Source organism: Cydia amplana, chromosome 26 (assembly GCF_948474715.1).
Source record: "Cydia amplana chromosome 26, ilCydAmpl1.1, whole genome shotgun sequence".
Classification (NCBI taxonomy): Eukaryota; Metazoa; Arthropoda; class Insecta; order Lepidoptera; family Tortricidae; genus Cydia; species Cydia amplana.
Window position 1 is genome coordinate 8611655 of NC_086094.1, and position 288358 is coordinate 8900012.

The 288358-nt window shown below is 38.3% G+C and overlaps 7 protein-coding genes, 2 long non-coding RNA genes and 1 pseudogene across 10 annotated transcripts; 2 read left to right on the forward strand and 8 right to left on the reverse strand.

Annotated features, from left to right (window-relative positions):
* Nucleotides 1-15699: 15699 nt before the first annotated feature.
* On the forward strand, nucleotides 15700-225006 carry LOC134660300 (uncharacterized). Its single transcript, XR_010097868.1, has 2 exons — nucleotides 15700-15788; nucleotides 224779-225006. It is a non-coding gene; the product is annotated as an uncharacterized LOC134660300 (long non-coding RNA).
* Nucleotides 55688-123687, forward strand: LOC134660282 (nucleolysin TIAR). Of its 2 annotated transcripts, none has more exons than XM_063516032.1 (9): nucleotides 55688-55928; nucleotides 104127-104214; nucleotides 109239-109314; nucleotides 110131-110233; nucleotides 116363-116543; nucleotides 117414-117543; nucleotides 119786-119964; nucleotides 122599-122758; nucleotides 123577-123687. In XM_063516032.1, exons 1-9 carry the CDS (start codon nucleotides 55763-55765, stop codon nucleotides 123616-123618), a joined length of 1125 nt encoding a protein of 374 aa, XP_063372102.1. In that variant the 5' UTR covers nucleotides 55688-55762; the 3' UTR covers nucleotides 123619-123687. The 2 variants fall into 2 exon arrangements, with proteins under 2 accessions (XP_063372102.1, XP_063372103.1); XM_063516033.1 differs by having other exon boundaries at nucleotides 123582-123664.
* On the reverse strand, nucleotides 157571-176285 carry LOC134659954 (probable serine/threonine-protein kinase clkA). The gene is made up of 14 exons (XM_063515651.1): nucleotides 176262-176285; nucleotides 176124-176174; nucleotides 175582-175597; nucleotides 167601-167772; nucleotides 166698-166765; nucleotides 165321-165392; nucleotides 164651-164695; nucleotides 162250-162330; nucleotides 161893-162081; nucleotides 161088-161141; nucleotides 160443-160493; nucleotides 159846-159866; nucleotides 159597-159644; nucleotides 157571-158811 (listed from the first exon to the last, which is right to left on the reverse strand). The coding sequence occupies exons 1-14, from the start codon at nucleotides 176283-176285 to the stop codon at nucleotides 157571-157573; spliced, it is 2133 nt and encodes a 710-aa protein (XP_063371721.1).
* On the reverse strand, nucleotides 185110-185686 carry LOC134659922 (uncharacterized). The gene is made up of 2 exons (XR_010097838.1): nucleotides 185341-185686; nucleotides 185110-185297 (listed from the first exon to the last, which is right to left on the reverse strand). It is a non-coding gene; the product is annotated as an uncharacterized LOC134659922 (long non-coding RNA).
* On the reverse strand, nucleotides 217016-220927 carry LOC134659955 (uncharacterized). Its single transcript, XM_063515652.1, has 3 exons — nucleotides 220861-220927; nucleotides 217762-218384; nucleotides 217016-217069 (listed from the first exon to the last, which is right to left on the reverse strand). The coding sequence occupies exons 1-3, from the start codon at nucleotides 220898-220900 to the stop codon at nucleotides 217016-217018; spliced, it is 717 nt and encodes a 238-aa protein (XP_063371722.1). The 5' UTR covers nucleotides 220901-220927.
* A 10154-nt stretch (nucleotides 225007-235160) lies between the features above and the next one.
* LOC134659957 (uncharacterized) lies at nucleotides 235161-236556 on the reverse strand. The gene is made up of 3 exons (XM_063515653.1): nucleotides 236483-236556; nucleotides 235313-235887; nucleotides 235161-235223 (listed from the first exon to the last, which is right to left on the reverse strand). The coding sequence occupies exons 1-3, from the start codon at nucleotides 236520-236522 to the stop codon at nucleotides 235161-235163; spliced, it is 678 nt and encodes a 225-aa protein (XP_063371723.1). The 5' UTR covers nucleotides 236523-236556.
* A 3919-nt stretch (nucleotides 236557-240475) lies between these two features.
* LOC134660296 (ras-related protein Rab-24-like) lies at nucleotides 240476-257897 on the reverse strand. The gene is made up of 5 exons (XM_063516047.1): nucleotides 257563-257897; nucleotides 255807-255895; nucleotides 255116-255242; nucleotides 248350-248497; nucleotides 240476-240675 (listed from the first exon to the last, which is right to left on the reverse strand). The coding sequence occupies exons 1-5, from the start codon at nucleotides 257674-257676 to the stop codon at nucleotides 240539-240541; spliced, it is 615 nt and encodes a 204-aa protein (XP_063372117.1). The 5' UTR covers nucleotides 257677-257897; the 3' UTR covers nucleotides 240476-240538.
* A 793-nt stretch (nucleotides 257898-258690) lies between these two features.
* Nucleotides 258691-265108, reverse strand: LOC134660285 (acyl-CoA Delta(11) desaturase-like). The gene is made up of 6 exons (XM_063516035.1): nucleotides 264899-265108; nucleotides 261967-262089; nucleotides 261445-261658; nucleotides 260856-261011; nucleotides 260050-260166; nucleotides 258691-259000 (listed from the first exon to the last, which is right to left on the reverse strand). The coding sequence occupies exons 1-6, from the start codon at nucleotides 265080-265082 to the stop codon at nucleotides 258691-258693; spliced, it is 1104 nt and encodes a 367-aa protein (XP_063372105.1). The 5' UTR covers nucleotides 265083-265108.
* Nucleotides 265109-267014: 1906 nt separating this feature from the next.
* LOC134660217 (myoneurin-like) lies at nucleotides 267015-273999 on the reverse strand. Its single transcript, XM_063515943.1, has 5 exons — nucleotides 273913-273999; nucleotides 273289-273407; nucleotides 272573-272654; nucleotides 270186-270326; nucleotides 267015-267287 (listed from the first exon to the last, which is right to left on the reverse strand). Exons 1-5 carry the CDS (start codon nucleotides 273994-273996, stop codon nucleotides 267015-267017), a joined length of 699 nt encoding a protein of 232 aa, XP_063372013.1. The 5' UTR covers nucleotides 273997-273999.
* Nucleotides 274000-287951: 13952 nt separating this feature from the next.
* LOC134660219 (uncharacterized) overlaps nucleotides 287952-288358 on the reverse strand; it is a 1416-nt pseudogene continuing 1009 nt past the window's right edge.

Sequence of the window (288358 nt, forward strand, 5' to 3'; positions counted from 1 at the left end):
AACGCTTAGTTTTTGTTAGCGTTAGCGCATCGCGACATGAGAACTAGTATGAGCCTGGCCCTCGATTACGTATAATTGCAAGGAAACTTGGGATCAAGTTATCTTAGTCAATTTAGAGCAGTTGGAATTCAACTCATTGTGAAATTTTTGAACGTTTTCAAATAGTTTGTTGGATTAAGTAGTAAAAGTGTTACAGTGTGTTATATATTTGTGATCTACTCACAAGTAGTGATGGGTAGGACATCAATTTAAAATGAGTTTGTATGAGTACCTCATTTTCTAAAATGAGGTGTTACAATGTCTTACTTCAAATGAGGTGAGGTACTAGCATATTTTCAGCGTCAACTATTCCATTAATTCCAACAGCGACAATTTTTTTAAAGATGTATGAAAGCTTGCAGCGCTTACGCTTGTTGTCTTTCGTGTTTAAAGCCCTTGCTACACGGTCGCCGACAAGCCTTCTAACCGTCTGTCCTTGGTCTGACCTTGGTCAGTTTTGGTCAAATTTTGTTGGAAACAACTGTCTACACGGTCCATCCAGACCAAGGCCACGCGGTCTGAGGGGCTTGTCGGCGACCGTGTAGCAAGGGCTTAATTGTTAACGTATTTTCGGTGGTGACGCGAAGCGATCTTGAAGTACGTCGCGTGTCGGTCTCACTCCCTCTTTGGGTATTTCTAATTCATTGTTTCATTTTGAAAGGATTATTGAGGGGTTCATGTCACAGAGAGGCGGTGAGTGGTACAAACTCAACGTATTTCTCGGTGGACCTTTTGTCGTTGCAATAAGGTTTGTAGTTCGGCAGTTGACAGTGTGGATCATTACTCGTTTCTTCAGTTGAGACATTTGAGTTTTGAGTGTCGGCGAGCAGGCGAGCACCTAGCGCCTCGCGCGATCCAGGGACTCTTTTGCGAGTTGTGAGGAGTGTATGACTTTTGAGGGTCGCGAGACTCGCGAGTGAATTTGAACGGATAAGAGTTTTTTGAAATTTGAAGTGTGTGAATGATTTGTGTGGCAAGAGGTGTTTGTGATGCGCGCGATTAAATGAGTAAAGTGAATAGAGGAGTGAAGTAAGACATTTTTGCGGTACGAAGTACTGCGACAAATTAACAAAATGAGTGGTACAAATGAGGTGCCTCACGAGTGAGCGACTCAACACTACTCACAAGGCCCTTTCATTTGGTACCCCACATGGTATGTTTAAAAGAAAAATGGTAAAAACTTTGCGTCATAGCAACTACCCTCACCACTTTCGCGCTTGTCATCTCATATATTTGTGTTCAGGATATTATACTGAATGCACTGATACCAAATATACTCATATCCGAGACGACATGAGCGTAAATTTTTCTAGAAGACTTTTCGAGAAAAGGCCAGGCTACAATATCTTTACAGGTTGATTGATACTGAGTGTATTAACACCATGTTCACCCATATCCAAGACGATATGAACGAAAAGTAACCTAAAGCCACCCTACCAACATTTTCGTAACAATGAGAGATTATTTCTTGGAAATAATGTTGTAATATAAACTCCTTGTAGAGCACCTACATGCGAAGAGATCGTGCTGTCAAAGTTGTTAATGATTTAATATAATATTGTTAATTAACTAAAGTTTTATTAATGCATCATTTCATTTTATACTCCGCGGGATTTAATAACCCGAAAGATTTAAACCACGTATTTTTGACGACAGTACGAGTAAATAATGTTATATCAACATGGGTCCAATTATATATTTTAATTAAACTACTATTTCAGTACAAATTAAATCATATTAATTTACCGCTTCTTTGTGAACAAACCTTTATTCAGAGAGTGAGCGAGTTTAATTAATCTCAAGTAGAGAAACAGAGAGCGAGCATGACATTTCATGAATCACTCCGATATCATACGATGCACGGCGAATGCAGTGACATGTGTTCCATGACAAGAATTGTCAAGTTATGTCTAGGATCATGTTTACGTTGAAATTATTTCAATTGATTGGCACCTCAAAATACCACAAATTGTATCAAAACTTTATTAATTACTACAACAGTAGGTACAGTGCAGTTATTATTGTTGAAACTTTGCGATAAAATCTTTTCCTTTGAGTGAGGTAACCAAAGCCATTAACCATGATTATATCCGAAAGAAATCATGCCTCTTATTGTTTTAACTCATACTACAGCTGGAAAGGGATGATTACTTGAATGACCTTTTATTAAAATATCGATCATGCTTATCAGTACGTATTTTAAATTCTCGATGTGTTGATTTATACCGAGTAAAGTAAAATAAACAACTATGTTAAACAATTACGCTTTTTTATTAATTTAATGAATTAGGTTTTCGAACTGTGTACCACCGTTTTCAGCACAAAGATTTAATTTTAAATGGATTTCATTATTTAGGTTTACAAAAGTGTTCTTTATTTCTTCGGAAGCCGTTCGAATTTTTATTAATAATTCTTCTCCAGAGTTCACTGGTATTGAGTATTCCTTCCTTATCTTTCAGAGTTCCCCATAGAAAAAACCAATGGCGTTAAGTCGGGTGACCGGGCGGGCCAGGTTAGAACGTTGCTTCCACGGCCAATCCACCTCTCAGGGTATTGTTCGTCTAGCCAATTTACGAACTTCTAGGCTGAAGTGGGTCCGTCGTGCCGGAAGCACATAGTTCTTCGGGTTTCCAAATCCGTACACAAAGTGAATATCCGCTAAATGAATTTTATTTATTACAGTCAATCAAATTTAAAGATGTTATCTTGCGCATATCTTGTGTGACATATGAAATATGTCATTTTATTGACATCAATTTCGTCATTTTCGTCAAACTATCAGCCAGTTATCGTAAAGGTAAATAGTTTGTACTCTCGTGATTGAGAACAGAACAAAATTTCGGTAGTGAAACCTTTTTGTAGGATATCAAACTTAATTAAGTGAAACTGGCTAATAACCATGTAGTTAGTGCGTCTGCGTGTAAAATTAGTTGGTGGCTACGTCACGCATAAGGGTGTGTTAGAATTGAGATTTTTTTACTTGTGATTTGTTTTAAATAATTAATATCTCTTAAATTAAGGGTTTTTGGACTATGTGTTATATAACTTTATATACTCTAATTAGGCTCTAAAATCGTTGGTTTAAATCTTTCGGGTTATTAAATCCCGCGGTGTATATAACCCTATTACCCTTTGAATGACCTTTTTCACGTTTTCTACAGCAATGCAGTCGACTGCAGCAATTTTGAAGCGCGACATTGCTACCGACTGCATTACTGTGGTAAATGTCAAAATCGAAGTTCCTGTCTGGATTTTGGCGTCCATTAAAAATAAATAATCAAAGGAGGTCAACGATCAAATGGGCCGGAGGACAAGCCATCGTTAACTGGTAGAGAATGCCTTATGGCATTAAGTCCGCCTCTTGTACTATAAGGTTTTTATTTTGTGCAATAAAGATTAACCACTTTATTCATAAACTTTACGGGCCTGATTTAGTTCAATTATGTTTATCCCTTACTTACAAATACATAAGTTAAAGTGACAGATAAGGACAAACGATTATTACTATTATTAGCTAATTGAGGTTTGTAGCGCGTTTATGAATAACGGGGGTTAAAGAAATAAAATAAATACAGATGTTGACAGTAATTATATACGCATTTTATTACGGAAAAAGATTTAATATTGGGTGTAAATGAAACGGGAATTGGAAATATAAAATAAAATGATATTATATTATTCATTTCCGTAAGTCAAACCATCATCTTTATTAGCATTGACATAACGCTCAACTTCGCACAAACCGTATGGTTTTTCACTAAGGAGTGATATATTTTCTTTACGCTAAACTTTATGGTGGGTAGACAAGTCTGTATACTTGTTTGGAACTAACTGCCACAGTCTGTCATAGCCATGTCATAGCCTCATAGCTGACATATGTGACGTATAGGAGATACCGCAATGCATGCATGCATTGCGCGTTTTATAGGAGCTTGGCCTGAGGTGTGTTAAGTAAGCGCGCAACGCATACCGATGAAACTGGGTAAGATAGTCATGGGAAAATTAACGGTCGACCGGATCGCGAACTCTCGGCTGTTGAAGCGGAACAATCGTCTGCCGCGAACATTGAAGTGAGACGGAGATATGGAAGTCGATAAAACGTTCTCTACAGTGAATCAGTATCCGCCATTTAGGGTAATTTAAATAGCTTGGATGATTTAATAATGGTTTTATTCCATACAATATTACATATACGTGGGAGATTTTTTGTTGTTACACTAACATGAGAAAGAGATTTGAGAAAGTGAAAAACAAACCCACTGTCCATTTTCTCGAAGCAACGAAAACATTTTCAAAACAAAAATGGTTAATAGTAATTAAATGGATTAATTTACGTGAGAGATTTTTTTGTAGGATATAGTAAATATACAGAGCTTAATTAACATGTAATTGTTATGTACACATAGTTGTTATTTTTATATAAAAAAATATTTTTAATAAAGAAAATTATTGGGAGCTGGTTTTGGTGTCAAGCTGGGAGAAAATATAAATACATAATGAGTATATGTTTGATAAGATAAGATAGATAAGATAAGATAGTTTATTCCATAACAATTTTACAATCATGTCGGAAATTTAACTTACAAGCTACTGAATTAAATTAAATTAATCACTACACAATTTGAGAACTGCATATTAAAAAATCTCGAGTGTCGGATTCATGTTTTGATATATTTTTTCTATTTTAATAATAGTTTGGATTTATTAAAACCATGTGACATATTTTGTGGAGATTTTTTTAAAAATATAGTATTTGCAACATTCATGTAGAGCTCTCATACATTATGAACTGTGCTGACCCGCCTATATAGCGGTATATCTCGCAGCCAGCCAGCTAATTGGACGCCTAGGCCGTCTTGCCATATTGTCATGTTTTGACATGTTAGATTAGGCATCACAGGGAGCGTACATTTCATGCCGATGACAGGCGTATGACGTCAACCTACATACAGGATGGACAAAGTTGTGGCCTATAATTAAAAATAAAATAAAAGTCACTACTTTTCCGGTTACTAAGTTGTGTCACTACGTTTTTTGAAACATCCTGTGTGTTTATATGAATACGTCATTATGACGAAACCGGCATGAAATGTACGCTCCCTGGGCATCATACATAGTTGCTATAAAATTTTTATTTCGGTTAAAAAGTAAGGAATCGAATGGTATCCTTAATGTTTCTCTTTTTGGAAGTAAAAAAGAAATTAAATTTAGAAACTTTCAGGTCCTGTATTTGTGATATTATTTTAATATTCACATTATTGTGATAAATTGCTCATTTGCTATTTATTTTACTAGATTTTGTTATAAAATTCAACATGTGTCATCATCATCATTTTGTCAGGTTGTGTTCATCATTGTGTTCCTAAGATGGACTACAAAATAACCTAACACAGCTGTAAAAAAGTACTTAATGAAATAAATGCATTTGTATTTGTATTTTGTATCATACCTATTACTTACAATGCACTGGCCAATAACTGGTTTCTTCAAACAAAAACTTTTGACACTACTTTTATATCCGCATCGCAGGCTTCGTCAGGTAAACACAAATTTACAATCAGCTACAGGCATCGTCTTTTGCCACTTGTTTGACACTGACATATTTTGGTGCTGTCTAATAGATATCTAGTTCAAAATCCGAAACCCAATAACTCTAGCAGTCGCCCTACAACGATACACGCTTGAACGACTCTCGATTCTATTTTCTCTGCACTTTAACAACACGTTAAAACAACAGACTCTGTAACAAAACACAGCGCAGTTGTTTTTCCAGTCAACCGTGAGCATATTTTCTTACAAGAAACTTCGGTTTCTTCTTCTAATAACAAAGGAATAATGCTTGTTTTTTTGAGTGAGGGTTTTCTAGAAAGTTTCCCCTTGAATAACCTTTTGACCGACTAGATTTCGAAGGACGAGATTCTTAATTTTTATGTTTCGCAGCCTTATGAGCCATGTTGGTTGAAATACATATTTACATTCACAGACAAGACATCCTCTAGACTGAGTCTAGTAGCGCTACCCCCTCTGCCACAAATATACGGTGGTTTTACTCCATTTTCAAATCAAAGTGTCTTTGTGTGACGTCAGTGTCTTTGAACGGACCAATCACGGCACGGGACTCGCTCACCTCGTCCCCCGCACCGCCGTATTTTTAACAGCATCGGTTTCATGAAATAATTGCTCTAAACTCCGTCTAGAGGATTCCTAGTCTGTTTACATTACATTACATTACATTAAAAATTACGTTATAACTTAAATGTAACACTTTTAACACGAACAATGAGCCAGAACATTGATATCTTTCCTCAAGTAGGTACAAAAAGCCTGTCACTAAGTTGTTAAGCATTTTGGGCCGGGGCCGGATTGAACCCCCGCCCCAGCGTGACGCGGCGCTTGTCGGGTCGTTAGACATCGCCAGTGTCGATTGAAAGGCTGTAGCGTACTAGTCCATTTTACTCGGCCACGACATTGCACGACCGGCGATAGCGGCGGCCACCGTAGGTCGGAGTGAGGCACAGCGATCGGACCTTTCTGTCGTGGCTTCCAACCTCCGTGGCTATCTGACATAGACCGTAGACCGAGGCGATATATATTTGGAACTCGGACAATCACACGACAAAATACTATCAGTTCACGATGGACAGACAGACAGACTACTCACTTTCGTTCCCACCTATGGCTGCCGCCGTCGCCGGTCGCGCAATGTCGTGGCCGGGCGTTAGACAGACGTTTTAAGTCACCGAATGTAACTGATGTAAACAAGTAGAAAAATTTCGAAATTAACACTGATTTAAACTTTCACGATTTTTACACATTTTAAAATTATACAACGGGACTTAGTAATCGCGTATCTAAGTTTTAAGATTTACCTATTTAATAATGAATTTCGAAATTGTAAACGATTTTACCACAAAAATGCAAAAAACGATTAACAAAGATGCGGGACAACTTATTTTAAAATATGGGTAAAATATATTTAACTAGCGACCCGCCCCGGCTTCGCACGGGTTTACAATGTATACATAAAAAACTCTTGAATCACAATATCTATTAAAAAAACCGCATCAAAATCCGTTGCGTATAGTTTTATAGATTTAAGCATACATACAGACAGGCAGACAGCGGGAAGCGACTTTGTTTTATACTATGTAGTGATTACAACCGAACCGAACTGAACTCACAGCATTTTCCCGTCCCTTGTGCCACCCGCTTACATATTGCAATTTAGTCAAAAGGTCCCAAGTTAATAAGGTATTCCAGGCGGTTAATACCTTCTCGAAATGAACCAGTATTCCCTTTGATCTGAGACTAATCCCTGAAATTTCAATTTAGCGAATATTTTTGCTGTAAACTGTTTAGGTATTCTGTTTAAAGTGTTCATTATTATACGTGTAATGGTTGAAATGAGAGAAATCTTTGAAAGGAGAGAACTGACTTTAAAAAAATCGGAAAAGTGCGCGTCGTACTTTTTCGTATTTGTTGTTATAGCGGCAACAGAAATACATCATCTGTGAAAATTTCAACTGTCTAGCTATCACTCACGGTTCATGAGATACAGCCTGGTGACAGTCAGACAGATAGACGGACAGACGAACAGAGGGGTCTTAGTAATAGGATCCCGTTTTTACCCTTTTGCCACAGAATAAATAATCCCACCAAAAACATTTTCATGTAAAATGTTGCCAAGACGAAACCATAAGGCTTGCACTGACAAAAAGTTATCAGATCTCTTGTAAAGCCAAACTTCTAACTCTACAGGCCCTACCTTCACAGACTCTACACCTTAGTCCAAATATGTGGCTTGACCGTTTCGTCACATGGGCGTTAGGTGAAAAATGTATTCACTATTCATTATTTTTTATTATAAAATAGTTCTTGTAATAATGAAACGGCCAAGCCACATATTTCGACTAAGGTGTAGAGTCTGTGAAGGTAGGGCCTGTAGAGTTAGAAGCTTGGCTCTACAAGAGATCTGATAACTTTTTGTCAGTGCGAGCCTTATGGTTTCGTCTTGGCAACATTTTACATGAAAATGTTTTTGGTGGGATTTCACTTCTTTTTGTAAGTTGCTTATGACAATCTTCTGATTTAAAGGGTTGCGGGTGATTTACTATTAAACATCCTGAAATACGTACCTGGGGGCATATTTTATATACAATCTGCTTTTTACTGATTCCCCATACAAACTTCAACCCCCTTTTTCCCCTAACGCCTTTTTCCACCCCTTTTCACCCTTACGGGGTGATTTTGGGGTTGAAACTATTGTATATCCTTCTCCATAACAATAACTATCTACTTATAATACATACCAAATTTCAACTAAATCGGTTCCGCGGTTATTGATTTCCCATACAAAATTCCACCCCCCTTTTCACCCCCTTAAAGGCTAATAATTTAAAGTTTTTAAATTTTTTTGTTGTTTGTGGACTAATATTATCTCACATACCAAATTTCAGCTTCCTAGGACTTCAGGAAGTACCCTAGAGGTTTTGATGATCAACAGTGAGTGAGTGAGTCAGTGACGAAATCGGGGTTTTTAGACATTAATAAAATCTTAAGTAAAAGAGCTATGCAATTGAATTTTTTTATGCTTAATAAGTCCACTATTGACATCATATCCCGAGAGTTTTGTTTATCTGGTATAATCCAAACCCAAGTTAAGAGGGTTCAAAAAAACGACGAAGCGCTTCGAGAAAAGGTAGGTAGAGCCCTTGCGCTTCGCTTTGCTCGTCTTGGCGGGGGCACTACCGTGCCCCCAGATAGTACTAAGTACAGAAGACTCACTCTCTAACAAAACGCGTCTGTTACGATCAGCGCAGATATGGCCGCGGCTTATGGCTTTCCTCAAAATTGGGGCCGAACGGATGAACTTTTAGCTACCTGTAGCAAAGCGACGAAATCGCGGAGTGAGACACGCCTGCTTTTGGTACGGAACCCTAAAAGCAATTTAATATTATTTATCATCTACTTATTGCCCGTAAAAGGTGTACGTCCGTACACTCCGTCTGTCCTAAATTTTGACCTAGGGATGTAATGTCTTTTTTCGTCTTACTACCTACTTGGTACGCGATGCGGTCCGTAAATCCTAAATTTCAACCTATAGATGTAACGATACATGATTTTGCCGATACGATACCCGCGATACCGGTTTTTGAATTAAGTAAATAATCGGCGATACCGATACTTACCGATATCAATGGCATAGTAGTTAGTTAAAAAATCAAATAAATAAGGAATTAATACTTAATCCATTAAACATACTTATGTTTAATAGACAGTCGATTTTGTGAATTGTGAAAAACTGTAAAAAAAAATATAAATAAATAAATAAAAAGATATTTATTTACCGACACAAAAAAAACACAACGAATTGCAAGTACATTGAAAAAAACAGGTAGAATTTACAAATATTTGTGCAGTAAAATGGATGAGACTCAGCGAGACCGCTGATTTTCAGTCCCCAACCAGAAAAAAACCTAAAGCTAATTCTTAACTAAGTTCTTAAATCTAACCTAACTAACTTACTAACTAACCAGACGAATAGTTCGCTGCCAAGGCGATGTTATTGGACAGTTTATCATTTCAAAGGCTTTATTAATAATACATAGTTTGATAGTAAATAATACATAGGTATTAGGCACTAATAAACGTGTTTAGTTTTAATGAGGATGTTGATTAAAGTCACTATAAGTTGACAACTATTTATCAGAAAGATTCATCGTGCAACTGGTGCCTTTACTGGCGACCAATTACACGATGCCTTCTGCTGTGATAGAAGCCAGCTTTTACACAATTTTTTAAACATGTACTGAGATTTAGTTTTCTTTATCGGAGGAGGTAATTGCAGCATTTAGATGCTGCAAAACGAAAACTGCCTTTAAATGAAACCAGTCTGTGTATGCGTGGAACGCCTACTGAACCGCCAAATTGAAAATGCCAAATACAATCAAAGAAAACATTGATTTAGGTAACCATCAAGCGAATCATAAGATTCAGTAATTTTTAGTGTTCCGTACAAAACCGTTCACGGAACAGTTATGGGATCACTTCGATCTTGCAAATCAGTTAATTATTCAAATTATAAAGCTTATTCAAATTATTAACAGCCTCGTTCGTTTCGCGCGCTTTTCAAACTGTGATATCGACGATTTAAATTCAGCCGAGGATGCGGTATATCGGTCGATATCTGTTTCTTAAAAGAAGATCCCAACCTATAGTGTAACTAAGACTTGAACAAAAACCAATAAATATTTTTCGTTACATCGCTATTAAAATTACCAAACCGATTAACTTGAAGTGTTTTCGGAAGGATTCAAACTTTCCTAAGCCCTTGAGAGTTCGAAGAATACATCTCAATTCTATATTCGGATCCAAACTCGTATTTAACAAGACCTGTTGCTCCGAAGATAGCTGTCACTCTGACTAATGTTCCTTCAGAACCAGCGTTACTTGAACCGTGTGTCTTGTAAATGCTATGTGATGAGAGACCAAGTTACAGTGGCAATGACAAAGGGTATTTTTAAAGACCTATGTAGAATGAATGTCATACAAGTATTTGAAGGAAAATTCGCACATGATATTGATGTGTGTTAATATCTGCTAATTATACAATTGAATTTTTTTTTGTTCCGTACCCAAAGGGCAAAAACGGGACCCCATTACTAAGACTTCACTGTCTGTCTGTCTGTCCGTCTATCCGTCTGTATGTCACCAGGTTGTATCTCATGAACCGTGATAACTTGGCAGTTGAAATTTTCACAGATGATGTATTTCTGTTGCCGCTATAGCAAGAAATACTAAAACAGAATAAAATAAATATTTAAGTGGCTCCCATACAACAAACGTGATTTTTATGCCGTATTTTGCGTAATGGTACGGAACCCTACGTGCGCGAGTCCCACTCGCACTTTCGAATGAAAAACCGCATCCAAATCGGGTTTCCCGTATAAGAGTTACGGTGCCACAGACAGACACACACATAGCGGTCAAACGTATAACACCCATTTTTGTGTCGGGGCCGTCGAGGGTTAGGGTTTTGTGTGATTAATTTTTATTTTATCTTTATTTTTGAAGTGAAAACTTCTTTAGCGGCGCTGGGCACTTTTTTAGGTGGGAAAAAATGATAAACTCGAGACAGCGTAAGGCGATCACGTGACCGTAAGGGGCGTAAGGCGATCACGTGACCGTAAGCCCCGTAAGGTGGCCACTCATCATTTTAATGGCATTTAAATCAATAAAGAAAAACTCAATGTTATTTGACATTATGTTGCGGACTCCTTTTCAAGACTCTTTACTTATGTTCAAATAATTTGACGTTGTCATGGCAGTATGTACCTAAATAAACATGTAAATGAAAAAGTGTGATCTTATTTGAGAATAATGAGAATAGTGAGGTGAGTTTTCACTTCTATCGGCACTCCCGGAGTGCAACCGTTGTTGCTTGTTTTTTATTAATTTTTATTTAGGTACTGTATATAAAGTCCGTCAACCAAATCTTGTCAGTAGTAAAAGGCGGCAAATTTGAAAAATCGCGGGTTAGCAACACTGTGTTCAAATAATTCCAAAACGCGTGTCATCAGTGTTTTATCTGTGGAATGTGGATCGTGAATGACAGCCGTCACCTTATTTGTTTTCATTTGGTTTTCATTCTGAATCGTTTCTGTTTCAAGAGATATTTCTGCTGTCACCATTAAATACCAATACATTAAATAAGAATAAGCAAAGCTAAGGGGCCTACAATGTACAATCATGCTCGTTGATGGTAAACATTACTAAAAATGGAGGTTATGACAAGTACTGGAAGAACTCTTTCGAACTTTTAAGATTATGTTCAGTTTTTTTTGTTTTAGGGTTAAAAGGCATAAATAAAATGAAAACGTATGCCTAAATCTATCCAACAAGACCATAAATTGTGTCCTGGAAACCGTCCATAGGCCCACATGTCTAATATTTTCAGCAATCAGTTGTGACTATTTACAAAGGTAAACCTTTTAAACAGTATTAAGAGCCTTGATTATATCGCCGTTCTTTCGCAATATCTACCTAATCCATACATGTTTGTTGCAGGATTAAATCTTGCCCAATATAAGGCGTTCGTAGTAGAAAGTATCTCTTCAGACAATACTTACCTATGGCGGTTTATATACGTGTACAACGCAACCAAGTCGAAAAGTGCCCCTTATCTTATTTACCTTTAAATTAAATAAACACCCAAATATCAGTTGTTTTATTTTTAATATGTATATTGTACAATATATACCAATCAAAAAAATTACACAGGTATGTCATATTCATTCAGAACAGTACACTAATTTACATTAACAAGTGGCATATTATATTGTAAATAACAAATATATGCACTATCTAATTATCTGCATTTTGATATGATTTTATTTTAGTAAACTTAGAAGACATAGGGAACAAAGAGAATATAAGCACTACGATAGGGAGTTGTTTTTGATATCTTCAAATTTGTTCATCATTTTGATTAACATTGTTTTAACATCGCTTTTAAATTGTCCCTCCATGTTTCAATTTTTTTCAATAAACCGCGAGTGACAATTTGAATTGACGTACGCAGGGCGCGCTCACCGGAAAAAAAATCTTATGGTTCGATGTACATTGCTGCTTTTCTTAGCGCAATACTGCTCTTTGAGTGTTGCCCTACTTTAGTTTGCTTTACATTGCTACTGACAAGATTTGGTTGACGGACTATATATATTTTTATTAAACTCTTTACTAACCAACGCTGTCGACTTATGTGCGTGTGTACTAACAAGAATATGGATTTTTATGAATCTGAAATAATTATTATTCATTCATTCATTCATTCAAAAAGGTGTATCGCGACCCAACGCCAACTTGTGTAGGTACCTACTTAATATTCTAAGACCGCAAAGGAGTATATTACTCACCCGTCCTTTCTTTTTAATTTTACTGTCAAAATTGACAGTAAGCGATTTTGTATGTGCTTGGAATAAACCGTTTTTTAAGGGTTCAGTCACCTGACAATATGTTACTCTTCGGAGGCCGCAAAAATATGTGACACGCTCTTATGGCTCTGCAAATAAGATCGAGTCAGATATTTTGCGGCCTTCGTTGTGTAATATATTATTGCAGGTGACTGTACTTGTGAGAAACGGCAGGGAAATAAAAAAATGCCATTCACCCACTAATAGTAAACGTAATTAAATCCCCCATATAGTAAATTTCATCGAAATCGTTAGAGCCGTTTCCGAGATCCCCGAAATGTATATATAAATAAATAAACAAGAATTGGTCGTTTAAAGGTATTAGATAGAGTAGATAGATAGAATATATACCTAAGGTATTATGTCATTAATTCACTAAGTGTAAGGCCTGAGTGGACGCTCGAAGCGGAGCGTTCGGCGGGGCGTGCAGCGTGGCGTCGAGCTCCCAAGGGATTTGAGCAGCGTGCACTAAGGCCGCTACTATACGTTTGCTTTGTTTATAAACGTAAAATAAATGACAAAAAATAAACAAAAAATTAAAAAAATCTTGTCTAATTTTAGTAAGAGTAGGGGCATTAAATTGCTCGTTGTTTATGGAGTTAGAAAAACATATAACTGATCAACTTCAACTTCAACTTCAACATTTATTCAGCAAATAGGCCACAAGGGCACTTTTACACGTCAACATTGAATTTACATACAAGCAAAATAGTAATAATTATACATCAACAATTATTAAATACAACTACAACTACCAAATCAAACTAACGTAATACAATTACTTAGAGATGTATAAGGTCTCTTAATGTCGAATTACATAAAAAAACTATAATAATAATATTAAAATAAAAACAAAACAGATACATGGAAAAAAAAATCTAAACTTATTTAGAGGTGTAAATGTCTCTAAGTGTCAGAACTAAAAAATAACATAGTTTATCAAATTATCCTTAGAGATGTATAGGGTCTCCAAGAGTCACAATCCTGTATGATTAACACATTACGAGAAAAAAAAAACATACGAGAACCGAATGAGGCGTCTCACTGCAATTAAATTAAAAAATAAAGTTACTAAATATATTCGTGTTAGCTTAAACAGACCCGTCTCCACAAACAGCACCCGTTCACGAGTACGACGCGTATCTCAGCCATCGCCTCCCTCAACCTTCATTCGGGAAAGTGGCGACCCGATCAACGACGCCACCGTAAGCAAAGACTTTTAAGCGAGCATGACATGTTCAAGCTACCGGCCTATATTAATATTAAAATAGTGATAACACTTAGCTGTGAGACACAGCATTTTGTGCTCGTATGTTACATAAAAGACGGTATAGCTTCACATAATTACTAGCCTAAATTGACTTAGAGATGTAAAGGTCTCTAAGTGTCCGAATCATTAAAAATATAAGTATGTACAATAAAATAAAAATAATAAAATGAATAAATACTTAGGGATGTAAAGGTCCCCAAGTGTCAGAATCATTAAAAATAAAATAAATAATTACTTAGAGATGTATATGGTCTCCAAGTGTCCAAAACTAAAATTAAATTAAACAATATAATCAAGCGAGAACATGATTGTCTCATGTGTCAATTCGACTGGACACTAGCATATTTAATTTACAATGAAAAAACAATATTTATTGAACTCTTATCATACTATCGAAATCAAGCTACAGGCTTAAAGGCATCTCTATCGTGTATAAAATCATTTACAGTGTAGTACGCCTTACTTAACAAGGAGCGCTTAATGGCGACTCAAATCACGACTCAAATGGCACCCTGTATAAAACATATGTAAATCTAATTCTAAAGTAGAATCCTGAGCGTAGTGGAGGATCAAGTGTGTGTTACGTCCTAGATGGAAATAACTTTGCCTACCATCTGACAGATACTGCTTTCCACATACCTATGACATAATTATGATGTTTAAAATATTATCTAAGCTAAGAAAATAATGTGCAAAAAAATGTAAAAAAGCGGCCAAGTGCGAGTCGGACTCGCCCATGAAGGGTTCCGTATTTAGGGGATTTATGACGTATTCAAAAAAAACTACTTACTAAAAACGCACTTACATATTTGTTAGAACGTGACAGCCATGCTGACAAATGATAAAAGAGCCGGCCATCTTGGCCCTACAGAACTAATTCATATCCTAAATTAATTTTGTATTAAGCAGAAACGTCTGCGAACGATGCTATTAAGCTTCAAAATAAATTAAAAGTGGAAAAATTCACTGTCCTGGGTGGGACTTGAACCCACGACCACCGGATCACTAGTACAGTGCTCTTCCATCTGAGCTACCAAGACCGTACCCAATTCAGCGAATATTTCCACCATATATGAGCCCTAGGGAGGCTCATAGCGACATCTACCGCAAGAGTACTACACTTCTTAAACGGCTACCAGAGTTCCAAATCACTTCCACTTCACTTTTAATTTATTACGAAGCATATCCTGTTGTTATAAAATTAGAATACTAACGCCTGTTAGTTGAAACGCTGTAAAAACAGCTAGCAAGCTGGGTTAGCTCAAACTTTTTGCGTAACGAAACTAAACTACTGTTTTAGATATACGGTTGTTATAACATATATGGCCGGTTTGTTAGCTTACTGTAGTTTTTCTGTAAACAGTTGTTGTTTAGAGGAAGTTTAGAGAAGGCTGCTATTTGCAGCGTCTACCGAGCATTCGCCGCGTCTGTTTGTGTATTTGTATGTTCGCGATAAACTCAAAAACGACTGAATGGATTTTCATGCGGTTTCCTTCTATCGATAGAGTGTTTTTTAACCCGTGTGATGCGGGGGCGGATCGCTAGTAGGTAACACATGAAGACAGAGGTAACTACACGCGGTCTTATCGCTAAGGACAATCCATACAAACGTAATCCTTATTTTGCTCTCTGGATATAGAAATAATGGAAAATGTGTTAACATATTTTAATGTATATTAACCATATCTATGCCATGTTTAGATTTTTTAGTTTGTGTAAAAATGAGGAGAGAAAAACAGATTTCATACTTTTTAAATGCTCCTAACTCTTATAGTAATTAAAAATTCGAATAAAATCAAACTTAGGGTTGTAGCTGTGTGATATACGAACAATTGTGTCGAAATATTTGAGCGTTTTCCAAAAAAGTGTACATTTCATTCATGTCTTCAAAATATCGACTTCTTGGGCTCATTTTACTCAGAATCATTTGTACATTCACGCCTCATACATAAAAAAATGTGTCCAAAAATTTCCTTTCCTGATCGTCACATTCTTGTATGACATTTTTTTTTATTTGTGTGAACGTGACGCACTGGAAAAAAATTTTTTCATACAAAATTTTGGGACACATTTTTTCATGTATGAGGCGTGAACACTGTACAAATGATTCTGAGTAAAATGAGCCCAAGAAGTCAATATTTTGAAGACATGAATGACATGTACACTTTTTTTGGAAAACGCTCATTTTCAATAATTTATTAACATTATGGAATATTAATTCCGGAGAGGAAAATGAGGACTACGTTTGTATGAAAACTGAAAAGGCGATTTCACTCGGGTCCACTTTCGTCTTAACCTTTTCGACGCCGTGTCAAACACAAAAGCTGTCACGCTGACGCCACGTCACCGAAGTGTCAAAACTGAAATTGAACTTTATGCATATGCACGTAGGTCTATGTTGCTCTGTGATATGTGACCGATTTTAATCGGTCTTTGGCGTTGAACCTACGGTGCGGATATATCGGTCATTGGCGTCCGAAACTTTATTTATTTTATTTTTATTTATTTTAAAAGGTTAAAAGACGCGACATAATACCAGAGAAAAGAGGAAACCAATTATGAGATACGACGCTTTGAACAAAGATATTGGGTTTCGTTATTTTAATGCGTTTCCCTTTTTAACTTAGCTTGGTGTTTATAATACAAATGATCTCTATTCTGTTTTAATATTATAGATAGACAGATAGCTAGATAGATAGATAGAATAATCTTTATTGGCACAACTCAATATTTAAAAGATACAGCTTAAAGAAAAACAATCGATTAGGGGCAGAAAACAAGCGATCTTATCGCTAAAGAGCGATATCTTGCAGACAACCACGGGGTAGCGGAAACAATAAAGCATAATACGCATAGCATGATAATACGTTTTTGGTAAATATTTCATGTTCGGTGCAAGCTTCTGTCGCTGACTGAACTTTTCTTTCAAATATTGAATACTCATCGAGAAAATTCTAAAAACCCCAAACACAATTAAATTTGGTTGCGTTGTTTCATCACAGAGATCATAATAATATGGCCACTGGATCATAATATGGCCTGTCTCTATCGTCAGATCAGCTCGATGGTAGGTACCATAATAAAATATTCAGCTCAATCGGATATCGGGAAGTGGGTCTTTAGCTTCAAAAATTTGACCCACATTAACTAATATTACACTAAGTGTAAACGCTAGAAAGTCCCATTTTAGTTCAAATACAAATTTAAAGATTCAAAATATTTGCTAGTTCAAATCGTGTTCTAAGTAGATGCCTTACGTAACGTAATTCTTACATACATACATCGCATAGCCTAGTATTAGGTCTAAATTCCTAAATGTCTGCCTAACCCTCGTACGTTTGGACACAAACTTTTTAATTAGCTGACTGTCAAGGGAATAGCAGGGTACACACCTACCGAACGGTATGATGTCATTATTTTATTATTAATCTAAGATTTATTAATCTTACTAATATGTTATAATCTATGGTACTTACAGTATTTTTCAAATAGGCAAAGCGGCCTGCAGATAAATAAATAAACCAGCCAAGTGCGAGTCGGATTCGCGTTCCAAGGGTTCCGTACATTAAGTCCAACTCACGCTTGACTGCACATTCCTAATAGGTTTTCCTGTCATCTCATCTGTAGCTAAAGAATTATTTTGTGTATTTTTTTTTTCAAAATTGTAGACTCAGTAATTTCAAAGATAAAGAGGGGGGACTGGTCGGACAGATAGACAGACAGACAGATGCACGAGTGAATAAGGGTTCCATTTTTTCCTTTACGGAACCCTAAAAATTATCTAGAACTGTGTTTAATGAACATCTGGTAAACAAATCAAGTTTAAATAGCTTGCAGTTTCCAAGTAACATAAACAATACTAAACGCTGTTTTACATGTCAAAGCGCTTCTAGCGCGTCAGTACCAACAGCATTCTGAAAATGATCTCGGAACGTGTAAACTGTATTTATCTCAACCACGGCTGTGCTATACACCTAAACCAAAATGCCAGATACGTACACTGATACCTGAGAACTTGTGAGGCGAACTACCTAAGATAGTGCAGAAATGTTAATTAATCGAAGTGATATTATATCAATATTTTGACATTTTTTTATTTATTTAACATTATTAACTAATTTGTAATTTAACGCTCGAATATTTATTATCATTTATGCAAGCCGTTATTATCTATTATATTTTGATTTAATTTCATTTCTTTTTAATTTCAATTAATTTATTTATATTTTGCTACAAAATGACATTGTATAGTTTATAGAGCATAATACTAACAATATTTTATAAGGCATAGTCGTAAGTACTAACAAAAATGATCCCTGATGGTCCATAAATAAATGAATTTATTATTTATTTATTTTATTATGGAGCTCTGGCACTGTGAGCCGTCTCGCTCAAGCTTACGTTCAGTGAGAGAGAGAGAGAAGCACCTGAACCCACGGGGCCTTAAATTAAAATCGACCTCCGGCTACCGCTCTAGTTGGCGCGAACCCGGTCGTAACGTATGATATATGTGTGCGTGCACACGTGAGGGTGTGTGCGACCTAATTTTTTAATGAAACGTGCTCTAAAATAGACCTTCATCAGGCTATATTAGCGCTCTAGCGCTTATATCCAAAACGTCATAAGTCCTTTGTAAAAATAAGGGATTTACAACATTTTACAATGTGCCTACCTACAAACGGCATATGAGTTGTTCGTTGCAAAAAGGGTGCTTCAAAACGTAGAAATATGGAAAAAAGGATCTTAGGACTATTCAAAATGGTCCCTTTTTGCTAGAAAAGGTAGAACACGTTTAGTTCTAGCATTCCGGGCATTGTGGCGTTTCAAATAGGGGTGGTTTTAGATTGAGGGAGATTTAATTTGAATTACGACTTATCCCAGTGGGGTATAGGAATGTACGAATTAAAACATATTGTAATACATATATGTCAAATCTGATTAAGTAAGCGTGCCGTGCACGTTACTGCCACTTTTTAGGGTTCCGTACCAAAAGGGTAAAAACGGGACCCTATTACTATTAAAAGACTCCGTACCGTACCGTACCGTACCGTACTCATGTACCGTGATAGTTATGCAGTTGAAATTGCCCATAAGTCGGTTTTCTCCTCGCGTAGCACTAATCGCGTAATCTCACTTCCTGGCCAAGGCAAGACGTAAAACTTTAGACAAACCACGGGCACGGGCGGTAATTCGTAAAGCCCCAGATCGCATATTTATGGCCCTCACCTTCGGTTCGGGCCACATACACCTGCGATCTAGAGCATCACGAATTCATCTCCCTAGGTATGTAATGTACCTACTATTGCACATCTCCTGGGATTGCGCAAGCTTGGATTACACGCCTTTAGGACCAAATAAAGTAGTAATAAATCGATTTCCAGCTTGCCGGGAATTAATTCTTAGAAAAAGTCCAACTAGATTGGCCTAACAGTTAAACGGTACCTATTGAGGGCCGAACTTTCGAAGTAGTTAATAAGAAATGAATCGTCTAACAAAATAATTGGAAACCACTTAGTAGATTATATGTCCAAGTCTCGAGGTGAAAGGTCAATGTACTGAGGTATAGTCAAAGAATTTACCATTTCGTACCTTGTCACAGTGACAATCAATACGAAAGTCGCTAAGGCTAACGCTTGTGGGTCAATCAACTATTTATTGTTGTTATTCTGTCCCATCAGCGAGGAGACAATAGTAGCATAGATTGTTAGAAGAACTGCTGTACCATGTTCTACTTACATGCTCAGTAGATGTCCCATTATGGAAAGGTCTTATAACTACCATAAAATGCAAGTTTGGTTCATTTAAATACGAAAAACCTAGAATTTAAAGAGTGACTCAGGAGACCGTAACCTTAGCAAATGTGTGACAAGAAAAAGTTGATTAACCCTTGTATGTCTGTCGGCGAAACAGCGTTCTCACATACTTTTTGTAGCAATACTGTTACAACTATGTTTACAAATAAATAATTTGACTTATATATTACAAACTTCCTTTATTCATAAAATTACAAACTTTACATGTCAGAAATTAATACTTATAATTAGTCAATTACAATTCATTCTGAATTTAATTTTCTGTGTATTTTTAACTGTATGGTGCACAATAAAGAATATTTATTATTATTCATTAATTTAATATTCACCAGTTAAAGTAAAATAAAACAATTTTATAATAATCAACACAATTCAAATATTCAAATAAATAAAATAAATTAAACAATTAAATTACAATTAAATCATTATTATTATATTCTGGTATGTCATAAAACCTAACCGACCCAACAATAAATCTTTGGATACTTTTTAGATCAAATTGGACTATGTCTAAAAATATCATTTAAAATTTTACTCTTATTATATATTTGACGTTGTTTTTTTATTTTACTTTTGTATCTACAGGATGACATTTGAATCGTTATCAGTAATACGTTTTCTAACTCCATAAACAACGAGCAATTTAATGCCCCCACTCTTACTAAAATCAGACAAGATTTTTTTATTTTTTTGTTTATTTTTTGTCATTTATTTTACTTTTACAAGTGGCAATGTGGTATTTAAACAGCTTTGTAAGATATTTCAAATTAAAAATTAAGTGAATTTTATTTGTAACTGGGACAAATGACAAAATTGATGTCAATGACAGTTCCGATTCAAAGAGGCGATTCAATTTACAAATTTAAATATCTTAATAAGCCGTTGTAATCCTAAATCCGCTTATAAAAGTAAAATAAATGACAAAAAATAAACAAAAAATAAAAAAAAATCTTGTCTGATTTTAGTAACAGTGGGGGCATTAAATTGCTCTTGTTTATGGAGTTAGAAAAACATTACTGATCACGATTCAAATGTCATCCTGTATTATTATACAGCCTGTATTATTATTATAAAACCTAGCATAAAAATAAAGATATAGTAAACTGGGGGCACGGCTGTGATAGAGGGCAAAAGGCAGTGCATATCTTTTCTCGGTCATACACAGAATGGCCGAACATACAATTTGCCTTTAACCTCCTCCAACGTCCGGATTCGATATGACAAAACATTATGTCACTTATCAAGACAAAGTGTGTCAGCGTGACAAAGGTCGCCGGAAGTCGTTCGGCGGGCACTTCCGGTCACTTCCGGTGTTCTAACGCTTCCTTCCCTTAAATTACACTAATTCCTAAGGTGATATTTAAAGAACAAATTAGTCTTATCACTACATAGTATAAAACAAAGTCGCTTCCCGCTGTCTGTCCCTATGTATGCTTAGATCTTTAAAACTACGCAACGGATTTTGATGCGGTTTTTTTTAATAGATAGAGTGATTCAAGAGGAAGGTTTATGTGTAATTTGTTAACCCATGCGATGCCGGGGCGGGTCGCTAGTTAGTTATAAGTTAGGTGCCTACCGAAAATCAGCGCTAGGGTTTGCCGCGGCATTACGCTGTGAGTCTTTTTTCGTCTGTTCTTTTTATAACCTATCTTACGTAATCGGCCATGATGAAACGTAAATAAATGTATTCTATTATATTCCAAATTGGGATAAGGGTATCGCAGGCAGGTCGGAGCTAATTTGCCTATTCTGCTGTAATGAAAAAAACCGGCCAAGTGCGAGTCGGACTCGCGCACGAGGGGTTCCTCGCAAAAAATGGCAAAAAAATTACGTTTGTTGTATGGGAGCCGCACTTAAAAATATTTATTTTATTCTGATTTTAGTATTCGTTGTTATAGCGGCAACAGAAATACATCACCTGTGAACATTTCAACTGCCTAGCTATCACGGTTCATGAGATACAGCCTGGTGACAGACAGACAGACGGACAGACACGGACAGACAGACGGACGGACAGACAAACAGCGGAGTCTTAGTAATAGGATCGCGTGTTTACCCTTTGGGTACGGAACCCTAAAATTGTGAACTGAGTGGAAAATAAGCATACCGATGGGAATCCACTCAAACCTTAAAAATCTAGTTCTATTTGATATTTTCGAAGATTTTCCATAAATTTTATGTTTCTTTCATTCCGTTACTGTCATAAAAAGTCTGTGAAACATAGTAACGGAATGAAAGACAAAATCTTAGGACACTTTTTTTCTCCTATCAGGATCGAAATAATTCTGATTAGAAATAACGTAAACATTCTTAATTCGGCAAAAAGTGCAGTGTACAACTTAATAAACATTAAGGGCCACTTGCATCATTTACTAACCCGGGGTTAACCGGTTAAACCTGGAGATATCATGGTTACCAGTTCAATTTGACACTGGGTTAACGGTTTAACCGGTTAACCCCGGGTTAGTAAATGATGCAAGTGTCCCTTAGACAGTAAAAATAACTGTACACAACATTATAATAATCATTTCATCTTATATTTCACAACAAATCAAAAGTAAAACCCTCTTTACCATAAATTACACACTTAATAACAAATTCCAGAGTCCATATTTACTTACTTGAACTTTTTCCAAAGTTAGTTTAGTATTAATACAAACAGCAACACTCCTAACTGTACCGTGGACCTTATTACAAGAGCATAAGGTCCATGTTCAGTTAACATTGTGAGCGATGGTACGAAAACTGCCATATCCGTCGAAAATCGTCGTTTCGTATAATATTTCCCGCCAACTACGTGCGAGCGACACGCGAACCCTGTATAGACTTGAATACCACTGCAAGCTTAGATCCATACTTAATACTATAAATGCGAAAGTGTGTCTGTCTGTTTGTCTGTTACCTCTTCACGCTTAAACCGCTGAACCGATTTAGTTGTAATTTGGTATGGAGATAGTTTGAGTCCCGGGAAAGGACATAGGGTAGTTTTTATCCCAGAAATCACAATAAAAGGGAGGGTGGAAGTTTGTAAGGGAAATCGATAAAAAGCAGATTCAGTAAAAATAAGCTAACCAAATTACTAATTCCACGCAGACGAAGTCGCGGGCAAAGCTAGTCAATATAAAAGTTTAAAAATTACTGTCTTGGGTGAGATTTCAACTTTCGGCCTCTGGATCGATACTCCAGCGGCCATCTGAGCCACCACAAGACCTCATCCATAGCCAGCAAATCTTTCCACCGGGTCTCTATTGTTTCCCAAATAGTTTTAAGTCATAATGTATTGTTTGCCCGCATTTTCGTTAGTCATAAAGTCATAATCATAATTTATTCGGTTCGGAAACCCGTCACTTTTCAGGATTTCCATAAAACAAACCTAACCTAACCAAACCCATCTATAGGATTACCTGACAAAGATCCTGAAAAATTAACGGTTTCTGTTTTATGACTAATAATAATATATCATTATTAAATTGTACAACGGGACTTAATCGCGTATCTAAGTTCTAAGTTTTAGGTTTTCTTCTCCGAGACCACGGGGACAACGCCGTCCTCGAAATGTCGGAGGTAAATCTTAAAACTTAGATACGCGATTAAGTCCCGTTGTACAATTTAATAATGTGTAAAAATCGTGAAAGTTTAAATCATTGGAATAATATATCAAACAATACATTATGACATTTATGACTTAAAATTTTATGGGAAACAAAGGGACCCCCTTTCCACCATATGGGTCAAGGGGACCCTAGCGACATCTACCGTAAGAGCGTTACACGTACTTCTTAACTGCAAGTTGTTCAAGCCGGTGCGAAGTTAGCTAAGCCTCCTAAGTGAAGTCATATTTGGAACCTTCCATTATAGTTCAAAATTCTATTTGATTTTGTCCTTTTAAAAGTACCATCACGCTCTGCGACTGTTACGTCATTTAGGGTTCTAGCTAACTTTAGACACCACTTGGACAATTTTATTTAAAGGAAATGTATTTTTATTGTATGGAAAGTTTGGCACACTTTTTTTCTCCTATTAGGATCAAAAGAGCTCATTATTCTGAGTCTGAGAGAAATAACATAAAAATCCCAATTAAAAAAAAAAGTGTAGGGGACAACTTTAAATAAAATATATGGCTCCTCAGCATGTAGTCATGCAGCTCGAACTTAGACCATAACATAGTTCGAATTTTGATTTCGTCCTTTTAAAAGTACATTGGGAGTTGGAAGGTTAGATGGAGCCTGAATAGCTAAGCTTCCAGTGTGTGACGCCCGTCAGCACGTAGCCACGTCACGCAGCTTGAACGTAAAACTGGGACATGACAAAATGTGTCAATGTCATCATTTATGTAAAATTTCTTATTTTGTCGTTCATAATGACACCCGCTCACTTTGTTCTGTTAAATTCCAAACTTTAAACTTCAAGTTCCATTATATTTCAAATTTTGTCCTTTTAAAAGTACACTGGGAGTTGAGAGGTTAGACGGAGCCCGGATAGCAAAGCTTCTAGTGTGTGACGTGCGTCAGGACGCAGTCACGCCACGCAGGTCGAACGTAAAACTAGGGTTGGGCCTAATTAGGCCTGCTTGTTACGATTATGTTACTGAATATTTTATTACAGTTTTTTTTTATAATCTATATATACAGGGTGTCCCAAGAAGTAGTGATATACTGAAGCTGGGAGAGAAAAATTCCAAGAAAGATAAAATTACCCAGTATGTTCACAACTTCAAAGGCGCTTAGAAAAATAAAACATACTGGGTAATTTTATCTTTCTTGGCATTAATTTTTTTTTAAATTCCATTCATAGATCTAACGATAGTAAATGTTACCATACTGAATTGGCCTATCTATCAGCTTAGCACACAAAAAAAATCAAGCATCTACCGCAATAATTCACGTCACCATAAATAAAAATCTCATCGTACTCGGCGATAGGTGAAAAATTAAAAAAAAACATAACTCCGAAAATACGAAAAATCGCGGAACATACATGGGGGTGATTCAGATAGCCCTCTAGGTCCTCTACCTCCCAGCTTCAGTATATCACTACTTCTTGGGACACCCTGTATACTAGAATAATCATTTATTTACAAACAAGATATATACAGTGTATTACTAAAGAAATTAAAAACTAGCTTAAATCTAAAATAGGCCCTTGAGGCATTGTACCAAGGATGCTGGCGACATTTCCTCGCTGTATCGCAATGCTGATATGTTGTGCGAGGTAGCCGACAGCTCTTCGGTCACCAGTTACGTCAACCAGACGCTTCGCGATTTCTGCGAACAACTTATGCGCGCTGGGACCCCATGGACCTAGAGTCTATATATTAAAAGTAGCCTTTATCAATAAGACATGTCGGCTCCGTTGGGCCTCTATATTACAGAATTTCAATAAGTGTTACTAAACAACTAGACATCAAAAAAACTGTACACAAACACAGTTTTAGACAGGGGTTTACTGCATAACCCCAATTTTTATAGCTGGTGGTGTTTTAAACTGGACACACTTTGGCATTTGCAATGATAAGTAAGTAAGGTCACTGTGGGCAAGACCGGCATACTTTATTATTTTTTTTACTTTGGAGTGATCTAGTTGCGTTAATTATTCACCTACGTTACCGTTTGTAATCGCATACGATGAAGAATTTAATAATTAATAGTTTAGCCATACCTAGTGACAGATCATTTTAATCACAAATTAAGCAAAAACAATAGTATTTTTTAAAAAATCGGCGAGTAGACAGACGGACTTCCCTTGTAGTACTTATAAGGGAAGTCCGTCTAGTAATGATATCAGCCAATCTATGGGTGCGTATATGTTCGTAGTCGAATTCCTAAAAAGAATGAATCAAGACAATGAAAAGTGTACTTTCAACTTGTTAATATAGGGTTCAGATCCGAAATAAACGCCATTTTTCTAATATAAAGGCAAGCCGCCATATACTACGAAAATGGGGTGGTAAACCTTTTATGGCTAATAATTACACGTAATTATTTTTTGGGTTTCCGAAATAAAAGACCAATAGAAATTTTAAAATGTACTTTATTCGTTTCTTTTAATTTACTGAGATGAAAATTTAGGAAACTAACGTCATGCGCAATGTCAGGAGGATTTTTCGATATCTTATCAAATCGTTATCATATTAAAGTTGCAAAAACAGTTGGTAATCTCTGATTTAACGAAAGTCGGAATATGACGGACTTGTCTTGTACATAATAGACGGACTTTCAAACTTAGTCAAATTTTAATGTGATAAAGGGTGGAACTTATAATTACAAAACTAAGCCAATTTCTGATATTTTAAACACAGAATAAAGATAACTGGTTCTTATGCTACTTACGTAGGTACTTTCTGATGCACAATCTTTTCAAAAACTATTTTTTTTTTAATTTTCGAACGGCTGTCGAACTATGACTTCGAGTTCAAAACACGAAATGACTTATTTAGGCGGATTGTTCTGAAATTGGTTGTGACAGCGCCATCTGTTTTAGAGTGGGGGAACTAACGCACAAAACTGATTAATCGACTAGACTCCAAAGCGGCATACACCTTCAAATTCAAAAGTTATAACGTGTAGACGGACTTGCCTTGTAGACGGTCTTGCCCACAGTGACCTTACCTAAGTATAACGGGTTATTACTGATTGACCAGCACGTCATTATTTTGCGGATTGGCAAAGTTGTATTTTTTGCCTTAATTAGGATGACTCACGCTAGACCGGGTCGGGGCCGGGCTGGAGCTTCCGATGCTTCGTTTTCTATGGAAAGCACCACGTGATCACAGATTAGCCGTCATAGTGACATGTCGGACGCCACGGCTCTTAAAGTTTAAGGTTCCTTTTATAGCGACAGCTATTAAAGCTATTTTTTAATCGGTAATTCATGTTCCCATATTAAATTCCCATAAAATATAGAAATTTAAATATTTTTGTGATGGGTAATTTAATAGGTTGGTCCCCTTCGCTGAAGACGCTGAAGTTATAGTCTCGGTATAATAAGGACATAATAATATATCATGACCCTAAAGCAATATTATGGATAGGTATACCTATTATGGGTATTGCTGGAATTGGATATTTGAAAACGGCTTTTTAACTACCTAGTTTTTGAAGTGAAAACTTCTTTAGCGGCGCTGTGCACTTTTTGTGATGGGGAAAAATGTTAAACTCGTAACAGGTGTCACGTGACCGTAAGACGTAAGACGGACACGTGACCTGATCGAAAAACTGTTACTTCAATGTCATTGAGTTTTTCTTTATTGATTTAAATGCCATCTAGTGAGTTTAGACCTAACTGGTATTAATATAACTCGAGTACTAACAGTGATGTGCTTAGGGGTTTCAAGTAATGCGACGAAATAACACTAGATGGCGTTAACAAAATACAAAAATACAAATGCATTTATTTCATTACCTTTTACATCAATTCTTAGGTATAATATAAGGTATATATAATATAACCTCAATTATACATAGTGCTGCAGATATTTTGCAATAGTAATTGAGTTTTCACTTCTGCCGGCACTGCCTGAGTGCAACCCTTTGTTTTTTTATCTACTATGGTAAACGACAACATGTAACGACAACGACTATACGTTGTAAATTTGTAATGGTAAGTAAGCTCAGATTAAGAGGGGGGGGGGGGATTAATTCAGGAAATTAGAAGGAATCAAATGCTACGGCGTTCCGCGCGAAATTTTCGATGGAAGACATCGCCATTGAGTTGGGTTTTAACTTTTATCTCAATTAAGTACTTAACCCTGAAAACGGTTCCGTTTAAAAGAAAACTAAGTATTTTGTTGTTTTAATATCTTTTCCGACTGATTTCGTGTCAGAACCGAATTGTATGACTCACGACTGTTATGAGTTAGATAATAAAGACGTCATTTTGGGCGCTTATAAATCTCACGTTAGCATAAATTGTTATTTATGACAGCGTCAGCGACAGAAGTAATACAGTTTTTTTATCTACAAAAAGGAGATTATAACTTATAAGTCATTTTATGTTTCTTCGGTTCATTGTGAATCCGTTCAGCGATAAGTATACAGACAGACTTTAGCATAATATTAGTTTTTAAATAAATGTAAGGTGGTCAATGTGGCTAATTCCGTCACAGGGTCTATTCCGTCCAATAAAGTTTTTCTCGAACAACGAACAAAATTGATAAATTCATCGACAAAGCAGCGATTGCTTTTAGTTTCAGGCAATCAAAAGCAAATGGGCTTTTTTCCTACGATTGAAAATCAAAGAAATATATGCCTGTGGACGGAATAGTCCCTATGACGAAATTAGCCACATTGACCGTAGCTAAACCTATCTCAGCTTAAACGCATTAAATAGAGACTTAAACTTAAACAAAATAAAATTTATGGATAGGTATACCTATTATGGGTATTGCTGGAATTGGATATTAAAACGGCTTTTTAACTACCTAGTTTTTGAAGTGAAAACTTCTTTAGCGGCGCTGTGCACTTTTTGTGATGGGGAAAAATGACTCGTAACAGGTGTCACGTGACCGTAAGACGTAAGACGGACACGTGACCTGATCGAAAAACTGTTACTTCAATGTCATTGAGTTTTTCTTTATTGATTTAAATGCCATCTAGTGAGTTTAGACCTAACTGGTATTAATATAACTCAAGTACTAACAGTGATGTGCTTACATAGTGCTGCAGATATTTTGCAATAGTGATTGAGTTTTCACTTCTGCCGGCACTGCCTGAGTGCAACCCTTTGTTTTTTTATCTACTATGGTAAACGACAATATGTAACGACAACGACTATACGTTGTAAATTTGTAATGGTAAGTAAGCTCAGATTAAGAGGGGGGGGGGGTAAATTCAGGAAATTAGAAGGAATCAAATGCTACGGCGTTCCGCGCGAAATTTTCGATGGAAGACATCGCCATTGGGTTGGGTTTTAACTTTTATCTCAATTAAGTACTTAACCCTGAAAACGGTTCCGTTTAAAAGAAAACTAAGTATTTTGTTGTTTTAATATCTTTTCCGACTGATTTCGTGTCAGAACCGAATTGTATGACTCACGACTGTTATGAGTTAGATAATAAAGACGTCATTTTGGGCGCTTATAAATCTCACGTTAGCATAAATTGTTATTTATGACAGCGTCAGCGACAGAAGTAATACAGTTTTTTTATCTACAAAAAGGAGATTATAACTTATAAGTCATTTTATGTTTCTTCGGTTCATTGTGAATCCGTTCAGCGATAAGTATACAGACAGACTTTAGCATAATATTAGTTTTTAAATAAATGTAAGGTGGTCAATGTGGCTAATTCCGTCACAGGGTCTATTCCGTCCAATAAAGTTTTTCTCGAACAACGAACAAAATTGATAAATTCATCGACAAAGCAGCGATTGCTTTTAGTTTCAGGCAATCAAAAGCAAATGGGCTTTTTTCCTACGATTGAAAATCAAAGAAATATATGCCTGTGGACGGAATAGTCCCTATGACGAAATTAGCCACATTGACCGTAGCTAAACCTATCTCAGCTTACAAAGATTCTATCCCTAGTAATATTATATGTAAATACAAAAGTAAGTCTCTCTTTACCTTTTCTCTTTACGCTTAAACCGCTAAACCGATTTAGATAATATTTGGTATAGAGATAGTTGGAGACCAAAGGACAAAGAGTTTTTTTTAATCTATCATCATTATTCATCATCATCATTTCACTCAGACGAACCCGCGGGCGAAAGCTAGTCTTAAAATAAAACTAATAGGCCGTTATGTGACGAAGAATGCGTCGTAAAGTCCGCCATTTTGTTTTAATTGTGGTTTAAAGATTTAACACGGACCCTAGGGGTCGTGACCCCTATTTATGAAATGTAAATTGAGACCCTTCCTTAACACATTCATTGCCACCCAGCCAAACAAGACATCCGCGCCAGGCCACAAAAATTTCGTCATATAAAGCTGTAGTACCACGATCCCGACTATCGGGTCGTCCGGCCTGGGAACGAAATCATAAAATACCCAATAGTCGGGTTTTCGGCACTGAATGTGTTAAACAATGTGTAGTGTGAGGCGGTGTTCATATAGGGAGCGTGCAAGAATTGTAGGGGGCAGCACAGGAGCCGTCAGAATTCCGCGCGACGTAAAAGTGAAGTTTACGCTTCCGATGTAGCCCACAAGATGGCAGAACCTACTATGCATTACGTAAGAGAACGGTAGATGGTAGCATTTGCTTTGGCAATAAACAATTTCATTGTTTGCTAAGTATAGCTTTTCCATCCTCCTAAGGCCCAGCCATACATACAAAAGTAACATCCATAATTAGCCACTGAAATTTGAACCTAAATTGTAGGAGTTAGAGTTGATTTTGCGTTGATTAAAAATTTAACGAAAGAAAGCAAAAGCGACTCTGTTCCAATTGAACATGGTTTAAATTACATCGAACTGAATAGGTACAGGTAGGACCTTGGGCCTTAGGAGGCTAGAGCAATAACAAAAATAATAACTCAATGTTTTTAACAGCTCATGAGAGGTATTTGTTGCCCATGAATATTAATCTAAATACTCACTTTTTAATAAATATTCTCGTTTGAAAAAGAAATTGCAATAAATATACTAAAATACGTTATATAGAAATATACTGAGATTCACTGGATATGCTGAAATATTTATATAGGTAATCTAAATTGAAAGAAAACTACTGAAGCTACGAATTCGGGATTATTCTCAACTAGATGAAAAGAAAATAACTGCTAAAGTTAAAATAGAATACGAATAATTGAATATAAGCTTTCAGAAGACTTTCATTTTGATTAAAAACATCTACAGCCCATTTAAATATGGGTGCATCCAATTTTTCTAGTCTCCTGTGTCACTCTTGAAATTCTGGTATATAAACTTTAAATAAATGACATATACTAAGAAAAAGTGACCAAGGCCTCCAGTGCCCCAGGCTGGAATCGAACCAGCGTCCTCTGCTATAGCGGCAGGTGCCTGTGCCATTTATTTAAAGTTTATAATTTATATAGTAGTGTGTCTACTTGATATAAAAACAAATTAAAATATTTTCTGAAAATAATTTAATTTGTTCTAATACATTCTTGTATATTATGATGTATGATATACAAATTTATTTTTTGTGAAATTAAGTTATAAGTAATATTTTCCATAATAGGACATTGCACGAACCAGGGATGTTGCGGATGCAGATTTTTTGACATCCGCGGACGCGGATGCGGATGCGGATATTTAATGGCTCACATCCGCGGATGCGGATGCGGATGCGGATGTCAAGATTACGTACTTAAAAAACGTCAAATATTAAATTTTTAGTACTTTTTATTAAAAAAAAAACGAAACGTTTAGTATTTGTGCAAGAATATAAGTGCGTTATATTTAATAAACAGTAACTTGGCCGACTTTTCTGGATCTAGACTATTCTAGACGATATCGTTATAGGTAATGACGAAATTACCTAGCACTTACGCCGCCGCTAAGACGTTCCTGTACCGACTTGTTCGACATCCGCATCCGCATAAGCTCCGCATCGATTTTATGCGGATGCGGATGCGGATGCGGATGTCGAAAATAATGCGGAAGTTCCGCGGTTGCGGATGCGGATGCGGATGTTCGCAGGGTTGGGCAGTATTTTAATTACATGTATTTCAAATACGTATTTGAAATACAAATTAGTATTTTGTATTTGTATTTCAAATACTACCTCAAAAGTATTTTGTATTTGGTATTTCAAATACTGCACTCACATGTATTTAGTATTTTGTATTTCAAATACTTCAAGCTTCAAAATACATTTCTATAAATACATTTTATTAAATTCTATAATCCTAAAATGTCTAATCTCTCGCACAAGCTGTGAGCCGACCGCGAACCTCCGATCCAGCCGAGATACAATTTTCATTGGCTGAATACTGGATCTATATTAGGTCAACTTCTGCGTGGAACTTTTCGTTTAAATCTAGGGGATAGGGTCATTGCAGTAGTTTCCGTCCATGCACTAGTTTTCGACGACTTGACGGATTATCAAATATATATTTCATTTTTAATTTACTACTTTTTGCGAAATCTTCATCTTCCTCGCGTTGTCCCGGTATTTTGCCACGGCTCATGGGAGCCTGGGGTCCGCTTGGAAACTAATCCCAGTAATTGGCGTTGGCACTAGTTTTTACGATAGCGACTGCCATCTGACCTTCCAACCCAGAGGGTAAACTAGGGCCGTAATTGGAATTAGTCCGGTTTCCTCACGATGTTTTCCTTCACCGAAAAGCGACTGGTAAATATCAAATGATATTTCGTACATAGTTCCGAAAAACTCATTGGTTCGAGCCGGGGTTCGAACTCGCGACCTCCGGATTGCAAGTCGCACGCTCTTACCGCTAGGCCATCAGCGCTTCCTTTTTGCGAAATATCATTGTTATATGTAGACAGATATATTGCTTAGACGCCTTAGACATAAGGATTGAAATCAGTCCAAATTTGTGCAGGAATGTAGGTATATATTCAAATTTCGTCAAGTGGACGTAAACTAGAGCTGGACGAAAACTAGCGCAATGACCCTATAAGTTTATATGAAAGGATATTCGTTAACGTTAAAACTAAATGCTAAACAAAAAAATAAATAAAGGTATATTTTGTAATTGAAATACATTATTTTAAACACTGTAATTTGTATTTTGTATTTCAAATACCCGTCACCAAAGTAGTTTGTATTTTGTATTTCAAATACTTTTAAAAATGTATTTTGTAATTTGTATTTCAAATACGTGGAAGCCAGTATTTTGCCCAACCCTGGATGTTCGCAACATCCCTGGCACGAACTATGCTATTGTCCCCTAGCTGACGGGACACATTAACAAGAAATAGTTGCTCCACCCATATGCCTAATATATACCTACATAGGTAAGGTCAATATGGCAAATTCCGTCATAGGGACTATTCCGTCTTCTAGCGTTTTTCTCGAACAACGAACAAAATTGATAAATTCATCGACAAAGCAGCGATTGCTTTTAGTTTCAGCAATCAAAAGCAAAGGGTTTTTTCCTGTAATTAAAAGCGGCCAAGTGCGAGTCGGACTCGCCCATGAAGGGTTTCATATTTAGGCGATTTATGACGTATTAAAAAAAAACTACTTACTAGATCTCGTTCAAACCAATTTTCGGTGAAAGTTTGCATGGTAATGTACATCATATATTTTTTTAGTTTTATCATTCTCTTATTTTAGAAGTTACAGGGGGGGACACACATTTTACCACTTTGGAAGTGTCTCTCGCGCAAACTATTCAGTTTAGAAAAAAATGATATTAGAAACCTCAATATTATTTTTGAAGACCTATCCATAGATACCGTACACGTATGGGTTTGATGAAAAAATTTTTTTTGAGTCTCAGTTCTAAGTATGGGGAACCCCTAAAATTTATTGTTTTTTTTTCTATTTTTTGTGAAAATCTTAATGCGGTTCACAGAATACATCTACTTACCAAGTTTCAACAGTATAGTTCTTATACGTAGTTTCGGAAAAAAGTGGCTGTGACATACCTACGGACGGACAGACGGACAGACTGACAGACAGACAGACACGACGAATCCATAAGGGTTCCGTTTTTTGCCATTTGGCTATGGAACCCTAAAGACCACAAATAAAAACTTAATTAGGGTTAGACCAAGAACATTTTGATAGCACACCCTGCACACTCAGTGCAAATGTTTTTTTTTAATCTTTTTTGTTCTTTTTTTTTCTTATCGTCAGGTGACAAGCAAAAGTCACTAATTACTATAAAATATTTAAACAAAAATCAACATTATTTTCGTACTAATATGGTTTACTATGGCTATGAACTTGTGGAGGTAGTGACTTTTGCTTAGTCACCTGACGATATCAAAATAAATAGTTGCACACTTATCTTAGTCTTACTCTAACAAAATAACTTAATTGGTTGCCTATGTTGTAAAAGAAATAAACACTATGACGAACCGGTGACATTCATAAAACTGTTCAATGTCACAAATAAGAAAACCCGAATAGCGCCAAATCCTAAACTCACAGCTTCAAAAGATCGTAGCAAAAATGTTAACCATACATTCATATACACACACATATTATACATACATACCGTCCGAACAAAGAGGCGGCCACCGCGCAGGCGCGGGGCGAGAGAGACGGGGCATAATCGAAATGTATAACTATGAATGGGAGCGAAGGGGACGGGGATGGTCGTAAATTTGAACGACTGGCGAATTTTCGTATGGTGTTTAGTATTAATTATGTTTTAGCTTTTTCGCTCGGTTTGAGTTGTGAATGAAAATTTGGGTTGATATTAACTCATACGGTAGGTAAGGTTATTTTCAGACATAGAAGTTTTTGTGGCAAACACGAGAGTTTGAGAAAATGAAACATCGATAAAACTGTTATCGATAAGTCATAGATTAATATGATGTAACTTAAACTTGCTGTAGGTAAGTTACCGAGTTTCAATAATGCAAATCAATTATAAAGCGGTACCTAATTTTTTATTAAATAAATATATTAAATAAATACGTAAAGTATAATAATAATGTGAGCTTATATCCGTCCCACTGCTGGGCACAGGCCTCCTCTCATGCGCGAGAGGGCTTGGGCTATAGTCCCCACGCTAGCCCAATGCGGATTGGGGACTTCACATACACCTTTGAATTTCTTCGCAGATGTATGCAGGTTTCCTCACGATGTTTTCCTTCACCGAAAAAGCTAGTGGTAAATATCAAATGATATTTCGTACATAAGTTCCGAAAAACTCATTGGTACGAGTCAGGATTTGAACCCGCGACCTCCAGATTGAAAGTCGGACGTCATATCCACTCGGCCACCACCGCTACATTATTATTATTTTATATACGTAAAGTATACGCCGCCAAAAGAATAGAAAACTACCAATATGTCAAAAGAGAAGAAGATATCTCGAACGTGTTTTGTGTTTCTCGGTAGCTTCTTATAAAATGTAATAAAATATACTTATATCGTTAAGATGACATCGATAACAGACATGTCGATATTTCATTTTGTCAATCACTTTATTTTGCTACTTACAAAAACTTCTATGTCTAAAACTTGTATGTATGTCTGGTTATTTTATATGATCTTATTTCACTTTGTTCAATAATGTTTACACTTTGAATATACGGGTCATACACAAATCTTTGTTCAAGTCTTTCCTGATGTCATACCCAAAAGTTAAGGGGTATAAAGGTTAATCTTCTTATTTAACCCTTGTCTACATGAAAGGTATTCCTTTTTATGTGGATAAGGGTGTCCTCTGATGTACAGTCACCTGCAATTATATGTTACTCTTCGAAGGCCGCAAAAATATGTGACACGCTCTTATGGCTCTACAAATAAGATCGTGTCAGATATTTTTGCGGCCTTCATTGTGTAACATATTATTGCAGGTGACTGAACACACAAGTTTTCTCTCTTGTGGACAATTAGCTTGTGGGCATGTAGGTAATGATTTTATCATACTTATCCAAATAAAAGTAGTACCGTTCCATGTGGATTAAGGGTTAAATAAGAAAGTTTATCTTTATAGCCCTTTACTTTTGGATATGTCTACAGAAGAGACGCGAACACAGTTTTGTGTTTGACCCAGAAGTCGCGTCGCGGTTCGGGACTATCCCCCCTTATTTGTGGATACATAGCAGAATGTCCAAGTCGCAAAATGTGCAGGCTACGTAAAATGAGCAAATCGCAAAATGTGCAAATCTCATAATGAGAAGATCGCAAAATGTACAGATCTCATAATGAGCAGATCGCAAAATGTGCAGATCTCATAATGAGCAGATCGCAAAATGTGCAGATCTCATAATGAGCAGATCGCAAAATGTGCAAGCAGATCGCATAATGAGCAAGTCGCAAAATGTGTAGATTTTGAAATAGAGCTCAGATTCTACAGGTCCAAAAAGCGTAATCGTTGCCAATAAGGCTTCTGTTGATTACCGAATGTTAAAATATTTTGAAACAAACCTGCTATCTTTTTTATTATTTTGATACCTTATCGTGACCTTGTTTTATGAGCAAATAATTTATGAGGCAGTGCTTTGAAATATGCCCGTTGGACTTTGTACCATGCAGTTTAACTAGGGACGACACACAAAGCAAACGACATTACTATATGCACCTTTCGCGACCTGCACTTTTTACGATTTGCACATTTGGCGACCTGCGCTTTTTATGATTTGCACATTATGCGGCCTGCACTTTTTACGATTTGCACATTTCGCGACCTGCACTTTGTACGATTTGCACATTTTGCGACCTGCTCGTTTTACGATCTGCACGTTTTACTACCTGCACCTTCTGCGATTTGCACTAGTGCTCATTTTGCGACTTGCACATTCTGCTATGTATCCCGATAACGATATGTTTAAGATCTAATCTGTCAAATTTGACATTTCTGCGATTCTGGAGATACTCTTGAACGATTTCCACACGATATGACTTAGAGATCCAATTCACATCTAATATAGATATCTAACACTATCTAACGTAAAAGTGACATTGGTTGCCCGAATTGAGCTACAAAAGAGAACTAGTTGAAATCTAAACTATAACGTATCTAGAATGGATCTAGTAAGTGTCGTCTCTTGTGAATATCTTGAAGTTCGAATACGGCAGTTTATTGGATTAAGATAAATAAATAAATAATTGGGAATAATCTTACACAGATCGACCTAGCCCCAAACTAAGCAAAGTCTGTATCATGGGTGCTAGGCGCCGATATACATACTTATATAGATAAATACATACTTATATACATAGAAAACGTCTATGACACAGGAACTCCCTTACCGGGATTCGAACCCGGGACCATCGGCTTCGCAGGCAAGGTCACTACCCACTATGGTAGGAGAGCCCAAAAGGGGTTTTTTGTGTTTACTCAAGCGCGTCAGATTAAAATATGAGTGATATCTTGCTACCCCGTGTAGTCTACCTTTACCCCTTTTAGCCATCTATGTTGAGCCCTTGGTTGGTGGGGGGTTCAACAAATTGTTAAGCAGACTGTGGATTTGGTCATATTAGTCCAAATTAACGCTATAATTGTGCTAAAATTACTAAATCTGATAATTATTTGCACGCATTTCTGACGGTTACAATGTAAAAATTTGGTGACAAACTTGTGTTGGTCAGATAAAGAAAATGCCTACAAATAAGTGTTATATTAAGTTATAGAAAAAATATAGCATTAACGTGGACAAAAACGACCAAACCCACAAACTGCTTGTTAACGATTTGTTAACCCTCCACCAACCTCCCGAAATTTAAAAAAAATTGTAGACGCTTTCCGGCTCGCTGGAAAAAAACTTTATAGAGGTAACTTTTTTTCTTCTTATCATTCTAATATTTCGATTCCAATAGGTCTGTACGACGCTCGAGTAAGTACACTTAGCATCGTCGGCTCCCCAACTACCTACTAGACAGGGTTGTCAATTTTAAATATAATTATACTAATATTGGAGTGGCGTGGCTTGGAGAAATCTTGGGGAGGCCTATGCTGCAAAGCAAGACAATCTGCAGAAACTAAATAACCGGTGCCAAAAAAAAATCAGAAACAATATAAAATAAATATGTAAATATAAGAATAGGCACCTACTATAGAAATATGGAAGTAAGATTGTTAATAAAGGCTTTATTATTATTTATTTATGAGTAGGTTAGTACCGGTTTTCTCTTTATTTATTGCTCTCGTCTTCCTTTATGTGTATCCAAAATTCTCATATTGCTATTTGTCCATATTAAACTGTCTTTCACCTGTTAGTGTTTGATCCTTTCGCATTTTCTCAAAGGTTAGCTGGAAGAGATCCCTTTTAGGGATAAGTGCGCCTTTGTAAATAACATTTTTATTTTTGTTTTGTTTTTGTCCGTTTTATGTAAACCTGTTTATGTGCAATAAAGTGACATACATACATATATATGTCGGAGCGAGACACCAGAAAGACGTATTGCAGCATTACAGTTCATAGTTAGACGCCTGTAAAAGTCGATTAGCAATGTTTGGCAACGTATTATTTGCTTGTAACGAAATAATAAAGTTGCGTAGTGAATAACGCCACCATCTATTGGCGTATTGATGAACTAAAATGACAGGTAGAAGGCTTTGGAACGTCAAGAGGAGTATCTTGAGTGAACGTAGGCACGAGCAGGCATTTTTGTCGTTATGTTGGTAGACTGGTCAGGCAGGTTTACCAACTTGAATTGGAGGCGGGAGCGGTTGGCTCTGCCGCTGGGACTGGCTTCTTTCTTCTTGATCGGACCGCGCTAGAGATCGGACGTTAGCCAAGCTCGTGCCTAATTCGCTACGTTCCTGAAGGCTTACACCTGAAGGATTATTCTGAAAGCTTATAGATTCTCACGTTGTTTAACCGTTTAGCTAAGTGTTTTATTCCAAGTGTTATTTTGATTTCTTATGTGCCATTAGAAGCTTACTTTTGTAAAATAAAGAAACTATGTGTTGTTTTGAAAAGATGTGTCCCGCCGAGTTTGTTGCCGGGTTAAATCTTCTCGGGTCAGAGGTGTAGGGTTGGAAGCGGTGTAGTTTGACTTAAATAAAGATTTGAACGATTTCATGTGATCTTTTTATTTTTATTGAATTCCGATTCCATCGTAAGATCGTTTAGTTATTTTGATTATTTAGTACTGAAATAATAGTAGGCACTAGTATGGTTAATGAGTCCGAATGTTTATTTCATGCGTAGGTAGCATACCTACTATTTTGGCTGTGAAGTAATACATCTAGGTACTACCCCCACGCGCCCACCGCCATCGGGACCATCCGTCGCCGACATATATATATATATACATATATATATACTCGTACTAATATTTATTTATTTTGTTACAGATAACTCCTCCAGTCTGAAGGGAAACAAAGAATCAGGTTAAATTTCTCTAAGAATATATAACTATAAGCCAATTCGAACGTAGACTTAATTTCAAAACGATATCTAAATTATATCATTTAGTTATCATACGCGTGTTCGTATCACTCGGACTTGGCCGTACATATAGCGCGAGCGAATGAGAAGAGGGTGCATAGCCAACGTGCAATCGTTAACGATCCGTAGCGAACGAAACGCATCTGTCTCTGTCGCACTAGTGTGGAAGAGTGATAGAGATGACTACGATACGCTAGGTACAGATTTTTTTTTAACGTTGGGAAATGCGTTTACGCATGCCACCTGGTCCGGGGGAACCAGGGGGTATGACGGACTAACCAGTGGAGGACTACCGTCTAAAACCACCAACGAGTGCCGACTCCGCTCTAGATGGGGTGCCGCAGGCACAGAATAACTAATAGTACTACCGTACAGAAAATTCACTCCTTCACAAAAGTCAGATTTAGGTATAAAATTACACCTATATCGCCGCCTGCAAGCAAAATTGAAACTTATAACCGCGCACGAACCGTGAATCTCCTTTGCGCGCCGCAGTTTTATGACCGAGCTGTGAGTGTCGCACGGGGTTATCACTTGACAAGTTTTTATACCTAAGTCTATTTTTTTATTCGGTAGACTAAAATTACATTTCATAGTATGAACATCATGTGTCATTTCATACTATGAAATGTCATTTTAGTCTACCGAATAAAAAAATAGACTTTATACCCACTGATTTATTATTTTTAAGATAAATATGTAGGAATTACAAACGTTGATTATGTAAACATACATTTTTTATCCGGAGATAGTATGTCTGATTCTCACGGAAGTAAGTTTCGAAGCTATTGTGTATTTTCAATTTTGCGCGAGCGCCACGTGACATGACTCGTGCGCGCCGAGCGGCAGCTCACTGCCATACGCCTGTTCGATGGGCGCGCCGGCCAAATGTACCTAAACTGCGGAGTGACACCCCCCTGCCGCAGGGTCGCTGTCAGCATTTGACCACGTGCGCCCCGGCGGATGGCCTGTAGGCCATGGGCATTTTGGGTGCCAGTTAGGTACAGAAGGCCTACCGCGAACCACGTTCAACGTGTTGCCTCCCTGTCACACTTACGTACGAAATTACAAGTGCGACAGAGATGCAACACGTCGTACGTGGTTCGCGGTAGCCCCTCAGAGAGTTAACGATTGGCATGTTGGCTATGCGCCTAGTATCCCTAGTGTAAATTTCATTCGATAGCGTGACGTGACATACGTCTCATTAAGCCTCATTTTGTATGGGATTCTGAGTTTCCGAAACGCCCCGCTTGGCGCGCTGTTCAAAATCCCACACAAAATGAGACTTAACGTCCGTCACGCGGCGCTTTTATTAGAGTTGCTCATGGAGCATAAGGACCCTTCTCTGATGGAAAGTCACAATTTCGAATTTTGAATATTTGGGTGGATCAACTATTTCTTGTTGATATTCTGTCCGGTCAGCCAAGAGACAATAGTAGCATAGTTTGTTAGAAGACATTATACACCACCTTCTTCTGACACGCTTGGTAGACGACCCTCAAAGGAAAGGGTTTATAAGTATCACAAAAAAGCGTGTTTGGTGAATTTAAATGCCTAAAAATCAGGTTTTAAGAGTGACCCAGCGGGCTCAGCACGGTTCCATTTTTATCGACTATCACTATGCTCGTCACTTTCGCACTTACATACTTGTTAGAACGTGACAGGCATGGTGATAAACGATAAAAATGCGACCGTGCTACTAGGGCAGGGGAACATAACCATGTGGCAACGAGTGACAAGAAAAAGTTGATTCACCCATTTAACCGCCAATGTCAATTAGAGTTCGTGTACATATCCCGTGTATCAAAGGAAAGTAAAACAGCGGCCATTTTATCCCCGGGGTTATGTTTGCATTGTGAAATTTCATTACCGTCAACCCTGTTAATTTTATCATAGGGTTGGGACAAGAAATATCGATAGTTTGAAAATGGGAGGGTCACTTTTTAGGGTTCCGTGGGAACCTCAAAAGGAAAAAACGGTACCCTTATAGGATCACTCGTGCGTCTGTATGTCTGTCTATCCGACCTTTCCCCCCTTTATCTCCAAAACTACTGGGTCTAAAATTTTGTAAAAAATACACAATATAGTTCTTTACCTATAGATGACAGAAAAATCTATTAGAAATGTGCAGTCAAGCGTGAGTCGGATTTAATGACCTGTCACTGCTTGTAAAGGCTCATTATTCTTCGAAAACTGATGAGAAACTTGGCTTTATTCCACAAGAGTCGCAAAGTAATCTAATGCAAATTTTGGTTTGTTTCCTCATGTTGGTAGAATTTACTTTTAAGTGAGAGTTAGAGCAAGAAATGTCTGCAACGATTTTGTTAGCACACGCAGTGCAATTTTATTTATTTATACGTCATAATTTTAAAGAAGTTAGACGTTAAAAATAATTAACACTAGCACTGCGTGTGCTATCAAAATCGTTGCAGATTTTTCTTGGTCAAACTCTATGTACGTAACTCGTTGCGTTTGTTTGGTGAAAAAGTTTGTGTTTCAGTCGTGAGCAAAATATAGTTTAACCCTCGTGCCTTGAAACTCGCTACGCTCGTGGTTCAATTTTGGAATCTTTCGCTTGCTCGGGTATACACGGCACGAGGGGCTAAACAACGACTTTGTCCCCTATGAAACAAATAACAATTGTGGCGCAATTTGTTAGAAGAAATGTTCGCCGTCAAAAAGGCTTTTACTACCACAAAAATTTAAGTTTGGTAAATTTAAATTGCGTCAAAATATGTTTTTCCGCTGGACAAATAACCGAAATCATTACAACAAGTCAGACTAAAAAGTTCGTATAGGTAGTTACGGAAAAATATATCGTAATACACCTTTATGTCTATAGAAATAATGACGTGTATCGATATATTTGGCCTGTAGGACCGTCACTATATATTTGATGTTGTCTGCACATAACAATATAACCTAGTTTTAACGAAAACAGAGTCATGTCGTGTCACTATTATGAGTGCAATGACTTGTGTTTTATTATTAAAATGCCAAGCGATGTTCGTATTCGCTTTTATGATAACTACTAACGACCCGCCCCGGTTTCGCATGGGTTAACAAATTACACATAAACCTTCCTCTTGAATCACTATCTATTAATAAAAACCGCATCAAAATCCGTTGCGTAGTTTTAATGATCTAAGCATACATAGGGACAGACCGACAGACAGGCAGCGGGAAGCGACTTTGTTTTATGTAGGTAGTGATAATAATGTCAGGCCATGTTCGTATTCGCTTTTATGATAACTATAACGACATTACATGCTTGTAAAATAAACAGTGGGCCATTTTTTTATATAATATATTTCGGTGGCAAACAAGCATATGTGTCGCCTGATGGTAAGCAGTCACCGTAGCTTATGGACGCCTGGAGATGGGAATTGTGAAGAATGTATATAAAAGAAATTAAAGACCGTCGCAAATTTTGATTTTGAAAATTTTCGGTTATAAGTACCTATATTAGAAATGAAATTCGCCTGTTTGAAAGGGGCCTTGGCCCCCGCTCCGGGTTTTTCCTGATGAAAAGGCTGTCCATCGCAATCCAACGCGGCAACGCAGCGAGCGTGATGGCACCTTTGCATCGGTGGCATCCCGGGACATTTAGTAGGTAGTCATTTTTAGGGTTCCGTACCCAAAGGGTAAAAACGGGACCCTATTACTAAGACTCCGCTGTCCGTTAGGGTGGAGCGAAATCCAAAATTCTTGAATATAGCAATGGAACCCCTCTAAAAGGATGTCTAATTTTTTATTATTTAAGGGAAAAATAATAAAAAAAATATTGGTATATACTTTTAGCCCTCTACTATTCGATTATATATAGCAATATATGTATATTTTTAATAAATTTAATTTATGCTTATTTTTTTTATAACAAGTTTTATTCATTAAATAACATCTTTTTGTTACAGATATACTCGATTCCTATACTTATTTTTGTTTATAACGTATATTTTGATGACATGGTAAAACCACGTAAATAGAGGTTTTATGGAAAAGCCCTTTAACCCAGATATTGTGCACACATTGCAGTTTACAACTTATTACAGAACCGTGAAAACTATTTTGAACGTGATAAGATAATAAAAATACTACTAGTAAAAGTAAATATATGCCTAACATACGCGTGAACATGACCCAAAAAGGGCGTAAGCGACGCCGAAGGGCAAAATTTGACGATCATTTAAACATATAAGTAACCCATTTTTTGCAGTAAAATGATACTTTTCGTAATCAATAACACCGTTACTTTGGCACAAGAACGTCTAAAAAAAATAACTCATATATTTTTTTTACACTGTAGCATTTTCCTTGTTTTGCATGAAATTGCTGTTTAATATGAAAGTTTGAAATTTTATTATTTCATAAATATTTAAAAAAAGCACAAAAATTTTGGTAATAACTTATTAAACGCTTATTAAGTATTATATAATTTCAATAAAATGTACACATATTAGTGAAATAGTATATTTAAATAATTGATGAAAATTTACCTTTATTAATTTCTTTAGCGGCTGGGTAGAGGGCTAAAAGTAGTGTTTATTTTGAAACTTGATATAATCACTATAATCTACATGACAAACTGCAACTTTTTGTACCGGTTCCACATTGATAATCAAATTTTAATTTTTTCCCATACAACGACGCTCCACCCTACTGTCCGTCCGTCCGTCCGTCTGTCACCAGGCTGTATCTCACGAACCGTGATAGCTAGACAGTTGAAATTTTCACAGATGATGTATTTCTGTTGCCGCTATAACAACAAATACTAAAAATAGAGTAAAATCAAGATTTAAGTCGGGCTCCCATACAACAAACGTGATTTTTGACCGAAGTTAAGCAACGTCGGGCGAGGTCAGTACTTGGATGGGTGACCGTTTTTTTGCTTGTTTTTTGTTGATGGTGCGGAACCCTCCGTGCGCGAGTCCGACTCGCACTTGACCGGTTTTTTATACATTTCGTTTGTATTTATATTTAAGTTTTTACAATAAATATTAGTTATAATAAGAATATCGACATTCAATATTGTCATTTGCCCCTCTCTAGTGCTTCTTGGCGGTCGCTAAATAAATATCCTAATGAAGGGTTGTAAATAAGGGCCCGGCCGACCTCGCTGTCAACGTTGTTCTGTTTGACTGCCGAGCTACGCTCGAAGAACAACGGAAGCAATTGTTACCTTTAAAGGTATGAAAATAAAATAAAAGATTTCTGTTTGAAAAGTTTACAAAAAACCGGTGAAGTGCGAGTCGGACTTGTGTTCCAAGGGTCAAAATTTCACGTTGGCGGGTTGTGATCCGGGCGACGAAAGAATTTATTTATTACGTAAGACGATTTTTGTCAGTGTTTGACCCCCTATGTAAGAAAAAAATAAGAATACTTAAACCGACCCCCTCCATCATGTACGTCATTACGTCATTACGTAAGAATCTAAATGAATAATAAATACACGTTTGGTTTGTTTTAGTTTTTATTTTTCAAAAAATGCCTTCCTATTATGGTATTCTAATACGACGGATTTTAATCCGTCTAAGCTAACTCTGCATCGTGTTTGATGGCATAGATTATGGAAGTTTTATTTTAAATGTCATAATTACATAGAAATTTGAAAATTTTCGTATCTGATCTTAAGATCGTAAGAACTATGAAGACTATCCCACCATCTTGTATGAAAAAATAAGACATGTTCGACGCCCTCTCCCTCCCTTAATCGTCTTACGTAATAAATGAATGGTACCCTAGGAATTGCTATGTTTTTTAGTATCCATCAAGCATGATTCGAGGCTTGCCCCGGTTTCCCCTCATCCAAGGCTAAGCTTGACTGAAAAAGCCCCGCTGTCTATTCAGGAATTCTGTTTCAGTGCAAGGCTCTTTGTACCATCTGCACACTATTGTAAACCTTATTACCTCATGCATAAGGCCCACGGATGGACAGTTAAGAGTGTTGCTGTTTCTACCAGGGCTTGTTAACGTTACCAATTCACATTATAAAGTAACGTTACTTAACGTTAAAATCATAAAAATACCTTATTACCGGTAGTAAATGGTAACGATACTTGATAACTTAACATTATTATAACGTTAGCTAGTTAACGTTAATTTTACCGGTAATTTTACTTTTTATTGCAGGGCTTGTTAACATTACCCAATTCACATTATAAACTAACGTTACCAAACTAACGTTAACACTATCATTCTTTAAGCTGATATTTGCTTGTAATTTCATACACAATTTTAAGGCCAGTAGACCTTATTGACCATAAATACGGCAAGGCTTCTGTCAAATTGAAATAGAATCAGTCAAAATACATTAAAGATAATTATGTACGTTAGTAAAACTCAACTTTAATTCTAGTAGTTAGAGTTCATAGTCTTTTGTCATTATTCTTTATGTTTATCAAATGAAAGAGGTGGTATTCTACTTGTTTAAGATCTTTGTCCAATATGCATTGCGTCTCACTCTCTCATTAAGCAAAATGTGAGACGCAAATACACATTGGACCGAGATTGGACAGATAGAATACCACCCGGCTGTGTCGGAATATATTTGCCAAAATAAGAAGGTTGCAAAACGTCATAAATTAGTTTGTTAAATATGACGGTATAGCTAATTCGTTACTTGGTCGGTGTATATTAGGTACAGGCGTCTTTGATATAATATACGTCAAGATTATATAGGTTAGATAATGTCTTAATTTATTTTGTGAAATATGGAGGTGTTGCTGAAATGTAATTTAGTCGGATTATATTAAATGAGACACCTATTTATTGATGTTACTGCTTGCTTGTAAAAATGATTCAACTAAATTCGATTCGATTAAAGATAATTATGTAGGTACGTTAGTAAAACTAAACTTTAATTCTAGTAGTTAGAGTTCATAGTCTTATGTCATTATTCTTTATGTTAATCTAGAATGGTGAAACTTAAATTCTTATTTGAGATATTATTACATCCAATGTGAAATAATAATGTCCTAATTAGGGGTTTTCGTACAGAGGAACGAACATTTTATTATTTTTGCGCAACGATGCACGGTTTAGGAGATACAGCCCTATAAATATTTTTTTCTTTTTTTTCTTTTTTTGTGTTTTTAGGGTTCCGTACCCAAAGGGTAAAAACGGGACCCTATTACTAAGACTCCGCTGTCCGTCCGTCCGTCCGTCCGTCCGTCTGTCACCAGGCTGTATCTCACGAACCATGATAGCTAGACAGTTGAAATTTTCACAGATGATGTATTTCTGTTGCCGCTATAACAACAAATACTAAAAACAGAATAAAATAAAGATTTAAGTGGGGCTCCCATACAACAAACGTGATTTTTGACCGAAGTTAAGCAACGTCGGGCGGAGTCAGTACTTGGATGGGTGACCGTTTATTTGCTTGTTTTGCTCTATTTTTGTTGATGGTGCGGAACCCTCCGTGCGCGAGTCAGACTCGCACTTGGCCGGTTTTTTAAATATGACTTAGGAGTTTGTGACGTATTAAAAAATACTACTTACTAGATCTCGTTCAAACCAATTTTCGGTGGAAGTTTGCATGTTAATGTAATTTTTTTTTAGTTTTAATTTTCTTTTATTTTAGAAGTTACAGGGGGGAGGGGGGACACACATTTTACCACTTTGGAAGTGTCTCTCGCGCAAACTATTCAGTTTAGAAATAAATGATATTAGAAACCTCATAATCATTTTTAAGACCTATCCATAGATACCGCACACGTATGGGTTCGATGAAAAAAATATTTATGAGTTTCAGTTCTAAGACTTATTATAAGTATGGGAAACCCCCAAAATGTATTGTTTTTTTTTTCTATTTTTGTGTGAAAATCTTAATGCGGTTCTCAGAATACATCTACTTACCAAGTTTCAACAGTATAGTTCTTATAGTTTCGGAAAAAAGTGGCTGTGACGTACGGACGGACAGACAGACATGACGAATCCATAAGGGTTCCGTTTTTTGCCATTTGGCTACGGAACCCTAAAAACGAATAAAAAGAAGAAAAATAAAGAGATAAAAATCTTTATAGGGCTGGATCTCCTAAACAGTGCTTCGTAGCGCAAAAATAATAAAATTTTCGTTTCTCTTCAGAACCACACGCACTGAACAACCTATCACATTGGGACATTATTATTATTTCATTGCATGTTTGAGAAAAGCACTATACATGCCTAGCCGTGAAAAGGTCTTGGCGGCTTCGTATCACTCCCTGAAACGTATAAAACGACATCCATGACGACTTTTATGACATACTGCATGGTCGCCATCTTGGATTCCAAAATGGTCATTTTCGAAATCTACACACCTGATTCAAATAAGGTGCATCTATATCTATTAATCCAACATCAACAACATATCTACTATCGAAATGTACTTTTGATAGTAGTAGTACGAAATGTAATCTGAAAGGAATCATTTTCATTTTTTTCATTTTCATTCCTGTAATGAGGAATCGACATTGATTCCAATTACTAGTAATTGTAATATTAAAAAAGGTGATTCCTGATTCCTTAACCATTTAAGGTACATTATAAGTGTACTTAGTAATTCGGTATTGTTAGATTACAAAGTAATCTGGGAATCGGTAATCAGATTACAAAGTAATTTCGAGTAACCGTGGAACCAGAGGGCCTACCGCGAACCACGTTCGAAGTGTTGCCTCTCTATCGCACTTGTAAATTCGTACGTAAGTGTAACAGGGAGGCAACACGACCAAAGTGGTTCGCGGTAGGCCCTCAGGAATCAATTACGAAATACCCATCTCTGCTTGAGAGTGAATGAACATTCGCTCGATTGTCAACGATGATGGCATCTATCAGTGAATCAAACGGTAAATACGCTGCTGTTAACGTTACCTACTAACGTTAAAAATGGTGTATCGATACCTTTGACTTAACGTTAGCTGAAATTGACAGCTGCTAACGTTACCATTTTGTTACCGGTAAAGAGTAGTATAACTAACGGTACCTGGTTTAACGTTAGTTAGAACTTAACGTTAAATCTGTCACCTTGTGGTAACGATACCAACTTTTTAACGGTATTTAAAGCCCTGGTTTCTACCATCGCCCATACTGTTAACTAGAGATGCCACGAATATTCGGCAACTATTCGGTATTCGGCCTATTCGGCCATTTTGCCGAATATTCGGAATTCGGCCGAATGTTGCCTACTATTCGGCCGAATACCAATAAAAATAACCAAAATCTAGGTACATTAATTGAATATTTAAAATATGTTCTTCGAAAGTAGTTAAATACGAAGACCCTTTTTTGACCATTTGTTGATTACAAAATATTTAAATTTTATCATGGGTCTGATTTGATTGACTCTAACTAGGTATATTCATTAATTCTGTTCAACAAAAAATATATCTTAGCAAACGTTGTGCTTTGTTGGCGAACAGTTTTCATACAGCATTGCGATACAGCGAGGAAATGTCGCCAGCATCCTTGGTACAATGCCTCAAGGGCCTATTTTAGATTTAAGCTAGTTTTTAATTTATTTTAGTAATACCACTGTACATAATTATCTTGTTTATAAATAAATGTTTTCATAATAATTGTGACTCAAAATGTTCGCATGTCATGCCGAATATTCGGCGCTTCGGCCGAGAGAGGGGCCGAATATTCGGTATTCGACCAAAACCACTATTCGAGGCATCTCTACTGTTAACTGACAGGTCGTGAACCTTATTACCAAAGGCATAAGGTCCACGATGGACAGTTAAGAGTGTTTCTGTTTGTTTGTACGCTGTGATACGCCGAGTTGCGAATTGCGTTCTTTCCGTGTCGATTCAGAAATGTTTTTACCACACCAGCTGGTAAATGCCCTCTTTATTCTTCGAAAACTGATGAGAAAGTTGCATTTTAATCACAAGAGCGGCAAAGTCATTTCAATTTGGGATTGTTGTGACAAGTCATTTAGTGTTTCTACTATGTTTTGCGTTCCAAGGGTTCCGTACATTAAGTCCGACTCACGCTTCACTGCACATTTCTAATAGGTTTTCCTGTCATCTATAAGAATAAAATTTTTAGACCCAGTAGTTTCGGAGATAAGGGGGGGGGATGGTCGGACAGACAGACAGACAGACGCACGAGTGATCCTATAAGGGGTACTTACCGTTTTTTCCTTTTGAGTTACGGAACCCTAAAAAAGTAATGCTATAATTTCTCCGTATTTTTCACCTTAAGTCTTTATTTACCGAATTGCATGTTTTTAAGGAAAATCGTGCACTTGATAACGTCTGACAGACAGACAGACGGTAGACATGACAGTTTTACACGCCTTGGGTGAAAAACAAAGCATTTCGTTTAGCACAAGCAATGTTTGAGAAGTTTTAATCTAACACTGCTTTTTAGGGTTCCGTAAAAAAAAAAAAACACTTATAGAATTTGTCTGTCTGTCCGTCTGTTTGTTACAGCTAATTTTCTCTAAAAGTACTGGACCGATTTAGGTGATAAGTACCTATTTGGTAGGCGAAATTGTACTGAAATAAATTTCTTTAAACTACATTACGAAATTTTCAGTTTTTTCTACTGAGAATAACGAGCTCTCTCGATGTAGGAGAAAAAAACCGGACAAGTGCAAGTCGCACTCGCCCACCGTGGGTTCCGTACTTTTTAGTTTTTGTTGTTATAGCGGCAACAGAAATACATCATCTGTGAAATTTTCAACTGACAGACAGATGGACACTCGGACAGACAGACGGACAACGGACACTTAGCTCTCAAGACTTAACTCAAATTTCAACTTCATTCATTCAGTAGTTTTGGAGAAAATGGGCTGTGAGAGACGGACGGCTGCACGAGTGATCCTATTAGGGTTCCGTTTATTCCTTTGGCGGTACGGAACCCTAAAAATGAGCAATAACCAACCTAGTGGCTCCCCCGAGGGTCATAGCAATTTCATTACGCTGCATAATATATGTATTGTATTTTAACGACATAGTTCCTACGTTTTATGTCTTCAAACCTTATTATGTTATCAATTCTCTTTTGTGAGATATGAATGCTTACTTAATTAAACTATAAATATGACATATATTAGTTTAACAATTTAATTTGTTTGAATTGTATACTAGTATGTGACTTTCCTTGATTAAGGTACTTACTTAAAATATTACAACGAAATTAAATTTACCGCACTATGTAAATAATACTGATGAACTGTATAACTAACTGTTGACATGTAAAATATTACTTTTTACCAATAAACGCTATCTATCTATCTATCTATCTAATGAATTTTTTGAATCAAATGAACTGTCAGCAAAACTATAAAATAGCTTATTGTTAAGCGAATAGTATTGCTGATTTGCTGATTACAAAATAAAACTAATGGATCTCTAAGCTAGCAATGCCTCATGGCATGGGTCCGCCTGTTTGAAAAATTTCCAGAAATTAATCTACAAAAAATCATATAGGTACCTATAACCAACTATACCTAACAAAAAGTTATAATGATTTGACGACCTTCTCGTCTAGTCGTTAGTGAGTGACCCTGCCTACAAAGCAGGAGGTCCCGGGTCCGGGTTCGAATCCTGATAAGGGCATTTTTTTTGTGTTTATCACAAATATTTTGTCCTTAGCTGTGGATGTTTTCTAAGAGCCCCTTGCACCATTCACTAACCCGGGGTTAACCGATTAAACCCAGAGTTACCATGGTTACCAGTACAATTAGACACTGGGTTAACGGTTTAACCGGTTAACTCCGGGTTAGTAGGATGGTGTAAGTGACATTAAGTATGTAAATAGTAGTGTGTGTAAGTGAATTGTTCCACGGTTGAAACATATCCTGTGTAAATATTTTTGGCGCGTTTGCCCCAGTGTAAACGACCTCCGTTGTGGCAGAGGTCGGTAAAAGGGTTCCTGGGACGCATTACGGGCTATTTGCCCAAATTTACTGGAACAGGCTGGAGCCTTTTACAAGCGGAGCGGGAAGCGTTTTTAAACGCTCGTGAAAAAGACATTCGGGACAATCTTTCACAAATCAACCTAGCCGTAAACTAAGAAAAGCATTATGCGACGATATACATGCTTAGAGAAATACATAGGTACTTAGATATAGTTACGGGATTCGAACCCAGGACCTTCTTCTGCATAAACAGGGTCACTACCACCAATTAGGCTAAATTTATAGCTTGCTTCTTCATCGCGTTATCCCGGCATTTTGCCACGGCTCATGCGAGCCTAGGGTCCGCTTCACAACTAATCCCAAGACTTGATGTAGGCACTACTTTTTACAAAAGCGACTGTCATCTGACCTTCCAACACAGACGAAACTAGGCCTTATAAGTCCGGTTTGCTTACGATGTTTTCCTTCACCGAAAAGCGACTGGTAAATATCAAATGATATTTCGTAGGTACATAAGTTTCGAAAAACTCATCGGTACGAGCTGGGGTTAGAGTTCGCGACCTCCGGATTGAAAGTCACATGCTCTTATCGCTAGGCTACCAGGGGCCCGTTTCTCAAAAGCTTGTAACTTGTAATACAAGCTGATGTCACTTTTTGGCAGCTTTTGTCAGAAACGGACTTCCACTTGTATTACAAGTTACAAGCTTTTGAGAAATTAGCCCCAGCGCTTATCCGCTAAATGTGTGACGTGACCTTATAATCATTACTGTAGGCCGCCGCGCCCGGATAATGTTTGATGAAGGACCAGAAATCCGACGGTCGACGCCAACTGTGCGTGTATAGTCAGCTCAATATCGTACCTACTTGATTCCAGTTAGATTATAGTTCCGTTTTCAGAATTTATTAGACGATAGTGGACGATCGCTTGTCTATTCGAACTCACGGCCGTATTCGAACTTCAAGATGTTCACAAGAGACGACACGTAGGTACTAGATCCATTCTAGATACGTTATAGTTTAGATTTCAACTAGTTCTCTTTTGCAGTGCAATTCGATCAACCAATGTCACTTTTACGGTAGATAGAGTTAGATGAGTATCTATGATGTGAACATGATGTGAATTGGATCTCTAAGCCATATCTTGTGTAAATCGTTCAAGATTATCGCCAGAAGCGTGCAAATGTCAAATTTGACAGGTTAGATCTTAAACATATCGTTATCGTATCTTGGCGATGTCTAAAAGATATCTAACAGATGTCTATTTCAAAATCCGAATCGGGCCGGTAGCCCCCATTTTCCTTTAGATATCTGAAATATTTTTACACGCAAGGAGGTCCCGGGTTCGAATCCTGGTGAGGGCATTTATTTGTGTGTTTATTACAGATATTTGTTCCTGAGTTATGATTAATCTGGGAGACAAAAAATGCGCGTTTTCCCAGAGATAAGACCTAGCTAGATCGATGTTTCGCCCCCGAAAACCCCCGTCTACCAGATTTCATCGATCTCGTTAGAGCCGTTTTGGAGATTTTCGAAATATTATCTATACCTACAGAATTGCTCGCTTAAAGGTATAAGATTAACCATATGGTTAAAACTACATTAAATTTGGTGATGTTAAAAGTCCCCAATGTAGAGTACTAATACTAATAAGATTGGAGGTATAAATGCTCTCCAGGCATCTAAATTAAATTATACAGGGTGTCCTTAGTCATTGGACAAATTTTGAAATCCCACGTAGGATGACTTCTAAGGAATGCTCTAACGTTAATATAGTTTTTAATTAGAACAAAAGGTAAAAAAATAAATTTTATAACAAAAGTAATTTCCAATAATCGACAGCAAAAAGAAACATACTGCTGCTGCTTTTGACAATTTGTTCGAAAATATGCGTCAATGATGACATATGTCAAAAGTCAGATTCTTATTAGTGTCATAAATAAAAAAAACCGGCCAAGTGCGAGTCGAACTCGCGCACGGAGGGTTCCGCACCATCAACAAAAAATAGAGCAAAACAAGCAAAAAAAACAAGCAAAAAAACGGTCACCCATCCAAGTACTGACCCCGCCCGACGTATAACGACGAATAACATCATGATAAACAAGTAAGGGTTGTAGATATAGGGACTACACATAGGTATATCATCAAATATGCATTAAAGATTGAGTTACAAGTTTACATCCGCTATCTGACCCGGAACTATCGACCCCCTTCTCCCCTTTACCTTTCGAAATAAGATATTATAGGTGAGTATTGATCAAGAGCGATATTCTGATGTATTCAATCCGTTAAGAGTCACACGAACCTCTCGCAAAACTGCTCTCATACAATCGAGGTATCGTTATTATTTTTTAAAACGCCATGCTTTAATGATTGGCATGAACAGTTATCAGGCGAATTCAAGTTTTAAGGGGCCCACTGATTACCAGTCCGCCGGACGGTATCGGCCTGTCAGTTGTTCGCAACAGTCCGCCGGACGATATCGGCCTGTCAGTTAGAACAAAAAGTTGACAGTTCCGAACAACTGACAGGCCGATATCGTTTGGCGGACTGGTAACCAGTGGGCCCGCAATGTATTACGGCTTGGAAAAAACTGTGTGTATAAAAAATCTAATAACAAGTTATTTTTCACCACACCAGCTCGGAAAGGCTTACTTTGCACTTCAAAACCTGATAGCAAAGTTGCATTTTATTCACATGTGATGTGAGGCAAAGTAATCAAATGCAAATTTTGAGTTGTTTTCTTATGTTTGCCCGTAGAATTGACTTTTAAATGATGATTTTGGGTGATAAATATTTTATAACATTCATTTGGATTTGATTTGGTTTGATTTTGTTTGATATTTTACATTTAATATTTGCTTCGGGTTGGTGTGGTGAAAAATTTTGTGTTTCACTTGGGGGCAAATTTTGTTTAACCCTCGTGCTTTGAAACCCTCGCAACGCTCAAGATTCCTTTTATCGAACCCCTTGCTAAGCTTGCTATGCTCTTGGTTCAATTTTGGAATCTTTCGCTTGCTCGGGTATCAATATTAGCACGAGTGGTTAAACAACAACTTTGCCCCCTTGTAAAACAAATAAATATTTATATGTCCCTGAACAAAATGTTTGTCAGTATGAGGAGTACAGCCTACAGTTAAATATTTTGCTCGTATTACAAGCCACACCCGGTATACTTATCACGATTGAATAAAACAATCTTTTTACATTGTTTTATTAAATTTACATTAGTATAATAATTAATTGGCCTTAAACTGGGTCAGTTAAATAAATGTAACACGCGGGATTCGAACCCTGAAAGCATTCTCTCGTACGCGGCCATGTTGCAAAAATGGAGGCAAGCCAACGTAATTAATGGGCGTATAAGTTATGCTTAGCAGTGAGGGGGTTAAATAACCTACTTTTGTACGTATGCGTTAAATAAAGAATAGGGTTATTATGTGAAAAGTGACGTTAGTTATAATTTCGTTGCGTATTCCTTTTATTAATTAATTATGCATATTTGAGTAGGTATACATTATTTTAGACTTAAGCAACTACGTGATCTAAGGCTTAAAATATTTTATTATGCATATGGCGTAGGGGGTTTTTAATTTAATTGTTATCCTAATTAACATTATAAAATAAAATAGGTACGCGTTTTTTGGTCACGGTCAACTTATCTGTACTACACTTCTAATACGCTTCACCAGGGTACTGCATAAAATAGTTATTTTCGATACAAGTGCGAAAAAGAGGAAATTCGAAACGAGTGGCGAGTTGCGAATTACCTATTCGCACGTGTATCGAACAACGTTTTACAGTACATATGGCACTTTAAAGTTTCGACATACGCACGAAAAGTTATATTTTACGCACTAGTGCGGAAAAGTAGCCCCATATGTACTGTAAAACTAGTTTTCATAAAACGAGTTTTATTGTAGCAAATATAGGTACCTACAAAATAATACAATACAAATAAGTACTATATAATAACAAAACTTCTGTGAGACACATACCCGGGGCTCACAATATATTAAAAATAAGCACACATCATTGCAGAAATCAATACAAATAATACAGAAAATAAGAGGTTCAACAACAGTCCATCTTATCGATAAAAAGCAATCTCTTCCAGACAACCTTCTTATTTGTTTTGCTAAACCTAGGTACCTAAATTAAAATACATTTTCACGGCCACACTACATAAAATATTAAACCGATTTATGAATAACTCATTATTATAATTAATTACAATCTTAGTTCGGGTTTCTTTGAATCTTATTTATAGGCAATGTTAATTAGTATATTTCCACATCTGGGGGCACGGTAGTGCGCCCGCCAAGTCGAGCAAAACAAAGAGGCACGGCCGTACCAACCTTTGCCCGAAGCCATTCAGGCCATTTTCGCAACCTGTAATTTTGTGCTGGCTAAAGCAAGAACCCTGAATTTTCAGTGATTATTTGGTCTTAAAGTTATTTTTGTTTAAACCTTTGCACTCGGGATATTAATATACTTAATTGAAGTTACTATATAAGATTGCCTTGCGATGCAAAGTTTCCCGAACTTATTATAAAAAATACAAAAATACGTCTAACAGTTTTAGCACCCACAAAACGTTTCATACTCGTATTATATAAGTAAATAAATAAAACTAAATGTTCTCATCGAAGCGTGTTTAAAAAAAAAGTGCAGTTTATTTCAAACTAACATCATTAGGACCGTCAACATCAAAATAAATTAAGGGCATAGAAAAACCAGTGTTACCTAAAAGAAAAAAATCAACTCTAAAAAAAAAGTTCAACTACAAAAAAAGTTAAACTACAAAAAAAAGTTCAACTACAAAAAAAGTGTTAAAAAGTAAATGGTGTAGTGAAATGAAGTAGGTGATGTTGCCACGATGCTCGCCATGTCGACGTTGATGATGCCAGCGGCCACCATGACCACCATGACCAACGCTGGGCCCATTCCCGTGGCGCAGGCCAAGCTGGAGCCCAAGCTGCTACAGCTGCCGCACCCCATGATGCTGCAGCAGCACCAACACACGCACCCCCACACCAAACTTGGTAAGTGGTTACTTAGTGGTTCAGTGGAAACTTGTTTGTATCTTTCTTTCCCTCTTTCTTTATTCCTATCTTCATTTCTTCCCTTATTCCTGTCTTTCTTTATTCATTTCTTCATATAGGTATTCAGTTATTCCTTTCTTCCTTAATTTATTTCTTCCTGCCTTCCTTCCATTTCCATATCTACCTCGAACACTGTCTTCCTTTCCTGCCTCGAACAGCTAAACTGTGTAATAAACTGTCGCCTGTGGTAAATGTCAAAAATTAACGCCATGTACTCGAGACTAGGCCAAAGGTAAGGCAATCTTTTCGAGCGATGGCGCCATACCTTTGGCCTACTATCGAGTAGATGACGTTAATTTTTGATATTTAACAAATTAACATATATCAGTGAAAGAATAATAAGAATAAAAGTCAAATGGCGTTCCAACAGTTTTAATCTTCTGTCGATGGCAGTAAATTAACTGTGGCTACATAATTTATCTTGACAGTAGGTGAGGGTGGGGAGGGTCGATCCCTAGGGGACACTTGGTAAACTTCATTTTTAATCAAACCAAACGAGATACAATTTTTTGCGCTGGTAACACTCATTCATTCGTTCCTAACTTCACGTTCTGTCATGGCACTGTATCGGAAAAGTCAGTGGTTCAAAAATGGCGGACGGTGAAAGATTTTCTGCGTACTATATTAAATTTTCGGTAAACTTTAACTGGATTTATTTTATAATATGAGATGGAAATGATGTTAGTGAGTGTGCTTATTTTATTTGTTGTTTATTGAAGTGATGATTAACTTGGATTACATTGATATACGCGAATACATGTTTCGAGTACGGCACGTTTTATAATCTTACTATGTATGGGGAGACTTTGTCTTTTTCTTCAGGGGAGATATGATTCCGGGATCATGTCACCCCCAAAGCGATCAAGTATACATTGTAATAAATTTACTTACAAAATGATTCATAGAGCTATCATAAATATTTTCTTTTCTTTAGTAAATCATGCCGCGAAAGTACGACCAGAGAAACACTGATTTAAACTTTCAAGGTTTTTGACTCATTATTGTTTATTAAAACGGAATTTAATGGCGTATAATTCCGTTTTTAATTATACAACCGACTCCGAAAACGGAATTATCCCCGTGGCCTTTGAAAAGACTGACTAAAGTTGACATCAACATTTTACGAACTACCCGTACTTGGTCTTTTTTATCAAGGTAAACGTTTTACACACAGGGGATGTTACTCGGTCGACAAAAAACACTTATAACGATATTTGGTTTTCAACCGGCGATATTTGTTTTTATGGATGAAATGCTATTTCAATGGCTTTCCGACCTTATGTACTATAGAACCGACGGTCCATAGAAAGGATTTTAGGATTATGCAGCTCAAACACCGTCCTCGAAACGTGAGCAGTAAATTTCTAAACTTATTTATTATAGTAAACAATAACGACCAGTGATGGGTAAAAAAATTAAAATTGCTGTAGGTATCTGACGCTAAAAATACCTTCATAAGAACTTTAAAAAAATTAGCTTGTTACAAGAAATTTTATGTTAATAACTTAGATTTTTGTTTTTTTTTTGGTACAAAAATTGATTCCCTATTTTATGTTGTTTTATGGATAATACGATTACATTGTTTTTTAAAAGTATAAGATTATGGATTAATATGTGTTTGATATCTTCATATATTAATTTTCTGTAGATAAAGTGAATAAATTAATGTAGATACTACCCTCGAAATATGACATTGCCACTTAAAATCTTTTTACCAAGTATCCCCAAATCTGGAAGACTTGATCCCTTCGGCTTAGACATCTGATTACCGGAAATACAACTTCAAGGCATGGAAGATGCAATATATATATGTTTGCTGTGTATTTTAAAAATTATAGATGCATTGCTAATAGCGATCCGAGTTAAATAATCAATGAGAATCTGGTATGGGGAGACATGGTAAAAATATGTTTACCATGTGTCCCAAGAACCAGGGTCACTTGATACCCCTAGGATCAAGGCTCCCGACCAGGGGTAAACAAGTCTCCCTTACATAGGGGACACATGGTAAAAGTCAACAGTATGGGTTTTCATTAAATAATGATCTAATTTATTGCACAAATCTGTTCTAATTCAAACTATTAATGAAGAGATAAATTCTGAGTCGTATGGTCTATAAAGTTTTTCAATACTACAAATAGTTAAGAAAATGTATGCTAAAAACAAAAGGGGTGATCAACCCTCCCCAGTTTCCCCTATCTCTCAATACACTCTATTCTATTTGGTGTCAGATACTCGTCAAGTGTCAGTAATGTGAGCAATTTTGAGATGTCAAAAATATACCAAGACATTCGTCTATACATAGTATATTTCGTCGCTGCAAACTACCAATAAATCGAGCTTCATTGTTTACTGGCAATATTGGCATATTTTATGACTTACGTGATAATTTTACGAACACATAAACAGGCCCTGGGTGGCATTGCAACTTTTGACAATATGATATATAGGTATAGATCTAATTTATTTAATCGTTCGAGAGATTCCAAGATTCGAGTCGCTTAAAATATTAGAAAGTAATAAAGAATTAATTAAGGAACTATATCCAATGTCTTGGCCCATAGGGCTGCTTCTTTACTAGGAGGGAGCAAGTTTTCATGGTTGCCAATAAACTTTCTCTTAAGAGGCCCACTGATTACCAGTCCGCCGGACGATATCGGCCTGTCAGTTGTTCGGAACTGTCAACTTTTTGTTCGAACTGACAGGCCGATATCCCGCCCGCCCCTTTAGGGCAGACGACTGTTATGTGGTGGATAGTCTGCTTTGGGGCTCCGCAGTCACACTCTGGCGAGTCTCATATTAAGTCATAAGTCATAAGTTATTTATTTGCGAAAGATAGGGTTACATATTAGGATGTTACATTTCATAGTTAAGTGAGCCAAGCTACCTTGTCACACAGTGATATGCAAATTGTATGCCTAATACTAAACATCGCCACCCGCACTTGAACATATAATCGGCACAGCGTCCATGCTCAAATATAGATCTACTCGTATCTCCCTCGTACCAATATGTAAAAACTTGTACGCGATTTTAAGCGAGTCATCAAATCAAGATGATATATTTGAAACCATAATGCCTCTCTTTGTGTATTTGTGGTTTCTGAATAGCTTTATTTACCACAATACCACAAAATTTTAACATTGCTTTATGTAAGTAGTTAGAGGGAAAGTATTCAAGTAGGTTCTGTAGACCAGGATCTCTAGAACTGTGAACAAAGTCCCCCGCCGCCGCGTCTGTCTGTTTGTGTAGGTATATGTATGTTCGCGATAAGCTCAAAAACTACTGAACGGATTTTCATGCGGTTTTCGCATATAAATAAAGTAATTCTAGTAGTAGTAGTAGTAGTAGTAAAATACTTTATTGTTTTGTGTTTAAACACAAAACATGAACACAAGTTACATTAGTACAAAGGCGAACTTATCCCTTTCAGGGATCTCTTCCAGTTAATCCTTGAGCAACTGAGGGAGAATTGGAGAACGGTAGACATAAAAGCTGTACTAATCGGCATAAAGATAAAAAAAATTATATCCTACAAGATAGGTCAAAACTATATCCTACTATAAGTATAATAATATACAAAGTATGGGATATGAAATAGGTACCTATAACAAATATGTAAACAGCTATATAATGTCTTAATTTGTTAAGTTGTGTATAACCCGTGCGTAGCCGGGCGGGTCGTTAGGGTACTTACGTAAAGTTTCAGCTCAATCAAATATTAGGAAGTGGGTCTAAACTCTAATTCAACTTGCAAGTTTTGACCCGAGCTTATACATACAAACATTGCAAGTTAAATAAAAGCTTGTAAATAAGCAATGAGCTCATTTTAGAACCTAATTTTTGAAGTCGGTTAAAAAACCAATTTGCAACACATAACATAAGAGACACCTTAAAACGCAAGTTTACACCTGTAGCGATATTGCAAAAACTTGCTCACCGTCGGGCAAGGCATTTCAAATTAACCCCCCTCCCCCTTCCCCTGGGGAAGGGGGGCTTGTTAGCGCGCCTGAATATTTGAGGGTCGGGCCAGCAAGTTCGCTCGCAGGGAGAGTAGGAACAGTAAACAAGGGTACCTAGTTTGTGATTTTAGAATGTTTAGTTTTAGGTCAAGTAGTTGGAGACTAACCGCGGTATTCGGAAAACAAGATCCGTTCTAGACTAGAGAACGATACGATATGGACTAGATACGTTGTAGTTTAGATTTCAACTAGTTCTTGCAGCTCAATTCGGGCAACAAATGTCACTTTTACGTTAAAATATCGTAATAATATCTTGTGGAACTCGTTCAAGAGTATCTCCAGAATCGCACAAATGTCAAATTTGACAGGCAAGATCTTAAACATATCGTTGTCGTATCTTGGTGATGTCTAATAGACATCTAATAGATGTCTAGTTCAAAATCCGAATTGGGCCCTAAGTTTGGCTTCTTTGTCCAGGACGGCCATTCTAGAAAAAGTAAATAAATTACATAATCACTACATAGTATAAAACGAAGTCGCTTCTCCCTGTCTGTCTGTCCCTATGTATGCTTAGATCTTTAAAACTACGCAACGGATTTTGATGTGTATTTTTTTAAATAGATAGAGTGATTCAAGAGGAAGGTTTATGTATAATTTGTTTACCCGTGCAAATCCGCCCGGTCGCTAGTCTTACATATTTTTTTCAACTCAAATTTGTACAATTTGTTTTTAGATATATTTATTTGTGCATTAAAATTACACTTATTTACTTAAATAAATAAATTACCATAATTATAGGTATGTCACTAAAATATTATTTAATGTACATATAACGACCGTGTATGACTATAGGTCAGTGGTTCCTAACCTTTTCAGTCCGGTCACCCCTATGACTAACTAGGGAACCTGATTTTACCCCTCCTCCATATGGTAATAAAAAAATAAAACGTGTACGTTTGTTGTATTGTTATATTAGGTTAGCTTATTACCCCCGTAAAATACCAGTTTTACCCCCACGGGGGTAATTACCCCCAGGTTAGGAACCACTGCTATAGGTACTATTATAAATATGAATGGGTTAATTCGCTAAATTCGCGAAATTGTTAATTCGCTAGAATATGTTTGCAAATAGATGCTTACTTAATAATAATTATCATTATCACTCATTGATAATAATTTGGCGATTCTGGTATATTTTTTATTTAAGCATAAATCTTATTACTGCGTGAGCTTTTACTGTGACCATTGTAATACGACATAGGAGTGTGTGACTGCCCTATGTAAATGTAGCCTTAGGGCTCTGCTTACTCAAATATGAAAGCCCTTTATACTAACTACCTATATCGATCAAGGCGTCCAAACATAGGCTACCTACATTAAGTATTTGCCATCATATGGGATGTGTGCTTATTTGATTTGTTACATAAACAAGTCGATTTGGGTTACTGCGCGAGATTTTACTGTCACTTGTACTTGTAATACGTACACGGCTACGTACAGTCACCTGCAATAATGTTACACAACGAATGCCGCAAAAATATCTGACACGATCTTATTTGTAGAGCCATAAGAGCGTGTCACATATATTTGCGGCCTTCGAAGAGTAACATAGTAGAAATTATTTAAGAAAATAGCCAAAAAATAACCATTCCCCCCGTTTATTCTCCGAAAAAACTAGGTCCAAAATTTTGGATAAATTACACAAAATAGTTCTTTGCCTATAGATGACAGGAAAACCTATTAGAAATGTGCAGTCAAGCATGAGTCTGACTAAATGTACGGAAGTACGGAACCCTTGGAACGCGAGTCCGACTCGCACCTGACCGGTTTTTTTTATCGCTCTAGCTAGAGTGTTATGCCATGGCTAGGTGTAATAATTTCGTGTTCATTAGCCCCTGCGGTAATTAACGGGGCGAGGCGGCACGACACACGGGGTTATATAATTAACCGATTTTTTAGGGTTCCGTACCCAAAGGGTAAAAACGGGACCCTATTACTAAGACTCCGCTGTCCGTCCGTCCGTCCGTCCGTCTGTCATCAGGCTGTATCTCACGAACCGTGATAGCTAGACAGTTGAAATTTTCACAGATGATGTATTTCTGTTGCCGCTATAACAACAAATACTAAAAACAGAATAAAATAAAGATTTAAGTGGGGCTCCCATACAACAAACGTGATTTTTGACCGAAGTTAAGCAACGTCGGGCGGGGTCAGTACTTGGATGGGTGACCGTTTTTTTAATTACTTGTTTTTTTGCTTGTTTTGCTTTATTTTTTGTTGATGGTGCGGAACCCTCCGTGCGCGAGTCCGACTCGCACTTGGCCGGTTTTTATATAGAACGGTCTAGCTAGCCTAGTTGGTAGTGACCCTGCCTACGAAGCAAGGAGGTCCCGGGTTCGAATCCAGGTAAGGGTATTTATTTGTGTGTATATTTAAAAACACAAAAAGGTACCTAACAACATGTCTTATCCCTAAAAAGCGATCTTTCCCAGACAACCTTGTACCGCAGTCAGCAAATTGTTAAGACTTTTTGTGAAAACTTCAAATACCTCATTTCCTTGCGTGCGCACTTTTCCAGCATAGACCGAGAGGTAGCCCTAAAAACCGTCGCCCGCTGTATTTCTGGACCGATACGACCTTCAAACATTCAAGATCACGCTTAGGTACAGTCGACGTCAGAGATATATTTACATTTTTCGCTAAGGCGCACGCAATACATGAGTATGCGTGTACGTAGGTACGTATGAATTAGGGTTATGCGACTTTCCTGGATATCTTTAAAAAACGGACTTTTAAGCCTATTTTTTTCACTTTATCCTTATAATTCCTTTGTATCCCGAGAAGATGTCTAGTACGGTGTGCTAATCTGTTAGCATATAATATTGAAGACCCCGTCGTGGCTAGCCCGGCGTCTAGTAGCCTTAAGTCGCCTAATAATATTGTACGCCTTGGTAGTGTAGGTTTTGAGATGGAGCCGCCTGGTGATATGAATTTAAACTAATCGCTCCGACAACGTGTGCACCGGCCGGCTCCGTTCCTATTGATCGCTGCGATGCTAGTATGATTAGTAAAACCAATTTATTGAACTTGGTTCACCAAAATATCCAAGGATTTACCTGTAAGGAACTCGAAATTGATCTGTTTTTACAGTCCACGAATGTTGACATTCTCTGTGTAACTGAGCACTGGCTTAAAGGTCATGAATTTATGTTTAACTTCAATAATCATAGTATAGTAAGTTCTTTTTTTAGGAAATCTTGCAACCGCGGCGGGTCATTGATAATGGTTAAACATAATTTAAAAAGTAAGGAGCGTAGAGACATTGTTGACATGTCTGTGGAACGCCATATAGAACTTTCCTGCGTTGAGTTGGAACAATTTATAATCATATGCGTGTACAGACCCCCATCGGCAGACTATAACTTATTCGAATCGGTCATAGATGAAGTGCTTAGTGCTGTTTTTAGAAGTCAGAAAATTATAATTGTATGTGGTGATTTTAACATTAATTTGCTAGAAAAATCGCCATTATGTGGAAGGTTACTAAATACTTTTAAGTCCTTCAATTTAGTCAATTTATTTTGTGAACCTACTAGAATCACGGCAACCAGTGCTACATGTATAGATAACATCTTCAGTAACCAGGATGCGATTTGTAAATCTGTTATAAATACCCTAAGTTCTGACCACTGTGGAGTAAAAGCCTCGTTCAGCGGGAAAATTGAGGAAATTCCACAAGACACTATGTGCAGACCGATTTCCGAAAGGCGTTTGGAGTTATTCAATCGAAATATCAAGAGAAGATTATGTTATCTTTCATGTACCCAGGATAACCCTGACTGTTTGAGCTCAGAGTTGTTTAACTGTATTAAAAAGGAATTTGATGCCTGTTTCATTCCAAAGAAGTTGCAGGGCAAGATCAAGACTAAATTTAGCGACTGGGCTACGCCGGATATTCACGAGAAGAGACGCCAACTCTATGATTTATATGATTTGAGAACAACAGATAAAAGGCCGGAATTTCTAGAGTACGTAAAGAATTTTTCAAAATCTTTTAAGATGATGTGTGTCGCCGCTAAAGCTGATTATTTGTCCAAAAAGATTCTAAATTCCAGCGATAAAGTTAAAACTGTATGGCAAGTAATCAACAACGAAACTGGAAAACGTAAAATGAAGGATCCGCATTACAACCTACGAATCGCTGACACTTTAGTAAGTTCCGACCGTGAAGTGGCAGATCATTTCGAGCAGTTTTTCTCGAATATACCGGTAGAAACAACAAAGTCACTTAATTCATCGCCAGAGGTCGCTGAAGAAATTCTGAAGACAACCGTAGCGGAATGTACAGAAATGTTCACATTTTCTTATGTCACTCCGAATATAGTTCTTAAAACTTTCAGATCATTAAACTTAAAGAAAACGGAAGATCTCTGGGGATTATCAGTAAAAGTATTACATTCTATTGTAGAATCGATCGCACCATATTTAGCCGGGATTTTCAACAGATGCATTGATACTGGAATTTTTCCAGATATTATGAAACACAGCAAAATTATCCCACTGTTTAAATCTGGAACGAGAACAGACCCCACCAACTTTAGACCAATTTCTATACTACCGGCGTTAAGCAAAGTTTTCGAGAAACTTATTCTTAATCAACTTTTGTCTCATTTTAACAGAAATAAATTGCTTGACAATAATCAATTTGGTTTTACCCGAGGTCGGTCAACTACTGACGCCGGTGCGGTACTTCTAAAACACATCTTTGACGCTTGGGAAAAAGCTCAAGATGCTGTTGGAATTTTCTGTGATCTATCAAAGGCATTTGATTGCGTTGATCACGAGAATTTAAGAAGAAAATTATGCCGCTATGGGATAAAAGCTACTGCCCTTGATCTTGTTTCTTCGTACCTTTCGGATAGAACTCAGCGAGTAGTTATCAATGGAGCTCAATCGGCGGGGTCTCCAGTAGCTCTTGGAGTGCCTCAAGGTTCCATTCTTGGTCCCTTTCTGTTTTTGGTATACATTAATGATCTACCAAAACTAGTGCAAGATAGACATGATATAGTGTTATTTGCAGATGACACGTCTCTTATATTTAAAGTAGACAGGAAGGAAAACAGCTTCGATAACATTAACGATGCACTTTCCACCATAGTAGACTGGTTTACGGCAAATAACTTACTTTTGAATGCCAAGAAAACCAAGTGCATCAAATTTACGCTGCCGAACGTCAAGCAGGTAAACAACAGCAATATTAAAATAAAAGGTAATACGCTGGAATTCGAAGATCGAACGGTTTTCCTTGGAGTCACTTTAGACGCAAAACTGCAGTGGCATGCACATATAGCCACTCTAGCCGGCAAACTTAGTTCTGCTGCCTATGCAGTGAGGCGAATCAGACAGCTGACAAACGTAGAGACGGCCAGGCTGGTATACTTTAGCTACTTCCACAGTGTTATGTCGTATGGAATCCTGTTGTGGGGAAAAGCGGCAGACATTCAGACAATATTTGTGCTGCAAAAACGAGCTGTACGTTCTATCTATGGACTGGGCGCTCGAGCATCCCTGAGAGAGAAATTCAAAGAAGTGAACATTCTTACCCTTGCATCTCAATACATACTTGAGAATATTATGTATGTTCGGAAAAACGTCCACGAATTTAAGCTTAACAGTGATATCCATAACTATAACACTAGAAACAAACATAAACTTTCTGTGCCCGCCCACCGCCTCCGTAAGGTTAGTACGTCTTTCGTCGGGAACTGTACACGTTTTTATAACAAAGTTCCCACTGATATAGCGAATTTACCACTTAACAAATTTAAGTCACACATTAAGCGCTCCTTGTTGAGTAAGGCGTACTACACTGTAAATGATTTTATAGATGATAGAGATGCCTTTAAGCCGGCAGCTTGATTTCGATAGTATAATAAGAGTTAATATGTATTGTTTTTCTTTTCTTTTTTTTTCTTTTCATTGTGAATTAATCATGCTAGTCTCCAGTAGAATTGACACATGAGACCATCATGTTCTCGATTAATTAGGTATATTGTTTATATTGCTTAATTTAATTTTAGTTTTTGACACTTGGAGACCTTATACATCTCTAAGTTTTAATTTTATTTTTAATTTGTTTGTACATATTTATATTTTTAATGATTCTGACACTTGAGAGACCTATACATCTCTTAGTCAATATAGGGCATTTTGCTTAGTAATTATGTGAAGATATACCGTTTTTCATGTAACATACAAGAACAAAATGTTGTGTCTCACAGCTATACGTTATTACAATTTAAATATTAATATGGCCCGGCAGCTTGAATATGTCATGCTCGCTTAAAAGTCTTTGCTTACGGTGGCGTTGTTGATCGGGTCGCCACTTTCCCGAATGAAGGTTGAGAGAGGCGATGGCTGAGATACGCGTCATACTCGTGAACGGGTGCTGTTTGTGGAGACTGGTCTATTTAAGCTAACACGAGCTATTATATTTAGTAACTTTATTTTTGAGTATAATTACATGGACACACCTCATTCGGTTCTCGTATGCTATTTTATTTTTACTATCATTTTCTTTAATTTAATGAATGTTTTAATTAGGTATACAGGATTTTGACTCTTGGAGACCCTATACATCTCTAAGGATAATTTGATTAACTACTATATATTTTAATCTTTTAGTTATGATGACACTTAGAGACATTTACATCTCTAAATAATTTTAGATTATAGTTTTTGTATCTTTGTGTTTTTTTTTTTCAATACTATTGTTATTGCGTTTTCTGTAATTCGACATTTAGAGGCTTTATACATCTCTATGTTAGTTTGATTTGATATTTACGGCTTAGTTGTATTTTATAATTATTGATGTGTTTTTTTTTTTGCTGTATGTAAATTCCATATTGACGTGTAAAAGTGCCCTTGTGGCCTATTTGCTGAATAAATGTTGATATTTGATATTTGATATTTGATATTTGATATTTGTATGACCTTACCTTACAATCTAAACGGTCGTATTTTTTAATTCTTACATATAAAGATATACCTACCTATGTGAGTTAAATCGAATTACCTTAATGTTGTATGACTCACTCCAGTTAGAATTCGATCATAAAGCAAATGGTTGAGTTTTGTCTACAAAAAATTTGACGGTTTTCGTTTTTGACCCCTCTAAATTATAATTTTTGCGGCTAGCTCTCAGACTATAGTGCCGACGGATCACGCACTTCGTAATTACTTAATAACTTTATTTTATTTGAGGTTTTTTTGGCCTTTACCTATGTTAAAGTCAAATAGATGGATAGAGAGATAATTCATAAGAGTTAGGTAGCAGCATTTACCCAGTACCAAAGAGAATTTGAAAATAAGTTTTTGGCAAAAATTTCATTTTTTTGTACAAGCTTTTATCGCTGACTGTACTTTTTTTTCCACAGACAACTAATACTCATCGAGACAATTCTAAAAACCCCAAACACAATTAGGTTCCGTTGTTTTATCACAGAGTTCCTATGACTAATACCTCCTGTCTCCATCATCAGATCAGCTCGATGGTATCATAATATTGCATTGTCACCCGACATTTAGACACGTATGCAAATTTTCAGCTTCATCGGAAACCGAGAAGTGGGTCTTTAACTTGCAAGATTTGATTACAGACAGACATAGACTAGGAATCCTCTAGACGGAGTTTAGAGCAATTATTTCATGAAACCGATGCTGCCAAAAATACAGGGGGTGCGGGGGGACGAGGTGAGCAAATCCCGTGCCGTGATTGGTCCGTTCAAAGACAAGGACCAATCACGGCACGGGATTCTGCACTTTGACTCGAAGATGGAGTAAAACTACCGTATATAGTGGCAGAGGGGGTAGCGTTTACTATAGTACAAGACATCATCTAGACTGAGCATCTGTGCAGACAGACAACGGGACAGGTGAAACTAAATAAAAGCTTGTAATAGAGGCGGATTGTCAAAGTAAAATTACTGCCATCTTTCGACAGAAGATTAAAACCTATAACGCCATCTACTCGACAGTTTCAGTAGGCCAAAGGTATGGTGCATTTTCAAGCAATGGCGCCAAAACCTATGGCCTACTGTCGAGTAGAAGGCGTTAATTTAAATATTTAACAAATAGACACATATCAGTGAAAGAAAAAGGATCAAAGTCAAATGGCGTTCTAAAACGCAAAATTTTGTTGACGCGAAGTTATATACTAGCGAATGTATTTTTTTTTAATGGACTTGTGTTATATAACACTTATGACATAGCTTGTTAATTATTAATTAAGTACTAAATTTAATAAAATCATCTTCCTCGCGTTGTCCCGGCATTTTGCCACCGCTCATGGGAGCCTGGGGTCCGCTTGGTAACTAATCCCAGGAATTGGCGTGGGCACTAGTTTTTACGAAGCGACTGCCATCTGACCTTCCAACCCAGAGGGTAAACTAGGCCCTTATTGGGATTAGTCCGGTTTCCTCACGATGTTTTCCTTCACCGAAAAGCGACTGGTAAATATTAAATGATATTTCGTACATAAGTTCCGAAAAACTCATTGGTACGAGCCGGGGTTCGAACCCGCGACCTCCGGATTGCAAGGCGCACGCTCTTAGCGCTACGCCACCGCTTTTCAATTTAATAAAATGTTATACGATTTTAACCGAACGAATCATGTCACATGGAAAGAATCGAACAGGAGATACCCCAAAAACGTAATTAAGTATCGACAAAACGTCCGCAATTAAACGTGCTTTAAACCCTCGCTGCCTCGGGGTGTAAATAAAATTCATCCTCTTTAGTAAAAGTGAAAAAATTGGAAGCAGGATTGTGATATAAATTTTATTTTTATCCGACTTCAAGGTTTTAGCATGAAGAAGGTAACAGACTTAGGGCCCGATTCGGATTTTGTAATAGACATCTATTAGATATCTTGTAGACATCGCCAATAAGATACGATAACGACGATATGTTTAAGATCTAACCTGTCAAATTTGACATTTCCGCGATTCTGGAGATAGGTACTCTTGAACGATTTCCACAAGATATTACTTAGAGATCTAATTCACATATAATAGATATCTAACACGATCTATCGTAAAAGTGACATTGGTTGCCCGAATTGCGCTGCAAAAGAGAACTAGTTGAAATCTAAACTATAACGTATCTAGAATGGATCTAGTACGTGTCGTCTCTTGTGAATATTTTGAAGTTCGAATACGGCAGAGACAGAGTTACAACGGACGGATTTCTTTGAAAAAGTTTCTTTCGAAACGTTTCTTCAAGAAACGTCACTTTTGACACTTGTTTGACACTGACATATCCGATACATATCTATCTATCTAATCTATCTATCTAATCTAATATCTTTAAACGAGCAATTCTTGTTTATTTATTTATTTATATATTTCGGGGATCTCAGAAATGGCTCTAACGATTTCAATGATATTTACTATATGGGTGTTTTCGGGGGCGAAATATTGATCTAGCTAGGTCTTATCTCTGGGAAAACGCGCCTTTTTTGAGTTTTTATATGTTTTCCGAGCTGAGCTCGGTCTCCCAGATATTCGTTTCAATATCTTATATTTGACGTATCTTAAAGTTCGAATTACTCGTAGTCTATTCCTAATTTATGATTCTTCATAATACTTAGAAGTGTTAAGTATAATGACTATACCGACCCCTTTTTCTTGAAAACAACACATTATTCCGGGTTCCTTTTTAGGGTTCCGTAGCCAAATGGCAAAAAACAGAACCCTTATGGATTCGTCATGTCTGTCCGTCTGTCTGTCCGTCCGTACGTCACAGCCACTTTTTTCCGAAACTATATACGAACTATACTGTTGAAACTTGGTAAGTAGATGTATTCTGTGAATCGCATTAAGATTTTCAAACAAAAATAGAAAAAAAATTAACAATAAATTTTGGGGGTTCCCCATACTTAGAACTGAAACTCAAAATTTTTTTTCATGAAACCCATACGTGTAGGGTATCTATGGATAGGTCTTCAAAAATGATATTGAGGTTTCTAAAATCATTTTTTTCTAAACTGAATAGTTTGCGCGTAGAACACGCTATAAAACTAAAAAAAATATATGATGTACATTACCATGCAAACTTCCACCGAAAATTGGTTTGAACTAGATCTAGTAAGTAGTTTTTTTTTAAAACGTCATAAATCCCCTAAATACGGAACCCTTCATGGGCGAGTCCGACTCGCACTTGGCCGGTTTTTAATCTTAGCTCCTACAGTGCCCAACTCGTCTGTAACTAAGCCCATAACACATAACGTAACCTTACACTCCATTGCTTACCAAATCTAACCCTTAGGGCGTATCACACTGGCTGCGATTCGCACACACGATGTTTGAGCGAGACAACGCTATGCGCGTATAGCGACGTCCCGCTCGCACATCGGAGCGACGAGCGAATCGCATCCAGTGTGGTAACCGCCAACAATATTACCCAAACGTGGGCAAATAGGGCGAACGAATGTGGACTTTATGTGCTCACATTAAGGTTTATATTCGAAGGGCGAAAGGAAATTGTGCGAAAATTTTGAAATCGAGTCGAGCGGAAAGGGGGCAAGGAATGCGATGTAAGGCATAAGCGGTAGCGATTCAGATGTACTATATACAGGGTGACCTTAGCCATTGGACAAGCCCTGAAATCCCACGTAGGGTTAGTTCTCAGAAATGCTCTATTATATTAGTCCTTGGCAGTGCTTTTGACAATTTCTTTGAAAATGTGCGACAATGATGACATTTGTCAAAAGTCGGAATCTTATTATTAGTGTTATAAATAAAAGAGATAATCAAAACGGTCCAAGAAAGTTTCATACTATTTACTACCTCAGGAGCTACTATCACATACAGGATGCTCCAAAATATCGTAATTTGTTAATTTCTTTGCACCTAACCGCTACACCGATTGTTATGATACTTTGTATACTTGTTCTAAATACCCTAATGCAATTATGTACATTTCGGCTTTGTCCAATGGCTAGGGACACCCTGTATAATTACAACTTTTTCTTGTACATCATCATCTTCCTCGCGTTGTCCCGGCATTTTGCCACGGCTCATGGGAGCAGGGATGTTGCGGATGCCGATTTTTTGATATCCGCGGATGCGGATGCGGATGCGGATTTTTAAAGGCTCACATCCACGGATGCGGATGCGGATGCGGATGTCAAGATAGGTATATAAAAAACGTCAAATATTACATTTTAGTAATTTTTATTTCAAAAACCCGGCCAAGTGCGAGTCGGACTCGCGTTCTAAGGGTTCCGTACATTAAGTCCGACTCACGCTTGACTGCTAATTTCTAATAGGTTTATTGGCTAATTACTAAATTACCTAGCAGTCTAGCACTTACGCCGATGCTAAGACGTTCCCGTACCGACCAGTTCCACATCCGCATCCGCATTAAATCCGCATGGATTTTATGCGGATGCGGATGCGGATGCGTATGTTGAAAATAATGCGGAAGTTCCGCGGTTGCGGATGCGGATGCGGATATTCGCAACATCCCTGCATGGGAGCCGGGGGTCCGCTTGGCAACTAATCCCGAGAATTGTCGTAGGCACTAGTTTTTACAGCTCTTTCTTGTACATTGTGGGGTTAAAGTATGCTAAAATATTTTCAAATGAACTTATACATTACTGCGTATAAAGTGTCATTCTATGGAACTTGCTAACATGTAAACAAACCGCCATATTGAAATTGTCTCTGAACGATGAATTTACTAGTGACTTTTGTTTACATAGTTAGCAAGTTCCATAGAATGACACTTTACATACATGTCGTGTGCATATAGACATTAAAACAATTACCGTTCTATAGCGTGTTCAATCTGAGCCTTTGACACTATTTTACCCAAAACACCCTAGAATCTAACCTATTTATAGCTTAGGTCACCCGGACTCGCCTCCTAACAACTTCACTCCTTTTTTAATCGCAAAAGATCGGATGTTAAATTAAAAATTCAAATCCCCCCATATACGCTAACACAAAGCGAGGGTGAATTCCTAAACAATCAAATACCGGCTTTAACTTTTTGGTTCAAAGTCGAATTTTGTTCGAGCGGAACACAGCCAAAGCATATCAAGCTAGTGTTGTAGAAACTCGAGCCTTTCGAGTCTACATTTGAGGAACTCGAAGCTAGACTGATGTGGGCAATAAACTTCCGTATTCGAACAATAAGATACGTCAAATATTAGATATTGAAACGATACGGATCGGATATGTCAATGTCAAACCAGTGTCAAAAGTGACGTTTTTGTTTGGAGAAACGTCACTTTTGACACTTGTTGACACTGACATATCCGAGTGTCAAAAGTGATGTTATTGTTTGGAGAAACATCACGTTTTACACTTTTTTGAGACAGACGTATCCGATCCATATCGTTCCATAATCTAATATTTGACTTATCTTATTGTTCGAATACGGCTGCGAGTCTTAAGTCCCGAGCTGAGTCCTTTACAAAATACAAATGTTTATTTCTTAGAATATGGTAGATACAATGATGGTCAAATTACAATAAGTGCGTCATATTCTGCCTCTACCGGCTTTATTGAGTCTTTTTTTCACAACTCATACGGACTCGAGCCTTCGATTAAAGACTCTGTCAACAATTTTTTTACTTAATTTTACATAAATACAAAAGTAGTTAATAAAATAAGCGTTATTGTATTTTGTACCTAAACCATGAATTTTACATGCAGACATTGCATTTTTTTAATGTATTTTTGAAAAAAGAAATGAGGGTTCCCTAAAAATTACTCAATTTAAGTCTCTATAGCAGACTCGGGACTCTAACAAGATGAAAAGAACTCGAGTTTCGCGTTAATAGGGAATATTACGCGAAACTCTGCGTAGGGGGCGCCACTACCACAATTACTCATAATGTGAGGGTCTACCGCAAACGAGAGAGTCGTAATTTTGTTATCTAACCTGTCTAATACTCTTGCATATTCGAGCGATAAAGAGGCAGATAGCTGAGTTTCGATTTTCGCGTTTCCCGGTAGGCCCTTTGTAAACAAACCGCGTTGATGTATCAATGTCATATTTTATTGTCTGTGAAAATTGTACAAAAAAACAGTGTACGTATAAAAGTTATTCTATTTTACGATGGGTGCTAGTGCTGCACTCAGGCAGCAGAACATTGCAGTCATACCCCCTATTAAAAGAGTCTGAAAACCCGAGTCGAGTCTTGAGGACTCAAAGGACTCTAGTCTTATCCAACAATATTTCAAACTCTTTGCATGATATACAAAATTGATATCCGCTAGACTGGCTTTGGGCCTATAATAGCTGCATATGAATATCGGCTCTAAAACCTATGTTTTAAGGTTTGTTTTAGGTTGTATGTTTGTAAGGAATAAAACAAAAGTTTCATTCGATTCTCAACTCTAAAGTTTACCATTCAAGGTTTAGTTTGAGTTGTAGGTGTTGTTGCGAAAAAAAAAAAGCTTTTTAAGATATTGGTTACAAAAATACGCGTAAACGTGTTAGCGAACGATGAACCGTAATACAGGGTGTTTGTAGGATGACATTGATGGGTCGAATATAGGTACACCTGTATGTTTTAGTGCTGTCATCTATCAGGTAGAAGAACCGATACCTACAGCCATATTCAAATTTTAAGATACGTCAAATATTAGATATCCAAACGATATGGATTGGATATGTCGGTGTCAAACAAGTGTCAAAAGGGACAATTCTTCAAACAAAAACGTCATTTTTGACACTTGTTTGACACTGACATATCTTGGTGATGTCTAATAGGTATATAATAGATATCTAGTTCAAAATCCGAATCGAGCACCTAGGGACTCCGTGCAGCAGTTATAGTTAGCAACCTGAAGACACTGCTAGGTTTCATGGAGGAGCTGCACCCCTAGCACATGATTGGCCCAACAGTATCTCGCAGCGAGATAGACTACCCGTCTTTGTCTAACTATGTTAATAAAAGAGGGACGGGTAGTCTATCTCGCCGTGAGATACTGTCGCGCCAATCATGTGCTAGCCCGGCAGGGGTGGCTAGAGTAGAGCTACCTCGTTTTCACGAAAAATAAATAAATAAAATAAATAGTGTTTAGTTTTTTTAAGTGTATAAAATGCATCTTATATATTATGTTAGTCTGTAAGGTCGTATTTGTAATATGGGCCTTTTTGCCTGATTTAAAGTTCTAAATAAAATAGGCACAATGGTTGTCGACTAGCGGAGAATGCCCAGTACAACTAACTAACAATAGTGCTGTCATTTAGGATTCTTGTTTCGCTTAAAATGACAGTAGAAAATGGTAACTAATCTATACTCCGTTTTTAGGGTTCCGTAGCCAAATGGCAAAAAACGGAACCCTTATAGATTCGTCATGTCTGTCTGTCCGTCTGTCTGTCCGTCTGTCTGTCCGTCCGTATGTCACAGCCACTTTTCTCCGAAACTATAAGAACTATACTGTTGAAACTTGGTGAGTAGATGTATTCTGTGAACCGCATTAAGATTTTCACACAAAAATAGAAAAAAAAAACAATAAATTTTTGGGGTTCCCCATACTTCGAACTGAAACTCAAAAATTTTTTTTTTCATCAAACCCATACGTGTGGGGTATCTATGGATAGGTCTTCAAAAATGATATTGAGGTTTCTAATATCATTTTTTTCTAAACTGAATAGTTTGCGCGAGAGACACTACCAAAGTGGTAAAATGTGTGTCCCCCCCCCCCTAACTTCTAAAATAAGAGAATGATAAAACTAAAAAAAATATATGATGTACATTACCATGTAAACTTCCACCGAAAATTGGTTTGAACGAGATCTAGCAAGTAGTTTTTTTTAATAGGTACGTCATAAATCGCCTAAATACGGAACCCTTCATGGGCGAGTCCGACTCGCACTTGGCCGCTTTTTTAGCATTAGAAGAAGCGTAAACAATCATGACGTGTCTTTTTATTGAAAAACTCTTAAAAATATACGCAATGTAACTACGAGTAACGGCCATATTCGAACTTTAAGATACGTCAAATACTAAAGATTGAAACGATATGGATTGGATATGTCAGTGTCAAACAAGTGTCAAAAGTGACGCGTTTGTTTGAAGAAACGTCACTTTTGACACTTGTTTGACACTGACATATCCATTCCATATCGTTTCAATCTCTTGTATTTGACGTATCTTAAAGTTCTAATATGGCCGTAACACTTTTGAGACCAAAATAATATAAATGACTATATAATGCTTAATAATTGTTACATATTATTTTTCAAAAGTAGGTATTTTTCAAAAAAGACACGTCAATATTGTTTAGGACACTTTTTCTTCTGCTAAGTAAAACGAAGTGTACTTATGTAGATTACAGGTTAGAATTTGTGTCTAGCAGCCATTTTGTTTAAAGTGTTCTTCTCAGAATCACGAGCTTTTTCGATCCTGATAGGAGAAAAAAGTGTTATTTTTCAGAAACATGCGTAGTAATATGATCATTAGCTATTTTCGTGATAAAAGGAGGCAATGGATATTCGTACAACATTACCGGAGTGACCTTGAAAGCGAGACACGCCCCGCGCCGAGCATTGAACTTTTGGGGTAAGTAAGGCCTTCAGCATACGAGGCGTAGGCGTGGGCGTCGCGTAAGCGTGGCGTGTTACGAGAGGCGTAGAGTGCTTGGCACCAAGCGTCGCGTAAGCGTAGTCGTTCTGTTTACATCAAAGACATGTAATTCAGTATAAGATGAATAAAGTCTAAGGAAAAAACGTGCATCAGAAAACAAAAAAGTCATTCTTGGATAGATTGCGCACACACCTTTGGCTTATGCTCGGCTAGATGGCGTTGGAGACACCGTTTCATATTTAAAAATTTTAACACATAGGTAGGTATCAGTGAAAGACCATGGGTCGAAATTATATAAAAATAATAAAATCATTTATCCATATAATATTTATACATTTTTTTGTATGTTTTGTAGCTCGGCCATAGAGAAATAACGCGTAAGCGTAGAGTGGTCACTCTATGCATCAGTTTCCTTACTTAATAATAATAAGTTGTATGCATCTTGAGAGACTCTCGCTGGGTGTTTGGATCAAGGGTCAGATGCAGAAGGCGGTAATTTTGGACACTGCACGTATGTTCCTCACTCTGGGCTAACCACCAGCAGCTTGGGCCCTGCCCCGCTATTGGGGTTAGTCCGGTTTCCTCACGATGTTTTCCTTCACCGAAAAGCGACTGGTAAATATCAAATGATATTTCGTACATAAGTTCCGAAAAACTCATTGGTACGAGCCTGGGTTCGAACCCGCGTCCTCCGGATTGCAAGTCGCACGCTCTTACCGCTAGGCCACCAGCGCTTTTTATTAAAAAAAAAAAAAAACATAAAAAGCAAAAAAGGCATGTTGTGTGCACCCATATTTCTACTTGACTGTACATACGAGCCGGGGTTTCAATTCAACCCGCAACGGTCGGATTGAAAGTCGCACGCTCTTACCGCTAGGCCACCAACGCTTCCACTATTCAATTCAATTTATTTATTTAAAAGACAACAATTGCCCATAATGGTTAGTAACAATTAGGATTAAAAACTAAGTGTTAGTGGAACAAAAACAGAAAGCGATTTACAACATACACAGACAGCAATAATTTAATCTATCACCTAGAAGCGGTTATGACACACTCAAAATGCCGCATTATAGGTGAGTCGTATCGGCCCGCTACAGTAGTCAGGATGGGGTTGGAGCTGGCACGCACTCTGCAGAGCAACGAGGCAACTCTCTTTCGTATTATCGCATAATAGTCATCCGTGCGAGCTTGTGCAAACATGCCTGATGCGCTGCAGAAACGGGACAGCCCCAACAACATCCTGAAACCATTATTATATTGGACGCCCCATGTACCCTATGTAATTCCCCGAGGCATCTAACTCGAGGTCACCCCCCCTTGTTGACTGGGGTATAATTATTATTACATTAATTACAGAGTCAACTAATATTAATTAATTGTTAAATTCGTTCGGACGTTCGTTAAAATTAACGAGGTGTTCATTTTAAAGATATCAGTTACTGGTTTATTAGAATAAGTGGGTTTGTGAGTTATATTATTTACTAGCGACCCGCCCCGGCTTTGTACGGGTAAACAAGTTATACATAAACCTTCCTTAAAAATCACTCTACCGATAAGTGAACACCCCATGAAAATCCGTTCGTTTTTGAGTTTATCGCGAACATACAAACACACAGACAGACGCGGCGCGGGAGTTTGCTTTCGGAGTAGTGAGGGCCGGATTCGGATTTTGAAATAGACATCTATTAGATATCTTTTAGACATCGCCAAGTTACGATAACGATATGTTTAAGATCTAACCTGTCAAATTTGACATTTCCGCGATTCTGGAGATACTCTTGAACGATTTCCACAAGATATTACTTAGAGATCTAATTCACATCTAATAGATATCTAACACGAACTATCGTAAAAGTGACATTAGTTGCCCGAATTGCGCTGCAAAAGAGAACTAGTTGAAATCTAAACTATAACGTATCTAGAATGGATCGAGTATGTGTCGTCTCTTGTGAATATCTTGAAGTTCGAATACGGCAGTGAGATAGCAAGACACGTTCGTACATTTCCGTGAAAATACGATGGAAAATAATTATGCACTGTAGTTAGTTGGTTTTTGTAGCTTTAGAAAGAAGGTAAGCGATCTTGACATGTCTTTTTATTAAAAATAACCATTGAAAAATGAGTCACAACCAATAATTATGTTAGAATTACCTATAAATCATATACGATCTTTAAGATCTTTTACATTCTTTTGCTTTCATAAGTAATATAAACTATATTTTTAAGCGTTTTTCAATATTTTTTTTAAAAAGTCACGTCAAGATTGTTTACTTTATTTCTAATGCTAAAAAAACGAACTATAGGTACATCTGTAACGATATTTCATGCTTTCTTCAGCCATTTTAACCAATAGGCTTCGAGAATGCCATAAAATTCGAATAAATTGATACGAAATCCACCAATAGCAATAAGGAATTACTAGACGAAATCCACCAATCTCATGATTGTACTCCATTTGCGAAATTCGTAAAAAAGATGGCGCTTGTGAGATGGGGAAAAGAAAGGAATCGGTAAAAAAGTTAAGGATAACACACACGGATCAGTTAACGACCCGTTAATTTACTTTAAAAGTTTTGTTCTTCATGATTGACGCCGTACCAGGCGTGGCTCACTCCACGATTTCGTCGCGTCACTACAAGTACATGCGGCCCACACCAATTTTGGTGTCTAGCCACAGTTAAGTAGTTGCCGCGCACCGCTTAGGACACCTGCTCGCGCTTGCACCACCTAGCGGTCATATCTGTCGTAATAGACGCGTTTCGTTAGAGAGTGAATCTTCTGTACCTGGTACTATTATTTGTTCTGTGGCAGTACTTAAGTTGCAAGATACGACACCAAAACATGTTGGTAGGCAAAGTGATGGCCAGGTGGATCAAAATCATGAAAAACGGAATCATAGACAGAGAAATACCATTACCTATGGCAATGAGAATTTGAAATAGGGACGGATTGTCAAAATAAAATATGTAGCCACAGTAAATTTACAGCCATCTTTCGACAGAAGATTAAAACTGTTAGAACGCCGTTTGACTTTGATTCTTATTATTTCACTGATATGTGTCAATTTTCTAAATGCAAAAAATTGGTGCAATCTTTTCTAGCGATGGCGCCATAACTTTGGCCTAGTCTCGAGTAGATGGTGTAAATTTTTGACATTTAACAAATTGACACATATCATGAACATAATAAAGATCACAGTCAAATGGCTTTCTAACAGTTTTAATCTTCTGTCGAAAGATGGCAGTAAATGTACTGTGGCTACCAGGTGGCTACATAATAAAATTAACCGCATGACAGCTAGTAACTCTCTATACACTCTATTATCTTTGCCTATTGGCACCTTAACACCAAGCGAGCGGTGAATTGTACATTTGTGACGTTATCTATGAAAAGGGACCTTATTATCAATGGCGCTTACGCCATTATTAACGATACTCCGACATAAATACAATACCGCGCGACGCTGTGTGGCGTAAGCGCCATCGACAATAAGGTCCCTTTTCATAGATAATGCCCCATTTAAACTTTTATGTTTTCTAATTTCCATCCCTAATATTTTGGAAGTATTTTCATTATTGTTAGGGTTCCGTACCCAAAGGGTAAAAACGGGACCCTATTACTAAGACTCCGCTGTCCGTCCGTCCATAGCTAGACAGTTGAAATTTTCACAGATGATGTATTTCTGTTGCCGCTATAACAACAAATACTAAAAACAGAATAAAATAAAGATTTAAGTGGGGCTCCCATACAACAAACGTGATTTTTGACCGAAGTTAAGCAACGTCAGGCGGGGTCAGTACTTGGATGGGTGACCGTTTTTTTTGCTTGTTTTGCTCTATTTTTTGTTGATGGTGCGGAACCCTCCGTGCGCGAGTCCGACTCGCACTTGGCCGGTTTTTTTTATTTTTAATGTTGCAAATTTTCAGTACCATAAATAGCGGAAACGCAACCCCGTTTGCGACCCCTGACAGACATCGGACCCTCATAGTGAATAATAAAATTTAACTGCCTTTTTGTGCGTCAGTTGCTTCATTAGGCCTCTGCCCGTAATTAAACGTAATAAAACTTTAAACAGGGTAGGAATATAAATCATTATGGGCCCGATTCGGATTTTGTAATAGACATCTATTAGATATCTTTTAGACATCGCCAAGATACGATAACGATATGTTTAAGATCTAACCTGTCAAATTTGACATTTCCGCGATTCTGGAGATACTCTTGAACGATTTCCACAAGATATTACTTAGAGACCTAATTCACATCTAATAGATATCTAACACGATCTATCGTAAAAGTGACATTGGTTGCCCGAATTGCGTTGCAAAAGAGAACTAATTGAAATCTAAACTATAACGTATCTAGAATGGATCTAGTACGTGTCGTCTCTTGTGAATATCTTGAAGTTCGAATACGGCAGTATGTCATTTTCGGAAGGACTTTTTGTTTATAGAAGTTAATAATTGTGTGGGTTGAAAAACAGGGATTTATTTTATCGTATTTTCTATATCTAATAAGTACCTACTTATTTCTTTTCTAATTCTATACCTAACGTGACCTCAAATTTTTTAGTTCGATGTTTCATTTGCCAATTTTATTTATGATCACTGAACTATTTTTTATTTTAAACAAGTAAACATGCCTTTTTGCGCCACAAAAACAAGGAAATGTTGAGTAAATTACAGTAATCTTAAAGTATTTTTTTATTCAAGGTGTTTCGCTGAGGAAATGATAATTTAATAATGTAGTCAAAAATTATTTGCCTCTAGATACCTACCTGACCTTCTGCCACCCCCGGTTTGAGTTATTACGGCCCTTTCTAATTTATTTTCAAATTATTTTAATATATTTTCGTTGGCAGATATTTCGCTTGATAAAGAATTGGCTACTTTCCTACTAGTCATCACAGCTCCTTTTTTAGAACTGTCGAAACGATTTTCTAATATGGAATTTATATGAAAACCTGTGTAGTGACGACACGGTCAACTCACCTACTTTTTATATTTCGATCCAATTTATTAAATAGAAATAGTGTTTAAAAATAACTGGTATCTATGTTTTGCTAATAATTATCTGGTGCTTTATTTCGTGCACGGTGTGAAATAATTTATTTTAAGTAGAGGAAAGTACCCAATTATATTAAATGAACAATTTTTCGGGACTATCTTGCACAGTTCGACTTAGCTTGTATGTACACCCCTTTGACCCCTCTGCGTAGAAATTTGTTCGCAGGGGGGTCAACTATCTCTGCAACGGACCTCTAGGTATTTAATGGAATTTTGAACGTTCCGAAATAAAATAAAAAATTATACGTCTAAACTTTTGCACAAAAGCTAAAAATACTTGTATAAGGTCTATGTGGCTAATTCCGTCATAGGGCCTAATTTTGTTCGTATTCGAGAAAAACGCTGTCGTAGACGGAATTGTCCCTATGACGGAATAAACCACATTGACCTTACATCCTTTGTACAGTCAGCAGCGATAGTTGCTAAGCGGGCGAGGTGTTCAAAATGATCTTGATGCGACTTTATTGTTAAGAGAATAAGAGCGTGTCAAGGAAATTTGAGTTCTGCTGCTGACTGTACAGTAGAATCCGCTTATAATGACATCGAAGGAAAGTGACATACACGTCATACTAAAGCGGATGTCATATAATATAAAGTATAGTGGATTAATTTCTTATTATTGTTAATGTTTAATCTCGAATTCCTTTGTAAGAAATGAGTTTTAATAACCTGGAACCAATTGTCAACTTGTCACCGAGAGTCAAAACTAAATCAACTTAAACGCCGCGCACGCACCAAACGCCCTCGCAGGGAAAGATCGGGACGGCCACGAAAACCAGCGAAGTGTCAGTATAACCGGACATAATTTCATGAAAGGTTTTTAGGTCATAGTGAGCGCGGTTTGTCACTATAAGCGAAGGCATCTTATCCGACTTTGTCACTAAGAATTTGATATGAAAATCAAACTTCGCACAGTAATTACGTCATAGTAAGCGGTTGGTTAGTATAGGCGGAGTCATAATAAACGGATTCTACTATTTCTACTGTATATTAGCACCATTATTTGTCTGTGTTAGTCGGCTTGGTTACATGCATTTGTTTAAAAGAACGAAACCTACCTACTTATGCAAAGTAGGCCCGGCAAAGGTACACTTTTGTAACAAAGGTTCTTTTGTTTACCTATGCGAGGCTTCGGAATATGTTCTTTTGTTTCGTTTGCTTACATAACAGCGAAAGTCTGCCGTGTTTGGCAATATTTAGTATTTGAAAACATCTGTTTTGTAGATATTTATAAATACAGTGGATTCCGTTTATACTCTGAGTAATACTCTGCGTGTACCTACTGACCAACTATGCGGTTATATGACAAAATTATCTAATGTGGTTTTCATGTAAAATTCTTTGTACCAAAATCGGATAAAATGATTTCGTTTATTTATAGTGACACTGACAAATCGCTTAGTTACCTTATGAATAAAAAAAACAACGGGTTGCTCTCAGGGAGTGCCGGCAGAAGTGAAAACTCAATCACTATTGCACAATGTCTGCAGCACTATGTAGTATGTATAATTGAGGTTAACGCCATCTAGCGTTATTCATTCGCATTACTTGAAACCCCTAAGCACATCACTGTTAGTACTCGAGTTATATTAATACCAGTTAGAGCGAAACTCACTAGATGGCATTTAAATCAATAAAGAAAAAGCGGCCAAGTGCGAGTCGGACTCGCCCATGAAGGGTTCCGTATTTAGGGGATTTATGACGTATTAAAAAAAAACTACTTACTAGATCTCGTTCAAACCAATTTCCGGTGGAAGTTTGCATGGTGGTTTATTCTCTTATTTTAGAAGTTACAGGGGGGGGGGTCACACATTTTACCACTTTGGAAGTGTCTCTCACGCAAACTATTCAGTTTAGAAAAAAATGATATTAGAAACCTCAATATCATTTTTGAAGACCTATCCATAGATACCCCACACGTATGGGTTTGATGAAAATGAGTTTCAGTTCTGAGTATGGGGAACCCCCAAAATTTATTGTTTTTTATTTTTATTTATGTGTGAAACTCTTAATGCGGTTCACAGAATACATCTACTTACCAAGTTTCAACAGTATAGTTCTTATAGTTTCGGAAAGAAGTGGCTGTGACATACGGACGGACAGACAGACGGACAAACGGACAGACAGACAGACAGACAGACATGACGAATCCATAAGGGTTCCGTTTTTTGCCATTTGGCTACGGAACCCTAAAAACTCAATGACATTGAAGTAACAGTTTTTCGATCAGGTCACGTGCATAGACTAGGAATCCTCTAGACGGAGTTTAGAACAATTATTTCATGAAACCGATGCTGCCAAAAATACGGGGGTGCGGGGGGACTAGGTGAGCGAATCCCGTGCCGTGATTGGTCCGTTCAAAGACACGGACCAATCACGGCACGGGATTGACTCGAAGATGAAGTAAAACTACCGTATAAGTGGCAGAGGGGATAGCGTTACTATGCTCAGTCTAGAGGATATCTTGTCTGTGGGTCACGTGTCCGTCTTACGGTCACGTGACACCTCTCGCGAGTTTAACATTTTTTCCCCATCACAAAAAGTGCACAGCGCCGGTAAAGAAGTTTTCACTTCAAAAATTACAATTAAATTAAATACTTACAAACTATCCTAAAATAAAATTAAAGTACGAGGCAAGGTCCCCAAGATGCTGGCTGCGTTACCCCGCTGAACTGCCAGACTCTTGGAGGATACAACTAAACGGAGTAGCCATTAACAGGCTTTCCCCTCTGTCGAAAATAGGCGGCCAACGGTCATACACAATGTATGGACTGACGTTTATCTGACATGGCTATTTTTACGTTACGCATACATTTGACGTTCCCCTCCCCCGCAAAAATCGGCAGACTGTTTTGTACAGAAAATTACAGACATGGCGTCTCCGTTTGATTATATCCTCCAAGGCCAGACTAAAGCGTTGAGCGAGGTAACTGCCAGCTCTCGGGTCCCCAGTTGCGTCCCTGAGTCTCTTTGAAATATAGATAGGTTATGTTAGATTAGGTTTGTTTTATGGAAATCCTGAAAAGTTACTCGTTTCCATAGAGAAATAAATAAATAAATAAATAAATATTATAGGACATTTTTACACAAATTGACTAAGCCCCACAGTAAGCTCAAGAAGGCTTGTGTTGTGGGTACTCAGACGACGATAGATATAATATACAAATACTTAAATACATACAAAACAACCATGACTCAGGAACAAATATCTGTACTCATCACACAAATAAATGCCCTTACTGGGATTCGAACCCAGGACCGCGGCTTCACAGGCAGGGTCACTAATACCCACTAGGCCAGACCGGTCGTAAATATAGTAAGAAAAGAGTGCTCACTCCATACATCAGTTCAGACTATTAATTTCAGTGTCTACATCTAGCATCGAGTAGCGGAACTATCAGTACTGTTACTTGACAATAGATGGAGCACCGACCGGAAAGTCTTATCTCAACAGCATAAGACTTTCCGATCGGTGCTACATCTATTATCAAGTAGCAGTACTGATAGTTTCGCTACTCGATGCTAGATGCTAATAGTCTTTTTGGTATTAAAACATGTATGGAGTGAGCACTCTATGTATTTTTTAGTTTCTGAGAAAAACCAAATTATGACTAACAAAAATGCGGCCAAACAATACATTATGACTTAAAACTTTATGGGAAACAATAGACACCTTAATAAATATATAAATTAAATTGCACATCTGAATACGAAGCTAAAGTGATACAAACCCAGGCCCAGCATCCGTTATCTAAATTAGACACAAACGTCTGCATCAGCTGGGTCGATAGGGCGATGAACCCGCCCGCGATCACACTTATTGTACAACATGGAGGCCAATTCGGACATTATAGAATATAATAGAATAGTATATTTATTCGTAAATACACAGACAATACACATAATTAGACAAAAAGAACTTAGTGAAAAAAAAGTGTCACGAAATGGCCCCATCTCGGCATGTTGCTGGCGACTTCCAGTGCTGATCTTCCGATAAGACCATCAAGTGAGAAATACTTAATCACGGAAGGTCAGACAAAAATAAAGAAACATAAAACACAGTTTACACACACGGTATTATGATATTAAAATGAGATAGGGACCATGCGCGTTGGAGGGTCTGCCATCTTGTGGCCTGAATCGGAAACATAAACATGTAGGCCTACGTTGCCAAAGCAAGTGCTGCCATCTACGTTTTTTTGTGCATAATAGGTTCTGCCATCTTGTGTTCTACATCGGAAGCTGAGATGAGGCCATTTCGTGGCACTCTAATCTTATTTTGTGTTTTCTTTTATATTATGTATAATTGTCTCGTTTGTTTGTGCTCACGAATAAATTATATTAAATTCTATAAACTTCACATTTACGCCTTGCGCCAAAAACCTGATGGCTCCTGTGCTGCCCCCTATACTTAGTTCATGCACGCTCCCTATATCACCAGACCAGACCAGTCTTACCTACGAAGCAGGAGGGTCCCGGGTTCGAATAATCTCCTGAGGCCCAGTACAGCCATACAAACGAAACATCCAAAATTTTCCACTGTTTGAACCTAAAATGTAGGAAATAGAGTTGATTTTGCGTCGTTTGAAAATTGAACGAAACAAAGCAAAAGCGACTCTGTTCCAATTGAACATGGTTTAAACTACATCGAATAGGTAGGTACTATACGTAGGACCTTGGGCCTTAGGAGGTACTTACAAATAATAACTACCAGTACTTAGAAGTACTACCGACCTCCAGGACGGATATGATGGTCGTTCTTGTCCACGTGACAGAGTGATAAAACGGTATACCTCACTTTGAATCGCGCGAAGTGACGGTTATTTTGACACGTGCATAAAGCCATCCATAATAGGCCTGTAGGGCTAAGATTGCCGGCTCTTTATCATTTGTCACCATGGCTGTCACGTTCTAACAAATATGGAAGTGCGAAAGTGGCGCATAGCATGACAGGTGATAAAAATGCGACCATGATAGCTGGTCTGCTGGTGCACTGCACAAAGGCTTGTAAAAAATATTTTTTGTAACTTTTTCAGTGCTTTGTTTATCTAAATATTCTTTATTGTTCCTCGGAGCGTAGTTAGGAGCGTCAGGCGTGGCGGAGAATCCAGTGTCGATGCTTAAGGGCGATGCCGAAGAGGCGGCTTAAGTGACGAGGTTTAGCGAGGTCATATAAAAATCGAATTATTAGAATGTGTCAAGAAATACCGCAGGCGACAGTTCATTCTACAGTTTAGCTGTGTGAGACAGGAACTCTATTTTTTTTTTTTGGGAATAATTCTTAAGGGTCGCGTTTTTGCTGTATTTAAAGTTCAAAGTTCAAAATATACTTTATTCATAGTAGGCCTAGCAACAAGCACTTATGAATAGTAATTAGATATTACATAGGTACATATTATCTTAATCTAATTATCAGACCAATTTATTGATGTTAATATTATTCCATCACCTCAAAAGGAATAAAAAGGAACACTTAAACCGCTAAACCGATTATGACGAAATTTGTCATGGAGATATAAGTTTGAGGCCTGAGACCATCTCATGTAGACTAAATCGCGGACAGAAAGTACCTAATAGGAAGATGAGTTTTGTATTTTTTCTAATCACAGTTTTTCTTACCTCTTGTGACTTGGACTGCAGTGATGAGAACCTTATCTCGGAGACAAAAGAGATTGAAAGAATAAGGGAACGGAGATAATTCGGATGCCGCCGTACCGGAGCGTACAATAGTATAAGCCACTCCTAGGCCCATAGATAAGTAGCATTTTTCTACTCGTCAACTGCAATGCTTGAATTAAGACTTCGTATACCAAAGTAAAATCGCGTACTTTTTTCATTATGGGACCCCAACTCAACTATAATATTCATTTCGATACAGTTTAGTCAACTATAATGAAATTGACCAATCTAAAGCGCGGAGCAAGTACCAGCCAGGGCCTCATGAGTTACGAGAAGGTGTCGTTGACCAACCGGCCGGGGGCGCGGGGCGCGGGGGCCGGGTCGCGTACGAGTATGAAGGTATCGCGGCTGCTCGCGCATCTTAGCTGTATACTTTTGGTTTTTTTACCTACATATATGTTTCTTCTACTAGTTTTAAGTATTTTTTTGTTGATTCATAGAAAAAGTATTGTATACAATAGTGATATAATCAAGTTTTTCAATCTCGTACCTTACTTAGGCAACTCAGCAAGCTTCGATGCCTAAAACCGGTACTCGACTGAAAAGCTCTCCATTATATCACGATTGTATAAAATACTATTATATATATAACCATATACCTACCTTAAGGGGCTCCCCCACGCCAATGACCTTCGATCTGAATCCCTTAGTTTTCTAGTGAATTTTGTAGCTTATCATATTAACAGCAACGGCTTCCCATGTTTACTTCAAAGTTTATAGTCTTCGAGATATTTGGCATCAAAGTAGAACAATTTTAGGCCAAAAAACTGGTTTTTTGGACATAACTTTTGTGTTAATTAGTTTAAAATTAAAATCCTCGATACTTTTTTCGAGAGGTCAAAAACGAATCCAAATATGTAGATTTCGTATATCTAAGATCCTTCACAGCACATTAGACACGAAAAAAGTGTTTTTTAGACCATGTTTAAAAAAATCCTAAAAAATAAGCATACTTATTTCTTTTAAAATCCGATCGACAAAAATGGAGATAAAAGATTGAAGAACTGATAGCCGTTTGTCTTATAATTCTATCCGTGGTGCAAAAGTAGGAGATACGATTCAAAACTTCGATGAAAACCGATGAAAAAACCGGCCAAGTGCGAGTCGGACTCGCGCACGGAGGGTTCCGCACCATCAACAACAAATAGAGCAAAACAAGCAAAAAAACAAGCATAAAAACGGTCACCCATCCAAGTACTGACCCCGCCCGACGTTGCTTAACTTCGGTCAAAAATCACGTTTGTTGTATGGGAGCCCCACTTAAATCTTTATTTTATTCTGTTTTTAGTATTTGTTGTTATAGCAGCAAAAGAAATACATCATCTGTGAAAATTTCAACTGTCTAGCTATCACGGTTCGTGAGATACAGCCTGGTGACAGACGGATGGACGGACGGACGGACGGACGGACGGACGGACGGACAGCGGAGTCTTAGTAATAGGGTCCCGTTTTTACCCTTTGGGTACGGAACCCTAAAAATCGATGAAAACCGCCCCTTACGATTTGTAGTTTTTTACATTTTCCGCTATTAAAAAAAGTTGTCATTGGTCAACAAAAGTCTTCTTCTTCCTCGCGTTTTACCGGCGTTTTAGCCACGGCTCATGAGAGCCTGGGGTCCGGATCACAACTAATCCCGAGAATTGACATAGGTACTAGTTTTTACGAAAGCGATTGCCATCTGACCTTCAACCCAGAGGGTAAGGGTAAACTACACCTTATTGGGATTAGTCCGGACCTTTCAACCCAGAGGGTGAACTAGACCTTATTGGGATTAGTCCGGTTTCCTCGCGATGTTTTCCTTCACCGAAAAACGGTTTCGCGGTAGCCCCTCAGCTTATTTATGACGGTGTCCCGCCATTTGTGCCTGTTTTTGGCATCGTGAAGCGCGACGTGCAGTTGGGTGTCCAGCGGTGGCAGCATGGTTCCATTTTTATCGCCTGTCACTATGCCTATCACTTTCGCACTAACATACTAGTTAGAACGTGACAGGCATGGTGACAGTTGATAAAAATGCGACCGTGCTACGGCCGGCAGGGTAGAACGGACTTGATCTGCCCAACTTGGGCTACGCTCTAGGTCGTTTGTCATCAAACTCGCCAGTAACTATGAGTTGTTCAAGATTATGCCCTTCTTTCCTGGCTATGTGACCGAAAAACTCCTATATCCGGCGTAGACATATGGTTGAGAATCTGGTTTTGATGTTGAGATATACAGTGTGGAAAGATAAGTCGGGCCCTGGAGGGAAACTACCTTAAATCCTTAAGCTGGCTCATTTTACTTAAAGGAGACATTCCTTTATTTTTAAAAAGAAACAAAACTGCATTCAAAGACTTTCTAAAACTCACTTGCCTCGCCCGGGACTCGAACCGACTAAAAATTCCAAAAAATAAGAACTTGCAATTTTATTCTACTAGTCGATACAGTTAATGTTAATGATAACATTTCTCCAAGAAACATTAGGTCTTAAACTCATCTGTCGTACAAAATATCCATAAAATGTAGTATTTAGTACTCAAGATTTTTTTAGACAAGCCAAATCGAAAAAAAAAGAAAAATACTTTAAATGCAGTTATGTTTCTTTTTAAAAATAAAGGAATGTCTCCATTAAGTAAAATGAGCCAGCTTAAGGATTTAAGGTAGTTTCCCTCCAGGGCCCGACTTATCTTTCCACACTGTATGTAGATAAAGTGCCATTCTATGGAACTTGCTAACTATGTAAACAAAAGTCATTAGGAAATTCATGTTTTTTGACAGTTTCAATATGGCGGATTGTTTACATAGTTAGCAAGTTCTATAGAATGAAACTTTACCTATAGGTATGTAAACTTAAGTCCCCGATGCTCCAAACAATTGAACCCTCCTTTCTGAGTCGGTTAAACAAAGTTTGAGACATTAAATTGCAAGGGAAGCAGCTAAGGCGTTTTCTTAGCCTTTGATCTTCAGAATAATGAGCGGCTCATATTACTTTTGTTATGAAGATATGTATAGGCATAGAGAAATAAGTAAGACAAGAGTGCTCACTCAGTACATCAGTTCAGACTATTAATTTCAGTGTCTACATCTAGCATCGAGTAGCGGAACTATCAGTACTGCTACTTGACAATAGTAGCACCTACCGGAAAGTCTTATCTCAACAGCATAAGACTTACCGGTCGGTGCTACATCTATTGTCAAGTTGATAGTTCCGCTACTCGATGCTAGATGCTAATAGTCTTTTTGGTACTAAAACCGCGCGGAATGAGCACTCTATGTATTGTATAATGTATGGAGTGAGCACTCTATGTATTTTTCCTCTATGGTATAGGTAATATATGTGTATGTGTCTGTTTATGTCACGGTTTAAAGGCCTTATTTGAGCTTAAAGGTGACAGTCCATTTCCAACAGCAGCTGCACTACTGTTCATTTTACTATGGAAATTGACAGTAACAGCGACGCGTTCAGTACCAGTAGTGCAGCTGCGGTCAGAAATGGAGATACGTCAAAAATTTGCCAAAGATACGACATAGATTGGATATGTCAATGTCAGAAGTGACTTTTCTTCAAACAAATACTAAAAAGCTTAATTTACCATAAAGTCATACACTAGCTATGCTGAAGATTCTTAATATAGTTATTCGCACCTCGTTCGTGCCTTTGACACACTAGCTATGCTTAAGACTCTAAAATAGAATCTTGATCAGTTCACAACACAAGCCTTATTGAGCTCTTGTGGGACTTAGGGCCCGATTCAGATTTTGAAATAGACATCTGTTAGATATCTTTTAGACATCGCCAAGATACGATAACGATATGTTTAAGATCTAACCTGTCAAATTTGACATTTGCGCGATTCTGGAGATACTCTTGAACGATTTCCACAAGATATGGCTTAGAGATCCAATTCACACCTAATAGATATCTAACTCTATCTAACGTAAAAGTGACATTGGTTGCTCGAATTGCCCTGCAAAAGAGAACTAGTTGAAATCTAATCTATAACGTATCTAGAATGGATCTAGTACGTGTCGTCTCTTGTGAATATCTTGAAGTTCGAATACGGCAGTTAGTCGATTTATGTATTACAATTGCCCCATAATAGATAATTATGTACTCGCATTTATTTATTTATGTCTTAATTTCACAGAAGTTTTGTTATTAATAAAATACCTCCAAATATTTCTACACTGTATCAGAACACTGCCAAATAGTCATTAACAAGTGTATTCGTAACAAGAATATCTCGCAAAAGTATATTACAAATGTAAATTCCCGTTTTAAAAGCAAAAGTTTCGCGTCTTTTATCGCCTCGAAAATTCCCGAGAATTTACAAGTTTTGGTAATTTTCTATTCAAATAAGATGTAATTCGGGTTTCGGGGTTGTTCGATTGGGTAGCGTTTAACGTTTTTTTACAAGCTTTCACTTAACACCAGGGATGTTGCGGATGCCGATTTTATGACATCCGCGGATGCGGATGCGGATGCGGATTTTTAAAGGCTCACATCCGCGGATGCGGATGCGGATGTCAAGATAGTACCATAAAAAACGTCAAATATTACATTTTAGTAATTTTTATTTCAAAATACCGGCCAAGTGCTAGTCGGACTCGCGTTCCAAGGGTTCCATACATTTCTAATAGGTTTTTTTGGTTAACGACTAAATTACCTAGCAGTCTAGCACTGACGCCGATGCTAAGACGTTCCTGTACCGACCTGTTCCACAACCGCATCCGCATTAAATCCGCATGGATTTTATGCGGATGCGGATGCGGATGTTGAAAATAATGCGGAAGTTTCGCAGTTGCGGATGCGGATGCGGATATTCGCAACATCCCTGCTTAACACATTCATTGCCACCCAGCCAAACAAGACATCCGCGCCAGGCCACAAAAATGTCGTCATATAAAGCTGTAGTACCACGATCCCGACTATCGGGTCGTCCGGCCTGGGAACGAAATCATTATCAGTCCACGGGGCCAGGGTTGTTGCGGATGCAGATTTTTTGACATCCGCGGATGCGGATGCGGATTTAAAGACTCACATCCGCGGATGCGGATGCGGATGTCAAGATTAGGTACTTCGAAAACGTAAAATATTACATTGCTAGTATTTTTTTTATTTAAAAAAAACGAAACATTTAGTATTTGAGCAAGAATATAGGTGCGTTATATTTAATAGACAGTAACTTGGCCGACTTTTCTGAATCTAGACGATTTCATTATAGGTAATGACGAAATTACCTAGCACTTACGCCGCCGCTAAGACGTTCCTGTACCGACTTGTTCGACATCCGCATCCGCATAAGCTCCGCATCGATTTTATGCGGATGCGGATGCAAATGCGGATGTTGAAAATAATGCGGAAGTTCCGCGGTTCGCAACATCCCTGCACCGGACGATATCAACCTGCCAGTTGTTCGGAACTGTCAACTTTTTGTTCTTACTGTACAGGCTGATGTCATCCGGCGGACTGATAATCAGGCCCCGTAGACAACATGCCAATCGCTAACGCTACGTAGCGAACGAAACTGTCACTGTCGCACTAATATGGAAGAATGATAGAGAGACACAAAGCGATTCGATGGCGAAGCGATAGCCATTGCCAGCTTGGCTAGGCCCACAGAGGGCTCCACACATTCATTGCCAATTTGCCACCTAGCCAAACAAGACATCCGCATAATACAAGTATCTCCTTACAATCGACTTACTTTTATCAGGCGTGGCTCACTCCGCGATTTCGTCGCGTCGCTACAAGTACATGCGGCCCACACCGATTTTGGTGTCTAGGCATATAGTAGCTGCCGCGCACCACTACGGAACGGACGCCGGCTCGCGCTTGCGCCACCTAGCGGTCGTATCTGTCATAATCAGAGATCGGACAGATGGGCGTCATTGCTCGCAGTAATGTGGACAAGACTCCGAAATTGATTAAATAATTAATCATTTAATTATTTTAATTAATTTTTTACTTGAGATTTAATTTTGTTTTCTCTTCAATAAATAGCACTTAAATATATTATTGATATAAAAAAATGAGTACCTACAGAAAATTTGGAAAACATACTGATTAATTTCTTTAATAAATTTACATTATAAGAAATCTTTGTGTTTTTTATTGATTAGGAATCAAAATTAAACCTCAGGTAAGAAATTAATTAAATGATTAATTATTTAATCAATTTTGGAGTCATGTCCACATTATTGCAAGCAATGTCGCAAATTTGTCCGATCTCTGGTCATAATAGCCGCGTTTTGTTGTATGTACCTAGTACATACATAAAGACAGCAGTATCTCTTTATAATGAACTAAGTTTTATAAAGTTCTCGCCCCTGCTTTGGACCGCCCGGGGTATTAAGGCAGCCCTACAATAAATTCTATGAAGTAATGGTTTATCTTTTATTCCACCCTTAATATTTCCTTCCTCAGCTAATCCGAGTCCGTCGCAGAAATATAAATATTTTAATTTGTGTTTTTCAAGTAGACACTACTACAAATTATAAAAGAGAGAAAATATGACCAAGGGTAATTTTATTAAATACATTAAGAACGAGTCACTCACAAGTCGAAAACTCAACAATCTGTGAGTGACCCGTTCTTAATGTGGGGAGGGGAATGGTCGGTCAGACAGACAGACGCACGAGTGATCCTATAAGTGATCCGTTTTTTTCCTTTTGAGGGACGGAACCCTAAAAAAGTGTAGGTAATTTTATTATGAAGGAGCTAGTGATAAAGCCGCGCGACGTCACGAGCAAACTTTGAAACAAGTAGGTATATTTTTAGAGTAATTGAGGAAAAACGTACCTACCTATAAAGTCTTTTTATTCCGCGCGACATCCATATCTCCCGTCACAATTTTCGTGTGACGCGATTAACTTATGTCCCCTTCTAATTTCCGTTTTTTTCGTGGCTTAATATTTTTTTGTCTGTTTATATTCCAATCTTCCTCGCGCTGTCCCGGCATTTTGCCACGGCTAGGGTTTGCACGACGGATCCGAAATGTATGGGAAGATCCGCGGATCCGGATCCAGATCCGGATAATTGCATACATTTCGGATCCGGATTGCAAACCCTAGCCACGGCCCATGGGAACCTGGGGTCCGCTTGGCAACTAATCCCGGGAATGGCGTGGCCACTAGTTTTTACGAAAGCGACTGCCATCTGACCTTCCAACCCAGAGGGTAAACTAGGCCCTTATTGGGATTAGTCCAGTTTCTTCACGATGTTTTCCTTCACCGAAAAGCGACTTTTGTCTATTGTACCCAAAAAACATGGCGTCACAAATCCTATACGGTCGCTAAATGCAAATCGCAGTCGAGTATAAAGCTGAAGCCACCTGGCCTGGGTACTGAGAGGGGGGGGGGGGGGGGGTAATTTTATGACCCAATTTGGATTTATTCTTGAGATAGGCTGAATTTAATTCTGAATTGATTTTGATTGGGCCACATTTTTATTTCGGATATAAACTAATAGAGACTAAACATCGCCAGCCTACGTGCCTACAGTGCTATTAACGAGTTTTTTTACGCTTGTATTGGAAAATATGAGTACATAAATTAGAGGTAATAAACAAATAAATAATAGACATTGTTTTATCATTCCATAATGTAGTTTGTATAATTACGTATTGTTTTCTTTTACTTACTGTTTTGTTTTGACGTACTTTTCACTCGATTATTTGATCTATTCTGATAGTGTACATAACAGCAGTAATTGCCGATTTTTATTGAGTTGTAATTTTTACTGACAGAATTCGATAAAATTTGGTTAGATATACGAACCACGAGTAGGTATAATAGCGAGTAGGTATAAGTACGGTCACGATATAAAATTTCAATAATAAAACTTCCGTGAGACACAGACAAATTAAATATACTTACCTACCTATTAATACGAGTCACTTACGCATTTTCTGCGTCGGTCGGCCAACGCGTGCTCCCGATGATGCTCGGTACGGAGTGAAACATGTTGAGCAATTTTCTACTTAAAATTCGTAAGTGACCCGTTTTAATATATTTAAATTGGTATTTCGCAAATCCACGAGAGAGCTGAAATCAACCCAACGCACCCTTTTCAATTGACAAACACGATTCCAGTCTGTTTCGCAAACACATGATCAATTTCCTGTCTCATTATATAACACCCATTTCCTCTCACACACGTATTCCAAAATGAACTCTACCTATTTAAACAGAAAGTCTATTTTTCAATGTAAGTATGAGTGTGAATTTCCTCTTAGACGTTCTTGCAAAATGAACTTTATGTTTTTAGATATAAAGTTTGTTTTTGTCTGAATGTGATTCGTATTTGTCAATTTATAACAAGGGCCGTCTTTGGGGATCGTGTTTCGTATTAACGTGAGGTAAAGAATATATTTACAGATTTGTGTGTCAATTACAGGATAATATATATTCGTGTTAAATTTACATATAGGTTACAGGTGAATGATTACCAGGGCCCGCACATTTCATGCCATTGATGCAAAAATTACGTAATTTAAAATACAGACAGTTTTTATTTGAACACTACCAATTTAGATAACTAATCTATCGTCTCATAGAAAAACACACACTGTAAAAAATCAAAAATATGTATTTAATATAAAATAATAAATGGGGTCCACTTGGCAACTAATCCCGAGAATTGGCGTTGGCACTAGTTTTAACGAAAGCGACTGCCATCTGTTTAAGTTTATTCAGTATTTCTAGTTTTTTTTTGTCCTTTTGTTCATAAAGTGTATATTTTTGTTAAGGTGTGGCGATAAAGATTATTATTATTTTATCTGATCTTCCAATCCAGAGGGTAAACTAGGCCTTATTGGGATTAGATCGAAAACAGCTTAACAAAACGTAACAAAACGATGTTTTTAATGGCCCTAAGACAAATGCAATAGACCCAATTTATGTTCTCCAAGTTGCATAGCTTTTGTTGTCAAACAGAAAAGTCTCTCTAGCACAAAGTTCGGCTCAGCTTGTATTGTCATATTTGAAACTTTTTTCATTGCGGCTTTTCTTTGCTGTTTTCCAGTTTTCATTTTCATTTCAGTGATCTTAGTACAAAACTGTAGCTGAAATGTTAGGAATTTCCCTTTGCTTTGTTTAAAATGATGAAAAAGTTATTTGCTTTAAAGAAAAATAACGTTTTAACGTACTTAATTAAAGGCTAGGGTCATCGCATCAAAGGTTAATTAGAAGAAATCGCTGAAAAGGATAAGTTTGCAGTTTAGTGTTATGCTGAGTTGGTTTTCGTGATGGTTCTGTTTTTATCTGTACATGTTCGTACATGTTTTGGGATCGTCACGAATACATCTCTTTAGTAACAAAACTTCCGTGAGACACAGACATATTCAATATATTAGTAACGGGTCACTCACGTATTTTTCAGCGTTTTTCGACTAAAAATACGTGAGTGACCGTTCTTAATATAATTAATAAATCTTTTATCTTTTTTTTATCGACTAAATGGTTTGTATCCCTAATTATGACACTTCAAAGAATGCAAATAATTCATATTTGTCCAACTTCCCAGTTATTTGATCCCCTACGGATAAACGAAGCACACCTAGAGACGCGTTCCAAATTTAAAATATCAGCTTGATTCGATACCTATTTGATATTCTGCTGTTTTACGTCACATCTGTGTATAAAGTGGTTCGGGCAAGATGCACTAAGGCTGATGATTATAATATAACCCTAGAACTTTTTCTCCTAAAAACGAGAGACTGTCAAAATTAAATATAGACATAAAGTAACTCCTATTGATAAGAAAAGAAAGTCAAAACTGAATATATTAAAGTAAAATTATAAAGTTGAAACAGAAGTTGCTAAGCGGGCGAGGTGTTTAAAAATTACCTTGACACGCTCTTATACTCTTACGAGTAACAATAAGTCGCGTCAAGATCATTTTGAACACCTCGCCCGGTAAGCAACTTCTGCTGCTGACTGTATTACTACATATTTTGTTGTAGATATTTTATAAATCAGTGTTAATGATTAATTTTGTATTAAGCAGAAACGTCTGAGAACGATGCTATGGGCTAGGGCTCATATATGGTGGAAATATTCGCTGAATTGGGTACGGTCTTGGTAGCTCAGATGGCAGAGCACTGTACTAGTGATCCAGTGGTCGTGGGTTCAAGTCCCACCCAAGACAGTGAATTTTTCCACTTCTAATTTATTTCGAAGCTTAGTGTTAATGATATACGAAAATGTTAATATAGTTATATGTTAATATTTAGTTGTCTTCACCTTTTAGTGTTTATTCCTCACTCATTTTCTCAAAGGTTAGCTGGAAGAGATCTCTGTTAGGCATAAGTTCGCCTTTGTACATACACTTACATCTTTTACTCTGTTGTTTCTGTTTTGTGTAAACTTGTTTATGTGCAATAAAGTGGCATACATACCTACATACATACATACATACATACATACATACATACCTACATTACCGACGTATCGATAACCAGTTATGTCGATATATCATTTTGTCACTCCCTCGTTTTCGCTAGAAAAAAATCCAGGTCTATAAAAGAACATACTATTTTTAAAATTGGAATGCGCCAGATACACGAGGGAAATTTCACGGTACACGTAACTTGTGCCCTGGTTACACGTGGTTACACGTATTGTGCAGGGAATAAAGATAAGAAAAGTTAGGCTTAGAATAAATTTATAGTGCTTTTTTCGAAGGTCCGAAGCCAGTGTTTATTAAGTTAAAACACAACTTCTTTATTTTTATAGGTAACATTATTTACTTTAGTAATATTCAGAAACAAAAAATAGGACAACCTTGCCCTACAGAAAAGATGAGTCTAAATCGTGTTTCGAATTTGACAGATGGCGCTACAGCGTACACGGTTCACTACGTTTTATACCTACCTATGTTTGTCTAAAGCTGACATTTAAAAAAATTAGTTATAGCCTGTCCGATTTTCTAAGATTATAAATAAGTTCGCCATAGTCTTACTATGGCCAACTAAATTTAAATTCTGTCAGGTTATTAAGGTTTACGGTGTATACCCCGTTGTTACACAACACGCGATCTATTTAATACATGTCTGTGGTATCTCAGGGCTCTTAAAAATAGCAATAAAAATAAAAACAGGATTACGTTATATCGTAACTTTTATGATGATTTGAGTACTTCTGTCCTATTTTACAAAACGACAAATATATTTTAGAAACTTTGGCGTAAACGCCATTTTATTCGGTCTTTTTGAATCATATTTATGGTTAAACTTATGTGATATGAAATTTTTATAAATATTTCGTACAAATGTAATCTTAGAAGCAAGAGAATTTGAATGGGAATTGCGGTTTTTGTATTAAGGTAGAGTTAATTTAGTCAATGAAAATCGTCGGTAACCGGGAAAGTTTATTTTATACTTTTAAACTAGCAATTCTTGTATATATATTATATATTTCGGGGATCTCGAAAACGGCTTTAACGATTTCGATGGGAGTTTTCGGGGGCGTAAAATCGATCTAGCTAGGTCTTGTAATAGGCGGATTAGACTCTCGCGCGAGCCACGAGACGCGAGTGTAAGCGGTGGGCTCGCGGCTCGTCTCGTGGCTCGCAAGCTCGTCCAGCTAATATAATTTTAACACTAACGGCACGGCATAAGGTTTATAACCGAATGACAAGCCGAACGCGAGTGTAAGCGGTGGACTCGCGTCTCGTGGCGCGGCTCGCGGCTCGTCTCGTGGCTCGCGCGAGAGTCTAATCCGTCTATAATAATGTTTAGGGTTCCGTGCTTCAAAAGGAAAAAAGTAAACACTTATAGGATCACTCGTGCGTCTGTCTGTCCCTGTCTTCCACCTCTTTATCGCTAAACTACTGAGTCTAAAATTTTGAAAACAAATCAAAATAGTTCTTTTTTCTTAGTTAAATCAAACCTATAGATGACAGGAAAACCTATTAGAAATGTGCAGTCAAGCGTGAGTCGGACTTAATGTACGGAACCCTTGGAACGCGAGTCCGACTCGCACTTGGCCGGTTTTTTGCTATGACAATTCCGCCCCTTATAAATAAGGTAAAATTAAAGTTTCAGAAGTGTTGGAATAATATTTTCGATAGCTTCAGAAACTTGATTTTCGCTGCGTCACTCTCGTATTGACGTGACAACAACACTACTTGTTGAATGAACCGGATATTAAAATGTATTGTATGTCATATATCGATGTGTATGTCAGATTGGGCTGTTCCGGTTCGTACCCAATAGGATTCTGATATGAACTACTAGCACAGAATAAATAATAGTACTTACAGAAGGTTCACTTTCTAACAAAACGCGTCTATTAAGCTTTGGTTTCCTCCGATAGCGGTGCCGTCATATAGCGGCCGTCTCCATACAAATACTACGACATCCATAGGTATTTAGCTGTATTATTTAGTATGGAGACGGCCGCTATCTCTTAGTAATAGCGTCTTAGTAATAGTAATAGGGATTACTAAGACTTCGCTGTCCGTTTGTCTGTCTGTCTGTCACCAGGCTGTATATCAAGAACCGTCATTGCCGCTATAACAACAGATGCTAAAAACAGAATAAAATAAATATTTAAGTGGGGCTCCCAACAACAAACGTGTTTTTTTCCCGTTTTTTGCGTGAATAGGTATATGATCACGCGCCATGTTGCGGAATTTCACTGGAACTAATTTTTTCATACTAAACTGTAAACTGAACTGTCTATACATGAGAATAACAGCGCCCTCTTGACAATAATCATATATTACTGGCCAGGCTTAGATATCTACCTCTCTATCACGAATAGTCCATATACTATGTCACCGATTTAAACATGGTAAAAGTAGTCATTAATGCAACCAGGGCGGCGTGTAAATATTCATGTCACGTGTGAACAGGCCTTTATATGTCACGCCACGCGCGTGTGGGCACGCCTTTATTTATACATAAGTGTTGACTTTGTTAAACTAGATTTTCACTAAGAAAAACTAGGACAGTACTTTAAAGTTTTAATTAAGTCTTACGGCCCGATTCGAACATCGCTTATAGAAAGTCACAGTGGTACGACCGATCTGTCAGTGTTAAAAGTCACGTTTTCTGGCTGAAAACATGTCATTTGACTTCGACAGATCGGTATCGTACCGCTATGACTTTTTATAAGCATTGTTCGAATAGGGTCGTTAGCGTATACGGTGGCCTATGAAACTGGGCGGTTCTGGGTTCGAATCCCAGTAAGGGTATGGGTACTATTTGAATGTTTCTGTTAAATGTGCTAACACATTTTTGGCATTTAGACCCCCTAGTAGGTACTTAACTATAACGTCTATAACACTTTGTACTAATCAGCCCAGTTAAGTACCTACCTATGTGCATATTTACGGCCTGATTCAAACTTTAAGATACGTCAAAAATTTGCTAAAGATACGATATGTCAGTGCCAAAAGTGACGTGTCTTCAAACCAAAATAATACTCCATAAAAATGTGCTAAAGCTACGAATCTTTAGCAAATTTTTAAAGTATCTTAAAGTTCGAATTAGATCGATTAACCATAAGTTACCATAACCATAAGTACTAACCATAGGGATGGTGTTTAGCAAAAATGCGTCAACCCACATTAATTTTGCAATGAAATATCAACTTTAAGCGTAAATTGTTTGAGTTGACATCTTATTGCAAAATGAATGTGGGTTGACACATTATTGCTTATCAGCATCCTGTTAATAAATCTTGTAAATGTGTAATTAAAGGCCGGCAATGCACTAACAACCCCTCCGGTGTTGCGGGTGTCCATGGGCGACGGTAATCGCTTACCATCAGGTGATCCGTCTGCTCGTTTGCCTCCTATATCATAAAAAAAACTAACAATCGTCTGGATATGGATATTTATATCTGAAATAAATATTTGAATTGAATTTAATTGAATTGAATTGATAGTATCAAGACATTTACATGTGGAACGAAAAGCACTCAGCCCCCTTAATTAAATGAGCGTGCGAGCGAGAGGCTGAATGATCGCAAATTGCGTCTCTTTCACCGAATTATATCGCTGATTGGCGCTAAACTCGATCAGATGTAGGGTTCGCACTATTATTAATTTCACTACATACCTAGTATAAAACAAAGTCGCTCCCCGCTGTCTGTCTGTCCCTATGTATGCTTAGATCTTTAAAACTACGCAACGGATTTAGATGCGGTTTTTTTATAAGATAGAATGATTGAAGAGGAAGGTTTATGTATAATTTGTTAACCCGTGCGAAGTCGGGGCGGGTCGCTAGTAATTAATAATTTATACTCATTACGGTGCAGTGACTTTCAGGACCTGATTTCAAGTTCAGTAGCCTTACCACGAGTTTGACATTGATATTAGTTTAAGTTTATTCTGTATTTGTAGTTTTTTTTCCTTTTTTCATAAATTGTTGTTGCTGTGTTGTAAGGTGTGGCAATAAAGATTATTGTATTTATTTATTTTATTTATATATTTTAATTGTCATCTCTGACAGATGAGTGAACCATAGACATATATGTTTTATTTTTATTCATTCTTTTCCCGCCCGCCCTACTTCTTGAATGAAAAATATTTGTTAAATTTACAATTTTATTTCAAAGTAAGAAGTGCTTGGTCGTAGAAAAAGTATTGTATGCAACGTTGTTTAACTGAGTCAATAAATACTCGTGGCCACTCGCCTTTTTTGACCTGTTACATATAATACTATTTCAAGCCTTACATATAATACTATTTCAAGCCCGTGTTTATAATCCTCGATAAGTTATGAAAGGTCGTTATTTCGGGATGAAATTAAACCCTAATCGCGATACGGAAATATCGTGTTATTATATAATATTATTATATTACGCGGAGCGAGTGGCAGCCCTCGATAAGCCGAAGCTTATGGTGCCAGAGAGAACAGCCCCCAACTAGCATAGCAAAACGGTCGTATAAGAATTGATTTACTCAGCCTATAATCGTATAACAGCCGAGTTACGCTGTTTGAAACCCCAATATATCGTATAATAGCGGTTATCACGACTATTTAGTGATTTTCGCAAATTTTTGCTATAATCATGTCGTATAAACGTTTACAGCACTATCTTTTAGCACTATAATTTCACCTTTTAACAACTGCTGAGTTAGCGCTACTAAATCACCTTTATTCAACGTAATTGTTCTATATAAAAAATCATACACTCGTAACAGCTATAAAATAGCTAATTTTTGAATAATGAAATTATCTTAATGAGATAATAAATGTCTTAAACCATAATAAGGCGCTTTAATACAACTGTTACTCAACTTTCTTCTCTGAGTGTTTAAAATTAACAGAACAAACCTATCTACAACTAACTAATACTACAACTACATGCACTATATTACATTATAGATAACTACTTTTAGAAGATCGCAGAAACAGAAATTATTAGCCATCTACTCGAGACTAGGCCAAAGGTATGGTGCAATTGCTTTTCGAGCATTAGCGCCATACCTTTGGCCGATGCGAGAGTAGATGGCGCCACTTTTTGATATTTAACAAAAACACACATCAGTGACAAAATAAGGATCAAAGTCAAATGGCGTTCTAAATGTTTTAATCTTCTGTCGAAAGATGGCAGTAAATTTACTGTGGCTATATAATTTACCATGACAATAACTCTCTAAGATACACTCTATTCTCTTTGGTATGATTTCATGACCTAAAACTCTGGACCTAGTTATTTTTACAGTGACCTAGAGGTCTGTGCTTTCTGGGATATCAGGTAATGCAATCTGGCCCGCCGGATTACGTTTGTGGAAAAATTGTGCCACCTGCGCGTTGCCTAGACTAGGTCTAGGATTTACAGCGAATCTCAGATGGAGATTTTAGGTATTTAGGTACTGAACTGGTTTATTTGTATTTTCGTTACATGTTTCGCGGGCGTAGGGTTTTTCACGTTTGTGATAGTTTGGCATATTGTTGTTTGCTTTGACATTTTGTTGATAATTTTAACAAACATTTGCGTCTCTATATTAAAGTAAAGGAATAGTTATTTATAGTACACTAGCGACCCGCCCCGGCTTCGCACGGGTTAACAAATTATACATAAACCTTCCAAGAGGAAGGTTTATGTATAAAGAGACTCACTCTATCTATCTATCTAGGGACAGACAGACAGCGGGAAGCGACTTTGTTTTATACTAAGGGCCCGATTCGGATTTTGAAATAGACATCCCACCAAAAACATTTTCATGTAAAATGTTGCCAAGACGAAACCATAAGGCTCGCACTGACAAAAAGTTATCAGATCTCTTGTAGAGCCAAGCTTCTAACTCTACAAGCCCTAACTTCACAAACTCTACACCTTAGTCAAAATATGTGGCTTGACCGTTTATCTACTGCCACATGGACGTAAGGTGAAAAATGTATTCACTATTCATTATTTTTTATAATACAATAGTTCTTGGAGTAACGAAACGGCCAAGCCACATATTTTGACTAAGGTGTAGAGTTTGTGAAGTTAGGGCTTGTAGAGTTAGAAGCTTGGCTCTACAAGAGATCTGATAACTTTTTGTCAGTGCGAGCCTTATGGTTTCGTCTTGGCAACATTTTACATGAAAATGTTTTTGGTGGGATTTCACTTCTTTTTGTAAGTTGCTTCCATCCCCTAATTTAAAGGGTTGCGCGTGTGATTTAAGGTACTATTAAAAATCCTGAAATACGTACCTCGGGGCATCTTTTATACAATCTGCTTTTTACTGATTCCCCATACAAACTTCAACCCTCCTTTTCCCCTAACGCCTTTTCCACCCCCTTTTCACCCTTACGGGGTGATTTTAGGGTTGAAAACTATTCAATGCCATTCCCCAATACAAAAACTATCTACATAGCAAATTTCAACTAAATCGGTTCAGCGGTTATTGATTTCCCATAGAAAATTCCACCCCCCCTTTCCCCCCCTTAGGGGCAAAAAATTCCAAGTTTTTGAATTATTTTGTTGTTTGTGTACTAATACTATCTTATATACCAAATTTCAGCTTCCTATGACTTCAGGAAGTACCCTAGAGGTTTTGATGATCAACAGTGAGTGAGTGAGTCAGTGACGAAATTGGGGTATTTTAGATATGAATAAAATCTTAAGTATACGAGCTATGCAATTGAAATTTGTTACGTTTAATAAGTCCACTATTGACATCATATCCCGAGAATTTTGTTTATCTGGTATAATCCAAACCCAAGTTATGAGGGTTCAAAAAAACGACGAAGCGCTTCGAGAAAAGGTAGGTAGTGCCCTTGCGCTTCGCTTTGCTTGTCTTGGCGGGGGCACTACCGTGCCCCCAGATCTGTTAGATAATCTTTTAGACATCGCCAAGATACGATAACGATATGTTTAAGATCTAACCTGTCAATTTTGACATTTGTGCGATTCCGGAGATACTCTTGAACGATTTCCACAAGATATGGCTTAGTGATCCAATTCACATCTAATAGATATCTAACTCTATCTAACGTAAAAGTGACATTGGTTGCTCGAATTGCGCTGCAAAAGAGAACTAGTTGAAATCTAAACTATAACGTATCTAGAATGGATCTAGTACGTGTCGTCTCTTGTGAATATCTTGAAGTTCGAATACGGCAGTAAGTAGTGACATGGCGCTAATTTACCGCCCTGTGCGGTAAATAGCACTATATTACGCGCGTGTGTCGAAAATTTAAAGGTCCATATGTACTGCAAAATGTTGTACAACGTTGTTGTTGTGCGAAAATGTAGGTAATTCGCAACTCGTGTCGATTTAAAATACTCCTTACGGTCGTTTTCCAATTTATCGCCACTTATTACGCCACATTATAATATTCGAAAATGTGTATTACTAGGCCTATTTAAATAATTATCGTTTTTTTCGTTGTTTCAGAACACTACCACATTTTCGTCGGCGACCTGAGTCCCGAGATCGAAACTCAGAGCCTTCGGGATGCCTTCGCGCCCTTCGGGGAGATCTCGTAAGTACCTACACCTCACATCATCTTTAACACCATCCCTCTAACCCGGGGTTAACCGGTTAAACCTGGAGTTACCATGGTTACCAGTACCATTTGACACTGGTTTAACCGGTTAACCCCGGGTTAGTGGGATAGTTCAAATGGCTCTTAGAGCCTACACCCACTTTTGACCACTTTTGGAATCCCACCATTTTTCTAATGATGTTAGTGTAAGGCCTGAGTGGACGCGAGTGGACGCTCGAGTTGGGCGTGCAGCGGGCCGGGGCGTGCGGCGTGCATGTTAAACAAATGTAAACGTATAGGAGCGGCCTTAGTGCACGCTGCTCAAATCACTTGTGAGCCCGACGCCACGCTGCACGCCCCGCCGAACGCTCAGCTTCGAGCGTCCACTCAGGCCTTACACTTAGGTAGAGTAGCAGTAGAAAAACGAATCAAACCTCGATCGGGGATCTCGACAACGTGATTTTGATGTGCTATACGAGGATTTTCGGGGGCGAAAACCGATCTAGCTCGGTCTTATATCTGTGATAACGAGCATTTTTGAGATTTTATATGTTTTCCGAACAAAGCTCGGTCTCCCAGGTAATATAAAAAATATACAAGAATTGCTCGTTTAAATGTATAAGATATATTAGGGGTTGTGCACGCGAGGTGTTTTCGGCTACTTTTTGACCTCTCCCTCCCCCTTGGTGATATATTTTGGTGAGGTTTTTGGTTAACCCCCTCTCCCCCCCATAACCTCACGTGTATTTTTTGAATTACTACATTCGACCTAATTTTAAGTTACGTGCTCCAAAATTTCGTAAAATATGATAATAGCGAGCTATTTTGAAGTGCGGAGTGAGATTTATGTTTAACGAAACCGAGAAAAAGTATCTACTCATGATGTGGTAGGTATTTTTTCTTAGTTTCGTTCACTGTAGAAAAATACACGTGAGGTCTCCTTATACCCCCTTCCCCCAACGTGATCTGTCGTAATTTTTTCGTGACTCCCCCCTCCCCTATCGAACCTGATTTGTGCACAAAGCCTTAGGTATTTTCCGCAGTGAAGGTATTAAATACACACCCGCAAAAGTCAATACCCTTTCTAAAAATATATATGAGTATATTCCTAAATAAATAAATATATCTGTGTCGATGTGTAGGTTTCCAATTTCGATATATTCCAATATTTACGATGTGAGAGCACTTGAAACTGTGTTACTGGTGATTTAAAACATGCCGACGCTGGTCGCTCGACAGATATAAGCAAAACGTATATAGTTGGGTACAAGCCAATACGCCCCGCTGTCAGCGGGCTTATAAATTATTTGAAAAATAACTGTACTGACCTTGCAAGTTGCAACAAATGTTATGTGATTTTAGATTATTGACATGCTGATAAGACCAAATTTAATACACCTCTACCACCACTTTGGCACTGACATAAACGCTATCGAGAACGTAACTTACTTTCTATGCATCTCGCTCGTACTCGCATATTAGTGCAAGAGAGATGTGTAGACGTGAGCGTATATGTCGGTTTTGACACTGTTAGTGACTCATGGTACGAGTTCTAGGGTTCTGACTACTTTTTACTTGGAAACTACAAGCGGATTTTATGCGTATCACTATAGTATATAACAAAGTCGCTTCCCGCTGTCTGTCTGTCCCTATGTATGCTTAGATCTTTAAAACTGCGCAACGGATTTTGATGCGGTTTTTTCTTAATAGATAGAGTAATTCAAGAGGAAGGTTTATGTATAATTTGTTAACCCGTGCGAAGCCGGGGCGGGTCGCTAGTACACTGATAAACACATTACGCTTCTATGCTCTGCGCAGTCGGATAGGGTCCACGTCCACTTGGCATATACAGCAATAAGCAAATCGTCTAGTGTTTGGGTGTGTGCCAAGACCTTCCCACTGTCAGCGAACTTAGTTTTAGATTATAAAATAAAACGGGTCAGTTCCGTACATTACCCAATTTTTAACAATGTATTTTTTTATGTGGAACGTGAATGAAATGTTTTTAAAAAACCCTTGGAACGCGAGTCCGACTCGCACTTGGCCGGTTTTTTTTATATACATGAATTTAGGGATAAGTTCGCCTTTGTACCTAAATTTCATGTGAACCTGTTTTTGTACAATAAAGTGATTTACTACTACTACTACTACTACTACTACTACTTTACTCGTATTAGAAATGAAAAGTAGAGTGTTTACCTCGAGTGAAAGGCACCATTTCAGTCTCGGACAATTGGCGAACGCATTAAACAGCCATCGGCAGTCGGGTAGAAAATTAACCGAAATGATTGTTTTGAACCAATTTACCAAGTGATCCGAATCGCCCCGGTCTACCCTATATGTCAAAATGAAATGCGAAAACTATGCGAGAATGGTTTCGAATTATCGTCGCCTTCTAGTTTTGGGTTTACGCCAAATGCTGTCAGCGAAGTTAGTGTGGCCTTAGTCACAGCGTAGCGTCGAGCGTTAGTGTAAGGCCTGAGTGGACGCTCGAGTTGGGCGTGCAGCGGGGCGGGGCGTGCGGCGTGCATGTTAAACAAATGCAAGCGTATAGTAGCCTTAGTGCACGCTGCTCAAATCACTTGCGAGCTCGACGCCACGCTGCACGCCCCGCCGAACGCTTCGCTTCGAGCGTCTACTCAGGCCTTACACTTAGTGTGGCCTCAGTGGCAGCATCAAGCGGAGCGTGAAGCGGGGCGTGCAGCGTAGCTTCAAGCGTCAAAGATATTTGAGTGGCGTGCACTAAGGCCGCTCTTATACGTTTGTATTTGTTTAACGTGCACGCCGCACACCCCGCCCCGCTGCACGCCCAACTCGAGCGTCCACTCAGGCCTTACGCTTAGTGTGGCCTCAGTGGCAGCGTCAAGCGGAGCGTGAAGCGGGGCGGGCATCGTAGCGTAGAGCGTCAAAGATATCTGAGTGGCGTGCACTGAGGCTCACACACTCGTATGTTTGCAATTGTTACTATTCTATAAATTCTGCTACCATAAGGCTGTCTGGAAGACATCGCTTACGGCGATAAAACCGCCTGTTGCTACCTTTATTTACATTGTTTTCTTTGTGGTGCAATAAAGAATGTTTATTATTAATATTATTGTTTGGGGTAGGAACAACAAGGAGAAATGATCTGTCAGTCAGTGTCAAAAGTGACATTTCTTGAACCAAAAACGTCATATCCATAACAAATCCAAATCTAAATCTAAATTTGTTATTACAATCAGAATACGCCTCCATGATGTCCAAAACATATCGCGCATACGTGAAAAAACATAAATATAGTTTATTTATGAATTCCATTGACAATCATATACAAAAATATTGACGGGTCTATTTGGATCGGCGCCAATTCCGTTTTGTGGTCAGCACAACTTTATTATAGGCCCCACAATTTAGGGAAAGGCGAATGGAATGACCGGTGAATGAATGGGATGACACACACACACACACTTAGCGTAAGGCCTGAGGGGACGCTCGAAGCGGAGCGTTCGGCGGGGCGTGCAGCGTGGCGTCGGGCTCACAAGTGATTTGAGCAGCGTGCGCTAAGGCCGCTCCTATACGCTTGCATTTGTTTAACATGCACGCCGCACGCCCCGCCCCGCTACACGCTCAACTCGAGCGTCCACTCAGGCCTTACACTTAAGGGGACGATATCTGCCTGTCAGTTGTTCGGAACTGTCATCTTTTACTTTCAACTGACAGGCTGATATCGTCCAGCGGACTGGTAATCAGTGGGCTGGCACTTGCCTTGGCAATGAGCTACATATATTTATGTTTCCCATTCAGGCCACAATAGGACCTGCTTATTTTAATAGCACTAAGCTCTATTTTCCCAAAACCATAAAATCTGCAATAGCTACAGAACCCTAAACCGGACGTGACTACTGAACCAAATGAAACGGCCGACCCTTCTGACCCTCGCATCCGTCCTTATCTGACACGTGCTTGTCCAGATCTTGCGTCCCTCTCCGTGACATAAATGTTTAATGTACCTCGTAAAAATGTTTACATCGGCGATAAGAGTTCTGGGCGAATTTAAAACCTTGTTTTGTTAAAAAAGGAGAAATGTGACATGAAACGTGTTTGTTTAAACTTTAATTAAACGGTCAAAAATATTTTAGTACTTTACTTACCTATATTAGGTATGAGTGTTTTTGTTAGGGTTCCGTACTCAAAGGGTAAAAACGGGACCCTATTACTAAGACTCCTCTGTCCGTTTGTCTGTCACCAGGCTGCATCTCATGAACCGCGATAGCGTTACAGTTAAAATTTTCACAGATTATGTATTTCTGTTGCCGCTGTAACAACAAATACTTAAAAGGTACGGAACCCTCAGGGGGCGAGTCTGACTCGCACTTATATGTTTTTTTATGTGTTTTTTTCTGAACAACTTATACCATAGCGCTAACCCCGAAAATGTTAAAAAATCTGACGTTTCATATATTTCAGGGAATCTTATATGAATGAACATTTATTGCAAAAACTTAAATATAAATACAAACTAAAAATATAAAAAATAAATACTTACTAAAACCCGTCCCGGGCTGTCCCTGACGCAAAGGTGCCCATCACGCTCGCTGCGTTGCCGCGTTGTATTGCGATGGACAGCCTTTGCATCAGGAAGAACCCGGAGCGGGGGTCAAGGCCCCTTTCACTCAGGCGACGACCCAGCTCGCGGAGGAAGGTCTTACCCTCCGCGCACCAGCAACCTGAGGTCTCCACGGCGAGGGGAACGAATAGATACCCGCTCAGCGCCGAGTATTTATCTTTTTTAAGGGACGCCGCGTGCTCAGCAGCCGCTCCTGCATCTTATATTATGTCAAGGATTTCTAAGGAACAGTATTCTTTATTTGCGATTCCGTGTTTGGCTGCATACTAAACGTTGTTCAGTATGGTATGACCTATACAATTCATCCTTAAAAGTAGGTAATGGTCCGTCGGACATAACAACAACACTCTATTTTCTTCTGAGAAAATAAATTTCTTTACCCAAATTAACCATTATTATTATCCATTTGTTCCAGGGACTGCAGAGTGGTCCGAGATCCTCAGACCCTCAAATCCAAAGGCTATGGCTTCGTGTCATTCCTTAAAAAATCGGTGAGTGTCCAGAAATTCTAACTAACTAGGTAGTGGGTTAACTGGGTAGTGTCGGTAGGAACTCGAGTCCTTTGACTTGAAGAAGTCAGCTCGTTTTTACGAGACTCGGCGCTTAAAAAACTACTGAGTCTTTTAAGTCCCGAGTCGAGTCCTTTGTCGAGTCTTTTTTAAGAGCAACTCAAAAGTGTTTTGTGTACTTTCCTTGCTTCACTCGGTTACGGCCTCGACGGAAGAGCAGCGTTGGCCCACCCAGGCTAACACCATGCTGAGTCGGAACCATTTCGTGGCTAATTTATTTATGTGTTATGTTATGTAATGTTTGTTTATTGTTTCTCTTTTTATCTGTTTTTTGCCATGAATAAACAATTTCTATTTCCATAAAAGGACTCGAGCCTCCGAACAAAAACTCCATCAACATTTTTAAAGGTTTTTCTTAAATAACAGTAAATAAATTAGGCATTATTGTATGATTTGTGTACCTAATCCACGAATTTTACATAAACACTGCATTTCGTAATTGTTTGTAAAAAAGAGAGTTCTCTCAAAAACACTCGAAAGTCTCTATAAAAGACTCAGATTCCTAACAAGTTGAAAAGAACTCGAACTTAGACTTAATTATAAGAGTCTGAAAATGAGTCGAGTCTTGACGCAGAGGACTCGAATGACTCGAGCCTTAACCAACACTATAACTAGGGTCATTAACTAGTATTTAACTACAACTCAAAGACTAACTACCTAACTTAACGTATCCATTCTGCTGTACAAATCCGTATTGAGGGACTATTATAAATATTTATTTATTTTGTGATTCAACAGGAGGCCGAATCAGCGATCACGGCAATGAATGGGCAGTGGCTGGGGTCCCGGTCCATCCGAACCAACTGGGCCACTCGCAAACCTCCTGCGCCTAAGAACGAACGTAAGTATTTAGCCTTTTACCGCATACGAATACCGCACTATGTATGGCGGATATGATATTCAATTCTATTGACAGCCGTTAAAGGTCAAATTTCAACAAATATTTTTTATTACATGCAGTAAGGTAAGGGGTTAGGAATGAGCTGTGGCGTTGATCCATCATGTACAGGCGGCCTAGCCAAGGTGACAATCGCTTGCGCTTCGCCATCGAATCACTTTGTGTCTCTATCACTCTTCTATATTAGTGTGACAGTGACAGTTGAGTTTCGTTCACTACGGAGCGTTAGCGATTGGCATGTTGTCTACGGCCGAGTATGAACGGGCCTAGTGGCTGGGCTGCCGGTCTATACGAACCAACTGAGCCACACGCAAGCCTAAGAACGAACGTAAGTATTTAGGAATGAAACAGAGCTTAAGAGACTAAACGGTCGTTTTAGGCACGGTAGCGCCTAAAACGACCGTTTAGTCTCTTAAGCTCTGTTTTTCTAGGATAGCGGTGCCCTCATATAGCGGCCGTCTCCGTACAAAATAATAACAGTATGTCAAACGGGTGACAAACGGGTGGTAGTCGTATAGGAATAGATAGTTCGAAAATTATATACATTATATTTATGATACTGACTATGTACTAACAGTATAAGTGTCTTGACTTAGGTTGCTGTAAACTTATACTTGTGTTTGTTTGAATAAAGAATAAATAAAGAATAGGAATATACATCCTATGCCATACTTAGCTAATAGAAAACAAAATGTTTTCAAATGTCACTTGCGATGTCGCGGTGTGACGAGCACCCTTCATGAAAATGTGTCACGGGCATTAAAAAGTCCATTTTAATTCTCGTCGCCGCTAAGCCCGGATTGAGGTCGTACATTCATCGGAATCGAACCCGGCACAAAAGGCCGAGTAATGAAAAATGCTGGCAATCAAGAACTGCACGAAATGTCAGGAATAGTTTTGATGGAAAATATAGTTGGTCGAACCAATTTGTCAGTAAATAAGAACAAAAAACTATACTCATCCTTTTCTTTTGGGTGCTAGTACTAGTGTAAGACAAATAGTATGATTCTCTCTGTCTGTTTGAAATGAGACAGTCCTTTGACAAACTATACCTCTGATCAAACTCTGAGAGGTGAATATGTAGAACAACTTTTACTATGGGGCCAACCCCGTAATCCCCATAGCCCCAATATAAGCTTTACTCGTGTGGTAGTCAATCTTTGTAATATGTACAGTTAGTCGCCATCAGATATATCGGAGCGGAACAGGTGCTCACAAATACACCGTGATTTTTTTGATTTCCGTTAATGCGAGGGTGCATTCCTGAGCTTAAATCAAGTAACTTTCTCAAAGACACCGATATTCTAATTAACTCCATTTCGGAGATAATCAATCGGTTACATAATGTTTGTAAACAGTGTCGTTAATGTTGTGCAGAAATGCAAGGTGTTTGTGTATGCCGATGACATGTGCCTATTTTATTCATCAAAAAATATTAATGAGGCTCGCTGTCAGCTGCAGAATGATTTTGAAAACATACTAAAATGGGCACATGACAACGGTATCATAATTAATATAAAAAAAACGAAGTGCCTACATATATATTCTCCGTATAACAGCATAGCAAAAAAAGTGGATTATACACAAGTTGGCATAGTAGGACATACTTATGACTGTTTGCATAGGAATAAACTAGACTGTGAGTGTTCATTTTTAGAATATGTTGACCGATGTAAACACTTGGGTCTGCTGGTGGACTATAACTTCAATTTTAAATTTCACATAGAGGAACTTTGTAAGAAACTCCGGATAGTCTTGGGGAAAATTTATCAACTGAAAAAAGTGGTGAGTAAAAAGGTGTTATTAGTTGTTTACTACGCGTTAGCTGATTCTATAATTAATTACGGTTTAAGTGTGTACGGCCGCACCTTTAGTACTTATATAAAGGATGTAGAAAATTTGCAAACCAGATTAGTTAAGTATTTAGTTGACAGGAAAATAAAAAAAACGTGTAATGATTATAGCGAGTTATTCCCACTTTGTAAAATTTTATCTGTACATAAGAGAATTAAATACCTGATAGCTTTAGAAAACTATTACTTAGAAGAGCATAAACGGCCAGCATTTAACAAATACAACACGAGGAGGGTACGCGAGGGGAAGTTAATACAGCCTCCGACGGTTAATTATTATGGGAAAAGGTTAAATAAATATTTAGTGCCTAGACTGTTTAACGAAATAGGGTGGTTAAGAGGGAAACCTAAGTTAAGTAAGCCGGTCCTTAAAAAGAGATTAAAAACATACCTTTTAGAAAATTAAAATTTTGGAAATTGTGATACCTATTTAATTTGTTAAGCATATGTGTGCATGTTAGTTTTTAGATTATAATAAGGATTACCTATTGTTTAAAGGCTATTGTTTTGTGCTAATTGTTTTGTTTAGGTGCATGATTCGATTAGTTAAGTGAGCGCTTCATTCGCCAACAAACTGGTTACAGTTTGGCGACATCATAAATTTTGTTTGTGAGCATGTACCTTTTGTGTAAATAAAAAAAATAAAAATAAAAAAATATTTTTTTGCTATAAGGCCTCTACTAGCGTGTACACTTGCCTTAGGGCCGGTTTACATATTGATTAGTGTTTAGAATGAGTTCATACATTTGCTACTAAACTTAAGTACAATCTCGGTCGATCGATGTTCGAAATGACATTGATATGTCACAGATTTCAATTGTTTGGTTGACTTAAATGTTATTGTTACAACAACTCTATATGCTACATTTAATTAGTTTTTAAACTACATTTTTTTTTGTAAAAAAAACAAAAAATTTTTTTTTTAAATTAACTATGTCATTTAGTTCTACGTACTTAACCATACCCCGAAGTTAACGGAATTCAATAAAAACACGGTGTATATAAAAACGCCTCTGTTATCAAGGCGTTAGAGTGCGTGTTCAGATATTTTGAGCACCTATACCTCGGTCGCTCCGATATATTGATGCGGATCCTATAGATAGGTTAGGTTAGGTTTGTTTTTTGGCATTCCTGAAAAGTGACGCGTTTCTGAACCAAATGAATTATGACTAACGAAAATGCGGGCAAACATTGCATTATGATTTTAAAATTTTAGACCCATCATCTTAATCTAAATATCAGAGCAATTCATCGAAGCAATTATTATTTTTCTTTATGCCCTCCATTTTTGAACAGATTCTTGTGAAATCTGAGGGTAGATTCGATAATTATCTGATTTTTAGATTTTTTTACACAATGCCATTATCATGCCATGATCAAAATATTTTATTTTATAATTTTAAATATTTAATTCTTCTTTTTTATTGCTCTCCTTGCCTTTATGACCTCCTTTCTTGAGAAGATTCAATTTAACGGTCTCTGGAATGTAAGATCTGTTACTATATAGTTACTTACTTGGCTGGCGCGATGACCGAATGGCTCCTCTACACGATGGGCCAGCGCCGGCCACTCCAAGGGACGTAGCCATGCGGTAGAATGAGATAGCAATATCACTTGCTCTCTCTAACGCATAAATGCGTCCCTTGGAGTGGCCGGCGCTGGCCCATCGTGTAGAGGAGCCATAAAATGAGTCTTAGCCTCCAACACAAGAGCACGCCACTTAAGATCACTCTTTTCACTTTTTTTTAAGATCTGTTAGTGTTTATTTACTGTTTTTTGCTCGCCCAATCAATTATTACACCTGAATAACCTAAAAATCTAGGTCACACACTTTGTCTGGAGCTATTTATACTATTGCTTTGTTAACAGACCGGAAGTGACGGCGCGGGAAGTAGTTAATGTCGAACCGGAAATTAGGCGGCCGGGGAAACGTATAAGTTTTTATGAAAGTGATATTAAGGTGCAGTAGGTTCACAGCCGTATTCGAACTTTAAGACATGTCAAATATAAGATATTGAAACGATATGGATCGGATATGTCAGTGTCAAACAAGTGTCAAAAGTGACGTATTTCTTTGAAGAAACGTCACTTTTGACACTTGTTTGACACTGACATATCTGATATCTTATATTTGACGTATCTTAAAGTTCGAATATGGCTGTCAGCCAACAGAGTTAAAAAAAAGTTCTTTTTTTGATATACTGAGTTTGCCAAAAATTTAATTAGCCATCATGAGGCCTTTCTCTAGCCTCCTAAGGCCAATGAAAAATCCAAAATTTGCTACTGAAATTTGAGCCTAAAGTGTAGCAAATAAAGTTTATTTTGCGTTGTTGGAAAATTGAACGAAACAAAGCAAAAGCGACTCTGTTCCAATTGAATAGGGTTTCAATTTCATCGAACTTAACAAGTACTATAGGTAGGACCTGGGGCCTTAGGAGGCTAGTAACTTCATTGATTCGAAACCTGTGTGTCTACCACCAGTTTGGCACTGACATAAAACGCTATCGAGAACGTAACTTACTTTCTATGCATCACGCTCGTATTCGCATATTAGTGCGAGCGAGATGCATAGAAAGTTAATTACGTAGACGTTAGCGTATATGTCAGTTTTGTTACTGTCAGTGACTGAGTACGAATACTGATTACTTGACTTTCACTTGATAGAAAAAAAAATCACGAAGTCTTAATGCACCTTAAATTTTTTTTAGAATTTTTGCACAAAAGCTAAAAATATGAAAAAAGAAGCGCCGGGAGCTCAGGCCCGGTCTAGCGTCAGTAATCCTTAACTTCTATTATATAGGAGCGGTTTTTTGACAACGGGTTCGTGTAAATCGTATAACTGTAACAATAATGCGAGTAATTTCAATTATTATTAATGGCGGCCAATCACTATCTCATTTATATTCAGAGCCGATATCCGACTATTGAATTATCACTATCTACTAATTATACTGGTTATTGGAATTGTCAATTATTCAATTTATCCAACCAATAGCAGGGGCCGATTCGACTGTCTGATGTGTATAGTGCCTGTCATTCACATAACTTTAAGTAATAAATGCAATTTGTGTATTTCATTCAATCTTATACTAGCGACCCTTCGCACGGGTTAATAAATTATACATAAACCTTCCTCTTGAATCACTCGATTAAAAAAACCGCATCAAAATCCGTTGGGTAGTTTTAAAGATCTAAGCGTACATAGGGACAGACAGGCAGCGGGAAGCGACTTTGTTTTATACTAGGTACTAGCGACCCGCCCCGGCTTCGCACGGGTTAACAAATTATATACCTATCGTCTTGAATCACTCTAATCACTCTATGTATTAAAAAAAATCGCATGAAAATCCGTTGCGTAGTTTTAAAGATCTAAGCATACATAGGGACAGACAGACAGCGGGAAGCGACTTTGTTTTATACTATGAGTGAAGCCGTGGCGAAAACGGCTAGGAGATGATGATGAATATATAGGTAAATGTAATTTAGGAAAAGATACATTTTAAAATGTCCTTTTAATCATTTCATAAACCAGTAAGGGAGGTTAAATGTAACTCCTTTATCCGTCTTTGATTTATTTTCCAATTTCCGGACGATTCCTCGTTCAAAGGAATATTCTCGGAAATAATGGTTTGTGGTCAGAGTCTTTTAAAATATATTATCATCCGGTTATTAGATTTTTATCGAATAGAAAAGTATAAGGGGGTTTTGAATAAATACGTGAATAATATAAAGGAAGACGAATGAAGAAGTCCTGAGTATGATAGGAAAAAAGCTATGCTTATTAAATACAATAAGAAATAGGAGAGGCATGATGGTAGGACACCTGATACGACATGACAAGTTTTTCCTGAACATCTTGGAAGGCAGGATTGAAAAGATAAGAGCAGAAGGGAAACCTAGAATAACTTAGCCAAATAAAAAATGATACGTCGAATGAGGAAATTAAAAGACTGCCACAAGAAAGAAATGATTGGCGATTACTCCACCGACAAGAGCAAATTAAGCTCTTAAGTTATGACGGTGATGATGAAAAACTACTACGTTTCAGTTTAAGGACTTAATTTGATAAACGATACATAACGACTTTAATATAAATTTATGTGAAACAAAGGGACCCCTATATTTATAAAGTCACCTCTTAGTACCGACAACACAAGCTTTATTGACTAGGTCGATCTGTGTAAAATTGTCCTACAATATTTATTATTTTCTTTTCCAGTAAACTCAAAACCTCTGACCTTCGACGAAGTGTACAACCAGAGCTCGCCTACCAACTGCACCGTGTACTGCGGAGGCCTGGCTGCCGGCCTCACCGAGGAGCTACTGCAGAAGACCTTCCAGCCCTTCGGCTCCATCCAGGAGATCAGGGTGTTCAAGGACAAGGGATATGCCTTCATCAGGTCAGGGTCTTGAGTTCTCCTACCAACTGCACCGTGTACTGCGGGGGCCTGGCCGCCGGCCTCACCGAGGAGCTGCTGCAGAAGACCTTCCAGCCCTTCGGCTCCATCCAGGAGATCAGGGTGTTCAAGGACAAGGGCTATGCCTTCATCAGGTCAGAGGGTTTTCAATTCATTAAAACTCCAAGTAGACCTGGACTAGAGGTACTCCAGAAGGCATTTCAGCCCTTCGGCAAGCGTGTTATGGATGAATTTATCCACGTGATAAAATAACCGTTACTAGTTAACAATGATGTCGTTTTATCTCGCTATCACGTAGACAAGAACGACCATATCATATCCATGCAGGAGGTCATCTCTCTCGCTTTACCATAATTCCGCAAGGGATTCGTATAGAAGGTGCAAGCACGTAATTCTCGCCCTTAGAGTTGATCAAACGGCGCCTAGCCTGTCAAAGATGCATAGATATATACTTGAGTATTCGGGCACCGCCGTGGCAGTAGCAAAATTGGAAATTGCTCATTGTTCGTCAGTCGAACTAAGTGGAAATTTAGAGTTCCTCGTAGAAAGTTGGATGATCGGACTACTTGGAATTTCAAAATTCCTCGTCCGAGTGGTCGGACATGGAAAAATCAAAATTCCTTATTGTCATCCGACATATCGGACCAAACTGTAGGACCACGCTTCCGGAGAGATATAAACTGCATAATTTTACAGGCAATTAAATCCCTAGAAGTCTACCCTTTCAAGTATTCTTAAATCAGTCTAGCCGTTACGGAAGTCGGAAAACAATGACACCAACAAATTAGAAGCTTTTCGAAGCCAACATGATAATCGTCAGTTACTTACTGAAGTTCTTCTTTCGGTTTCCAGGTTCTCGACGAAGGAGAGCGCGACGCACGCGATCGTGGCGGTCCACAACACCGACGTGAACGGCCAGCCTGTGAAATGCTCCTGGGGAAAAGAGTCCGGGGACCCGAACAACGCCCAGACACCGGGACAGGTGAGTCCGTGTTGCCAGTGACGGGTGAAGTGGCGCGGCTTTGCCGAACTTCACACGTGTCGCCAGTGTGTATCATTGAATCTAGTATTTTAACTGGATCGGGCATGAGGGGTGGGGGAAATGACCGAACGGGATAGTCTTATGTATCTTTCAGTAAGAGTAGCAGCGAAAGCGCTATTATTGTTTGTCCTTGTCACAGTCTCGCTTTTTTTTATTCCCCACCGTAAATTAGTATGGATTATGGTGGGCGACAAATAAATTCGACCAATCATAGTGTCGCATTGCGTATGTTGTGTCCCTCACGGACGGAGGCACGCGTATACCACTTCTATAGGATCCTATCTTCTATGGTCATGTAGGACTTTGCCTGACATGACGCGAACGAGTGTCGCAGACATTTGTCCTCTAGCCTGCCCTTGGCTTCATTGTAGATATTTGGTATATGTATGATAGAGAGAGACGAATGAAGAGGTCCTGAGTATGATAGGGGAAAAGCGATGCTTACTAACAATAAGAAATAGGAGAGGCATGATGGTAGGACACCTGATAGGGCATAACAACTTTATCCTAAACATCTTGGAAGGCAGGGTTGAAAAGACAAGAGAAGGGAAACCTAGAATTACCTAGAATTAAGTCCTATGAGTAAATTAAAAGACTGGCACAAAAAAGAAATGATTGGCGATAACTCCACCGACGAGAACAAAGCTCTGATGATGATGATGGAGAGAACAGAGAACTAAAATGATAAAAAGTATAATAATATGTTACGGAAAGTGCTTGAAGAAACATTTTTAAATGCAAATACCAAGATAATTGCCAATAATATAATTAAGCATAAGACTTGTGATCTTTTTCATGGTAATGCCTGAAATGGATCCTGTTTACATTATTTAGCTGGATTGACTGTGAAACGGAATTCTAAATAGAATACTGATGAAGCTGTAAAAATTATATTTTGTCTGGAGCTATTATTAGAATATCAGGGTTCTTAAGGAAAATTGCCTGAATATTATACGCTACAGCGGAGCACGTAACACAAATTTATCAACGTGAAGTCAAAGAATTTAATTGGGTACTTTCCTCAACTTAAAATAAATTATTTCACACCATGCACGAAAAAAGCACCAGGGGCCCGTTTCTCAAAAGCTTTTAACTTCTAATACAAGCGGATGTCACTTTTTGACAGCTTTTGTTAGAAAGGGACTTCTACTTGTATTACAAGTCACAAGCTTTTGAGAAACGGGCCCCAGATAATTATTAGAAAAACATAAATAGCACTTATTTTTAAACACAATTTTTATGAAATAGATCGGATAGAAACATAAAAACCGACCAAGTGCGGGTCGGACTCGCATTTCAAGGGTTCCGTACATTAAGCCCAACTCACGCTTGACTGCACATTTCTAATATAATTTCCTGTCATCTATAGGTAAAGAACTATTTTGTGTATTTTTTTTTAATTTTGGACCCAGTAGCTTCGGAGATAAAGGGGGGAGGGGGGGGGGCGGACAGACAGACAGACAGAAATGACAGAATGCACGAGTGATCCTATAAGGGATCTGTTTTTTTCCTTTTGAGGTACGGAACCCTAAAAAGTAGGCGTGTTGACCGTGACGTCACTATACTCGTTTTCATATAAATTCCATATTACCAAATCGTTTTGACACTTCTACAAAAGAAGCTGATTTGACTAGTAGGAAAGTACCCAATTCCCGTACCATTCGTACCTTGTCACAGTGACAATCAATATGAAAGTCGTTGTAGGGACCTCATACTAAAGTCACTGGGATAAGGTACGAAACGCTACTGAAATTAAATTCCTTGTCCGTACATTCATTATGGTTAGCTACGGATTGGTTGAGTCTTGGTTGCAGACTGTTTGCAGAGGTACGGAACTTATGTACGAAATATCATTAAATTTGATATTTACCAGTTACTTTTCGGTGAAGGGAAACATCGTGAGGAAACCGGACTAATCCCAATAAGGGCCTAGTTTACCCTCTGGGTTGGAAGGTCAGATAGCATGGCTTTCGTTAATAACTAGTGCCCACTCCAATTCCTGAGATTAGTTGCCAAGCGGACCCCAGGCTCCCATGAGCCGTGGCGAAATGCCGGGACAACGCGAGGAAGATGATGATATAATGCCATTAGGCATTAAGTCCTCCATTTGTACATAATTTTTGTGTTTTGTGCAATAAAGTTTAAATAAATAAATATAAAAATATTTTGTACGTTTTTCCAGCTCGGCGGCACCGCGTACAGCCCGTTCAGCGCGGCGTACACCGGCGGCGTCCCGCCCGCCTCCTACTGGTACAACACGTACCCGCAGCAGCTCGGGGGGTTCCTGCAGGGCGTGCAGGGCGTGCAGGGCGTGCAGGGGTACTCGTACGGACAGTTCGGCTACCAGCAGCAGTATATGGGGTGCGTTTACAAAATAAAAATAAAATCCATTTATAAACTGAAATAAAAAAACCGACCAAGTGCGAGTTGGACTCGCGCACGGAGGGTTCCGCACCATCAACAAAAAATAGAGCAAAACAAGCAAAAAAACGGTCACCCATCCAAGTACTGACCCCGCCCGACGTTGCTTAACTTCGGTCAAAAATCACGTTTGTTGTATGGGAGTCCCACTTAAATCTTTATTTTATTCTGTTTTTAGTATTTATTGTTATAGCGGCAACAGAAATACATCATCTGTGAAAATTTCAACTGTCTAGCTATCACGGTTCGTGAGATACAGCCTGGTGACAGACGGACGGACGGACAGCGGAGTCTTAGTAATAGGGTCCCGTTTTTACCCTTTGGGTACGGAACCCTAAAAAAGTATATTACTTATAAGAAAAAGTGACGAAGCCCTCCAGTGGTGAAGGCCGGATTCGAAACCCACCATCATCATTCTCTTGCCCTTGTGCCATTCACTTGGGGTCGGCGCATCATGTCTTTCTCTTCCACACCTCTCTGTCACCCGTCATCTCATCATTCACTTGCGTTCGTTTCATATCATCTCTCACACAGTCCATCCACCTTTTCCTCGGTTTTCCTCTCCTTGTACTTCCCTCCATATTCATTCGTAATACCTTCCTCGTCACACGACTTCCTCATCACATGCCCGTACCACGCTAGGCGGTTTGCCCTTACTTTTTCTGTTATGGGTGCAACTTTCAGGCTTCGTCTTATATACTATCCATTCTCGTCACATCCATTTCAACAATTCACCATTGGATACTAAACTTTAGCTGTGAAATCAATTAATTTTTGAACATTTTCATGTATGGATCAATTCATCAGAGCTGCTCAGTAAGTGACATTACAAATTATTACAATCATTTTCCATTTATATTTTAAGAGTCACACGAACCGCCGCCAGAAAGCCACTCCCATATTTTATCTCTTGTTTTTTTAGCTATTAAAGGCCCGGTTTAAAAGCTTGCTTTACTATTAAAGTTTCATGTTTTTATAAATATACAAATACAAAAAATACAAATGCAAAATTGCAAATGTTTATTTCTTAGAATATGGTAGATACAATGATGGTCAAATTACAATAAGTGCGTCATATTCTGCCTCTACCGGCGTAGAAATATTACAATTAAGTTGCTATACCTACTTGATTATTGTATAGGTATGAATCAGGGATGTTGCGGATGCAGATTTTTTGACATCCGCGGATGCGGATGCGGATGCGGATATCTAAAGGCTCACATCCGCGGATGCGGATGCGGATGCGGATGTCAAGATTAGGTACTTAGAAAACGTCAAATATTACATTTTTAGTATTTTTTCATTTAAAAAAACTAAACGTTTAGTATTTGAGCAAGAATAGGTATAGGTGCGTTATATTTAATAAACAGTAACTTCGCCGACTTTTCTGGATCTAGACGATTTCGTTATAAGTAATGACGAAATTACCTAGCACTTACGCCGCCGCTAAGACGTTCCTGTACCGACTTGTTCGACATCCTCATCCGCATAAGCTCCGCATCGATTTTATGCGGATGCGGATGCGGATGCGGATGTTGAAAATAATGCGGAAGTTCCGCGGTTGCGGATGCGGATGCGGATGTTCGCAACATCCCTGGTATGAATGGGTTCCAATTTTGCGTCCATATTAATAAAAACAAATGGCCTTATTTAGCACAGGTACCTCAGTACCATAAAGATTTACTTGAATGTTCATGAAACACTTTCAAATATACATAAACGTTTAATGATAAACTTATAAATAAAAACTTGGCCTAAGTCGTAGTCGCTCGGTATTAGGGTGCCGCATTGCCCCTCTGGATGGCAATGCTGATCCGCTGGGCAAAATATTGACCAGCCCTCTGGTCACCAGAAGCTTCTATAAGGCGCTTTGACGGCTCCTCGTAGAGGCTATGCTATGTTCATGTCCATTCTCATGTTATTTCAAAATGAGAGCGCGGCGTAACGTCGATAATTCGATATTATGGCGGCAGTTCATGTAAGTCTAAAGTTTAGACTCTAAACTATTCCCCCAATATGAAACACCGAAAAGATTTAACACTTTAAACTCTCGCGTTTTGTATACATATTTAATTACACAAACGGATCTACCGCGATATAGTTTCATTGTTTATATCGCGGTAGACCCGTTTGTGTAATTAAACACCGAAAGGCTAGGTTCACACGGCGTAATTTTTTCCCGTATACCCTATACGGGATTTTATCGAATACCGTAGTGACAGCCAAATTTGTAAGGAAACGTTCAAAGTCGTTCACACGGCGTCTATGCGGCAAAGCCGTCTAGCCGTCTGAACGATTTTGAACGTCTCTATACAAATTTTGCTGTCACTACGGTATTCGATAAAATCCCGTATACGGTATACGGGGAAAATCAGATAGCATTTCATAGTATTAAGTTTATTACAAAATATGTTTTGCATATAGGAAACTATAGGTCTACATTATAAAAAATTCTAGCTGTTTAGCTTATTTACCTACATGTTTATAAGACTGTTTGTTTCTAAATAAAAAAAAAAAATTACGCCGTGTGAACCTAGCCAAAAGATTGGTACTAAATAGGGATGTTCCCCCCAGAATGGGCGGCGTGCAGCTGCCGTGGGCGCTCGGCGGCGGCGTCGGCGGGGTCGGCGGGGTCGGCGGCGTCGGCGGCGTCGGCGGCGTCGGCGGGGTCGCCGCCATGTCGCAGCCGCCGCAGGTGCTGCATTACCCTGTGCAGCACTTTCAGGTGCAGCCGGTAAGTCCTGCTACTTCTGCGGGCTCAGCACGGTTCCATTTTTATCGACTATCACTAAGCCCGTCACTTTCGCACTTACATACTTGTTAGAACGTGACAGGCATGGTGATAAATGATAAAAATGCGACCGTGCTACTAGGGCTGGATTCTTTATATCGATACCCTAGTTCACATTCGTATTAATTACGCGGAGAATGTGCACTGTACAAAGACATGCAAAATTTTAGTGAGACCGAATAATAGGGGTCTCGGCCTCGAATACGTTTTACTGGGCCTCGAGTACCTTTTGGTCTCGAGACCCTTGGCCCGTGGGGTCCGAACACGTCTACGCTATTTAAGGAAGTATCTAGAAGAATAGCAGACGCCACTGGTGATCGTAGAGCTGGCAGCTTCCTCGCACAAAGAATAAGTATTGCGATACAGCGAGGAAATGCTGCCAGCATCTACGGCACCATGCCGCAGGGGAATAGTTTCTAATTATTTGTTTTAAGATTCGATTCATTTATTTTAAGATTTAGTTTTTAAGTTTTTTAGGTTAGTTATTTAATTATGTTTTATTTATAGGTATGTATATTAAGTTTGTATGCAAGAAATAAATACAAGCCAAATTGTCCTTCAAATTTTAGTGAGTAGGTACCTATAATAGTTTGCATTCATCATATACTCACATTTGAATTTGATTTGTTGAATAACTTCTTATGTTTAGCATTTATAAATTACAATATTTTACTTAATTACGTACTTATCGAAAAATCATTCGATCTGTCCATACGAGTGAATAATATGTTAAGTAAATAATTAAGACTCGCTTTTTCCAGATTAGTGAGGATGAGTGGCTCGCACCGAGCCTGCTGGTGTGAGGGCGTGGGTGCTGCTGCCGAGCCGACTGCGTCTAAACCCCCCCTCCCCCTCCCACTTCGACTCCCCCCTTCTGTTAGGGTCGTAGCCAAGACAATCGTATATCGATGAATGCCTATCGATAAAAATATTGAAATGACGCAACGAAGAGCCACATTGTCACTAACTTATCTTGTCGTTGATATATTGTGACAACCCGCAAGCGCCAAGCGGTGGCAGCATGGCTCCATTTTTATCGCCAGTCACTTTCGCACTTACATACTTGTTAGAACGTGACAGGCATGGTGACAGGTGATAAAAATGCGACTGTGCTACGGCCGCAGCTGGCGTATCATAGATGGTTTTATCCACACGATAAAATAACCATCAACCATCACTCTTTATCACCGTGAGGTGAAAAGCGACACTGTCTTTATCACGTTGTCGCGTAGACAAGAACCATCATATCCATACTGTACATCTATCGGTCCTAGTATCGTCTTTAAGAAATGTCGATTGGCATTGTCTATGAATGATTGTTATTTGGCTAACTCTCTTCTGTTCTAAAAGGATATCTAGTACTAAGGATATTTCGGTGGGTGAGCTTTTTCTTTGGGCTTAAAGCCGTCTAGTGTAACCCGAACGGGTCGAAAAGGCAATGTGAGTCACTTATCGAATATTTGGTTTCTATATGCTTATGATTATATCTACAGAATGCATAAGAAATAATTTTAAAGATATATTATAGATATTCATATAATAAGCTAGGCTAAGGCGTACCACGCGGGCACAATATGGTTGCGGATGGTTATTCGATTTACGAATGCGTAAAAAGCACAAGTATAGAGTAAGTTAGAGGAAAAAATGTAGATTTTTGGAAAAATGTTTAGTAGGAATGTAGATGACTAGGCAGCCGAGTGAGAGGTTTTATAAAACATTTTATATTCCGTTGGGCTGCGGCGTGCGGCATGCGCTTTACACGCTGGTGCGGCTAAAACGCGGCGGTTGTTTACCCTGTGTGACATTTGAGCCGCGTGTAAAATCCATTAGGGAATTCTGAATGTTTTTAACCATCGCGTTTTTTTAATAACGCAGTGATATTAACGCCATCTAGCAACAAAGATAAACAACTTTGAATGATTGTAGACGACAGGTTGTAAAAACGATATATGGGCATATAGAAGCGTTTTTATACAGCCGTTCGCAGGTGTCAACCTTTAACACCAACGTAAAGCGCACCAGCGTGGCATGTATCTTTGTGGCATGCAACATTGTGGTATGCGCCATTGTGACATGCAACATTGTGGCATGCGACATGCGGCACGCCTACTCCTGCTAGTCCGGATCTTGCCAAACAAACACGGCCGCGACTTACTTACTTAAACATGGTTGTGTCTATACTTAACGGATACACTTAAAAGTATGAGGGAATACCGAAAAAACTTAGTGAAATATTAGATTTATTTATTGAATAGGTGGTTAAGAAAGAAAAAATATTTATTGTTTAGATTTAAGGGCATGTAATCGTCGTAGGTAATGTTCGTTCGTTTCGGCCGCGCGCCGCACTGGCGCTTGTCGTTTGTCATTTATCGCGGCGCTGACATGCGTCTGTCGCATGCGACAACTGCAAGCGCCCAGTACAGCTCGCGGTACTACATCGTCTTTTTTGAAACTTTTTGGAGGTACTGTGTCTATCCACAATACCTAAGAATTCGATATTAATATTTTGTAAATGGTGTATTTTATATATTATATTGAGAAAGTTATTGTTTTATTGATTGTAGTTAATTTGTTTTCATCTATTAGCTTTCTGTTGGGCATTAGTCAAACTTGAGAGACATATCGCTAGTAAAATATTTATATATTATTATATATAGTTCATTTAAGATAAGGGGCGAATCGTTGAGTCAATTGTGTCATCCAGTCAATCGAAAGGAAACCGAGCGAAGCGAGGGCTTTTACGCACGCCGGTTAGAGGTACGACCTCAAGCACATTACATAATACTATAGCATATACTTTACTGTAACATTATTTTTACTATACAAATATACTGCGTCAAGAAAACCAACTTTATATACATGCATTGAGAGTTGAAATCGTTTTGCTAATGCCGCGATTTGACCCCATAAGATAAATTGTAAACGCAAATCGCGAGTAAAGTTGCCATAGTATTAAGTTTGTGCAAGGCTATGATATCAAAGTAAGAAACCAATAGATAGAAAATTTAGATATAGTCAACATATATTATGAGGTTAGGTATACATTAAGGCTATTATTCGCTTGAAATAGTGTAGTGCATGTACTTACCCACTAGAATAAGACTCAGCATTTCCGACTGCAGGAGGGGAATTAAAAAAAAAGCATTAATTTTTTTTTAAGTGCGAATTTTTAAAAGAAATGTATGTCGGTTTTAAAGTACAGAGTACGTGTATGAAAAGTGAAGTTGTGGTGATTTATTTTGAAAAAAAAATGCATTATTTTGAATTCCCCGAAAAAACGCAGATCGTTGCCTTTTCTTGTTGCTATGTACTTCCTTCACTATACATATATATACGCTAATGCTAAAACTAAGCTATGCTAAGATATAATAAGCTATAATCACTATGAGCCATTATAAAATGGTAGATATGTTAGCTAGGTGAAATTACATATATTAAAGTATATTATATATACAATGTGCAAAACTTAAAATATTATATCTTTTAGATAGGCTATTCAAATTTTGTGTAATTCAGTTTTTGTGTGTTTTTTTTTATCCATTCCATAATTAAGGCATTGTTTAAGATCCCACGGAAACACCAAATATTTTATAACCATAACATATATATTATATATATAATTAAAGTAGCGGCATATGATAGGTGTTAGAATAATCCTAATCTTTCGGTTCTTCACTATGAGATGCCTTATATCTTCGCCGTCTGCGCAGTGTGGGGGCGTCCGCTCATACATACAAACATACATACATACATACATACATACAATCATACAAAAAAAATTAAAAATACGATGTTGGTACTGTCAAAGCAAGAGTTAATTTTATTATTCATAGAAACATACTTACACACAGAAAAATGTACATTCATACAAAAATACAAACATTTTGGCAAATACGATATATTATATTATATAACCTTTGAGTTCGTGTCACTTTTAAATACAATTTTTTTTATTAATGGCGTAGAAATGATATTTTACTTCATCAACCTATTACTGAATAAATAAATGTATATCAAAATCCTTACATGAATTCTGCACAAAATTATATCTATTTTAACATAATTATAAACTTTTCTAATACCTATTTATGAAACAAATCACACACTTCTAAAGTACAAACATATGTTTTCCTCCGAAAAAATAATGCAATCGAAAACCATACTAAAGAAATAATCAATGCTATGTAAAGCGAATGATTATTAATTTATTATGCAAAAATAAAATATTGTAAAACAAAATAAAAAGTATTCTTATAATATTTATTAACTATCTACTGAACTGTGACGCGGTGGGCAAAATTACGTTATAGGGCAAAGTTTTATATCTATAAAACTACCTACGGTATAAAACATTGTGACAGGGACAATACAATATAACATTATCAATACTATCATTTTGTACCTGCCACACGATGTTAACGATATATCTGCCAGTGTGAAAGCACCATAATGCTTTGCATTATAGTCCATTTATTACGCTTTATATTACGTCAGCGTCATACTGTAATTTTATATTTTCAGTACAAAAATCATCATTAATACAAAGACAAAAGTGCATTATAGGCCAGGAGCCAGCGCTTTTTATAGCCAGCGTCATAAAACATCGACAAAAAATTTTAGATTTAAAATTAAAGGTCACAAAATGTAGCGTTCACACAAAACAAAAGATCGTTATAGTGACGAGCCAGCGCCCCCACCCTCGGTGCCAAACTTCGTTTTACTTCGGGCTGATCCGTCTACAAAAACACCAATTACACAATCGGGAACTCCAAGAGTGCCCGCTTAAGACGATTTTTGGAACATTTTTGTAAACTTGCATTTGATTCATTATTTTTTCTTAATAGCCTATTTTGTATCCCACTGATGGGCAAACGCCTCCCCTGACTTTCGCCACTAGTCACGGCTTTGTGCATGCTCCTGCCAGTCGCCACAGAATGAGTCCGTCGATTCGCCATCTCATTTTTGGTCTGCCTCTGCCTTGGGTGATCTGTGGTCGCTATTTTGGCCTGTGTCTCACCATACTTAATAACATTAAGACGAAAAATCTTTTTGCTACATTATTGACAAGTCCTCATAGGAGCTAACATACACTAACGTTTAAATACGATATAAATATGAAACGTTAAAATTTATTATATAAATAATTAATCCCTTATGCTTATGTTGTGGGTATTAAGTGGGTAGACGACTATTTTAGCAATAGACCCACCTTCAATGAAATTTAACTCAGTTTTAATCGTGTCGGAATAGAGTTTCATTTGTTTTGCTTGTTTCTATTTTCACCCAAACCAAAATCAACTTTATTTCCTACATTATAGGTTCAAAATTCACTGCCAAATCTTGGGACAAAGTTGGGGGAAAGTTTACAAAAATGTTCCAGAAACCGTTATAGTTATAGAGGTGTAGTATTGTCTGTTAGTCCTGGTTTCTAGTCATGCTAGTCGGTGTTTAGAATCTTCGTTGTTTTGTACACAAAAAACATATTTTTTGAAACGTGTAAGGTGATTTCACCAGTCTGCGCTATCCATTAGCAATATTTTAATGTAAAAAAACATATTCAAAATAAAAATCGATATCAAAAATGGACTGAAAGTTTCTTCCAAGATGGTTGTTCCACTATGGAGTAAATGGCGAGAAACAGTTATAGCTTTGATATAATTTTAGTTTTAACAACAAAACAGCTTTTGGCACACACATATCTTAAATATCATGTATTCGGCCATTTCAGCCTTGAAAATATGGCCCGCTTGTGTGTCGAGTATATGTATGTATTCGTGAATGCTCCAGATCGCAGGTGTTTGTGGCCCGAACCGAAGGTGAGGGTCATAAATATGCGATCTGGGGCTTTACGAATTACCGCCCGTGGTTTGTCTAACGACTCTAAAGTTTTACGTCTTGCCTTAGCCAGGAAGTGAGATTTTCTCCTCGTGTAGCGGGAAGAAAATCCCACTTACGGGCCTAGGGTGACGTCTTTTTTATTTTTATTTTAGTGCATTATAACATTACATTAGCATAGGGTTTTCTAGTCAAAATAATATCAAGATTATCGTACTTTATATTTAACGTACGAACAAAATCACAAAATCTATACTTGTTTTTTTTTTTTTAATTCAAAATGCAATTGAAAAAAATTACGAGTACCAGCTGTTTTTCGCCAGCTGTCGCACTATGCTTAGAGAGCCACTTTCTGAGCGACAGCCCTACAGTTCTAGGGTTGCCAATAATAGTGAGATACATGTTGTGTGTTTTACCACCTAGAGTGTTAAATTTGTCTGAAGTGTTTTACTGTGTTTCAGTTAAAGAAAGGACGCTTAGCACGGGGAATTCCGTACATTGATCCGCCTGTTCCTATCTCTATCGCACGCGCACAATTATTATTACTGTCCCGCACGCACTGTGGCATAGACCGGGATTATGGGCGGGACAGCAATATATAATTACGCACATGCAATAGAGATAAGAACAGGCGCCCGATTCTTCGTACTTAGCATCTTTTCTATAAGTAATAGTTAGGTTTTTTTTTTTTATTGCTTCAATGACATGAAATGTCAAATGTACAAAGATCTAGTCGCAATGTTTTAGTTTTTTATTATGTTGTTATTGGGCTGTATTTTCTATGCTTCAAAACGTATTTTACTAAATATTTATAGTATTTTTGTTATACTTGAAAGAATGTAAAACAAACAACTTTGTGACTGTATATATATGGGTTTTTGAGTTTCGAAAATGTCCCGCTTGGCGCGCTGTTCAAAATCCCATGCAAAAATAGACATAACGCAAACGCTCACTCACGCTATCGAATGAAATTTACACTAGGGGTTCTTGTTTTTGGACCGATATGACCTTCAAATCTTCAGTCTTAAAAGCCGGCATCGCACTCGCAACCTCTCTGGTGTTGCATTGCTTACCATCAGGCGATACGTCTGCTCGTTTGCCACCTATATCTTAATAATAAATATATGATTTAAAAAAAACGTATGTGTCTGTGTTGTTAAGAATAAACGTATCGTTGCGAAGTAAATAAAAGCCCAATACTGTTATTTCGTTTGTATGCATGTGTGTAGAAAGATTAGTATGTGTCGATTTCTATTTTGAATATTGCAATAAACTCAGCAATAATGCGCAATAGATGTCGTAGTATTTCGTTTTTTAACCGCTAGACCATTTTAAGGTTGAACCTTTCAACATGCCCAAATATGTATAGCAATGTGCAAGTTCTTTATTCTATATTCTTTATTCTTAAGTTGCGGAACTTTCGCAAAAATTTCGCAATTTTCGGAAACTTTCATGAGAAAATTCCCATGCAAATTTCCACTTGGTTCCCGTTGACAGGGATTTTAACTATTGACGACTGTTTCATTTAATAATTACGTCACTCATTGGTGTCTATTTCAAGTGTCATAGACATCGCATCTAACTGTAAAAACATACCGAAAAAAAATCATGACAACATTGCAATTTTTGAAAATTCTCTTCGGCACATTGCTAAACAGTATGCGTCAGAGGGTCGGAAAAAATGTCTTCACAACATCGTGGTCTAAAAATCATGGAGAATATAACTTATTTTGTGGCACAGTTGAAAGGTCGGCCATATTTAATTTCTTACGTGTTGTTTGAAGATGTCTCTCATTGAATCTATTTATGTATTAAGATTACTTTATTGGGGAATATATTGAAATGCTTATTTTTTCCAAGTTTTTTGGGAATATTTAGTTCATTATTATCTCGTTATTTTATTTTAATCTCAAAACAGTGAAATTATAAAAAATAAAGAAAATAACATAAAGATTACTACTCAAATGAACCCTTTATTTTGCAAAAAAACGGAAAAAATTGCCATGTTTATTCCCCTGTTTCAGCCCCCCCCCCCTTTTTTCTACCGTCCATAAGTGTTGTCACAGCTAGACTAGGTAGTTCCGTTTGGTTAGGTCGGTAGATGGGCTAGGCAGACCCTGGTAGTGTACGGGCTACGGATGTAATATCACAGCTACATAAGTTGCGGAAAGTTTCCAAAAAATTCCCCGAAATTTCTGAAAAAAGTTAAGGGAAAAAACGCAACTTTTATTTTGGAAATGGAAAACGATCACCATACAAAAATTAGAGAAGTTTCTGAAATATTTCATGGGGAAATTTCTCAATTTTGGAGTATGAAGAAAATCCCAGTTTAAATAAATGAAATGATTTATTTTTATTGCTTTTAAGTTATTTTAGCAATGGAATGAAAAGTTTCGTTATTTTACGATTACGACACTTAAAAATGGAGTTTCACTAACAGACATAATGCCAAAAGTTATTAATTTTTTGTATTTTTTTTCTAGTGGCCTGGTAGATTAAATAATTTATGAGTTTTCTAAGCGTTTATGACATGGACATGTCTTTTTTAAATTTAATATTTTGTGAACAATGTCATGTGAGTGGCATCAGCGAAATCGTTTATTGGTTTAAATATGGTGTAATATTACGCGTTGTAGTGTGATGTGCTGTGATATTACACTCGCAGCTATCAAACGCATGTACTGTGAGCTTGAACGAGCTATCGCCGTCAAAAGTGAAACTAAATGACCAGAAAGTGTTAGTGATTTTACCTCCCCCTATATTTATTGATTAATCTTGATCCTACGCGACTTTATATATTTATATCATAGTGATGTGATCTATTTAAGGTTCCCCATAAACAAAAACGAAAAGAGCGGGGCGTTTTTTTTATCCCCCCTTTTGATTAGATTTTTTTTTATTGTTGCATAAAAAGTAAAGTAGTTTTTAAAATAGAGAGATAAGTGTACTTTTAGGTCTCTGCTCGTCTGTGAGCGTTTTTGTTGAGCTATTTATTAAGTTGTTCTGTTATCTGACAGTCACCGCTGTAAATGTCAAGTTGGCCCGATCTGTCAGTCTACTATGTAGTCAAATTGTCAGTTTTAGCTGATAAGTTGGGCTACATAAGTAATGAAAAATACAAAAAAGTTACATACTTGAAATATTGTTTTTAAGTCCCTATGACTATTAGTCTAGAAAGGGTTCACTAGATCCAATTGCTATTATTTTACATCAGGTCATGTAAGGCCCAAAAAACAAGTTAATAATTTTTTTTTTCTGCGGAATATTGTTAATAATTTTAACTTTTAACAAACGTGTATTTTAAAGATTATGTTTTGTTATAGTTAAATTATTGTATGTAGTTTTAATTTTTAATAACATTTTAAAAATCATTATTGAGACTAATATTTCGAAAAATTATTTGCTAACGTGTTTTTGAGCCAACCTAATATGTATTATTTCAATGTATATTATAAAAATACCTGTATTAGTTAAATGCAGGTAAGTATCATGTAGGTAATAGCAATAAAACTACCTATGTGAATATTTTATAAAAATGTGAACATTTACTAGATTACTATAACACATAGAAATGATTTAATGTCATAAAACCTTATGTTATAAAACATCGAATTTTTTGATCTATCAACGAATTTCAGTATTTTTTATTTGTCTACCAAAATTATCTTTATATAGAAAACTGGATTTTAGAGACCCATTACTTACACTATGATTGTACCATAAACACTTCTTAAGGATAAAGGATGACTCTCACTATTTTGCGTTCGGATCTCAGACTACCTATATACTTACGTACTCATAAGTACAGTGGTGTAGGTTAAGGAATGTTTCGAAAAAGTTGCAAAAGTTCTCGGAAATTTTCATAGGAAATTAGTTTGGAAACGGAAAATTTGGAAATATGAAAAGTTACCGAAATTCTTCAATGTGCATATGAAATTTGAAACTTTTCGACGGCATATCAGTACACTATGGAAAAACTCTTCAAAAAGTTGTAACTTCAAAAAAAGTGTAACTTTTGCTGTACGAGTACCTAATAACGATTTCTTAAATTAAAATATAATAGTCAATATTTTTTTGGTTTCTTGAAAAAATATATTGTACTTATAACAACTAAATTTGTAAATCCACCAGTGGATGCGGTGTAGTGAGGATCATTCTTTAAAATTAGTAAGATCTATATTTTGACAAAACAAATAGGTACTTATAAGCGGTGAACTGTCAAAAGTTATTGTTAGATGAGCGCTTCATACAAAGTACCTATGATTTTATATTATTTTTGGATTATTTTTAAAACCGATACGACCTTCAACCCTAGAAAAGTGCGTACCCATATTAAATGCCAGCAACGCACTTGCAGAGGTGTTGTAGGTGTCCATGGGCGGTGATTGCTTACCATCAGGCAATAATACGTATGCTCATTTGCCTCCTATATCATAAACAAAATATTCCACTCGAGCGCAATAAATAAATATATACGCAATATTCTGCTAAAATCTCCTGTCTCAAAAAATAATAATATAAAATAAATTTGAGATACATATTTTGCATCGTAATCAAATATTCTATGTGTTTTTTTTACTGTACTCTATACTCAAAATATTATACATGTGCCTGTTCAAAGTATTTTTAAACTAATTATCGATCCATACCAGGGGATGTGAAAAACAGTGAAAATTAGTCAAACGTGAGTAAATTAACAAACAATATTAAAAATGTTGTGCAAAAAAATGTAATTTTTTCTTTGACTTCGCTCTTTATTTAGTGGTTTACCACTTTGGCGATGTGATTATTATGTATGTATACAAATGCCATTTTTTTTCATATTTTTGGACCTTTTACTTTTAATTTGAGACTTGATAGATCTATTTCTCTCTATCTAAAATGTCACAGGTATTTGTATGAAGCCTCGTCTGTCTGTTGTTTCGTTTGTTAAGTTTATAACTGAAAGATATAACCTAGGTATATAAACTCTGTACCTACCTATAGTCTAAGATATGCTAGTTATATGACATATAGGAATAAGAAGATACTCGTATGGAGCGATATAAAAGAACAAAATATTTTAGTGTTTTATTTTCTTCATTCACTAGCGACCCGCCCCGGCTTCGCACGGGTTACACAAAACCAATTATATACCTAAACCTTCCTAAATAATGTATGTATGTGTGTCACTTTATTGCACATAAACGAGTTTACACAAAACCAAACAACAGAGTAAAAGATGTAAGTGTATGTACAAAGGCGGACTTATCCCTAATAGAGATCTCTTCCAGCAAAATTTTGAGAAAATGAGAGGGGAACAAACACTAAAAGGTGAAAGACAACTAAAAATGAACATATAACTATATTAATATTTTGGACAATAATCCCTCTATTGATAGGTGAAAACTGCATGAAAATCCGTTCAGCCGTTTTTGGGTTTGGGATTCAAACCCGGGACCATCGGCTTCATGGGCAGGGTCACTACCCAACTACCCACTAGGTCAGACCAGGCCAGGTTAAGGTGCACGTTCAGATATTTTTGAGCACCCTGGCAGCTCCGATATATATATTATGATGGCGACTGTACATCTGTATAAATAAACTATTAATAATTCATTAATTTTTATTTTTGCATACGTATTTAAATTTAAATAAATACTTTTTACTTGAGTAAGTATGATATGGAGTACAGCTGAAATAGTTAACTGCATAATGTGTCTATTGTTGTTCCTCAAAATACATTTTATATTAAGTAAGAAATTTATGAACTTATTTCGGTACAGGTAGGTTTTCATTTTTACATGAGTGTTTCATGACTCATGAGTACAAAACACTGTACATTTCTAATATTTAGGTTTTCCTGTCATCTATAGGTTAAGAACTATTTTGTGTATTTTTTTCAAAAATTTTATTCTGTAGTTTCGGAGATAAACTGAGGGGGAATGGTCGGACAGACAGACCAACGCGCGAGTGATCCTATAAGAGTTCCGTTTTTTCCTTTTGAAGTACGGAACCCTAAAAAACATTCGGTACCTATACGGCTACCATCAGTTTGGCACTGACATAAACGCCGTCGAGAACGTAATTTACTTTCTATACATCTCGCTCGTACTCGCATATTAGTGCAAACGAGGTGTATAGAAAGTAAATTACGTTCTCGATAGCGTAAATGTCAGTTTTGACACTGTCAGTGACTTGTGGTACGGGCTCTGTTGTTGTTATTCCATCTTGACTCCAGCTGTGTGACGTCACATATTTGATCAGAGGGCCTTCGACGTGTTGCCTCACTGTCGCACTTGTAAATTCGTACGTAGTGTGACAGGGAGGCAGCACGTAGAACGGTAGGCCCTCAGATTAGATATATAAAGGCGTTGAGGTAAACATATGCAGTTTGAAAACCACTGCAACCATGAAGGTTACTCATAGCCTCTTGCTTTTGGTAAGTAGATTATCATCTTCCTCGCGTTGTCCCAGCATTTTCCACGACTCATGGGAGCCTGGGGTCCGCTTGGCAACTAATCCCAAGAATTGGCTGTTTTTACGAAAGCGACTGCCACCTTCCTTCCAACTCAGAGGGTAAACCAGGATTGGGATTAGTCTGGTTTCCTCGCGATGTTTTCCTTCACCGAAAAGCGACTGGTAAATATCAAATGATATTTCGTACACAAGTTCCGATAAATTCATTGGTACGAGTACGAGCCGGGAGCCTGGGGGCCAATTTTTGAAATTCGACCGCTTGATTTCGTGTATTTCGTTCAGTAATATCTAGTACTAGTAGGTATGTAAATTCCACTAATAGAATTGGAAACGAGTGGTCAATACCACTAGATTCCAAATTTCTATCGCTCGTATTTCAAAATCACCATTTCGCCGTTTTCTACCGATTTTCGAGTAACGAAATCGAGCGATCGAAATTCAAAAATCGGCCCCCTGCAACCTCCGGATTGAAAATCGCACGCTTGTACCGCTAGGCCACCAGCGGCCCAGAGCTTCTAGCCAGCGCTTGTGGTAAGTAGATATTCAGTTGTAAATTGAAATTTATGTCATATAGATTTAGTTATTTATTCTCAGAATATGAAATTACATTATAAATCTACATGAATTTATATTATGATCGTTATTCATATTTACATAATATTTAATAAATTAATAGATAAAAATTTAAAAATGTCGTATAAAACTGTATAAGTATTAAAGTCTATTTTTTAATTCGGTAGACTAAAATGACATTTCTTAGTATGAAATGACATTTTATGTTCATACTATGAACTGTCATTTCAGTCTACCGAATAAAAAAATAGATTTTAGGTATGTGACATTGTATCCTTGTCCTGTCCACCATAATATACGGGATACCTATGTCTGCTTTATAAAAAAATATTCTTAATTTCTATATAAAGTTAATTGTTTTAATGTACAATATCGGTAACTAATTTGTTAGCAACTTATATACATTCTTTATTTACAGGTTACACTTAAGTACATTGTCTGCGCGCCGCACCATGGTATGTTATAAAATTGATAAAATGCTTTAAAGGGGCCCACTGATTACCAGTCCGCCGGACGATATCAGCCTGTCAGTTGTTCGGAGCTGTCAACTTTTTGTTCTAACTGACAGGCCGATATCGTCTGGCGGACTCACAGACTTGTCATTCTCGCGCTCGCGCTTGACAGACAGCTGAAGTGTGCGAAAGGGAAGCCATCACGTATATGAACATCGCATGAGTGCAAAAGAGTCAGACTATAAATGAGAAAACGTGACCATTTTTGAGTTTGACGACGGCCGCGGACGGCCAAGAGCGTATCACCGTAATTTTCAATTTGAAAAATATACACAAATTCGGAAGAAAACTATTTTATAAAGTAATACAATGAAGATAGTGTCTTGTAGTGTACCGGATTTCAGTGTCACGGGGCCAAATAAACCTAGCAAATACTCATTTCAGAGGAATAATGATATTCCGAGCGAAATTTTCTTAACGATATTTTGTCAAATTAACAGCATAAAAAGTGTAAGAAGCCGGTTTATACAGTTGATTATAAGTTGTTCTTCCTTTGTGTGCTAATATTTTATCATATTACTCAATAATTTAAAATATTTTGTGTAAAAACATAAACTGTTACTTTACGCTAGGGCTTGACAAAATGTTCAGATGACAGTATCGATAACTTGTCGGTATATTAATAGCTATGTAATCATTTTCTCACAAGACATAATTAAGATATTAACCTTGATAACCGACTTCAAATAATAACGATTGCTATACCCTTTTTGAAGGTGCAGATGTTTAGCAGTAAATTTAAACTTCACTTTCCAACACAGTAAGAGTTAGACTAAGATAAGGCTGTAACGATTTTGATAGCACCCGGAGTGCAGCCCTAGTAGCACGGTCGCATTTTTATCGTTTATCACCATGCCTGTCACGTTCTAACAAGTATGTAAGTACGAAAGTGACGGGCATAGTGATAGTGGATAAAAATGGAACCGTGCTGAGCCCGCAGGTGTTATTTTATACATCATAATGTCGTAGAATTTTAACGTTTAAAATAACACATTTGAAAAAGTAGTCGATAAAGCAATCAAACACCGACAGATTAATATGTTGTAACATGACATCACTATTTTTGATCTCACATAGACAATTTACGCACACACTTGCATTTCATTTTTGGTCGCACTTTTGAAGATTGACAGTTGTTCTTGTCTATTCTAATTCTATGGGCGGACTCTTAATCAGTGGGCCCCAGGCACAATCAACATAGCTGCCAGCATACAAAATGATAATGATACGTACCTATGTGTTTTAATTTTAGGTTTTGAGCGTTTCATTGCAAAATGTCCAGTCAGTATAAAAATATGGGTGCATTCATCATACTCAAAAATATGTCCGTTAGCTCTCATGTCAGCGAATTAAGAACTATGGGACATATTTTTGAACAAGTTGTATGCACCCATATTTTTACACTTGACTGTACATAGGTACAATAGGTACATACATACAAAACGTCTCTAATATGTAGATACAGAAAAGATTCATAACCTTAACTCGCACTATAAAAGTTATATTACCGTCAAGGGCAACATCAGTTACTCGGAATTGTCGGCCGAGGCAAAGCTGAGGTCGACAAACATGTGATCTGAGGCTTTCTTATTAACTTACTGCCCGAGGTGTGTATACTAATTTTTTGTTTGACGGAGCCGGAAAGCGGCAACTTTGTTCAACGAAGCGTGCCGAAAGTTGACGCTTTCCGCACGGAGAACAGAATACTATTTTAAGAAATGTCTAATATTGTAGATTGCGGCGATGCGGGAGGAGCGTTAGATGGAGCTAAAGACGCAGCGGGAGGAGCTCACGCTTCGCAAAGAGGAGTTAAAAAAGCAGCTGGTGGTCTTAGCCATGGGCTAGGAGGATCAAGAGGGCTAGGAGGAACTGACGCTTCGCAAAGAGGAGCTAAAAAAGTAGCTGGTGGTCTTAGCCATGGGCTAGGAGGAACTGACGCATCGCAAAGAGGAGCTAAAAAAGCAGCTGGCGGTCTTAGCCATGGGCTAGGAGGATCAGGAGGCCTTGGAGGAACTGACGCATCGCAAAGAGGAGCTAAAAAAGCAGCTAGTGGTCTTGGCAGTGGGCTAGGAGGAGCTGACGCTTCGCAAAGAGGAGCTAAAAAAGCAGCTAGTGGTCTTAGCAGTGGGTTAGGAGGATCGGGAGGGCGAGGAGGAACTCACGCTTCGCAAAGAGGAGCTAAAAAAGCAGCTAGTGGTCTTAGCAGTGGGTTAGGAGGATCGGGAGGGCGAGGAGGAACTGACGCTTCGCAAAGAGGAGCTAAAAAAGCAGCTAGTGGTCTTGGCAGTGGGCTAGTAGGAGCTGACGCTTCGCAAAGAGGAGCTAAAAAAGCAGCTAGTGGTCTTAGCAGTGGGTTAGGAGGATCGGGAGGGCTAGGAGGAGCTGACGCTTCGCAAAGAGGAGCTAAAAAAGCAGCTAGTGGTCTTGGCAGTGGGCTAGGAGGAGCTGACGCTTCGCAAAGAGGAGCTAAAAAAGCAGCTAGTGGTCTTAGCAGTGGGTTAGGAGGATCGGGAGGGCTAGGAGGAGCTGACGCTTCGCAAAGAGGAGCTAAAAAAGCAGCTAGTGGTCTTGGCAGTGGGCTAGGAGGATCAGGAGGGCTAGGAGGAACTGACGCTTCGCAAAGAGGAGCTAAAAAAACAGCTGGTGGTCTTGGCAGTGGGCTAGGAGGAACTGACGCATCGCAAAGAGGAGCTAAAATAGCAGCTAGTGGTCTTAGCCATGGGCTAGGAGGATCAGGAGGGCTAGGAGGAGCTGACGCTTCGCAAAGAGGAGCTAAAAAAGCAGCTAGTGGTCTTAGCAGTGGGCTAGGAGGATCGGGAGGGCGAGGAGGAACTGACGCTTCGCAAAGAGGAGCTAAAAAAGCAGCTAGTGGTCTTAGAAGTGAGCTAGGAGGATCGGGAGGGCGAGGAGAAACTGACGCTTCGCAAAGAGGAGCTAAAAAAGCAGCTGGCGGTCTTAGCCATGGGCTAGGAGGATCAGGAGGCCTAGGAGGGACTGAAGCATCGCAAATAGGAGCTAAAAAAGCAGCTAGTAGTCTTAGCAGTGGGCTAGGAGGATCGGGAGGGCGAGGAGAAGCTCACGCTTCGCAAATAGCAGCTAAAAAAGCAGCTGGTGGTCTTAGCCATGGGCTAGGAGGATCAGGAGGCCTAGGAGGAACTGACGCATCGCAAAGAGGAGCTAAAAAAGCAGCTAGTGGTCTTAGCAGTGGAGTAGAAGGATCAGGAGGGCGAGGAGGAGCTGGGGCAGCTGAAACAGGTGAGTGCATGCATTAACAATTTAACACTTTACAGTAGGGTGGTAATTATATAGATATACTAGGTTTTAGATTCCAAGGATGTCCTGAACACAAACATATGAGATGGCAAGCGCAAAAATGGTGGGGGTAGTAACTGTGACGTAATAAAGTCACAGAAAGGGTCGTGCTATGGGCTTTAAATAAATATAAATAAATAAATAAATATTATAGGACATCTTTACACTAATTGACTAAGCCCCACATTAAGCTCAAGAAGGCTTGTGTTGTGGGTACTCAGACAACGATAGATATAATACTTATACAAATACTTAAATACATAGAAAACAACCATGACTCAGGAACAAATATCTGTGCTCATCACACAAATAAATGCCCTTACTGGGATTCGAACCCAGGACCGCGGCTTCACAACCTATCTTATAGTTGTCAAGACAAGTCTTTAGTCTATTCCCCAAAAAAGTATTTGTGCATACACGCAGTATCTTTTTGGTACTTTTACGATACTTCGTGTAATCACCACTAATAAAAAATATTGTATGAAATACATTCTTGCCAACCTAATTTTAATTGTCATCTCTGACAGATGAGTGAACCATAGACATGTTATTTTTAATTCATTCATTCTTTTCCCGCCCGTACCCTCCATTCTTTGCTACTTTTTGAATGAAGAATATTTGTTAAATTTACAATTTTATTTCAAAGTAAGTGCGTAGAAAAAGTATTGTATGCAACGTTTTTTAACTGAGTCACAAAATACTCGTGGCGTCTTTATTACCTATCAATTTTCGGCTTCACCTCAAATTGTTACTCACGCCACTCGCCTTTTATGACCTCTCTTAAACAACGGTTGCATAAAATACTATAATATGACATATGTAGGTATATAGATATATACTTATATATCTATATACATACCAAATGGATACTTATCCATTTGGTATTGTGTAAAAAAAAACGACTGAATGGATGATTCCAAAATACATAGTACCAAAAGATTCCAATATCCTCTTTATTTAATTTCTAATAATAAATAACCAGATATAAAAAATAATAATAGAAGGATATTAATTTAATTAACAGGATAATTTTCTGTTATAGGAAACTACTGTGTGCTTTGTGTGTAAAGACTGACCAGTAATAATCATTGTCAAGACGGCGCTGTTATTCTCATGTGTAGAGTGACAATTCAGTAGGTATAGTATGAAAAAAATTGTTCCAGTGAAATTCCGCAACATGGCGCTTAATATATATTTCTAGTCAGGCTTATGTATGTAGTACATACTCGTACATGTACTATCTATGTGCGACATTTTTTGTGCTGATTTATTAATTTGGTTTGTCAGGTCTTAGAGATGGGACTGGCCTCGCTAAAGGCGTCATTAACACCAAAGCAGCCATCCTTAGCTCCGGGTTAGAAGGCGTAGGCCTCGGTGGTGCGGCCGGCGGAATCAGAGGCCTCGGCGGCCTCGAGGATAACGCTGTAGGCGTCCCGGCTGAGGTGATCGGAGGCGGCGGCCCAGGCGGCCTCTCGGGTGAGACTAACTTTGAATCGCCTCTCGAATTGAAATGACTCGACTAGCGACTACCAGCGTATTTCGGATCGGCTTGACTCCTTGGCGCTGCGTAGAGATGTGGCCTCGCTCTGCATTTTCTATCGCATGTATAACGGGGAGTGCTCCGAGGAATTGTTCGGATTAATCCCTGCCGCTTCCTTTCGCCATCGCCCTACGCGACAACACTATCATCTTCACCACTTGGATAGTTGGCAGTCCTCAACTGTGCGTTTCTCCAGAAACTTCCTGCCTTGCACAGCTAAACTGTGGAATGAACTGTCGCCTGCGGTATTTCCGGACCGATACGACCTTCAAACCTTCAAGAAAAGAGCGTACTCCCATCTTAAAGGCCGGCAACGCACTAACAACCCTTCTGGTGTTGCAGGTGTCCATGGGCGGCGGTAATCGCTTACCATCAGGTGATCCGTCTGCTCGTTTGCTTCCTATATCATAAAATAAATAAATAAATGACAAATAAAGTTACTTAACTTTGCCCCACATTATACACCGTGAAATTTTAGTGGTTGTTTTCCCGCGGCAGGGCGATTTGCTATCGGTAGTACTTTCGAATTATGATAGACAAACTTATAAATAAACTGTTTTCAAAAAAAAAAATTACAAAAAAATATCCTAAACTCGAACAAGCGAAAAACAATAGTAACACACCAAGTCGACGACAGTTTCCGATATTGTAAACAGATAAACAAATAAACAAGCACATGTTACTTTTTTAAACTGTGTAACAGGCTAAAGTGCTCTGTTTGCAGGGCTTTAAATACCGTTAAAAAGTTGGTATCGTTACCACAAGGTGACAGATTTAACGTTAGGTTCTAACTAACGTTAGACCAGGTACCGTTAGTTATACTACTCTTTACCGGTAACAAAATGGTAACGTTAGCAGCTGTCAATTTGAGCTAACGTTAAGTCAAAGGTATCGATACACCATTTTTAACGTTAGTAGGTAACGTTAACAGCTGCTTATTTACCGTTTGATTCACTGATAGATGCCATCATCGTTGACAATCGAGCGAATGTTCATTCACTCTCAAGCAGAGATGAGCATTTCGTAATTGATTCCTGGTTCCACGATTACTCGAAATTACTTTGTAATCTGATTACCGATTCCCAGATTACTTTGTAATCTAACAATACCGAATTACTAAGTACACTTCCAATTAAGGAATCAGGAATCACCTTTTCTAATATTACAATTACTAGTAATTGGAATCAATGTCGATTCCTCATTACAGGACTTGATTCCTTTCAGATTACATTTCGTACTACTACTATCAAAAGTACATTTCGATAGTAGATATGTTGTTGATGTTGGCTTAATAGATATAGATGCACCTTATTCGAATCAGGTGTGCAGATTTCGAAAATGACCATTTTGGAATCCAAGATGGCGACCATGCAGTATGTCATAAAAGTCGTCATGGATGTCGTTTTATACGTTTCAGGGAGTGATACGATAGGTTGTTCAGTGCGTGTGGTTCTGAAGAGGAACGAAATTTTTATTATTTTTGCGCTACGAAGCACTGTTTATGAGATCCAGCCCTATAAAGATTTTTCTCTCTTTTTTTTCTTCTTTTTATTCGTTTTTAGGGTTCCGTAGCCAAATGGCAAAAAACGGAACCCTTATGGATTCATCATGTCTGTCCGTCCGTACGTCACAGCCATTTTTTTCCGAAACTATAAGAACTATACTGTTGAAACTTGGTAAGCAGATGTATTCTGAGAACCGCATTAAGATTTTCACACAAAAATAGAAAAAAAAAAAAATTTTGGGGGTTCCCCATACTTAGAAGTCTTAGAACTGCACTCAAAATTGTTTTTTCATCAAACCCATGTACGTGTGCGGTATCTATGGATAGGTCTTCAAAAATGATAATGAGGTTTCTAACATATATTTTTTCTAAACTGAATAGTTTGCGCGAGAGACACTTCCAAAATGGTAAAATGTTTGTCCCCCCTCCCCCCTGTAACTTCTAAAATAAAAGAATGTTAAAACTAAAAAAAATTACATTACCATGCAAACTTCCACCGAAAATTGGTTTGAACGAGATCTAGTAAGTAGTATTTTTTAATACGTCATAAATCGTAAACCGCAATTTTATTATGTTACTTGCTGCTACGGAAACCTGGGCGAGTCCGACTCACACTTGGCTGCTTTTTTTAATTTGCTTTTCACAGATATTTGTGACACACCTTCGTGGCATTCAGCCATTAAAGTGGTAACACACTGTCGCACCGCGCCGCGGCCTCGGAGCGTCGCACCCATGGGTGAGATCGAGAAAGAGATATCTGTTTCTCTTTCTCGCTCTCACTTATGGGTGCGACGCTCTAGGGTCGCGGTGCGGTGCGATGGTGTGTTACCACTTTAAAAAATATATAGGCAGTATTTGGTTTATGGTATTTCTTTTTTTTCATCTTTATAGGGCTGTATATCCTAAACCGTACGTCATAGCGCAAAAATAATCAAATATTCATTCCCCTTTATGAAACTCCTAAGTCATATTTAAAAAACACAAAAAAAGAAAAAAAAGAAAGAGAAATATTTATAGGGCTGTATCTCCTAAACCGTGCGTCGTTGCGCAAAAATAATAAAATGTTCGTTCCTCTGTACGAAACCCCTAATTAATATTTAAAAAAAAAACAAAAAGAAGAAAAAAGAACTTTATAATGCTGTATCTCCTAAAGTATCCTAAACCGTACGTCGTAGCTCAAAAGTAATCAAACTTTCGTTCCCCTTTAGGAAACCCCTTAATAACATTTAAAAAACACAAGAAAAGAAAAAAACTAATAAATAGAAGAAAAAAAGGTAAGAAAAATATTTATAGGGTTGGATCTCCTGTGCGTCGTGGCGCAAAAATAATAAAAATTTCGTTCCTCTTCAGAACCACACGCCGAACAACCTATCACATTAGGACATTATTATTATTTCACATTGCATGTAATAATGTCTCAAATAAGAATTTAAGTTTCACCATTCTAGATTAACATAAAGAATAATGACATAAGACTATGAACTCTAACTACTAGAATTAAAGTTTAGTTTTACTAACGTACCTACATAATTATCTTTAATCGAATCGAATTTAATTGAATCATTTTTACAAGCAAGCAGTAACATCAATAAATAGGTGTCTCATTTAATATAATCCGACTAAATTACATTTCAGCAACACCTCCATATTTCACAAAATAAATCAAGACATTATCCAACCTATATAATCTTGACGTATATTATATCAAAGACGCCTGGTGGCCTAGCCAAGGTTACAATCGCTATCGCTTCGACAACGAAACGCTTTGTGTGTCTCTATCACTCTTCCATATTAGTGCGACAGGGACAGTTGCGTTTCGATCGCTACGGAGCGTTAGCGATTGGTACTTTGGCTACGCGGCCTGTACCTAATATAAACCGACCAAGTAACGAATTATCTATACCATCATATTTAACAAACTAATTTATGACGTTTTGCACCCTTCTTATTTTGGCAAATATATTCCGACACAGCCGGGTGGTATTCCATCTGTCCATTCTCGGTCCAATGTGTATTTGCGTCTCACATTTTGCTTAATGAGAGAGTGAGACGCAATGCATATTGGACAACGATCTTAAACAAGTAGAATACCACCTTTTTCATTTGATAAACATAAAGAATAATGACAAAAGACTATGAACTCTAACTACTAGAATTAAAGTTGAGTTTTACTAACGTACATAATTATCTTTAATGTATTTTGACTGATTCTATTTCAATTTGACAGAAGCCCTGCCGTATTTATGGTCAATAAGGTCTACTGGCCTTAAAATTGTGTATGAAATTACAAGCAAATATCAGCTTAAAGAATGATAGTGTTAACGTTAGTTTGGTAACGTTAGTTTATAATGTGAATTGGGTAACGTTAACAAGCCCTGCAATAAAAAGTAAAATTACCGGTAAAATTAACGTTAACTAGCTAACGTTATAATAATGTTAAGTTATCAAGTATCGTTACCATTTACTACCGGTAATAAGGTATTTTTATGATTTTAACGTTAAGTAACGTTACTTTATAATGTGAATTGGTAACGTTAACAAGCCCTGTCTGTTTGACAACAAAATTAAAATTTACTTAGACTGTTCCTTCACGATTAACAGTTGAAATAAAACCTTTTTATTAGTTTGATCTTGCCATTACGTTGTGTCAACTTTGGTAAATCGAATAATTACATCCTCTTCGCTTATTAAACTAATGTGATAACAGATCCTGTCAATGTCATCACTACTATTTCCATAGAATTAGAATAGACAAGAACAACTGTCAATCTTCAAAAGTGCGACCAAAAATGAAATGCAAGTGTGTGCGTAAATTGTCTATGTGAGATCAAAAATAGTGATGTCATGTTACAACATATTAATCTGTCGGTGTTTGATTGCTTTATCGACTACTTTTTCAAATGTGTTATTTTAAACGTTAAAATTCTACGACATTATGATGTATAAAATAACACCTGCGGGCTCAGCACGGTTCCATTTTTATCCACTATCACTATGCCCGTCACTTTCGTACTTACATACTTGTTAGAACGTGACAGGCATGGTGATAAACGATAAAAATGCGACCGTGCTACTAGGGCTGCACTCCGGGTGCTATCAAAATCGTTACAGCCTTATCTTAGTCTAACTCTTACTGTGTTGGAAAGTGAAGTTTAAATTTACTGCTAAACATCTGCACCTTCAAAAAGGGTATAACAATCGTTATTATTTGAAGTCGGTTATCAAGGTTAATATCTTAATTATGTCTTGTGAGAAAATGATTACATAGCTATTAATATACCGACAAGTTATCGATACTGTCATCTGAACATTTTGTCAAGCCCTAGCGTAAAGTAACAGTTTATGTTTTTACACAAAATATTTTAAATTATTGAGTAATATGATAAAATATTAGCACACAAAGGAAGAACAACTTATAATCAACTGTATAAACCGGCTTCTTACACTTTTTATGCTGTTAATTTGACAAAATATCGTTAAGAAAATTTCGCTCGGAATATCATTATTCCTCTGAAATGAGTATTTGCTAGGTTTATTTGGCCCCGTGACACTGAAATCCGGTACACTACAAGACACTATCTTCATTGTATTACTTTATAAAATAGTTTTCTTCCGAATTTGTGTATATTTTTCAAATTGAAAATTACGGTGATACGCTCTTGGCCGTCCGCGGCCGTCGTCAAACTCAAAAATGGTCACGTTTTCTCATTTATAGTCTGACTCTTTTGCACTCATGCGATGTTCATATACGTGATGGCTTCCCTTTCGCACACTTCAGCTGTCTGTCAAGCGCGAGCGCGAGAATGACAAGTCTGTGACTATTTCTAGTAAAATGGATCGACATTACGAATATTCTAATTTAGAGTACGTCGCGATGGTGCAGCTGTACGCTAGGGCTAACTACGACTCCCACGCCGCTCGGCGACTTTACGCGGAACCGGACCATTTACAGTCGCTGCGTCTTCGGGGGATTTTAAACCCCCAAGTTCCACACGGACGAACAATTGTCGCCGCAACACAGCGGCTGCTTAACCACGGGCAGTTTCAAACGCCAGCACATGCACAGGGCAGAGGTCGGCCGGCTGTTTACAATGCAGAACTCGACGAAGAGATCATCGAGTACTTCGAACAAGATCCTCGTCGTAGTACACGTATGGCTGCGGCTTTTTTCGGTGTAAACCAATACTACGTGTGGAAAGTGCTAAACCGAGAGGGACTACATCCTTATCATTTTCGGAAAGTGCAAGCCCTACACGAAAACGATGGGCCAGCTAGGGTAGCTTTCAGTCGGTGGTTGCTCGATAACAGGAATGCTAACATTTTGTGGACGGACGAAGCAACATTTACGCGAGTGGGACTTTTTAATCAGCACAACGAACATTTTTGGGCTTTTAATAACCCACATGTAATCCGCGAGTGTGCTCATCAAGTGCGGTTTAGTGTAAATGTGTGGGCTGGGATAGTCAATGGCTACGTTATTGGCCCTCATTTCATAGTTGGAAACTTGACCGGGGGAAGTTATTTGGAGATGTTACAGAACGTTATCCCGGACTTATTAGACGACGTTCCGCTAGCAGTGTTAGCAGATCTTTACTACCAGCATGACGGGTGCCCGGCTCACTATCAGCGCGCCGTGCGGGCCCACCTTGATGCCGTGTTTCCCCGGCGCTGGATTGGGCGTGCTGGGCCCGTGCCTTGGCCAGCGAGAAGCCCGGACCTTACTCCGTTGGACTTTTATTTGTGGTCTGAGCTAAAGCGCCTAGTGTACCAGCGGGAATACGAAAATCGAGAAGCGTTAACAGTGGCAATAACCGACGCTTTCGATGTTATTAGACGTGACAGAGACACACTAATATCATTGAAACAAAATCAAATTAAACGTGCCAGATTGTGTATTGAACGTGGCGGATTGCAGTTCGAACAATTATTGCGGTATCGGGAAGTTTAAGTGTTTAAGTTTTTGATCATTAAAAGCTTGATCTTAACTTATTATGTTTACTTTTAAGGATCTGCAAACTAACTGCACGTAAAATGTGTGAAGGAAAAATAAATGGAACTACTTTTTAGGTTATTTTGTTTCATTCACTCAAAAGAATCAGGTAGGTACTACTGCAGTGCTACTACTGGTATTAGGTCACTTTCGAGTTTCGTTCGACACATTTATAAATCTGGCATTTCTTAACATTATTTAAAAAAAAGATTACACATCGACTGTATATCGATAGCAGAATCATTTCGTTGCGGGAAAACAACCACTAAAATTTCAAATTTCAAGCTATATAGCTTTGCCCCACTCTACTCAGGCAGCAGGTACAGTGGAGGGGCAGTTTAACTTCGCTCGGCTAAAAATTACTTGTAAGCTATACTTTTTATATACAAAATTACTAAGGGTCACATGCACCATCCCACCAACCCGGGGTTAACCGGTTAAACCTGGAGTAACAATGGTTAGGTACCTGTACAAGTGCAAGTGGCGCTTATAGTACGAGTATAACTTGTATTTTATTATGCAATAGGCCCCTGTAACAATAATAATTATATTTTTTTAGAACTTGGTCATGGCCATGGCGGTAGTGACTGCTGATATTATGTAAGTACCGTCCGTTCATTACAATCTTTTATTTAAACTACTAATATCATCATCATCTTCCTCGCGTTGTCCCGGCATTTTTGCCACGGCTCATGGGAGCCTGGGGTCCGCTTGGCAACTAATCCCAGTAATTGGCGTGGGCACTAGTTTTACGAAAGCGACTGCCATCTGACCTTCCAACCCAGAGGGTAAACTAGGCCCGTATTGGGATTAGTCCGGTTTCCTCACGATGTTTTCCTTCACCGAAAAGCGACTGGTAAATATCAAATGATATTTCGTACATAAATTCCGAAAAACTCATTGGTACGAGCCGGGGTTCGAACCCGCGACCTCCGGATTGCAAGTCGCACGCTCTTACCGCTAGGCCACCAGCGCTTTTTTTTAAACTACTAATATAATTATCAAAATTCGTGATAAACCCTAATTTAAATAAAACAGAAATAATACAAGTGGTTCTGTTTGGGTAACGATTAATTTAGCTATCAATACATATCCATACTAATATTATAAATGCAAAAGTGTGTCTATCTGTCTGTGTTACCTCTTCATGCTTAAACCGCTGAACCGATTTAGTTGAAATTTGGTATAGGTAGTTATAGTTTGAGTCCCGGGGAAGGACATAGGGTAGTATTTATCTCAGAAGTCATCCTTTAAGGGGGTGAAAAGGGGGTGTAAGTTTGTACGGGGAATCGATAAAAAGCAGATTGGATCAAAAATAAGCTGCCCAAATTCCTGAATCCACGCAGACGAAGTCGGGCAAAGCTAGTTATCTAATATAATTCTAACAAATTGTATCTCAATAAATATCAATAAGGCACAAAATACCTCAGGAAGCAACTCATTCCATTTGAAAAGTAAATATGTATATTGAAGAGGTTTTCTTTCCATTTTTAGTACTTATTGAATGATAAATCATTTATTTACAAACAAGATATACGTTACAGTGTATTACTAAAAGAAATTAAAAACTAGCTTAAATCTAAAATAGGCCCTTGAGGCATTGTACCAAGGATGCTGGCGACATTTCCTCGCTGTATCGCAATGCTGATACGTTGTGCGAGGTAGCCGCCAGCTCTTCGGTCACCAGTTACGTCAACCAGACGCTTCGCGATTTCTGCGAACAACTTTAGTATTTGTATATATTTTTTTGTATTTATATGATTTATTTGAATTTTTAGCGATTTATGGAACTAAGTATTAGTTGAGCAATATTCTTACTATTCATGAAGAAAAGAAAAGCCATTTAATATTAGCTCCGATTGCCAATAGAATGGTGCTTCCCATAGAAAACAAAGCGTCTTAAGCTCCGGCCCGGCCCTGGCCCGTTCTAGCGTGAGTCATCCTTAAAACGCAGCTCAGCTGTCACGCTGCCGTATTCGAACTTCAAGATATTCACAAGAGACGACACGTACTAGATCCACTCTAGATACGTTATAGTTTAGATTTCAACTAGTTCTCTTTTGCAGCGCAATTCGGGCAACCAATGTCACTTTTACGATAGATCGTGTTAGATATCTATTAGATGTGAATTAGATCTCTAAGTAATATCTTGTGGAAATCGTTCAAAAGTATCTCCAGAATCGCGGAAATGTCAAATTTGACAGGTTAGATCTTAAACATATCGTTATCGTATCTTGGCGATGTCTAATAGATATCTATTACAAAATCCGAATCGGGCCCACGGTATCCAAGCTATGTTAAAAATAATATAAGATAATTTTTGAAACTCCGCCATTTTGTAAATGTCTTTTTTTTTTCAGATATGTTCACCAGAATACAAGTCATCCCTCGATAATTGAATACAATCAATATCAATAATTGTTTGTATAAATCTGTATAAATATAACTGTATATGCGATAAGTTTGTTTTTATTACGACAAAATATCACATACTTACTATACAAATGCCACATGAAATGAAATAAATAAAGACAGAAGTAAAGGCAGAAGTGTGTGTGTGTGTGTGTGTGTGTGTGTGTGGAGAGAAAGATGTCAAGTAACCTTAGACATTGGTAAAAAAACGCGAGTGATGCAATTCAATATGTACCTACATTTAATAAGTCTGTCTCAGACTTATTAAATTCTCTACATTTAATAAGGGGTCACCTTTATCTGCAGCTGAGTGCGTTATCCGCCATTGTAGCTATAATTACAACAACTGAGCTAATAAATGGAAATAATAAGTATTTTAATCATCAAATTGTTTGAACCGAAATTATTTTTAACTGACTTAAAAAATGAGGTTTTCACTAGGGAATATTACGCGAAACTCTGCGTAGAGAGCGCCACTTCCACAATCCGTCACAATCTAAGGGTCTATCGCAAACGAGAAAGTCGAAATTTTGTTATCTAACCTCTCCATCACTCTTGCATAATCGAGCGATAGAGGCAGATTGCTTAGTTTCCATTTTACGTGTCCCGGTAGGCCCTTTTTAAACAAACCGCTTTGACGCATCAATGTCATATTTTATTATCTTTGAATACTTGTCAAAACACAGTTTAAGGCACAGACATTAAAAAATAATGTAAGAACAGGCTAGATGACAAATTTTCATTTATAGTATCTATCAGGTTAGTTTTTAGGATTAAATGTCTATATGGGATCCATTGCATTAAAGCAATACAAAAGTCAGAATGACAGTCAAAGTCGTACTTCACTCGCGAAACGCCCCTAACAAATCGCTATGTGAACGTGACATCAAGGTCACTGAGATCGCATCTTGAAGTATGAACAAAACAAGAAAATTGCATTTTTGTCGGTGTCATAATGCGTTTATGTATATAATTGCTGTACAATCTTTTTTTGGATAAAATGTGAGGAATCGAATGGTATCCTTACTTATTTCGTTTTTGAAAGTTAAAAAAAAAATTGAAACTTTTAGGTGCTGTAGTTTTGTATTATTTCCATATATTTTTTTAATATCCACAATATTGTGATAAATTGCTCATTTGCTATCTATTTCACTACATTTTGTTATAAAATTCAACATGCGTCATCATCCCTGTTGTACTTATGATTACACAACTGGTATTTTTTCGCGTACTTACCTAAATATTTTTTTTTGTAAATATGAGCGTCTGTATTTAACCAGCTTCTAAGGTAGGTATATAAGGACGAGTCAAAATTGACACAGTTAGTCAAAAACTGCACCATGAGGGCTCCACTTTTCTTTCTTCTCCTGGTAATTATATATATAATTTAGAATTATTATTTACTAGCTTTTGCCCGCGACTTCGTCTGCGTGGAATAAGTAATTTGGGTACCTTTTTAAACAAATCTGTTTTTTATTCATCCTTCTTTTCATCCCCATTTTTTACACCCTTAAGGGATGATAAACTATTCTATATCCTTCCCAACAGCTCAAACTATCCGCATACCAAGTTTCATCTAAATCGGTTCAGCGGTTATTGATTCCCCATACAAATTTCCACCCCCCTTTTCACCCGCTTAAAGGGTGATTTTTGGGATAAAAACTACCCTATGTCCTTCCCCGGGACTCAAACAATCTTCATACCAAATTTCAACTAATTCGGTTCAGCGGTTTAAGCGTGAAGAGGTAACAGACAGACAGACAAACACCTTCGCATTTATAATAATACTAGCGACCCGCCCCGGCTTTGCACGGGTTAACAAATTATACATAAACCTTCCTCTTGAATCACTCTATCTATTAAAAAAACCGCATCAAAATCCGTTGCGTAGTTTTAAAGATCTAAGCATACAGACAGACAGACAGACAACGGGAAGCGACTTTGTTTTATACTATGTAGTGATATATTATAGTATGGATTTTGTACCCCTCGCCTTCGAGACAACGGGGTGTTAGGGGTCTGACGCCACGTTTATTAGGGAGGTGGGGCATTGGATTACGGAGAGGACCTCTGATGCTCGCTCGAATTCATCATGTGCTGCAACAAAATAGTTATTTACGATACAAGAGCGAAAAAGAGGAAATTCGAAACGAGTGGCGATAAATTAAAACACGACCGAAGGGAGTGTTTTATTTAAATCGACACGAGATGCGAATTACCTATTCGCACGTGTATCGAACAACGTTTTACAGTACATATGGCACTTTAAAGTTTCGACATCGCACGAAAAGTGTTATTTTACGCACTAGTGCGGAAAAGTAGCCCCATATGTACTGTAAATTGTATTTTTTGTTCTCAGACTACTTTCCAAATCTGTCTCAGCGCGCCAACCGACAATGATGGTAAGTCAATGAAGATTGAGGCTAAGCAGACACTTTTTATGGCTCCTCTACAGTTCTACACGATGGGCCAACGCCGGCCACTCCAATGGACGCATTTATGCGTTAGAGGGAGCAAGTGATATTGCTATCTCATTCTACCGCATGGCTGCGTCCCTTGGAGTGGCCGGCGTTGGCCCATCGTGTAGAGGAGCCATTAGGTCTTATAACCATCAGTCATCTATCTATGGCTGCTATAGTTATAGCCGTTATTGGCCACTGCATAATAATTGGCCACTCCTCACATTTCAAAAAGAATCAAGCCAAACAAAAACGTCATTGACATTGACATATCTAATCCATATCGTATCTAGACCAAATATTTGATATCTTAAAGTTCGAATCGGGCCGTAACTCGTATACTTGTATAAATTATTATTATTATTAAACAAAAATGAGAGTAGGAGCCCGATTTGGATTTAACAACTTGATATATTATGTTATTTTCCTTATTTTCATACGACCTTGAAGATCGCTCGCGCTGATTGGTGCATGCGAAATGAAGATCGTATCAAAACCAGTTTAAAACCATAATCAATTGTTAAATCAGTAGAGTCAGACCAAGCTATGTCGGCAGCGATTTTTATAGCACAGACTGTGCAAGTGTTAGTTTTATGTATGTATTAGTATTGTTAGCCATATGCACGTCCTACAGTTTAAAATGGTACATTATCGTATGTTAATATTGTGTAATTTGTGATTAATTGTATACTGTTTTCTTTTTCTTATAATATTCTGTGTAAGTTAGCAATGGTTTGGTATTTATACTGTTATGGTGTATAACTTGTTTAGAAATAAAAATCAAAATAAAATAAATGTAGCCTTACCTCACCAAATATCGCCAAAGGGGAGGGAGGGGTCAAGAAGTAGCCGAAAACACCTCACGTGATTTGTGCACAACCCCTAAAAATAATGTATCATTGCAGATTGTGACACTGATGCTGATGGTGACGATGGGCCAAGAGGGCTAGGAGGCCAAGGAGGTGATGGATCAGGTGGGTTTAGTAGGGTTAGAATGGTTTGATATGGAAATAATTGTATTTTCACCACACCAACTGGTAAAGGCTGTCTTGATTGTTCAAAAATTGATAGCAAAATTGCATTTTATTCACACGTGGGGCAAAGTAATCAAATTCCAATTTTAAGTTGTTTTCTTATGTTTGCTGGTAGAATTAACTTTTAAACTATGATTTTGAATGATAAATATTTAATAACATTCATTTGGATCGAACCCTAGAATCCGTAGATGGCTTATCGATGTACAACATGTACACATATACACCTCTAGTTCCCTATATAGTTCCCTATACAGTCCATAGGTGGTGCTGTAATTAAATGCAATTATTTTAGAATAGGTAGCGAATTTATGGGCGGAGGTCGGAGGATCTTGAGAGGAGTCGGAGACAAACAGCGTGTGCTTCTTATGGCGTATATTGGGAAATTGAAATGAGTACATTACGAATTCGCTATCCTAAATTAATTATTTTTAATTACAGCGCCACCTATGGACTGTCTCTGATACTACGTACCCTTGAATAATTTTACCCGAAGACGGATTTTTTTTTAATTATTTTTAATTTTAGTGCTTGAGAAAGGAGACCTAGGCTCTCCGAAACATGTCGCGCGAGTGACTTAAAACAAGTGAGTCTAAACCGTAAAATTATTCAATGTTAGTACCTATGTCTCACAACAGTTTAAATTCGATTACGTACCCTTGTTGGATGCGTAACATATCGATAACTATCTAAGGTTCTATAAAGTGTATAAAAGGTCAGAAAGATGGCGCTGTTAATGCAAATTAACAGTATTTTTTTTTATTTTCACGATGAGAAATAACACTACCTCGACACAAATGAGTGCCTTTCATCCCTTGGTTAACTGTATACTATTTCAGGCTCAGGACTCCCAGGAGCCGGAGGACTCCCAGGGGCCGGAGGACTCCCAGGGGTTAAAGGGCTCCCAGGAGCTGGAGGCCTCCCAGGAGCTGGAGGGCTCCCAGGGGTTGGAGGACTCCCAGGGGTTGGAGGACTCCCAGGAGCTGGAGGGCTCCCAGGGGTTAAAGGGCTCCCAGGGGTTGGAGGACTCCCAGGAGCTGGAGGGCTCCCTGGGCTTAAAGGGCTCCCAGGAGCTGGAGGGCTGCCAGGGGCTGGAGGACTCCCAGGAGCTGGAGGGCTCCCAGGGGCCGGAGGACTCCCAGGGGCCGGAGGGCTCCCAGGGGTTGGAGGACTCCCAGGATCTGGAGGGCTGCCAGGGACCGGAGGACTCCCAGGGGTTAAAGGGCTCCCAGGGGTTGGAGGACTCCCAGGAGCTGGAGGGCTCCCAGGGGCCGGAGGACTCCCAGGAGCTGGAGGACTCCCAGGGGTTGGAGGGCTCCCAGGGGTTGGAGGACTCCCAGGAGCTGGAGGGCTCCCAGGGGCTAAAGGGCTCCCAGGGGTTGGAGGACTCCCAGGAGCTGGAGGGCTCCCAGGGGCTAAAGGGCTCCCAGGGGTTGGACTCCCAGGAGCTGGAGGGCTCCCAGGGGCCGGAGGACTCCCAGGGGTTAAAGGGCTCCCAGGGGTTAAAGGGCTCCCAGGGGTTGGAGGACTCCCAGGAGCTGGAGGGCTCCCAGGGGTTGGAGGACTCCCAGGTGCCGGAGGGCTCCCAGGGGTTAAAGGGCTCCCAGGGGTTGGAGGACTTCCAGGAGCTGGAGGGCTCCCAGGGGTTGGAGGACTCCCAGGGGTTGGAGGGCATTGCCTCTAACAAATTCAATAGGTACCTACAGATTGCAATAATAAATTTGCTGTAATAAACACATTAGTTTTATTTTCATATGGGGTCTATTGTTTCCCAAAAAGTTTTAAGTCAGACTGCCGTATTCGAAGATATTCACAAGAGACGACACGTACTAGATCCATTCTAGATACTTACGTTATAGTTTAGATTTCAACTAGTTCTCTTTTTTTGCAGCGCAATTCGGGCAACCAATGTCACTTTTACGATAGATCGTGTTAGATATCTATTAGATGTGAATTAGATCTCTAAGTAATATTGTGTGGAAATCGTTCAAGAGAATCGCGAAAATGTCAAATTTGACAGGTTAGATCTTAAACATATCGTTATCGTATCTTGGCGATGTCTAAAAGATATCTAATAGATGTCTATTACAAAATTCGAATCGGGCCCATACTGTATTGTTTGTCCGCATTTACGTTAGTTTGGTTCAGAAACGCGTAACTTTTCAGGATTGCCATATTAACACAAACCTTTTTTTGATGACCCAGGGGGAATCCCTTATGGATCCCACTGGCCCGGGAGAAGCCCAGTGGGTATGGCCGACTTCCACGGACTAAACCTCCTGGGGTGTTCCGCCGCGCGCTTTGTAGGCGAGGTTTCGGGACTCGATTGTAGACCTCCTATTATAATAGGGGTTCCAAATTTGAGACGCATATTCAAGTTTGCTTCTTACATATGTACAATAAAGAACTTTAATAGTTTTAATTTGGGTAAAATGTAAGGAACTACGCATTATAAATCCCAATATCTTGGTAGCACTAGTTACTATATTATCAATATGAGTATCAAATAATAGCTTTGAATCATGGGTGACTCCCAGGTCCTTCATATATGACACAGTTTTGAGCACATGATCATTAAGCTTATACGTAATTGGAATTGCACTTTGTTGTCTCGTGAAGGTTAATGTAAAACATTTAGAAACATTTAGGTCTAATTTATTGTTCTGACAATATGCAACGACACGCGTAAGGTCATCTTGTAAAAGAGCAGAATCATCTAATAAATTAACTTTGGCAAAAATCTTCATGTCGTCAGCAAAACATAGCAATTAAGAAAAATGGAAACAATCACTGATGTCATTGACAAATATATTGAAGAGCAAAGGCCCCAGCAACGATCCTTGCGGAACGCCACTGGGAACAGTAACCCAGCCAGATATATAGTTGTTAATGACAATATTACTCATTACACAACCATTATTTGCTGTGGGACTAGATCGATTTGTATTACAGATGTCCCGTATATTCTTACTAGCCTAACTTATAAGCAGGGGTCGGACAAAAAGTGCGGATGACGTCAAACCACTTATAGGATGATTTCAAACAGTATTTTTGATTTTCATAAACAATTATCACTTATCATTTATCAACCTCTTTATTAAACGATATCGCCACTTGAAATGAGTAAGTACGTTTTTGACTGACACATTGTCAATCAGATGAACAATAAATTGACTTCGTTATTGTTTAGCTATTGTATCTTCACGATTATATTTAGCTAAAATGTATATTTACTAATGTACAAGAAAACGCTCTAAAATGTCATCTGTACTCGAATATTGTGGCAATTTTCCGTTTTTGGAGGTACGTGACAAACACGTATACTGCTCTTGCTGTAACCAAGATATACCAACGAAGAAATTTATTTTATTCACTACATCACCCTACCACCTGTATTATTAATTCCATGGATTTATTTACGATTATTTTGTTACTTCATTAATACTACTTTGTTACTACATGTCACACGGAAGTTTAAATACAAACTCAAACATCATCCTGTGTGCAACATTACGTCATTTTTACGTCATCGGCACTTTTTGTCCGACCCCTGCTTATAAGCTAGCCACTGCTGGGCAAAGAACTCCCCACTTTACCGCCATTTCAAGGGCGTTTCAAGGGCGTCCCACCATCTCCGTTTTGATCTTTCTCTGCCCCGAGATCCACCCTATGTGGCCCCCTCTGGGGTTGGTTTAGCCCAGCGTCAAAAAAAATATAATTATTAAAATTACTTATTTGCAATTTAAACTGAAGTGTTCACATGTTTTCGCATTTAAATGAAATTAAAACACACTTGATAAATGCAATTTTATTGTAAACATAGATACAAATGATATTTAAAGCTGTTGCTGACATACATTATTGAAGGTGTTATTATAATTCAATCGGTTCATACTTCATGTGCAAGCTGCGGAAACTCTGTAAAAAGTTGTAAACATTCCCGGAGTTTTAAGACAAAACGATCATTTTGGAAATGGACAATTTTGAAAGCTTCGCAACGGCACATCAGTTTGCTATAGTGTTCTTTTTGAAAACAGATTTAAATTAACAAAATGAAGCGTTTGATTTTGAACCATCTATGTAACAGAAATGTTGCAAATCATTTTACATTAACATTCAAGATTTCTAACAATCATCACCAGAAGTTTTCCTGTACTCCAAATCACTGGAGCGATTGTTTCCGCTCTCATAAGACTTTTTGTTGTTGCTTTGCTCATTGTTGTTTGAGTTGTATTCCTTAGATGAGCTTCCATCTTTGTTTACAACGGATTTGCCGCTTCCGGAGCTGCTGTTTGATTGAGCATTCTCTTCGGCACCTTTACTGTATTTTCCGCTTTGGTCGCGTTTCCTTAAGTATTCGCTGCTGTCGCTGTCATCGTAGTCAGAGGCTGATTGGCTTGAGTCGTTACCATTACTATTGCTGGAGTTAGATCCCAGGTTGGAGCTGTTGTTAGAATCATCATTAGAGTTTTTAGATCCCCTGCTAGAGTTGTTGCTAGATTCCTTATCATTATTGTTAGATCCCCTGCTAGAGTCGTTGCTAGATTCATTATCATTAGAGTTGTTAGATCCCCTGCTAGAGTCGTTGCTAGATTCGTTATCATTAGAGTTGTTAGATCCCCTGTTAGAGTCGTTGCTAGATTCGTTATCATTAGAGTTGTTAGATCCCCTGCTAGAGTCGTTGCTAGATTCATTATCATTAGAGTTGTTAGATCCCCTGCTAGAGTCGTTGCTAGATTCGTTATCATTAGAGTTGTTAGATCCCCTCTGAGAGCTGTTGTTAGATTCATCGCTAGAATCGTTGTTGGATCTCCTGTTCGAGTTATTGTTAGATTCCTCACTGTAATCGTTGTTGGATCTCCTGTTCGAGTTGTTGTTAGATTGCTCACTATAATCGTTGTTGGATCTCCTGTTCGAGTTGTTGTTAGATTGCTCACTAGAATCGTTGTTGGATCTCCTGTTCGAGTTGTTGTTAGATTCCTCACTAGAATCGTTGTTGGATCTCCTGTTCGAGTTGTTGTTAGATTCCTCACTAGAATCGTTGTTGTAATTCCTGTTCGAGTTGTTGTTAGATTCCTCACTAGAATCGTTGTTGGATCTCCTGTTCGAGTTGTTGTTAGATTCCTCACTAGAATAGTTATTGGATCTCCTGTTCAAGTTGTTGTTAGATTCCTCACTAGAGTCGTTGTTGGATCTCCTGATGTTCGAGTTGTTGTTAGATTCCTCACTAGAATAGTTGTTGGATCTCCTGTTAGAGCTGTTGTTGGATTCGCTGTTGGAGCCGGACCTCTTGAAGGATCCTGCCCATTGGTCTTCTTTGGCACCTTTGAGAGCGGCGAAGATTTGAGCACGGTACTTAGACAGATCTAGAAAAAAAGAAGAAGTTAAAGATGAATTTCACTGTCTAAGAATAAGTTAATGGATGAATTCTACTGTCTACCTTCTGAGTCCATCATCAGATCAGAACATTTTATTGCTTAAAACCAGTACATAACAAAGAGATAATACAATAACTCTGTACAAAGGCGAACTTATCCCATTTAGGCATATCTTCCAGCTAACATTTGAGCGACGAGAGAAGTAAATAGAATATAAATACATGAAGGCACCAAATTAGCTCAGCACCGGCATCAGTATGATGGTACGGACAAGGAAATTAATTTCAGTACCATTTCGTACCTTGTCACAGTGACAATAGTATGAGATCCCTAGCGAGTTTCATATTGATTATCACTGTATCAAGGTACGACATGGTACTGATATTCCAGGTACTATCATGGTATATCAGGTCTATTCATGGTACTGGTTCTTTGACAGTACCAAATTATTAAATTATCATATACATATATTAAGGATATACACATTTTCTTTTTTTACTTACTATTGTTTTGCCAGCCTACATATACACGCTTTACTTAACCTGGACAATATACATATATGTATAAATAAACTCAAATTACAATCTACGTGACAATAGGACAGTATCAGCTAATCAGCTGGAAGCCCCGCCTATAACTACCTACCTACAGGGGTTCAGCGCTGGATTTCAGCCTGCTCGAAATTAAGGCGGCGACACAAGGCGACTGCTTAGTAGCCTAAGTAGGTACTAACTTATACTATAATATTATATTATCTCTTTTTTTTAAATTACCTGGGAATCTCTTGTTCTTGTTGTTCTTCTTCAAGATGGAAATCCATTCTGAAATAATAAATATAAATATAAATATCATTGTTTTCAATTTTATTTTAGATTAATGTACTTTTAGTTTAGAGTAAGGTTTATATTTAGATCCAATAATAATGTTTTTCTTTTGATGAATGAATTAAACCAGTTTTAGAAAAAATGCAATTGTTTAACGATAGTTTTTTACATTATTAAAAATAAATTAAAAATACTTACGGTCAATGATCTGATATCCCACTGAAAACAAATAATATGATTAGTTTTATATAAAAAACAAACTTAAAAATGTAGCACGATCTTATCTTTTACTTCTTGCATACAAATAAATAAACCAATTTCAACAAAATAGGTGTAGACAACTTCATTATTATTATAAATGCTTTGTTGACTCATTCAAATAAATAAATAAATAAAGTTTCAGACAACCTGTCAAAAATTTTTTTTAATGTATTTTTATAGTAATAGCCTATATTTTAAGCTTATAAAATATTACTCACGCCCGCTTTGGTAGCTGTCACCAATAGCTCCCTGAATGACCATGACTGAAAAAAAAAACATAATTGTTTTAACTTCAAGGTTAGGTACTCAAAATCTTGATATGAAATTATGTAAAGGGACTCGTCACTCGTGGAACCCTAAAGCTACATATGAATAAACGCTTTGATCGGAAAGGAATATATCATTTTTTATTACTTTTTATTATATTTTTATATTTCTGTATGACATATTTCACGTATACATTTTTAATAAATGTATTTTGGCTGTATTCTAACTACTAATAAATACCTAAGACTTTTTTGTAATATTACTTACTGTTGATAACAATACGGGTGATGTCACCGTCGCTCCAGTTGACTGATCCCTCTGAAAAATAAAGAAATCAATAAATATTTGTCACAAATAATAGGACATACAAACTATTTTACAAAAAAATAAGGAATTGAATAGTGCAATGAATTTATTTTGCGAGTAAATAACTTGAAATATAATATATTCATATTCATATTCTTCTAGTGCGCAATTTGTCGTGATTAATACATTTATATTTATTATATGAAAACAATTAACAAAACACAAACGTACAAACAAAGTTAAGTTAATATTATTCTATCTATTTAATTCGTTTTTGATATAAAATTTAATTTTTTTTTTTTTACTAAAAGAGCAGGCCCCGTAGACAACATGCCAATCGCTAACGCTACGTCGCGAACGAATCGCAACTGTCACTGTCACACTAATATGGAAGAGTGATAGAGAGAAACAAATCGATTCGATGGCGACACGCAAGCGATTGTCAGATTGTCACCTTGGCTAGGTCGCCAGTTAACTGGGAAATTTGCTTAACGAATAACCCGTTTTAATTTAAACGGGTTATTCGTTAAGCAAATTTTCCACAATGCTGCAATTTAACACCAAAATATAAATAAATAATAAATACCATAGTAAACAAATACGTACTGTCGAATATAGTAGCGAGATCGATAATGTGGGTGACGACAATCCTGCGTGATCCTGAAATAAAATAAATGTTATATAACTTTTGACGCGTACTGCGTAGTAGGTATTATTTACAATATTTACATTTGTATATGCCTATTATATAAAAAAAAAAAAAACAAAAAACAAAGTATTGTAATTAAAAAATAAATAAAAAATGTAAGTACATTAGATTTTAAAGATCTGTATTCAGTATGATAACGAGCTGCATGTATATATCGCTATAGTTTAGTTATTGTTTTAAGGTTTAATTTGATAATCTTACCTAAACCTACATTTAACCATACAAAGTCATAAAAGTTCAACCAAATTGTGTAAGTCTAGTTTGAGCAACAAAAATGTTATTACTCTATAAGTGGAAACTGTTATGGCTTATGTGTTTTCTGTATTTGTTTAAACATATGTATTTTTTTTTTCGCTGTTTGTTTCCCAATAATAAATAAAATAAAATAAACATATCTTAAGCTAATTATCAGAGCAATTTATTGATGTTAATATTATTCCCTAATAATATTAAATTATTATACAGATCAAATTTAATACCACTTACAAAAACCGGTTACCCTTACCGGTGAAGCCGTCAACTCCCTGGCCGTGTACTGGTCACTTAACCAAAGCGCTTGCTTTCTTGAGTTCTTCAGTTTGTATTATTTAAAATTATTTCATAGGCAATATTTTATTCAGTAAAAGAGGCATCACACAATTTTCTCAACAAAACTCTCATTTGTTAAAAACCGGTTACTTAACAAAAACCTGTTACCCTTACCGGTCAAGCTATCAACTCCCTGGCCACTAGTGTACTGGTCGACGTAGCGAAGGGCTTGCTGCCTGGCGTTCTGGACCTTGTAGTACTTGATAATGGAGCTGGCGTAGTAGACGCCATTGTAGCTGCAACCCCAGTTGCGGCCGTAGTTGGGCGTGCAGATGTAGGGGATGTCGCGGGTGTTGTCCCGGCCTGACAAAAAATTTATGGAGATATTTATTTAGATTCACGTCCATTTAAATTTGAAAGAAAAAGTCAAGGCCTCCAGCGGCGGTATCATGGTCGCATTTGTATCACTTATCATGTCATGCGTCACTTTCGCTAAGGCCCAGCTAGTGATATAAGTAGTTTTTGTTTTACCTGGGGTTCTGCCAAAAACGCTGCCACTCGAGCCTGGTGATCCGAGGATACAGATGAGGATCTTTCCGATGGAGATGACCACTGGAAAATAAGGGTAGGTCAGCTAACTTATTACAAGGTACAATTTGCAGGCGCATGTCTAATACTCTACTAAATTACTAGAGAATGATTCGAAAAAGCTACACGAGATATAACCAGCCGAGACTCTGTCCTATTGTAGATTACTAACAATAAAATTTACACTAGATTAAGTAATTACCTTGTAATAAATTATGTTAAATAAACAACTTAGGTAATAAAACCAACAATAAAATACGATTACTTCAAAATTATTATTTTTGTTTACCTATCTTATAAAAATACTTACAGTTTCCAAGGAGAGAACCAACTGAAAAAGAAAAATATTTATTAAAAAAATTAAAACTTGTTTATTTTAATTATTTAAAAAAATTAAAGAATATGGCGAATCATTAGCGCGATTTCGTACAATAGTATGTTTATAGAGATATGATATGAAAAAACCATAGTCAGGTACCTAACAGTTAAACTATTTATATCAGACTTTTAGATACACACTTATATAAACCTATTGACGTGTACATAATAATATTTAACCGCGTAAGTCCCCAAGTACCTATACAAGAATGAGTAACCTCGTGCCACCCACCATACGAAATTATAGCTTTATACTTCTTATAGCGAAGTTTGAATATAATTGTTGTTTTTTAATTTGTTTAGAATTTAATTTATTATAAAAATTACGAGACTAAAGAAATTATATTTGTTTGTTTTATGAAACTTGGAATTTCATTGAAAATGAGGGTACATCGTAATACATACATTGTGCGGTAGAATTGGAGTTTCGAACTTTTATAGAAATAAAAGAAAGTTGCAAATTCAAAAGCACAGAACTTACCCTTAGGTTTACGAGGTTACAACAAGGTCTGTGGTGACAACCGTAACCACAGACCCGAAATAAAATGTCATGTGAGAATAGCGTGAGCAAGACCTGCAGTGCCCCAGGCTGGAATCGAACCAGGCCCCGTAGAGAACATGCCAATCGCTAACGCTCCGTAGCGAACGAAACGCAACCGTCACTGTCACACTAATATGGAAGAGTGATAGAGAAACACAAAGCGATTCGATGGCGAAGCGATAGCGATTGTAACCTTGGCTAGGCCGCCAGGCCCCGTAGAGAACGCCAATCGCTAACGCTCCTTGGCGAACGAAACGCAACCGTCACTGTCACACTAATATGGAAGAGTGATAGAGAAACACAAAGCGATTCGATGGCGAAGCGCCAGCGGTTCTCACCTTGGCGGCTATAGCGTCAGGTGCCTAAGCCCCTCGGCCACCCGGGACATCACTTTCTGCACTCTCCATAGAGCCACAATGGCCTACTTTCAGAGCATGAGAAATGTAAATAAAATTGTGTTACTTACGTCCTGGGATCAAAGCGTCGATGATGCCACCAATACCACGGGCAGCTAAAAAAAATAGACGTTAATACTTATGTACCTACGAACTTAACTGATCTAAATCTAGTTTAATGACAATACATTTTACATATTTAAATTTAAGAATTAATCAGATAAAAAAAAAGATAGTATCCGATGTGTATCCCTAAAATATATGAAGTATCATGAATTATGTAGGTACTATGCAAAATAGAAAAATAAAACATATTTTTCATACGCTCGTGGCTGGTCATTCTACAAAAATTTCATTCCCCTGGCAATACATATTCGCTAATTCCCAGGAGATTCCGCTTTATACTTCTTTTTTTTTAGCATTAGAAATAAGGTAAACCATCTTGATGTGTCTTTTAATTGAAAAACTCATTTTAAAAATAAGTTACGGTAAATATGTAACAATTATGAATCTAATATGATCTTTTTATAGTCTTCTGCTTTCATAAGTAATAGTTATTGATTTTTCAACTAAAAGTGTTTAAAAGACATGTCAAAATCGCTTACCTTCTTTCAAGTTCTTTCTAATGCTAAAAAAAATGAACTATAGTAGCATCTCATTTTTGGTCACTATGTAACCCGTGCCAAGCCCCATCTACAACACAAACAGCTAAGCGGAATCTCTTGGGAATCAGCGAATAGGTATAGCCAGGGGAATGAGATTTCTGTAGAATGACTCGGCTAGAAAATCAAATATTTTCTTAGTGAAGCTCCACAATATTTGAAGAATTAATATATTTTTTAAATTCAGGGTACTTTTCCGTAGCTAATTTGCTATATATACTATATAACGGAGCTGCTTTTTATGTAAGGTGCAGTGGCGTAATCCTGACTGCAGGGTAATTTCAACTAATCGAAATATCTTCCATGTTTTACATTATTAACTATCATATATGTCCAGATAGCTATAGATATTTTGATTACAGGCTTACCACTAATGATAGCGTTGAATCCATCGTCGAGAATGGCTGGGACTCCTGTAAGAAAGTAATACATTAAAATTTAATACACAACAAGATTATAGCTACCCTTAGTGACTTTAAATTAGTTATCCTATAGATAGGTTAGGTTAGGTTTGTTTTGTCGCAATTCTGCTGTGTTGTGTGTGGAAGTTACTCATTTCTGAATCAAATAGGTCCATTATGACTAACGAAAATGCGGGCAAACGATACATAATCTTTAATAATAATACAAATCGATATAGTAACGTCCCACATAAAGTGCCATTCAATAGAACTTGCTAACTATGTAAACAAAAGTTACTAGTAAATTGACATTTAGTGTAAATTTTAGTATGGCGGTTTGTTTACATAGTTAGCAAGTTCTATTGAATTCTATTGTAGTTTGTAGTCGTACCTACTTTTACCCATAAATTGGTTTGACTGCCTATTATTATATTATGACTAAGTTCGTCCAAGGAATTTAATTTCAGTACCATTTTGTACCTTTTCACAGTGACAACAGTATGAGCCTCATACAATCAATATGAAGTCGCTAGGGACCTCATACTATGAGGTCCCTAGCGACTTCATATTGATTGTCACTGTGACAAGGTACTAAATGGTACTGAAGTTGAATTGTTTGTCTGTACAGTCCACTTACTTAGATGAATAACATCATCCAAGATGCTGCCTGCGTTGCCAACGACGTCGGTGAGACCCTGAACAAGAAATCCTGAAAAATAAACAAAAATAAGATTTTTGACAAACACTTAATAAAATTGTAATATTTTATTATATTTTTGTTTTGATGTTATTGCCAAAGCAATAAAGTCCATTCTACAGCCAACTCTACACAGTCTGATTTGGAAGCCACAAACTTACTTGAAAATTTGACTTACCCAAAGCACCGAATAAACCGCTACCCTGAAAATTTATTAAATATATTTCAAATACGATTATCTAAGTTAAAATTAATAAAAAATAACTATGAAATTTAGCAAGTAACATCGCTTATACTACAAGTACGGGGAAAACTCTGAAAACTATACATTCGTGATTATAATTGTATGTGTAGGTAATTATCTAATTATATATCAAATGAAAGAGCTCATATAAAAAATTTCAAACATTTTTTTTGAAGTTATTTAAGAAAATAGCCACAAAAATGACCATTCCTTCCCCTTTATCTCAGAAACTACTGGGTCTAAAATTTTGAAAAAAAAAAACACAAAATAGTTCGTTACAGGAGTGAGAGTTTCGGAGGGAATGGTTATTTTTATAACATTCTTGAGTTACTTCTTAATTATTTATCCTAAAATTATATAAAAAAATTATTTGAGTAACTTATTAGGACGTCGACTCAGACAGAAAGGGGAAGGCCCCCGCTCCGAGTCGTTCCTCGTGCAAAGGCTGTCCCTGGTGATCCAGCGTGGCAATGCTGCGAGCATCATGGGCACCTTTGCGCCGGGAACGACTTGAAGCGTTGTCTTTTTTTTTAATTTATAATTTTAATTTGTAATTTTAGATATAAATATTTGAGTAACTCACAAGTAGCTCTTTCGTTTTATATGTAACACGATATAGTTTGAGAAACTTTTTTTTTTTCTCATTTACCCCTAGAAAGTGGCCTCCATGTTTAAAATTCATTTGTTTTCGTTACATGTCCGTCTTTGGGTCACAAACTTACATATTTGTACCAAATTTCAACTTAATTGGTCCAGTAGTTTCGGAGAAAATAGGCTGTGACAGACGGACAGACAGAGGCACGAGTGATCCTATAAGGGTTCCGTTTTTTCCTTTTGAGGTACGGAACAGTCGGAAAATCCGTTGTGTAGTTTTAATGATCTAAGCATACATACAGACAGACAGCGGGAAGCGACTTTGTTTTATACTATGTAGTGATGTGCACTTGTGCAGTCAAGCGTGAGTCGGACTTAATGTACGGAACCCTTGGGACGCGTGTCCGACTCGCACTTGGCTGGTTTTTTTCTTTATTGTGATGACTTGTATTGCAGTTTATGATGTTGAATGAACTTACGGCAGCCTGTGGGTACACGCCTCCCTGTGCCCTGTAGCCGCGATCGGTCCTGCCACCCCGTGTAGCTCCTAATAACAACAACATATTTTATAAACTAAATACATCTATGAATAATACTAAATTAAAACTAACAACCCTAAATATATCTAAAATAAAACAAGGAATATAAAAACTACTGAAAGAGGCCTCCCCATGGCGCAAAGGTGCCCATCACACTCGCTGCGATACCGCGTTGAATTGAATATTATAAACTGAAATAGATGTCATATACCAAAGAAAACGTCGTGAGGAAACCGGACTAATCCCAATAATGGCCTAGTTTACCCTCTGGATTGGAAGGTCAGATGGCAGTCGCTTTCGTAAAAACTAGTGCCCACGCTGATTCCTGGGATTAGTTGCCAAGCGGAACTCATATTACGGACGGCGCAAGCGCGAGCAGGCGTCCGTTCCGTAGCGGTGCGCGGCAACTACTGCTAGACACCAAAATTGGTGTGGGCCGCATGTACCGTAAAATGGGGTGAGTAGGGTCAAAACTGAAATTCAAACCTCGATAACATTTTATTTTTACATATGAAAACTGAATGGTGTATATAATAAGTGTTCCGGACGTTTGTATTTTAGTTTTTATTTTATTTTGGGTAGTTCCATTTCATAACTTTGACGATAAAGAGGAAAACCCACCTCACCCCGTAGTGCCTCGTATTTGGGGTGAGAGGGGTTTTCATACAAAGGTGATTTTAGAAGATTGTTGGATCGATTTTTTTTATTATGCGTATTACTATAGCTCCATTTTAAATTGGAATACATTATTTTTGTAGCAGTAGCCTTAAAATCCCTTCTCACCCCCCTCTCAAACCTTCTCTCCCCATTCATAACCCACCTCTCCCCGCGAAACCTACTCACCCCGTTTTACGGTACTTGCGACGCGACGGAATCGCGGAGTGAGCCACGCCTGACAAAGTCCTACCTTGCAAGCCGCCAGCGCCGCCACCGACTCCACCGAAAGCTGAGTTGAAGAAGGCTGCTTTAGTCTTGAGGGCACTACCAGCGAGACCAGTCGCAGCCCCAAAGCCACCTGATAAACCAATTAAAAAAAAACAAATAAATAAAAAATATAGTTAAGTGAAAACATTGTTTAATTTAATTTAATTTTCTTTATTTAGAAACAAACAGTCTCTTATAGTAATACATTATTACAATGAAGGGTTATCAGACTTATATACCTACAGTTTCCTTAATTAGAATATATATTAACCATATAACTTATATAAGTAGTACTAAACTAAATGAATTTCAAAGTTGAAATGAAATTGAAGTTACAATAATAACAAACTAAAAGTGCACTTAGAGTTAACTAATAACTATCTAATTAAAGCCCATTAATACACTTCAAGGTCAGTCGTTTGAAACTACTAAACTTTACATTGAAAATATCTAAATTTTGAAATTTATCATCATACATCCTGCATGCTCTTCTAATGAAACCGTTTCTCGCGTAAGAAGTTCGACTACGAGGAATATAAAAGAGGTTCTTCTTTCTACATGCTCGCTCACAACGACGAGGTACTCTAAAGGAAATAGATTTTAACAACTCAGGGGCGTCAATAATGTTGTTTATGACTTTATAAAGAATTATAACATCAGTTCGTTCGCGACGCAAGCTCAAGGGCGAAATATTATATATTTTTTATTTATTATATATTATATTGTTATGGCAGGTCCACCCAAACTTCAATCCATAGACCGGTATACTGTTCACTTTTTCTACAATAGTCCCAATGCCTGCTGAGACCGGTTCATGGGTGTCTATTGTTGCGTCTGTGAACGGGTTCCAGCAGGCGTTCTACAGAACATTAAAGCTCTCCAATGGGCCTCTACGTGTTGGATTTATATCCCTACGCAAGCCTATCAAAAGACGGGATTTATAGGTCCGTAAAATCATAGAGAAATATAGTAAGACAAGAGTGCTCACTCCATACATAAGTTCAGACTATTAATTTCAGCACAGACTACATATATACAGACGCTGCTATCCCATACATTCAAATGTGACCGCCTAAAAGCGCATCATTACTAGATGGCGTCACTGAAAATGCACTGTTGCCTATCATGGATACAAGATGGCGCTGTGTCACATCCAAATCATAGAATTCCTAACGACATCTATATGTCTTCATTGAAAGTTAGTAGACATATGTCGTTGCCAACGAGTAGAAGTAATCAACAGATGTCGCTTTATAGCGTATTGAATAAATCATGAATCTAGTTTAAAACTGGATCAAGCATGAGGGGTGGAAGGAAATGACCGAACAGGATAGTCTTATGTATCTTTCAGTAGGAGTAAAGAGAGTTCGGGTACTTAAGGAGTACAGGGAGGGAAGGGAGAGGCAGGGTACAGAGAAATAGCGTAGCCAAACGGTATAACCATAAAGTAATTTCGGAAAACGATACTGTGGTGATGATAATATTTATATATTATAAGAATGCTACATAAGTCTTGCCGAAACTATTTAAACCGGCTGAAAATAAATACCTGTCATAATAATTTTGCGCATGCTACCATTGGTGCATGGCAAAAGGATTAGACATTACTACTGGCGTAAGTCCGTCTATATGCCACCATGCCACTGGTACTTGAGCGTTTCTTTATATTTTTTTAATCCAATTGCTCAAAAAGTTTAGTTTTTGTAGCTGCAAATCGTGCGTAAAGTTTGATTTTTTTACACTAGTGCTAAAAAGTAATCTGATTGATACATTTTAAATAAATGAGTATTATGCGAGACCCGCTTATAAATGACCCACCTGAACAACGCGCGATTGGGCATAAAGGAGTATTATTCGAGACCCAATAGTATTACTTGAACAACGCGCGACTGAATGAAGCTGACGTTCGTACAATACACTTTATACACTTAATATAAATGTAATTAATTAGATATATATCAATATAATGAAATAAAAAAAGATTCATGTTTTTTTACATATAGCTGGTCAACCAAATCTTGTCAGTAAAATAAAGGCGCGAAATTCAAATTTTCTATGGGACGATATCCTTTCGCGCCTACATTTTTCAAATTTGCCGCCTTTTTCTACTGTCAAGATCTGGTTGACCATGTATAATTATATGTTCTGAAAATTAATTTTATTAATTTTAATAATACAATTTCTCTTCAATTGGCATAATGCTGACAACAGTGACAACAGAATCCACATTGAAAAAAATGGCAATTAAAAGTAAAACTTTTTTTATTCCCTTCCCGCCTTTTTTATTCAACATTTAAAGTGATTTATGTTTGTAAGTAATTGCCAAGAAAGCATAAGTTATTAAATAAAAATGAGTGATTCAGACGATTTTGGAGTTAATTTAACGCCACCAGATATCAAAGCAAAGGCATCCGTTGTAAGTGACAGGGCTATAACCGCGAAAATCGAATTTCGCAAATTGCGGGCATTTTTCTCTGTCACTCTAATTACGCCTGCACTGGAGTAAAAGAGAAAGATCCCCGCAATTTGCGAATTTCGGTTTTGGCGGTAGCCCCTCAGTATATTACCGGAAAAATCGAAAGCTCGGTACTCGTGCAAAATGACATACTTCTCGCACTTATATCGAAAACTACTATTTTTTGCCATTTTTTATATTGTGTACTTTTTTGCCACTTTTGTGTTATTTGTACTCAAATTCACGAGCTCTTTCGATCCTAATGAGATAAAATACCTCAATTCATGCTCAATTCACTCTTATCGTGCCTTCTAAAAATTTACGATACAAGTTGCATTGCAATAACTATAAAAAAGTAACTGATTTGACTAGTACGAAAATATCCTATTGTAACAATACAATGCGACGTTGTCGAGTTAAACTGGACTCGCTTCGCAGTAACTCATAGCAGTTTGGCAACGTCGCGTCGTGCTTTTATTTTTAAGCAACAGATTTGTACATGATTTGTACCATCTTAGTACCTATACATACAAAGATATGTTTTCATAACGTTCCTTTTCAACTTCTCCCATGGCAAAACCCGTACCTATCAAACCTGAAATTATTACACAAAAGCATTTAATGTTTGTTTTAATAAACTTTTTCTGTTATAATTAGAATAAATATATCTAATTTTGCGTATATTGACCAGGCAGGTGTTTGTATCACTAATTATGTGACCTATAAGTATAGACAGACAACAGCGTGCACAGAAACGTCAAAAACGGCATCAAGAGCATCAAGTAATGATTATTGCTATTTTAAAATTAGTCCCCTACTTCAGGGTAATGTTATACGCCTGTTCCTTAAAAAAGCAGAAATGGACACTGAGGCATAATTATCATTATTTTGGAATTTAAGTACTATATAATATTATTTGTCTTTTGGAATATCATATTTTATTTGAACTAATAATATTGTATAATAATAAATCATAAAAGCTCTATTTAGGGACAAGAAAGAACTTTCAACGGCAACACTAAAAATTAACTGTCAAGTAGTCATGTCGCCACAAAGCGGCACCGCGTTTGTTGCCTTTGCTTTGTTTCTGTTTATACAAACTTTTTAATTTCATATTATAGCTTCATTTGAAATATAGTACAAGTACGTGAATAGAATACCTAGACGTGTCTTGCTTGGTGCAGTTGCGTAGGTATGCTAAAAGGAACGTTGGAAGACCGATGTGGCGCTTTAAAGACTGTGCTAAGCGTGATATGTGCCCAAAATGTGGGAGGTCGTGCCGCTCACGCATCGGCCTCCACAGTCACCAAACCCGTTGTCTAAACAGCAATGCATAAATCGTCTGCAATAGACGGAAAGACCTGTGATGATGACGTGAATTGCCGATGTAGTAACGGAACACTACTCATCGTAAGATCTACATATTAATCTGACAGTGTCTACTGTTTGCCAATAAATGATAAAAAATTAACACTTCAGGTAAGTTTGTTTTGAATACAAAGGTTAATTAAATAATTTATCACCACACCAACTGGTAAAGGCCCCCTTGATTGTTCAAATACTAATGAGAAAACTAAATTTACTTTTAAATGATGATTTTGAATTATAAATTCTTTATAATGTTCATGTGGATTTGATTTTTTTGGTATTTTATAGTTGGTATTTTCCCTGCTTTGGCATGGTGATAAATTCTGTGTTTCATTAGGTGGCAATGTTTGTTTAACCCTCGTGCCTTGAATTCTCACAACGCTCAAGATTCCACTTCTCGAACCACTCGCTACGCTCATAGTTCAAATCTTCTGCTTGCTCTGGAATCAACATTAGCATGAGCGGTTAAACAACTGCTTTGCCCCCTTGCCCACTAATAACTATTGTCAAGTTTTATTTTAACCCCCCATGCTAATATTGATACCCGAGCAAGCGAAAGATTCCAAAGTATTTAGAGTTAGAGCAAGAAAAGTCTGCAGCGATTTTGATAGCCCACGCAGTGCATCTGTTATTGATACATCATAATTTCAAAGACGTTGGACATTTAAAATAACACATGTACTGCGCAGGCGATCAATATCGCTGCAGACTTTTCTTGGTCTAAATCTATACAATGGTTAGTGTTTGCCACTTAATGCAAGTGAAAGTAAGCAAATGTATGTAATCAATTTGCAAACAGACTCCAATGTGAAGGCAATGTGTATTAACTTTATTGTGATATTATTACATTTTATATATAAAAAATATGTTTCTGATTTCAGGACCCAGCCTCTAGCCACTAGAAGTTACAATGTACTCGTATGCAACAAGAGAGTGAAGATGAAATAGTCAATGCATCTCTGTACAGTCGCCATCAGATATATCGGAACGGCCAAGGTGTTCACAATATCTGAACACGCACTCTAACGCCCTGACAATAGAGGCGTGTTTAGATATTTGTGAGCGCCTTGGCCGCTCCGATATATCTGATGGCGACTGTACCACAAGTAAAATATTTTGAGTGGAAGATGGTTGAGATTGATTCCTGTTTCAACGGACAGACACATGCTATGAAGATTCTCTTAAAAATAATAAAATACAATTAATAAATTCAATGTTTAACATGATAGTGACTTTATTTTGTCTACCCACTAACAACCAATTTGTTCAATGCTGGCGGGCAATGGGGCGGTAAACTTAAATATTTGATGTGGTATGAAGCTAAATGTTTTGAACATAATGGCAAGCCACTAAAAAGTTTTAATCCTAGATTAGCCATTAAACTGTGGCTACCAGTCTGATTTGTTAATTGTTATATAAGTACAGTCAGCGTCATATAGTAGGTAGCATCCAAAGTATTCAAATAGTTCGGTACACCATATTATTTGTATGGCGTACTGAACTATTTGAATACTTTGGATGCGACCTACTATACGACGCTGACTGTACTTAATTTAAACATATATAAATTGTATATTATTTCTACGGCCTCCTAGCTAGTCAGTAGTGACAGTGACCCTGCCTTCTGCCTATGAAGTAGGAGGTCCTGGGTTCAAATCCTCATAGGACATTTATTTGTTTTTTAATTGTGTGTGTATATATTAATGGTCTATATCTATTCCCATCTGTCCACACCTCTTGTATGGCGGCGGGGACAAATGGGCCACCACCATGGGACACCATATTAATACACTTTTAGGGGGATCCGAACCTAGGACTTCCAGCTTTTATATGATCACAAAATATAAGATATGTATGTATTTACATTTACACATTGTATTATTGCTCTCATACATATAGGGATATTTTTTTAAATGTCGGATGTCTCTTCTCTTTTGAGCATGAATAGAAGCAGGGGATAACTGACAGAACGGGATAGTCTTATGTATCTTTCAGTAGGAGTAGCAGCGAAAGCGCTATTATTGTTTGTCCTTGTCACAGTCTCACATCTTATTTTATTCCCCACCGTAAATTGACCACCGTGATTGGTCGAATTCATTGGTTGCCCACCATAACAAATAAATTCGACCAATCATAGCGGCGCAATGCGACGCTTTGATTGGTCGAATTTATATGTTTTGTCCCTCACGGAGGCACGCGTAGACCACTTCTATAGGATGCTACCTTCTATGCTTTTGAGCAAGTTTTTGTCACCTGCCCTGCTATTCAAACTGCTCAAGAATTTACAATGTTTTGTTACCAAGTAGGTCGATTAGTGTAAGACTGTCCTAAAATATATGTATAGCTATATGAGGACAATTTTGCAATGCGTAAGGTTAAGTAAATTAATATACAAACAGCAACACTCCTAACTGTACATCGGTACAGTTAACACTTAACAGTGTGGGTGATGATACCATGTAGGTTTAATATATTTTAATTATTATCACGTTTCTAAGAACAATAGTACATTATTGTCGAGGTTCGGAAGTAGCTACTTGCAGGCTGAGGATTCGTTTTAAACGGACGACCTTGGGAGTCCGTTTAATTGAATCCGAAGCCAGCAAGTAGCCTTCCAGCCGAGTCATATATAGTGCTTTTCTCAAAAATGGTGCAAGAAATAGAAATATTTTACAGAAGCAACGTTCTAATTTTCACAGAGAAAAGTAAAACCATTAAAAAGATTTGCTTGCCGCCTTTAAAAAAAAATAGATGTGTATTTTTCTGCTGAAAATACGCCAACGTATTTGAGACACCTAAATAGTCGCGGTACCAACATTATAATAATAATAAGTGCTGATCATCTGTTTGGCTGTTTAATGGACCTATGCATGCATTTGATAAGGCCATTTAAAGTTTTAAAAAGTTTGGAACTCGTTTAATAATGGAATTTGTATGCAACATTGCAGTCCCGAAATCGAGACTGCAATGTTTTTAATTTTTAGAATGACCATAAACTACACACTTCGCGACCTATTTTTTAACCGGCAACGTCGACTTTGCCGTCCATTTTTGAGATAAATTATATTATTACTTAATAATGTTGATATGATCATAAAGTATGAGGATTTACTACAGTGACATCTATTGATAGTCTTTCTCAAACAATCGAGCTATTTAGTGTGTTACAACGGCAAGAAACTAACTGTCTAGTAATGCGATAGATGGCGCTTAGAATAGTTCATGCCATTATTTATTAATTTTTTTCTGCGTCGATTTACTATGTGTAAATGGATGTTTTAAAAGGTTTTTGTTGTAATATGCTAAATAAATTAGAACTATACATGTTAATTTAAAAATTGGCAAGATTTGAAATAACACAAATATATATTTAGGCCCAATGGTGCTCTGAGTGACATCTCTTGAATTTTTGTGGAACTAAGCGAGGCTTGTGTGGGCCGACTACTCTATACTATACTTACTTTATGATTTCAGTGTCTACATCTAGCATCGAGTAGCGCAACTATCAGTACTGCTATTTGACAATAGATGTAGCACCGACCGGAAAGTCTTATCTCAACAGCATAAGACTTTCCGGTCGGTGCTACATCTATTGTCAAGTAGCAGTACTGATAGTTCCGCTACTCGATGCTAGATGCTAATAGTCTTTTTAGTACTAAAACTGATGTATGGAGTGAGCACTCTATGTTTTTTTTTCTCTATGCTAATGCTCAACACAATATAATGCTCAATGACAATAGATGTAGCACCGACCGGAAAGTCCTATGCTGTTGAGATAAGACTTTCTGGTCGGTGCTACATTTATTGTCAAGTAGCAGTACTGATAGTTCCGCTACTCGATGCTAGATGTAGACACTGAAATTAATAATCTGAACTGATGTATGGAGTGAGCACTCTTGTCTAACTATATTTCTCTGTAGTACTGATAATTCCGCTACTTGAGGCTAGATGCCAACTACGAAAGTAATAGTCGTATTGGTAACAAAACTGAGCACTCTATGTCTTCTTAATTCTCTTTGGCAAATAAATCACCGATTTAATCATAATGTGGGTAGCGTTTCCTTTGTCTAATGTTACCCTCGTGTACAGTCACCTGCAATAATATGTTACACAACCAAGGCCGCAAAAAAGTCTGACACGATTTTATTTGTAGAGTCATAAGAGCGTGTCACATATTTTTGCAGCCTTCGAAGAGTAACATATTATTAGATATATCGACCGGGATATGAACCGTGATTCAGTTCATGTCCGTCGATATAAGTCTAGTAAAACTAACCGTGAATCATTCAAAACTGTTAACATATAAATAAATAAATAAATATTATAGGACATTTTTTACACAAATTGACTAAGCCCCACGGTAAGCTCAAGAAAGCTTGTGTTGTGGGTACTCAGGCAACGATATATATAATATACAAATACTTAAATACATAGAAAACAACCATGACTCTGGAACAAATATCTGTGCTCATCACACTAATAAATGCCCTTACTGGGATTCGAACCCAGGACCGCGGCTTCACAGGCAGGGCCACTACCCACTAGGCCAGACCGTCAAACATAGTATAGCAGATGAGTGTCCCCGGGTATCACACTTGATATGTTTATAAGTAGGGTACCTCCGGCGCCTCCGGGCACTGATCCAGGAATATTACAAGGGGCACCAGCACCTGCAAATAAACCAAAATACACTTTTTTATAAACAAATTAAATTTTAAGATTTAAAACCGTCGCGTTTTGAACACACATTAACTCACATTTATAGACGGGTCTAACGCCATTATTATCCTCGAGTTGTGCGAGGAGCAATTGAAATCAAGAAACACCCCAGGAATTTTAATAGGGAGGATGGATTCAACTTATCGCCAACTTGGGAACCAGTGATACAGAAGTTAAAGCCAAAGGATCTATCTTCGGACGTGTGCGTGGATATTGTGAGTGTTGCGTGTCGGACTATTGACAATAATTAACATTATGTGTAGTGGGTGGTTTGAAAATGTGATGTCTACCCGAAACTTTTTCATACACTTTTCGTCGGGTAGTTGCACAAATCTCTGTTTTGACATTTTGCTGGGACATCAGTTGGCCGCGACCACGACCAGTGAAACCTGTGTCGAAACGTCGGTATATAAAGGTAATTATATATAAATTTCGCGTTAGACCCGTCTATAAATGTGAGTTAAATTAAATTTTATCCGTAAGGGATTCGTATTAGGAGATGCAAGCACGTACTGCTCGCCCTTAGAAATGGCATAGAGAAAAAAATACATAGAGACTCTATACAACAGGTTTGGTAACAAAAAAGACTATTATTTTCATAGACGACATCTAGCATCGAGTCAATAGATGTTGCACCGACCCAAAAGATACGGCCGTTTTATGCCACAAAAAACGTTTTTTTCTTAACTAAAAATTAATTCTATTCACCCATAAACAAAATTAATTTTAGTATAAGGCTTCAATAACTGGCCAGCCTTCAATAACTAGCCACCTTATACTAAAATGAATTCTGTGTATAGGTGAATAGAATTCATTTTTAGTTTAGGGCGGCCAGCTACTAACAGGTGGCCAGTTACTGGCGAATTCCCTTCATCTTCTCGAGGGATTTAAAATTTATAGGGTAAGGTAAACGTACTAGTGCTCGACATGCTAATGCCCAATAGAGGTGACACCCTGCTGTCACCTCTATTGACAATGACTTAAGTTTCAAGATGACATGTACTGGGACCGCGTCGAGCATCAGTACGTTTACCTTAGTTTCCGCTTCCTACAAGTTCTACAACTATTAAATTTGGCAAATAATATCGTCTTACACTACAATAAGTAAATATATTATGATTGTGATTATGATTATGAAGTACAGAGAAAAATCTGAAAGTTTACATCTGTACAAAATAAAAAATAACTTAAATTTGTATTACGGAACCCTCGGTAGGCGAGTCTGATTCGCACATGTTCATGTTTTTTACCGAACACGATAGCGATTATGTCCATAAACTAGTCGCCACTAATTTTATTACATCCTGTATATCGAAAATAACTATATTGGATCGATAATAGGTATCTAAAGCAGGGATGTTGCGAATATCCGCATCCGCATCCGCAACCGCGGAACTTCCGCATTTTTTTCAACATACTCATCCGCATCCGCATCCGCATAAAATCGATGCGGATTTAATGCGGATGCGGATGTGGAACAGGTCGGTACAGGAACGTCTTAGCAGCGGCGTAAGTGCTAGACTGCTAGGTAATTTAGTCATTAACCAAAAAACCTATTAGAAATGAGCAGTCAAGCGTGAGTGGGACTTAATGTACGGAACCCTTGGAACGCGAGTTCGACTCGCACTTGGCCGGTTTTTTGAAATAAAAATTACTAAAATGTAATACATATTTGACGTTTTTTATGGTACTATCTTGACATCCGCATCCGCATCCGCATCCGCGGATGTGAGCCTTTAAAAATCCGCATCCGCATCCGCATCCGCGGATGTCAAAAAATCGGCATCCGCAACATCCCTGATCTAAAGCAGAAAATGGATTAAAAAAAATTACCGCCATGACCCCCAAGGCCGAATGTTGGTGAGCATGACGCGAACGCCACCTGTGAACAAAAATAAGTGTTTTGTCAATTTCATTATTGGCAACTTTTATCGCTGATTGTACTATCAGTGTTTGAACAATCAAGAGAGCCTTTACCAGTTGGTGTGGTGAAATAGTTATTTTCGATACAAGTGCGAAAAAGAGGAAATTCAAAACGAGTGGCGAAAAATTAAAACACGACCGAAGGGAGTGTTTTAAATCGACACGAGTTGCGAATTACCTATTCGCACGTGTATCGATCAACGCTTTACAGTACATATGGCACTTTAAAGTTTCGACATACGCACTAAAAGTGCTATTTTACGCACTAGTGCGGAAAAGCAGCCCCATATATATTGTAATACTTATTTACGATACAACACACGTGCGGAAAAGAGGAAATTCGAAACGAGTGGCGATAAATGGCGAATCGACACGAATTGCGAATTACCTATTCGCACGTGTATCGTACATCGTACATATGGCACTTTATACTTTCGACATACGCACGGAAAGTGCTCTTTCCCGCACTAGTTTTATATGTACTGTAAAAATATTTTTCATAATGTGTTCATTGTACGAAAAAATCATTTTGCTCCAGAAATTACTTCAAACAAGTGACAATTTCTCTGAAAATCGACTTAATTTCAACATAATTTTGATACTTAAACAATCTTCAATATTTCCTGAAACTTTTCTTATACATCATTTTGTATAATTTACAGATTTTAATTTTTTTTTTGAAGAATTTTTAAAAAGTGTCCCTTCTGGTCATATATTACCGGTGACGCACGCTCGCGACCTCAATATTAAAAGGCAAGATGAGAAGACGTGCTAATAGAAACCAATAGGTACTTGTTATTTAGATATTACGTAACAAAAGGTGTAGGTACCTACAATTTCAACGACTAAATCTATCAATTTTAAATTTTTGCTCTAAAATCGTTACCGGGCTCTTAATACAAGTGTTAAAAATATACATACCGTAGAAATCAGTACCAGAAGCCCCTTCATTGCGCTGCAGTCGTATCTACTGCCAAAAGCCGCGGAAAAGCCTTATTTATACCCCCAATTTATTATTTACATCCGTGAATTTACACAAGTGCCGATTATGAATTACGATTTACCATTTAGGTATTAGATGAAATATGTTATTTACACACAGAATTCATTATTGAATTTGAATGACAAAGACATTTTTGAATTTTAAACCGGAATTTATAAAATGAAATATATTTGTACAGTCGCCATCAGATATATCGGAGCGGTCAAGGTGTTCACAATATCTGAACACGCACTCTAACGCCCGTGACAAGGCGTGTTCAGATATTAGTGAGCAGCTTAGCTGCTCCGATATATCTGATGGCGACTGTATAGTGACTATGTAGGTAGGTAGAGTATCAGACTATAGTACTTTGTTAACCAAGGGATGAAAGACAGAATAACACTTGCACTGCGGGTGCTATCAAAATCGTTGCAGACTTATCTTGGTCTAGTTAGACCAAGATAAGTCTGCAACTAAGATAAGATAAGTTTAGAATTCTAAAGTCATCTGTGTTTGTGATATTTTCAACCAAAAGGTACCACATTGTCTGTTATCAATATGGTTGATTTCAAATTGAAGCTATATGGAAATAGTGCCTTATTGACGCGACAATAAGTGCCGTTTTGGTTGAAAATGGCACATTTTTAACCGACTTCCAAATCTCAAAAGGAGGAGGTTAGGTTAGGTATCAATTCGGTTGTGTTTTTTTTTTTTTAGTTTTTGTTACTCCATATCTCTGTCATTTCTGGACTGATTTTGAAAATTCTTTTTTTGATTGTATATATATGCATACAGATTGGTCCTGTTTTATCAAAACCCAGTTCTGATGATGGAATCTATGAGGAATCAAGGGAACTCCTCAAATCTTAATGGCATACATATAGTGATTTTCGTGTTTTCATCAGAAAATCAAGCATTTACATTAAAAACTGTCGCATTTGATGAAGTAGAACTGCTGATGATTATCAGAACGGAACTCATCAACTACTCATAGTACCTACACGTTTGGCGATTTCGATTTCGACTTGGACTCGGACCCGGACCCTGACCTTGATGATACTACTATCCTCCTAAGGCCCAACGAAAAATTGAGTATGTAGTCAGTACGGCCCGTAGTCCTACCAGTAGTACTATTGTTTTATACTCATTCAGACCCAAGTACTAAAAGACTTTTTTAAATGTTATTGTACTTACAGCACCTTGTACAGCACTTTGTTTTTTTTTTACGAACTTGTTAAAGGGCTCACAGACAAAACAAAACAGTCCTTAGAAGTTCGTACACACCAATTTCGATAAGCGCAAAATTTGAAATGGGTTTTCTATTAAGTCCTACTGGTAGGACCGTGGTACGCTATGACTACACAATTGTTGTAGGAGCTGGGTCTGAATAAGAAAGTTAATAAGTACTATGGGTAGGACCTTGGGCCTTAGGAGGCTATGATATCTAAACTACATAAGATTATTTAACCCTTTAGCGGGCAAGGCTTAAAAAAATCCTCAATTCAAGCCTCATCGCCAATCTATAGCACAAAAAATTTTGTACAAGAAAAAAATACAAAAAGACGATGTTATAGGGTGGTCTTTTTTGAGACCCTTGTCCTATAAAGGGTTAAATAATATCAACGTTGGAGTTTGCGTCATAGCATTGGCTGGTGCAACTGTGTAAATTTAATAAACTAACTATAAATTACCGTATGTTAATTGAGTTATTTGTTTTTAAAAGCGGATATTATAGAATAAGTAGGTACTTACATTTATTTAAAAATAATATGTAGTTCAAATAGTTAATATAATAATTACTTACCCTAGTAAATATGTTTTTTTATACCCAACTACAGGTATACCGCACAACTAAATTGTATTGTGGTCAGGCGTGTCTCACGCCGCGATTTCGTCGCTTTGCTACAGGTAGCTAAAAGTACATCCGTTCGGCCCCAATTTTGGGGAAAGCCATAAGCCGCGCGTGGCTCTGTCGCCTGTGCTGATCGTAACAGACGCGTTTTGTTAGAGAGTGAGTCTTCTGTACTTAGTACTATTATTTATTCTGTGATTGTGGTATTAGGTTCTTTACAGTATGGCGAGCCACCATCTGCCGGAAATAAAGTCGCATACCGGTTTAATAATAGGGCGTCCGGTTTTTTATCCCATAGCTCAGAGGAGCTACCGCAAAAACCGAGTTTCGCAAATTGCGGGGATCTTTCTCTTTTACTCCAATGAAGGCGTAATTAGAGTGACAGAGAAAAATGCCCGCAATTTGCGAAATTCGGTTTTCCCGGTAGCCCCTCAGTTCCATCGCTTGCCCCAAATAACCTAGTTCATTTTAGATTCCATCAACTCTCAATAGTCCTTACACCCTGGCGGGCGCTGCCTCTGCGTGCGTCCCATGACACGGGCGAGGGCAGTATCCGCTCGGTGTACCCCTTACATCTCATCAAAGTGTCAAAAGGGCCTCTACGTGTTGGCTTCGGCTCCGCGCACGCCTCCCAAATGTCCCATTGATCTGTTAGGATTACCATTGGGTAAAGAAATCAAAGAGGTTTGCAAGTAGATAAATAATGAACTATGAATAACACACTTTTAATTAATATTGTTTAAATACTTCAAGGATTCACGGTTGTTATTATGATTTAAATAGAAATAACTGGCCATCGATAACACTTGAGTCTACATTTTAATTAATCACTAGAATTAAACCAAGGTTAAACCAAACGATTTTTATAGCTACGCAGTGCGTGTTATTTTATACGTCATAATTTCATAGAAGTTTGACGTTTAAAATAGCACTTGCACTGCGTGTGCTATCAAAATCGTACAGACTTTTCTTGGTCTAGCTCTAGCACTTTATTGTTAATATAAAACTTTAACTTAATATGGAATATTACGCGAAACTCTGCGTAGGGGGCGCCACTACCACAATTACTCATAATGTGAGGGTCTACCGCAAACGAGAGAGTCGAAATTTTGTTATCTAACCTCTTTATCACTCTTGCATATTCGAGCGATAGAGAGGCAGATTAACAAAATTTCGGTTTTCGCGTTTCCCGGTAGACCCTTTGTAAACCGCTTTGATTATGATGCATCAATGTCATATTTTATTATACAGGTGCTTCCTGTAACAGGAGCAATAAATTAAACTAAATGCTGTACTCCTCAAACTAACCGACATTTGTTCAGCAACTTTTAAAAATTATGAATCCTTTAGACTTCCTCTTTTTCATACAAAATAAATATTGCCTTCAATGTACACTGACATCAGTGTGTTTGACGTTGCTTGTCACGCTTTAAACATAACAAAATTTGCAATACATTGCGTCTTAGAATAAACTTTAAAGTGTAATAAAAATGAAAACATGAGTTATTTTCAAAAGTTGCTGAACAAATGTTGGTTTGAGGAGTAAAGCCACAGCCTATAGTTTAATTTATTGCTCCTGTTGCAGGAAACACCCTGTATTTGATTTTTTTTCAAAAAACAGTTTAAGTTACAGTATATATAAGTTATATAATCTATGGTTTACGGTGGACGCTAGTGCTTCACTCTGGCGGCAGAACATTGCAGTAATACCCCCTCATGATATTAATCTTTAGACTTGTGCTTTGCATTTTCTTCTTTTTCCATCTATACAATAGGGAGTATTACTGCAATGTTTTGCCGCCAGAGTGCAGCACTAGCGACGTTAGTATACCATAGAGTAACTTATACAATTTTTCTTAAGGTACAGTATGTCATACTATACCTTAAACTGTTTTGACAAGTTTTCACAGACAATCAAATTATGACATTGATACATTACATCAAGGCGGTTTGCTTACAAAGGGCCTACCGTAAAGAGTAGTATAATCTATAGAAGTCAGAGTGCAGCACAAGCGCCTATATCGTTAGCCATAGAGTAATTTATACATACTGTGCTTTAAACGCTTTATTAAACTGTTTTTTGACAATTTTTCAAAGACATTGATATAGTATAAAGAACTGGATACCCAATCAGCCGCCAAAAATGGCCCCACAAAAGTGATGTCAAAACAGATCATGCATTACTTTTTCGTTTAGTCTTGTTTGAAACGCTCAAATGTGAAGTTGTCAACAATTACGAAATGTGCCGTTAAAATATGTAAAAATAACAATGATAAAACAAGGAAAAAGGATGGAATGTATTTCTTTCGGTTAGTTCTTTGGATAGCATTACATAATTTATGTAATCTGGTGGTAATTTTATGGTTTTGAATAAATTAATTTGTTAGTACCAAAGAAGGGATGTTAAGGAACAAAAATCTAATGAGTCGATGTGAGGTCAATATTTTTTTATATTTTTATATGGAATTCATAAGAAATAATATTATGTTTAAATTCAAGATTTCCAAGAAAACCTATGCGACGTGCAAAGTGGACTGCTATTTAATTATAGCAAGAGATAGGGGTGATGCAGTTTTAAACAAGGCAAAACGGCACTTGTGTGTTCGGCCCATTTCCCTGTTTCCGACATATACACCACCAATAAGGGCTTATATCGACTAACTGTAAATGCTAAATCTGTCGGAACACAGTGACAACCACAGGATTTTTTTTATAAAGTATAGGTAGACTTTATAAAAAAAATCCAATTAGTATCTAAATGTCCCCGTGCACCCGCGCTATGAGTAAATGTAGATCTTAAATACACAGTTATTTAATAAGTAGAATTTATTTCAAGGAAATTAGTATTTAAAGACGTATACTTACGAATTAAAAATTTAATTTGTTTGAATTTGAACCACGAATTAATTTTATTTGAGCTCCCGATTAAATTAAATTTGTTTTATTTATTACTTCAATTGGTTTTCCCGTACAGTAATACATATTAAAGTGTACCAAAGTGACTCCATTCGTTCATTATTCTCGTTTGACGTTGTTTGACGTAAATACGTTACGTTTAGTGCCATCGGACTAAATTTTTTAATAGTGTTGGTACTTATGTTTGCAAATTTGACACTTAATGCTTACGACATTAAGCTCTTTTCTGTACGAAACGTTTATCTTGACTCAAAATTTACGTAAGCGTTTTTATCATCAATGCAAATGGTGCGAAACGTCATTGGGATCCACATTTCTTGACGTTTTTGTTCTGCTTTGTGTGTCTATTTCTTTTATATTAAGTCAGTGCGGTAGACCCTTAGATTGTGACTTATTGTGGGAGTGGCGCCCCCTACGCAGATTTTCGCGTAATGTTCCCTATTCAATTTTTTGCTCAATTTACATTCTATAGTAAAAGTCACATCCAACTGACATGTAAATATTTTACTTTCATGAGATCAGATGATAATTATAATAAAATTAAACATGCAAAATGTACTCTCATATATACGAAATCCGCCGAAATCGTAAGTCAATACAGTTTTATACCAGTGACCAAACAACTTGCCGAATTTGAGACAATTGGGTATTACCGTTTTCAGGGTTCCGTACCCAAAGGTTAAAAACGGCACCATTACTAAGACAGGTTAAAAACGGGGCCCTATTACTAAGACTCCACTGTCCGTCTGTCAGTCTGTCACCAGGCTGTATCTCCTGAACCGTGATAGCTAGACAGTTGAAAGATTCACAGATGATGTACCTATTTCTGTTGCAGCTATAAGCCGCAATAACTAAATTGTCTTTTTTTTTAGGCTATCGCTTGTAAAATATGGAAGGAGAGATACAGGTAAATACTGTAAAAAAAATTTAATTGCATAGGTACTGAATCCTCGGGGCGCGAGTATGTTCGAGTCATAGAAGGTAGCATCCTATAGAAGTGGTCTACGCGTGCCTCCGTGAGGGACAAAACATACGCAATGCGACGCTATGATTGGCCGAATTTATTTGTTATGTTATGGTGGGCAACAAATCATTCGACCAATCATACATCCAATTTACGGTGGTGAATAAAACAAAAGTGAGACTGTGACAAGGACAAACAATAATAGCGCCTTACTGCTACTCCTCCTACTAGCTGCTACTCCTACTGAAAGATACATCGCCGTGTGCCTGCTATACGGCCACAATTCAAAATTTTTAATTTTCTGGATTATTGCAGATTCGTATTCAAAATTGTTCAATTTACGACCTTATTTCGAGAGCCATAGCAAAAAAGGTCTTTAAGAGCCTTTTTCTCACAAGTGGCCTTATGGATTTGACCATAAATTGTCAGACGATTCCCTGCAATACAGCCACTTGCCAGTCTGCCGTCTGGCGTTCGCACGTGAACTGACGGCCCTTTTGAGTTGTGGCTATATAGCACACGTTTTAAATGAAGCTTTTGAGTTGCGTCCTAGAAAATAATAATTAGTTGAGTGATAATTACGATGAATCACTATAAATATAAAAGAAACAAACGGCAATTGGTTGTGTCACAGCAGTAAGTATTACACTTATTATTACAAAATTACCAGCTCGCCACCGAAACTACCACAACGCAACAAAATGATTAAGCAAATCTCAACTTTGTTTTCTTACAAGTGCGGTTCAATATGGCTCATCAGTGAGGGTCGTGAGCCTAATACATATTTTTACCCGTCTGAAGAAAGATAAGTATTGAGCATGTTTTCGAAGAGGGTGTATGTATTTAACTAAAATTTTATTGTATATAATATTATGTGTGTCTAATTCTATAGCACGCTTTACTGCCAATAATATGCAACGGATTTTATTGTGTGAGGTAAATTACTAACTGTGTTCGGGATGGTTGTATTCGGGATGGTGTCATAATATTGGAATTTTGTTAAATATTATAATAACTGCTTTTATTTCGGGGACTTTGGCGCCAAAAATTAAATCACGTGGAAAGTCGTTACTTTGATATATTTACATTTACTTATTTGATAATGGTAAAGGCATTTTCGTGGTAATGACTGTGTTTAATGTTTTTTTCGGTGTGTGTCCTAGCTATTCAATTTATTTCTATTAAAATGCTTTTATGAAGAATGATAGAAACTAGATATAGCTATGTTTTATATGCTTGCTTGTTTTAGATCTAAAATTTCGAGGACTACGAGTAGATCTGCTAACACACGTAATGCCACCTCGGACAGTCTCTCTCGTGTGACACCTTTATCAAAAGCGAAGAATTCACCAGAAAACAGAATTACCTATGATTAAGTTTAATGTCCAGTAGTTACGTGTTATTGATGTGTATTGTGTAAGTACTAAATATTGGCCTTTTAAAGGAAAATATACAGCAATTTACTACCTTTGTATTTTGTAAGTCTACTTAAAGAAGACTGATTATTACATACGTTGATTCTACTAAAGTAACGAAAACAAAATATTTTGTATATCAACGCTTTTTTTATTAGTGCTAAGTTGAAATACATTGTGATATTCGTTATTTCTTGTACTGATTACTTATAAGAAGTTACCTACTTGTAAGAATTAACTTACTGAATACATTATAATAAATAAATTGCCTGCAATGTTCTTAAAGATGTTGATTTCACAAATTAGCAAGGAACAGTATTGTGTTTTGATTTCTTATTTTATAATATAGTAGGTATTCTAAATACTTCTTATTATTTTGAATGTTTTAAAAAAGAAGTTTCAAAGTTTTATTTGTTCAAATTTTATAAAGAACCTTTTAAACAATTAATATTATTTGGTAATGACATGGTATAATATTGCTGATTATAAGCTAGTTATACATATTATCGCGTACAGTGATCTTGTTCCTATCAAAGTTGATAAAATAAAGGGATTTTAACTATTTTGGTGTTTTTATTTATATTTACATGGTAACCTTTATCCAATAATTTTGTGTTTAAATTTGGCCGCATCTCAAAATCTTTAAAAAACGTTTCTGCAATACGGCCACAACTCTAAATACCTGTCTTTCGGGCCTTGTGTCTTAAAAAATATACTTTTCTTTTAAAAAGTGGCGTGGTCATAAGGAGGGTTATATCATTCCGAGTAAAAAAAGCTAAATTTTAAATTCATAGACCTAAAACTAAAGGAGTAAGATCCTATTAAACACCCCGAACTATACTCTCACAACTTTGAGACGCGATTTCTCGAAAAAACGGTTTTTTGAGATGTGGCAGTGTAGCAGGCACACGGCGACATATGACTATCCCGTTCTGTCAGTTATCCCCACCACTCATGCCCAATCCAGTTTAATACTAGATTCATGGTTCGAGTTCGTAGGTACTTTCATATTAATAGGGTATTTGACACATGTTGAATTTTATAACTCATCATCTTCCTCGCGTTGTCCCGGCATTTTGCCACGGCTCATGGGAGCCTGGGGTCCGCTTGGCAACTAATCCCAGTAATTGGCGTGGGCACTAGTTTTACGAAAGCGACTGCCATCTGACCTTCCAACCCAGAGGGTAAACTAGGCCCGTATTGGGATTAGTCCGGTTTCCTCACGATGTTTTCCTTCACCGAAAAGCGACTGGTAAATATCAAATGATATTTCGTACATAAGTTCCGAAAAACTCATTGGTACGAGCCGGGGTTCGAACCCGCGACCTCCGGATTGCAAGTCGCACGCTCTTACCGCTAGGCCACCAGCGCGTTGAATTTTATAACTAAATCTAGTTAAATAGATAGAAAATGAGCAATTTATCACAATACATTGAAAATTTAAAAAATATATGGGAATAATAAAGGTTCTGTATGGAGGCAGAGGAGACGCCCTTGCACATCCTCACATCAGAGTGCCCTTGGCTAATGCGTACTCGTGACTTAATCCTGGGCTGACACATATTGCGCCCGGAGGAGTTAAAGTCTCTCGAGATCAAAAAGATCCTGCAGCTGTTTGAAGTTGCAGGTTTGGATCGGGAGTTGTAGTAGGTGGCGATCACAATAGATCAGCGATGGTCGCAGTGATACATAGGCTTTGGAGCCTTATATAGCCCCTAACAAGAAGAAGAAGAAGAAGGCCTTAAAGTTTCAAAAAAAATTTTTTTTACTTCCAAATAGGAAAAAATAATGATGCCATTCGATTCCTTACATTTTATTCAAAAAAATATTGTAAGTATACCTAGCAACCATATACATAAACGCAATATTTAATCGATAAAATCGCAATTCCCTTGTTTTTCATACATTGTAACGGCACGTTACATGATGACGTCACGATGTATTGCCATTTTCTATGAAGCGTTTCGAAGTGCGGGTGCCAGAATTTGACCATCATATGTGACTTTTGTATTGCTTTAAGACAATGGGTCCCATACAGACATTTGATCCTCAAAACAAACCTGATCGATACCATTCATAAAAAACCGGCCAAGTGCGAGTCGGACTCACGTTTCAAGGGTTCCGTACATTAAGTCCGACTCACGCTTGACTGCACATTTCTGATAGGTTTTCCTGTCATCTATAGGTAAAGAACTATTTTGTGTATTTTTTTCAAAATTTTAGACCCTGTAGTTTGGGAGATAAGGGGGGGAATGGTCATTTTTTGTCTATTTTCTTAAATAACTGCGAAACTATTAATTCTAAAATTATTAAAAAAATATTTGAGATTCTTACAATGAGCTCTTTTATTTGATATGTCACACGATATAGTTTGAAAAACTTTATTTTTTATTTTCTCATTTACCCCCAAAAATGGCCTCCATATTTAAAATTCATTTGTTTATACGTTACACGTCCATCTTTGGGTCATAAACTTACATATGTATGCCAAATTTCACCTTAATTGGTCCAGTAGTTTCGGAGAAAATAGGCTGTGACAGACGGACGGACGGACAGACGCACGAGTGATCCTATTAGGGTTCCGTTTTTACCTTTTGAGGTACGGAACCCTAAAAATTGACAAATACCCTATTCGCCCATTTTGAAGGTATTTGATAGTGTACAAACAGCAACACTCTTAAGTTAAGAGTGTTGCTGTTTGTTAAGAGTCTTAACTGTCCATCGGTGGACCTTATGCCTTTTGTAATAAGGTTTATGAACTGTCAGAACTGTCAGTTAACAATGTGGGCGTTGGTACATATATACACCGTACACATGTTTTTAACCCCCGACGCAAAGAGAGGGGTGCTATAAGTTTAACGTGTCTGTCTGTGTATCTGTCTGTGGTATCGTAGCTCCCAAACGGATGAACCGATTTTCATTTAGTTTTTTTTGTGTCATAAATAATTTTATCCCGAGCGTTCTTAGCCATGTTTTATGAAAATCTGTTCAGCCGTTTGAAGATCATCAGCTCTTATAATCTTATAGTCGGGGGTTAATAAAATTTTAATTTTGGTCATGGTAACCAACTAAGTTTTATTGAATAATTTTACGGTTTAGACTCACTTGTTTTAAGTCACTCGCGCGACATGTTTCGGAGAGCCTAGGTCTCCTTTCTCAAGCACTAACAGTGCCAGCAGCGTTCACGAATCACGACGGCCGTGTATCGCGTATTGCGGCACGCCGCGTCGCACGCTGCGCGCGCGCCGAGAAAACCGGTTGGGCCGTGCCGCAGTACGCGATACACGGCCGTGTCGTGAAACTCGTGAACGCTGATCGCACTGTTAGTGCTTGAGAAAGGAGACCTAGGCTCTCCGAAACATGTCGCGCGAATGACTTAAAACAAGTGAGTCTAAACCGTAAAATTATTCAATGTTAGTATGTCTCACAACAGTTTAAATTCAACTAAGTTTTATATCATCATCATCAGCTACCGTGTCAGATAGTGTGTTGGAGATCCGCAGTTCCCCGTCGATGCTCGTGCGCCCTCTGCGGAACCTTGGTTACAACTCGAAGACGGGAAAATGTTTACGCTGCTGCATCGGTGAGTTCCTTTATGTACATCATCATAATTTACGAATAAGTGTAAGGCCTGAGTGGACGCTCAAGTTGGGCTTGCAGCGGGGTGGGGCGTGCGGCGTGCATGTTAAACAAATGCAAGCGTATAGGAGCGGCCTTAGTGCACGCTGCTCACATCACGCGTGAACCCACAGCCACGCTGCACGCCCCGCCGAACAACGCTCCCGAGCGTCCACTCAGGCCTTACACTAAGACTCTTGTCGGTGGAGCAACTTCCATGTTTGGCGGTCCTCTGCCATCTCTTCGACGGCCTGATACGACACGACGTTAAGTTTTTCCTTTATTTGATTCACGTACGCTCTCCTTGGTATTCCTTTCTTCCTCTTTGCTTCAACTTTCCCTTCTATGATATTTTTGATAAATTCGTCGTGACGTATAAATTCGTTCTTTGTGTAAAAACATGGGTGCACAAATCATATCAAAAGAGTCAAAAGTATGTCTTAGGGCCACCCCACATCTGGCGTCTTTCGGGCGTCGGCGTCGGTCAGCGCTATGGAAAATGACGTCGCTGCGCAGTTGCGTCGACGTTGCGTCGAGCAGGGCCATAGAGTTGTAGACACCGACGAGACGCCGACGCTCGAAAGACGCTAGATATGGGGTGGCCCTTAGCGAATAAGAACTATGACTACTATGAGACATATTTTTGAGTAAGTTGTCTACACCCATAATTTTACACCTGACTGTATGTACCATTCTCACCGAAAGGGCGGAGACGGCGCGCATTTCACATTTGTACAATCACCTGCAATAATATGTAACACAACGAAGGCCGCAAAAATATTTGACACGATCTTATTTGTAGAGCCATAAGAGCATGTGACATATTTTTGCGGACTTTGAAGAGCAACATATTATTGCAGGTGACTGTACGGTCACAAGCCGGTCGGCTCCTCGCGGACGCGACCGGCTCCGGACGGACTCCATCGCTTTTGCCATACATCATGTACCTATAGGCACATTAAAAATGCGCTCCGACGTGGACCGACTCCAGCCGATCGGTGGGAATCGTACATTACGAGTAGAATAAGAGTTAGCAGGTACCTACACGAACCTAGCCGCCGCCATATATTTTTAAGCGAAATCAAATCAATTCAATGTTTTATTCATAAAATATAGATTTATGAATAATCCTGAAATAACATAAAATTCGACACGAACTTTCAAGCAACTAAATTATATAACATGGCATTCTAAAAAACTATGAGGGTTCGAAATTACCACGAAACGCGTCAAGAAAAGATAAGCTCTGCCCTGCCCTTTGGCGAGGGCACAGCCGTGCCCCCAGATCTGCGAAGAAATTCAAAGGTGTGAAGTCCCAAACCCGTATTGGGTCAGCGTGGAGGCTATAGCCCAAGGCCTATCGCGCATGAGCACGAGAGGGAAACTGTGCCCAGCAGTGGGACGTATATAGGCAGATTTTTGAAATGTTTCCGTACCCAAAGGGTAAAAACCGGGACCTAGTACTAAGACTCCACTGTCCGTCTGTCTGTCTATCCCCAGGCTGTATCTCATGAACCATGATATGACTAGCTAGACAGTTGAAAATTTTCAAAGATGATATTTCTGTTGCCGCTATTAACACAAATACTAAAAACAGAATAAAATTGATATTTAAGTGGGGCTCCCATACAACAAACGTGATTTTTTTCGCTGTTTTTTGCGTAATGGTACGGAACCCTTCGTGCGCGAGTCCGACTCGCACTTGGCCGGTTTTTAAATATTTAACTTATTGTACAGGGACGGTGGCGTCATGTACAATCTGCCTCGCAATCGCTGTTATTGTCATATTCTTCCTCTTAGAACTAACTGATGTATTCGCAAGCTTAGAGTTTAAGTTGACATAGGTAAGTGAATATTGTACAGTCACCTGCAATAATATGTTACTCTTCGAAGGCCGAGATCGAAAAATATACCTATGATGACACGATCTAATGACTCTACAAATAAGATCGTGACAGATATTTTTGCGGCCATCGTTATGTAACACATTATTGCAGGGTGTAAATCCAATACGGGCGAATAATTAAACTGTGGTAGCATAGGACCTAAGAAGTATATTGAGATAGATTTTGTTAGAAACACAATTAAAATTTTAACCATATAATTAAATAATTCGGCCCGCAATGTAATACACCACACAAGTTACCAGAGATGAGCTTTTTAAAGTAACTGTCAACGCTTGTTAAAAAACTCGTATCTCGTAATGTCATGTCACCTTATGTTTCTTAATGTTTGCAGTACATTGCTGCTCGGTAAATTTGAAAATAATTAATTACGGGATCAAAATTAAGTGTAACTTAAAAAAACTTCTAAGCAACACTAGAGTCTGTGCGAAAAGAGAAGAGTCGTGGAATGTATGGGGCCCAATACAATCCACGACTCCTCTCTTTCCGAACAGACTCTACATTTGTGTTGTTCTAAAAACGCGAGTCATTTATATCTTACCTGTGGAACAGTTTTGTTTACATATTTCATCGTTGTTCGATGTGTACACTGCTGTTTTTTGTTCGTTTCCTAGGGATACCATCACACTTTAAACTGTCATTCAATAGAACTTGCTAACTATGTAAACAAACCGCCATACTAAAATTTACACTGAATGTCAATTTACTTGTAACTTTTGTTTACATAGTTAGCAAGTTCTATTGAATGACATTTTAGTTTGCATTGCTAGTGACATCCTGCTTGACAGACTATATTTATTTAGCAACATTGCAACCTATTTCTGTTCGTGTTCTCCTATTCCTACTCGTAGTCTGTCAGTTTGGGCGTTATTTGACATTGAAAATTTAGTGTTTATTTTGTATTTTTAAATAGTTTATAATTGTAACATGTCCTAAAAATTACAAATTTCTTTTGTGTTTGTGTCTGTGCAAGTAAATTGTGAAGTATTGTTATGTGCATTTAAATTTTCTTGTATTAACTTGTATAAGTTTTGTTTGGTAAGTTTTTTGTATTTCCTAGTGGATACAAGTTTACTAGCTTTTGCCCGCGACTCCGCCCAGGTTTCTGCACCAAAAGCTCTATCCTAGTAAGGCCCAATGTGCATTACAATATACACTCCATTTCAATATAATTAGAACTTGTCACAAACTAAATAAAACAACATTTCTTTTGTGTCATTGCTTTCTCGAAGAAGCGAAATTCAACCCAATTATGTTTGTATCACACGTCTTATATATATAATTACAATACACACGTCGGCCAGTAAACAAGAAAGCCTTTCTTACTTTTCTGCCCTAGGTCAGGCGTGGCTCACTCCATGATTTTATTCGCGTCATACGTCGTCTACAAGTGCATGCGGCCCACACATAGAAGGTAGGATCCTATAGAAGTGGTACCCGCGTGCCTCCGTGAGGGACAAAACATACTTGGTGTTAGCTGTAATGCTGTAAAATTTGTTTTCAATAAATATCAATATCAATATCAATACTATAGGCAATGCGACACTATGATTGGTCGAATTTATTTGTTGGCCACCATAACCCATACTGATTTATGGTGGGGTATAAAAAAATATGTGAGACTGTGAGTACTGTGACAAGGACAAACAATAATAGCGCTTTCGCTGCTACTCCTACTGTAAGATACATAAGGCTATCCCGTTTGCTCATTTCCCCACCCATCATGCCTTATCCAGTTAAAATACTAGATTCATGGGTCCACACCAATTTTAGTGTGTAGCCTGCTCGCGCTTGTGCCACCTAGCGGTCATGTCTGTCGTAACAGACGCGTTTTTAGAGTGAACCTTCTGTACCTAGTACTATTATTTATTCTGTGCCTATGTAATGAATACAGTGTGTAAGTCAAATACGGGCAATAAATTAAACCAGATATAGAATTTACCCGTCTTATCATTAATTAAGATGTTTTTTTAAGTTACACTTAATTATGACCCCGTGATTAATTTTTTCCACATGTACCGAGCAGCAATGTACTGTAAACATTAAGAAACAAGATGATAATGACATTACGAGATACGAGCTTTTCATAGTAACTGCCAACAAACGTTGACAGTTACTTTAAAAAGCTCGTATCCCGTAACGTGTGTGGTGTATTACATTGCGGGCCGAATTATTTTGTATGGTTATAATTTTCAATGCATTTCTAAGTAAAATCTATCTCAATATACTTTTTAGGTCCTATGCTAACCACCGTTTAAATATTCGCCCGTATTGGATTTACACACTGTACTGTTTGTTGCAGTTCACCATGAAACAAGATCAACCGTTGCCAGAATCCCCTTTCCGTGTCCGTGGTCATGTATACGCCGAACAGCATGTGGGCAAAATGAGAATCTACATATTTGTGTGCGCTGGGATCGCCTTGATATTATTAATTTGCTCACTCATCTACCTTCTTGTGACGTATATATAACCAGTAAGTGAACATTTTTAGTTTTAAGCTTAGAATAAATTTAAAAGTGGCATAAACTGTCTTGGGTGAGAGTTGAACTCACGGCCTGGATCGATACTCCAGCGCTCTGCCATCTGAGCCACCAAGACCTCAACCATAGCCAGCAAATCTTTCCACCATGGGGTTAAGGAGACCGTAGCGACATCTACTGTAAGAGCGTTACACTTCTTTATTTTTGTTTTTTAAGTGCCCAATGTAAAACTAATGAGGGTATTACTGCAATGTTCTGCCGCCAGAGTGCAGCACTAGTGCCTATCGTTAAGCATAGAGTCATTTATACATACTGTGCTTTAAACGCTTTATTAAACTGTTTTTTGACAATTTTCAAAAAAATATGACATTGATACATCAAGGCGGTTTGTTTACAAGGGGCCTATCGGGAAACGCGAAATCGAAACTCAGCTACTTATCTGCCTCTTTATCGCTCGAATATGCAAGAGAGGTTAGATAACAAAATTTCGACTCTCTCGTTTGCGGTAGGCCCTCAGATTGTGACGGATTGTGGAAGTGGCGCCCCCTACGCAGAGTTTTGCGTAATATTCTCTATTTCTGTAAATATATAACTAACCTTTTCTGTCAACGTCGCGCGATCCTGCTGTACCTCTTTTCCTCTGTTTGCTTTTCTGTCAAATTGACTTTTGACATATCAAATTGTTAGTTTACAATTTTATTAAATTACTAGAATATGCGATAATTTATCAGAAATTATTTGTTATCCTACTCTTGTGTTTTGTAAACATGAAAATCTTATGGTGACAAGTGGAATTGTGGACTTGTTAATATTATTTTTATGTATATTATTTATAGGAGTTTGAAATTTTCCGTACTTACCTCAAAAGGAAAAAAACGGAACCCTTATAGGATCACTCGTGTGTCTGTGTGTCTGTCCGACCAGTCCCCTCCCCCCTTTATCTCCGAAACTACTGGGTCTAAAATTTAGTCACACTACTATATTTAAATTATAAACTAGAGTCATTAGTTCATGCTAGAGTAGAGTTAGAGCCTTAGAGTTATGCGCCTAGCCTTTCAAAGGCTAGCCTTTTAGCATACACCAGGGAATTTGGGATGGGTACTACCGTGGCCGGGTGGTCTAGTGATCAGGACGTTAGCCGCGTAAGCTGAAGACGCGAGTTCGATTTCCGCCTCGGCCACCGGTTGATTTGGTCACATTTTCTGTAGTGTATAATATCTATTTCAGTGTACCGTCGAAGTTACGTTTTCATTTTAGTTAGACCGACGTTTTCAGATTTAAAATAACAATTATATAAAATGAAGCAGCGTTTATAATATGGAAAAAAGGTGATGGTACCAGCACAAAATCGAAAGCTGGTATCACACAGAATATACAGAATACGATACCTAACGTGCCACTGGGTCAAGCTGCTGCCAAGGTGGATCCAGAACAGAAGGGTGTTTGTCCACCAGGGTATGCTACCTACTAACTAACTAACTAATAACTATTACGGCTCAGCGACCCAAAGAGGATCTTGGCCTCCGGAACGAGAGCACACCACTTTTCCCGATCCTGCGCCGTTTCCTGCCAAGTATCGGCTTGAAGCTGACGCAGATCCGCTACCTACTACCTAATAATATGGGGCATTATCAATGAAAAGGGACCTTATTGTCGATGGCGCTTACGCCGCACAGCGTCGCACGGCATTGTATTTATATAGGAGCATCGTTAATAATGGCGTAAGCGCCATCGACAATAAGGTCCCTTTTCATAGATAACGTCACATATTATTGTTTACTTCTTTTATAAGCTTTTTAGTAACTTGCAATGTACGGTCAGCAGCAGAAGTTGCTAAGCGGGCGAGGTGTTCAATACGTATTTTTACGTGAAAGCAAGTTTGAAATACCGTGAGGAGCGTTCGCGTTTGCGTTGTCTTTTGTATGGGAATTTAAACAGCGCGCCAAGTGGACGTTTTGGCAACTCAATATCCCATACAAAATGAGACTTAAGTAACGCACATGCGTACGACACGTCACGCTATCGAATAAAATTTACATTAGGGGTATGGGTCATACACGAAGCGATGCATTTTGACACTATTTTTTTTTTTTCAATTTTTAACCAACGTCTTCGAGCGATATTCCAAATTTTATAGTAAAGGAGAAAATGGGAAAAGTTACGGTTCCGACAGGACTTGAACCCGTAGGATGCGGGTGACAATCCGTGCGTTGCTCTTAACCAATTGAGCTACGGAAGCCTACCAGGACCTCACAAATCTTTCCACTTTTTCCCTTATGTATGCCGCCTTTGGGGTGGCGTAATGCGACACACACGGGTTGTGGATGATGCGGGTTTAAGTCCTGCCGAAAGCGTAACGTTTTCCATTTTTAGGGTTCCGTACCCAAAGGGTAAAAACGGAACCCTATTACTAACACTTCGCTGACCGTCCGTCCGTCCGTCCGTCCGTCTGTCACCGGCTGTATCTCACGAACCGTGATAGCTAGACAGTTGAAATTTTCACAGACGATGTATTTCTGTTGCCGCTATAACAACAAATAAAATAAAAAAAAAACAGAATAAATTAAAGATTTAAGTGGGGCTCCCATACAACAAACGTGATTTTTGACCGAAGTTAAGCAACGTCGGGCGGGGTCAGTACTTGGATGGGTGACCGTTTTTTTGCTTGTTTTGCTCTATTTTTTATTGATGGTGCGGAACCCTCTGTGCGCGAGTCCGACTCGCATTTTTTTCCTTGGCCGGTTTTTTCCTTTTTTTTTTTTTTCAGGTCTGGCATGGGCAACAAGAAATGCTACATCATCTCTGGCGTACTGTTCGGTGTACTCGTCCTTGGTTTCATTATCTACGCTGCTTTGTGCACCCACCCTGCGTAGTTACATTTTAGAAAAGCGAATTGATTAATAGAGAGGTACAGTCAAGGTGCCCACTGATTACCAGTCCGCCGGACGATATCGGCTTGTCAGTTGTTCGAAACTGTCAACTTTTGCGTTTAACTGACAGGCTGATATCGTCCGGCGAACTGGTAATCAGTGGGGCCCTTATGAAAAAAACCGGCCAAGTGCGAGTCGGACTCGCGTTCCAAGGGTTCCGTATATTAAGTCCGACTCACCTTAACTGCACATTTCTAATAGGTTTTCCTGTCATCTATAGGTAAAGAACTATTTTGTGTATTTTTTTCAAAATTTTAGATACGGTAGTTTCGGAGATAAAGGGGGAATGGTCATTTTTTGCCTATTTTCTTGAATAACTGCTAAACTATGTATACTAAAATTATAAAAAATATATAATTAAGATTGTTACCATGAGCTCTTTCATCTGATATGTAACACGATATAGTTTGAAAAACTTTATTTTTTAATTTTCTCATTTACCCCCCAAAAATGGCCTCCTTATTTAAAATTCATTTATTTATGTTACACATGCGTCTTTGTGTTACAAACTTACATATTTGTGCCAAATTTTAACTTAATTGGTTCAGTAGTTTCGGAGAAAATAGGCTGTGACAGACGCACGAGTGATCCTATAAGGGTTCCGTTTTTTCCTTTTGAGGTACGGAACCCTAAAAAACGTGTCCATTGATGTGACATTCAAAATAGATGGCGCTGTACTGCGCCACTGCAATATTATGGTACCATCGAGCTGATCTGATGATGGAAACAGGTGTTCAATTGTTTATAGGAACTCTGTGACGAAACAACGCAATCTAATTGTGTTTGGGGTTTTTAGAATAGTCTCGATTAGTACCTAGTTGACTGTGGTAAGAAAAGTACAGTCAGCGATAAAAGCTTGTACCAAAAATTAAATTTTTGTCAAAAACTTTCTTTGAGATCAGTTGATTGATTTTAATGCAGTTTTTTTTACGAGTTCCAGTCATATATTTACAACGGGTCACTCGCGCTACTAAGATCAAACAAAGCTATCCTCCTACGGCCCAAGGTCCTACCTATAATACCTATTCAATTCGATGTAATTTAAACCATGTTCAATTGGAACAGAGTCGCTTTTGCTTTGTTTCGTTCAATTTTCAAACAACGCAAAATCAACTCTATTGCCTACAATTTAGGATCAAATTTCAGTGGCAAATTTTGGAAGTTTCGTTTGTATGGGTGAGCCTTATAGGAGGCTAAGACATTTTACGCCAAGTTTGAAGCCCTTTATGTATATGGTAAAAAATTGTTTATTTTAAACAGGCTTTGCATGGAGGATTCAGGGCAGCTCCGCAAGTATTTGGACAAAAAATTTGGAAAAGTGAAATACATTATCGCCGGCATTTTGTTAGGCTCCCTTGTACTCACACTTATTGTATACGCCGCCCTGTGTACCGAAAAAAGCCGACAAAGTACGTTACATTTGTTTTTATTTTCGGGTTATATATTTTTTTTACTAAACTACATCTCAGCGATATCATAAATTTGTATAGCGCTACTAACACAAACTGTAAACAAACCGCCTTGAGTCATAGTGAAAACTTGTCAAAAACTGTTTAAGGCATACCTAGTATCTATAAGTTTATAGTATAAACCTCCTGGTGGTGCTAGTGCTGCACTCTGGCGGCAAAACATTGCAGTAATACCCCCTATTTAAATAACATTGTTTCTAAAGATTCATCGGTATTCACAAAAAAGTCTACATTTTATCTTCGATATCCTAACGAATCGAAACACGCCTAGCGATATTTGACCTAAACTTCGTGAGTGACGGCATTTAAGTTGACTTAAATATTAAATAAATAAATATTTGAATATTTGAATTTTAGATAACCAGGACTTACATGGACGTGCCTGGGCGCATCCATAAGTTTTTGGACGAGCACTACGATAGGCTGAAATATGTTGTAGGGGGTGCTATAATGATCTCCCTTTTTATTGGCTTCATTGTTTTTGATATCGAGTGTAGAAAGAACAAGCAAAGTAAGTGTTTAAAATAACTAGACCCCGTTATCTTGTCGCACTGACATTGCTTTTCCGTAGAGCGTGAATGTTTTTTTATCGACTATCTAAATGTAGGTAGTGTCGTAGAACTTAAAGTTTATGCCACTGATAATTTCACGAAGTGTACCTACTGAATTACACACTTTATATCAAGTCAATGGCGGCGAAAAGTTTTGTGCCGTCACCTCCAGCTGTCAATGTCAACGACTTGCCACATAATTCTAACAGATGGCGTTAGTGAGGTAGAAACCTACATCGCACTTACGGAGTTTCAAATATCACTTACTATATATACCTACTCCTTCTGAGTATCTCTCAGCGGACTTCGATCCCCACAGGCATAACACCCGCCTGGAGAGAGTACTCTCTATTGCCCTCTCTCTACATTCCCTAAAGTTTGAATGATACAGTTGACGGCCAAACTATTCTTTTTAGGGTTCCGTACCCAAAGGGTAAAAACGGGACCCTATTACTAAGACTCCGCTGTCCGTCCGTCCCTCCGTCCGTCCGTCCGTCTGTCACCAGGCTGTATCTCACGAACCGTGATAGCTAGACAGTTGAAATTTTCATAGATGATATATTTCTGTTGCCGCTATAACAACAAATACTAAAAACAGAATATAATAAAGATTTAAGTGGGGCTCCCATACAACAAACGTGATTTTTGACCGAAGTTAGCAACGTCGGGCGGGGTCAGTACTTGGATGGGTGACCGTTTTTTTGCTTGTTTTGCTCTATTTTTTGTTAATGGTGCGGAACCCTCCGTGCGCGAGTCCGACTCGCACTTGGCCGGTTTTTTTATTGTTACAGAGTAAAATGGAGCGTAAAGCGTTTTCCGAAACCCGTTTGACGCCGCGCGGCCGCGGGACCGTATACGGCGTCAAGAACATCAACAAATACAAAATGATCATAATCACATTCGCGGCGGTGGCAGTTCTGATGTTCATTGGTGTGATCGCCTACATTATGGTGAAAACGTCGAAGTTGCCGAGCGAATATAAAGGGATGAAAACAACTACTACCACTGCAAGTGCAAGTGTGTTGGAGATCTGATTATCTTGTATACGAGTTAACTGAACTGTCATATTTAATATATCGTCGGTATACTTCTAAAATATGATAACTAACTGAAACATAGTTTCGAGAAAACATGAGTTGAAACTTTGACCCTTAAATGTGTGAATTTAGAAACGCGTTTTTACTAATTTAATAATTCTAGACATGAAATTTTTGAGATGTTAAAATGGCCTTAAATTGGTAAAATTGATATTTTCAATTTGATAAATGTAAAATATTGGCCGATAAAAAAATTGGATGTGTTAGTTATCATGTTTTGCCTGTATACAAAATGGACTAAAATTACGTAAAAATATATAAAAATGTATATATTTATATAATTGAAAATAATGAGAAAGATAATAAATATCCTTTTACCCGGGATTATAAGCAAATTATAAAAACTAACGTAGCAATAAAAAGTAATAAGTGACATGCAACGTGTTACTATTTACAGGTAAAGAGTTTTAAGTGAATAATTCTTGCAATTTTTGACTTTTCCCTCCTTTAGTGAAGAAATATGGGTGACAATACACTCCTTATTAATTAAATAACTGTAAAAAATGTATATTACTGTTTTTTTTGCAATTAACGAGCATATTTTAATCAGTTTTAAGTGAACTTAATATTATCTAGTTGTTTAACTATACAATGTTTTGAAAGAAATGTGTACAAGTAAATAGTGATAAATAATGTTATAGTGTTTTACCAGATGCTGTAACTAGGTTCTTAATTATTTTACATTCAGGCAAAAAATGTAAAGGTTACTTTATATATTTTACGTGACCCGTTTTATGAAATATGTAGTTTTAAGTACCCTTATTATTTTTTACGTGCATATTATATTTTATTTCTTGTCTGTTATTACGTTTTTACACTCTATAAGTTTCTAAATAATAACAATAAATTAAAAAATGCCACATATATATTTAAAACAACAAAATTTGAACAAAACTGTATATATAACTCATTTTTGACCATTTTGTCAGTTATCATGTTTTGGAAGTATACCGACAATATTAAAAACGGGTCACTCGTCACTCAAGTATTTTAAGTCGAAAAACGCTCGACATGTTTCACTCCACCACCCGCGCCCAGCCATCGCGCGCGGAGTTCTGCGCCGGTCCGCCAACGCGAGCTCCTGACGACACTACTCGCTATGGAGTGAAACATGTCGAGCGTGTTTCGACTTAAAATTCGTGACGAGTGACCCATTTTAATTTTATACCTTTAAACGAGCAATTCTTGTATAAATATTTATATATATATCGGGGATCTCGGAAACGGCTCTAACGATTTCGATGAAATTTGCTACATGGGGGTTTACGGGGGCGAAGTGCATATTTAGATGTGATATGTGAACTTATGTGATTTAGTGTACTTAACTTATGTATCATGTATAGTATAGTATTAAAAGTTTGTTTATACTTTTAATTCATATTTTTCTACATAACCATTCGAGTCTATTTTAATTTAAGGAACGTTTATACAATAAAACACTCAATATTTTGAAGAAGTTGTTTATTTACTGAACAAAATAGGTACAAATTATTAGGTATTCTATTGGAAAACTAAGAACGATTCACAAATAAATTAGTTAATTATTATAAATAAATTAAAATTAATTTAATGTATTAAGTATTTACATTCAAATAAAAACTATCAAAATCGTTGCAGACTTATCTTGGTCTAACTCTAGACGGTTTTCTGTACATTGCAATTGATCTCATTTATATAAAAAAAAAACGAATGCCAAAAAGTTACTCAAATTTAATCTTCATACTTTTTACTTTGAATAGTTTGAATGTTCGGTTTAAGTTTAACCTTTTCGACGCCGTGTCAAACACAAAAGCTGTCACGCTGACGCCACGTCACCGAAGTGTCAAAACTGAAATTGAACTTTATGCATATGCACGTAGGTCTATGTTGCTCTGTGGTCTGTGACCGATTAATCGCTCTTTAGCGTTGAACCTACGGTGCGGATATATCGGTCATTGGCGTCCAAAAGGTTAAGTGTAGGTTCAGTCTTCGACGACAGTTAAGTGTCGGCGACCCAGGCTATCTTGGCGTTGTTGCACACCTCGATCTTCTTCACGATGGTCGAATGGTGGCCCGAGAGCGCTGTGGAATAAAATAACGATGAATTAACAGGTAAGTACTCTGTACAGGCATACTATAATTCCTGAGATTAGATTGCCGAGCCGGCTCTTTTTTTGTCGGTTGTCTTTGCCGGTGGTAAACAAGCATACGGGCCGTCTGATGGTTAGCAGTCACCGTAGCCTATGGACGCCTCCAACCCCAGGAAGCTTGCGCGGTGCCGACCCTTTGAAAACCTGTACACTCCTTTTTAGGGTTCCGTAGCCAAATGGCAAAAAACGGAACCCTTATAGATTCGTCATGTCTGTCTGTCTGTCTGTCTGTCCGTCCGTCTGTCCGTCTGTCTGTCCGTCCGTATGTCACAGCCACTTTTTTCCGAAACTATAAGAACTATACTGTTGCAACTTGGTAAGTAGATGTATTCTGTGAACTGCATTAAGATTTTCACACAAAAATAGAAAAAAAAAATTAATACGTCATAAATCCCCTGAATACGAAACCCTTCATGGGCGAGTCCGACTCGCACTTGGCCGCTTTTTTTGATGAACCCAATACTGTAACTCCTTGAGAAAACCTCGGCTGGGAGCTCGTTCCACAGCCGGAGCGTCCGCGGTCCGCTTTTTCAATTAAAGATTGTTATTTTGGCTACTCCCCCTGTGCAGCAGTGGGACATAGTCTCGTACTAATGATGTAAATGAGTTCAGACACTTACCCCTCCATGTTGTATAGTGGGGCTGGCCGAGGCCATTGCCACCTGAAAAATACATTAAAAATACAACAGTTATTATAGTTATTTGTTTTGTATTATAGCAGTGGTGGGCAAAGTACGGCCCGCGGGCCAGCTCCGGCCCGCGAATGGATTTTATCCGGCCCGCCGCCAGTCCTATAAAATAATTAATATAGGGCATTGGCCCACGATTCAAAAATAAATCGCAAATCAAAATAAATTTTGGCTACAATACTGGCCCTCCACTTAAATTTCCTAAACTTTCTGACCCCCTATGAAGAAAGTTTGCCCACCACTGTATTATAGTCACATTTTTCCCGAACGTTTTTGGCCCTACGGGAACGATATAGAAATATTAAAAATCTTGTAAAAAGCTTTAAAACTTACCAATGACAAAACAACTAGCACTTTCACCGACATCGCCGCTTCTCAAAGTCAAACAACAACACTTGCCCTTATATATTGCAGTTCAACAAAAGATGCATCTTGTTGTCACAGTTGCTGCTAATATAAAATAATTATTATTTTAATTATCGTCTACAGAACATTTATCATGTAATAAATGTGTTTAAATAGTGCCATTTTTTGGCCTTGCGTACCTAATGTTTTGCGGATCAATTCAAACAATGCTTCATTATTTTCAAATTATGGCTTCAGTCCAGTGGGACTAGGGTTACCAGATGACAGGAATTTTCCTGACATGTCAGGAATTTTGGCCTTTTGTCAGGAATGGGGACGGAACACGAAAATGTCAGGATTTTTTTGAATTGATGGACTTTATTATAAAGTACCTTTCTATTTACTTAAATTAAACAATTAATCAAAAACATTGTAAAAAAATAATAAATGAGATCCACTCAACTTATCAATAACTTATTATTATTAATTAACAAATCTTTAATCAAGCATACATGTCGCGCGCGGCTCGGCTCAATCGGATGGCCATCGCTAACGGCTAGAGACCCCCCCCCACCCCTGTCGTCGTGAAAAATATGAATGTCAGGAAAAATATTCGAAAATCAGGAATTTTGTCAGGAAATTCTAAGTTTGTAACCCTAAGTGGGACCATTTCGCCAGTATCAAGGTAATACGACTAAAATTGTACGGTTAGTACAAGACAATATAGGGTGATTTTATAAAGTAAAGCGATAGCTGGCCTTTACAAGAAGCACGTGGACTACCGGCCGTTGACTTCAAAATGATGGTTAAACGTGCTTCAAGATTAATTCTCCATTCACTGCACACTACCACATTAGTTTACTGTATAAAAAACAACGGGTTGCACTCAGGAAGTGCCGGCAGAAGTGAAAACTCAATCACTATTGCAAAATGTCTGCAGCACTATGTATAATTGGCCTGATGACAGTAACAAAGAATCATGGAAATAATGGTTTCAAAGAAACATATATGTTAATATGGTTCTAAAAAATGGCCCAATCTCAGTATAAACATTAGGATGATTAATATATTCAATAAAATAAAAGTAAGGAGGACGAGGGAGGAAAATAAAAGTGCAAAATTCTCCAATTTGACTGAGCTAAGGAGTGACGTCATCAATCCATAACGTATTTCTTAGAGCAGCATAAACAGAGTTACTAATGTATTGCAGAAAGTTTTTTGACATACCTATATTTGTATTGCATAATGTTACTTGGCAGAAATGTCGTTTGGCAGAATTACCTTTCGCATCACTTCGCAGAGTTTTATAATCCAGAACCATTTTTTGGCATACTGTTGATGATCATAATAGTATTTTAAACGAATATTGATTTCGCAGATAAATGTATTGCATACTATTTTGGTGGCATAAAGCTATCAAGTTTAATTAAAGGTGATGTTATAAATGGTTTTAATTGACTTACCAATGTGCTGCAGTACCTAGTATGCTCTAACATAATCTGTTTTTATGGCAGTTGATCTTACTTTCCTGGTAGCCGTTCGTTTTTGTAGGAGGTCGCAGCTCTAACCTAACCTAACCTATTTTTCTGACAGCCATTCGTTTTTGTAGGAGGTCGCAGCTCTAACCTAACCTAACCTATTTTTCTGACAGCCATTCGTTTTTGTAGGAGGTCGCAATTCTAACATAACCTAACCAGGGATCGGAACCGGTTTTTTGCAAAAACATCGAAATAACCATATTTTTGGAATTATTTTATACTCGAAATGTAGGACTCAGTTGTGTGTTTAGGAAACGACTTCGTATTATTAGATTGCCCAATTAGAAATGAAGTAATTAGCAAAGAACGAAAAAATACCGTTTCCGTTCCCATACAACAAATACCGATATCCGATCCCTGAACCTAACCTTGTTTTCTGGCACACGTCCAATTTTGTTGGGGTCGCAGTTCTTACTTAACTTACCCCACTTTTCTGCTAGCAGAAAAAATCATTATGCCATAATAAGAGTATGCTGCAGGATGGTTATGGTACATAAAATTATGCTAAACGAAAATCGACAACAGTAATCTTCTGCTTAATGATATGCTGCAAAATGTATTGTATGCGTAGTAAATAGTAATGCCCAGTAATAGTTATGCAAAATTATCATTCGACTAAAAGTGTTTCTGCGATACATGTTATGCGAAATGTATTTCTGACAAACAATATTATGCCAGATGAGGGGAACCCGCATAGACAACCTCATTGACCGTAATCCATACATCCTCACCAAAGAGTTTGGAGGTTCAAAAAAAATATTATGTCGCCACTAAGCATTTATTACGTCCAAAAAATATTATTACACGATGTAAAGTAAATATTTATTTGTAATTAAATAAATAAAATGCTAAATAATACGATATTTCACCAAAAAACTTTTTTAATTATTTGGCTGAATGGAACTATCATTGCCATGTTGGCTGTCGTAAGTACTCGTAACCAGAAAAAAAAAAGTAATGGCTCCTCTACACGATGGGCCAACGCCGGCCACTCCAAGGGACGCAGCCATGCGGTAGAATGAGATAGCAATATCACTTGCTCCCTCTAACGCATAAATGCGTCCCTTGGAGTGGCCGGCGTTGACCCATCGTGTAGAGGAGCCATAAAACCGGCGCTCGGTGATTTTCACTCAGAATATGCATGTATCTAAATAATTCATCTTAAATTGCAACCGTGTGAGAGTTTTTGTATAAAATGAGTTATTGTGATTAATGTTTGTAATATATTTATGATCCCTAATCATAATATATGGTGCTGAATTAACAATTATCATTCGGATTCAAGGGAAAATTCGTAACTGTAAGTATGTAAACAATGTCTATCACTATCACCCTTCCACCAACTAATTAATGACGTCACAAATGGCGTCACAAATATTATTAGGTGAAAAATTAAAAAAAAATCATAACTCCGAAAATACGAAAAATCGCGGAACATACATGGGGGTGATTCAGATAGCCCTCTAGGTCCTCTACCTCCCAGCTTCAGTATATCACTACTTCTTGGGACACCCTGTATATAAATAAATAAATAAATAAACAAGAATTGCTCGTTAAAGGTATTAGATAATATATTAATTAATACTGGAAACTTACCTTTAAAACCCTTCCTTACCTTATAGTTAGTTGTCAAGACATGTCTTTAGTCTATTCCCTAAAAAGCATTTGTGCATACACGCAGTATCTTTTTGGCGATTTTTCGATACTTCGTATAATGACCACTTAAAAAATACTAAATGAAATATAGTGTTGCCAACCTTATTTTAAATGTCATGTCTGACAAATAAGTGAACCATAGAGAGGTTTTTTTTTAATTTCATTCATTCTTTTCCCGCCCGTACCCTCCATTTTTGCTACTTCTTGAATTAAAAATATTTGTTTAATTTACAATTTTATTTCAAAGTAAGGCTTGGTCGTAGAAAAAGTATTGTATGCAACGTTCTTTAACTGAGTCAAAAAATACTCGTGGCGTCTTTATTAACAATTTTTATTAACTCACGCCATGACGCCACTCACCTTTTTTGACCTCTCTTAAACAACGGTTGCATAAAATACTATAATTTGTTACCTGTTTTCTACGTTTCGACGCAGCTTACATTGGTCATGTGGTCATCATCATTAAATATTATAAAAGAAAGTCCCCTGCCGCGTCTGTCTGTATGTTCGCGATAAACTCAAACTACTGAACGGATTACCTATCAATAGAGTGATTTTTAAGGAAGGTTTCGGTGTAGGTATTATAATTTGTAAAGCACTATGACTGCACTTTGCTTTCAACAGTCATCGACTATAAGAGACGATTCTTACTAACTCATACTCAATAAAATTGTTTTGTTTATAAGAGCAACTTCCATCTTCACCAAAACAAAATAACATATATAGAGACGCTTTATTTTTAAATAACAAATAACAATTATTTGTAGCAGCATCATCTATATAGTGTGAACACCAGCGCCATCTAGTATATGTTGTCGTCGTCTTTATCTAGATCCCTGGTAAAATCCCCTTTTACTTCTTTTAATTACAGTCGTATTTTCTGTAGTAGTATCTATTTCATTCATTGTCATGTTAACAGTAAAAGGTTTGTTATCACTGTCATTTGTTTTATCTTGCGTTTTATTTTCATCGAATTCTGTTTTACTTGCTTCATTCAAGGTAATTGCGTCCTCAAAGCTACTTAAAACGTTAACATTTCCTTTAACTTTGTTTAATAAAAAGTTGATTTTGCTTACTCTATCATCGTTTGCTTTATTCAAAGTTTTATCCACAATTACTGATTTTGTTGTTTTATCATCATTTATGTTTGTTACCGTATCATCCCTAGTGTAATTTGTAGCATCATCAGCTCTAAACACTAAACTAGATTTTTTTGTAACTTCAATGCTAATTGCACTTTCAGAACTGGCGCGTGAAAAATATGCTGTGTTATCTCTCTCAAGGGACTCTGAATCCGGGAAGTGATGCTTGTGTTTAGCTTTTGACGACCTTAAAGGAACTTTAGCACTTTTAGCTCTAAAGTTTTGCTTACTTGACTTATCATCGATATTACTCAGATTTTTTACATAGTCAACTTGCTCTCTTACACCGTCTATTTGCTTTTCTATATTTTTAATCAAATATTCTACGTCTGAAGGAGCTTCTGAATTATCAATTGTTACTGTATCGTTTTTACTATTTTTCCTGATGACTTTTTTATCAACTTCACGGTCGTTTTCAAAGTCTTCGTTAACTTGTTCCCTTATATCTGCCATTTGCGTTTCTAACTTTTTCAACATATTTTTCACATCGATGTTAGATCCTTCTAAATTCTTAATTTCTAATGTCTCGTGCTTGATATATTTCCTCATGTTTTTTTCACTGTCATTTTCAAGTTTACTGTCGCTTTCAGCTTCAGAATTATCAATGTCTAATGTGTCATTTTTGATATATTTCCTGGTGTCTTTGTTTTCAAGTTGACGGTCATTTTTAAGTTTACTTTTATTTTTGAGTTCACTGCCGTCTTCTACTTCTGAATTCTCAATTTTTAATGTGTCGTTTTCTATATACTTCGTTATTACTTTGCTTTGAAGTTGACGGTCGATTTCAAGTCCACTGTCCGTTGCAGAGTCTGAATTATCAATTTTGAATGAGTCGTTTTTCATATGTTTCCAGCTGACTTTATTTTCAATACCATCGTTTGTACGGTGCTTTTCATCTTCAGAATTCTCAATTTTTAATGTGTCGTTTTTTATATATTTATTTATTCCTTTGTTTTCAAGTTTACTTTCTATTTCAAACTCACTGTCGTTTTCAGCTTCTGAGTTCTCAATTCCTAATGTATCGTTTTTGATATGTTTCCTAATGACTTTATTTTCAATTTTACGGTAATTTTTAAGTTTACGCACGTTTTCAAGTTCACGGTCGTTTTCAGCTTCTAAATTCTCAATTTCTAATCTGTCGTTTTCGTTGTATTTCCGGATGGCTTTGTCTTCAAGTTTACGGTCATTTTTAAGGTCATGGTTGTTTGTTACTTCACGGTTGTTTTTAATTTTACGGTCGTTTTCTAGTTCACGAACGTTTGTAAGATTACGGTCGTTTTCAAGTTTATGGTCGCTTTCAAACTTATGGTCGATTTCAAGATCATGACTATAGTCATTTTCATAACTTTCTACACTTAGACTTTCCCCTGATATATTTGCAACGGTAACACTGGCTATTACTCTTTTGTCGTTTTTGGCGTTTTTTTCTTCTTTCGCCTTCGATATATTTTTTTTCCTTATCGTTATGAACCTATAATGAAACTGAACTTGATTAAATAACATTATGATTATTTGGGCCTATAATAAACTCAAATATCCTTTAAATAAATACCTAAAGTGTCATTCAATAGAACTTGCTAACTATGTTAACAAACCGCCATACTAAAATTGACACTGAATGTCAATTTACTAGTAACTTTTGTTTACATAGTTAGCGAGTTCTATTGAACAACACTTTATCACATACACAATAGTTAATCTTAAATTTTTAAACGTCACTTAGGCGGCAGAAATTTAAAGCGAAATTATAATGGCAGGTTTCCCGAAACCTTTTTATTCAACAAGAATATAATATTCGATAACTTTTTGAGGTTAAGCTAACACTAGTAACATTAGTTAGGCATAGATAAATAAATATTACACGACATCTTATACAAATCAGCTCAATAAGGCTTTCTAGCTGTTGTAGGTACTAGACGACGATATTTAATAGATAGATAAGTTCTATAAGGTTTACGTACAGGATTATAATTTTGGCTTACCTTTCTACAGATAAATACTTTGCCGTGGGATGATGTTTGAAAACGACCGTATGCTTCGTCAATTGTTGTTCTTCTTTTGTCTTGTCCGGTTCTTCATAGTTGTCATATGAGTCTTCAGTTGAATGGCCTCGTAAATCAACGTCTTGGATATTCTGTCCACCCGTTAGTAACTTTAAATCTGAATACGGTGATTCTACAGGTTTTTCTGGTCTAGTCTGGCCTTTTGGTCTTTTAGTTTGGGTGATTGAAGGTGTAATCTTATTTTTCTTTATATATTTTCTCGATGCCTTTGAGAACTTTTTATCTTCATTACTTTCAACTGTAGTTTTGTTTTCAGATTCAGGTTCAAAGGGCGGATTTGTGTCCTCATCAGAAAGGGTTAACCTGGTATGTTCCTTATATTTGTATAATTTAGTAAAAGCTGTGACAGCTTCTCGGTCTTTTTGGATTATGTTTTTATATTTATACCTTTTATTTACGTGCTGGCTAGCATTGTACGTTTTTTTAGTTCTTGAAATTGGCCGTACATCACTAATTTCTTGTCGCTTTTGTGCATTCAAACTTAGTCTGTTTCTATAAAAGTGTTTGTCATTTTCACTTGTATATTCATCCTCTTCTAGTGAAGCTACCGTTGTTGCACGTGTTTTTCTATTCCATCTTTTGCTACTTGATACTCTCCAGTAATCTTTGGCCATATCTATCAGTTGACGTTTAATGTTATCGTTGAGTTTATTAAAATGATCAAAAATTAAAGATCGCAATGTCTGTCTTAGCACGTCATCTAAACTCACATCTATTGATCTTCCTAATTTTTCTAGATCTCTGATTACCGCTCGCAACTTATCATTTCCACCGATGTACACAAAATCTCCAATGTCAAGTAAATCATTTTTTTCTCCATTATACTTTTTATTTTCAACGGCAACAATGGCTGTTCTCAAATGCTCACGCAACATATCAGCCGGCATTTCTCTAAAATCTTCCAATTTTTCGCTTATATGTCTTCTCATATTGCCACTACCAAACAGCTCATGTAACTCACCATTTTTGTTAATGTATCTCCTTGTTTCATCTCCAATGACAGCAAATACATCTTCAAGGTCATTATCGTTGTAGTTTTTCAATATCTTAGCAGCTTTTGATACAAAATCGGTAAATGTAATATCGTGATCACGAGCACTACTTCTCCTACCATTTCCGGATTGAATACCTTGTTTTATTTTTTCTAAAGCGTTTTGCACTTTTTCGATGACATCAAGGCCTGATGATTTATCCCTTGTGCCCCCGAATTTCATTACTGTTTCGAGAGCTATGTTCACTTGTTTTTGCTTCACCGTCATGACTGTGTTTACTGTAACAATCATCGATAGTTAGGTGCGATTGTCAACTTTTTTATAACGGTTCCTTCTAGACTAGAAAATAGTGATAACTAATATCGTCAATGCCAAAAAATTAAAATACCTAAATCTCACATGATTAAGCTTCTCTATTCAAATAATATTACTAATTTTATAACTGTGTTTGCAATATACATAAAAAATAGCTTTAGATTAGAATGGACAATTAATATAAATAAATTAGGTAGGTAGGTACAGTCAAATAATTTAATTTCCTACCCATTTTGTATTTTGTCACCGTGTTTATGCATTTATCTGGTCCAACCTTTGTGATTTCTCCGAATCGAACCGTACATGAGAGGCATAAAGTCGGACTTTGACATGCTACACTCAACACTCAGAATATTTTAGGCATAAGGTCTCGTTCAAATCAAAATAGTTAGGTATTTTCGATACAGGTGTGAAAAAGAGGAAATTCGAAACGAGTTGCGAATTACCTATTCGCACGTGTATCGAACAACGTTTAACAGTACATATGGCACTTTAAAGTTTCGACTTTCGACATACGCACGAAAAGTGCTATTTTACGCACTAGTGCGGAAAAGTAGCCCCATACGTACATACTGTAAAGTATATTTTTACTAAAGTTATAGGCCAAACGTAGCATCGATTGTAGACCTCAGTACCTACATTGTTTTAATTTCAACTCGATACCTCCACGCGTTCCCGAGATGAAAGGTCTTGATCCTGACATCAGATAGGCGGACGGACGGACAACAAAGTGATCCTATAAGGGTTCCGTTTTTCCTTTTGAGGAACAGAAACGTAATAATCGTAATTTATGGTAATCGTGGTAGAGAATGCCTTAAGGCGTTAAGTTCACCATTTTTTTAAATTTTTTAAATTGTGCAACAAAGTTTATAAATAAATAAATACCCAAAACACTAGCCACCACTATGCACACGATAGTTTTCATTTTACACATATAAACTGAAATCGATTTCTTGCAAATAAATCATAATACATATTATGAGTTCTCTAAGTTATTTCGCAACCCACGTGGAGCGCTAAATGTAATGCGATTTTCAAACTTGCTCATATTTGATCAAACCTTGTTAAAAAGCATTTCATTGAATATAATGTTGGCAAAAAAAGTGTACCAATAATTCGCCATTATTAGGTACAAACAGCAACACTCCTAACTGTACATCGGTGGACCTTATTACATAAGGCATAAGGTACAGATGACCGATGTACAGTTAACAGTGTGGGCGATGGTACACATAACTTTGCTTTAACTAGCATTACCTAAGTAAATCATAATTCCGCTATTATTTTGTGTCATGGGATTCATGGGTGTATTCAACATTTAGGATTTCGGATAATTTTTAGTATAATTTTATAATAAAAAAGAACAATAAGGTGAAGTCGGAAGCGGGCATCAAAGATAAGTTATTTTTGTGTGTTTTTTTGAAGTGAAAACTTCTTTAGCGGCGTTGTGCACTTTTTGAGGTGGGGAAAAAATGTTAAACTCGCGTGAGATCACGACGCGTGAGGTCACGTGACCGTAAGACGGACCTGTTACATGTAATGTCATTGAGTTTTTCTTTATTGATTTAAATGCCATCTAGTGAGTTTCGCTCTAACTGGTATTAATATAACTCGAATAATAACAGTGATGTGCTTAGGGGTTTCAAGTAATGCGACGAAATAACGCTAGATGGCATTAACCTCAATTATACATAGTGCATTTTGCACTAGTCATTGAGTTTTCACTTCTGCCGGCACTCCCTGAGTGCAACCCGTTGTTTTTTTTTGTTTGTGAATTCAATTGATATCTATTTTTTTGGTAAAATCATTATTTTACTTGGGTGAAGTTCGGAACCAACGGCGAAGTTAGGGTTCCGTAGGGGTAGATAAATTAAGTACCATCCCTGATTTTCAATGAATTGTAACATTGGTAACGGGGTTTGTATATGATTTATTTCATGTACTTAGATTCCTCCAGCCAACACGCATAGAAAGCCACCGGACTACGTGTAAGCCGGAGTAAAAGCAAATATTTGGAATGTAACTTTGGAGGCACAGAAACAACTGGGTGCAACATTTATATAGACAATCGAGCATTACCCAAAGTGAACAGTTTCAAATACCTTAGGGTCGGTACTTACTTCTGATGCAAAAGTAGATAAAGACGTAGATCACCGTATCAACACCAGATGGCTTAAATGTAGGTCATTATCGAGTGTCCTCTGCGACACAGAATAAATAATAGTTACTAGGTACAGAAGACTCACTCTCTAACAAAACGCGTCTGTTACGATCAGCACAGATATGGCCGCTAGGTGGCGACAGCGCCACGCGCGGCTTATGGCTAGCCACCAAAATTGGTGTGGAACGGATGTACTTTTAGCTACCTGTAGCAAAGCAACGAAATCGCGGAGTGAGCCATACGCCTGTCTGCGATCAAAAATGCCCATCAGAATAAAAGGGAAAGTGTACAAAACGGTTGTTCGACCAGCCATGACATACGCAGCAGAGTGCTGGACCTATAAGAAAGTACACGAACAAGAATTCCACACAAGCGAGATGAAAATGCTCAGATGGGCGGGAGGAGTGACTCGATTGGACAGGGTCAGAAATGAATTTATTAGGGGATCGTTTAAGGTAGCAACCCATAGCTGAAAAAGTAAAGGAAAGCCGTGTGCTGGTATGGCCATATCCTTAGACGTGATGATGACCATTCTGTTAAAAAGGCCCTAAATATACCCAACCAATCCCGGGGCAGGGGAAGACCACCCAACACCTGGTGGTCAGACATGCAGAAAGAGATCCAGAAAGAAAACCTGTGTACGCAGACAAGCCAGAACAGGGCACTCTGGCGCAGACATACAAGGAGACCCGACCCCAGATAAACTGCGAAGAGGAACAGGCAAAGAAGAAGAAGAGATTCCTCCAGCCAAGCACCTATGTTTTTATGAATCAAGATATAAATAAATAGGTTATTACTTATTATAATGATAATACTTGCAAGTTTGATTAAGTAAACATCTTGTTTACGCCGAGCAATTTCAATAATATGTAATTAGTCATAGTTTTATTATGAGATACTGCGTAATCTTAATTAAAAAATATTTAATTATTATTACACTTTCATTGTATAGTACATATGGTGCTAATTTACCGCCCTAGTCCGGTAATTACCATAATACGTGCCTATGTCGAAAATTTAAAGGGCCATATGTACCTACTGTAAAACGTTGTACAATACACGTACGAAAAGATAATTTGCAACTCGTGTCGATTTAAAGCACTCCCTTCGGTCTATTTTAATTTACCGGATTTCGATGCGATTTTCCTATTTTTCGGATTTGTATCGTAATGTACTATTATATCATGCGTAATTGCGTAGTTAAAAAAAACATACATATGACTACATTTTTATATTTGCTTTTATTCGGTTATATTATGTCATGTCTGTTCTCCGCACTAATGCGCGCCTCCACAAAGTTTGCGGCAGTAGAGTTATTGCTTACTTCTACTACTGTTTCATTTTCAAGGTCTTCAGCCTTAGCCTTTTCACTTGGTGACACAGAAGTTTCGTCATGTCTATGATTATCTTCGTTGACAATGTTGACATTATGGGTATCATTGACTTCAAACGATTCTCCTTTCTTTGATATGTCGATGTTAACTGTATTATTATTCGAACTTTCTGATGTATTCTCTTCATGTGCTATTTCCTTTTCATCGTGAGCGATTGTTGTGTCAGAGGCATTTGTAGATGTACTTTCAGTAACATTTTCATTTGCTTTATTATAGTTAGTTTCAGTTTCTGAAGAATTAGACTCATCTGCATCATATTGAGCTCTAAATGAGAAGGATGTGTTGGATTCCAATGCTTCAGCGTCAGTAACATTTTCAGTTCTGTTACTTGACATAGATACATCTGTATTTTCTATGCGTTTCGAATGAGTTAGATTTTTGACGTATTCGACTTGATCTTTTACTGATTCTATTTGTTCTTCTATATATTGAATAATTTTATCTAGGTCACCGGATTGTCCTGGACTAGTGTCCACTGCAAACGTATCGTTTACGTTGCTTTTTCTTATAACTCTGCTTTCATCACTGATTCTGGAACTATTACAGAAATGTTAGTAGGCGAAAATGACCCAATTTCATTATTTATTAATTAGTTTAATTTGTTTTGAAACCAAACAGTCTTAAACATACTATAGTGGTAAGAATAAAAGTAGCATTTCACAATTTTTACATGAATATATTATTATGTATTTTTGCAGAGGCATGTAAGGTCGATACGGATAAGTGTGGCTGGCCTTCACATTGAGGCTTGTTTACCCATTTATTAGTGTTTATTGTGAGTTCGTAGTCGTACATTTGCTATTTGCGTATATAGGCACGCTTAAGGAGCCCACTGATTAACAGTCCGCCAGACGATATCGGCCTGTCAGTTGTTCGGAACTGTCACCTTTTGCGTTGTACTGACAGGCCAATATCGTCCGGTGTCCAGTAATCATTGCCCCTTTGCCCGTATTAACCTAACCTATAAATAGAATAGAATAGAATAGAGAGCGTTTATTCGTGACCAAAAATAAGTAAAGAAAACAACAGGTAACATAACAACAAAGTCACGAAATGGTCCCGACTCAGCATGGTGCTAGCCTGGCTAGGTTAGCGCTGGTCTTCCGTCGGGGCCTTGATCTGGAGTTATAAAAAGAAATCAAAAGACACACCAATATTATGACAAAACAGAACAAAACGTGGGTCGTGGTTAACGACTTAACTAAACTTAAAAAAAAAAACCTAGTTTTCATTACTGCCTTAAAACGAGGTAATTCCTCACTGTTAAATGAACTCAGAATAAAGTGAGAGCTAATGATGAACATACAAAATACACAAGCATCTATTTAACCCTTTGGACGCCACGCAAACCTTGTCGCAATCATCTGGTGTTGCGGGTATCCATGGGTGATGGTAATCGCTTACCATAAAGCGATTCGTCTGCTATTTGCCTCCTATATCTTAAAAAAGGAAGGTTGATATTGGACTGAAGCCGCGCGCGTCAGATGACTTCTTTGGCGGTCCAAAGTTAAATAGTATAGGTATTACCTACTTACTTTTCTGCCGAAACAAAAGTTATGTTTAATCGTCCTGGTGACTTCCGAGACAACCCAACATCGATAACATTGCTGTGCTGTATTAGTATCTCCTCTGTACTCGTTTCGTCTTCTTCTCTATCTCTATCTAAAGATTCTAAAGTATCGAACTCCTTAGAAGTTATTTCAGCCCTAAAATTTAAGTTCCGAGTATGTTGCCCACCCATTACAACCTTTTCTTCTGATTCAGTAGGCTTTAACGCAGTTTCAGTTGACTCTTGTTTACTGGTTCGGAGATGCTTCCTCTTTTTACCAAAAGGTGAATAACGCCATCTGTCGGGTTGGTTGTGACTTCCATCTGGTTTATTTTTAGCCCCCGACGGAGAGTGAAATGAGGAATACGAATTTTGATTTGATGGTGATTTGTTTGCAGCCCCCGACATAGAGAAAAGTGAGGCAAGTCCGGAAAGTAGGCCTTGATCTAGTTCTGGTTTGTTTTTAGCCCCCGACGAAGAGAAAAGTGAGGAAAGCCCGGAAAGCAGACCTTGATTTAGTTGTGGTTTGTTTTTAGCCCCCGACGAAGAGAAAAGTGAGGAAAGACCGGAAAGCAGACCTTGATCTAGTTGTGATTTGTTTTTAGCCCCCGACGGAGAATGAATAGAAGAAAACGAATATTTATTTGACTGTGGTTTATTTTTAGCCCCCGACGGAGAGTGAAATGAGGAATAAGAATATGATGATGGTTTATTTTTAGCCCCCCACGGAGAGTGAAATGAGGAATACGAATATGATGGTGGTGTATTCCTAGCCACCCACGGAGAGTGAAATGTGGAATACGAATATGATGGTGGTTTATTTTTAGCCCCCCACGGAGAGTGAAATGAGGAATAAGAATATGATGGTGGTGTATTTTTAGGCCCCCACGGAGAGTGAAATGAGGAATACGAATATGATGGTGGTTTATTCCTAGCCCCCCACGGAGAGTGAAATGAGGAATACGAATATGATGGTGGTGTATTTTTAGGCCCCCACGGAGAGTGAAATGAGGAATACGAATATGATGGTGGTTTATTCCTAGCCCCCCACGGAGAGTGAAATGAAGAATGCGAATATGATGGTGGTGTATTTTTAGCCCCCCACGGAGAGTGAAATGAGGAATACAAATATGATGGTGGTGTATTTTTAGGCCCCGACGGAGAGTGAAATGAGGAATGCGAATATGATGGTGGTTTATTTTTAGCCCCCCACGGAGAGTGAAATGAGGAATACGTATTACCGGCATTAGTTACTAGTTTTTTTAGTGTATTGCCGTTAAAAAAATTTGGTCTTTTTGATGTATATGTCTTTTTTGTTTGTGCTGTAAATCTATGGAAATATGTATGTTTGCGTGTTGTCCACCAATTTCCCGCTCGCATAGCAACAGGGTCCTTGGGTCCATTGCTTTCAGTAAACATTCGCCAATATTGTTTGAACATATTTGTTAATTGAGTTTTTACATCATCACTGAGCGATGCATAATGCAAAAATGCAAGCGACCCGAGTGCGCCTCTTAACACGCTCCCTATATTATATTCTTTCCCTCTTCTCAGTTTCTTCAAATCACTAAGTGCTCTCCTCAATGTAGCACTAGCGCCCTCGTACAAAGTATTCCCAATTTCAAGTAAGTCAATATTTTCTCCAGTTTCCCGTTTGTGTTCTATGAAGGCAACCGCTTCATCTAAATACCTACGCAAATCATCAGCTGCCATCTCCTTGTTATCATCCAATTTGTCAGAAACGTACCTCCTCATATCATTATCATCGAATAGCTCTCTTAACTCATTCTCTGTGTTAATATATCTTCTTGTTTCATCATTGATAACAACGTATGCTTCTTCGAGATCATTGTCTTCGAGACCTTTTAGAATTTTAGCGGCTTTTAAAATGAAATCAGTGAATGTGATATCGTTTCCGCCGCTTCTCCTGCCGCTGGTTCGCATGGCATCTTTGATTTGATCTAGGAAGTTCTGCACCTTGTCGAGGACGGCTAGGTCTGCTGCGCGGTCTTTCTTGTCAAATTGAAGGACTGTTTCAAGAGCGACGTTCAGTTGTTTCGGGTCCACTGCTTTCACTGTGTTTACTGCAACAAAACGGGACAGAAACTGTGAAAATGATTCTTGAAGAAGCCGAAATTGTATGGCTGAAAGTAGTGTTGACTTATTTTTGTGAAAATCATTCACCCCGGATGGCTTAGGACCGTATGACTGAAAAAGTAAGAACCACTGCATTCCGAAAAAAAAGGTACTTAATGGATTAAAACTAAAGCAAAGACCCTAAACACGGATAATATCGTACATTGACCCACCATTACCTATCTCTATCGCACGCGTATAATATATATTGCTGTCTCGCCGATGACGCCGGCGGTCAATGCTACTGTGCTTCTCCGAGACCACGGGGACAACGCCGTCCTCGAAACGTCGGAGGTAATTTTAAAACTTAATTTATACGCGATTAAGTCCCGTTTTAGTATATAAACATCTGGCAAATAAACATTTCTATTCTATTCTATTCTAATAACGTGTAAAAATCGTAATAGTTAATACCTCACTGTTCTCAATTAGCTTCATGCATGACTTGTTTTTTTATTTTTGAATCGTTATTTATATCGTTTCACCACCGGAAAGCATTAAAATACTTTTATAAACCTTCCCATTATTTTATTATAGTATTTTATGTAACCGTTGTTTAAAAGAGGTCAAAAAAGGCGAGTGACGTGAGTAACAATTTGAGGCGAAGCCGAAAATTGTTAATTAAGACGCCACGAGTATTTTTTGACTCAATTAAACAACGTTGCATACAATACTTTTTCTACGACCAAGCACTTACTTTGAAATAAAATTGTAGATTTTACAAATATTTTTAATTTAAGAAGTACCAAAAATAGAGGGTAGGTACGGGCGGGAAAAGAATGAATGAATGAATGAAATAAAAAAAAACATGTCTATGGTTCACTTATGTGTCAGAGATGACATTTAAAATAAGGTTGGCAACACTATTTCATTCAATATTTTTTAAGTGGTCATTACACGAAGTATCGTAAAATCGCCAAAAAGATACTGCGTCAACTGCGTGTATGCACAAATTCTTTTTTAGGGAATAGACTAATAAAAACTTGTCTTGACAACTATAAGGTAGGGTTTTAAAGGTGTGTGCACGACCCTTTAAATGACAAGTAAAATTACGAGAGTAGGAAAAAAATTATTTAAAATGTTGATAATTTTTGAGCGGTTGAAACGCTCATAATTTTTTGCGCGAATTCGACGCGCGTGATGACGTCACGCGGTTTCTTTGCATGCAACTGACGTATGCCGTTTAATTGCTACTCAGAATTCAGATAATAATGCCATCCCTTTCACTCTTGGTTGGTCTTAACAATTTGTTGCAACGAGTGACGTCACGTGACGTTTCGACCAATGGCGTTGCGTCTCGCTCACTAGCTTCACGCGGGAAAATTTTTGTACTTTTTATTTATTATTTTAGGCAATTAAATGATAATTTAATAACGGAAATGCATTTGTAACATGATATAAGGGTAACAAACATCGTAATAAAAATATTTCGTTTAAATATAACCAGTGATCAGAATTGGTAGTGCCATTTCACGGGTCTTCGGTGCGTAAGCTTAGTATGGATATACCTTTTCACCCCGGGATTTCATATTACCTACTTCAATTAAAGACATGCCAAGAAATATTTTTGTGAAAAAAACCGGCCAAGTGCGAGTCGGGCTCGCGTTCCAAGGATTTCGTACATTAAGTCCGACTCACGCTGACTGCACATTTCTAATAGGTTTTCCTGTCAGAAAAGAACTATTAAATAATTACTACTATTAATTGTGTAGGTAAAGAACTATTTTGTGTATTTTTTTCAAAATTTTAGACCCAGTAGTTTCAGAGATAAGGGAGGGGGGGGGACTATTATCTTGAATAACTGCTAAACTATTAATCCAAAAATTATAAAAAAAAATATATTTGAAATCCTTACAATGAGCTCTTTTATTTGATATGTAACACGACACGATATAGTTTGAAAAACTTTATTTTTTATTTAATTTTCTCATTTACCCCCCAAAAATGGCCTCCATATTTAAAATTCATTTATTTGCGTTACACGTCCATCTTTGGCTCACAAACTTACATATATGTGTGCCAAATTTCAACTTAATTATCCAGTAGTTTCGGAGAAAATAGGCTGTGACAGACGGACGGACAGACAGACGCACGAGTGATCCTATTAGGGTTCTGTTTTTCCTTTTGACGTACGGAACCCTAAAAATAAGAGTCTTGGAATCCCAAGTCTTATCCATGTTAAGTACAATGTTTGAGGTCATTCACCCCAAATGGCACTACCTATTCCGATCATTGAATATAACCTTCATGCATGAGGTCTATTACCCGCCCTTCCTGATTCCCCTTCTTCCCCTAATTTTACCCCAACGCACCGGAACGGAGTAGGTATTTATCTTATCTTTTTGCTGTCTAAAAGTTTATCAGTATGTCCATCTGTGGCATCATAGCTCAAAATATTTAAATGTCAAAAATACAATAAATTACCTATTATACTGGCAACAGCGATACACACAACGGCTTTCATTTTACTGAAAATAATTCAATAAGTTGCAAAATAATCGTAAAACATTTATGTGTAAATACAATAAAAGTTAATATCAATAATATGTTACATACTTTCCATTGTTAAGGGGGTGATTCGCTCCGTACATTTCTTTTCAGCCTCCAGGGCCCAGGCTCGGAATCAGTATTGAACTACCGGTTAATCTTCTTTCTCGCGTTGTCCCGGCAATTTGCCACGGCTCATGGGAGCCTGGGGTCCGCTTGGCAACTAACCCCAGGAATTGGAGTGACCACTAGTTTTTACGAAAGCGACTGCCATCTGACCTTCCAACCCTGTGGAGAAACTAGGTCTTATTGGGATATAGTCCGGTTTCCTCACGATGTTTTCCTACACCGAAAAACGACTGGTAAATATCAAATGATATTTCGTACATAAGTTCCGAAAAACTCATTGGTACGAGCCGGGGTTTGAACCCGCGACCTCCGGATCGCAAGTCGCACGCTCTTTCCGCTAGGCCACCAGCGCTTCCGGTTAATGGTAATACCGTTCCAAAACCGTTATATTATTTCGTTCATTAACAACCGGATGGAACGCGAACTAAAAAAAATAGATCTCTATCTATTCATCGGTAAAAAGCGGCACCGGTATTTTATATTTTATACGGTTCGCGGGGAACAATGTAATACCGGTTTACTGTGGGTGGTGTTAAAAATACACTATTTTTTTCACCACACTAGCTTGTAAATGTTAAGGCTCTCAAGCATTATTCTTCAAAAAAGAATGAGAAGTTGCATTTAATACACAAAAGTGGCCAGCCTGCTGGGTACACTGCCTGCTGGCGGTGAGTTGGAGGGTGTATTTTATTTGTAGGTTTTTTTTTTGTTTCTTATTAATGTGTATTTTTAGAGTAAGTGAGTGGACGAAGCCTGTTGCGGATTTTATCGCTGTAGTTTTTTGTGACGATGCCTGTAGTTGATTGTAAATTTTTGTTTACCTCATGAAGCCTGCGTTGCGGATATAAAAGTGGCAAAGTAATTTGTTGTACATTTTGAGTTGTTTCCTCATGTTGGCTGGTGGAATTTATTTTTAAGAGATTTGCTTTTTGTATCACTCGGTAGCAAAGTTTTATTAACCCTCGTGGCTTGAAACCCTAGCAACTAGTATCTTCTTAGTAGTTTGTGCTGGCAACGTTCAAGATTTCACTTTTCGAAGCAGTCAGCTAAATTTTGGAATCCTTCGCTTACTTGCACTGACTTAATATAAAAGAAATAGACACACAAAGCAGAACAAAAACGTCAAGAAATGTGGATCCCAATGACGTTTCGCACCATTTGCATTGATGATAAAAACGCTTACGTAAAATTTGAGTCAAGATAAATGTTTCGTACAGAAAAGAGCTTAATGTCGTAAGCATTAAGTGTCAAATTTGCAAACATAAGTACCAACACCGTTAAAAAATTTAGTCCGATGGCACTACGTAACGTATGTACGTCAAACAACGTCAAACGAGAATAATGAACGAATGGAGTCACTTTGGTACACTTTAATATGTATTACTGTACAGGAAAACCAATTGAAGTAATAAATAAAACAAATTTAATTTAATCGGGAGCTCAAATAAAATTAATTCGTGGTTCAAATTCAAACAAATCAAATTTTTAATTCGTAAGTATACGTCTTTAAATACTAATTTCCTTGAAATAAATTCTACTTATTAAATAACTGTGTATTTAAGATCTACATTTACTCATAGCGCGGGTGCACGGGGACATTTAGATACTGATTGGATTTTTTTTATAAAGTCTACCTATACTTTATAAAAAAAATCCTGTGGTTGTCACTGTGTTCCGACAGGTTTAGCATTTACAGTTAGTCGATATAAGCCCTTATTGGTGGTGTATATGTCGGAAACAGGGAAATGGGCCGAACACACAAGTGCCGTTTTGCCTTGTTTAAAACTGCATCACCCCTATCTCTTGCTATAATTAAATAGCAGTCCACTTTGCACGTCGCATAGGTTTTCTTGGAAATCTTGAATTTAAACATAATATTATTTCTTATGAATTCCATATAAAAATATAAAAAAATATTGACCTCACATCGACTCATTAGATTTTTGTTCCTTAACATCCCTTCTTTGGTACTAACAAATTAATTTATTCAAATCCATAAAATTACCACCAGATTACATAAATTATGTAATGCTATCCAAAGAACTAACCGAAAGAAATACATTCCATCCTTTTTCCTTGTTTTATCATTGTTATTTTTACATATTTTAACGGCACATTTCGTAATTGTTGACAACTTCACATTTGAGCGTTTCAAACAAGACTAAACGAAAAAGTAATGCATGATCTGTTTTGACATCACTTTTGTGGGGCCATTTTTGGCGGCTGATTGGGTATCCAGTTCTTTATACTATATCAATGCTTACTTGGGTATTAATATTAGCACGAGAAGTTAAACATCAACTTTGCCGCCTTTTAAAACAAATAACTAATTTATAATGGTGACGACTGATGACTCGGTTAAAAAAGACATAACGGAAAATATAAAGCATTTATTTTAACATATTGTGACATTTGATTATATACAATAACTACATACACATTAGCTTATCACAACAGATAATTATAGGTCCTACAACCCCGTCAAGCCCATAGTCCTATTTTTAGGACAAAATGTAATCATTACTGCCAAAAAAATACCATTAAGGGGCCCACTGATTAACAGTCCGCCAGACGATATCGGCCTGTCAGCTAGAACAAAATGTTGACAGCTCCGAAGAACTAACAGGCCGATATCGTCCGGCGGACTGGTAATCAGTGGGCCCCTTTACTGGCACAAAATGATTTATCCCTTATTACAGAAAAAAAAGGCAAATTCGAACCTACATTTTTGTGTAATATTTTATTTAAATATACTTACCAAATCCTTTTTAAGAGTTTTTATAGATTTTTCAGTAGCAATTTAGGTAACGGTATGGAAATCTGAAGTCGACATTTCATGGTTAATCATTAATTTAATACAACTTATCTACTTTAAGTAAGTATATAAAAACAAACCAATGTCCTAATAAGTACTAGGACACAGTATTTTTGTAATATTAAAATTTCAGGCACAGACATAAGACCTATTTTTATGATATAGGAGATAAACGAGATAGCAAGTAATCACCGTCGCCCATGGACACCCTCAACACCGGAGGGGTTGCATGTGTGTTGCCGGCCTTTAAGATGGGAATACTTTTCTTGAAGGTTTAATTAAAGTTCGTACCAGTCCCGAAATTGTGACGTATTACTTTGTTTTCCTTAACTAATAGTTTCTATTATAACGGATAGAATGTTCTTAGTCAAAACATTTAAAACTTAAATAAATACATCTCTATTTAATAAAAATAGCTTCTTTTTCAATAATGTTTTTTTTGTCATTGTTAGATATTAGACGCAATTTAAAGCCGATTTATACTTATTTGTATTATACGGTCGCACATTTATTCACGCCTGTGACGGCTGTATAGGGAGTATTACTGCAATAATCTGCCGCCAGAGTGCAGCACTAGTGCACATCCTAAACCATAGAGTAAATTACATGTAGGTACATTTATTTAAATTAATCTTTATTGCACAATACATGAAGGTATTTATGTAGTCCGAACTAGGCTAGACATTGTGATGCATGTGAAGTGGCCTACCGCGAAACGCGAAAATCGAAATTTCGTTATCTGCCTCTCTATTTGTGTAGGCCCTTGATTGTGCTAGTGATGCCCTCTACGCAGAGTTTAGAGTTTAATATTCCCTATTGAGCCCGCTTTCCGTGCCGTATTCATACTCAGACAGCGACCTTGTCAGAAGAAAAACTGTACCAAGACGATAGAAAAACCAAGGCTCGGACAGGGCTCGGATACCGGTTAAATTTCCAAACCGTTATGATGTACTTGGCGCAAAACCTTTTATTTTCGGTTTTGTTCGTAATACCGTTATTTTTAAACCGGTTTTTAGGGGAACGCTTTCATAAAGTTCTTGTCACATTAACCGGTTAAGAACAATTATAACCGGTTTATTCCAACGCACGATAAACAAACTCTGTTTTCTTTAATTCTGGATTTGTAACAAACTTCTGCTTCGGGAAAGACGTTAATTTCATTCAGTGCTATAATAAAATTAGTTCCAAGTGCAAAAAATATATAATGGGTAAAGTATAAGTAATTTATATTTAAATGTTTTGTTGCAATCAAATACCTAATGGTGTGATTATATTTTGGTCTGTAATGTCATCATCATCATCCTGGCGTCAATCCCAGCTGTGCCCCCGCGCGGGGCGCGAGGACCCGGGGTCCGCCTAATTTTTGGTCTGTAATGTATCTATATAATAAAGGCTATAATTCGTCAACGATTTAACTGCGTCTATAATTGTCGTTACTAAAGTTAACTATACAGGGTGGATTTTCTTTTTGGCTCAGTGAGGGCAGCTATCAGATCCCGTGCTGCTACGAGAAAACTGTCTTAGAAGACCTTCCTTCGATTTCAAATGAATGAAGATTGGCTTTTACAGATTTTGGAAAAAACATACAGGGTGCGAGAAAAAGGTCATTTTTGACAAACTTTTTTTTGATGCGAATCGATCCCATTCCTATTGAGGATCAAAAGCTTGTATGGACCCAAAAAAAAATTCCGGCTAGAAAAGCCACAAATCGAGAAAACTTTTTCCATACAATTTGTATGAAAATGAAAACTTTTATTTTTCGTATGCTATTTTTGTATGCCAATCGGTTCTATTCCTATCCAGTATCAATAGTTTCCTAGGGGTCAACTTACGGTAATGTACTTAAAAGCCACAAATTAATAAAAACTTTTTCAATACAAGTGTGTCAAGTCGCATGTCAAATTTAGATTTTACGCTTACCTAAAAAAAAATACAAGCGATATCAAAGAATTTTGGTTATTTTAGAAACTGATAGACTAATTTTTTTTTAATGGTAAAAAAAGTGACAATAGTCATTAATTTGTCATGCTTGAACGTGAATCTTTGACTTTAGTTTTCTTTTATTCCAATTCGTAGCCAAGTGAGAATGCTGATTTTTTAGGGTTCCGTAGCCAATTGGCAAAAAACGGAACCCTTATGGATTCGTCATGTCTGTCTGTCTGTCTGTCCGTCCGTCTGTATGTCACAGCCATTTTTTTCTGAAACTATAAGAACAAATTGTTGAAACTTGGTAAGTAGATGTATTCTGTGAACCGCATCAAGATTTTCACACAAAAATAGAAAAAAAAAACAATATATTTTGGGGGTAATAAACACAAAAATATTTTTTTTCATCAAACCCATACGTGTGGGGTATCTATGGATAGGTCTTCAAAAATGATATTGGGGTTTCTAATATCATTTTTTTCTAAACTGAATAGTTTGCGCGAGAGACACTTCCAAAGTGGTTAAGAGCGCTCCAACAAGAAAAGTCAAAATAATGCAAAATTGATGATATTCCTCGATGACATTCAGTACTTTAGGGTTTAGGGTCATTATTAGAAACAATGAGTACTTGTTACGGTAAAAGCGTCTTCTTATCTTTAGGAATTACTTTTTAAATATTGGAAAAAGGGCTTATTAAATTAGTAATGATTTTTTTTCTGATGGTTGTTTCCGAAAAACCACGTGAAGCACTAAATTGTGAGCTCGTATTTGGAAATGTTGAGAAGTTTACTCTGGTAAAGCTGGCTATTTTGTATTACTAATACCCTGTACATTAGGAATTACTTTTGACATTTTTCCTAAATACCTTTGAGAAAGAGAAAATCGAAGAAAAACAAACTCAATTTTCTCTCCGAAACAAGTGTCAATTCCTACGAAATTCTACTTAATATCGAAGTCATTTTCATACTCAAGCAATCTGCAGCGTTTGCTTATACTGATGGTATACATTAGTGTTTATGAAATTCTACTATAATTTTTTGGCAAGTTTTTGAAAACGACTCTAAATTACCGATGACGCGCGGTCGTGAGCTCAGTGCCGCGGCAGAGCTTGTAGAGGTAGGACGTGTGTCGGTCGGCTCCGCACGTTTTCAACGGCGACAACGAGGTTTTTTATCATTGTGTGCGGCAGGCGCCGTGTAAAATGCTATACTGTGTGCGTGACAGTGCGTGTAAACGGCGACTGAGAAACTTTGATCCTAGTACTGTGTATTTGGTTTTATAGTATAGTATGTAACTACCGGACAGCATTAAAGATATTTGAAATGATCTGATATTTTATAGGTACTAAATAAAAAAATGGCTGAATACAAATGCTTTTGATGACATGTCAGAATCAGAATATATAGGTCTGATGATGGAGCTGGGAGGTGGTCACCGGTACCAATCAACCATGCAACTAAACCACTTCGTATTTCGGCTCGTTTGATTCGTCTCAACAAGATCTTTGACACAAGATAGGACTCAGGGTCTGATGATGGAGCTGGAAGGTGGTCACCGGTACCAGTCAACCACGCAACTAAACCACTTCGTGTTTAGGCTCGTTTGATTCGTCTCAACAAGATCTTTGACACAAGATAGGACTCAGGGTCTGATGATGGAGCTGGAAGGTGGTCACCGGTACCAGTCAACCACGCAACTAAACCACTTCGTGTTTGGGCTCGTTTGATTCCTCTTAACGAGATCTTTGACACAAGATAGAACTCAGGGTCTGATGATGAAGCTGGAAGGTGGTCAACGATACCAGTCAACCATGCAACTAAACCACTTCGTGTTTCGGCTCGTTTGATTCGTCTCAACAAGATCTTTGACACAAGATATTACTGAGGGTCTGATGATGGAGCTGGAAGGTTGGCACCGGTACCAGTCAACCACGCAACTAAACCACTTCGTGTTTGGGCTCGTTTTATTCCTCTCAACGAGATCTTTGACACAAGATAGAACTCAGGGTCTGACGATGAAGCTGGAACGTGGTCAACGGTACCAGTCAACCATGCACCTAAACCACTTCGTGTTTGGGCTCGTTTGATTCGTCTTAACAAGATCTTTGACACAAGATAGTACTGAGGGTCTGATGATGGAGCTGGAAGGTGGTCACCAGTACCAGTCAACCATGCAACAAAACCACTTCGTGTTTGGGCTCGTTTGATTCCTCTCAACGAGATCTTTGACACAAGATAGAACTCAGGGTCTGATGATGAAGCTGGAAGGTGGTCACCAGTACCAGTCAACTATGCAACTAATCCACTTCGTGTTTGGGCTCGTTTGATTCCTCTCAACGAGATCTTTGACACAAGATAGAACTCAGGGTCTGATGATGAAGCTGGAAGGTGGTCAACGGTACCAGTCAACCATGCCACTAAACCACTTCGTGTTTCGGCTCGTTTGATTCGTCTCAACAAGATCTTTGACACAAGATAGTACTGAGGGTCTGATGATGGAGCTGGAAGGTTGGCACCGGTACCAGTCAACCACGCAACTAAACCACTTCGTGTTTGGGCTCGTTTTATTCCTCTCAACGAGATCTTTGACACAAGATAGAACTTAGGGTCTGACGATGAAGCTGGAACGTGGTCAACGGTACCAGTCAACCATGCACCTAAACCACTTCGTGTTTGGGCTCGTTTGATTCGTCTTAACAAGATCTTTGACACAAGATAGTACTGAGGGTCTGATGATGGAGCTGGAAGGTGGTCACCAGTACCAGTCAACCATGCAACAAAACCACTTCGTGTTTGGGCTCGTTTGATTCCTCTCAACGAGATCTTTGACACAAGATAGAACTCAGGGTCTGATGATGAAGCTGGAAGGTGGTCACCAGTACCAGTCAACTATGCAACTAATCCACTTCGTGTTTGGGCTCGTTTGATTCCTCTCAACGAGATCTTTGACACAAGATAGAACTCAGGGTCTGATGATGAAGCTGGAAGGTGGTCAACGGTACCAGTCAACCATGCCACTAAACCACTTCGTGTTTCGGCTCGTTTGATTCGTCTCAACAAGATCTTTGACACAAGATAGTACTGAGGGTCTGATGATGGAGCTGGAAGGTTGGCACCGGTACCAGTCAACCACGCAACTAAACCACTTCGTGTTTGGGCTCGTTTTATTCCTCTCAACGAGATCTTTGACACAAGATAGAACTTAGGGTCTGACGATGAAGCTGGAACGTGGTCAACGGTACCAGTCAACCATGCACCTAAACCACTTCGTGTTTGGGCTCGTTTGATTCGTCTTAACAAGATCTTTGACACAAGATAGTACTGAGGGTCTGATGATGGAGCTGGAAGGTGGTCACCAGTACCAGTCAACCATGCAACTAAACCACTTCGTGTTTGGGCTCGTTTGATTCCTCTCAACGAGATCTTTGACACAAGATAGAACTCAGGGTCTGATGATGAAGCTGGAAGGTGGTCACCAGTACCAGTCAACTATGCAACTAATCCACTTCGTGTTTGGGCTCGTTTGATTCCTCTCAACGAGATCTTTGACACAAGATAGTACTGAGGGTCTGATGATGGAGCTGGAAGGTTGGCACCGGTACCAGTCAACCACGCAACTAAACCACTTCGTGTTTGGGCTCGTTTGATTCGTCTCAACAAGATCTTTGACACAAGATAGTACTGAGGGTCTGATGATGGAGCTGGAAGGTGGTCACCAGTACCAGTCAACCATGCAACTAAACCACTTCGTGTTTGGGCTCGTTTGATTCGTCTCAACAAGATCTTTGACACAAGATAGTACTGAGGGTCTGATGATGGAGCTGGAAGGTGGTCACCAGTACCAGTCAACCATGCAACTAAACCACTTCGTGTTTGGGCTCGTTTGATTTGTCTCAACAAGATATTTGACACAAGATAGTACTGAGGGTCTGATGATGGAGCTGGAAGGTGGTCACCGGTACCAGTCAACCACGCAACTAAACCACTTCGTGTTTGGGCTCGTTTGATTCCTCTCAACGAGATCTTTGACACAAGATAGAACTCAGGGTCTGATGATGGAGCTGGAAGGTGGTCAACGGTACCAGTCAACCATGCAACTAAACCACTTCGTGTTTCGGCTCGTTTGATTCGTCTCAACAAGATCTTTGACACAAGATAGGACTCAGGGTCTGATGATGGAGCTGGAAGGTGGTCACCGGTACCAGTCAACCACGCAACTAAACCACTTCGTGTTTGGGCTCGTTTGATTCCTCTCAACGAGATCTTTGACACAAGATAGAACTCAGGGTCTGATGATGAAGCTGGAAGGTGGTCAACGGTACCAGTCAACCATGCAACTAAACCACTTCGTGTTTCGGCTCGTTTGATTCGTCTCAACCAGATCTTTGACACAACATAGTACTCACAGGGTCTGATGTGCAGCTGGAAGATTGTCATCCCAGACACGAAGTGGTTTAGTTGCATGGTTGACTGGTACCGGTGACCACCATTCAGCTCCATCATCAGACCCTGAGTATCACCTAGTGTCCAAGATCTTGTTGAGACGAATCAAACGAGCACAAACACGAAGTGGTTTAGTTGTATGGTTGACTGGTACCGGTGACCACCTTCCAGCTCCATCATCAGACCCTGAGTATCACCTAGTGTCAAAGATCTTGTTGAGACGAATCAAACGAGCTCAAACACGAAGTGGTTTAGTTGCATGGTTGACTGGTACCGGTGACCACCTTCCAGCTTCATCATCAGATCCTGAGTCCTATCTTGTGTCAAAGATCTTGTTGAAATGAATAAAACGAGCCCAAACACGAAGTGGTTTAGTTGCATGGTTTACTGGTACCGGTGACCACCTTCCAGCTCCATCATCAGACCCTGAATATCACCTAGTGTCCAAGATCTTGTTGAGACGAATCAAACGAGCTCAAACACGAAGTGGTTTAGTTGCATGGTTGGCTGGTACCGGTGACCACCTTCCAGCTCCATCATCAGACCCTGAGTCATATCTTGTGTCAAAAATCTTGTTGAAATGAATCAAACGAGCCCAAACACGAAGTGGTTTAGTTGCATGGTTGAATGGTACCGGTGACCACCTTCCAGCTCCATCATCAGACCCTGAGTATCACCTAGTGCCAAAGATCTTGTTGAGACGAATCAAACGAGCTCAAACACGAAGTGGTTTAATTGCATAGTTGACTGGTAACAGTGGCCACCTTCCAGCTCCATTATCAGACCCTGAGTGTCACCTAGTGCCAAGGATCTTGTTGAGACGAATCAAACGAGCCGAATCATGTTACTACATGGTTGATTGGTATCCGTGACCACCTTCATCATCATCATCAGGCTTCATCATCAGATGCTTAGTATCAGCTCGTTTCTAAACTTAAGATACAAATTAAAGGTTTTATTATATAGCTAAAATAGTTTCACTATACAACCTATACTATATGCAATGACGAAAAATGAAAATAAGCGAGTACCTAAGTAAGTACGTATAATTTCTTTCTAGTAATAATGACCTACATAAGTATGTATATTTGCACTGGATTTAGTATTTTCGTACCAAATAACATTTTTAGGACTTTGATATTAAAGTACAGTTAGTGTTGTTATGATTGATTTTAATGTGCTTCACGATCGGATCAAGAATGTTTAATCCATCATTGTAGTGCGACCGAGGGAAAATGCGGTGGAAGGGTTCGGCGAACTGAGATCGCGGGGCCTGCCGCAGCGCGTAAAATACCTAAACTCGCTCATCCCCGAAATGTAATAGCACTCTTAAATGTGTGTGCCCCCCCCCCCCTGTAACTTCTAAAATAAGAGAATGATAGAACTAAAAAAAAAATATATGATGTACATTACCAATTAGCGGTAAGAGCGTGCGACTTGCAATCCGGAGGTCGCGGGTTCGAACCCCAGCTCGTACCAATGAGTTTTTCGGAATTTATGTACGATATATCATTTGATATTTACCAGTCGCTTTTCGGTGAAGGAAAACATCGTGAGGAAACCGGACTAATCCCAATACGGGCCTAGTTTACCCTCTGGGTTGGAAGGTCAGATGGCAGTCGCTTTCTTAAAAACTAGTGCCCACGCCAATTACTGGGATTAGTTGCCAAGCGGACCCCAGGCTCCCATGAGCCGTGGCAAAATGCCGGGACAACGCGAGGAAGAAGGAAGGGGTCGCTCAACAACCGATGCTGGTGTTGAGATAATTAAGCATATTTTCGATGCCTGAGAGGAGTCACGAGATGCCTTAGGTGTCTTCTGTGATTTGTCTAAGGGCTTCGACTGCGTTTGTCATGAAACATTAATCAGGAAACTTCATTAGTATGGAGTTAGAGGAGCGGCACTGAATTTACTTAAGTCCTACTTAAATGGTAGAATACCAAGGGTCGATGTGAATGGACAGCGATCACCGGGGTCATTGGTCTCTATGGGTGTACCACAGGGGTCAATATTGGGGCCTTTCCTGTTCCTTATCATAAATGACTTGCCATTCCTTGTTAAGACCCACCATGGTATAGTATTGTTTGCAGACGACACCTTACTTATTTTTAAAGTCAAACGACAGCAACAAGCTTACAATGATGTAAATAATGCTATTTCAAAAGTAGTAAATTGGTTCAATGTTAATAATTTATTGTTAAATGAGAAAAAGACTAAATGTATTAAATTTGTCACTAGTAGTAACGTAAGCCATGTGCAAACAAGTGTCATTGTGAATGATGAGGAATTGGAATTAGTTGATAGTACAGTTTTTCTTGGTATAACTTTAGATTCTAATAAAAGCCAGAGTGCCAAATTTTAGAAAAAAATGTGAAATTAATAATATTAGAAATAAACATAAGTTCGCAGTGCCCTTCACTCGGCTCCATAAAATTAAAAAATCATTCATGGGTAGTTGTGTAAGATTTTATAATAAACTTCGAATGACTGAATTATCTAAGATTAATTATCTAAATTTAAGAATTATGTACTTAAACCGTAAACTTATTTCTAAAGCTTATTATACCACACAATACTACATGCATGAATGATAATACAACGTGGGATTAATTGTTATTCGAAATGATTATTTATTTATTAGGTATGTTTGATTAATGATGAAGAAATGGATATTCCGATGTATGTACTTCTTTTGTTATGTTTTTTTTTTGACATTTAGATTTTATTCTTTTTGTGAAATACTTAGTGTTAAATTTGATCTGTATGATAATCTAATGTTATTATGGAATAATATTAACATCAATAAATTGCTCTGATAATTAGATTAATATGTAATACCTAATTACTATTCATAAGTGCTTGTTGCTAGGCCTACATGAATAAAGAATATTTTAAATTTGAATTTATTACCTACTTACTTTTCTGGCGAAACAAAAGTTATATTTAATCGTCCTGGTGACTTCCGAGACAACCCAACATCGATAACATTGCTGTGCTGTATTAGTATCTCCTCTGTACTCGTTTCGTCTTCTTTTCTATCACTACGAGTATCTAAAGTATCGAACTCCTTAGAAGTTATTTCAGCACTAAAATTAAACTCCCGAGTATGTTGCCCACCCATTACAACCTTTCCTTCTGATTCAGTAGGCTCTAACGCAGATTCAGTTGACTCTTGTATACTGGTTCGGAAATTCTTCCTCTTTTTACCAAAAGGTGAATAACGCCACCTGTCGTGTGGTTGCTTGTGACTTCCATATGGTTTATTTTTAGCCCCCGACGGAAAAAGCATTGAGGAAAACGATTCTTGATTTGATGGTGATTTGTTTGGTGCCCCCGACGGAGAGAGATATGACGAATACGAATTTTGATTGGATGGTGATTTGTTTGGTGCCCCCGACGGCGAGAGATATGAGGAGTACGAATTTTGATTTGATGGTGATTTGTTTGGTGCCCCCGGCGGAGAGAGAAAAGAGGAATAAGAATTTTGATTGGATGGTGATTTGTTTGGTGCCCCCGGCGGAGAGAGAAATGAGGAATACGAATTTTGATTGGATGGTGATTTGTTTGGTGCCCCCGACGGCGAGAGAAATGAGGAATAAGAATTTTGATTGGATGGTGATTTGTTTGGTGCCCCCGACGGCGAGAGAAATGAGGAATAAGAATTTGGATTGGATGGTGATTTGTTTGGTGCCCCCGACGGCGAGAGAAATGAGGAATAAGAATTTTGATTGGATGGTGATTTGTTTGGTGCCCCCGACGGCGAGAGAAATGAGGAATAAGAATTTTGATTGGATGGTGATTTGTTTGGTGCCCCCGACGGCGAGAGAAATGAGGAATAAGAATTTTGATTGGATGGTGATTTGTTTGGTGCCCCCGACGGCGAGAGAAATGAGGAATAGGAATTTTGATTGGATGGTGATTTGTTTGGTGCCCCCGACGGCGAGAGAAATGAGGAATAAGAATTTTGATTGGATGGTGATTTTTTTGGTGCCCCCGGCGGAGAGAGAAATGAGGAATAAGAATTTTGATTGGATGGTGATTTGTTTGGTGCCCCCGACGGCGAGAGAAATGAGGAATAAGAATTTTGATTGGATGGTGATTTGTTTGGTGCCCCCGACGGCGAGAGAAATGAGGAATAAGAATTTTGATTGGATGGTGATTTGTTTGGTGCCCCCGACGGCGAGAGAAATGAGGAATAAGAATTTTGATTGGATGGTGATTTGTTTGGTGCCCCCGACGGCGAGAGAAATGAGGAATAAGAATTTTGATTGGATGGTGATTTGTTTGGTGCCCCCGGCGGAGAGAGAAATGAGGAATAAGAATTTTGATTGGATGGTGATTTGTTTGGTGCCCCCGACGGCGAGAGAAATGAGGAATAAGAATTTTGATTGGATGGTGATTTGTTTGGTGCCCCCGACGGCGAGAGAAATGAGGAATAAGAATTTTGATTGGATGGTGATTTGTTTGGTGCCCCCGGCGGAGAGAAAAATGAGGAATAAGAATTTTGATTGGATGGTGATTTGTTTGGTGCCCCCGACGGCGAGAGAAATGAGGAATAAGAATTTTGATTGGATGGTGATTTGTTTCGTGCCCCCGGCGGAGAGAGAAATGAGGAATACGAATTTTGATTGGATGGTGATTTGTTTTTAGCCCCCGACGGAGAGAGAAATGAGGAGTACGAATTTTGATTTGATTGTGGTTTATTTTTAGCCCCTGACGGAGAGAGATATGACGAATACGAATTTTGATTGGATGGTGATTTGTTTTTAGCCCCCGACGGAGAAAGAAGTGAGGGAAACCGATTTTTATTGAATTGTGGTTTATATTTATCCGGCGGGAAAAGCAGAGCCTTATTGCCTTTAAAAAAATTATGTTTTTTTGGTGTATATGTCTTTTTTGTTTGTGCTGTAAATCTATCGAAATATCTATGTTTGCGTGTTGTCCACCAATTTCCCGTTCGCATAGCAATATGGTCCTTGGGGCCATTGCTTTCAGTAATCATTCGCCAATATTGTTTGAACATATTTGTTAATTGAGTTTTTACATCATCACTGAGCGATGCATAATGCAAAAATACGCCTCTTAACGCGCTCCCTATATAATATTCTTTCCCTGTTCTCAATTTCTTCAAATCACTAAGTGCTCTCCTCAATGTAGCACTAGCGCCCTCATACAAAGTATTCCCAATTTCAAGTAAGTCAATATTTTCTCCAGTTTCCCGTTTGTGTTCTATGAAGGCAACCGCTTCATCTAAATACCTACGCAAATCATCAGCTGCCATCTCCTTGTTATAATCCAATTTGTCAGAAACGTACCTCCTCATATCATTATCATCGAGTAACTCTCTTAACTCCTTCTCTGTGTTAATATATCTTCTTGTTTCATCATTGATAACAACATATGCTTCTTCGAGATCATTGTCTTCGAGACCTTTTAGAATTTTAGCGGCTTTTAAAATGAAATCAGTGAATGTGATATCGTTTCTGCCGCTTCTCCTGCCGCTGGTTCGCATGGCATCTTTGATTTGATCTAGGAAGTTCTGCACCTTGTCGAGGACGGCTAGGTCTGCTGCGCGGTCTTTCTTGTCAAATTGAAGGACTGTTTCAAGAGCGACGTTCAGTTGTTTCGGGTCCACTGCTTTCACTGTGTTTACTGCAACAAAACGGGACGGAAACTGTGAAAATGATTCTTGAAGAAGCTGAAATTGTATGGCTGAAAGTAGTGTTGACTTATTTTTGTGAAAATGATTCACCCCGGATGGCTTAGGACCGTATGACTGAAAAAGTAAGAACCACTGCATTCCGAAAAAAAAGGTACTTAATGGATTAAAACTAAAGCAAAGACCCTAAACACGAATAATATCGTACATTGACCTTTCCTATCTCTATCGCACGCGTATAATATATGTATATTGCTGTCTCGCCGATGACGCCGGTGGTCAATGCTACTGTGCTTCTCCGAGATCACGAGGACAACGCCGCCCTCGAAACGTCGGAGGTAATTTTAAAACTTAATTTATACGCGATTAAATCCCGTTTTAGTATAGTATAATAACGTGTAAAAATTGTAATACCTCACTGTTCTCAATTACCCGCCGTTCCTGATTCTCCTACTTCCCCTAATTTTAACCCCAACGCACCGGAACGGAGTATTTATCTTATCTTTTTGCTGTCAAAAAGTTTATCAGTATGTCCATCTGTGGCATCGTAGCTCAAAATATTTAAATGTCAAAAATACAATAAATTACCTATTATACTGGCAACAGCGATACACACAACGGCTTTCATTTTACTGAAAATAATTCAATAAGTTGCAAAATAATCGTAAAACATTTATGTGTAAGTACAATCAAAGTTAATATCAATAATATGTTACATACTTCCCATTGTTAAGGGGGTGATTCGCTCCGTGCATTTCTTTTCAGCGTCCAGGGCTCGGAACCGGTATTGAACTGCCGGTTAATACCGTTCCAAAACCGTTATATTATTTCGTTCATTAACTTAACCGGTTAATTGATGGAACGCGAACTAAAAAATAGATCTCTATCTATTAACCGGTAAAAAGAGGCACCGGAATTTTATGGTTTGCGGGGAACGATGTAATACCGGTTTACTGCATGTTAGGTGATGTTAAAAATACACAATATTTTCACCACACTAGCTTGAACGGCTCTCATTCATCTTCAAAAAAGAATGAGAAGTTGCATTTAATACACAAAAGTGGCAAAGTAATTTGTTGTACATTTTGAGTTTTTTCCTCATGTTGGCTGGTGGAATTTATTTTTAGGAGATTTGCTTTGTGTTTCACTCGGTAGCAAAGTTTTTTTAACCCTCGGGGCTTGAAACCCTGGCAACGTTCAAGATTTCACTTTTCGAAGCAGATTTTAGCAAAAATTTGGAATCCTTCGTTTGCTCGGGTATTAATGTTAGCACGAGGAGTTACACATCAACTTTGCCGCCTTTTAGAACAAATAACTAATTTGCAATGGTGATGACTTGGTTAAAAAATACATAATGGAAAATATAAAGCATTTATTTTAACATATTGTGACATTTGATTATATACAATGGCTACACACATTAGCTTATGGCAACAGATAATTATAGGCCCTTGTTACAACCCCGTCAAGCCCATAGTCCTATTTTTGGGACAAATGTAATCATTTCTGCCAAAAAAACACCATTACTAGCACAAAATTATTAATCCCAGAACAAAAAAGGCAAATTAAAACCTACATTTTTGTGTAAACATTTTATTTAAATACTCACCAAATCCTTTTAAAGAGTATTTTAGTAGCAATTTAGGTAACGGTATGGAAATCTGAAGTAGTCATTTCATGGTTAATAATTAATTTAATACAACCAAAGAGAAAAGAGTGTATAGAGTTACTGTCATGCTAAATTATGTACCTAGCCACAGTACAGTTACTGCCATCTTTCGACAGAAGATTAAAACTGTTAGAACGCTATTTGACTTTGATTTTTATTCTTTCACTGATATGTGTTATTTGTTAAATATTGAAATTAACGCCATCTACTCGACAGTAGGCCAAAGGTATGGCACCAGCGCTTGAAAAGATTGCACCATACCGTTGGCCTAGTTAAGTCTCAAGTAGATGGCGTTAATTTTTGACATTTAACAAATTAACACGTATATCTGTGAAAGAATAAGGATCCAAGTCAAACGGCGTTCTAACAGTTTCAATCTTCTGTCGAAAGATAGCAGTAAATTTACTGTGGCTACATAGTTTACTTTGACAATCCGCCTCTATTTCAAATTCTCTTTGATACAACTAATCTACTTTAAGTAGGTACTTATATAAAAACAAACCAAATGTCCTAATACTAGGACACAGTATTTTTGTAATTTTAAAATTTCAGGCACAGACATAAGACCTATTTTTAGGGTTCCGTACCCAAAGGGTAAAAACGGGACCCTATTACTAAGACTCCGCTGTCCGTCCGTCCGTCCGTCCGTCCGTCCGTCCGTCCGTCCATCCGTCCGTCTGTCACCAGGCTGTATCTCACGAACCGTGATAGCTAGACAGTTGAAATTTTCACAGATGATGTATTTCTGTTGCCGCTATAACAACAAATACTAAAAACAGAATAAAGTAAAGATTTAAGTGGGGCTCCCATACAACAAACGTGATTTTTGACCGAAGTTAAGCAACGTCGGGAGGGGTCAGTACTTGGATGGGTGACCGTTTTTTTGCTTGTTTTGCTCAATTTTTTGTTGATGGTGCGGAACCCTCCGTGCGCGAGTCCGACTCGCACTTGGCCGGTTTTTTTTTGCTTGTTTTGCTCAATTTTTTGTTGATGGTGCGGAACCCTCCGTGCGCGAGTCCGACTCGCACTTGGCCGGTTTTTTTTTCTTGTTTTGCTCTATTTTTTGTTGATGGTGCGGAATCCTCCGTGCGTGAGTCCGACTCGCACTTGGCCGGTTTTTTATGATATAGGAGACAAACGAGATAGCAAGTAATCACCATCGCCCTTGGACACCCTCAACACCACAGGGGTTGCAAGTGCGTTGCCGGCCTTACTTACGGCCGGGGGTACTTTTCTTAAATGTTTGTAGATATCACCAGTCCCGAAATACCGAGGGCGATATGAATAAATGTCCTAAAAAAAGAACATCGGGCTTTACGATAAAGACGATTGTGACGTATTACTTTGTTTTCCTTAACTAATAGTTTATATTATAAATTATAACGGATACAAGGTACTTAGTCAAAACATTTAAAACTTAAATAAATACATTTCTAATAAAAATAGCTTCTTTACACATTAAATAAAGCGATTAAGGGGCACTTGGAAGGTATATAAATGGTATCCTAATTCATAAAATCAATATGTCCCTAACAATTCATTAAGATCGTATACAGTAAGCTGCAGAGATAACTGACCCCCCCCTGCAAGTTTGTATGCGAGGTGGTCAGTTATCTCTGCAGCTTACTGTACACAAATACGGTCTTCCCCAGGACCTAAGATATATCTAGGATGTTTGATAACGTTTAACCCCTTTATTCATAAACGTCTGCTAAGTTAATCAGCTGATGATCATCGTTTCTTTTTGACATATTTCTCTATCCTCCTAAGGCCCAACGAAAAATTGAGTATGTAGTCAGTACGGCCCGTAGTCCTACCAGTAGCTAGTACTATTGTTTTATACTCATTCAGACCCAAGTACTTAAAAGACTTTTTTTAATGTTATTGTACTTATACAGCACCTTGTACAGCACTTTGTTTTTTTTTTTTACGAACTTGTGCTCACAGACAAAACAAAACAGTCCTTTAGAAGTTCGTACACGCCAATTTCGATAAGCGCGAAATTTGAAATGGGTTTTCTATTAAGTCCTAGGTAGGACCGTGGTACGCTATGACTACACAATTGTTGTAGGAGCTGGGTCTGAATAAGAAAGTTAATAAGTACTATGGGTAGGACCTTGGGCCTTAGGAGGCTATGACATAACGACAGATAGGGACAAACGACGATCATCAACTGATTAAGTTAGCAGCCGTTTATGAATAACGCCTAATAAGCAAAGCATTTAAATTTACATCACTTTACCCCAATATCACATTTGTTCTGGTTTTGTTTTTCATCATTTTACCCCAATATCACATTTGTTCTGGTTTTATTTTTCATAAATATGTTGGTTTGTTCAAATAAGTAGCCCCAAGTACTCTAACGGCCACTTGCATCATTCACTAACCCGGGTTAACCGGTTACACCTGGAGTTACCATGGTTACAATACAATACAATACAAATACTCTTTATTGCACACCTCATTACAGAAAACAATACAAATAATACAGGAAGAAGAAGTTAAACAACAGGCGGTCTTATCGCAAAAAAGCAATCTCTTCCAGACAACCTTTACCAGTACAATTTGACACTAGGTTAACGGTTTAACCGGTTAACCCCGGGTTAGAGGGTTGGTGCAAAAGCCGCTAAGAGAAATGAAATCGCGAAAAAAGTGTTTCTTTCGGCGAACAAGTTATTATTATATAGTACTCGTGGTTTCGTAGTTTTAGGTTTTAGCCCCCTAAGGGCTACTTGCACCACTCAGTAACCCGGGGTTAACTGGTAAAATCTGGAGTTATCATAGTTATCAGTACAATTTGACACTAGGTTAACGGGATAACCGGTTAACCTCGGGTTAGTGGGTTGGTGCAAGTGGCCCTAAGTCATTTTTGTAGTTTTTAATTAGGGACCATCTTTTATTCTATTATAGTTCAAAATAGATTTGACTTTGTCCTTTTAAAAGAACATCGGGACTTGTGAGGTAACTGTTAGTGTTCAACATAAGCAATATTGCTTGTCCTTGGCGCGGTAGGCAGCTTCGTCCTTCAGTATTTGCACTCGCAGCTCCTCGACGTTTCGCATCAGTCGCTGGTCGGACGCGCAGTCGTCCACTATCTTCTGGAAGAGTTCCTCTGAAACAAACATATAGTATGTCAAAGGACTATTTCATTTCAAACATAGACAGAGAGAATCATACTATCTTTGTCTTACACTAGTACTAGCACCCAAAAGAAAAGGATGAGTATAGTTTTCCTGGTTCTTACTGACTGACAATGGTTTGACCAAATATAAATTAATTTACCGAGCGTTTGCGAAGGTCTCCGTTTCAGTTTGGCTAAAAATGCGTTGGTATGTCCGGATGTTCTTCGCTACAGGTCGCATTTCTCAAAGTTTTCGGAAATATAAAAAAAATTAAATGAAGACTTTTTCGCATATTTCGCAAGCATATGATTTCTCCCCTTCATGCTACTACCATTGCCATTAATTGCACTTACCCCCATACTCAACAATCTTGCTAGAGGACTATAATTACTTAAGAGACCTCTCGACGTGCGAGACAAGAGTCCTAAAGGTATTTGATGCACATAATTATTATTACTACGTATAGAACCGGCACAGATAACCAGTATTTTGCGTCATGAGTTGTTGTTGTTTTGACAACAAACCATAGAGGCGGAGCGTGAGTCTCGCGACCTAAACGAGTAAGCGCCTTGAACTTTGCGGCACTTACGACGTTTTGGTCGCGTGGTACAAGTTGCGATTGCGACCATTTCATTGTTTGCCATGTCTTCTCTATCTTCGTAAGGCCCACCATACAAAGTTTCCCTATTTTTAATTTGAACCTTGTTGTATACTAGATTAGGGTGTCTTTCGTTTGTTTCAGAAAACAATGAAACAAAAGAAATGCTAGCTTATGTAGTTTTTGAAAAGGTTCGAATTAGATTGAAACAAAGTGTACATCGTAATACATTGGGCCTTACGAAGCTATAGTAATAATAACCATAAAGTAAGTATAGTATAGAGTAATCGGCCCATACAAGCCTCGCTTAGTTCCACAAAAATCCAAGAGATGTCACTCAGAGCACCATTGGGCCTAAATATATATTTGTGTTATTTCAAATCTTGCCAATTTTTAAATTAACATGTATAGTTCTAATTTATTTAGCATATTACAACAAAAACCTTTTAAAACATCCATTTACACATAGTAAATCGACGCAGAAAAAAATTAATAAATAATGGCATGAACTATTCTAAGCGCCATCTATCGCATTACTAGACAGTTAGTTTCTTGCCGTTGTAACACACTAAATAGCTCGATTGTTTGAGAAAGACTATCAATAGATGTCACTGTAGTAAATCCTCATACTTTATGATCATATCACAGACAACATATCAACATTATTAAGTAATAAATAATATAATTTTTCTCAAAAATGGACGGCAAAGTCGACGTTGCCGGTTAAAAAATAGGTCGCGAAGTGTGTAGTTTATGGTCATTCTAAAAATTAAAAAGTTAAAAACATTGCTGTCTCGATTTCGGGACTGCAATGTTGCATACAAATTCCATTATTAAACGAGTTCCAAACTTTTTAAAACTTTAAATGGCCATATCAAATGAAGGCATAGGTCCATTAAACAGCCGAACAGATGATCAGCACTTATTATTAATATAATGTTGGTACCGCGACTATTTAGGTGTCTCAAATACGTTGGCGTATTTTCAGCAGAAAAATACACTTCTATTTTTTTTAAAGGCGGCAAGCAAATCTTTTTAATGGTTTTACTTTTCTCTGTGAAAATTAGAACGTTGCTTCTGTAAAATATCTCTTGCACCATTTTTGAGAAAAGCACTATATATGACTCGGCTGGAAGGCTACTTGCTGGCTTCGGATTCAATTAAACGGACTCCCAAGGTCGTCCGTTTAAAACGAATCCTCAGCTTGCAAGTAGCTACTTCCGAACCTCGACAATAATGTACTATTGTTCTTAGAAACGTGATAATAATTAAAATATATTAAACCTACATGGTATCATCAGCCACACTGTTAAGTGTTAACTGTACCGATGTACAGTTAGGAGTGTTGCTGTTTGTATATTAATTTACTTAACCTTACGCATTACAAAATTGTCCTCATATAGCTATACATATATTTTAGGACAGTCTTACACTAATCGACCTACTTGGTAACAAAACATTGTAAATTCTTGAGTAGTTTGAATAGCAGGGCAGGTGACAAAAACTTGCTCAAAAGCATAGAAGGTAGCATCCTATAGAAGTGGTGTACGCGTGCCTCCGTGAGGGACAAAACATGTAAATTCGACCAATCATAGCGTCGCATTGCGCCGCTATGATTGGTCGAATTTATTTGTTATGGTGGGCAACAAATGAATTCGACCAATCACGGTGGTCAATTTACGGTGGGGAATAAAACAAGATGTGAGACTGTGACAAGGACAAACAATAATAGCGCTTTCGCTGCTACTCCTACTGAAAGATACATAAGACTATCCCGTTCTGTCAGTTATCCCCTGCTTCTATTCATGCTCAAAAGAGAAGAGACATCCGACATTTAAAAAAATATCCCTATATGTATGAGAGCAATAATACAATGTGTAAATGTAAATACATACATATCTTATATTTTATGATCATATCAAAGCTGGAAGTCCTAGGTTCGGATCCCCCTAAAAGTGTATTAATATGGTGTCCCATGGTGGTGGCCCATTTGTCCCCGCCGCCATACAAGAGGTGTGGACAGATGGGAATAGATATAGACCATTAATATATACACACACAATTAAAAAACAAATAAATGTCCTATGAGGATTTGAACCCAGGACCTCCTACTTCATAGCACATAGCAGAGCAGGGTCACTGTCACTACTGACTAGCTAGGAGGCCGTAGAAATAATATACAATTTATATATATTTAAATTAAGTACAGTCAGCGTCGTATAGTAGGTCGCATCCAAAGTATTCAAATAGTTCAGTACGCCATACAAATAATATGGTGTACCGAACTATTTGAATACTTTGGATGCTACCTACTATATGACGCTGACTGTACTTATATAACAATTAACAAATCAGACTGGCAGCCACAGTTTAATGGCTAATCTAGGATTAAAACTTTTTAGTGGCTTGCCATTATGTTCAAAACATTTAGCTTCATACCACATCAAATATTTAAGTTTACCGCCATTGCCCGCCAGCATTGAACAAATTGGTTGTTAGTGGGTAGACAAAATAAAGTCACTATCATGTTAAACATTGAATTTATTAATTGTATTTTATTATTTTTAAGAGAATCTTCATAGCATGTGTCTGTCCGTTGAAACAGGAATCAATCTCAACCATCTTCCACTCAAAATATTTTACTTGTGGTACAGTCGCCATCAGATATATCGGAGCGGCCAAGGCGCTCACAAATATCTGAACACGCCTCTATTGTCAGGGCGTTAGAGTGCGTGTTCAGATATTGTGAACACCTTGGCCGTTCCGATATATCTGATGGCGACTGTACAGAGATGCATTGACTATTTCATCTTCACTCTCTTGTTGCATACATTGTAACTTCTAGTGGCTAGAGGCTGGGTCCTGAAATCAGAAACATATTTTTTATATATAAAATGTAATAATATCACAATAAAGTTTAATACACATTGCCTTCACATTGGAGTCTGTTTGCAAACACTAACCATTGTATAGATTTAGACCAAGAAAAGTATGCAGCGATATTGATCGCCTGCGCAGTACATGTGTTATTTTAAATGTCAAACATCTTTGAAATTATGACGTACCTTTCTTCTTTCTTGCTCTAACTCTAAATACTTTGGAATCTTTTGCTTGCTCGGGTATCAATATTAGCATGGGGGGTTAAAATAAAACTTGACAATAGTTATTAGTGGGCAAGGGGGCAAAGCAGTTGTTTAACCGCTCATGCTAATGTTGATTCCAGGGCAAGCAGAAGATTTGAACTATGAGCGTAGCGAGTGGTTCGAGAAGTGGAATCTTGAGCGTTGTGAGAATTCAAGGCACGAGGGTTAAACAAACATTGCCACCTAATGAAACACAGAATTTATCACCATGCCAATGCAGGGAAAATACCAACTATAAAATACCAAAAAAATCAAATCCACATGAACATTATAAAGAATTTATAATTCAAAATCATCATTTAAAAGTAAATTCTACCAGCTAACATAAGGAAACTCAAAATTTAGATCTGATTACTTTGCCCCACATGTGGGATAAATCATAAATGCAATTTTCTCATTAGTATTTGAACAATCAAGGGGGCCTTTACCAGTTGGTGTGGTGATAAATTATTTAATTAACCTTTGTATTCAAAACAAACTTACCTGAAGTGTTAATTTTTTATCAATTTTATCATTTATTGGCAAACAGTAGACACTGTCAGATTAATATGTAGGTTTTACCATTAGTAGTGTTCCGTTACTACATCGGCAATTCACGTCATCATCACAGGTCTTTTCGTCTATTGCAGACGATTTATGCATTGCTGTTTAGACAACGGGTTTGGTGATTGTGGAGGCCGATGCGTGAGCGGCACGACCTCCCACATTTTGGGCACATGTCACGCTTAGCACAGTCTTTAAAGCGCCACATCGGTCTTCCAACTTTCCTTTTAGCATACCTACGCAACTGCACCAAGCAAGACACGTCTAGGTATTCTATTCACGTACTTGTACTATAGTTCAAATGAAGCTATAATATGAAATTAATAAGTTTGTATAAACAGAAACAAAGCAAAGGCAACCAACAAACGCGGTGCCGCTTTGTGGCGACTTGACTATTTGACAGTTTATTTTTAGTGTTGCCGTTGAAAGTTCTTTCTTGTCCCTAAATAGAGCTTTTATGATTTATTATTATACAATATTATTAGTTCAAATAAAATATGATATTCCAAAAGACTACAAATAATATTATATAGTACTTAAATTCCAAAATAATGATAATTATGCCTCAGTGTCCATTTCTGAGGGCCTACCGCGAACCACGTTCGACGTGTTGCCTCTCTGTCGCACTTGTAAATTCGTACGTAAGTGTGACAGGGAGGCAACACGTCGAACGTGGTTCGCGGTAGGCCCTCAGCTTTTTTAAGGAACAGGCGTATAACATTACCCTGAAGTAGGGGACTAATTTTAAAATAGCAATAATCATTACTTGATGCCGTTTTTGACGTTTCTGTGCACGCTGTTGTCTGTCTATACTTATAGGTCACATAATTAGTGATACAAACACCTGCCTGGTCAATATACGCAAAATTAGATATATTTATTCTAATTATAACAGAAAAAGTTTATTAAAACAAACATTAAATGCTTTTGTATAATAATTTCAGGTTTGATAGGTACGGGTTTTGCCATGGGAGAAGTTGAAAAGGAACGTTATGAAAACATATCTTTGTATGTATAGGTACTAAGATGGTACAAATCATGTACAAATCTGTTGCTTAAAAATAAAAGCACGACGCGACGTTGCCAAACTGCTATGAGTTACTGCGAAGCGAGTCCAGTTTAACTCGACAACGTCGCATCGTATTGTTACAATAGGGTATTTTCGTACTAGTCAAATCAGTTACTTTTTTATAGTTATTGCAATGCAACTTGTATCGTAAATTTTTAGAAGGCACGATAAGAGTGAATTGAGCATGAATTGAGGTATTTTATCTCATTAGGATCGAAAGAGCTCGTGAATTTGAGTACAAATAACACAAAAGTGGCAAAAAAGATCACAATATAAAAAATGGCAAAAAATAGTAGTTTTCGATATAAGTGCGAGAAGTATGTCATTTTGCACGAGTACCGAGCTTTCGATTTTTCCGGAAATATACTGAGGGGCTACCGCCAAAACCGAAATTCGCAAATTGCGGGGATCTTTCTCTTTTACTCCAATGCAGGCGTAATTAGAGTGACAGAGAAAAATGCCCGCAATTTGCAAAATTCGATTTTCGCGGTTATAGCCCTGTCACTTACAACGGATGCCTTTGCTTTGATATCTGGTGGCGTTAAATTAACTCCAAAATCGTCTGAATCACTCATTTTTATTTAATAACTTATGCTTTCTTGGCAATTACTTACAAACATAAATCACTTTAAATGTTGAATAAAAAAGGCGGGAAGGGAATAAAAAAAGTTTTACTTTTAATTGCCATTTTTTTCAATGTGGATTCTGTTGTCACTGTTGTCAGCATTATGCCAATTGAAGAGAAATTGTATTATTAAAATTAATAAAATTAATTTTCAGAACATATAATTATACATGGTCAACCAGATCTTGACAGTAGAAAAAGGCGGCAAATTTGAAAAATGTAGGCGCGAAAGGATATCGTCCCATAGAAAATTTGAATTTCGCGCCTTTATTTTACTGACAAGATTTGGTTGACCAGCTATATGTAAAAAAACATGAATCTTTTGTTATTTCATTATATTGATATATATCTAATTAATTACATTTATATTAAGTGTATAAAGTGTATTGTACGAACGTCAGCTTCATTCTGTCGCGCGTTGTTCAAGTAATACTATTGGGTCTCGAATAATACTCCTTTATGCCCAATCGCGCGTTGTTCAGGTGGGTCATTTATAAGCGGGTCTCGCATAATACTCATTTATTTAAAATGTATCAATCAGATTACTTTTTAGCACTAGTGTAAAAAAATCAAACTTTACGCACGATTTGCAGCTACAAAAACTAAACTTTTTGAGCAATTGGATTAAAAAAATATAAAGAAACGCTCAAGTACCAGTGGCATGGTGGCATATAGACGGCCTTACGCCAGTAGTAATGTCTAATCCTTTTGCCATGCACCAATGGTAGCATGCGCAAAATTATTATGACAGGTATTTATTTTCAGCCGGTTTAAATAGTTTCGGCAAGACTTATGTAGCATTCTTATAATATATAAATATTATCATCACCACAGTATCGTTTTCCGAAATTACTTTATGGTTATACCGTTTGGCTACGCTATTTCTCTGTACCCTGCCTCTCCCTTCCCTGTACTCCTTAAGTGCCCGAACTCTCTTTACTCATACTGAAAGATACATAAGACTATCCTGTTCGGTCATTTCCTTCCACCCCTCATGCTTGATCCAGTTTTAAACTAGATTCATGATTTATTCAATACGCTATAAAGCGACATCTGTTGATTACTTCTAATCGTTGGCAACGACATATGTCTACTAACTTTCAATGAAGACGTATAGATGTCGTTAGGAATTCTATGATTTGGATGTGACACAGCGCCATCTTGTATCCATGATAGGCAACAGTGCTTTTTCAGTGACGCCATCTGGTAATGGTGCGCTTTTAGGCGGTCACATTTGAATGTATGGGATAGCAGCGTCTGTATATATGTAGTCTGTGTAATAACTTAATGTGCCATGTGCACATATTGCAAGCATGTTTTTAGGGTTCCGTACCCAAAGGGTAAAAACGGGACCCTATTACTAAGACTCCGCTGTCCGTCCGTCCGTCTGTCACCAGGCTGTATCTCACGAACCGTGATAGCTAGACAGTTGAAATTTTCACAGATGATGTATTTCTGTTGCCGCTATAACAACAAATACTAAAAACAGAATAAAATAAAGATTTAAGTGGGGCTCCCATACAACAAACGTGATTTTTGACCGAAGTTAAGCAATGTCGGGCGGGGTCAGTACTTGGATGGGTGACCGTTTTTTTGCTTGTTTTGCTCTATTTTTTGTTGATGGTGCGGAACCCTCCGTGCGCGAGTCCGACTCGCACTTGGCCGGTTTTTTATAATTTCACTCACCCACGTTTTCTCCAGTTTTGCTAGAGGTCAGGAAATGTCCCCTTAGTCCCTGGCTGTACGTGGCCACGGTCTCCTCCGGGACCTCGCGCTGAGCGAGGCCGGAGTCCAAGAGGTCTTTCTTGGTGCCACAAAGGTACACTTTGCAATCCTGGAAGCATGTTTATGTCGTGTTTAGTTTTTAAGGTCAACATACGATAATTAAAAATTTATGTTCCGCGTTTTTATAAACAAAATTTAACAAGATACCTTAACCCTTATTCTTTATCTTAATAAACACAAGTATACGTTTACAGCTACCTATGCCAAGACACCTATACTGTTAATAATAATTTGCACTCTTTTCTTGATGTGAATTATTATGTTTTGTGTCAAAAATTGCTTTACTGTGTAATTAAGTTAGTTAGCTGTAGCCTTAGCATAGTTGTAGTTTTCGATCCAATATGTTTTCATGATGTGCATACATGCTTTGGATGGCATTCCCAACCAAAACCTGTACTGAAAATAATTATTTCATGTAACAAATGTTATCTGTTTTGTGTGCCTAATAAATAAAATAAAATAAAATAAAAATAAAATACATAGTCAGTAAATTAAACATGATCTTAAATTAAACTTAAATCTCTAGGATCTTAAATTAAACATACATATTACTAAGTTAAAACCTTTGACCGCCAACTCAACTGACGCGTGCGGCTACAGCACAATATCAACCTTTGCGCATTCCAACTAGATATGAGCGCCGATAGGCATTAAGCCGACGGCGGCGCGCCGGTCAAAATTGGTCGGCGGCGGCGGCGAATCGGCGGCGTGGCCTTGAAACACCTTCGATTAATGAAAAAAACGATTCAAACGAAAATGTTACCGAAAAACATGTTTTTGCTGTAAGAAAGTTATAAAATAAATGCTTTTTTCTTTTTTCAAGGATAATTTATTGAATAATGGTACGAAAAAAGTTTTATATCGTATAAACTGTGGATAGGCGGTCTTAATCTTGGCGAGGTTCTGGCCGGAAGATCTTAGCGAGGCAAGGCCGAGCTCCATGTAACACCGAAGACTTGATTTCGACGCCTTCCAATGCGAGGCCAGAGGATGAGCTGCAGGTAAGCATACAGCTAAGAATCGAACGCCAAGTGTGAGCTTGGCTGTCGGCCAAACGCCTGGAGCGCTGATTGCGGCGCGCTTCTGTGCGAGGCCGAGCTACAAGAGAGCAGAGCGAGGGCGAAGGCCGATAAAGACCGAAGCCATAGTGTTAAAGATCTGGAGCTTTCCTGCGGGCGCATTCGTGCGACGCCAAAGGCCGAGCTGCAATGGAGCTAAGATCAGACAAGGACCAATGTTCAAGCGTTTTAAAAGAGGCCGAAAGTTGAGCTCCAAACAGGGCAAAAAACTTACAGGTTCATATAGCGGCTTACTTCCATGCAAGCGATGCAAGGCCAAAGACTGAGCTGCGAGAGAGCAAAGCTTGAAATTTGACAGTGGCCAAGTTTAAATAAGACCCGATTCCGACGCCCTTCCGTGCGAAGCCAACGGCCGGACATTTGGACGTGGAAACCATTAATATCTCAAAATTAGACCCTTTTTAAACCTTTTAAAGACGTTTAATCATGCTTGCAATGGTTAAATTCGCGGTAAATTACGGATGGTTAATAGCTGGCAAAATTAGTTATGCATTGGGTCGATAATCCAAAGATGTGGGTTCGAGTCTCACATTAGCCAGAGTTGATCACAGGTAATTTTTTCATTGTGATTGACATGTCTAGTGTATATACAATCTATAAATTGTAATGTAGAACGTTCCACAATAAAAATGGAAGAAAATCAGTATGTTTATTACGAGTATATTGATGTTTAAATTGATATTAAATAATTTCGTTTCCCCAAGACTAGTAGCGCGGTTACTAGACAGATAAATTTGCATAACCTTCGATATTTTTGAATTATATGGGCCTAAAATACCTTTTGAATGCCTATAAACTATTCGAAGTGGCGCCGTTAAACATCTAAACTCGATTGAATATAATATTATCTGGTTCTGAAACCTCTGAAAGTAGATAGTAACTACCAAGGTCACGCCGATGCCACGCCGATAGGGCAGCGTCGGCGGCGGCGGCGCGAAAATTTCGTCGGCGGCGGCGGCGCGCCGGCGCGGCGCTCATATCTAATTCCAACAAGGTTCAGGATGAGGCGCCGCGCATGATAGGCGTGGCGTTCAAAAGGTTAAGAGGAAAGGGGACGGCCGCTTCCCCATACATATCTAGTCCCCATTTTCCTCTCTGGATATTGACATTATGGATAGATTTTTACATAGCTATGCCTCTACGTTTGACTTTTATCGATTTTTTTATTATTGTAAAAATTAGGAGCGAAAACTTTTACATCAAACTAGATATGAGCGCCGCGCCGGCGCGCCGCCGCCGCCGACGAAATTTTCGCGCCGCCGCCGCCGACGCTGCCCTATCGGCGTGGCATCGGCGTGACCTTGGTAGTTACTACTACTTTCAGAGGTTTAGGAACCAGATAATATATCTTAAATCGAGTTTAGATCTATAACGGCGCCACTTCGAATAGTTTATAGGCATTCAAAAGGTATTTTAGGCCCATATAATTCAAAAATATCGAAGGTAAATGCAAATTTATTTGTCTAGTAACCGCGCTACTAGTCTTGGGGAAACGATTTTTTTAATATCAATTTAAACATCAATATGCTCGTAATAAACATACTGATTTCCTTTCATTTTTATTGTGGAACGTACATTACATTTATAGATTGTATATACACTAGATATGTCAATCACAATGAAAAAATTACCTGTGATCAAATCAACTCTGGCTAACGTGAGACTCGAATCTTTGGAGTATCGACCCAATGCATAACTAATTTTGCCAACTGTTAACCATCCGTCATTTACCGCGAATTTAACCATTGCAAGCATGATTAATCGTCTTTAAAAGGTATAAAAAGGGGTTAATTTTGAGATATTAATGGTTTAACGTCCAAATGTCCAGCCGTTGGCTTCGCGCGGAAGGGCGTCGGAATCGGGTCTTATTTAAACTTGGCCACTGATCAAATTTCAAGCTTTGCTCTCTCGCAGCTCAATCTTTGGCCTTGCATCGCTTGCATGGAAGTAAGCCACTATCTGAACCTGTAAGTTTTTGGCCCTGTTTGGAGCTCAGCTTTCGGCCTCTTTTAAAACTCTTGAGCATTGGTCCTTGTCTGATCTTAGCTCCATTGCAGCTCGGCCTTTGGCGTCGCACGAATGCGCCCGCAGGAAAGCTCCAGATCTTTAACACTATGGCTTCGGTCTTTATTAGCCTTCGCCCTCGCTCTGCTCTCTTGTAGCTCCGCCTCGCACAGAAGCGCGCTGTTGGCGTTCGATTCTTAGCTGTATGCTTACCTGCAGCTTATCCTCTGGCCTCGCATTGGGAGGCGTCGAAATCAAGTCTTCGGTGTTACATGGAGCTCGGCCTTGGGCCTCACTTTTTGACATAAATCGGTTTTGTTGGGTCGATGTTGGTTAATGACGGAGCTCGATTTTATTAAAAAAAAAATTAAAATTTAAATCTATTTATTTCGCTAAAAAAGTACTTAAATCTACATACATTTGTGTGCAAAATCTCTAGTATGAGATTATGTGCGCGGTCACTAAAACTCGCGTTTTGATGTTACCTAATAATACATTGAGTAATTCGAAATGTAAATATCTACTTTTCTTAATTTAACTAATGGGTTTATTTTAGTTTGTTTGCCAGTATATTTGCCAGAGCATTATCATTTGTGAAATATTCCTTTAGAATTTTATTGAGTTACGATGATTTTCTATTTTCTAAAATGTGTACTAATTCCTTAGGTAATTTATTTAATATATCTGAACTGTCGACAAGACGTTCCCTGATACAGTATATCCGCAATTTTTAACTTACCACAAAAGATAAGGGCCTCGCTAAGATCTTCCGGCCTGAACCTCGCCAAGATTAAGACCGCCTTTGATGCAGCGCGATACCGCCTATCCACAGTTTATACGATATAAAACTTTTTTCGTATCATTACTCAATAAATTATCCTTGAAAAAAGAAAAAGCATTTATTTTATAACTTTCTTACAGCAAAAACATGTTTTTTCGGTAAAATTTTGGTTTGAATTTTTTTTTTTTCATTAATCGAAGGTGTTTCAAGGCCACGCCGCCGATTCGCCGCCGCCGCCGACCAATTTTGACCGGCGCGCCGCCGCCGGCTAAATGCCTATCGGCGCTCATATATACAACAAACATAGCGGCCTAGCTGTGATTGATATACAACTGATTCTGTCAAAATATTTTGAATAATGTTAATATCCAGGGAGGCAAATGAGGAGTATGTTAGTATGAAAAGGATATTTCGCTCGAGTCCCTCACTTCGCCTTAATCTGAGGGGCTACCGCGAAAACCGAATTTCGCAAATTGCAGGGATCTTTCTCTTTTAGTCCAATGAAGGCGTAATTAGAGTGACAGAGAAAAATGCCCGCAATTAGCGAAATTCTGTTTTCGCGGCAGCCCCTCTGAAAGGATAGACTGGCACCTCTTCAACTGTCCTCAGCTCGGTGAGCCAGTGCCTCAGCCTGCTCCAGGAGAGGAGAGAGGACGGCTCGTAGCAGATGACGGCGGCGTGCGCGCCGCGGTAGTACATGCGCGTCATTGCTTCATACCTGACAATAAGACAACAAGGTAGACTTGTACCTCTTCAACTGTCCTGAGCTCAGTGAGCCAGTGCCTCAGCCTGCTCCAGGAGAGGAGAGAGGACGGCTCGTAGCAGATGACGGCGGCGTGCGCGCCGCGGTAGTACATGCGCGTCACTGCTTCATACCTGACAATAAGACAACAAGGTAGACTTGTACCTCTTCAACTGTCCTCAGCTCAGTGAGCCAGTGCCTCAGCCTGCTCCAGGAGAGGAGAGAGGACGGCTCGTAGCAGATGACGGCGGCGTGCGCGCCGCGGTAGTACATGCGCGTCACTGCTTCATACCTGACAATAAGACAACAAGGTAGACTTGTACCTCTTCAACTGTCCTCAGCTCAGTGAGCCAGTGCCTCAGCCTGCTCCAGGAGAGGAGAGAGGACGGCTCGTAGCAGATGACGGCGGCGTGCGCGCCGCGGTAGTACATGCGCGTCACTGCTTCATACCTGACAATAAGACAACAAGGTAGACTTGTACCTCTTCAACTGTCCTCAGCTCAGTGAGCCAGTGCCTCAGCCTGCTCCAGGAGAGGAGAGAGGACGGCTCGTAGCAGATGACGGCGGCGTGCGCGCCGCGGTAGTACATGCGCGTCACTGCTTCATACCTGACAATAAGACAACAAGGTAGACTTGTACCTCTTCAACTGTCCTGAGCTCAGTGAGCCAGTGCCTCAGCCTGCTCCAGGAGAGGAGAGAGGACGGCTCGTAGCAGATGACGGCGGCGTGCGCGCCGCGGTAGTACATGCGCGTCACTGCTTCATACCTGACAATAAGACAACAAGGTAGACTTGTACCTCTTCAACTGTCCTGAGCTCAGTGAGCCAGTGCCTCAGCCTGCTCCAGGAGAGGAGAGAGGACGGCTCGTAGCAGATGACGGCGGCGTGCGCGCCGCGGTAGTACATGCGCGTCACTGCTTCATACCTGACAATAAGACAACAAGGTAGACTTGTACCTCTTCAACTGTCCTGAGCTCAGTGAGCCAGTGCCTCAGCCTGCTCCAGGAGAGGAGAGAGGACGGCTCGTAGCAGATGACGGCGGCGTGCGCGCCGCGGTAGTACATGCGCGTCACTGCTTCATACCTGACAATAAGACAACAAGGTAGACTTGTACCTCTTCAACTGTCCTCAGCTCAGTGAGCCAGTGCCTCAGCCTGCTCCAGGAGAGGAGAGAGGACGGCTCGTAGCAGATGACGGCGGCGTGCGCGCCGCGGTAGTACATGCGCGTCACTGCTTCATACCTGACAATAAGACAACAAGGTAGACTTGTACCTCTTCAACTGTCCTGAGCTCAGTGAGCCAGTGCCTCAGCCTGCTCCAGGAGAGGAGAGAGGACGGCTCGTAGCAGATGACGGCGGCGTGCGCGCCGCGGTAGTACATGCGCGTCACTGCTTCATACCTGACAATAAGACAACAAAGTAGACTTGTACCTCTTCAACTGTCCTGAGCTCAGTGAGCCAGTGCCTCAGCCTGCTCCAGGAGAGGAGAGAGGACGGCTCGTAGCAGATGACGGCGGCGTGCGCGCCGCGGTAGTACATGCGCGTCACTGCTTCATACCTGACAATAAGACAACAAGGTAGACTTGTACCTCTTCAACTGTCCTGAGCTCAGTGAGCCAGTGCCTCAGCCTGCTCCAGGAGAGGAGAGAGGACGGCTCGTAGCAGATGACGGCGGCGTGCGCGCCGCGGTAGTACATGCGCGTCACTGCTTCATACCTGACAATAAGACAACAAGGTAGACTTGTACCTCTTCAACTGTCCTCAGCTCAGTGAGCCAGTGCCTCAGCCTGCTCCAGGAGAGGAGAGAGGACGGCTCGTAGCAGATGACGGCGGCGTGCGCGCCGCGGTAGTACATGCGCGTCACTGCTTCATACCTGACAATAAGACAACAAGGTAGACTTGTACCTCTTCAACTGTCCTCAGCTCAGTGAGCCAGTGCCTCAGCCTGCTCCAGGAGAGGAGAGAGGACGGCTCGTAGCAGATGACGGCGGCGTGCGCGCCGCGGTAGTACATGCGCGTCACTGCTTCATACCTGACAATAAGACAACAAGGTAGACTTGTACCTCTTCAACTGTCCTCAGCTCAGTGAGCCAGTGCCTCAGCCTGCTCCAGGAGAGGAGAGAGGACGGCTCGTAGCAGATGACGGCGGCGTGCGCGCCGCGGTAGTACATGCGCGTCATTGCTTCATACCTGACCAAAACACCAAATAAACAACATTATCTTGGAATCTATCTTGAAAATGGGTACTTTATTAAATACATAAAAAAATATTTTATTTGAAAAACTTGACCTTTTGGGCCTGTTGACATCATACCGTCCTAAATATAGGACCTGCGCATTAGAAGAATAATGCATTTAGTAGCACAATAACATACCCTTTTTATTATTATTAAAGCTGTATTTATTCCATAATTTTTAACAGTTTTATATATTATATTATTTGACATGAATGATAGTTTTATATGGACCCCGTTTGGGTAAAAGCCTCCTCCAACCCATGCCTCATGACTCCATCCAGCTTGCACCTGCGACCTTATGAATGTCTTCTGCCCAACGCCTTCGTACACATAATGAAAAGTTGCGCTAAATGGTCCTCACTCAGCTAGCTGTCATTACGAGATTATCTGTAGCAATGAAGAGTTATAAGTGTGTCTGTAAGCTGACTGTACTTTTCTTCTAACTGCCTAATTGCCTATTATTACTCATCAAGAAGAAGACCCTCCACATTAAGTTAAATTAAAGCTTGTAGAACACCTTTCACTGCCGGCGGTGTCCCAGATGCCAACGTTGAAGTCTCTACCATCAGAGCGCATGGTTTTTGCACAAAACGCTGCACCAATAGTCTGAAATATAATTTCATTACATAAATATAATTTATTTAAATTTTTATAATTTAATTATATTCAATTGTTGTGAACACATTAATATTTAGTAATAAGATCATATATTTTATTTACAACACATGTAGGTAATGCGTTTTCTTTATTGAGATCAAAAACATTTTATTTACCTATCTACTAATAATATTTGGAACTCTTAAACCTAGTTCTTGTAAAAGCGGCCAAGTGCGAATCGGACTCGCGCACGGAGGGTTCCGCACCATCAACAAAAAATAGAGCAAAATCGTGTTTGTTGTATGGGGGCCCTTAAATATTTATTTTATTTTTAGTATTTGTTGTTATAGCGGCAACAGAGATACATCATTTGTGAAAATTTCAACTGTCTAGCTATCGCGGTTCATGAGCTACAGCCTGGTGACAGACGGACGGACGAACGGATGGACGGACGGACGGACGGACGGACGGACGGACGGACGGACGGACGGACGGACGGACGGACGGACGGACGGACGGACGGACGGACGGACGGACGGACAGCGAAGTCTTAGTAATAGGGTCCCGTTTTTTACCCTTTGGGTACAAAATCCTAAAAAAGCGTTCTTACGCACACAGCCTAAGCTCGTGTAGGTGAACGCGTATCATGCTTGTGTGAGTGAGATAAAACATTGTAGGGTAACTGTGAGGTAACCGAGAGCGGGTCTCAGCGGGTGGGCGGCACTTACAACGGGAGGCAGGGAGCGTCCATACTGTACGCTAGTACTCTTTATTATACTGTGGTTGGAGCGAGCTAACTCTTGCAATAACAAAGTGTGGTGTGAAAATGTCATCAATAATGACAAATTTCTATGAATATTACTCAAGTTGATGCAATATTTTAAAACGGACTATACAATATTTAAGAATAGAATAGAATAGAAACACTTTATTGACAAACTGTGTACAGAAGATGACATTCATATAATAAGAACATTGTCCCAACAGTTACCCGACATGGGCATGCAATGTTTACTTACATCTACTTGATACCTATATTTACATACATGCAATTTATGTCTCAAACTAATTAGTTAGGTACTACCTAGAACTAATAGTTAGATTTATGATTTAAAAGCTAGGTGTTATACAATATTATCTCTATTATATTCAAAATATTCCTTAATGTTGTAAAATGCTCTCTGTATTAGCCAACGTTTTAATTTACATCTAAATTCTCTCATTCTCTCATCTTAATGATCTAAATGGAATATAAAACAGAATTGCATTAAGTAAGAGCAGGGTACGTGTTGAGAAACATGCACGTCTCTCCAGGACAGTGCTAGCAAGTTTGTTACACCTTTTGAGACTACCAATCCGTGGTCTTCAAAGTTCCTATACGCTAAAACTATTCAACTTTTTTGTCAATTCTAAATGATTATAGAGTAGAGTACTAGTAGACTACTAATACTCGTTCGTTGGTTATTGAGTAAATAAGGAGTTTGAATGTTATGGACAACAGTAACATTCCACTTAAGAGACTCTAACTAATTATACTATGATTGTCTTTATTTAATTCCAATATTGGACTGGCTTTAGTGAATCACCTCAACGATTAACTTCACGTAAACACTTTAATAGACTGAATCATTGTTTAGGAATAAAAATAAACCTTTGTTATCTAAAAACGTACTCACATTTTGATACGGAGTCCCAGCATTAAAGCTACAGTTCACGAATCTGATCACCAAACTAGTTTTTCCAACATGTTCGCTCCCTAACAACACTATTTTGAAATCACAACGGCTCATTTTCGAGATTTTATTTCGAAAAAGTTTTCACCAACACTTGATGACTCCTACCGAATTTGAAAACGTTATACACTTTATATGGCGTAAACAATTGCCAGATAATGTAAAATCCTTGGAATTACGTCCGTTTTAATAGCAATTGTAATTATGGCAATTAGACAGCCAGTTCGAACAATGGGAGAGATTTTGTGTACTTGGATTTAGTATTTAGTATTTTTGCAACGATGATGATGAGACATTCTGACATTGTGAAGTGGAAAGTGACATAATGACATTGACGTAATTGAGGCGTTTTTTCATATCTCGGAACCTTGGCTTGTCGTTTCGATAGCAGAACGTTTTAAAGCCATATCATACTACCGCACCGCGCGACCATGGTGCGGTGCGGTAGTGTGTTAGGTATTGCTTTGATAAACACCAAAAGTGCACACACTCTTGCGCGAATCGCGTTCGAACCAGCACGGATTAGGTCGTTTCGAGGTTTCCGTGAAACGAAACTGAGGGCCTACCGCGAACACCAAAATTCGCAAAATGCGGGCATCTTTTCCTTTTACTCCAGAAAAAAATAAAATAAAATTAGGTACCTATTGTTTGTTGTTCAAAAACATGAGGTACCTACCTACTACAAAAAATAACATTCTTAAGATTATCTGAAATCCGATATCGGATCGGACAATGTGAAAACGCTAGGTAACGAGCGTGTTTGGAAGAAGTAAATGAAACTAGTTAGGTACCTAAGTATAACTTGCCTTTATTCGTATTTATTGGTCGTATAGTATAATAAGGCTTATTTTCACAAAATCACTTGATCCATTTCCATTATTGACCCAAACCCCGAATTATGGTCTGACAAGAGTAGTAATTAAAAGGTGGCAACACTGTAGTGTCGTCCCGTTTTTCTTAGATTGATTTGAAAGGGACGACACTACAGTATTGCCACTTTTTAATTTCTACTCTTTATTGCCAGACTGTAAATAACATTTGGAATATAAAACAAGATGAAGAGCTATTCAATTAAAGCTCGTCAAACAGTCTAAAATAATCATGACTAAAGATTTTACTATAATCAAATTTTTTAGAAATCATATTTATATCATCTCGTTCTTTTTTCTCAGGATAGATGATAGTAGCGCTTTCTCTTTCTTCCGTCGTCATGTCCTTGTCGCCCCAGCCCCAGGAGTTGGAGCCATCTCCCGTCCTTTTCATTCTCCTTAGGATCATGTCGTCAGGCACAGTTTTGAGGTCATACGCCCAGCCAATGAGAGCGAACACATCTATGAACCATTTTGTGAAGTTTAGGTAATTTTTTCCTAGTTCTGCTGACCTGGAAATAAAAAGGTCGTTTTACTAGATAAAGATAAGATAAAAGATTATTCAAGTACGCATATTACAAAAAAAGCTACACCGGCTTCAACCCTACACCTCTGCCTCGAGATTTAAATCCCCCCTCAATAGGCTACATGACTAATTTTTTTTATGGTATCAATCGATCGGGTTTGTTTTTAGGATCAAATGTCTATATGGGACCCATTGCATTAAAGTAACACAAAAGTCAGAAATTGTAGTCAAAGTCCGACAGTCGCACTTCACTCGCGAAACGCCCTATACAAAACGGCCAGAGGCCGTGACGTCATCGCCCATCTTGTAGTATGGACAAAACAAGAAAATTGCGTTTTTGTCGGGGAAATATTGCGTTTATGTATATAGTTGCTATACAATATTTTTTTGGATGAAATGTAAGGAATCGAATGGTACCCTTACTTTTATCGTTTTTGGAAGTTAAAAAAAACTTAAATTTTGAAACTTTCAGGTCCTGTATTTTTGTAATTTTTCAATATTATATTTTAATATCCACATTATTGTGATAAATTGCTCGTTTGCTATCTATTTTACTAGATTTTGTTATAAAATTCAACATGTGTCATCATCCCTGTTGGAGGAGGGTCATACAACACAATAGACACAAACAAACAAATATAGATAGACGCTCTTTAACGATGAGACCGACGTATTCCCATTTGTCCCCGCCGACAGAATATCGTCCACTATAGCTGCGCTGAGCGAGGGAAGGGAAATTAATTGATTCCATTGGTTCTTAACAAACACATCAACTCGCTACGCAGCCTCGCACGTCTCTGGTGGCTCGCTACTCATTATCAATCCATAATATCAAAGATTTATAAATAATTAGTATTTTCCTCGAGATTTTTTTTACGATTCACTCGTTAGCAAAGTTTGTTTAAGTCTCGTGCCACTCTTTCAACTGATATTTCGCTTGCTCGGGTATCATTTTAGTATGAGGAGTTAAACAACAAATTTGCCCCTTGTAAAACACACAAGTAGGTATAAGATGTCTGTTTACTAAGTACTAACCTGTAGTCCCACGGGAAGGTGTGGTGGTAGTTGTGGAACCCTTCCCCCAGGGTCATCATGTTACAAGCGGTGTTCTGCCGCGGACATATCGTCGTGTCGTACGGCCTGGTGCCGTACCTAAAACAAATAAACACAAGGTTTTGTCAAACATAGGTACTGCATACATAGCAATACTCTCTCCCCAGGATATAAGCGTTCCGACGCTACCAAACGACCGAACCACATTGGTCTAGTCCGACCGACCGAACCCGATCGAAGCACATTGTTCTACAGGACACCGTTGACTAAGTGAGTCAATAAGCTATGCTATGTTGACCAACAAGATGCTCTCTCTCCAGAGCGCGGGTATGAGCGTCGGGAGACCGAAGCACATTGCTCTAAAGTACACAGTTACTCACTTATTAGCTATGCTGTTGACCAACAAGATGCTCTCTCTCTAGAGCGCGGGTATGAGCGTCGGGAGACCGAAGCACATTGCTCTAAAGTACACAGTTACTCACTTATTAGCTATGCTGTTGACCAACAAGATGCTCTCTCTCCAGAGCGCGGGTATGAGCGTCGGAAGACCGAAGCACATTGCTCTACAGTACACAGTTACTCACTTATTAGCTTTGCTGTTGACCAACTAGATGCTCTCTCTCGACAGCGCGGGTATGAGCGTCGGAAGACCGAAGCACATTGCTCTACAGTACACAGTTACTCACTTATGAGCTATGCTGTTGACCAACTAGATGCTCTCTCTCGACAGCGCGGGTATGAGCGTCGGAAGACCGAAGCACATTGCTCTACAGTACACAGTTACTCACTTATGAGCTATGCTGTTGACCAGCAAGACGCTGTTGAGGTTGAGGACGAACCGCAGCAGGTTGACGTGCCACGCCGTGACGATATCTTCTCCCCAGAGTGTCGGTATGAGCGTCGGCAGGCCGAAGCACATCGCCCCGATCAAAGGTAATTTGTATCTGAAAAGACAGACATTTTAGGCCAATCAAATTAGATTTTTTTTGAAGACTTAATTCCCAGCAAGCTGGAAATACCATTACTTAATTTGGTCCCATGCGTGTAATCTGCGTTACTTAATACTAGTCTGAGTTCTTTATTCTTTATTCAGGCAAACACTAAGTATAAGTTTACAGCTATAGCCAAGACACTTATAGTTAATTATAACTAGGTATTTATTTGGCGATTTTATTATTCATTAAAGAAATCAACTCTATTGCAGTATTTGCAAAAGAGAAAAAATCTAAATAACCATATTATTTTTCCATAGATGTTCAACTGAGCTACCACAAACGCGTATCTTTCCATTTCTACCATTTTTTGTTAGTTTAGAGGCCGCAAGTTCGAATCTCGGCCCGAAGCGGCGAATTCCATTCCTTTAATTTAAACACTTACTTCTTCTGAAAGCACAGCACCGGGTTGCTGTAGATGTCGCTCATGTCGGTAGTTTTGCCGCGCTCCTTCACGTCGGCATGTTTCCTCACACACAGCCACCCGATGTGCGAGAACAGCATGCCCCGTCTAGAGTTGTGCGGGTCCGCGTCGGTGTCGCTGTGCTTGTGGTGCAGCCGGTGGTTCCGGACCCAGTCCGTCGCCGTGTTTTGGAACCCTGTCACACAAGAGTGTCTACAGACGACCGCACGGCCCTCATCCTCAATCCCCATAACATCCGTTTATCATTTAATAATGGTATACTTATTTGTTTCAACTCAAACCGGCCCGGGTGAGTCGGCCCGCCGGCGCCGTGTATTTATTACCCGAATATATGGAGCCGAGGACCGCGGGTCCGGGCCGGGGCCGAACGCAGGTCCGGAGCCGAACGCACTACACGGACACGGACTTTGACGGATTCGTGTAGTTCGGACGCTTAGCACCGGCGGGGGCGGGGGGCGGGGCTAAGAACACGGATGAACTCACCGATGCAGTTGAAGAGCATGAGCAGGGTCTCCAGAGGCGGCGTGACCTTGAACGAGCGGTGCGACCAGAGGCGGTGCGCGCCGGCCGTCACCCCCAGCTCACCCATCACCAACCACAGATACGCTACCAAACAAATAGGGATGATGTGATGACACATGTTGAATTTTATAACAAAATCTAGTAAAATAGATAGCAAATGAGCAATTTATCACAATATTGTGGATATTAAAAAAATATATGGAAATGATACAAAAATACAGCACCTGAAAGTTTCAAAATTTAAGTTTCTTTTTAACTTTCAAAAACGAAATAAATAAGGATACCATTCGATTCCTCACATTTTATCCAAAAAAAGATTGTATAACAACTATATAGGTACATAAACGCAATATTTCACCGACAAAAAGGCAATTTTCTTGTTTTGTTCATACTTCAAGATGCGATTTCAGTGACCTTGACGTCACGTTCATATAGCGATTTGTTAGGGGCGTTTCGCGAGTGAAGTACGTCTGTCGGACTTTTACTATCATTTCTGACTTTTGTATTGCTTTAATGCAATGGATCCCATATAGACATTTGATCCTAGAAACAAACCTGATTGATTGATACCATATATGAAAATTGGTCATCTAGCCTATTGTAAATAAACAAATAAACCCACCGAGGGTAGGTACCGTACTTTTTAGTATTTGTTGTTATAACGTAATGGACCCTATAATGGACGTGGAACCGGTAATGGGACATAAAACCACAAATCCTCTAAAATAAGTATGTAAAAGTAGTTTATAAACACTGGCAATATTTTACCATAAATAAGAGTCATAGAGCTGTTTAAGTTCGACTTTTTATTAATTTCGGTTAATTTTTAAGAAATTGGCGCCAACCCAAAAGTTGTCGTGTCACTGGAAAAAATAACCAGTAAGAATTCTTAACAACTTCGCTAAGAGAGGTGAGTTCATATATTAAATTGTAATTAATTATTACTTGGTGTAAACTAGAATGTGTTTTGTTAATTGCATTTACCATGAGATAAGGTATACAACACATTATGTTGTGACTCTAGAGATGTATAAAAAATAGTGGTATTTTGCCCAATCCCATTATAGGAGCTGTAAAACTGCATACCTCCTATGATGGGATAATTTACATAATGATGCTTGCCATGGCGTAATTTCATGTTTAAACAATACAGAAGTATAATGTAGTTACTCGTACGAACTATGTCAGGAGGTCTTCTCGGACTTCAGATAAATTAATATCGTTTTTACAAAATTTTATTTAACTTGCCCTGTTAGTTTGTATACAGGGTGGATTTTCTTTTTGGGTCAGTGAGTGCAGCTACCAGATCCCGTGCTGCGACGAGAAAACGGTCTTAGAAAACCTTCCCTCGATTTCAAATTAATGAAGATTGGCTTTTACAGATTTTGGAAAAAACATACAGGGTGCGAGAAAAAGGTAATTTTTGACAATCTTTTTGTTGATGCCAATCGATCCCATTCCTATTGAGGATCAAAAGCTTGTATGGAACTAAAAAAAAATTCCGGCTAGAAAAGCCACAAATCGAGGAAAACTTTTCCCAAACAATTTGTATGAAAATCAAAACTTTTATTTTTCACATGCTTTTTTTCTATGCCAATTGATTCCATTTTTATCTAGTATCAATAGTTTCTTTGGGGTCAATTTACGATAATGTACTAAAAAGCCACAAATTAATAAAAACTTTTTCCATAGGTACATTTACTATGGAGAAAATGTGAAATTTAATTTTGACCCCAAAAAAACTATTGATACTGGATAGGAATGAAATCGATTGGCATACAAAAATAGCATGTGAAAAATATAAGTTTTCATTTTCATACAAATTGTATGGGAAATGTTTTCCTCGATTTGTGGCTTTTCTAGCCGGAATTTTTTTTTTGTTCCATACAAGCTTTTGATCCTCAATAGGAATGGGATCGATTGGCATCAAAAAAAAAAAGTTTGTCAAAAATTACCTTTTCCTCGCACCCTGTATGTTTTTTCCAAAATCTGCAAAAGCCAATCTTCATTAATTTGAAATCGAGGGAAGGTCTTCTAAGACCGTTTTCTCGTAGCAGCACGGGATCTGGTAGCTGCCCTCACTGACCCAAAAAGAAAATCCACCCTGTATTAGTTAGTGTGGTTCAAATCTTGGAAATGGCATTTGAGCCACTTTCGGATTTCCGATTGAGTTGAAATTTTGGATACGTATGCAAATCGGATGACAATGCAATCGGGTGACAAAAATGACTAATAACTAGTTTTTTGCCAAAAACTTATTCCCTATTCCAATATCTTATACTGATAGGGTATGCCCATTATAGGGGGCCCATTACTGGATCCACGTCCATTACCGGGGTTCCATTACTGGAGCTTTGGTGTCCATGACTGGAGAAAAAAAACATACTTTTAATTTATTAATTATGTGGAAACTAACTGCAGTATCTTTGATACAACACGCCTGAAACATAAAAGAAGGATAGGATATTCATCTTTTAACAAGCTAAGCGGTAGAACTTTTACATGTATCAGGGAAATATCACAAATACTCCAAATTTCCTCTTAAATGTCCCATGACTGGTGCCGTTACTATAGCGGCAACAGAAATACATCATCTGTGAAAATTTCAACTGTCTAGCTATCACGGTTCATGAGATACAGCCTGGTGGCAGACAGACGGACGGAGAGTGGAGAGACCTACGGAACTCTAAAAAACAACAAAGCATCTAGGTTTCCAAAAAATGAAAAAATTACTGATATACAACTTACATACATCACTCTGGCTTAGTGACGCAAAAAGGATCTGGGCTTCTGACACAAGAGAGCGCCACTCTACCTTATTTTGCGCCACTTCACTCCAGAAAATACGACTAAACCACAACAGACAACTTACCAACACCAACAAACAACTTACCAAAGAAAATAGTTTTCCATTGCGCCGCAGTGAAGCACAGATAAAGACCATAGACAGCAGACACGTGAGCAGCGACATGAAGAAACAAGTTGAGGTAAATTAGCTCATATTTTCTTGGCGGAAGCGAAGCCGCGGGCTGCTCATAGCTGCGTAAAGATACGTTTTTGGAGTCTCGTGGAGGCATAGCTTTACTTTAGTGCCTGGGATTGGAAAAAAATAACATTACGTTACGCATGATTACTAGCGGCTAATGTAGCTTATGCTAAATGGATGCTTGCGGTGTAACAAGCGCGTTGCCGATGGAAGATACTGGAACTATTTCAGTAGAATAGAAAGTACTTTGCATTCCACAAGAGAAATTGTCACTTTTCCCACCGAATCCGAGAATAAAAGAGGTCTATCCGAGCGGCCTATAGTGAAATAATGCGTGGTGATAGTGAAACAATCTTACCTCTTTGCTAACACTGACACGAACTAAAATGAACACGGAAGAGCTCTTCTTTATACTGTTTGTAAGTTTGTATTAACCATAAAACTGCGTCATACATTTTTACGAGTCTTTACATAAAGTAGTTTCACCCTACGAAGGACAGGGGTCTTGTAATAAAATCTTACAAGGTTAAAGGCTGAATAAAGATATATAGGAAGATGATGTGATTCAGATGCATTTACAGTACATATGGTGCTAATTTACCGCCCTAGTGCGATAATTACCACAATTACGTGCCTATGTCGAAAATTTAAAGGGCCATATGTACTATAAAACATTGTACAATACACGTGCGAAAAGGTAATCTCGCAACTCGTGCCGATTAAAAACACTCCCTCAGGTCGTGTTTCAATTTATCGCCACTCGGTACGAATTTCCTATTTTTCGCACCTGTATCGTAATGTACATACCATTACTACTATTGTTCCTTAGGTAAGGTTTATTCGGGTAATTCCGGAAATCATTGTATAATCACTCATATTCCGTTGTAGTAAAAGTCAGCTTTCGGAATTATCCGCCACTTTCGTTCATTCGGAAATACCCGAATACACCTTACCTACTGAAAATTGACGTCACTTTTTTCGATGACTAATATTTTTTATAGCCTTAGATTAGAGATAGGTGTTAAATATATATAAGGTATAAGTAGGTTAAGTTAGGTTAGATAATAAATTACATTTCCGCTGTCTCGCAAGGTAATATAAAGATATTTTTAATAGGTATAATAAAATGAGAAATTAAAAATGTCTACAAAAAAACAAATAAGAGTACCTACATGGAAGGATCCATTTAGGGGAGTAACCATATTCATGCGAAAACATTTTCTTTAAGAGTATGATTTTAAGCAATTGTGTCAACTCAACCCACATTATTTTGCAATAAGGTTGTCAACTCAAAAAATTAACGCTTAAAGTGGAAATGTTATTATAAGTATTTAATATTAATGTGGGTTAACACTATGGCATTTTATTGCAATATTAATGTGGGTATTTGTCAAATATTTATATGGACGGATCCATTTAGGGGAGAAAAGATATTCATGTGATATCTTTAGGAAACCTGTTTGGGAAAAGGTTTTTTAATAAATACCTATAACAGGCGTGGCTCACTCCGCGATTTCGTCGCTTTGCTACAGGGAGATAAAAGTACATCCGTTCCGCCCCAATTTTGGGGAAAGCCATAAGCCGCGCGTGGCGCTGTCGCCACCTAGCGGCCATATCTGTGCTGATCGTAACAGACGCGTTTTGTTAGAGAGTGAGTCTTCTGTACTTAGTACTATTATATATTCTGTGCCTATAATAACTACATGGACGGACCCATTCAGGAGAGAAACCATATTCATGTGAAATCTGTATGAAGCAGTTTGCGAAAACATTTTTTTAACAAATACCTATAATACTTACATGGATGGATCCATTCAGGAGAAAAACCATATTCATGTGAATCTGTATGAAGCAGTTTGCGAAAACTTTTTTTTAACAAATACCTATAATACTTACATGGATGGTCCCATTCAGGAGAGAAACCATATTCATGTGAAATCTGTAAGAAACAGTTTTTAGTTTTTAGAGGTATCAGAGACACGAAGAAAAGACCTCGGTCACAGTAATTCGTTTATTATTATTATCAGTCATCAAAATTTAATTCCAAGTATTGAGGAGTTTCATCTTCATCCGATTGCTCGTCATCTTCTTGTTCCTTCTGTCCCTTGTTGCTGTCTCTTTCCCCGTCGTCCGTCCATTCGCCTGGCTGTTGCCTCTTCCTCCTCCCCCCTCGGTGCTTGAGCCGCGTGTGCGTGTAGAGCGCGGCCCGGTACGAGAAGGCGGCCGGGCAGGTGCTACACACGAAGGGCCGCAGCCCGTAGTGCGTCAGCAGGTGTTCCTCCAGGGACGTCTTCACCTGCGAGTACAAAACACTCGTATATTTCATTTCCAATAATGAGGTAAACGTACTGGTGCTCGACGCGGTCCCAGTACATGTCATCTTGAAACTTAAGTCATCGTCAATAGAGGTGACAGCAGGGTGTCATCTATTGGGCATTAGTATTTCGAGCACTAGTACGTTTAGCCACACCTCGGACACTTGGCGATCAAATGTATGAAACAAACGCGTTCTTACGCACACAGCCTAAGCTCGTGTAGGTGAACGCGTACCATGCTTGTGTGAGTGAGATAAGACATTGTAGGGTATAAGTTTGTAGCTTTCTAATAGACCCCGAAGGCTAATCCTATTGTCTATTGTTCAGTAAAACCGCACGTGCTACTTACCTGCAAAAAAGGGTCCTAATTATTCTATTTGGCACCTGAGCGCGGGCTAGTCCAACGCTCAAAAAACCAGTGTAGGTGCGCTCTCCGATAACGCGCCTTTGTTACGCATCTCGATGACACATTTTAGACTGGTTCTGTAGCGTTCGACTCGCCGGCACTCAGTAACCGAAGTACCGATTTTTTATGCAGGTGGTTGTGGCACGTGGCACGAGCGGTTTTTCTTAACAATAGACAATAGGATTAGCCTTCGGGGTCTATTAGAAAGCTACAAACTAACTGTGAGGTAACCGAGAGCGGGTCTCAGCGGGTGGGCGGCACTTTCAACGGGAGGCAGGGAGCGTCCATACTGTACTCTAGTACTCTTTATTATACTGTGGTTTAGCTTAGTTATTTACGATACAAATGCGATAAGTAGGAAATCAACGAGTGGCGGTAAATTAAAACACGACACGAATGTTTTAAATCGACACGACTTGCGAATTATCTATTCGCACGCGTATCGTACAAGGGTCTACTGTACATATGGCCCTTAAATGTAGTGCGGTAAAGTATCGCCGTGTTTATTTTTTTTATTTATCATAATAGTTTTACATCCCTGGGGCTGTAAAGTAAGAAATGACTCGGAACACTGCCATCGACAAACATATGATCCGAGGCTCACCCGGCAGGTTGTTGGCTGTAAATGTGTTAACTCGCATCTGTCGCACGCGTATGGTTTCTCCACACCCTTCTCATCACTACCTTGAACGTCTGGTCGTGGAGGTCGCACACGCGCGTCGCCCGCAACGCGACCGGTTCGTCACGGTCGGGAGCGACGTGGCATCTATCGCACGCGTATGGTTTTTCAAATAGAACCGGGCCGAGTGGACGCTCATAAGGCCGCTCCTATACGTGCGCATTTGTTTAAGAGCCAACAGGAGTGGTCATTTCTCCATACAAACGTACTCGACTGTTTCCTCCGTGGGTTTTGAAGCTAGAGCAATGATTTTTTCGACACAGATTAATATTGTCAATATCTGTGTCGGACCGTTTTGCTTTTTTTGATATTTTTGTTTTTTAAGGCGCTAGAGCCCTTCAAAAATGACCAAAATGGCCTAATTGATTATGCCGCAATGAGAGGCGCGCTATTCAAAACTTATATCAATTAGCCAAAAAAGCAAAACGGTCCAACACAGATAATGTCATAATCATTTAGATTTCCAAATTTGGTTACGATTGGTTAAGTTTTGGAGGAAGAAACAGCCGAGTACGAAACCTCGATTTTTGAGATTTTTACGCAGGATTTTTCGCCTTCTCCTTATCGCACTAGTTTTAGGAGCCGCTTCCGTTAGCGAGACGGGTATATTTACCTAAAATATTTAAATCTCAGCTCCTGTTGGCTCTTAACATGCACGCCGCGCGCCCCGCCCCACCGTCCACTCGGGTCGTACCATACACGGAATCCTCTAGACGGAATTTAGAGCAATTATTTCATGAAACCGATGCTGCCAAAAATACTGGGGTGCGGGGGACGAGGCGAGCGAGTCCCGTGCCGTGATCGGTCCGTTCCGAGACACGGACCAATCACGGCACGGGATTGACTCTGGAGTAAAACTACCGTATAAGTGGCAGAGGGTAGCGTTACTATGCTCAGTCTAGAGGATGTCTTGTCTGTGGGCCGTACACTTCATCACTTCATCACTTTGACGACCGGTCTGGCCTAGCGGGTAGTGACCCTGCCTGTGAAGCCGCGGTCCCGGGTTCGAATCCCAGTAAGGGCATTTATTGTGTGATGAGCACAGATATTTGTTCCCGAGTCTTGGGTGTTTTATATGTATATATGTATTTGTATATTATATATGTCGTCGTCTGAGTACCCACAACACAAGCCTTCTTGAGCTTACTGTGGGACTTAGTCAATCTGTGTAAGAATGTCCTATAATATTTATTTATCTACACACATGTCATTAGTGCTCTATAATGTGTTAAGAAACCGTAGGAAATGACAAGCTTTATTACAACCAATTTTACTATGAGAATTTTCTTATCTGTGGTAGTAGGAAAATTTGTACTTTAATGTACGAGTACATAGGTAACGTTATAGATTTTTGTAAGGTTATGAGTTTAAATTTGGAACAGCAGTCGAAACTCAAGTGGGTCTCTATTCTAGTATCCATAGATATTAAAACAGTTATCGATACGAAACGTCAATTTAGTATGTTTTTTTAATATAAACCGCACGATATTTGATCTCGAGTGACATGAGAATAGGGACTTCGTTCTTTTGTCTAGGAATTAAAAAAAAACTACGGATGTGTGACATGCGTGAAAAAAATTTTCATACACCGCCATTCGACGTACAGTTTATCTTTTAGTTTTAAGTATGTGTTTAGATAAAGTAGTGTATGTAACTGTACATAATTAGGCATTAAAATACTCGTGTGATCCTTTTAAGAAACTCACTAACGTTCGTTTCTTAAACCCACACTCTTATTTGAATGCCTCTCATTATGTAGCAGTGACATAAACTAGTATTATTATTTATGATCACCTTGAAGGTCTTCCCGCACAGGTCGCAGACGTGCGTGTCGCGCGGCGCGGCGGCGCGCTGCTCGTGCTTGCGCGCGGCGTGGCGCCGCAGCGACGTGAACGCCCCGAACGACGCCGAGCAGCAAGAGCACGAGTACTTTTTCTGAAACGACCCGATAGTCCAGTCAATAGGCTACATCCAAATTTTATATTAAAGGAAAAAATTGAAAAATTACGCTTCCGGCGGGACTTGAACCCGCAACCTCCGCAATCCGTGCGTGTGGAGGTTGCGGGTTCGAGTCCTGCCGGAAGCGTAATATTTCCATTTTTTCCTTTAATATAAAATTTGGAATATCGCTCGCAGACGTAATCTGCATGTTTAAAAAAATTGATTTAGTACGGGTTAGCACATTGTTACTGGTGAATTCTCAATGCAACTTGAGACTCCGGTGCCGTTAAAAAGATGTAATCGTCTCTCGGTAGATGTCGCTATACGCCACCCCAAAGGCGTGTATGCATGGGGGAAGGAATGGAAAAATTCGCAAGATTCTGGTAGGCTTCCGTAGCTCAATTGGCAGAGCTAACGCACGGATTGCGGAGGTTGCGGGTTCAAGTCCTGCCGGAAGCGTAATTTTTCCATTTTCTTCCTTTAATATAAAATTTGGAATATCGCTCTGCATGTTAAAAAAATTGGAATAGGCTACATGACTAATTTTTTTTTATGGTATCAATCGATCGGGTTTGTTTTTAGGATCAAATGTCTATATGGGACCCGTTGCATTAAAGTAACACAAAAGTCAGAAATTGTAGTCAAAGGCCGACAGTCGCACTTCACTCGCGAAACGCCCTATACAAAACGGCCAGGGGCCGTGACGTCATCGCCCATCTTGTAGTATGGACAAAACGAGAAAATTGCGATTTTGTCGGTGAAATATTGCGTTTATGTATATAGTTGCTGTACAATATTTTATTGCATGAAATGTAAGGAATCGAATGGTACCCTTACTTTTATTGTTTTTGGAAGTTAAAAAAAACTTTAATTTTGAAACTTTAAGGTCCTGTATTTTTGTAATGTTTTAGTATTTTATTTTAATATCCACATTATTGTGATAAATTGCTCGTTTGCTATCTATTTTACTAGATTTTGTTATAAAATTCAACATGTGTCATCATCCCTATTTGTCGAATTGACCGCCAAAATTTCGGTTTTCTTTTAGATTTGGGCGATTATAACCCTAAAAGACCAGTTTTTGATATTATGTTTTCGGGGCGTTTTTAAAGAAGACTAAATTTGCTACGATACGACCCTAAAATTATCTCTGTAAATTGAATAGTTTCCGAGATGAAGCCTTTCAAAATTTTTCATTTATTGAAATTGAATTCGTAGGCTAAGTGAGTGCGGTGAGTGTGCACTTTTGTCTCGGGTGATGCCGCTCGGCGCGATAAGGAATTTATACACAGTGTCTTTGTAAAACTCCGTAAACTCCGTCTTGGAGCATTTAGTAACTGGAGACGCCTTATCTCTCATTTTCTGTACAAAACGGTCTGCCGATTTTGAGGGGGAGGGGCACGTCAGATAAACGTCAGTCCATACGAGCGACTCCGGTTATTAAATGCTCTAAATGCTCAGTATACAACGTGTTACATCAGCCACTGAAAGTGGGGTGGGTACTCGTTGTGTAGATCATACTGAGCAACTTTTACTATGGGACCGACCACAAAATTGCGATAAGAAAATTGACACTCCCACACAAGATATCAACATCGCATCGGCCAGCCAAAATGTATGGGAGAGTCAAATTTTTTTTCGCGATTTCGTGGTTGGGCCCATAGTAAAAGTTGCTCAGTATGACCTATACAACGTGCACCCGTCCCACTTTCAGTGGTTCTTTTCATCATTAAAATTATTTAAACGCTGAGATATACAGTGTGGAAAGATAAGTCGGGCCCTGGAGGGAAACTACCTTAAATCCTTAAGCTGGCTCATTTTACTTAATGGAGACATTCCTTTATTTTTTGAGAAACAAAACTGCATTCAAAGTATTTTTCTTTTTTTCTTCAATTTGGCTTGTCTAAAAAAAATTTTGAGTACTAAATATTACATTTTATGGATATTTTGTACGACAGACGAGTTTAAGACCTAATGTTTCTTGGAGAAATGTTATCATTAACATTAACTGTATCGGCTAGTAGAATAAAATTGCGAAATTTAATTTTTTGGAATTTTTAGTCGGTTCGAGTCCCGGGCGAGGCAAGCGAGTTTTAGAAAATCTTTGAATGCAGTTTTGTTTCTTTTTAAAAATAAAGGAATGTCTCCTTTAAGTAAAATGAGCCAGCTTAAGGATTTAAGGTAGTTTCCTTCCAGGGCCCGACTTATCTTTCCACACTGTATAGCTGTTGTTTAGTTACCAGGCCGTGGTGTATCCAGTCGACGTGGTCGCGCATCCAGTGCTTAGTGCGGAACCTCTTCTTGCACACTTCACACTGGAATCTGAAATTATTGCAAAAAAGTGAATCTAAAAAAATATCTATTTAATCATCGAACCTGCTCACAACATTTCACGAGAATCGGTTGAGAATTGCGACCTGTAGAGAACCTCCGGACATACCAAAGCATTTTTGCCCGAGCAGAAACGGAGACCTTATTAGCTAACGCTCCGATCAATAACATACCTAGAGTTAGACCAAGATAAGTATTCAATTCAATTCAATATCTTTAATGTCCAAATCACAGTATGCAACGATATTGATAGCACACGCAGTGCAAGTGTTATTTATACGCCATAATTTCATAGAAGTTTGACGTTTAAAATAACACTTGCACTGCGTGTGCTGTCAATATCGTTGCAGATTTGTCTCGGTCTATATCTATGTCTGGTAGTTTCCGTTGCTAAAAATTGTCACTACACCAACACCTTATAAAACAAAGTCCCCCGCTGCGACTGTCTGTTTGTGTGTTTGTATGTTCGCGATAAACTCAAAAAGTACTGAGCTGATTTTCACGCGGTTTTCACCTATCAATAGACTGATTCTTGAGGAAGGTTTGTGTATAATTTGTTAACTTCGCACGGGAAGCCGGGGCGGGTCGCTAGTTATAATAATGAAATAGAATTGGTGCTAAATACTTGTAGAGGTCCCTGGGCGTGTGCTTGAGGGTCTGGAGATGCGCCTTGTACTGCGCGTGGTTGGAGAAGTGCAGCTCGCACTCCTGGCAGTACTGCGGCGGCGCGGGCTTGGGGGCGGCCTGTAACAGCAGCTAGGGGCAACGGTTATAGTCGTTTACGATACAAGGGGGCTAAGTTGTTGTTTAACCGCTCGGGCTAATACTTATTGATACCCGAGCAAGCGAAAGATTTCAAAATTTTACCACGAGCATAGCCCGTGGTTCGAAAAATTTAATTTTGAACGTTGCAAGGGTTTAAAAGGACGAGGGTAAATTTGGCCCCGAGTGAAACACAAAAATTTTCATTTCTAAAAATAATAACTGTAAGATATCAAACAAAATCAGACCAAATCAAATCTAAATGAATGTTATTAAATATGTATCATCCAAAATCATCATTTAAAATTTTTAAAAGTCAATTCTACCAGCAAACATAAGAAAACAACTCAAAATTTGCATTTGATTACTTTGCCTCACATGTGAATTACTGTTTCCGTTTGAAATCCGTTTTTGAAATGCAAAGTAAGCCTTTCCGAGCTGGTGTGGTGAAAAATCGTTGGGTTACTCGTGCTCACGGTGTATATACCTTTTTATTCGGACAGTGGTGGTACCGGAGCACGCCGGCGTTGCGGAACTGCTTCTTGCACAACTCGCACTTGACCGGATTCATCTCCGCATGTATTCTACAATATTACAACAGAGATAGTATACTAAGTACCTATAGTTTAATATTTTTTAATAAGTTTTTGGCAAAAATTTCATTTGGTACAAGCTTTTATCGCTGCCTGTACTTTTTTCCACAGACAACTAATTCTCATCGGGACACTTCTAAAATCCCCGAACACAATTAGGTTGCGTTGTTTGTTGTTTTATCACAGAGTTCCTATGGCCACCTCCTGTCTCAATTGCCATCATCAGATCAGCTCCATCGTACCATAATATTGCATAGTACTCATACTCATACTCATAATCTTTATTGCATATCACATTGTATCTTAACCTATTGCATAGAATCGTGTACAACATGACACCCTGTAGGGCACAGCAAACAGTTTATTCAAGAGGAGATCGAGTTTTTTGTACAAGATGTTATTTATTTATACTTAAATGTTATTTATTGTATAGGGGTACTTTTTTAATTGCAATTATTGGTCGTGAAAAAATTCATTTAATGTATAATAAGCTTTTTTAATGAGGTGATTGTACGGGTCGTACATCTGAGTTGATATGATTCTTGATGGTTGATTGCAATCTTGATGGAAACACTGATTTCGGTATATGTATTTATTGATAACCAAGGTATATAAGTAAGTACTAGCTAGGAGCACGTATAAACGTAAACTAATTCATAAATCGATGTATGGCGTAATCGCAAATACAGCAATTATTATAAAGTCATTGTATTTAATGCTGACGCGAGAAATGTGCGATGCTTGCATTGTACAGTGATCTTTTAGTTTTTTAAAAAATTCATTGTCGGACTTAGTGTTATTTATTTCGTTACTAATTTTATTAAATATTTTTATTGCCATTGAGTTTGGACTTTTTGAATGTAGTTTTAGTTTTGAGGGTATTACCTGCACCAGCTTATTTTGAAACCTGCTGGCGTAACGTCGGGGTATATCTGAATGTTTGGTATAAAATTGAGGGTATTTCTTTACAAACTTACAGGTTTCCAAAATGTATATTGGTGTTAAGGTGGTGGTGGATCGATTTTTAGATCGATGAAGTGTGTCTTAGTACTTTCCGGTATATTTATGTTTGCCAAAATTCGTACACATTTTTTTTGTAATATAAATAGGCTTTCCACGTCTGTGCTATTCCCCCATAGAATTACACCATAGGTAAGCCAAGCATGGGCATAGGAGTAGTAAGCTGTTAAGGCGGTGTTGAGGTCGCATGCTTTTTTTAATTCGCGTAAGGCATACGTGAACTGGGACAATTTCGTTTTTATTTTTGCTACATGCGCTTTCCAATTAACATTGCAGTCAACTTCGAACCCTAGAAGAGGAACTGTATCTACACATTCTAATTGTATATTATTGAAGGTGAAATCAATATTAAGGGGGGGTTTTTGATAAGGCCTAAACTGTAAGATTTTTGTTTTTGTGAAATTTACTTCTAAGTTGTGGTCCGATAACCAGTCAACTACGTTTGTTAATAAAGTGGTTAAGTCTTGTGTTATGTTATGGTCGTCTGTACACGATGTGAGGATGGAGATATCGTCGGCAAATAAAGTACACGTCTGCTGTATAGTTTTTGGAAGGTCGTTGATGTATATTAAAAAAAGTAGACATCCTATTGAGCTTCCTTGAGGTATGGAATGTTTTATATATTTTAAATCCGAATGGGTGTAATTTATTTCGCCATTATTTTCATCGTAGTTTTGTATTTCTATGCATTGCTGACGATTTTCAAGGTACGATCTGAACCAATTATGCGGAATACCTCTAACACCTATCCCATATAGTTTCTGTAATAGGATATTATACTGGACACGGTCGTACGCTTTCGTCATATCGAGCAGAATTCCGATCGCGTATCGTTTATTATTTATAACGTCAATAGCATGCTGCATAAACTTGTACATAGCTAAAACTGTTGAACGATTTTTTCTAAAACCGTTTTGACTATCATTAAAGATTAAGTTTTTTTCGCAGTAATCATATAATCGTTTACTCATAGCGGTTTCGAATATTTTTGACGATGAGGGTAATAGCGCGATTGGTCTGTAGTTATTAAATTCTGCAGTGCTACCTTTTTTATGAATTGGTTTAATTTTGGCCGTTTTTAAGAGATCTGGGAATACTCCAAGTGAAAAAGACTGATTTATAAGGAGACAAAATGGAATCGCGAGTTCATCAGCGCATTGTTTTAGCAATATAGGAGGTATTTCGTCTATTCCACAGCTGTGTTTACTTTTAGATTTTTTAAAATAGATCGAACTTCATTTATATCTACTGGTCGAAGGTAGAAACTGTTTACGGGAGATTCCATGACCGGTCGGCCGGGCGGTGCGGGGGCCGGCGGTTCTATGCGCCCCACCGCTGCAAAAAACTCATTGAATGCATTCGCTATCTGTTTAGGACAAGACGTAAGATTATTGTGGATTTTAATTTGTAAGTTACGTACCGGTTTGTTTGCGGATTTATTTGTGCGTTCTTTTATGATCTTCCACATTGATTTAGTTATATTATCAGAGTTTTGCATTTCTTTAATGTATTGGAGCTTTTTAGATTTTATTATAGCGTTTTTTAGTGTTTTTTCATATTGTTTGTAATGCTTTATGATGACTGGATGATTGCATTGAGATGTCAACAATCGTAACAGTCTTTTATTTTTGCAGGAAACCCTTATACCTTTCGATAACCATTTTTTCTTTTTTGTATATAATTTTAATTGTTGCACCGGAATGCTAATATCAAGAATGTGTTTAAGTTTGTTTATGAACATATTATAATTATAATTAACGTCGTCGCAACTTTTTAACAGCTCTAGCCAATTTATCTTTTTTCAAGTGTTCTTTAAATTTATCTATGTTTTGTTTACTAAAAATCCGTTTACTTGTTTTCCAACTTAGTCACCCAACTTACACACGTATGCAAAATTTCAGCTTCATCGGAAACCGGGAAGTGGGTCAAATGAAAGTTGTAAGATTTGACCCGTACAAACATACATAATTACATAGTCACAATGCAAGTATGCTAGCAAGCAATGCTGTTAATATCGATCCAAACCCGCTGGTGCTGGTGGCTTAGCGGTAAGAGCGTGCGACTTTCAATACGGAGGTCGCGGGTTCAAACTAATTCAAACCCCGGCTCGTAACAATGAGTTTTCCGAAACTTGTGTACGAAATATCATTTCATATTTACCAGTCGCTTTTCGGTAAAGGAAAAATTCGTGCGAGTTTGAAGGTCAGATGGCAGTCGCTTTCGTAAAAACTAGTGCCTACGCCAATTCTTGGGATTAGTTGCCGAGCGGACCCCAGGTTCCCATGAGCCGTGGCAAAAAACCGATACAACGCGAGGAAGATGGTGATCGATCCAAAACCGTTATTTTAACCGCGACCCAAGTTTTTTATACTTATTGTTAGTCGGGGATCGTTCTTGCCTGTTAAGTGGACATTTAAAAAAAAACAGTTTTTATACAGTCGCCATCAGATATGAGCGGCCAAGGTGTTCACAATATCTGAACACGCACTCTAACGCCCTGACAATAGGGGCGTGTTCAGATATTTGTGAACGCTTTTGCCGCTCCGATATATCTGATGGCGACTGTACTATGACGTGAGTCTGGCGGTCACGGGCTCTTGGGCTAATAAGACTGGTACGTTTTGCCCCGGAAACCCCGGGCCATGGTAACGCGCCTTACAGACTTGTTTGACTCACAGATAGAAGTGTTGCCGAAGGCTCCGCTTGTGGCACAGCAGTTTATCGCAGAGGCCGCACTGCATGCGCTGCGGCTTCCTACTACAGACTTGTTTGACTCACAGATAGAAGTGTTGCCGAAGGCTCCGCTTGTGGCACAGCAGTTTATCGCAGAGGCCGCACTGCATGCGCTGCGGCTTCCTACTACAGACTTGTTTGACTCACAGATAGAAGTGTTGCCGAAGGCTCCGCTTGTGGCACAGCAGTTTATCGCAGAGGCCGCACTGCATGCGCTGCGGCTTCCTACTACAGACTTGTTTGACTCACAGATAGAAGTGTTGCCGAAGGCTCCGCTTGTGGCACAGCAGTTTATCGCAGAGGCCGCACTGCATGCGCTGCGGCTTCCTACTACAGACTTGTTTGACTCACAGATAGAAGTGTTGCCGAAGGCTCCGCTTGTGGCACAGCAGTTTATCGCAGAGGCCGCACTGCATGCGCTGCGGCTTCCTACTACAGACTTGTTTGACTCACAGATAGAAGTGTTGCCGAAGGCTCCGCTTGTGGCACAGCAGTTTATCGCAGAGGCCGCACTGCATGCGCTGCGGCTTCCTACTACAGACTTGTTTGACTCACAGATAGAAGTGTTGCCGAAGGCTCCGCTTGTGGCACAGCAGTTTATCGCAGAGGCCGCACTGCATGCGCTGCGGCTTCCTACTACAGACTTGTTTGACTCACAGATAGAAGTGTTGCCGAAGGCTCCGCTTGTGGCACAGCAGTTTATCGCAGAGGCCGCACTGCATGCGCTGCGGCTTCCTACTACAGACTTGTTTGACTCACAGATAGAAGTGTTGCCGAAGGCTCCGCTTGTGGCACAGCAGTTTATCGCAGAGGCCGCACTGCATGCGCTGCGGCTTCCTACTACAGACTTGTTTGACTCACAGATAGAAGTGTTGCCGAAGGCTCCGCTTGTGGCACAGCAGTTTATCGCAGAGGCCGCACTGCATGCGCTGCGGCTTCCTACTACAGACTTGTTTGACTCACAGATAGAAGTGTTGCCGAAGGCTCCGCTTGTGGCACAGCAGTTTATCGCAGAGGCCGCACTGCATGCGCTGCGGCTTCCTACTACAGACTTGTTTGACTCACAGATAGAAGTGTTGCCGAAGGCTCCGCTTGTGGCACAGCAGTTTATCGCAGAGGCCGCACTGCATGCGCTGCGGCTTCCTACTACAGACTTGTTTGACTCACAGATAGAAGTGTTGCCGAAGGCTCCGCTTGTGGCACAGCAGTTTATCGCAGAGGCCGCACTGCATGCGCTGCGGCTTCCTACTACAGACTTGTTTGACTCACAGATAGAAGTGTTGCCGAAGGCTCCGCTTGTGGCACAGCAGTTTATCGCAGAGGCCGCACTGCATGCGCTGCGGCTTCCTACTACAGACTTGTTTGACTCACAGATAGAAGTGTTGCCGAAGGCTCCGCTTGTGGCACAGCAGTTTATCGCAGAGGCCGCACTGCATGCGCTGCGGCTTCCTACTACAGACTTGTTTGACTCACAGATAGAAGTGTTGCCGAAGGCTCCGCTTGTGGCACAGCAGTTTATCGCAGAGGCCGCACTGCATGCGCTGCGGCTTCCTACTACAGACTTGTTTGACTCACAGATAGAAGTGTTGCCGAAGGCTCCGCTTGTGGCACAGCAGTTTATCGCAGAGGCCGCACTGCATGCGCTGCGGCTTCCTACTACAGACTTGTTTGACTCACAGATAGAAGTGTTGCCGAAGGCTCCGCTTGTGGCACAGCAGTTTATCGCAGAGGCCGCACTGCATGCGCTGCGGCTTCCTACTACAGACTTGTTTGACTCACAGATAGAAGTGTTGCCGAAGGCTCCGCTTGTGGCACAGCAGTTTATCGCAGAGGCCGCACTGCATGCGCTGCGGCTTCCTACTACAGACTTGTTTGACTCACAGATAGAAGTGTTGCCGAAGGCTCCGCTTGTGGCACAGCAGTTTATCGCAGAGGCCGCACTGCATGCGCTGCGGCTTCCTACTACAGACTTGTTTGACTCACAGATAGAAGTGTTGCCGAAGGCTCCGCTTGTGGCACAGCAGTTTATCGCAGAGGCCGCACTGCATGCGCTGCGGCTTCCTACTACAGACTTGTTTGACTCACAGATAGAAGTGTTGCCGAAGGCTCCGCTTGTGGCACAGCAGTTTATCGCAGAGGCCGCACTGCATGCGCTGCGGCTTCCTACTACAGACTTGTTTGACTCACAGATAGAAGTGTTGCCGAAGGCTCCGCTTGTGGCACAGCAGTTTATCGCAGAGGCCGCACTGCATGCGCTGCGGCTTCCTACTACAGACTTGTTTGACTCACAGATAGAAGTGTTGCCGAAGGCTCCGCTTGTGGCACAGCAGTTTATCGCAGAGGCCGCACTGCATGCGCTGCGGCTTCCTACTACAGACTTGTTTGACTCACAGATAGAAGTGTTGCCGAAGGCTCCGCTTGTGGCACAGCAGTTTATCGCAGAGGCCGCACTGCATGCGCTGCGGCTTCCTACTACAGACTTGTTTGACTCACAGATAGAAGTGTTGCCGAAGGCTCCGCTTGTGGCACAGCAGTTTATCGCAGAGGCCGCACTGCATGCGCTGCGGCTTCCTACTACAGACTTGTTTGACTCACAGATAGAAGTGTTGCCGAAGGCTCCGCTTGTGGCACAGCAGTTTATCGCAGAGGCCGCACTGCATGCGCTGCGGCTTCCTACTACAGACTTGTTTGACTCACAGATAGAAGTGTTGCCGAAGGCTCCGCTTGTGGCACAGCAGTTTATCGCAGAGGCCGCACTGCATGCGCTGCGGCTTCCTACTACAGACTTGTTTGACTCACAGATAGAAGTGTTGCCGAAGGCTCCGCTTGTGGCACAGCAGTTTATCGCAGAGGCCGCACTGCATGCGCTGCGGCTTCCTACTACAGACTTGTTTGACTCACAGATAGAAGTGTTGCCGAAGGCTCCGCTTGTGGCACAGCAGTTTATCGCAGAGGCCGCACTGCATGCGCTGCGGCTTCCTACTACAGACTTGTTTGACTCACAGATAGAAGTGTTGCCGAAGGCTCCGCTTGTGGCACAGCAGTTTATCGCAGAGGCCGCACTGCATGCGCTGCGGCTTCCTACTACAGACTTGTTTGACTCACAGATAGAAGTGTTGCCGAAGGCTCCGCTTGTGGCACAGCAGTTTATCGCAGAGGCCGCACTGCATGCGCTGCGGCTTCCTACTACAGACTTGTTTGACTCACAGATAGAAGTGTTGCCGAAGGCTCCGCTTGTGGCACAGCAGTTTATCGCAGAGGCCGCACTGCATGCGCTGCGGCTTCCTACTACAGACTTGTTTGACTCACAGATAGAAGTGTTGCCGAAGGCTCCGCTTGTGGCACAGCAGTTTATCGCAGAGGCCGCACTGCATGCGCTGCGGCTTCCTACTCCCTCTGAAAAAAGGAATCAATCTTTAAGAGGCCGCTCCCGCCAAATTGTAGTTTTTATTTTGAATATTTAGACGTTATAATGAAGGACAAATGCGGTGAAAAAGTTAATACGGAAACAAGATTATATATGCGAGGGCAGACTAGTAGCAAAACCTTGAAAGGTTAAAAATAAAAAAAATCGCGAAAACATGTCTAATTGTCAATATATCGTTAGGCCGTTACTCTGCATTCCATATATCTGAGCAATTCTTAAAAAAAATTGTACAATTTTTTTGAGAAATGCTCATCTGTAGGTACACCTTATAAAACAAAGTCCCCCGCCGCGTATGTCTGTATGTTCGCGATAAACTCAAACTACCGATCGGATTTTCATGAGGTTTTCACCTATCAATAGAGTGATTCTTGAAGAGGGTTTAGGTGTACAATAGGAGTCTATTTGCGAGTTCATATAATTGGCTCTAGCTCTGTAAAATGCTATTTAAAAAGTTAAACAAACATTTTATATTCTAGCTGTTGGAATTCCTTGTAAAAATAAATAAATAAATAATTTGTTAAGGTTTTGTGTAACCCGTGCGAAGCTCGCTAGTAGCAGTATAATTTTAGTATGATATAATAGCTAGTGATATTCTCAAGGGATTGTACCAGCGAAATTTTAATCAAAAGTACACTTTTAAACTTATGAACATACAATTGAATGCTATAGTCACCTTTTCTTTTCCTTTTCAGATGCTGCGTTTGCTTCTGTAGTCATGTTTGTAGCGTCAGCGTCTTCAGTTGTACAAGCTGCATCTACTTCTTCATCATCACTAGCTTCTGAAGGCTCTGAAGCTATGTTTACTTGTGTTGCTGCGTGTGCTTCTTCTGAAGCTACGTTGACTTCTTCAGCTGCGTGTGCGCTAGCTTTGGAAGCTGCTTTAGCTTGTCTGGTAGCGTAGGATCTAGCTATTATACCTACTTTTGCTGCTTTAGGTACCTTTGGTGGTCTGTGTACTTGTTTTACAATTGCAGGCTTATTTTTATTTTCAATCGACTGGAAAATAATAAAAGAATGATATTTTGGTATCAAGACTGTATTCTAATCTATCTAATACCTTTAAACGTACAATTCTTGTTTATATATATTATATATATATTTCGGGGATCTCGGAAACGGCTCTAACGATTTCGATGAAATTTGCTATATGGGGGTTTTTGGGGGCGAAAAATCGATCTAGCTAGGTCTTATCTCTGGGAAAACGCGCATTTTCGAGATTTTTTATGTTTTCCGAGCGAAGCTCGGTCACCCCTTGGAGGATACAACTAAACGGAGTAGCCATTAACAGGCTTTCCCCTCTGTCGAAAATAGGCGGCCAACGGTCATACACAATGTATGGACTGACGTTTATCTGACATGGCTATTTTTACGTTACGCATACATTTGACGTTCCCCTCCCCCGCAAAAATCGGCAGACTGTTTTGTACAGAAAATTACAGACATGGCGTCTCCGTTTGATTATATCCTCCAAGGGTCACCCAGATATTATTTATTAATTACATTATAATTAAATAAGGTTTTGTAAAAACACATTTAAAAAAATACTCACCTTATTAACTTTATTGGTTTGCAAGGTGCTCCTGGTTTGTGCGTGAAACGCAACGTTCTGTACTCCGGCCTGTCCCTTGTGTCTGACTCCGACACGTGCCGGTGTTGTCTTTGAGTCGCACCGCTCGGAGCGGCTCAAGGAGGCGTCATCAAATTCAGATTCAGAGTCAAATTCAACATACTCTGCTTTCAACTCTGGTTCAGGTTCGAGGTCAGACATCTCATGTTTGGGTTGAAGCTCAAGATTAAACTCAACCTCGAGATAGGGCTGCTCCGGTGTCGCGGGCGGCTCCGGTTTGATACTCGTGGCCATCTCCAGTGCAAGAGGGTTGGGCTGGAATTAAAATATTTTTTAAAGGCGCCCTTTTGTATAGGTGAACCAGGATCTATTGAGGGTGCGCCATGTTGCGGAATTTCACTGGAACTAATTTTTTCATACGACACTGGGTTGTCACCCTATACATGAGAATAACAGCGCCCTCTTGACAATTATCATATATTACTGGTCAGGCTATAAAAATACATGTCGGAGCGAGACACCAGAAGGACGTATTGAAGCGTTACAGTTCATAGTTAGACGCCTGTATAAAGTCGATTAGCAATGTTTGACTACGTATTATTTACTTGTAACGGAATAATAAAGTTGCGTAGTGAGTAACGTCACCATCTATTGGCGTATTGTTGAACTAAGATGACTTTGGAACGTCTAGAGGTGTATCTTGAGTGAACGTAGGCACGAGTTGGCATTTTTATCGTTATGTTGGTAGACTGGTCAGGCATGTTTGCCAACTTGATTTGGAGGCGGGAGCGGTTGGCTCCGCCGCTGGGAGTTTCTTCCTCCTTCTTGATCGGACCGCGCTAGAGATCGGACGTTAGCCAAGCTCGTGCCTAATTCGCCACGTTCCTGAAGGCTTATACCTGAAGGATTATTCTGAAAGCTTATAGATTCTCACGTTCTTTAACCGTTTAGCTAAGTGTTTTATTCCAAGTGTTATTTTGATTTCTTATGTGCCATTAGAAGCTTACTTTTGTAAAATAAAGAAACTATGTGTTGTGTCCCGCCTAGTTTGTTGCCGATCCCATATTGGGATACCCTTTTAAATCTTCTCGGGTCAGAGTTGTAGGGGTGAAACCGGTTTAGTTTGACTTAAATAAAGATTTGACCGATTTCATGTGATCTTTTTATTTTAAATCAAATCCTTTTGGATCCAAATAGTGATTGGTTGTTTTGATTATTTAGTACTGAAATATAGTAGGCACTAGTATGGTTAACGAGTCCGAATGTTTATTTCATGCGTTGGTAGCATACCTCCCGTCCCGCCCCTCTTTTTCCTTTTTCGACATACATATAAATATATATGGAATATTTTTTAGCTAAAAAATATATCTGGGAGACCGAGCCTTGCTCGGAATCGGAAAACATATAAATACTCAAAAATTTGCGTTTTCCAAGAGATTAGACCTAGCTAGATCGATATTTCGCCCCCGAAAACTCCCATATAGCAAATTTCATCTAAATCGTTAGAGCCGTTTCCGAGATCCCCGAAATATATGTATAAATAAATAAACAGGAATTGCTCGTTTAAAGGTAAGTAGAGTCTGGCTAATGAAAGTTGAGCCTGAGATAACGCGGGAATTTCAATAAAAACCGCACCTGGCAATAAAATTACTATGAAATTAAATGACAGCTTGAAACTGACAGCTTATTTGATAGGAAAAAAGTTGCCATATAAAAAGTTTTAAATAAATCTCAGGCTCAACTTTCATTAGCCAGACTCTATAAGATAAGATTAGCTTAGACCAAGGTTTTACAATTTACACACGTTATGGACTTAATGTACGAAATAAATTATTTTTGACCTCAGAAATAAATGAACACTATAATAACTTCCGACACTAGATCACTAGCCCATTCTCTGCCGATTGAGACTTTACCCGAGGATACCGAATATTCCGGCACATCAGTAAGTAGCTACAAGTACTACTGCCTAAACACAATAATATTTCTTAAAGAGAGAGAGAAAGAAAATTGATAGCAATAACTCACGTGTCTGGGTGAAGAGACAGAACATTCCGGTTCTGTTATAACTGTTTCCACAACAGATATTGGATTCACAAGCTGAAACAAGTAGTGAGTAAGTAACGCAGTACATATGGTGCTACTCTCCCGCACTAGTGCAGGAATGAGTACATTCCGTGGCTATGTCGAAAGTTTAAAGGCCCGTATATGTACCTGTACGATACACGTGCGAATAAGTCATTCGCAACTCGTGTCGATTTAAACGTGGGTCCCTACGACGCCGTCTCCCTTCGTTCGTGTCTTAATTTATCACCACTCGATGCGAATTTCCTACTTTCCGCACTTGTATCGTAAATAAGTATTATTGCTCCAATAACAATACAGAGAATTATAACTAGGTAACAACAGGCCAAATTAAATTAAATATAACATTAACTTACCAGTTTCCGGCCATCTCCCATTTGTATTAGTGTTTTTATTTTCTGATCCTGTACCGTCGCGTTGTTCACTTTAGAAAGCACCGACTTGAGTACGGTGAGGCCGTCGACCGCCATCTTCTGGAACTGCTGTATGGACTGCAGCTTCTCCTGGCAATCCGTGCACAGCAAGATTTCGCAAGCTGTAAGGTCGGCCTGAAAATCATAATCTTTATTATGTTACCATTTCTATTCTTTGTATACCCATTCTTTGTAGACATGGGTAGTTCGCGAATGAAAGATTTAACTGAAGTACTTCACTTGATGTCGCTTGTTCATTCACTAGTTCAGTTCGGATTCATTTAGTTCTTTACTTCAGCAGTTCAGTTTAAAAACCTTTTCATTCACTTGCTCATTTGCTTAGAGAGTGACTAGGACGCCATGTTAAACCTAAGATTCATAAAAATTAATTTTCTTGAGTGATTCATATTGAATGAAATTATCTATCAAATTCTTCACTCAAATCAATATATCCGCAAATGAGAGAAATTAAACCATTACTGTTGATATAGATAGATCTGTTGAGCTACTGAACTAAATTGAACTAGTGAACTAAAGGAATGAAGTACTTCAGAGCGTACGAAAGATGCATATACTTGGTCAACCAGATCTTGACAGTAGAAAAAGGCGTCAAATTTGAAAAATGTAGGCGCAAAGGGATATCGTCCCATAGAAAATTTGAATTTCGCTATATCAATCATTTCTTTTTCGTGACACATTTTGCGCATGACTAATTCTTTGTGGTCAGGATGGACCTTACCATCAGGAAAGATTATGCTCAAATGCTTACCATTTCCCTAAAATAAAAAAATATCCTCCTAGGCCATTTTATTTAATATTTGGAAATTTTTATGTTATTTTGACTCGCACAAGACAAAGGTTTTTGACAAAACTTTTATTTTTGGTACAAGCTTTTATCGCTGAATGTATCTTTCTTTCCACAGGGAGCTAATAGTCATCAATACAATTCTAAAAACCCCAAACACAATTAGATTGCATTATTTTACCTATCACAAAGTTCCTATGACCACATCCTGTCTCCATCATCAGATCAGCTCGATGGTAGTACCACATAGTACCACAATATTGCATTGTCACCCGATTTACATATGTATGCATATTTTCAGCTTCTTCGGAAACCGGGAAATGGGTCAAATTTAACTTGCAAGATTTGACCCGTATACACATAATTACATTACATTACATTGTGCATTGCAAGTTAAAGAAATGTGACAAGCTTGTAAAAAGGCGACAAGTTTTGAGCTTCATAGTAGCAACTAGCAGCTGTTTAATGTACAGCCAAGGTGCTCACAAATATCTGAACACACCTCTATGGTCATGGCGTTAGTGTCCAGATATTTTAGAGCACCTTGGCCGCTCCGATATATCTGATGACTACTAAAACATAGTAAAATTAGCAGGCTGGAAAATACGAAAAGCTGTATTCAAGACATGCGGTGGGTGATTATATCTTAAAATAGTCATCCGCAAGCTGGCGCAGTTGCAAGGAGCGGGTGAGCGAGTTAACAAAAAATAGTATGAGCGACCTTATCAGAGGGCCTACCGAGAATACCGAAGTTCGCAAATTGCGGGCATCTTTCTCTTTTACTCCGATTAAGGGGTAATTAGAGTGACAGAGAAGGATGCCCGCAATTTTCGAACTTCGGTGTTCACGATAGGCCCTTTGTCGGTGACGCCTACGAGCGGACGCCCGAAAACATCAGAAACATACCATGGTAATAGCTGGAGATACAATAGCGTCGAGTAACTGCCTATGCTCCGTGGCTAGCGGCGTCAGCGGCGGTTTGCGGAGTGTGCAAATCACACAAATGCTCGTCATCGTGCATATGAATTACCGTGAGCTGAGAAATTTTATTGCGGTTTAAAAAAAGCAATCCGCTTCAAGAAAAACTGAGAGCGAATACGATGAGACGAAAAATCTAAAAGAAATAAAACAACTAAGCTGTCATCAGTCACACTGCAGCGACAATTTTTTTTTTTCATGACTGCAGCGACAATCGCGGCAGTGTTGCCAACTCGGAATTTGAAAAAATGCCAGACTTATGTTTAGATTATGCCAGAAAAATGATAAAATATTTTGAAATGTGCTAAAAAAAGCTAAACAATATCTAAGGTAACTAAAAATTAGGGCCTTCGGGTTGGTATTTGAATCACGCATTATAGGGATGGGGGGGAAGGGTGGCATTTTTTAGGGGTTGACCCTTTCAAATGACTCCCGATTTGTGTCTAGGAGACGCGTAGTTTTTTTTTATACATGTTTGAAGTTACGAAATATACCCGACTCGCTGTCAAAAAAGAAATACAGTGGTCAAAAACATGTATACGGACAAAGCAGGAGCGTATTTACCCTAGGGCCATCCGGGCCATGGCCCGGGGTGCCAACCCTCAGGGGCGGCATGGGGCGGCATATGCCGCCCCTAGCGGATTGCATTTTGTTTTTCTTCCTTGACTTCTGGGGCGGCGAAACGTATTGACCTGGGGCGCCAAATTTCAAAATACGCTCCTGGGACAAAGTGCTCAAAAACATGTATACATACGGACAAAGTGCTCAAAAATATGTAGGTATACGAAATTTTCTAAGTCCAAATTGGTACCCTTTCGTACATCTCAACCAATTTTAGTCACAGAGTCGATTGGTTGTTTTATTGAACATAACCTCAAAAAATAAAAAATAAATTTTCGTAGTAACTATTGATTTCCTATCTTTGGGGAGGGGTCGGGGGAGTTCCTACCGTGACGTTTATAGAAAATGGGTTTGTAATCCGCTGCCTTTAAGTTATTAACATGTATGATAATTACCTCGTCACTCATGTCACTGTCCTCACTATATGTGTCCCGGTGACTGGCCATATTCATAACTTCCACGCTGTGAGTACGAGTATGAGCCATTAATGGACACACCCGTTGCAAGTGTCCCTGCTTGTTGCACACCTTGCACACATAGCGGGTGAACCGGCAGGTGTCCGTGCCGTGCGTCCCGCCGCAAGCGTTAAGCCCTTGCTACACGGTCGCCGACAAGCCCCTCAGACCGCGTGGCCTTGGTCTGGACGGACCGTGTAGACAGTTGTTTCCAACAAAATTTGACCAAAACTGAC

Excerpts from the sequence above, each read along its gene's own strand:
- LOC134660282 (XM_063516032.1), top strand. The coding sequence starts at position 55,763 with ATGCTCGCCATGTCGACGTTGATGATGCCAGCGGCCACCATGACCACC. Across the intron at positions 55,929-104,126 it reads GCACCCCCACACCAAACTTG|AACACTACCACATTTTCGTC; the intron begins GTAAGTGGTTAC and ends TCGTTGTTTCAG. Across the intron at positions 117,544-119,785 it reads ACGCCCAGACACCGGGACAG|CTCGGCGGCACCGCGTACAG; the intron begins GTGAGTCCGTGT and ends ACGTTTTTCCAG.
- LOC134659954 (XM_063515651.1), bottom strand. The coding sequence starts at position 176,285 with ATGGCGTTAGACCCGTCTATAAAT. Across the intron at positions 176,175-176,261 it reads CGTTAGACCCGTCTATAAAT|GTGCTGGTGCCCCTTGTAAT; the intron begins GTGAGTTAATGT and ends GTTTATTTGCAG. Across the intron at positions 162,331-164,650 it reads ATTCAACGCTATCATTAGTG|TGGTCATCTCCATCGGAAAG; the intron begins GTAAGCCTGTAA and ends CTTATTTTCCAG.
- LOC134659955 (XM_063515652.1), bottom strand. The coding sequence starts at position 220,900 with ATGAAAGCCGTTGTGTGTATCGCTGTTGCCAGTATAATAG. Across the intron at positions 218,385-220,860 it reads CGCTGTTGCCAGTATAATAG|TAAACACAGTGAAAGCAGTG; the intron begins GTAATTTATTGT and ends GTTTTGTTGCAG. Across the intron at positions 217,070-217,761 it reads ATGCATCGCTCAGTGATGAT|GAATACACCACCATCATATT; the intron begins GTAAAAACTCAA and ends GTGGGTGGCTAG.
- LOC134659957 (XM_063515653.1), bottom strand. The coding sequence starts at position 236,522 with ATGAAAGCCGTTGTGTGTATCGCTGTTGCCAGTATAATAG. Across the intron at positions 235,888-236,482 it reads CGCTGTTGCCAGTATAATAG|TAAACACAGTGAAAGCAGTG; the intron begins GTAATTTATTGT and ends GTTTTGTTGCAG. Across the intron at positions 235,224-235,312 it reads TAGGGAGCGCGTTAAGAGGC|CAATGGCCCCAAGGACCATA; the intron begins GTATTTTTGCAT and ends GATTACTGAAAG.
- LOC134660296 (XM_063516047.1), bottom strand. The coding sequence starts at position 257,676 with ATGAGCCGTTGTGATTTCAAAATAGTGTTGTTAGGGAGCGAACATGTT. Across the intron at positions 255,243-255,806 it reads GACACCGCCGGCAGTGAAAG|GTATGAAGCAATGACGCGCA; the intron begins GTGTTCTACAAG and ends TGTTTTGGTCAG. Across the intron at positions 240,676-248,349 it reads CAAAACTGGAGAAAACGTGG|AGGAACTCTTCCAGAAGATA; the intron begins GTGAGTGAAATT and ends TGTTTGTTTCAG.
- LOC134660285 (XM_063516035.1), bottom strand. The coding sequence starts at position 265,082 with ATGCCTCCACGAGACTCCAAAAACGTATCTTTACGCAGCTATGAGCAG. Across the intron at positions 260,167-260,855 it reads GTCAACAGCATAGCTCATAA|GTACGGCACCAGGCCGTACG; the intron begins GTGAGTAACTGT and ends TATTTGTTTTAG. Across the intron at positions 259,001-260,049 it reads ACCTTCCCGTGGGACTACAG|GTCAGCAGAACTAGGAAAAA; the intron begins GTTAGTACTTAG and ends TTTTATTTCCAG.
- LOC134660217 (XM_063515943.1), bottom strand. The coding sequence starts at position 273,996 with ATGAATCCGGTCAAGTGCGAGTTGTGCAAGAAGCAGTTCCGCAACGCC. Across the intron at positions 272,655-273,288 it reads ACGCCCAGGGACCTCTACAA|ATTCCAGTGTGAAGTGTGCA; the intron begins GTATTTAGCACC and ends CAATAATTTCAG. Across the intron at positions 267,288-270,185 it reads TGTGCGGGAAGACCTTCAAG|GTGAAGACGTCCCTGGAGGA; the intron begins GTGATCATAAAT and ends TTGTACTCGCAG.